Source organism: Phyllobates terribilis, unplaced genomic scaffold (assembly GCF_046119375.1).
Source record: "Phyllobates terribilis strain yellow unplaced genomic scaffold, ASM4611937v1 Scaffold_9__5_contigs__length_417890890, whole genome shotgun sequence".
Lineage (NCBI taxonomy): Eukaryota > Metazoa > Chordata > Amphibia > Anura > Dendrobatidae > Phyllobates > Phyllobates terribilis.
In genome coordinates, this window is record NW_027362769.1 from 192,943,720 (window position 1) to 193,232,077 (window position 288,358).

Below are 288,358 nucleotides of genomic sequence, written 5' to 3' on the forward strand. Positions count from 1 at the left end.
AAGAGCACTGAGACCGGGGACTCAGGAGCCACACCAGAGGCCAAGAGCACTGAGACCGGGGACTCAGGGGCCACACCAGAGGCCAAGAGCACTGAGACCGGGGACTCAGGGGCCACACCAGAGGCCAAGAGCACTGAGACCGGGGACTCAGGAGCCACACCAGAGGCCAAGAGCACTGACACCGGGGACTCAGGAGTCATACCAGAGGCCAAGAGCACTGAGACCGGGGACTCAGGAGCCACACCAGAGGCCAAGAGCACTGAGACCGGGGACTCAGGGGCCACACCAGAGGCCAAGAGCACTGAGACCGGGGACTCAGGGGCCACACCAGAGGCCAAGAGCACTGAGACCGGGGACTCAGGGGCCACACCAGAAGCCAAGAGCACTGAGACCGGGGACTTAGGAGCCACACCAGAGGCCAAGAGCACTGAGACCGGGGACTCAGGAGCCACACCAGAGGCCAAGAGCACTGAGACCGGGGACTCAGGGGCCACACCAGAGGCCAAGAGCACTGAGACCGGGGACTCAGGGGCCACACCAGAGGCCAAGAGCACTGAGACCGGGGACTCAGGAGCCACACCAGAGGCCAAGAGCACTGAGACCGGGGACTCAGGGGCCACACCAGAAGCCAAGAGCACTGAGACCGGGGACTCAGGAGCCACACCAGAGGCCAAGAGCACTGAGACCGGGGACTCAGGGGCCACACCAGAGGCCAAGAGCACTGAGACCGGGGACTCAGGGGCCACACCAGAGGCCAAGAGCACTGAGACCGGGGACTCAGGAGCCACACCACAGGCCAAGAGCACTGAGACCGGGGACTCAGGAGTCACACCAGAGGCCAAGAGCACTGAGACCGGGGACTCAGGAGCCACACCAGAGGCCAAGAGCACTGACACCGGGACTCAGGGGCCACACCAGAGGCCAAAAGCACTGACACCAGGGACTCAGGAGCCACACCAGAGGCCAAGAGCACTGAGACCGGGGACTCAGGGGCCACACCAGAGGCCAAGAGCACTGAGACCGGGGACTCAGGGGCCACACCAGAGGCCAAGAGCACTGAGACCGGGGACTCAGGAGCCACACCAGAGGCCAAGAGCACTGAGACCGGGGACTCAGGAGCCACACCAGAGGCCAAGAGCACTGAGACCGGGGACTCAGGAGCCACACCAGAGGCCAAGAGCACTGACACCGGGGACTCAGGGGCCACACCAGAGGCCAAAAGCACTGAGACCGGGGACTCAGGAGCCACACCAGAGGCCAAGAGCACTGAGACCGGGGACTCAGGGGCCACACCAGAGGCCAAGAGCACTGAGACCGGGGACTCAGGGGCCACACCAGAGGCCAAGAGCACTGAGACCGGGGACTCAGGGGCCACACCAGAGGCCAAGAGCACTGAGACCGGGGACTCAGGAGCCACACCAGAGGCCAAGAGCACTGAGACCGGGGACTCAGGGGCCACACAAGAGGCCAAGAGCACTGAGACCGGGGACTCAGGAGCCACACCACAGGCCAAGAGCACTGAGACCGGGGACTCAGGAGCCACACCAGAGGCCAAGAGCACTGAGACCGGGGACTCAGGAGCCACACCAGAGGCCAAGAGCACTGAGACCGGGGACTCAGGAGCCACACCAGAGGCCAAGAGCACTGACACCGGGGACTCAGGGGCCACACCAGAGGCCAAGAGCACTGAGACCGGGGACTCAGGAGCCACACCAGAGGCCAAGAGCACTGACACCGGGGACTCAGGAGTCATACCAGAGGCCAAGAGCACTGAGACCGGGGACTCAGGAGCCACACCAGAGGCCAAGAGCACTGAGACCGGGGACTCAGGGGCCACACCAGAGGCCAAGAGCACTGAGACCGGGGACTAAGGGGCCACACCAGAGGCCAAGAGCACTGAGACCGGGGACTCAGGAGCCACACCAGAGGCCAAGAGCACTGACACCGGGGACTCAGGAGTCATACCAGAGGCCAAGAGCACTGAGACCGGGGACTCAGGAGCCACACCAGAGGCCAAGAGCACTGAGACCGGGGACTCAGGGGCCACACCAGAGGCCAAGAGCACTGAGACCGGGGACTCAGGGGCCACACCAGAGGCCAAGAGCACTGAGACCGGGGACTCAGGGGCCACACCAGAAGCCAAGAGCACTGAGACCGGGGACTCAGGAGCCACACCAGAGGCCAAGAGCACTGAGACCGGGGACTCAGGAGCCACACCAGAGGCCAAGAGCACTGAGACCGGGGACTCAGGGGCCACACCAGAGGCCAAGAGCACTGAGACCGGGGACTCAGGGGCCACACCAGAGGCCAAGAGCACTGAGACCGGGGACTCAGGAGCCACACCAGAGGCCAAGAGCGCTGAGACCGGGGACTCAGGGGCCACACCAGAAGCCAAGAGCACTGAGACCGGGGACTCAGGAGCACACCAGAGGCCAAGAGCACTGAGACCGGGGACTCAGGGGCCACACCAGAGGCCAAGAGCACTGAGACCGGGGACTCAGGGGCCACACAGAGGCCAAGAGCACTGAGACCGGGGACTCAGGAGCCACACCAGAGGCCAAGAGCACTGAGACCGGGGACTCAGGAGCCACACCAGAGGCCAAGAGCACTGAGACCGGGACTCAGGAGCCACACCAGAGGCCAAGAGCACTGACACCGGGACTCAGGGGCCACACCAGAGGCCAAAAGCACTGACACCAGGGACTCAGGAGCCACACCAGAGGCCAAGAGCACTGAGACCGGGGACTCAGGGGCCACACCAGAGGCCAAGAGCACTGAGACCGGGGACTCAGGGGCCACACCAGAGGGCCAAGAGCACTGAGACCGGGGACTCAGGAGCCACACCAGAGGCCAAGAGCACTGAGACCGGGGACTCAGGAGCCACACCAGAGGCCAAGAGCACTGAGACCGGGGACTCAGGAGCCACACCAGAGGCCAAGAGCACTGACACCGGGGACTCAGGGGCCACACCAGAGGCCAAAAGCACTGAGACCGGGGACTCAGGAGCCACACCAGAGGCCAAGAGCACTGAGACCGGGGACTCAGGGCCACACCAGAGGCCAAGAGCACTGAGACCGGGGACTCAGGGGCCACACCAGAGGCCAAGAGCACTGAGACCGGGGACTCAGGGGCCACACCAGAGGCCAGAGCACTGAGACCGGGGACTCAGGAGCCACACCAGAGGCCAAGAGCACTGAGACCGGGGACTCAGGGGCCACACCAGAGGCCAAGAGCACTGAGACCGGGGACTCAGGAGCCACACCACAGGCCAAGAGCACTGAGACAGGGGACTCAGGAGCCACACCAGAGGCCAAGAGCACTGAGACCGGGGACTCAGGAGCCACACCAGAGGCCAAGAGCACTGAGACCGGGGACTCAGGAGCCACACCAGAGGCCAAGAGCACTGACACCGGGGACTCAGGGGCCACACCAGAGGCCAAGAGCACTGAGACCGGGACTCAGGGAGCCACACCAGAGGCCAAAAGCACTGAGACCGGGGACTCAGGAGCCACACCAGAGGCCAAGAGCACTGAGACCGGGGACTCAGGAGCCACACCACAGGCCAAGAGCACTGAGACCGGGGACTCAGGAGCCACACCAGAGGCCAAGAGCACTGAGACCGGGGACTCAGGAGCCACACCACAGGCCAAGAGCACTGAGACCGGGGACTCAGGAGCCACACCAGAGGCCAAGAGCACTGAGACCGGGGACTCAGGAGCACACCACAGGCCAAGAGCACTGAGACCGGGGACTCAGGAGCCACACCAGAGGCCAAGAGCACTGAGACCGGGGACTCAGGGGCCACACCAGAGGCCAAGAGCACTGAGACCGGGGACTCAGGAGCCACACCACAGGCCAAGAGCACTGAGACCGGGGACTCAGGAGCCACACCAGAGGCCAAGAGCACTGAGACCGGGGACTCAGGAGCCACACCAGAGGCCAAGAGCACTGAGACCGGGGACTCAGGAGCCACAACAGGCCAAGAGCACTGAGACCGGGGACTCAGGAGCCACACCAGAGGCCAAGAGCACTGAGACCGGGGACTCAGGAGCCACACCACAGGCCAAGAGCACTGAGACCGGGGACTCAGGAGCCACACCAGAGGCCAAGAGCACTGAGACCGGGGACTCAGGAGCCACACCAGAGGCCAAGAGCACTGAGACCGGGGACTCAGGAGCCACACCACAGGCCAAGAGCACTGAGACCGGGGACTCAGGAGCCACACCAGAGGCCAAGAGCACTGAGACCGGGGACTCAGGAGCCACACCAGAGGCCAAGAGCACTGAGACCGGGGACTCAGGAGGCCACACCAGAGGCCAAGAGCACTGAGACCGGGGACTCAGGAGCCACACCAAGGCCAAGAGCACTGAGACCGGGGACTCAGGAGCCACACCAGAGGCCAAGAGCACTGAGACCGGGGACTCAGGAGCCACACCACAGCCAAGAGCACTGAGACCGGGGACTCAGGAGCCACACCAGAGGCCAAGAGCACTGAGACCGGGGACTCAGGAGCCACACCAGAGGCCAAGAGCACTGAGACCGGGGACTCAGGAGCCACACCAGAGGCCAAGAGCACTGAGACCGGGGACTCAGGAGCCACACCAGAGGCCAAGAGCACTGAGACCGGGGACTCAGGAGCCACACCAGAGGCCAAGAGCACTGAGACCGGGGACTCAGGAGCCACACCAGAGGCCAAGAGCACTGAGACCGGGGACTCAGGAGCCACACCAGAGGCCAAGAGCACTGAGACCGGGGACTCAGGAGCCACACCAGAGGCCAAGAGCACTGAGACCGGGGACTCAGGAGCCACACCACAGGCCAAGAGCACTGAGACCGGGGACTCAGGAGCCACACCAGAGGCCAAGAGCACTGAGACCGGGGACTCAGGAGCCACACCACAGGCCAAGAGCACTGAGACCAACCGGGGACTCAGGAGCCACACCAGAGGCCAAGAGCACTGAGACCGGGGACTCAGGAGCCACACCACAGGCCAAGAGCACTGAGACCGGGGACTCAGGAGCCACACCAGAGGCCAAGAGCACTGAGACCGGGACTCAGGGGCCACACCAGAGGCCAAGAGCACTGAGACCGGGGACTCAGGAGCCCACCAGAGGCCAAGAGCACTGAGACAGGGACTCGGAGCCACACCACAGGCCAAGAGCACTGAGACCGGGGACTCAGGAGCCACACCAGAGGCCAAGAGCACTGAGACCGGGGACTCAGGGGCCACACCAGAGGCCAAGAGCACTGAGACCGGGGACTCAGGAGCCACACCAGAGGCCAAGAGCACTGAGACCGGGGACTCAGGAGCCACACCACAGGCCAAGAGCACTGAGACCGGGACTCAGGAGCCACACCAGAGGCCAAGAGCACTGAGACGGGGACTCAGGGCCACACCAGAGGCCAAGAGCACTGAGACTGGGGACTCAGGAGCCACACCAGAGGCCAAGAGCACTGAGACCGGGGACTCAGGGGCCACACCAGAGGCCAAGAGCACTGACACCGGGGACTCAGGAGCCACACCTCAGGCCAAGAGCACTGAGACCGGGGACTCAGGAGCCACACCAGAGGCCAAGAGCACTGAGACCGAGGACTCAGGGGCCACACCAGAGGCCAAGAGCACTGAGACCGGGGACTCAGGAGCCACACCAGAGGCCAAGAGCACTGAGACCGGGGACTCAGGAGCCACACCACAGGCCAAGAGCACTGAGACCGGGGACTCAGGAGCCACACCAGAGGCCAAGAGCACTGACACCGGGACTCAGGGGCCACACCAGAGGCCAAGAGCACTGAGACTGGGGACTCAGGAGCCACACCAGAGGCCAAGAGCACTGAGACCGGGGACTCAGAGGCCACACCAGAGGCCAAGAGCACTGACACCGGGGACTCAGGAGCCACACCACAGGCCAAGAGCACTGAGACCGGGGACTCAGGAGCCACACCAGAGGCCAAGAGCACTGAGACCGGGGACTCAGGGGCCACACCAGAGGCCAAGAGCACTGAGACCGGGGACTCAGCAGCCAGACCAGAGGCCAAGAGCACTGAGACCGGGGACTCAGGAGCCACACCACAGGCCAAGAGCACTGAGACCGGGGACTCAGGAGCCACACCAGAGGCCAAGAGCACTGACACCGGGGACTCAGGGGCCACACCAGAGGCCAAGAGCACTGAGACTGGGGACTCAGGAGCCACACCAGAGGCCAAGAGCACTAAGATCGGGGACTCACGGGCCACACCAGAGGCCAAGAGCACTGAGACCGGGGACTCAGGAGCCACACCACAGGCCAAGAGCACTGAGACCGGGGACTCAGGAGCCACACCAGAGGTCAAGAGCACTGAGACCGGGGACTCAGGAGCCACACCAGAGGCCAAGAGCACTGAGACCGGGGACTCAGGAGCCACACCACAGGCCAAGAGCACTGAGACCGGGGACTCAGGAGCCACACCAGAGGCCAAGAGCACTGAGACCGGGGACTCAGGGGCCACACCAGAGGCCAAGAGCACTGAGACTGGGGACTCAGGAGCCACACCAGAGGCCAAGAGCACTGAGACCGGGGACTCAGGGGCCACACCAGAGGCCAAGAGCACTGAGACCGCGGACTCAGGGGCCACACCAGAGGCCAAGAGCACTGAAACCGGGGACTCAGGAGCCACACCAGAGGCCAAGAGCACTGAGACCGGGGACTCAGGAGCCACACCAGAGGCCAAGAGCACTGAGACCGGGGACTCAGGGGCCACACCAGAGGCCAAGAGCACTGAGACCGGGGAATCAGGAGCCACACCAGAGGCCAAGAGCACTGAGACCGGGGACTCAGGGGCCACACCAGAGGCCAAGAGCACTGACACCGGGGACTCAGGAGCCACACCAGAGGCCAAGAGCACTGAGACCATGGACTCAGGGGCCACACCAGAGGCCAAGAGCACTGACACCGGGGACTCAGGAGCCACACCAGAGGCCAAGAGCACTGAGACCGGGGACTCAGGAGCCACACCAGAGGCCAAGAGCACTGAGACCGGGGACTCAGGAGCCACACCAGAGGCCAAGAGCACTGAGACCGGGGACTCAGGGGCCACACCAGAGGCCAAGAGCACTGAGACCGGGGACTCGGGAGCCACACCAGAGGCCAAGAGCACTGAGACCGGGGACTCAGGAGCCACACCAGAGGCCAAGAGCACTGAGACCGGGGACTCAGGGGCCACACCAGAGGCCAAGAGCACTGAGACCGGGGACTCAGGAGCCACACCAGAGGCCAAGAGCACTGAGACCGGGGACTCAGGGGTCACACCAGAGGCCAAGAGCACTGACACCGGGGACTCAGGAGCCACACCAGAGGTCAAGAGCACTGAGACCAGGGACTCAGGGGCCACACCAGAGGCCAAGAGCACTGACACCGGGGACTCAGGAGCCACACCAGAGGCCAAGAGCACTGAGACCGGGGACTCAGGAGCCACACCAGAGACCAAGAGCACTGAGACCGGGGACTCAGGAGCCACACCAGAGGCCAAGAGCACTGAGACCGGGGACTCAGGGGCCACACCAGAGGCCAAGAGCACTGAGACCGGGGACTCAGGAGCCACACCAGAGGCCAAGAACACTGAGACCGGGGACTCAGGGGCCACACCAGAGGCCAAGAGCACTGACACCGGGGACTCAGGAGCCACACCAGAGGCCAAGAGCACTGAGACCGGAGACTCAGGAGCCACACCAGAGGCCAAGAGCACTGAGACCGGGGACTCAGGGGCCACACCAGAGGCCAAGAGCACTGACACCGGGGACTCAGGGGCCACACCAGAGGCCAAGAGCACTGACACCGGGGACTCAGGAGCCACACCAGAGGCCAAGAGCACTGAGACCGGGGACTCAGGAGCCAAACCAGAGGCCAAGAGCACTGAGACCGGGGACTCAGGGGCCACACCAGAGGCCAAGAGCACTGAGACCGGGGACTCAGGAGCCACACCAGAGGCCAAGAGCACTGAGACCGGGGACTCAGGGGCCACACCAGAGGCCAAGAGCACTGACACCGGGGACTCAGGGGCCACACCAGAGGCCAAGAGCACTGAGACCGGGGACTCAGGAGCCACACCAGAGGCCAAACGCACTGACACCGGGGACTCAGGGGACACACCAGAGGCCAAGAGTACTGAGACCAGGGACTCAGGAGCCACACCAGAGGCCAAGAGCACTGAGACTGGGGACTCAGGAGCCACACCAGAGGCCAAGAGCACTGAGACCGGGGACTCAGGGGCCACACCAGAGGCCAAGAGCACTGAGACCGGGGACTCAGGGGCCACACCAGAGGCCAAGAGCACTGAGACTGGGGACTCAGGAGCCACACCAGAGGCCAAGAGCACTGAGACCGGAGACTCAGGAGCCATACCACAGGCCAAGAGCACTGACACCGGGGACTCAGGGGCCACACCAGAGGCCAAGAGCACTGAGACCGGGGACTCAGGAGCCACACCAGAGGCCAAGAGCACTGACACCGGGGACTCAGGGGCCACACCAGAGGCCAAGAGCACTGAGACCGGGGGACTCAGGAGCCACACCACAGGCCAAGAGCACTGAGACCGGGGACTCAGGAGCCACATCAGAGGTCAAGAGCACTGAGACCGGGGACTCAGGAGCCACACCAGAGGCCAAGAGCACTGACACCGGGGACTCAGGAGCCACACCAGAGGCCAAGAGCACTGACACCGGGGACTCAGGAGCCACACCAGAGGCCAAGAGCACTGACACCGGGGACTCAGGAGCCACACCAGAGGCCAAGAGCACTGACACCGGGGACTCAGGGGCCACACCAGAGGCCAAGAGCACTGAGACCGGGGACTCAGGAGCCACACCAGAGGTCAAGAGCACTGAGACCGGGGACTCAGGAGCCACACCAGAGGCCAAGAGCACTGACACCGGGGACTCAGGAGCCACACCAGAGGCCAAGAGCACTGACACTGGGGACTCAGGGGCCACACCAGAGGCCAAGAGCACTGACACCGGGGACTCAGGGGCCACACCAGAGGCCAAGAGCACTGACACCGGGGACTCAGGGGCCACACCAGAGGCCAAGAGCACTGAGACCGGGGACTCAGGAGCCACACCAGAGGCCAAGAGCACTGAGACCGGGGACTCAGGAGCCACACCAGAGGCCAAGAGCACTGAGACCGGGGACTCAGGGGACACACCAGAGGCCAAGAGCACTGAGACCGGGGACTCAGGGGCCACACCAGAGGCCAAGAGCACTGAGACCGGGGACTCAGGAGCCACACCAGAGGCCAAGAGCACTGAGACCGGGGACTCAGCAGCCACACCAGAGGCCAAGAGCACTGAGACCGGGGACTCAGGAGCCACACCACAGGCCAAGAGCACTGAGACCGGGGACTCAGGAGCCACACCAGAGGCCAAGAGCACTGACACCGGGGACTCAGGGGCCACACCAGAGGCCAAGAGCACTGAGACTGGGGACTCAGGAGCCACACCAGAGGCCAAGAGCACTAAGACCGGGGACTCACGGGCCACACCAGAGGCCAAGAGCACTGAGACCGGGGACTCAGGAGCCACACCACAGGCCAAGAGCACTGAGACCGGGGACTCAGGAGCCACACCAGAGGTCAAGAGCACTGAGACCGGGGACTCAGGAGCCACACCAGAGGCCAAGAGCACTGAGACCGGGGACTCAGGAGCCACACCACAGGCCAAGAGCACTGAGACCGGGGACTCAGGAGCCACACCAGAGGCCAAGAGCACTGAGACCGGGGACTCAGGGGCCACACCAGAGGCCAAGAGCACTGAGACTGGGGACTCAGGAGCCACACCAGAGGCCAAGAGCACTGAGACCGGGGACTCAGGGGCCACACCAGAGGCCAAGAGCACTGAGACCGGGGACTCAGGGGCCACACCAGAGGCCAAGAGCACTGAAACCGGGGACTCAGGAGCCACACCAGAGGCCAAGAGCACTGAGACCGGGGACTCAGGAGCCACACCAGAGGCCAAGAGCACTGAGACCGGGGACTCAGGGGCCACACCAGAGGCCAAGAGCACTGAGACCGGGGAATCAGGAGCCACACCAGAGGCCAAGAGCACTGAGACCGGGGACTCAGGGGCCACACCAGAGGCCAAGAGCACTGACACCGGGGACTCAGGAGCCACACCAGAGGCCAAGAGCACTGAGACCATGGACTCAGGGGCCACACCAGAGGCCAAGAGCACTGACACCGGGGACTCAGGAGCCACACCAGAGGCCAAGAGCACTGAGACCGGGGACTCAGGAGCCACACCAGAGGCCAAGAGCACTGAGACCGGGGACTCAGGAGCCACACCAGAGGCCAAGAGCACTGAGACCGGGGACTCAGGGGCCACACCAGAGGCCAAGAGCACTGAGACCGGGGACTCGGGAGCCACACCAGAGGCCAAGAGCACTGAGACCGGGGACTCAGGAGCCACACCAGAGGCCAAGAGCACTGAGACTGGGGACTCAGGGGCCACACCAGAGGCCAAGAGCACTGAGACCGGGGACTCAGGAGCCACACCAGAGGCCAAGAGCACTGAGACCGGGGACTCAGGGGTCACACCAGAGGCCAAGAGCACTGACACCGGGGACTCAGGAGCCACACCAGAGGTCAAGAGCACTGAGACCAGGGACTCAGGGGCCACACCAGAGGCCAAGAGCACTGACACCGGGGACTCAGGAGCCACACCAGAGGCCAAGAGCACTGAGACCGGGGACTCAGGAGCCACACCAGAGACCAAGAGCACTGAGACCGGGGACTCAGGAGCCACACCAGAGGCCAAGAGCACTGAGACCGGGGACTCAGGGGCCACACCAGAGGCCAAGAGCACTGAGACCGGGGACTCAGGAGCCACACCAGAGGCCAAGAACACTGAGACCGGGGACTCAGGGGCCACACCAGAGGCCAAGAGCACTGACACCGGGGACTCAGGGGCCACACCAGAGGCCAAGAGCACTGAGACCGGAGACTCAGGAGCCACACCAGAGGCCAAGAGCACTGAGACCGGGGACTCAGGGGCCACACCAGAGGCCAAGAGCACTGACACCGGGGACTCAGGGGCCACACCAGAGGCCAAGAGCACTGACACCGGGGACTCAGGAGCCACACCAGAGGCCAAGAGCACTGAGACCGGGGACTCAGGAGCCAAACCAGAGGCCAAGAGCACTGAGACCGGGGACTCAGGGGCCACAACAGAGGCCAAGAGCACTGAGACCGGGGACTCAGGAGCCACACCAGAGGCCAAGAGCACTGAGACCGGGGACTCAGGGGCCACACCAGAGGCCAAGAGCACTGACACCGGGGACTCAGGGGCCACACCAGAGGCCAAGAGCACTGAGACCGGGGACTCAGGAGCCACACCAGAGGCCAAACGCACTGACACCGGGGACTCAGGGGACACACCAGAGGCCAAGAGTACTGAGACCAGGGACTCAGGAGCCACACCAGAGGCCAAGAGCACTGAGACTGGGGACTCAGGAGCCACACCAGAGGCCAAGAGCACTGAGACCGGGGACTCAGGGGCCACACCAGAGGCCAAGAGCACTGAGACCGGGGACTCAGGGGCCACACCAGAGGCCAAGAGCACTGAGACTGGGGACTCAGGAGCCACACCAGAGGCCAAGAGCACTGAGACCGGAGACTCAGGAGCCATACCAGAGGCCAAGAGCACTGACACCGGGGACTCAGGGGCCACACCAGAGGCCAAGAGCACTGAGACCGGGGACTCAGGAGCCACACCAGAGGCCAAGAGCACTGACACCGGGGACTCAGGGGCCACACCAGAGGCCAAGAGCACTGAGACCGGGGGACTCAGGAGCCACACCACAGGCCAAGACCACTGAGACCGGGGACTCAGGAGCCACATCAGAGGTCAAGAGCACTGAGACCGGGGACTCAGGAGCCACACCAGAGGCCAAGAGCACTGACACCGGGGACTCAGGAGCCACACCAGAGGCCAAGAGCACTGACACCGGGGACTCAGGAGCCACACCAGAGGCCAAGAGCACTGACACCGGGGACGCAGGAGCCACACCAGAGGCCAAGAGCACTGACACCGGGGACTCAGGGGCCACACCAGAGGCCAAGAGCACTGAGACCGGGGACTCAGGAGCCACACCAGAGGTCAAGAGCACTGAGACCGGGGACTCAGGAGCCACACCAGAGGCCAAGAGCACTGACACCGGGGACTCAGGAGCCACACCAGAGGCCAAGAGCACTGACACTGGGGACTCAGGTGCCACACCAGAGGCCAAGAGCACTGACACCGGGGACTCAGGGGCCACACCAGAGGCCAAGAGCACTGACACCGGGGACTCAGGGGCCACACCAGAGGCCAAGAGCACTGAGACCGGGGACTCAGGAGCCACACCAGAGGCCAAGAGCACTGAGACCGGGGACTCAGGAGCCACACCAGAGGCCAAGAGCACTGAGACCGGGGACTCAGGGGACACACCAGAGGCCAAGAGCACTGAGACCGGGGACTCAGGGGCCACACCAGAGGCCAAGAGCACTGAGACCGGGGACTCAGGAGCCACACCAGAGGCCAAGAGCACTGAGACCGGGGACTCAGGAGCCACACCAGAGGCCAAGAGCACTGAGACCGGGGACTCAGGGGCCACACCAGAGGCCAAGAGCACTGAGACCGGGGACTCAGGGGCCACACCAGAGGCCAAGAGCACTGACACCGGGGACTCAGGGGCCACACCAGAGGCCAAGAGCACTGACACCGGGGACTCAGGGGCCACACCAGAGGCCAAGAGCACCGAGACCGGGGACTCAGGAGCCACACCAGAGGCCAAGAGCACCGAGACCGGGGACTCAGGGGCCACACCAGAGGCCAAGAGCACTGACACCGGGGACTCAGGGGCCACATCAGAGGCCAAGAGCACTGACACCGGGGACTCAGGGGCCACACCAGAGGCCAAGAGCACTGACACCAGGGACTCAGGAGCCACACCAGAGGCCAAGAGCACTGAGACCGGGGACTAAGGGGCCACACCAGAGGCCAAGAGCACTGAGACCGGGGACTCAGGAGCCACACCAGAGGCCAAGAGCACTGAGACCGGGGACTCAGGGGCCACACCAGAGGCCAAGAGCACTGAGACCGGGGACTCAGGAGCCACACCACAGGCCAAGAGCACTGAGACCGGGGACTCAGGAGCCACATCAGAGGTCAAGAGCACTGAGACCGGGGACTCAGGAGCCACACCAGAGGCCAAGAGCACTGAGACCGGGGACTCAGGAGCCACACCACAGGCCAAGAGCACTGAGACCGGGGACTCAGGAGCCACACCAGAGGCCAAGAGCACTGAGACCGGGGACTCAGGAGCCACACCAGAGGCCAAGAGCACTGAGACCGGGGACTCAGGGGCCACACCAGAGGCCAAGAGCACTGAGACCGGGGACTCAGGAGCCACACCACAGGCCAAGAGCACTGAGACCGGGGACTCAGGAGCCACATCAGAGGTCAAGAGCACTGACACCGGGGACTCAGGGGCCACACCAGAGGCCAAGAGCACTGACACCGGGGACTCAGGGGCCACACCAGAGGCCAAGAGCACTGACACCGGGGACTCAGGGGCCACACCAGAGGCCAAGAGCACTGAGACCGGGGACTCAGGAGCCACACCAGAGGCCAAGAGCACTGAGACCGGGGACTCAGGAGCCACACCAGAGGCCAAGAGCACTGAGACCGGGGACTCAGGGGACACACCAGAGGCCAAGAGCACTGAGACCGGGGACTCAGGTGCCACACCAGAGGCCAAGAGCGCTGAGACCGGGGACTCGGGAGCCACACCAGAGGCCAAGAGCACTGAGACCGGGGACTCAGGAGCCACACCAGAGGCCAAGAGCACTGAGACCGGGGACTCAGGGGCCACACCAGAGGCCAAGAGCACTGAGACCGGGGACTCAGGGGCCACACCAGAGGCCAAGAGCACTGACACCGGGGACTCAGGGGCCACACCAGAGGCCAAGAGCACTGACACCGGGGACTCAGGGGCCACACCAGAGGCCAAGAGCACCGAGACCGGGGACTCAGGAGCCACACCAGAGGCCAAGAGCACCGAGACCGGGGACTCAGGGGCCACACCAGAGGCCAAGAGCACTGACACCGGGGACTCAGGGGCCACATCAGAGGCCAAGAGCACTGACACCGGGGACTCAGGGGCCACACCAGAGGCCAAGAGCACTGACACCAGGGCCTCAGGAGCCACACCAGAGGCCAAGAGCACTGAGACCGGGGACTCAGGGGCCACACCAGAGGCCAAGAGCACTGAGACCGGGGACTCAGGAGCCACACCAGAGGCCAAGAGCACTGAGACCGGGGACTCAGGGGCCACACCAGAGGCCAAGAGCACTGAGACCGGGGACTCAGGAGCCACACCACAGGCCAAGAGCACTGAGACCGGGGACTCAGGAGCCACATCAGAGGTCAAGAGCACTGAGACCGGGGACTCAGGAACCACACCAGAGGCCAAGAGCACTGAGACCGGGGACTCAGGAGCCACACCACAGGCCAAGAGCACTGAGACCGGGGACTCAGGAGCCACACCAGAGGCCAAGAGCACTGAGACCGTGGACTCAGGAGCCACACCAGAGGCCAAGAGCACTGAGACCGGGGACTCAGGAGCCACACCAGAGGCCAAGAGCACTGAGACCGGGGACTCAGGAGCCACACCAGAGGCCAAGAGCACTGAGACCGGGGACTCAGGGGCAACACCAGAGGCCAAGAGCACTGAGACCGGGGACTCAGGGGCCACACCAGAGGCCAAGAGCACTGACACCGGGGACTCAGGGGCCACACCAGAGGCCAAGAGCACTGACACCGGGGACTCAAGGGCCACACCAGAGGCCAAGAGCACCGAGACCGGGGACTCAGGATCCACACCAGAGGCCAAGAGCACCGAGACCGGGGACTCAGTGGCCACACCAGAGGCCAAGAGCACTGACACCGGGGACTCAGGGGCCACATCAGAGGCCAAGAGCACTGACACCGGGGACTCAGGGGCCACACCAGAGGCCAAGAGCACTGACACCAGGGACTCAGGAGCCACACCAGAGGCCAAGAGCACTGAGACCGGGGACTCAGGGGCCACACCAGAGGCCAAGAGCACTGAGACCGGGGACTCAGGAGCCACACCAGAGGCCAAGAGCACTGAGACCGGGGACTCAGGGGCCACACCAGAGGCCAAGAGCACTGAGACCGGGGACTCAGGAGCCACACCACAGGCCAAGAGCACTGAGACCGGGGACTCAGGAGCCACATCAGAGGTCAAGAGCACTGAGACCGGGGACTCAGGAGCCACACCAGAGTCCAAGAGCACTGAGACCGGGGACTCAGGAGCCATACCACAGGCCAAGAGCACTGAGACCGGGGACTCAGGAGCCACACCAGAGGCCAAGAGCACTGAGACCGGGGACTCAGGAGCCACACCAGAGGCCAAGAGCACTGAGACCGGGGACTCAGGGGCCACACCAGAGGCCAAGAGCACTGAGACCGGGGACTCAGGAGCCACACCACAGGCCAAGAGCACTGAGACCGGGGACTCAGGAGCCACATCAGAGGTCAAGAGCACTGACACCGGGGACTCAGGGGCCACACCAGAGGCCAAGAGCACTGACACCGGGGACTCAGGGGCCACACCAGAGGCCAAGAGCACTGACACCGGGGACTCAGGGGCCACACCAGAGGCCAAGAGCACTGAGACCGGGGACTCAGGAGCCACACCAGAGGCCAAGAGCACTGAGACCGGGGACTCAGGAGCCACACCAGAGGCCAAGAGCACTGAGACCGGGGACTAAGGGGACACACCAGAGGCCAAGAGCACTGAGACCGGGGACTCAGGGGCCACACCAGAGGCCAAGAGCACTGAGACCGGGGACTCAGGAGCCACACCAGAGGCCAAGAGCACTGAGACCGGGGACTCAGGGGCCACACCAGAGGCCAAGAGCACTGAGACCGGGGACTCAGGGGCCACACCAGAGGCCAAGAGCACTGACACCGGGGACTCAGGGGCCACACCAGAGGCCAAGAGCACTGACACCGGGGACTCAGGGGCCACACCAGAGGCCAAGAGCACCGAGACCGGGGACTCAGGAGCCACACCAGAGGCCAAGAGCACCGAGACCGGGGACTCAGGGGCCACACCAGAGGCCAAGAGCACTGACACCGGGGACTCAGGGGCCACATCAGAGGCCAAGAGCACTGACACCGGAGACTCAGGGGCCACACCAGAGGCCAAGAGCACTGACACCAGGGACTCAGGAGCCACACCAGAGGCCAAGAGCACTGAGACCGGGGACTCAGGGGCCACACCAGAGGCCAAGAGCACTGAGACCGGGGACTCAGGAGCCACACCAGAGGCCAAGAGCACTGAGACCGGGGACTCAGGGGCCACACCAGAGGCCAAGAGCACTGAGACCGGGGACTCAGGAGCCACACCACAGGCCAAGAGCACTGAGACCGGGGACTCAGGAGCCACATCAGAGGTCAAGAGCACTGAGACCGGGGACTCAGGAGCCACACCAGAGGCCAAGAGCACTGAGACCGGGGACTCAGGAGCCACACCACAGGCCAAGAGCACTGAGACCGGGGACTCAGGAGCCACACCAGAGGCCAAGAGCACTGAGACCGTGGACTCAGGAGCCACACCAGAGGCCAAGAGCACTGAGACCGGGGACTCAGGGGCCACACCAGAGGCCAAGAGCACTGAGACCGGGGACTCAGGAGCCACACCACAGGCTAAGAGCACTGAGACCGGGGACTCAGGAGCCACATCAGAGGTCAAGAGCACTGAGACCGGGGACTCAGGGGCCACACCAGAGTCCAAGAGCACTGAGACCGGGGACTCAGGAGCCACACCAGAGGCCAAGAGCACTGAGACCGGGGACTCAGGAGCCACACCAGAGGCCAAGAGCACTGAGACCGGGGACTCAGGAGCCACACCAGAGGCCAAGAGCACTGAGACCGGGGACTCAGGGGCCACACCAGAGGCCAAGAGCACTGACACCGAGGACTCACACAGGCCAAGAGCACTGAGACCGGGGACTCAGGAGCCACACCAGAGGCCAAGAGCACTGAGACCGGGGACTCAGGAGCCACACCAGAGGCCAAGAGTACTGAGACCGGGGACTCAGGGGCCACACCAGACGCCAAGAGCACTGAGACCGGGGACTCAGGAGCCACACCACAGGCCAAGAGCACTGAGACCGGGGACTCAGGAGCCACATCAGAGGTCAAGAGCACTGAGACCGGGGACTCAGGGGCCACACCAGAGTCCAAGAGCACTGAGACCGGGGACTCAGGAGCCACACCAGAGGCCAAGAGCACTGAGACCGGGGACTCAGGAGCCACACCAGAGGCCAAGAGCACTGAGACCGGGGACTCAGGAGCCACACCAGAGGCCAAGAGCACTGAGACCGGGGACTCAGGAGCCACACCAGAGGCCAAGAGCACTGAGATCGGGGACTCAGGGGCCACACCAGAGGCCAAGAGCACTGACACCGATGACTCAGGCGCCACACCAGAGGCCAAGAGCACTGAGACCGGGGACTCAGGGGCCACACCAGAGGCCAAGAGCACTGAGACCGGGGACTCAGGAGCCACACCAGAGGCCAAGAGCACTGAGACCGGGGACTCAGGGGCCACACCAGAGGCCAAGAGCACTGAGACCGGGGACTCAGGAGCCACACCAGAGGCCAAGAGCACTGAGACCGAGGACTCAGTAGCCACACCAGAGGCCAAGAGCACTGAGACCGGGGACTCAGGGGCCACACCAGAGGCCAAGAGCACTGAGACCGGGGACTCAGGAGTCACACCAGAGGCCAAGAGCACTGAGACCGGGGACTCAGGGGCCACACCAGAGGCCAAGAGCACTGAGACCGGGGACTCAGGAGCCACACCAGAGGCCAAGAGCACTGAGACCGGGGACTCAGGAGCCACACCAGAGGCCAAGAGCACTGACACCGGGGACTCAGGGGCCACACCAGAGGCCAAGAGCACTGAGACCAGGGACTCAGGAGCCACACCAGAGGCCAAGAGCACTGAGACCGGGCACTCAGGAGCCACACCAGAGGCCAAGAGCACTGAGACTGGGGACTCAGGAGACACACCAGAGGCCAAGAGCACTGAGACCGGGGACTCAGGAGCCACACCAGAGGCCAAGAGCACTGAGACCGGGGACTCAGGAGCCACACCAGAGGCCAAGAGCACTGAGATCGGGGACTCAGGAGCCACACCGGAGGCCAAGAGCACTGAGACCAGGGACTCAGGAGCCACACCAGAGGCCAAGAGCACTGAGACCGGGGACTCAGGAGCCACACTTGAGGCCAAGAGCACTGAGACCGGGGACTCAGGGGTCACACCAGAGGCCAAGAGCACTGAGACCGGGGACTCAGGAGCCACACCAGAGGCCAAGAGCACTGAGACCGGGGACTCAGGGGCCACACCAGAGGCCAAGAGCACTGAGACCGGGGACTCAGGAGCCACACCAGAGGCCAAGAGCACTGAGACCGGGGACTCAGGGGCCACACCAGAGGCCAAGAGCACTGAGACCGGGGACTCAGGAGCCACACCAGAGGCCAAGAGCACTGAGACCGGGGACTCAGGAGCCACACCAGAGGCCAAGAGCACTGAGACCGGGGACTCAGGAGCCACACCAGAGGCCAAGAGCACTGAGACCGGGGACTCAGGGGCCACACCAGAGGCCAAGAGCACTGAGACCGGGGACTCAGGGGCCACACCAGATGCCAAGAGCACTGAGACCGGGGACTCAGGAGCCACAACAGAGGCCAAGAGCACTGAGACCGGGAACTCAGGAGCCACAACAGAGGCCAAGAGCACTGAGACCGGGAACTCAGGAGCCACACCAGAGGCCAAGAGCACTGAGACCGGGGACTCAGGGGCCACACCAGAGGCCAAGAGCACTGAGACCGGGGACTCAGGGGCCACACCAGAGGCCAAGAGCACTGAGACCGGGGACTCAGGGGCCACACCAGAGGCCAAGAGCACTGAGACCGGGGACTCACGAGCCACACCAGAGGCCAAGAGCACTGAGACCGGGGACTCAGGAGCCACACCAGAGGCCAAGAGCACTGAGACCGGGGACTCAGGGGCCACACCAGAGGCCAAGAGCACTGAGACCGGGGACTCAGGGGCCACACCAGAGGCCAAGAGCACTGAGACCGGGGACTCAGGGGCCACACCAGAGGCCAAGAGCACTGAGACCGAGGACTCAGGAGCCACACCAGAGGCCAAGAGCACTGAGACCGGGGACTCAGGAGCCACACCAGAGGCCAAGAGCACTGAGACCGGGGACTCAGGAACCACACCAGAGGCCAAGAGCACTGAGACCGGGGACTCAGGGGCCACACCAGAGGCCAAGAGCACTGAGACCGGGGACTCAGGAGCCACACCAGAGGCCAAGAGCACTGAGAACGGGGACTCAGGGGCCACACCAGAGGCCAAGAGCACTGAGACCGGGGACTTAGGAGCCACACCACAGGCCAAGAGCACTGAGACCGGGGACTCAGGAGCCACACCAGAGGCCAAGAGCACTGAGACCGGGGACTCAGGGGCCACACCAGAGGCCAAGAGCACTGGGACCGGGGACTCAGGAGCCACACCAGAGGACAAGAGCACTGAGACCGGGGACTCAGGAGCCACACCAGAGGCCAAGAGCACTGAGACCGGGGACTCAGGGGCCACACCAGAGGTCAAGAGCACTGAGACCGGGGACTCAGGAGCCACACCAGAGGCCAAGAGCACTGACACCGGGGACTCAGGAGCCACACCAGAGGCCAAGAGCACTGAGACCGGGGACTCAGGAGCCACACCAGAGGCCAAGAGCACTGAGACCGGGGACTCAGGAGCCACACCAGAGGCCAAGAGCACTGAGACCGGGGACTCAGGAGCCACACCAGAGGCCAAGAGCACTGACACCGGGGACTCAGGAGCCACACCAGAGGCCAAGAGCACTGACACCGGGGACTCAGGAGCCACACCACAGGCCAAGAGCACTGACACCGGGGACTCAGGAGCCACACCACAGGCCAAGAGCACTGAGACCGGGGACTCAGGAGCCACAACAGAGGCCAAGAGCACTGAGACCGGGGACTCAGGAGCCACACCGGAGGCCAAGAGCACTGACACCGGGGACTCAGGGGCCACACCAGAGGCCAAGAGCACTGAGACGGGGACTCAGGAGCCACACCAGAGGCCAAGAGCACTGAGACCGGGGAATCAGGAGCCACACCAGAGGCCAAGAGCACTGACACCGGGGACTCAGGAGCCACACCAGAGGCCAAGAGCACTGACACCGGGGACTCAGGGGCCACACCAGAGGCTAAGAGCACTGACACCGGGGACTCAGGGGCCACACCAGAGGCCAAGAGCACTGAGAACGGGGACTCAGGAGCCACACCAGAGGCCAAGAGCACTGAGACCAGGGACTCAGGAGCCACACCAGAGGCCAAGAGCACTGACACCGGGGACTCAGCAGCCATACCAGAGGCCAAGAGCACTGAGACCGGGGACTCAGGGGCCACACCAGAGGCCAAGAGCACTGAGACCGGGGACTCAGGAGCCACACCAGAGGCCAAGAGCACTGAGACCGGGGACTCAGGAGCCACACCAGAGGCCAAGAGCACTGACACCGGGGACTCAGGAGCCACACCAGAGGCCAAGAGCACTGAGACCGGGGACTCAGGAGCCACACCAGAGGCCAAGAGCACTGAGACCGGGGACTCAGGAGCCATACCAGAGGCCAAGAGCACTGACACCGGGGACTCAGGAACCATACCAGAGGCCAAGAGCACTGAGACCGGGGACTCAGGAGCCATACCAGAGGCCAAGAGCACTGAGACCGGGGACTCAGGAGCTACACCAGAGGCCAAGAGCACTGAGACCGGGGACTCAGGAGCCACACCAGAGGCCAAGAGCACTGAGACCGGGTACTCAGGAGCCACACCAGAGGCCAAGAGCACTGAGACCGGGGACTCAGGAGCCACACCAGAGGCCAAGAGCACTGACACCGGGGACTCAGGAGCATTACCAGAGGCCAAGAGCACTGAGACCGGGGACTCAGGGGCCACACCAGAGGCCAAGAGCACTGAGACCGGGGACTCAGGAGCCACACCAGAGGCCAAGAGCACTGAGACCGGGGACTCAGGAGCCACACCAGAGGCCAAGAGCACTGAGACCGGGGACTCAGGAGCCACACCAGAGGCCAAGAGCACTGAGACCGGGGACTCAGGAGCCACACCAGAGGCCAAGAGCACTGAGACCGGGGACTCAGGAGCCACACCAGAGGCCAAGAGCACTGACACCGGGGACTCAGGAGCCATACCCGAGGCCAAGAGCACTGAGACCGGGGACTCAGGAGCCACACCAGAGGCCAAGAGCACTGAGACCGGTGACTCAGGAGCCACACCAGAGGCCAAGAGCACTGAGACTGGGGACTCAGGGGCCACACCAGAGGCCAAGAGCACTGAGACCGGGAACTCAGGGCCCACACCAGAGGTCAAGAGCACTGAGACCGGGGACTCAGGGGCCACACCAGAGGCCAAGAGCACTGACACCAGGGACTCAGGGGCCACACCAGAGGCCAAGAGCACTGACACCGGGGACTCAGGGGCCACACCAGAGGCCAAGAGCACTGACACTGGGGACTCAGGGGCCACACCAGAGGCCAAGAGCACTGACTCCGGGGACTCAGGAGCCACACCACAGGCCAAGAGCACTGAGACCAGGGACTCAGGAGCTACACCAGAGGCCAAGAGCACTGAGACCGGGGACTCAGGAGCCATACCAGAGGCCAAGAGCACTGAGACTGGGGACTCAGGAGCCACACCAGAGGCCAAGAGCACTGAGACCGGGGACTCAGGAGCTACACCAGAGGCCAAGAGCACTGAGACAAGGGACTCAGGAGCTACACCAGAGGCCAAGAGCACTGACACCGGGGACTCAGGCGCCACACCAGAGGCCAAGAGCACTGACACCGGGGACTCAGGGGCCACACCAGAGGCCAAGAACACTGAGACCGGGGACTCAGGGGCCACACCAGAGGCCAAGAGCAGTGACACCGGGGACTCAGGCGCCACACCAGAGGCCAAGAGCACTGACACCGGGGACTCAGGGGCCACACCAGAGGCCAAGAGCACTGAGACCGGGGACTCAGGAGCCACACCAGAGGCCAAGGGCACTGAGACCGGGGACTCAGGGGCCACACCAGAGGCCAAGAGCACTGAGACCGGGGACTCAGGGGCCACACCAGAGGCCAAGAGCACTGAGACCGGGGACTCAGGAGCCACACCAGAGGCCAAGAGCACTGACACCGGGGACTCAGGCGCCACACCAGAGGCCAAGAGCACTGACACCGGGGACTCAGGAGCCACACCAGAGGCCAAGAGCACTGAGACCGGGGACTCAGGAGCCACACCAGAGGCCAAGAGCACTGAGACCGGGGACTCAGGGGTCACACCAGAGGTCAAGAGCACTGAGACCGGGGACTCAGGGGCCACACCAGAGGCCAAGAGCACTGAGACCGGGGACTCAGGGGCCACACCAGAGGCCAAGAGCACTGAGACCGAGGACTCAGGAGCCACACCAGAGGCCAAGAGCACTGAGACCGGGGACTCAGGAGCCACACCAGAGGCCAAGAGCACTGAGACCGGGGACTCAAAAGCCACACCAGAGGCCAAGAGCACTGAGACCGGGGACTCAGGGGCCACACCAGAGGCCAAGAGCACTGAGACCGGGGACTCAGGAGCCACACCAGAGGCCAAGAGCACTGAGACCGGGGACTCAGGGGCCACACCATAGGCCAAGAGCACTGAGACCGGGGACTCAGGAGCCACACCACAGGCCAAGAGCACTGAGACCGGGGACTCAGGAGCCACACCAGAGGCCAACAGCACTGAGACCGGGGACTCAGGGGCCACACCAGAGGCCAAGAGCACTGGGACCGGGGACTCAGGAGCCACACCAGAGGCCAAGAGCACTGAGACCGGGGACTCAGGAGCCACACCAGAGGCCAAGAGCACTGACACCGGGGACTCAGGGGCCACACCAGAGGCCAAGAGCACTGGGACCGGGGACTCAGGAGCCACACCAGAGGCCAAGAGCACTGAGACCGGGGACTCAGGAGCCACACCAGAGGCCAAGAGCACTGACACCGGGGACTCAGGGGCCACACCAGAGGTCAAGAGCACTGAGACCGGGGACTCAGGAGCCACACCAGAGGCCAAGAGCACTGAGACCGGGGACTCAGGAGCCACACCAGAGGCCAAGAGTACTGAGACCGGGGACTCAGGAGCTACACCAGAGGCCAAGAGCACTGAGACCGGGGACTCAGGAGCCACACCAGAGGCCAAGAGCACTGAGACCGGGGACTCAGGAGCCACTCCAGAGGCCAAAAGCACTGAGACCGGGGACTCAGGAGCCACACCAGAGGCCAAGAGCACTGAGACCGGGGACTCAGGAGCCACACCAGAGGCCAAGAGCACTGAGACCGGGGACTCAGGGGCCACACCAGAGGCCAAGAGCACTGAGACCGGGGACTCAGGAGCCACACCAGAGGCCAAGAGCACTGACACCGGGGACTCAGGCGCCACACCAGAGGCCAAGAGCACTGACACCGGGGACTCAGGGGCCACACCAGAGGCCAAGAGCACTGAGACCGGGGACTCAGGAGCCACACCAGAGTCCAAGAGCACTGAGACCGGGGACTCAGGGGCCACACCAGAGGCCAAGAGCACTGAGACCGGGGACTCAGGAGCCACACCAGAGGCCAAGAGCACTGAGACCGGGGACTCAGGAGCCACACCAGAGGCCAAGAGCACTGAGACCGGGGACTCAGGAGCCACACCAGAGGCCAAGAGCACTGACTCCGGGGACTCAGGAGCCACACCACAGGCCAAGAGCACTGAGACCAGGGACTCAGGAGCTACACCAGAGGCCAAGAGCACTGACACCGGGGACTCAGGGGCCACAGCAGAGGCCAAGAGCACTGAGACCGTGGACTCAGGGGCCACACCAGAGGCCAAGAGCACTGACACCGGGGACTCAGGCGCCACACCAGAGGCCAAGAGCACTGACACCGGGGACTCAGGGGCCACACCAGAGGCCAAGAGCACTGAGACCGGGGACTCAGGAGCCACACCAGAGGCCAAGAGCACTGAGACCGGGGACTCAGGGGCCACACCAGAGGCCAAGAGCACTGACACCGGGGACTCAGGGGCCACACCAGAGGCCAAGAGCACTGGGACCGGGGACTCAGGAGCCACACCAGAGGCCAAGAGCACTGAGACCGGGGACTCAGGAGCCACACCAGAGGCCAAGAGCACTGACACCGGGGACTCAGGAGCATTACCAGAGGCCAAGAGCACTGAGACCGGGGACTCAGGGGCCACACCAGAGGCCAAGAGCACTGAGACCGGGGACTCAGGAGCCACACCAGAGGCCAAGAGCACTGAGACCGGGGACTCAGGAGCCACACCAGAGGCCAAGAGCACTGAGACCGGGGACTCAGGAGCCACACCAGAGGCCAAGAGCACTGAGACCGGGGACTCAGGAGCCACACCAGAGGCCAAGAGCACTGAGACCGGGGACTCAGGAGCCACACCAGAGGCCAAGAGCACTGACACCGGTGACTCAGGAGCTATACCCGAGGCCAAGAGCACTGAGACCGGGGACTCAGGAGCCACACCAGAGGCCAAGAGCACTGAGACCGGGGACTCAGGAGCCACACCAGAGGCCAAGAGCACTGAGACTGGGGACTCAGGGGCCACACCAGAGGCCAAGAGCACTGAGACCGGGGACTCAGGGCCCACACCAGAGGTCAAGAGCACTGAGACCGGGGACTCAGGAGCCACACCAGAGGCCAAGAGCACTGAGACCGGGGACTCAGGAGCCACACCAGAGGCCAAGAGCACTGACTCCGGGGACTCAGGAGCCACACCACAGGCCAAGAGCACTGAGACCAGGGACTCAGGAGCTACACCAGAGGCCAAGAGCACTGAGACCGGGGACTCAGGAGCCATACCAGAGGCCAAGAGCACTGAGACTGGGGACTCAGGAGCCACACCAGAGGCCAAGAGCACTGAGACCGGGGACTCAGGAGCTACACCAGAGGCCAAGAGCACTGAGACAAGGGACTCAGGAGCTACACCAGAGGCCAAGAGCACTGACACCGGGGACTCAGGCGCCACACCAGAGGCCAAGAGCACTGACACCGGGGACTCAGGGGCCACAGCAGAGGCCAAGAGCACTGAGACCGTGGACTCAGGGGCCACACCAGAGGCCAAGAGCACTGACACCGGGGACTCAGGCGCCACACCAGAGGCCAAGAGCACTGACACCGGGGACTCAGGGGCCACACCAGAGGCCAAGAGCACTGAGACCGGGGACTCAGGAGCCACACCAGAGGCCAAGAGCACTGAGACCGGGGACTCAGGGGCCACACCAGAGGCCAAGAGCACTGAGACCGGGGACTCAGGGGCCACACCAGAGGCCAAGAGCACTGAGACCGGGGACTCAGGAGCCACACCAGAGGCCAAGAGCACTGACACCGGGGACTCAGGCGCCACACCAGAGGCCAAGAGCACTGACACCGGGGACTCAGGAGCCACACCAGAGGCCAAGAGCACTGAGACCGGGGACTCAGGAGCCACACCAGAGGCCAAGAGCACTGAGACCGGGGACTCAGGGGTCACACCAGAGGCCAAGAGCACTGAGACCGGGGACTCAGGGGCCACACCAGAGGCCAAGAGCACTGAGACCGGGGACTCAGGGGCCACACCAGAGGCCAAGAGCACTGAGACCGAGGACTCAGGAGCCACACCAGAGGCCAAGAGCACTGAGACCGGGGACTCAGGAGCCACACCAGAGGCCAAGAGCACTGAGACCGGGGACTCAAAAGCCACACCAGAGGCCAAGAGCACTGAGACCGGGGACTCAGGGGCCACACCAGAGGCCAAGAGCACTGAGACCGGGGACTCAGGAGCCACACCAGAGGCCAAGAGCACTGAGACCGGGGACTCAGGGGCCACACCATAGGCCAAGAGCACTGAGACCGGGGACTCAGGAGCCACACCACAGGCCAAGAGCACTGAGACCGGGGACTCAGGAGCCACACCAGAGGCCAACAGCACTGAGACCGGGGACTCAGGGGCCACACCAGAGGCCAAGAGCACTGGGACCGGGGACTCAGGAGCCACACCAGAGGCCAAGAGCACTGAGACCGGGGACTCAGGAGCCACACCAGAGGCCAAGAGCACTGACACCGGGGACTCAGGGGCCACACCAGAGGCCAAGAGCACTGGGACCGGGGACTCAGGAGCCACACCAGAGGCCAAGAGCACTGAGACCGGGGACTCAGGAGCCACACCAGAGGCCAAGAGCACTGACACCGGGGACTCAGGGGCCACACCAGAGGTCAAGAGCACTGAGACCGGGGACTCAGGAGCCACACCAGAGGCCAAGAGCACTGAGACCGGGGACTCAGGAGCCACACCAGAGGCCAAGAGTACTGAGACCGGGGACTCAGGAGCTACACCAGAGGCCAAGAGCACCGACACCGGGGACTCAGGAGCCACACCAGAGGCCAAGAGCACTGAGACCGGGGACTCAGGAGCCACTCCAGAGGCCAAAAGCACTGAGACCGGGGACTCAGGAGCCACACCAGAGGCCAAGAGCACTGAGACCGGGGACTCAGGAGCCACACCAGAGGCCAAGAGCACTGAGACCGGGGACTCAGGGGCCACACCAGAGGCCAAGAGCACTGAGACCGGGGACTCAGGAGCCACACCAGAGGCCAAGAGCACTGACACCGGGGACTCAGGCGCCACACCAGAGGCCAAGAGCACTGACACCGGGGACTCAGGGGCCACACCAGAGGCCAAGAGCACTGAGACCGGGGACTCAGGAGCCACACCAGAGGCCAAGAGCACTGAGACCGGGGACTCAGGGGCCACACCAGAGGCCAAGAGCACTGAGACCGGGGACTCAGGAGCCACACCAGAGGCCAAGAGCACTGAGACCGGGGACTCAGGAGCCACACCAGAGGCCAAGAGCACTGAGACCGGGGACTCAGGAGCCACACCAGAGGCCAAGAGCACTGACACCGGGGACTCAGGGGCCACACCAGAGGCCAAGAGCACTGAGACGGGGACTCAGAAGCCACACCAGAGGCTAAGAGCACTGAAACCGGGGACTCAGGGGCCACACCAGAGGCCAAGAGCACTGAGAACGGGGACTCAGGAGCCACACCAGAGGCCAAGAGCACTGAGACCAGGGACTCAGGAGCCACACCAGAGGCCAAGAGCACTGACACCGGGGACTCAGCAGCCATACCAGAGGCCAAGAGCACTGAGACCGGGGACTCAGGGGCCACACCAGAGGCCAAGAGCACTGAGACCGGGGACTCAGGAGCCACACCAGAGGCCAAGAGCACTGAGACCAGGTACTCAGGAGCCACACCAGAGGCCAAGAGCACTGATACCGGGGACTCAGGAGCCACACCAGAGGCCAAGAGCACTGAGACCGGGGACTCAGGAGCCATACCAGAGGCCAAGAGCACTGAGACCGGGGACTCAGGAGCTACACCAGAGGCCAAGAGCACTGAGACCGGGGACTCAGGAGCCACACCAGAGGCCAAGAGCACTGAGACCGGGTACTCAGGAGCCACACCAGAGGCCAAGAGCACTGAGACCGGGGACTCAGGAGCCACACCAGAGGCCAAGAGCACTGACACCGGGGACTCAGGAGCATTACCAGAGGCCAAGAGCACTGAGACCGGGGACTCAGGGGCCACACCAGAGGCCAAGAGCACTGAGACCGGGGACTCAGGAGCCACACCAGAGGCCAAGAGCACTGAGACCGGGGACTCAGGAGCCACACCAGAGGCCAAGAGCACTGAGACCGGGGACTCAGGAGCCACACCAGAGGCCAAGAGCACTGAGACCGGGGACTCAGGAGCTATACCCGAGGCCAAGAGCACTGAGACCGGGGACTCAGGAGCCACACCAGAGGCCAAGAGCACTGAGACCGGGGACTCAGGAGCCACACCAGAGGCCAAGAGCACTGAGACTGGGGACTCAGGGGCCACACCAGAGGCCAAGAGCACTGAGACCGGGGACTCAGGGCCCACACCAGAGGTCAAGAGCACTGAGACCGGGGACTCAGGGGCCACACCAGAGGCCAAGAGCACTGACACCAGGGACTCAGGGGCCACACCAGAGGCCAAGAGCACTGACACCGGGGACTCAGGGGCCACACCAGAGGCCAAGAGCACTGACACCGGGGACTCAGGGGCCACACCAGAGGCCAAGAGCACTAACTCCGGGGACTCAGGAGCCACACCACAGGCCAAGAGCACTGAGACCAGGGACTCAGGAGCTACACCAGAGGCCAAGAGCACTGAGACCGGGGACTCAGGAGCCATACCAGAGGCCAAGAGCACTGAGACTGGGGACTCAGGAGCCACACCAGAGGCCAAGAGCACTGAGACCGGGGACTCAGGAGCTACACCAGAGGCCAAGAGTACTGAGACCAGGGACTCAGGAGCTACACCAGAGGCCAAGAGCACTGAGACCGGGGACTCAGGAGCCACACCACAGGCCAAGAGCACTGGGACCAGGGACTCAGGAGCTACACCAGAGGCCAAGAGCACTGACAACGGGGACTCAGGCGCCACACCAGAGGCCAAGAGCACTGACACCGGGGACTCAGGGGCCACACCAGAGGCCAAGAGCACTGAGACCGGGGACTCAGGAGCCACACCAGAGGCCAAGAGCACTGAGACCGGGGACTCAGGTGCCACACCAGAGGCCAAGAGCACTGAGACCGGGGACTCAGGGGCCACACCAGAGGCCAAGAGCACTGAGACCGGGGACTCAGGAGCCACACCAGAGGCCAAGAGCACTGAGACCGGGGACTCAGGAGCCACACCAGAGGCCAAGAGCACTGAGACCGGGGACTCAGGAGCCACACCAGAGGCCAAGAGCACTGAGACCGGGGACTCAGGAGCCACACCAGAGGCCAAGAGCACTGACACCGGGGACTCAGGGGCCACACCAGAGGCCAAGAGCACTGAGACCGGGGACTCAGGAGCCACACCAGAGGCCAAGAGCACTGAGACCGGAGACTCAGGAGCCACACCAGAGGCCAAGAGCACTGAGACCGGGGACTCAGCAGCCACACCAGAGGCCAAGAGCACTGACACCGGGGACTCAGGGGCCACACCAGAGGCCAAGAGCACTGACACCGGGGACTCTGGCGCCACACCAGAGGCCAAGAGCACTGAGACCGGGGACTCAGGAGCTACACCAGAGGCCAAGAGCACTGAGACCGGGGACTCAGGAGCCACACCAGAGGCCAAGAGCACTGAGACCGGGGACTCAGGAGCCACACCAGAGGCCAAGAGCACTGAGACCGGCGACTCAGGGGCCACACCAGAGGCCAAGAGCACTGAGACCGGGGACTCAGGAGCCACACCAGAGGCCAAGAGCACTGAGACCGGGGACTCAGGAGCCACACCAGAGGCCAAGAGCACTGAGACCGGGGACTCAGGAGCCACACCAGAGGCCAAGAGCACTGAGACCGGGGACTCAGGAGCCACACCAGAGGCCAAGAGCACTGACACCGGGGACTCAGGGGCCACACCAGAGGCCAAGAGCACTGAGACCGGGGACTCAGGAGCCACACCAGAGGCCAAGAGCACTGAGACCGGAGACTCAGGAGCCACACCAGAGGCCAAGAGCACTGAGACCGGGGACTCAGCAGCCACACCAGAGGCCAAGAGCACTGACACCGGGGACTCAGGGGCCACACCAGAGGCCAAGAGCACTGACACCGGGGACTCTGGCGCCACACCAGAGGCCAAGAGCACTGAGACCGGGGACTCAGGAGCTACACCAGAGGCCAAGAGCACTGAGACCGGGGACTCAGGAGCCACACCAGAGGCCAAGAGCACTGAGACCGGGGACTCAGGAGCCACACCAGAGGCCAAGAGCACTGAGACCGGGGACTCAGGAGCCACACCACAGGCCAAGAGCACTGACACCGGGGACTCAGGAGCCACACCACAGGCCAAGAGCACTGGGACCGGGGACTCAGGAGCCACACCAGAGGCCAAGAGCACTGACACCGGGGACTCAGGGGCCACACCAGAGGCCAAGAGCACTGAGACCGGGGACTCAGGAGCCACACCAGAGGCTAAGAGCACTGACACAGGGGACTCAGGGGCCACACCAGAGGCCAAGAGCACTGAGAACGGGGACTCAGGAGCCACACCAGAGGCCAAGAGCACTGAGACCAGGGACTCAGGAGCCACACCAGAGGCCAAGAGCACTGACACCGGGGACTCAGGAGTCATACCAGAGGCCAAGAGCACTGAGACCGGGGACTCAGGGGCCACACCAGAGGCCAAGAGCACTGACACCGGGGACTCAGGAGCCACACCAGAGGCCAAGAGCACTGAGACCGGGGACTCAGGAGCCACACCGGAGGCCAAGAGCACTGAGACCGGGGACTCAGGAGCCACACCAGAGGCCAAGAGCACTGAGACCGGGGAATCAGGAGCCACACCAGAGGCCAAGAGCACTGAGACCGGGGACTCAGCAGCCATACCAGAGGCCAAGAGCACTGACACCGGGGACTCAGGAGCCATACCAGAGGCCAAGAGCACTGAGACCGGGGACTCAGGAGCCATACCAGAGGCCAAGAGCACTGAGACCGGGGACTCAGGAGCTACACCAGAGGCCAAGAGCACTGAGACCGGGGACTCAGGAGCCACACCAGAGGCCAAGAGCACTGAGACCGGTACTCAGGAGCCACACCAGAGGCCAAGAGCACTGAGACCGCGGACTCAGGAGCCACACCAGAGGCCAAGAGCACTGACACCGGGGACTCAGGGGCCACACCAGAGGTCAAGAGCACTGAGACCGGGGACTCAGGAGCCACACCAGAGGCCAAGAGCACTGAGACCGGGGACTCAGGAGCCACACCAGAGGCCAAGAGTACTGAGACCGGGGACTCAGGAGCTACACCAGAGGCCAAGAGCACTGAGACCGGGGACTCAGGAGCCACACCAGAGGCCAAGAGCACTGAGACCGGGGACTCAGGAGCCACTCCAGAGGCCAAAAGCACTGAGACCGGGGACTCAGGAGCCACACCAGAGGCCAAGAGCACTGAGACCGGGGACTCAGGAGCCACACCAGAGGCCAAGAGCACTGAGACCGGGGACTCAGGGGCCACACCAGAGGCCAAGAGCACTGAGACCGGGGACTCAGGAGCCACACCAGAGGCCAAGAGCACTGACACCGGGGACTCAGGCGCCACACCAGAGGCCAAGAGCACTGACACCGGGGACTCAGGGGCCACACCAGAGGCCAAGAGCACTGAGACCGGGGACTCAGGAGCCACACCAGAGTCCAAGAGCACTGAGACCGGGGACTCAGGGGCCACACCAGAGGCCAAGAGCACTGAGACCGGGGACTCAGGAGCCACACCAGAGGCCAAGAGCACTGAGACCGGGGACTCAGGAGCCACACCAGAGGCCAAGAGCACTGAGACCGGGGACTCAGGAGCCACACCAGAGGCCAAGAGCACTGACTCCGGGGACTCAGGAGCCACACCACAGGCCAAGAGCACTGAGACCAGGGACTCAGGAGCTACACCAGAGGCCAAGAGCACTGACACCGGGGACTCAGGGGCCACAGCAGAGGCCAAGAGCACTGAGACCGTGGACTCAGGGGCCACACCAGAGGCCAAGAGCACTGACACCGGGGACTCAGGCGCCACACCAGAGGCCAAGAGCACTGACACCGGGGACTCAGGGGCCACACCAGAGGCCAAGAGCACTGAGACCGGGGACTCAGGAGCCACACCAGAGGCCAAGAGCACTGAGACCGGGGACTCAGGGGCCACACCAGAGGCCAAGAGCACTGACACCGGGGACTCAGGGGCCACACCAGAGGCCAAGAGCACTGGGACCGGGGACTCAGGAGCCACACCAGAGGCCAAGAGCACTGAGACCGGGGACTCAGGAGCCACACCAGAGGCCAAGAGCACTGACACCGGGGACTCAGGAGCATTACCAGAGGCCAAGAGCACTGAGACCGGGGACTCAGGGGCCACACCAGAGGCCAAGAGCACTGAGACCGGGGACTCAGGAGCCACACCAGAGGCCAAGAGCACTGAGACCGGGGACTCAGGAGCCACACCAGAGGCCAAGAGCACTGAGACCGGGGACTCAGGAGCCACACCAGAGGCCAAGAGCACTGAGACCGGGGACTCAGGAGCCACACCAGAGGCCAAGAGCACTGAGACCGGGGACTCAGGAGCCACACCAGAGGCCAAGAGCACTGACACCGGTGACTCAGGAGCTATACCCGAGGCCAAGAGCACTGAGACCGGGGACTCAGGAGCCACACCAGAGGCCAAGAGCACTGAGACCGGGGACTCAGGAGCCACACCAGAGGCCAAGAGCACTGAGACTGGGGACTCAGGGGCCACACCAGAGGCCAAGAGCACTGAGACCGGGGACTCAGGGCCCACACCAGAGGTCAAGAGCACTGAGACCGGGGACTCAGGAGCCACACCAGAGGCCAAGAGCACTGAGACCGGGGACTCAGGAGCCACACCAGAGGCCAAGAGCACTGACTCCGGGGACTCAGGAGCCACACCACAGGCCAAGAGCACTGAGACCAGGGACTCAGGAGCTACACGAGAGGCCAAGAGCACTGAGACCGGGGACTCAGGAGCCATACCAGAGGCCAAGAGCACTGAGACTGGGGACTCAGGAGCCACACCAGAGGCCAAGAGCACTGAGACCGGGGACTCAGGAGCTACACCAGAGGCCAAGAGCACTGAGACAAGGGACTCAGGAGCTACACCAGAGGCCAAGAGCACTGACACCGGGGACTCAGGCGCCACACCAGAGGCCAAGAGCACTGACACCGGGGACTCAGGGGCCACAGCAGAGGCCAAGAGCACTGAGACCGTGGACTCAGGGGCCACACCAGAGGCCAAGAGCACTGACACCGGGGACTCAGGCGCCACACCAGAGGCCAAGAGCACTGACACCGGGGACTCAGGGGCCACACCAGAGGCCAAGAGCACTGAGACCGGGGACTCAGGAGCCACACCAGAGGCCAAGAGCACTGAGACCGGGGACTCAGGGGCCACACCAGAGGCCAAGAGCACTGAGACCGGGGACTCAGGGGCCACACCAGAGGCCAAGAGCACTGAGACCGGGGACTCAGGAGCCACACCAGAGGCCAAGAGCACTGACACCGGGGACTCAGGCGCCACACCAGAGGCCAAGAGCACTGACACCGGGGACTCAGGAGCCACACCAGAGGCCAAGAGCACTGAGACCGGGGACTCAGGAGCCACACCAGAGGCCAAGAGCACTGAGACCGGGGACTCAGGGGTCACACCAGAGGCCAAGAGCACTGAGACCGGGGACTCAGGGGCCACACCAGAGGCCAAGAGCACTGAGACCGGGGACTCAGGGGCCACACCAGAGGCCAAGAGCACTGAGACCGAGGACTCAGGAGCCACACCAGAGGCCAAGAGCACTGAGACCGGGGACTCAGGAGCCACACCAGAGGCCAAGAGCACTGAGACCGGGGACTCAAAAGCCACACCAGAGGCCAAGAGCACTGAGACCGGGGACTCAGGGGCCACACCAGAGGCCAAGAGCACTGAGACCGGGGACTCAGGAGCCACACCAGAGGCCAAGAGCACTGAGACCGGGGACTCAGGGGCCACACCATAGGCCAAGAGCACTGAGACCGGGGACTCAGGAGCCACACCACAGGCCAAGAGCACTGAGACCGGGGACTCAGGAGCCACACCAGAGGCCAACAGCACTGAGACCGGGGACTCAGGGGCCACACCAGAGGCCAAGAGCACTGGGACCGGGGACTCAGGAGCCACACCAGAGGCCAAGAGCACTGAGACCGGGGACTCAGGAGCCACACCAGAGGCCAAGAGCACTGACACCGGGGACTCAGGGGCCACACCAGAGGCCAAGAGCACTGGGACCGGGGACTCAGGAGCCACACCAGAGGCCAAGAGCACTGAGACCGGGGACTCAGGAGCCACACCAGAGGCCAAGAGCACTGACACCGGGGACTCAGGGGCCACACCAGAGGTCAAGAGCACTGAGACCGGGGACTCAGGAGCCACACCAGAGGCCAAGAGCACTGAGACCGGGGACTCAGGAGCCACACCAGAGGCCAAGAGTACTGAGACCGGGGACTCAGGAGCTACACCAGAGGCCAAGAGCACCGACACCGGGGACTCAGGAGCCACACCAGAGGCCAAGAGCACTGAGACCGGGGACTCAGGAGCCACTCCAGAGGCCAAAAGCACTGAGACCGGGGACTCAGGAGCCACACCAGAGGCCAAGAGCACTGAGACCGGGGACTCAGGAGCCACACCAGAGGCCAAGAGCACTGAGACCGGGGACTCAGGGGCCACACCAGAGGCCAAGAGCACTGAGACCGGGGACTCAGGAGCCACACCAGAGGCCAAGAGCACTGACACCGGGGACTCAGGCGCCACACCAGAGGCCAAGAGCACTGACACCGGGGACTCAGGGGCCACACCAGAGGCCAAGAGCACTGAGACCGGGGACTCAGGAGCCACACCAGAGGCCAAGAGCACTGAGACCGGGGACTCAGGGGCCACACCAGAGGCCAAGAGCACTGAGACCGGGGACTCAGGAGCCACACCAGAGGCCAAGAGCACTGAGACCGGGGACTCAGGAGCCACACCAGAGGCCAAGAGCACTGAGACCGGGGACTCAGGAGCCACACCAGAGGCCAAGAGCACTGACACCGGGGACTCAGGGGCCACACCAGAGGCCAAGAGCACTGAGACGGGGACTCAGAAGCCACACCAGAGGCTAAGAGCACTGAAACCGGGGACTCAGGGGCCACACCAGAGGCCAAGAGCACTGAGAACGGGGACTCAGGAGCCACACCAGAGGCCAAGAGCACTGAGACCAGGGACTCAGGAGCCACACCAGAGGCCAAGAGCACTGACACCGGGGACTCAGCAGCCATACCAGAGGCCAAGAGCACTGAGACCGGGGACTCAGGGGCCACACCAGAGGCCAAGAGCACTGAGACCGGGGACTCAGGAGCCACACCAGAGGCCAAGAGCACTGAGACCAGGTACTCAGGAGCCACACCAGAGGCCAAGAGCACTGATACCGGGGACTCAGGAGCCACACCAGAGGCCAAGAGCACTGAGACCGGGGACTCAGGAGCCATACCAGAGGCCAAGAGCACTGAGACCGGGGACTCAGGAGCTACACCAGAGGCCAAGAGCACTGAGACCGGGGACTCAGGAGCCACACCAGAGGCCAAGAGCACTGAGACCGGGTACTCAGGAGCCACACCAGAGGCCAAGAGCACTGAGACCGGGGACTCAGGAGCCACACCAGAGGCCAAGAGCACTGACACCGGGGACTCAGGAGCATTACCAGAGGCCAAGAGCACTGAGACCGGGGACTCAGGGGCCACACCAGAGGCCAAGAGCACTGAGACCGGGGACTCAGGAGCCACACCAGAGGCCAAGAGCACTGAGACCGGGGACTCAGGAGCCACACCAGAGGCCAAGAGCACTGAGACCGGGGACTCAGGAGCCACACCAGAGGCCAAGAGCACTGAGACCGGGGACTCAGGAGCTATACCCGAGGCCAAGAGCACTGAGACCGGGGACTCAGGAGCCACACCAGAGGCCAAGAGCACTGAGACCGGGGACTCAGGAGCCACACCAGAGGCCAAGAGCACTGAGACTGGGGACTCAGGGGCCACACCAGAGGCCAAGAGCACTGAGACCGGGGACTCAGGGCCCACACCAGAGGTCAAGAGCACTGAGACCGGGGACTCAGGGGCCACACCAGAGGCCAAGAGCACTGACACCAGGGACTCAGGGGCCACACCAGAGGCCAAGAGCACTGACACCGGGGACTCAGGGGCCACACCAGAGGCCAAGAGCACTGACACCGGGGACTCAGGGGCCACACCAGAGGCCAAGAGCACTAACTCCGGGGACTCAGGAGCCACACCACAGGCCAAGAGCACTGAGACCAGGGACTCAGGAGCTACACCAGAGGCCAAGAGCACTGAGACCGGGGACTCAGGAGCCATACCAGAGGCCAAGAGCACTGAGACTGGGGACTCAGGAGCCACACCAGAGGCCAAGAGCACTGAGACCGGGGACTCAGGAGCTACACCAGAGGCCAAGAGTACTGAGACCAGGGACTCAGGAGCTACACCAGAGGCCAAGAGCACTGAGACCGGGGACTCAGGAGCCACACCACAGGCCAAGAGCACTGGGACCAGGGACTCAGGAGCTACACCAGAGGCCAAGAGCACTGACAACGGGGACTCAGGCGCCACACCAGAGGCCAAGAGCACTGACACCGGGGACTCAGGGGCCACACCAGAGGCCAAGAGCACTGAGACCGGGGACTCAGGAGCCACACCAGAGGCCAAGAGCACTGAGACCGGGGACTCAGGTGCCACACCAGAGGCCAAGAGCACTGAGACCGGGGACTCAGGGGCCACACCAGAGGCCAAGAGCACTGAGACCGGGGACTCAGGAGCCACACCAGAGGCCAAGAGCACTGAGACCGGGGACTCAGGAGCCACACCAGAGGCCAAGAGCACTGAGACCGGGGACTCAGGAGCCACACCAGAGGCCAAGAGCACTGAGACCGGGGACTCAGGAGCCACACCAGAGGCCAAGAGCACTGACACCGGGGACTCAGGGGCCACACCAGAGGCCAAGAGCACTGAGACCGGGGACTCAGGAGCCACACCAGAGGCCAAGAGCACTGAGACCGGAGACTCAGGAGCCACACCAGAGGCCAAGAGCACTGAGACCGGGGACTCAGCAGCCACACCAGAGGCCAAGAGCACTGACACCGGGGACTCAGGGGCCACACCAGAGGCCAAGAGCACTGACACCGGGGACTCTGGCGCCACACCAGAGGCCAAGAGCACTGAGACCGGGGACTCAGGAGCTACACCAGAGGCCAAGAGCACTGAGACCGGGGACTCAGGAGCCACACCAGAGGCCAAGAGCACTGAGACCGGGGACTCAGGAGCCACACCAGAGGCCAAGAGCACTGAGACCGGCGACTCAGGGGCCACACCAGAGGCCAAGAGCACTGAGACCGGGGACTCAGGAGCCACACCAGAGGCCAAGAGCACTGAGACCGGGGACTCAGGAGCCACACCAGAGGCCAAGAGCACTGAGACCGGGGACTCAGGAGCCACACCAGAGGCCAAGAGCACTGAGACCGGGGACTCAGGAGCCACACCAGAGGCCAAGAGCACTGACACCGGGGACTCAGGGGCCACACCAGAGGCCAAGAGCACTGAGACCGGGGACTCAGGAGCCACACCAGAGGCCAAGAGCACTGAGACCGGAGACTCAGGAGCCACACCAGAGGCCAAGAGCACTGAGACCGGGGACTCAGCAGCCACACCAGAGGCCAAGAGCACTGACACCGGGGACTCAGGGGCCACACCAGAGGCCAAGAGCACTGACACCGGGGACTCTGGCGCCACACCAGAGGCCAAGAGCACTGAGACCGGGGACTCAGGAGCTACACCAGAGGCCAAGAGCACTGAGACCGGGGACTCAGGAGCCACACCAGAGGCCAAGAGCACTGAGACCGGGGACTCAGGAGCCACACCAGAGGCCAAGAGCACTGAGACCGGGGACTCAGGAGCCACACCACAGGCCAAGAGCACTGACACCGGGGACTCAGGAGCCACACCACAGGCCAAGAGCACTGGGACCGGGGACTCAGGAGCCACACCAGAGGCCAAGAGCACTGACACCGGGGACTCAGGGGCCACACCAGAGGCCAAGAGCACTGAGACCGGGGACTCAGGAGCCACACCAGAGGCTAAGAGCACTGACACAGGGGACTCAGGGGCCACACCAGAGGCCAAGAGCACTGAGAACGGGGACTCAGGAGCCACACCAGAGGCCAAGAGCACTGAGACCAGGGACTCAGGAGCCACACCAGAGGCCAAGAGCACTGACACCGGGGACTCAGGAGTCATACCAGAGGCCAAGAGCACTGAGACCGGGGACTCAGGGGCCACACCAGAGGCCAAGAGCACTGACACCGGGGACTCAGGAGCCACACCAGAGGCCAAGAGCACTGAGACCGGGGACTCAGGAGCCACACCGGAGGCCAAGAGCACTGAGACCGGGGACTCAGGAGCCACACCAGAGGCCAAGAGCACTGAGACCGGGGAATCAGGAGCCACACCAGAGGCCAAGAGCACTGAGACCGGGGACTCAGCAGCCATACCAGAGGCCAAGAGCACTGACACCGGGGACTCAGGAGCCATACCAGAGGCCAAGAGCACTGAGACCGGGGACTCAGGAGCCATACCAGAGGCCAAGAGCACTGAGACCGGGGACTCAGGAGCTACACCAGAGGCCAAGAGCACTGAGACCGGGGACTCAGGAGCCACACCAGAGGCCAAGAGCACTGAGACCGGTACTCAGGAGCCACACCAGAGGCCAAGAGCACTGAGACCGCGGACTCAGGAGCCACACCAGAGGCCAAGAGCACTGACACCGGGGACTCAGGAGCCATACCAGAGGCCAAGAGCACTGAGACCGGGGACTCAGGGGCCACACCAGAGGCCAAGAGCACTGAGACCGGGGACTCAGGAGCCACACCAGAGGCCAAGAGCACTGAGACCGGGGACTCAGGAGCCACACCAGAGGCCAAGAGCACTGAGACCGGGGACTCAGGAGCCACACCAGAGGCCAAGAGCACTGAGACCGGGGACTCAGGAGCCACACCAGAGGCCAAGAGCACTGAGACCGGGGACTCAGGAGCCACACCAGAGGCCAAGAGCACTGAGACCGGGGACTCAGGAGCCATACCCGAGGCCAAGAGCACTGAGACCGGGGACTCAGGAGCCACATCAGAGGCCAAGAGCACTGAGACTGGGGACTGAGGGGCCACACCAGAGGCCAAGAGCACTGACACCAGGGACTCAGGGGCCACACCAGAGGCCAAGAGCACTGAGACCGGGGACTCAGGAGCCACACCAGAGGCCAAGAGCACTGAGACCGGGGACTCAGGAGCCACACCAGAGGCCAAGAGCACTGAGACCGGGGACTCAGGAGCCACACCAGAGGCCAAGAGCACTGACACCGGGGACTCAGGGGCCACACCAGAGGCCAAGAGCACTGAGACCGGGGACTCAGGGGCCACACCAGAGGCCAATAGCACTGAGACCGGAGACTCAGGAGCCACACCAGAGGCCAAGAGCACTGAGACCGGGGACTCAGGAGCCACATCAGAGGTCAAGAGCACTGAGACCAGGGACTCAGGGGCCACACCAGAGGCCAAGAGCACTGACACCGGGGACTCAGGGGCCACACCAGAGGCCAAGAGCACTGAGACTAGGGACTCAGGAGCCACACCACAGGCCAAGAGCACTGAGACCGGGGACTCAGGAGCCACACCAGAGGCCAAGAGCACTGAGACCAGGGACTCAGAGGCCACACCAGAGGCCAAGAGCACTGACACCGGGGACTCAGGGGCCACACCAGAGGCCAAGAGCACTGAGACTGGGGACTCAGGAGCCACACCACAGGCCAAGAGCACTGAGACCGGGGACTCAGGAGCCACACCAGAGGTCAAGAGCACTGAGACCGGGGACTCAGGAGCCATACCAGAGGCCAAGAGCACTGAGACCGGGGACTCAGGGGCCACACCAGAGGCCAAGAGCACTGAGACTGGGGACTCAGGAGCCACAACAGAGGCCAAGAGCACTGAGACCGGGGACTCAGGGGCCACACCAGAGGCCAAGAGTACTGAGACCGGGGACTCAGGAGCCACACCAGAGGCCAAGAGCACTGAGACCGGGGACTCAGAAGCCACACCAGAGGCCAAGAGCACTGAGACCGGGGACTCAGGAGCCACACCAGAGGCCAAGAGCACTGAGACCGGGGACTCAGGAGCCACACCAGAGGCCAAGAGCACTGAGACCGGGGACTCAGGGGCCACACCAGAGGCCAAGAACACTGAGACCGGGCACTCAGGAGCTACACCAGAGGCCAAGAGCACTGAGACCGGGGACTCAGGAGCCACACCAGAGACCAAGAGCACTGAGACCGGGGACTCAGGAGCCACACCAGAGGTCAAGAGCACTGAGACCGGGGACTCAGGGGCCACACCAGAGGCCAAGAGCACTGAGACCGGGGACTCAGGGGCCACACCAGAGGCCAAGAGCACTGAGACCGGGGACTCAGGAGCTACACCAGAGGCCAAGAGCACTGAGACCGGGGACTCAGGAGCCACACCAGAGACCAAGAGCACTGAGACCGGGGACTCAGGAGCCACACCAGAGGTCAAGAGCACTGAGACCGGGGACTCAGGGGCCACACCAGAGGCCAAGAGCACTGAGACCGGGGACTCAGGAGACACACCAGAGCCCAAGAGCACTGAGACCGGGGACTCAGGAGCCACACCAGAGGCCAAGAGCACTGAGACCGGGGACTCAGGAGCCACACCAGAGGCCAAGAGCACTGAGACCGGGGACTCAGGAGCCACACCAGAGGTCAAGAACACTGAGACCGGGGACTCAGGAGCCACACCAGAGGCCAAGAGCACTGAGACCGGGGACTCAGAAGCCACACCAGAGGCCAAGAGCACTGAGACCGGGGACTCAGGAGCCACAACAGAGGCCAAGAGCACTGAGACCGGGGACTCAGGAGCCACACCAGAGGCCAAATGCATTGAGACCGGGGACTCAGGAGCCACAACAGAGGCCAAGAGCACTGAGATCGGGGACTCAGGAGCCACACCAGAGGCCAAGAGCACTAAGACTGGGGACTCAGGAGCCACACCAGAGGCCAAGAGCACTGAGACCGGGGACTCAGGAGCCACACCAGAGGCCAAGAGCACTAAGACCGGGGACTCAGGAGCCAAACCAGCGGCCAAGAGCACCGAGACCGGAGAATCAGGGGCCACACCGGAGGGCGAGAACACTGAGACTGGAGACTCAGGTGCAACTCAGAACTAAAGAGCACTAAGACCGGGAAATGGGCCTCCGTGGAGCCAAGAGCACCAAGATCGGACAGACAGGCCACACAGTACTGGAGAGCACTGAGACTGGGGACACACTGGAGCTGAGGGCACTAAGACTGAGGAGAGTGGGGCCACCAGGTGCTGAGATCAAGGTGACCAGAGAGATAGGCCAACACAGGAGAAAAAAACACTGAAACTGAGGGGTCAGGGGCAACACGGGAGCCAAGTGCATCGAGTCCGGGGGGAAAAAGGGGCCACACAGAAGCCAAAAGGTCAGAGACCGGTGCGTGAGGGGCAACACACTAGCTTAGAGTACTGAGACTGGGAAAGCAGGAACCACAGAGATGCCGAGTCCTGGGAAAGAGGAGTCACACATGAGCCCGAAGACCAAGGAGAGAGGAGCCGCACAGGAGCCAAAAGCACTGAGACAGTGGGAGACAAGAGCCACCAAGTAGCCGAGAGCACCTAAACATGAGAGACATAGAGAAGCTGAGAAAATCAAAATCACAGAGGCAGGGTATCACACAAGAGGTCAGGGTACTGAGACTGGGAAGACAGACTGGCCACGCAAGAGCCAAGAGCACCACAGGCCGTCTCCTCGGCGCTCTTCTCTGCTCTCAGGCCGTCTCCTCGGTGCTCCTCTCTGCTCTCAGGCCGTCTCCTCAGTGCTCCTCTCTGCTCTCAGGCCGTATCCTCGGTGCTCCTCTCTGCTCTCAGGCCGTCTCCTCGGTGCTCCTCTCTGCTCTCAGGCCGTCTCCTCAGCGCTCTTCTCTGCTCTCAGGCCGTCTCCTCAGCGCTCTTCTCTGCTCTCAGGCTGTCTCCTCGGTGCTCCTCTCTGCTCTCAGGCCGTCTCCTCGGTGCTCCTCTCTGCTCTCAGGCCGTCTCCTCGGTGCTCCTCTCTGCTCTCAGGCCGTCTCCTCGGTGCTCCTCTCTGCTCTCAGGCTGTCTCCTCGGTGCTCCTCTCTGCTTTCAGGCCGTCTCCTCGGTGCTCCTCTGTGCTCTCAGGCCGTCTCCTCGGTGCTCCTCTCTGCTCTCAGGCCGTCTCCTCAGCACTCTTCTCTGCTCTCAGGCAGTCTCCTCGGTGCTCCTCTCTGCTCTCAGGCCGTCTCCTCGGTGCTCCTCTCTGCTCTCAGGCCATCTCCTCGGTGCTCCTCTCTGCTTTCAGGCCGTATCCTCGGTGCTCCTCTGTGCTCTCAGGCCATCTCCTCGGTGCTCCTCTCTGCTTTCAGGCCGTCTCCTCGGTGCTCCTCTGTGCTCTCAGGCCGTCTCCTCGGTGCTCCTCTCTGCTCTCAGGCCGTCTCCTCAGCACTCTTCTCTGCTCTCAGGCAGTCTCCTCGGTGCTCCTCTCTGCTCTCAGGCCGTCTCCTCAGTGCTCCTCTCTGCTCTCAGGCCGTCTCCACGGTGCTCCTCTCTGCTCTCAGGCCGTATCCTCGGTGCTCCTCTCTGCTCTCAGGCCATCTCCTCGGTGCTCCTCTCTGCTCTCAGGCCGTCTCCTCGGTGCTCCTCTCTGCTCTTAGGCCGTCTCCTCGGTGCTCCTCTCTGCTCTCAGGCCGTCTCCTCAGCGCTCTTCTCTGCTCTCAGGCCGTCTCCTCAGCGCTCTTCTCTGCTCTCAGGCCGTCTCCTCGGCGCTCTTCTCTGCTCTCATGCCATCTCCTCAGCGCTGTTTTCTGCTTTCAGTGCATCTAATCAGTGTCCCTCTTTTTTCTCAGGCCGTCTCCTCGGTGCTCTTCTCTGCTCTCAGGCCGTCTCCTCGGTGCTCCTCTCTGCTCTCAGGCCGTCTCCTCGGTGCTCCTCTCTGCTCTCATGCCGTCTCCTCAGCGCTCTTTTCTGCTTTCAGTGCATCTCATCAGTGTCCCTCTTTTTTCTCAGGCCGTCTCCTCGGTGCTCTTCTCTGCTCTCAGGCCGCCTCCTCAGCGCTCTTTTCTGCTTTCAGTCCATCTCATCAGTGTCCCTCTTTTTTCTCAGGCTGTCTGTTATAGAGAAAAATTAAAAATCCATACGACATCTCCAGAGATGGGATGTATCCCACCCTCACATTGAACATCTGGGATTAATTAAAACAAGGGAAAAGAGAAAGAGATCTGACACTTCCCGCTCCATTGAAGCAGAGACCTCCTGCCACGGACAGGTGATTAAAACAGGATATCTGCTTGGGAAAAAGACAGCAAGCTTGAAATTTTGTTCCCTTTGCTCTCATCAAAGCATCTTTTGTAGACACTCCGCCTCCGATGTCCAGATATGAATACTGGGATTTGTAGCGGGCCGATATTTATGGGTTATAGAATTTTGGCGTCATAGTGAAGGGACGAACAGGACACATTCACTCCCATCACTGTAGGGATAGCAGACCCCCTCCATCCTAATAACGTCCGATAAATGATGCTATCCAGCTCATGTTTGCTGTCAATGTAAAGGTATTCTGTAAATTCTAGTGATGTGTCGGTCATGAAGGATATGGTGAACACATATTTAATAGGGATCCATTTGGGATCCTAAAGAGCCGGTTCTTTTTGATGAGCGGAGCCAGAATAACCAGATCACCAAAAAGAGCCGAACTGCCCATCACTAGTAAGTTGGGGATCTCATAAAATTCTGAAGGGCCGAGCACATCCCACAATCAGCCCCCACATGAGCTCATCAAGGGGAGGTATGCTGGCGTAACCTTGAGCTCACAAAAAGCAGTATTTGGGTTTTGTCAGTCCTTGGAAGACATGTCCATTTTCCTAATTTGAGTGCATTCCTCCGCTAAGCTCTGAGCCATTTCCGTGATATCAGGTTTAGTAATTCTCTTTCATTATTCCTATTTATTTCATGTAACTGTATATATTGTATTGCTTTGTTCCCATTTTGCATCATCTTGTATATTTTTTTAAAAACACTGCCTATCTTTCTGGATTAGACAGAGGCGTATCTAGGTTTTCCAGCACCAGGGGCAAGAATTCAGTTTGGCACCCCCCTTACTCCCCCCCAGCACATATGTCTCCTCACACTATTCCCCTCAAAAGTCTCCTCAAACATTTCCTTCTCCCTCCTCATACTGTCTCCTCTCACATCCCCCTGTTAACTATACTGTCTCCTTATATATTTACCCCCTCACCCTCCATACTGCCTCCTCACACATACCTGCGACTCCCCATTCTGTGTCTGCACACATCCCATCACTCACCATACTGTGTCTGCACCCATCCCCTCCTTCGCTCCTCATTCTGCGTCCTCACCCATCCTCCCCATTCTGTGTCCCCACCAATCCCCCCACTCACCATACTGTGCCTGCACCCATCCCCCCCATACTGTTTCCTAATACATTCCCCTATTCCCCCCTCACACCCATCCTACCCATTCTGTGTCTGCACCCCTTACTGTTTCTTCATAAATGCCCCATCTCCCTCTTGCACCTCATATTGTGTTTTCAAATTTCTCCTGCTCCCCATATTGTGTCCACGCCCATCTCTTCTTAGCTGCCCAAACTGTGCCCTCAAATCTTCACCCCATATTGTGTCTGCACATGTCCCTTCCTTCCTCCCCAAACTGTCCTTAACCCCCCATATTGTGACTGTACCTGTCCCTTCCTTGCTCCCCAAACTGTCCTTAACCCCCCATATTGTGTCTGCACCTGTCCCTTCCTTGCTCCCCAAACTGTTCTTAACTCCCCATATTGTGTCTGCACCTGTCCCTTCCTTGCTTCCCAAACTGTCCTTAACCCCCCATATTGTGTCTGCACCTGTCCCTTCCTTGCTCCCCAAACTGTCCTTAACCCCCCATATTGTGACTGTACCTGTCCCTTCCTTGCTCCCCAAACTGTCCTTAACCCCCCATATTGTGTCTGCACCTGTCCCTTCCTTGCTTCCCAAACTGTCCTTAACCCCCCATATTGTGTCTGCACCTGTTCCTTCCTTGCTCCCCAAACTGTCCTTAACTCCCCATATTGTGTCTGCACCTGTCCCTTCCTTGCTCCCCAAACTGTCCTTAACTCCCCATATTGTGTCTGCACCTGTACTTCCTTGCTTCCCAAACTGTCCTCAACCCCCCATATTGTGTCTCCACCTGTCCCTTCCTTGCTCCCCAAACTGTCCTTAACCCCCCATATTGTGTCTGCACCTGTCCCTTCCTTGCTTCCCAAACTGTCCTTAACCCCCCATATTGTGTCTGCACCTGTCCCTTCCTTGCTCCCCAAACTGTCCTTAACCCCCCATATTGTGTCTGCACCTGTCCCTTCCTTGCTTCCCAAACTGTCCTTAACCCCCATATTGTGTCTGCACCTGTCCCTTCCTTGCTTCCCAAACTGTCCTTAACCCCCCATATTGTGACTGTACCTGTCCCTTCCTTGCTCTCCATACTGTGTCCTCAAATCTTCAAGCCCCCTCCTCCCTCCACCTGTTACAATAAATCTTCGGTGTTTTCAGCTCCACTGGAGCACTTACCACCAATGTTCTTCGAACCTCTGCAGCGTCGGAGTGTGACATCAGCAGTGTGATCACATGACCTGATCACATGACCTGATCATGCTGTTGACTTCGCTGTGACACGGCGTTCAGAGCTTCAATTGTACATGCATCTGCTGGGGGGTGGCAAAAGGCAGTCGCCAGGGAGACACCTCAGACCACCATGTAAAGTATCTCGACGGTGTTCCCTGCCTGCTGCGCCCAGTGCATATACCCCGCCGGCCCCTCCTAGATATGGCTCTAGATTAAATATATAAAATGTAATAGTTCTGCTCCTCTTGCTCTGTAAACCGCACCCCTGTATAAATGATTGGTGGTGGCAGTTAGTTCTTTTTGATATTGTGGAGCTGGCAGTGACCGGACTGGGGTATCTATATATATTCCACGCATTGCAATCGGAGGTGTATATACCATACGCTAACTGTGAGTTCCCCAATAACCGGCCTAGAAGTGGAAGCAGCTGCACCCTCCTCCATCACTCGTCAGTCAATTGCGTAATTGTCCTGACAATTGGAGGCAGCAGAGTTGTGTTTCCTTGACAATTGGAGGCAGGGGTGAGATCTGTGTGATCTCTCCAGTGTAATTTGTGACAAATTGTTAACAGTGGTGGGATCTGCGTGACTCCCCAGCTGCGTATCCTTGACACTCTCTATCCCTCATTTTTAGTCTCCTCTAACTCAGGGTCAACCTCCTCTGCAGCACTGCTCACTTCGCACTCCAGACACTATCTCCCACCTCCTAGCAGGAAGCAGTCGCTCTCCCTAACACTAAACTCTCCCGCTGTGGGCTGGTCCCAAACATTAACTCTATCTTACCCTATTGTCACTATATACATATCTATCACATCACATCTCCTATAAAACTATACCTTACACTATGTCTTACATTACTACACACTATATAGGAACACATTATACCATCAATACCTATCACACTCTAAATCACAATACATTACAATTCACATAACATAATATTTACAAAAAGACCCATTACATTATACACATTACAACACATAGCGCAATTGGTGTGTTCAGAGGTTCAGAGGTAACAATGCGACTGCACAGTCCACCACCCTTCCATGCCTCCCCACTTTAAGAATGGTCGTCCTCGACCATTCGGACACCTAGAAAACACCAATACACACCACATAAACATACATAATGGTCTCCTTTCAGGAGGTCATGTAGTGTCCCTTTTCCTTGAGAAGCGGCGGCAGTGTGAGTGTCTGTCAGGGCTGAATGTTCCAGTCCTCCCACCAAAGTGCTATTCTGTGTTGGCACCGCTGGTCAGGAAGATCCTGATGCTAAAGATCAGCGGCGCCTCACAGCGGTTAAAGATGAGCGGCGCATTGCTACAAATTCAAAACAGCGGAAATAACCGACTGATGATGTGGAGGGCACACACAAGACCAGGGGTGAGGTCGCCTCCAGTTCTATGGAGGTGACTGAGCCCCTTGTGCCTGATGCGGAGGTCAAAAGGTCACCCACCATTGTCACTGGTCCAGCAGGAATGAATGTGGTGGTGGGTGTGAATGAGGCCAATTCATTGTCTAGTGGTGTGGTTGCTGGTTTGGTGGAGGGTGAGATGGAGGTGGGTAATAGTGATGCTGTTGGGGCTGATGTAGTCACTGGTCCGGTTGCCCCCCAGGGGTGGCAACACCTGTCCAGAGTTATGCTAGTGTCACCTCCGGGGCAAATAGGGCATCCTCCTTGTCTCCGGGCTTTGGGGCCGGCATGTTGCAACGGCGCCTTCTGGAGGCTCTAAAGAAGGGGGAGAGATCACTAATGGTAGAAGGTCGAGAGTTTGATCTATCCTTCTGGATAGAGAGGCATGGCCTCGGGGCCTTCCGAGAGCTAAAAGGGGGGGATACAGTGTGGTCCCTCCCAACAGCCGGGCCAGGCACTGTGCTTAGAAATGTGGTCCGTCTTCAGTGGAGGGGCAGTGATGCATGTCCTCCAAGGTCTAAAGTTGTGGAGTTCCTGCTGAGGATGGGCTTCAAGGCGATTGACATCTACGCCTTGATACATCCCTATTCCACGCCTGAGTTTGATGTCAGCTTTGTTCGGCCGGAGGGGCTTGAGCCCGGCTGGCGAGACTTTGCCGTTCAGGCAGTGTCTCGCCAAAACCAGATCAAGAAAGTGACCGTGATGACTCATAACGAGTCGCTTTCTTGCTATGACATCATGACGTGGCTTGGTCGGTATGGAGAGGTGGTGGATATGCCAAAGAAAAACCGCGGCGAGTTTGGTATCTGGTCAGGGGCCTGGACGTTTATGGTAAAACTTAAGCATTCAGGTGGTACGGTTGCCCACATTCCATCGTCTGCCTTCCTGGGTAGGGATCGTATCCTGGTCTTCTACCAGGGGCAACCGAAGCTCTGTCACAGGTGCGGCGACCCCACACACTTCAGTGCAAACTGCACTGTGCAGAAATGTGCGTTGTGTGGGGGTGTCGGCCATCTTGCTGCCTCTTGTGTGGAGATTAGGTGCCACCTGTGTGGTGAGTTAGGTCACCCATTCAGCCGTTGTCCTCGCTCCTTCGCTAATGCAGTCGAGACCCCAGTGGGAGAAAGCCGTGAGGCCGATTCTGCTGGGGAGGGGAGTAGCAGGGGTGGGGGAGCTGAGGGGCCAATGAAGAAAAGCAATAAAAAGACGCCTGCCCAGCTGAGGCGTCTAGACAAGCGCAGACAGGAGAGGGAGCGGCGCGAGCCCCGGGCTACTGGGGCGGCCCCTGCCCTGGATGCCAGTGTTGCTGCTGAGGCCCCGAGGGATGATGAGTTGGATGAGGAGGTCAGGAGGATCCACAGGGAGGAAACCGCCTCTGCCTCAGAATCCTCCCATTATGAAAGTATGGATGAGGATAATAACCGGTGGCTAGAGAACAAGCGTAAGCTCAGCACCAAAAAGAAGAGAAAGAAGGGAGATAAAACATCTTCTCCCACTCTGACCAAGGTACCTAAGGAAGGTAAAACCGACTCCCCTCTGGTTGGTCTTTCTAACCGGTTCCAAGCCCTTGATAACATCTCTTCCTCTGACGAGGAGGCTGAGGGTGAGGTTCTGGCTTCGTCGGAGCTTACTGGGGGCGCCGAGTCTCCTTCTCCTGGGGATGCAGGGTCCTTGGGGGGCAGGGACTGGCCCAGAGTCTGGAGACGAGGACGAAAAAAGAAGGAAAAATGCTGGAATGGACACCTCTGTGTCATTAAAGAGGGGGAAGGATTCCTCCTCTGAGGCAGAGGATAAGGGGAGTGGGAAGAGGAAAGCCATCTAACTCAATCACCAATGATGGCGGTACCCACTCCGTTGACGATGGCGTCCATTAATGTCGCCAGCATTAAGTCAAATATGGCTAGATTTGCGGCCTTTGATTTTCTCAGCCGGGTTGAAGCTGACATTTTCTTTTTGCAAGAGACCAGGCTGCCAAATATGGCAGAGGTGTTTATAGCTAAGAGGGAGTGGAGACTCGGGCCCTCCTATTGGTCTCTTGCGGCCGAGCCGTATAGCGGAATGGCGGTCCTTTTTACCGCACCGGTAGAATGCCGACGGGTTATTGAGTTAGAAATGGGGAGGTGCCTGATATTAGATGTCCTCATGAAGGGACAGGAGCTTCGGCTCATTAACATTTATGGTCCCCAATCTAAGTGGGACCGGAAGTGTCTCTTTACGAGGATCAAGCCCTACCTTTTTACGAGTCGGCAGGTCGTCTTTGGAGGGGACTTCAACACTGTCACGAGGCCCCGGGATAGAGGAGGTTCCAGAGACAAGCTGACTTATGATAGCGTCGCCCTTAATAGTATAGCTAGTGAGGCTCGCCTGGTGGATGTCCACATCTGGCACACCCCAGGCCACGAGGGGTTCACCTATCATAGAGGTAACTGTAGGTCCAGGATAGACAGGTTTTATTTAAAGGAGGAAGCCGTCTCTTCAGCAGTATCTGTTGTTGAGGTGGAGTTCTCCGATCACTGTTTGATTTTGTTTTCCCTGAATGTTACAGAGACCCCCGGGATGGGAAGAGGCTTTTGGAGGCTCAATTCATCTTTCTTGGAAGAAGCGGAGATAAGACAGTCCTTTGAGGATTTTCTTCAGAGCCAGGTACCCTTACTGGATCTTTGTAGTAGTAAGTCAGAGTGGTGGGAGATGTTTAAGAAAAGGGTGGCGAGATTCTTCCGCCAGCTCTCAAGCCTCAGGAGCCTGGACAGGTATTGCCTGTATCAGGGCCTGAGGAGGAAACTCGAGCATCTTGTCTCAACTGGAGGTAGCCCCGAGGAGATCTCCAGAGTGAAATCTTTGCTAATGAGGTGTCAGCTCCTTTCGGGGGCCCAGCATTGCTCTGTTCCGGGCCGCAGTACAATTAGTGCTGTACTCTGTGTCTGAGAGGCGGTGGAGCAGGGTAGGGCTGGTCACTGGAAGGGGTACATGCTGTCATTGGACCAGGCAAAAGCGTTTGATCTAGTTAATCATGAGTACCTCTGGTCTGTCCTTCTGAGGTATAGCCTGCCGGGGGGGTTTGTTGATTGGCTTAAGACCTTGTACGCTGGGGCAGAGAGTTTCCCGCTTGTGAACGGTTGGATTGGCAGCTCTTTTGAGGTTGGGTGTGGTGTTCGCCAGGGTTGTCCCTTGAGCCCGCTACTGTACGTGTTTGCGATTGACCCACTTCTTAGGAGGGTGGAGCGTGGACCGTTGGCTGGGATCGGGATGGACCGGGCAGCACCGGAAGCCACTCTGAGAGTGGTGGCGTATGCCGATGACGTCACCGTTTTTGTTTCCTCTGATGGGGAGGCAGAATGGCTGATGTCAGAGGTAAATCGCTACTCGGAGGCATCCGGGTCTAAGATCAACCGGTATAAGTGTGAGTCTCTGGCTGGGAGATGGAGATCCTGGTTTTGATCTCCCGGACACCCTTCCAGAACCCAAAGTCTCTGCAAAAGTTCTTGGCATTGAATTTGGCCAGGGGGATTACCCCAAACAAAATTGGGACAGCAGGCTAGAGATCGCCACTCAGAAGGTGAACCAATGGAAGGGTTGGTCTTTGACCCTAAGGGAAAGGGTAAACCTGATCAAAACTTACCTGCTCCCTTTGCTGATCTATCTGGGCAGTGTGTGCATCTTGCCAGAGCCTCTCTGGACTCGGGTCTACAGTTTGTTCTTCCAACTGTTATGGGGGCATAGACTGAACCTGGTCAAGAGGGAGGTTACTTACCGTACGAGGAGACTAGGAGGGTTGGGTATGGTCAACCTTGTGGTATTCCTTGTGAATACCTTCATTAAGATCAATATTGCTAACCTCTGGAAAGAGAGGGCTCCTCCGTGGGTATTCTCCTGTAAGGGATGGTTTCAGCCTTTCTTCCAGGAATGGGAGACAGGAGGGCAAGTGAAGGATCTCCGCACACCGCATGGACATCTCCCGGCTTACGCTACGCTGAAGGTAATTCGCCGGTGGGGTCTGGGAATGTGGGAGGTCAGGACTCTGCCAAGGAAGCTCCTTGACAAAAGGGTTCTGTTGACCCATTTTCAGAGGCCTCTGGCGCTCAGGGATTGCCCAAGTCGGGATCTTGGGGTGGGTCTGCATCTTTTGAATTCTATCAGGATCCCCTCGAAGGTTTGGGACTTGGCTTGGCGCTGCTTCCATGGGAAACTGTGTGTGAGGGACAATCTGAAGTGTAGGAGCTCTGAGGACAGGAACTGTCCTCGGGAGCATTGTGGTACCATGCTTGAAAGCATGGACCACTTCCTGCTTCGTTGTCCCTTTAACACAGAGGTGTACAACAGGGTGGGCGCCTCCATTGGCTGGCCCCGGCTGGCAGGTCTCTCTTATGCGGAATGGGCCTATGGAGCATTCGGGGATCTGGGTGGTCGGGACCGCTGCACCTTATTTCTAGTTAGCGCAGTGGTTAGGTATCACACGTGGAACGCACGGTGCTTAGTATCGACGCAGCGGAAAATCCTCCCAGTGGACGATGTGTTTAGGACCATACTCGGTGACCTGGTGAAGGTGCGTTCTCTGGAGTATGAGAGACTGGGTACACGGAGGGCCGCTCTCCTCTGGAGGGGCTTTTCTTTTAGTGTGCCCTAGTCTGGTGGTCTCCTCTCCTGGTGGTGGGCTGCTGCTGACACCATAGATTTTTGTTTTATTGATCAGTAGACAGTGATGTAGGGCTGCAGGCGCCGAACTTGGGCTTTGTCAGTTGTGGTTATTGTATTGTTTGTTTCTGTATATATTGTATATATGGGTTTGGGTGGAGGTGTTAGGTTGGGTGGAGGGAAAAGGGGGGAGGTGGGTTCATCTTGTGGGACACTGGTTATTTGGGTGAAAAACTGGCACTGCCTGATCTGTCCTATGGACGTTGGACTGAGGCATGAGGCGCAGGAGCAGCTCTTAGGTCAGTGCCGGGGAGGGACTGGTGGGCTCCAGTGTGGGGGGTTTTGTTTTGTCTTGTATATATTTGTATAGTTAGTATTTATTTTATTTTATTTTATTTATTTAAAAAAAAGAAAAAAAAGAATGTATATATTAGTTTGTATATAATTTGTCGGTTATTGTTTATTATATTGTTATTATTTGTTTGGTAACCGGACCAGATGTCATGGTGTAGGGGGAGCGGCTGGAACAGCAGAATAGTGAGTGCAGCTCTGGAGTATAATACAGGAGGTAACTCAGGATCATTAATGTAATGTATGTACACAGTGACTGCACCAGCAGAATAGTGAGTGCAGCTCTGGAGTATAATACAGGAGGTAACTCAGGATCAGTAATGTAATGTATGTACACAGTGACTGCACCAGCAGAATAGTGAGTGCAGCTCTGGAGTATAATACAGGAGGTAACTCAGGATCAGTAATGTAATGTATGTACACAGTGACTGCACCAGCAGAATAGTGAGTGCAGCTCTGGAGTATAATACAGGAGGTAACTCAGGATCAGTAATGCAATGTATGTACACAGTGACTGCACCAGCAGAATAGTGAGTGCAGCTCTGGAGTATAATACAGGATGTAACTCAGGATCAGTAATGTAATGTATGTACACAGTGACTGCACCAGCAGAATAGTGAGTGCAGCTCTGGAGTATAATACCGGATGTAACTCAGGATCAGTAATGTAATGTATGTACATGTAGCACCCCGAGGACTCGGCTGCTACAGGGGTATTGCACCTCAACCCAGAGGTGTGATATTCCACTCCCGGGTAAGGATGGAGTGTGGAACTGAGCTCAGTAAGCTGCATGCACCACACACACCCCATTTCCGAGGAACAGACCAACGGTGCTCCCACTAGACAGAGTGCAGGCACGACAGCTTCTGTTCCTGGCTGGAGTGGGGAGGGGGTGGAATACCCAGTGGTGTAGGAGCAGATAGGGGTGGGTTCCTGGGCATAGGTAGGAGCCCATTGGTTGCTGGTCACCTGGGCTCATACACAGAGAGGGAGGTATATAAGGTGGGCACCATCTTAGGAGTGAGTTCAGTTCGGTCCGGGTCAGTTCAGAGAGGAGCTCAGCCAGAGAGGGAGAGAAGAGAAGGAACAGCAAGGAGAGTAAGAAAGGAACTGAAATAGAGGAGAAAGGAGGCGAGGAACACAGAGAAAGGCCCAGAGACACGAAGGCAGAAGGAACCCCATATTCCCAGAGGAGATACAGGGTGAAGGGTTGGCAGAGCAGGGTACCGGAACCCAAATTGGTGGAGGCGACTAATCCTCAGCCAAAACCGGAGGTTGTGACCACATCTTGGTGCGACCCCTCACTACATCCACCAGAAAGGCATACCGTATAGGGTCAGGGAAACCGGAGAGAGGTTTCACCAACAGAAGGCCCGAGGAAGCTGGACAAAGGTGGGTCCCTGGTGGGGACGGCCAGTAGAAAGGAAGAGAGGGGAGCTCTGAACCACACTCTGGAATTGCCTGGGAGTTGACCGAGTCCCTCACCTGGTGGACGCAGCACGGCTCGGGCGGTCACTGCTGGCCGAAGTGATCTGAACAACAACAGTGAGTAAAGCTTTGGAAACTGCACCACAAGTCTCTGTGTTTCATCGCCGCACCAGCACCATCAGTACTGGGACACTCGCACCATCACTACCACCATCATCCACATCAGCTGCCCTGAGGCCATACTCCTCCCGTGGAGAGTTATCCCATACTCAGCTGCGCAACCAACATCAGCCTCAGCGGTCGGCAGCGCAGCGGCGGTCCCCACTGACCGCAATCCACGGGTGGCGTAGTCGGACACTTATTACAATACAAATAGACTGCCACTGGTTTGACCACCCTGGGCACGGACCGGGTCACCGCCACGGAGAACTACAACCCCCAGCGATCCGGCTCCGGGTATTCCCCCTGCACAGCAGCAGCAACACAGGCCCAGGGGGCGCGTCAACTTTGGCGTAGTCGGCAGGATCATTACCAACCCGCCACAAGCGGGTATTGCGTGCCTGAAGAAAACTGCACATGTACCTTACAAAGAAGTCTCCCGCCATTTCCAGAGGTTTCCCGCTGTCCGGAGTCGTTTCCCGCCATCCGGAGCCGATTCCCGCCATCAGACGCCATTTTGGACCGTTTCCCGCCATCTTCATCCGTTTTTCCCGCCCTGGCAGAGCGGACGCCATTATGTGCGCACCAAAGGACAGCAGGAAGCCACCTCCTATCGTGGGCCAGGTCCCAGAGTGGCGCCAAAGAAGGAGCCCGCCCCCACCAGCCATGAATACAGCAATGGAAATGTCCATCAACGTGGGGGGGCTGCCCCTGAAGGTGATTGTCAGCAGATGCCCCCAAGACCAACCCCCATGGGGGCGGATAGGAAAGAAAACTGAGGGGCTGGGTGCGGCCTGGATCAGTCTGGACCTGCTGCACCCGGAGATGGAGGGAGCAGAAAACTCCACCAGCACCCTGGCCCGCAGCCTGCTGCAAGCGGAGCCACCCTGCAGCCTGACAGAACTGCTGGCCCAACTGCCTAGAGACCCGGATCGTGCGCGCGCAGCGCTGGAAGATCTGAATAGAAGAATGGTCAAGGCGCAGCGGGATGTGTTTGCCGGGTGGAGAGAGGAGATGGCCCGGCAGCACGGAGGTGACCAGCAGAAGACCCCGCCGGAACCGGGCAGCGCGCTTACCACTGGGCGCGGAGAAGAGGGACCGGCAGCTGCAGATGACGCCGCGGAGGAGGCCACGGAGACCGAGGCAGGTAATGGGGACGCCACCACCCCAAGCCCGGGGAACACCAGCCTGCCCTCACCCTCCGTTGCGGGACCCGAAGCCCCGGGGACCGAACCTGACACCACGCCTCCACCGCCACCAGCTAGGCCTCAGGCAGCAAGCACCGTCGTCACGCCCCGCCCCGCGCTGTGCCCTCTGAACCCTGGCGCCGTACAGCGTGAGACGTCACGGGCCAGGACGAAAGGCCCAGCACACCCGGGCGCCGCTGCCTCACCAGCGCCCCCTACCTTGGCGGTGCCACCCCCGGGCGCGACCAACAAGCGACCACCGGCCTGGTCGCAAGGCCGAGTGCCCCCGGGCGCTGCCACCCGTCCGAAGCCCACAGTGCCACCCTTGGGCGCGGACCTGTATGCCCAATATACCAGCCCGGACGGGCTACCCTTTGAATGGCCGCCGGAGTTCGCCAACCCCCGTCTCCGGAAAGAGCGACCCCTGAGTGAGCCTTTGATCCCGGCCCCGGAGCCCGCCAACATCGCTCCACCCCTGCCGGAGGATGCCCAGTTCGCATGGGACCCCACTGGCGAGAACCTCATGGGCTTCACCCAGGAGACCCGGGCGGAAGAAGCCCAGCGCATGGAGTGCTGCCGTCAGCAGCTAGCCACCTATGAAAGAGAGCGGCGGCAGAGGCGCATCAGGGAGCAGCGACTCCAGGCCAGGAGCGCGGAGCAAAAGAGGAGGGCCCGACAAGACACCGACGCCATCCGCGGACCCAGAGCCACCGGGACCGTAGTCAAGTTCCAGCTGGAGCATGGCTGGGGCTTCGTCAGAGACCCGGAGGCTGACATCGACGTCTTCGTCACTAGAAGGGACGTTGAAAGCCACCTGCCAGAGGGACATCACGGACGTGACCTGTACCCCGGCGACGTGGTCACCTACACCCGGCACAAGGGCGCAAAGGGACTGTACGCCCTCCACGTTCACCGGCTCACAGAGGAGGAACTGCAGTACCGCCCAGACGCGGAATACACTGAGGATCCGGACGGACCAGAAGATTACCCGGAAGAGCGAGAAGGACACCGTTACCAGTAAACGGTAAAATGGAACTGTATATAGTTACCCGTCAGGGTACAAGAACTGTTACTTGTGTGCCCCTTCCTAAATTACCAGGCTGAGGACTGTGAGCAGCCAATCCCTTGTAAATAGTTGCGCTTCTTAAAGCGCCCCCTACTGGTTTTATACAAAAACCGCAACGTCTACCTCAGGATTAAATGGACTGTTGCACCTTTACCTGGTCGCAAGTTGCACAGCGGCCAGAACTCAAGAATCTGTCTTGAAAATGTTTTATATTGAAAAGTTTGATATGCTGCTAAAAGAGTTTATGGTATTTTATGTGTGTGTGAAGAAAGTCTTATAATGTTTGTACCAAGTAACGTTAAAAAAGAGAAGAGTACCTCCCATAAAGGGATGAGTGAAAAGTTAATGTCTTATATATGAGTGCACTTTAAAAATTTGTATGTTTTAAATTGTCTTTGCTCTTTTCCAGCCCGAGGACGTGCTGTGATTTACCAGGGGGGAATGTAGCACCCCGAGGACTCGGCTGCTACAGGGGTATTGCACCTCGAACCAGAGGTGTGATATTCCACTCCCGGGTAAGGATGGAGTGTGGACCAGGACTCAGTAAGCTGCATGCACCACACACACCCCATTTCCGAGGAACAGACCAACGGTGCTCCCACTAGACAGAGTGCAGGCACGACAGCTTCTGTTCCTGGCTGGAGTGGGGAGGGGGGTGGAACACCCAGTGGTGTAGGAGCAGATAGGGGTGGGTTCCTGGGCATAGGTAGGAGCCCATTGGTTGCTAGTCACCTGGGCTCATACACAGAGAGGGAGGTATATAAGGTGGGCACCATCTTAGGAGTGAGTTCAGTTCGGTCCGGGTCAGTTCAGAGAGGAGCTCAGCAAGAGAGGGCTGACAGGGAGCTGTGGCTCAGTCTGGGCCCAGCCCCAGAGCCAGGCCTGGAGAGGAGGCCTGAGACAGCAGAGAGGGAGAGAAGAGAAGGAACAGCAAGGAGAGTAAGAAAGGAACTGAAACAGAGGAGAAAGGAGGCGAGGAACACAGAGAAAGGCCCAGAGACACGAAGGCAGAAGGAACCCCATATTCCCAGAGGAGATACTGGGTGAAGGGTTGGCAGAATAGGGTACCGGAACCCAAATTGGTGGAGGCGACTAATCCTCAGCCAAAACCGGAGGTTGTGACCACATCTTGGTGCGACCCCTCACTACATCCACCAGAAAGGCATACCGTATAGGGTCAGGGAAACCGGAGAGAGGTTTCACCAACAGAAGGCCCGAGGAAGCTGGACAAAGGTGGGTCCCTGGTGAGGACGGCCAGTAGAAAGGAAGAGAGGGGAGCTCTGAACCGCACTCTGGAATTGCCTGGGAGTTGATCGAGTCCCTCACCTGGTGGACGCAGCACGGCTCGGGCGGTCACTGCTGGCCGAAGTGATCTGAACAACAACAGTGAGTAAAGCTTTGGAAACTGCACCACAAGTCTCTGTGTTTCATCGCCGCACCAGCACCATCAGTACTGGGACACTCGCACCATCACTACCACCATCATCCACATCAGCTGCCCTGAGGCCATACTCCTCCCGTGGGGAGTTATCCCATACTCAGCTGCGCAACCAACATCAGCCTCAGCGGTCGGCAGCGCAGCGGCGGTCCCCACTGACCGCAATCCACGGGTGGCGTAGTCGGACACTTATTACAATACAAATAGACTGCCACTGGTTTGACCACCCTGGGCACGGACCGGGTCACCGCCACGGAGAACTACAACCCCCAGCGATCCGGCTCCGGGTATTCCCCCTGCACAGCAGCAGCAACACAGGCCCAGGGGGCGCGTCAACTTTGGCGTAGTCGGCAGGATCATTACCAACCCGCCACAAGCGGGTATTGCGTGCCTGAAGAAAACTGCACATGTACCTTACAAAGAAGTCTCCCGCCATTTCCAGAGGTTTCCCGCTGTCCGGAGTCGTTTCCCGCCATCCGGAGCCGATTCCCGCCATCAGACGCCATTTTGGACCGTTTCCCGCCATCTTCATCCGTTTTTCCCGCCCTGGCAGAGCGGACGCCATTATGTGCGCACCAAAGGACAGCAGGAAGCCACCTCCTATCGTGGGCCAGGTCCCAGAGTGGCGCCAAAGAAGGAGCCCGCCCCCACCAGCCATGAATACAGCAATGGAAATGTCCATCAACGTGGGGGGGCTGCCCCTGAAGGTGATTGTCAGCAGATGCCCCCAAGACCAACCCCCATGGGGGCGGATAGGAAAGAAAACTGAGGGGCTGGGTGCGGCCTGGATCAGTCTGGACCTGCTGCACCCGGAGATGGAGGGAGCAGAAAACTCCACCAGCACCCTGGCCCGCAGCCTGCTGCAAGCGGAGCCACCCTGCAGCCTGACAGAACTGCTGGCCCAACTGCCTAGAGACCCGGATCGTGCGCGCGCAGCGCTGGAAGATCTGAATAGAAGAATGGTCAAGGCGCAGCGGGATGTGTTTGCCGGGTGGAGAGAGGAGATGGCCCGGCAGCACGGAGGTGACCAGCAGAAGACCCCGCCGGAACCGGGCAGCGCGCTTACCACTGGGCGCGGAGAAGAGGGACCGGCAGCTGCAGATGACGCCGCGGAGGAGGCCACGGAGACCGAGGCAGGTAATGGGGACGCCACCACCCCAAGCCCGGGGAACACCAGCCTGCCCTCACCCTCCGTTGCGGGACCCGAAGCCCCGGGGACCGAACCTGACACCACGCCTCCACCGCCACCAGCTAGGCCTCAGGCAGCAAGCACCGTCGTCACGCCCCGCCCCGCGCTGTGCCCTCTGAACCCTGGCGCCGTACAGCGTGAGACGTCACGGGCCAGGACGAAAGGCCCAGCACACCCGGGCGCCGCTGCCTCACCAGCGCCCCCTACCTTGGCGGTGCCACCCCCGGGCGCGACCAACAAGCGACCACCGGCCTGGTCGCAAGGCCGAGTGCCCCCGGGCGCTGCCACCCGTCCGAAGCCCACAGTGCCACCCTTGGGCGCGGACCTGTATGCCCAATATACCAGCCCGGACGGGCTACCCTTTGAATGGCCGCCGGAGTTCGCCAACCCCCGTCTCCGGAAAGAGCGACCCCTGAGTGAGCCTTTGATCCCGGCCCCGGAGCCCGCCAACATCGCTCCACCCCTGCCGGAGGATGCCCAGTTCGCATGGGACCCCACTGGCGAGAACCTCATGGGCTTCACCCAGGAGACCCGGGCGGAAGAAGCCCAGCGCATGGAGTGCTGCCGTCAGCAGCTAGCCACCTATGAAAGAGAGCGGCGGCAGAGGCGCATCAGGGAGCAGCGACTCCAGGCCAGGAGCGCGGAGCAAAAGAGGAGGGCCCGACAAGACACCGACGCCATCCGCGGACCCAGAGCCACCGGGACCGTAGTCAAGTTCCAGCTGGAGCATGGCTGGGGCTTCGTCAGAGACCCGGAGGCTGACATCGACGTCTTCGTCACTAGAAGGGACGTTGAAAGCCACCTGCCAGAGGGACATCACGGACGTGACCTGTACCCCGGCGACGTGGTCACCTACACCCGGCACAAGGGCGCAAAGGGACTGTACGCCCTCCACGTTCACCGGCTCACAGAGGAGGAACTGCAGTACCGCCCAGACGCGGAATACACTGAGGATCCGGACGGACCAGAAGATTACCCGGAAGAGCGAGAAGGACACCGTTACCAGTAAACGGTAAAATGGAACTGTATATAGTTACCCGTCAGGGTACAAGAACTGTTACTTGTGTGCCCCTTCCTAAATTACCAGGCTGAGGACTGTGAGCAGCCAATCCCTTGTAAATAGTTGCGCTTCTTAAAGCGCCCCCTACTGGTTTTATACAAAAACCGCAACGTCTACCTCAGGATTAAATGGACTGTTGCACCTTTACCTGGTCGCAAGTTGCACAGCGGCCAGAACTCAAGAATCTGTCTTGAAAATGTTTTATATTGAAAAGTTTGATATGCTGCTAAAAGAGTTTATGGTATTTTATGTGTGTGTGAAGAAAGTCTTATAATGTTTGTACCAAGTAACGTTAAAAAAGAGAAGAGTACCTCCCATAAAGGGATGAGTGAAAAGTTAATGTCTTATATATGAGTGCACTTTAAAAATTTGTATGTTTTAAATTGTCTTTGCTCTTTTCCAGCCCGAGGACGTGCTGTGATTTACCAGGGGGGAATGTAGCACCCCGAGGACTCGGCTGCTACAGGGGTATTGCACCTCGAACCAGAGGTGTGATATTCCACTCCCGGGTAAGGATGGAGTGTGGACCAGGACTCAGTAAGCTGCATGCACCACACACACCCCATTTCCGAGGAACAGACCAACGGTGCTCCCACTAGACAGAGTGCAGGCACGACAGCTTCTGTTCCTGGCTGGAGTGGGGAGGGGGGTGGAACACCCAGTGGTGTAGGAGCAGATAGGGGTGGGTTCCTGGGCATAGGTAGGAGCCCATTGGTTGCTAGTCACCTGGGCTCATACACAGAGAGGGAGGTATATAAGGTGGGCACCATCTTAGGAGTGAGTTCAGTTCGGTCCGGGTCAGTTCAGAGAGGAGCTCAGCAAGAGAGGGCTGACAGGGAGCTGTGGCTCAGTCTGGGCCCAGCCCCAGAGCCAGGCCTGGAGAGGAGGCCTGAGACAGCAGAGAGGGAGAGAAGAGAAGGAACAGCAAGGAGAGTAAGAAAGGAACTGAAACAGAGGAGAAAGGAGGCGAGGAACACAGAGAAAGGCCCAGAGACACGAAGGCAGAAGGAACCCCATATTCCCAGAGGAGATACAGGGTGAAGGGTTGGCAGAATAGGGTACCGGAACCCAAATTGGTGGAGGCGACTAATCCTCAGCCAAAACCGGAGGTTGTGACCACATCTTGGTGCGACCCCTCACTACATCCACCAGAAAGGCATACCGTATAGGGTCAGGGAAACCGGAGAGAGGTTTCACCAACAGAAGGCCCGAGGAAGCTGGACAAAGGTGGGTCCCTGGTGAGGACGGCCAGTAGAAAGGAAGAGAGGGGAGCTCTGAACCGCACTCTGGAATTGCCTGGGAGTTGATCGAGTCCCTCACCTGGTGGACGCAGCACGGCTCGGGCGGTCACTGCTGGCCGAAGTGATCTGAACAACAACAGTGAGTAAAGCTTTGGAAACTGCACCACAAGTCTCTGTGTTTCATCGCCGCACCAGCACCATCAGTACTGGGACACTCGCACCATCACTACCACCATCATCCACATCAGCTGCCCTGAGGCCATACTCCTCCCGTGGGGAGTTATCCCATACTCAGCTGCGCAACCAACATCAGCCTCAGCGGTCGGCAGCGCAGCGGCGGTCCCCACTGACCGCAATCCACGGGTGGCGTAGTCGGACACTTATTACAATGCAAATAGACTGCCACTGGTTTGACCACCCTGGGCACGGACCGGGTCACCGCCACGGAGAACTACAACCCCCAGCGATCCGGCTCCGGGTATTCCCCCTGCACAGCAGCAGCAACACAGGCCCAGGGGGCGCGTCATACACAGTGACTGCACCAGCAGAATAGTGAGCGCAGCTCTGGAGTATAATACAGGATATAACTCAGGGTCAGTAATATAATGTATGTACACAGTGACTGCACCAGCAGAATAGTGAGCGCAGCTCTGGAGTATAATACAGGATGTAACTCAGGATCAGTAATGTAATGTATGTAGACAGTGACTGCACCAGCAGAATAGTGAGTGCAGCTCTGGAGTATAATACAGGAGGTAACTCAGGATCAGTAATATAATGTATGTACACAGTGACTGCACCAGCAGAATAGTGAGTGCAGCTCTGGAGTATAATACAGGATGTAACTCAGGATCAGTAATGTAATGTATGTACACAGTGACTGCACCAGCAGAATAGTGAGTGCAGCTCTGGAGTATAATACAGGACGTAACTCAGGATCAGTAATGTAATGTATGTACACAGTGACTGCACCAGCAGAATAGTGAGTACAGCTCTGGAGTATAATACAGGATGTAACTCAGGATCAGTAATGTAATGTATGTACACAGTGACTGCACCAGCAGAATAGTGAGTGCAGCTCTGGGGTATAATACAGGATGTAACTCAGGATCAGTAATGTAATGTATGTACACAGTGACTCCACAAGCAGAATAGTGAGTGCAGCTCTGGAGTATAATACAGGATGTAACTCAGGATCAGTAATGTAATGTATGTACACAGTGACTGCACCAGCAGAATAGTGAGTGCAGCTCTGAAGTATAATACAGGAGGTAACTCAGGATCAGTAATGTAATGTATGTACACAGTGACTGCACCAGCAGAATAGTGAGTGCAGCTCTGGAGTATAATACAGGATGTAACTCAGGATCAGTAATGTAATGTATGTACACAGTGACTGCACCAGCAGAATAGTGAGTGCAGCTCTGGAGTATAATACAGGAGGTAACTCAGGATCAGTAATGTAATGTATGCACACAGTGACTCCACCAGCAGAATAGTGAGTGCAGCTCTGGAGTATAATACAGGATGTAACTCAGGATCAGTAATGTAATGTATGTACACAGAGACTGCACCAGCAGAATAGTGAGTGCAGCTCTGGAGTATAATACAAGATGTAACTCAGGATCAGTAATGTAATGTATGTACACAGTGACTCCACCAGCAGAATAGTGAGTGCAGCTCTGGAGTATAATACAGGATGTAACTCAGGATCAGTAATGTAATGTATGTACACAGTGACTGCACCAGCAGAATAGTGAGTGCAGCTCTGGAGTATAATACAGGATGTAACTCAGGATCAGTAATGTAATGTATGTACACAGTGACTCCACCAGCAGAATAGTGAGTGCAGCTCTGGAGTATAATACAGGATGTAACTCAGGATCAGTAATGTAATGTATGTACACAGTGACTGCACCAGCAGAATAGTGAGTGCAGCTCTGGAGTATAATACAGGATGTAACTCAGGATCAGTAATGTAATGTATGTACACAGTGACTGCACCAGCAGAATAGTGAGTGCAGCTCTGGAGTATAATACAGGATGTAACTCAGGATCGGTAATGTAATGTATGTACACAGTGACTGCACCAGCAGAATAGTGAGTGCAGCTCTGGAGTATAATACAGGAGGTAACTCAGGATCAGTAATGTAATGTATGTACACAGTGACTGCACCAGCAGAATAGTGAGTGCAGCTCTGGAGTATAATACAGGATGTAACTCAGGATCAGTAATGTAATGTATGTACACAGTGACTGCACCAGCAGAATAGTGAGTGCAGCTCTGGAGTATAATACAGGATATAACTCAGGATCAGTAATGTAATGTATGTACACAGTGACTGCACCAGCAGATTAGTGAGTGCAGCTCTGGAGTATAATACAGGATGTAACTCAGGATTAGTAATGTAATGTATGTACACAGTGACTGCACCGGCAGAATAGTGAGTGCAGCTCTGGAGTATAATACAGGATGTAACTCAGGATCAGTAATGTAATGTATGTACACAGTGACTGCACCAACAGAATAGTGAGTGCAGCTCTGGAGTATAATACAGGATGTAACTCAGGATCAGTAATGTATGTACACAGTGACTGCACCAACAGAATAGTGAGTGCAGCTCTGGAGTATAATACAGTATGTAACTCAGGATCAGTAATGTATGTACACAGTGACTGCACCAGCAGAATAGTGAGTGCAGCTCTGGAGTATAATACAGGATGTAACTCAGGATCAGTAATGTAATGTATGTACACAGTGACTGCACCAGCAGAATAGTGAGTGCAGCTCTGGAGTATAATACAGGAGGTAACTCAGGATCAGTAATGTAATGTATGTACACAGTGACTGCACCAGCAGAATAGTGTGTGCAGCTCTGATCAGCTGCTAGTCAGTGTGGTGATTGCAGGTTTGGTGGCTGCAGATCCTGCTGTGAGCTCCTGATCTCTGAGAAACCAACACCTCTCCACCTGGGGACCTGCTCTCTCTCTTTTCCAGGGAGGGAGCGGGTTTCTGGGATGAGTGATGGAGCCAAGTCCCAGGCTTCTGCTTCCCGAACCAGGCCGGCGGGGGGCAGAAGAAACCAGCAACCGGCCTGCACATCAGAGGACTCGGGGGTGAGACGCTCCACCAGGAGTTGCAGCAATGTGGCTCCTACTCCCCCCGGGATTGTGGAGACCCCTAGAAGCCGCAAGGCTTTCAGCATGGAGGAAAAGCCTGACAGCGGCGTGCATGATGGCGCTTCTTCCGGAGGAAAGCTAAGTGCTCACGGAGGTGAGGCCGACCTCCCTGAGGGGGGATGTGGGGGCTGCAGGGACCCGGGGAGTCTGTGTCCACCTATGCCTCCCGGGTCATGATCCACCTCCGTGAGTATGAAGATGCCAGTAAGCTCATCAGGAGGCTCCGGGAGGAGCTGCGCTGCACAAGCGCCAAAGCTGCAGGGGCCTCCAAACCAAGAAAGTCCAAGCTCCAAGCCGAGGTAAAGCGACTGACCAGTGAAATTCAACTCCTGGAACTTAGGAAAGCTGACATCAGGGAGCAGAGTGGTCCTTTCAAAGAAAAGCTAATAAATTAGTTACATAGTTACATAGTTTATAAGGCCGAAAAAAGACAAGCGTCCATCCAGTTCAGCCTATTTCTTGTGCACTGCAGCTATTCCGCAGCGTTGATCCAGGGGAAGGCAAAAAAACAACATGCGGTATAGGCCAATTTACATCATTGAGGAAAAATTCACTTCCCGACACCAATCTGGCAGTCAGATTAAATCCCTGGATTAATTAACTATCACTAAGCATAAGATGTAATTTTATTCTTCTCCAGAAAGGCGTCCAGGCCTCTCTTGAACTCTTTAAGTGAGTTGGACATCACCACTTCCTCTCCCAGAGAGTTCCAGAGTCTCACGGCTCTGACCGTAAAGAATCCCCTTCTATGCTGGTGCAGGAACCTCCTTTCCTCCAGACGCATAGTGTGCCCCCTCGTCTTTGTCACCATCCTTGGTATAAACAGGTCATGGGAGAGATCTCCGTATTGCCCCCTGATGTATTTATACATGTTTATGAGGTCTCCCCTAAGCCTTCTCTTTTCCAATGTAAATAGGCCTAATTTTGACAACCTCTCTGGGTATTCTAGTCCCTCCATTCCCTTTATTACCTTAGTCGCCCTCCTTTGTACCCTCTCTAGCTCCAATATGTCTTTCCTGAGCACCGGAGCCCAGAACTGTGCACAATATTCTAAGTGCAGCCTTACCAGCGCTTTATACAGAGGAAGAACAATGTTCTCATCATATGCCCCTATTCCTCTTCTGATGCATGCCATGACTCTATTTGCCTTCGCAGCTGCTGCCTGACACTGGGCACTCCAATTTAATTTGCTGTTAACCAAGACGCCCAGGTCCTTCTCCATGTCAGATTTCCCCAACGGTTTCCCATTTAATATGTATGGGTGACTGCTGTTTTTCTTTCCCATGTGCATGACCTTACATTTATCGGCATTGAACCCCATTTGCCATTTTTTGGCCCAACTCCCCAATTTATCTAAATCCTCCTGTAGCTGTGCCCTATCCTCATCTGTATTAACTACTTTACAAAGTTTAGTATCATCTGCAAATGAAGACCGCTTTAGAGAAATGGCTGATACCAGAGAGCAAAGGCAGATGGGGCTGCAGCCTGAGAGCCAGGTGGATGATGAGAGTGATGATGACCAGCAGGAAGCCCCACCTGGCAGCCTGCAAAGTCACCCGCAGGCCACGTGCAGCGAGCTCCCTGCAGGACAGGCGACAGTGACATCCGGTCGCAGTTCTGCCGGCTCTGGGGAGGACAGTGACAGCAGCGGCCAGGGAGGGGCGCTAATGGCGGAGATTAAGCTCCTGGAGTCCCCAGTGTGCCTCCAAAACTTCCATCTTGGTGACGATCTACCAGAAGAGGCACCTGGGGGCCACAAAAAGGCAAAGAAGACCAAGCCAAAGCTGCAGGAGGCGGTAAGATACGTATATGCCCCCCTCCCTGTACCCCCTGAGTCGGCGGCAGGCTCAGCTCGCTGTATAAGCCCCGTTGCCCAGCCCAGCCCGGGTTCTGCTGTGGATCCGGTGCAAAGGCGCGGGGAGATTACAGAGCGCGGTAGTGAGGCGCAGAGCTCCGTCTCTGCTTGTAGTAGCGGGGACGCAGCAGGAGGTGCATCAGCCGAGAGGCTGGACAGTGAGGGCGGCCCGGCGGCGGGCGTTCCGTCAGGCCACGATGCTGTGGTGCGCTCCTCAGTGGGAGGGGGGAGCGGCCCGGTGTCGGGGGCAGCTCCGGTAGCCTCGGCGCCTCTGAATGCTGTTGCCGCTGATCACTTAGTTGAGAAGCGACGGCAGTGTGAGGGGGCTGTCGGGGCTGAGCGTTCCGGTCCTCCCACGAAAGTCCTATTTTGTGTTGGTGACGCGCCCCCTGGGCCAGTGCTGTTAGGGATACCCGGAGCCGGATCAGATGGGGGTTGTAGTCTCCGAGTGGCTGTGACCCGGTCCGTGCCCAGGGTGTCAAACTCAGTGTGTGGCAGTCCTACAGATGTTATTAGAGTTCTTTGTGTCGACTACGCCACCCGTTGATTTGCGGTCAAAAGGCCGCCGCTGCAGCAGGGTCCGCTGAGGCTGTTGGTATGTGTGCAGCTTTGGTAGTATAACCCCCAACGGGAGGGGTATAGCCTCAGGGGGTCAGCCGTGGAGGATGGTGGTTGTGAAGGTGCAGCAAGGAGACTCAGAGGCATAAAATGCAGTTCCAGGGTTTTACTTACTGGTGTTGCTCGGGTCACTGTGTACAGCAGTGACCACCCAAGCCGTGCTGCGTCCACCAGGTCCTGGACTCGGTCAACTCCCGGGCAATTCTTGAGTATGGTCCTGAGCTCCTTTCTGACTCTCCCTTCTTCTGGCCGTTCCCACCAGGGATCCACTTTTGTCCGGCTCCCTCGGGTCTCTTGTTGGTCAAGCCTCCTCCGGGCTCCCTGACCCTATGCTTGGTATGCCTTTCTAGTGGATTTGGTGAGGGTCGTGGCAGATCCTGCCCACGACCTCCGGTTCCTGGCTAAGGTGTGCTGTAGCCTCTGCCAGCTTGGGATCCGGTACCCTTTTGCCGACCCTTCACCCTTTTGTCCTTATTCTGGGATCTTGGGGTCCCCTCTGCGCCTCTGGGTCTCTCTTCCTTCTCCTCTGCTCTGCTTCTCAGGCTCTCAGACAGACTGTCTGACTGGCTGACTGACAACTGACTGACCCTGATCTAAGATGGTGCCCACCTTATATACTCCCTCTATGTGTGAGCTCAGGTGACCAGCACCCAATGAGCTCCTAGCTTTACCCAGGCTGCTCCCCCTATCTGCCCCTACACTACTGGGATGTTCCACCCCCCTCCCACTCCAGCCAGGAACAGACACTGTCGTACCTGCACATAAACTGGTGGGAGTACCGTCGGTCTGTTCCTCGGAAATGGGATGTGTGTAGTGCATGCAGCCTACTAGCTCAGTTCCACACTCCATCCTTACCCGGGAGTGGAATACCACACCTCTGGGTTGAGGTGCAATACCCCTGTAGCAGCCGAATCCTCAGGGTGCTACATTCCCCCCTGGTAAATCACAGCACGTCCTCGGGCTGTAAAAGAATAAACATCCAAAAACATACAAATTTTTTTTTTTCATAAACATCAACATATAAAACATCATATATATTATCATCAGTAATAAACTTTTCATATAAAACTTTTCATAAATAACATTCTTGCTTCTGGTTCCTCCGGTCACTGTGCAACTTGTGACCGGGTAAAGTGCGACAGTCTCTCTTGGAAGAAAACAGTTTCCTATAAAACCGGTAGAGGGCGCCTTAGGAAGCGCAACTATATACAAATGGGATATGGCCGCTCTCAGTCCTCGACCAGTGGGATTAAGGACGGCTGTTCACAGTCCTCAGCCTGTTAAGGGATGGGGACACACGGGTACAGTTCACTCTTTTGTCCCAATGGGGAACATATTTTAAGCAGCAACAGTTTTTTGGTACCCCTACGGGCAACTATATACAGTCTCTTCTCTACCGTACTCAACGACGGCGTCCTCCTCCTGCTCTTTCTTTGGATTCAGTTTCTGTTTCAGACCCGTCCGGGTCCTCTTGCTCCTCCTCACACCGCAGCTCCTCCTCCGTCAGGCGATGCACATGGAGGGCGTAGGGTCCTTTGGCACACTTGTGCCGGGTGAAGGTGACCTCGTCCCCTAGATACAGGTCACGACCTCTGTGTCCCTCCGGCAGATGGCTTTCTACGTCTCTGCGGGTCACAAAGACGTCGCCGGGGGTATGATGGTCTCTAATGAAGCCCCACCCATGCTGCAGGTTGAACTTAATCACAGTCCCGATGGTGCGGGGACCATGAGCTGCACGGGGGTTCCTCCGGGTCCGGCTCTTCTGTTCAGCGCTCTGTATTTGCAGCCGCTGCTCACGGACCCGCCTCTCTCTCCTTTCCCTGTCAAAGACTTCCAACTGCTGGCGGCAGCACTCCGCACGCTCAGCTGCGGCTGCCCTTGTTTCCTGAGTGAACCCCATGAGGTCTCCTCCGGTGGGGTCCCACTCGAACTGCGCTTCTTCCAGCGGGAGCGGGGTCATCTTGACAGGCGCCGGAGGCGGTATCAGGGGCTCATCCAGAGGCCGTTCCCTCCGGAGTCGGGGATTGACGAACTCCGGAGGCCACACAAAGGGCTGCCCATCCGGGCACGTATGCTGGGCGAACAGGTCTTCACCCAGGTGCGGCGCTCTAGAGGTTGAGGGCGCTGTGGTGGTAGCGGCGCCCAGGTTTACCAGGCCTTGCGACCAGGCTTGGGGCACCCTGAATGTGAAGGGCACCGTGAAGACGGCGGCGCCCGGGTGTTCCTGGCCTTTCGACCAGGCCGGCGGCTCGGCAGAGGTGGAGGGCGCTGTTGGTACTGCGGCGCCCGGGGGCACTCGGCCTTGCGACCAGGCCGGTGGCTTCTCCTGCTTGGCCGCGCTCTGGATTGAGGCACGTGACATAGCAGGGGGCGTGGCCGCGGCTCCGGCCGCTTGAGGCCTAGCTTGGAGCGATGACGCAGCGGCTACGGGAACGGTGAGTGGGGCTTCGGGCTCTGCGACGGGGAGCTGGGGCAGGTTTACGGCTTCTGGGCACGGGATGCTGTCGTCCCCATTACCTGCCTTCATCTCTTCGGCTCCCTCCGCGGCGCCGTCTCCGGCCGTCGTCCCTCCTTCGCCGTCCTCAGAGGTGGACTTGCTCCCCGCTGCGGGTGGCATGCTTCGCTGGCGGGCTCCGGCTTGCTGGGCCATCTCTCGAGTCCACTCCGCCAGTGTTTCCTGCTGCACCCGGGCCATCCTCCGTGCTAGGCCCTCCAGCGCGGTCTGTGCACGCTCCCGATCTCCGGGGAGCTGCGCCAGGATCTCCAGCAGGACTTCTGGAGTGGCGACCTGCAACAGGCTCCTGACCACTGGGTCGGTGCTGCCTGCCTCTCCCTCCATCTCCGGGTGTGTTCTCTCTGGACTCTCCTCCAGACTTCTTGTCTCCGGGTGCGCTCTCTCCAGACTGCTCCAGGCTGCACCCATCTTCGCTCTCTTGTTCTGTCTCCGCCCACATTGAGGGTGGTCCCGGGGCAACTTTGTGATTGTCAGTTCCAGGGGCAGTTCTCTCACGCTGATGGACACTTCCAGCATCACAGTCTCTGTTGGTGGGCGCGGTTTCCGCTTTTGGCGCCATTCTTCGACCTGGCCCACGATGGGAGGTGGCCTCTTGCCACCCTCTGGCACGCCCATAATGGCGTCCGCTCTTCCAAGGCGGGAAATCTTTGGAAATGGCGGGAATCGTCTCCCAGTGGCGGGAAACTCCATGGATGGCGGGAAAAAGCTGCAAATGGCGGACAACCGGCGGGAAACGACCTGTGATGGGGTCCGTTGGCGGGGACCCTCCGGAACCGGCGGGAGACTTCTTTTTGAGGTAACGGTGAACTTTTCTTCAGGCACGCAGTACCCGGTTGTTGCGGGCACGTTATCCTGCCGACTACGCCAAAGTTGACGCGCCCCCTGGGCCAGTGCTGTTAGGGATACCCGGAGCCGGATCAGATGGGGGTTGTAGTCTCCGAGTGGCTGTGACCCGGTCCGTGCCCAGGGTGTCAAACTAAGTGTGTGGCAGTCCTACAGATGTTATTAGAGTTCTTTGTGTCGACTACGCCACCCGTTGATTTGCGGTCAAAAGGCCGCCGCTGCAGCAGGGTCCGCTGAGGCTGTTGGTATGTGTGCAGCTTTGGTAGTATAACCCCCAACGGGAGGGGTATAGCCTCAGGTGGTCAGCCGTGGAGGATGGTGGTTGTGAAGGTGCAGCAAGGAGACTCAGAGGCATAAAATGCAGTTCCAGGGTTTTACTTACTGGTGTTGCTCGGGTCACTGTGTACAGCAGTGACCACCCAAGCCGTGCTGCGTCCACCAGGTCCTGGACTCGGTCAACTCCCGGGCAATTCTTGAGTATGGTCCTGAGCTCCTTTCTGACTCTCCCTTCTTCTGGCCGTTCCCACCAGGGATCCACTTTTGTCCGGCTCCCTCGGGTCTCTTGTTGGTCAAGCCTCCTCCGGGCTCCCTGACCCTATGCTTGGTATGCCTTTCTAGTGGATTTGGTGAGGGTCATGGCAGATCCTGCCCACGACCTCCGGTTCCTGGCTAAGGTGTGCTGTAGCCTCTGCCAGCTTGGGATCCGGTACCCTTTTGCCGACCCTTCACCCTTTTGTCCTTATTCTGGGATCTTGGGGTCCCCTCTGCGCCTCTGGGTCTCTCTTCCTTCTCCTCTGCTCTGCTTCTCAGGCTCTCAGACAGACTGTCTGACTGGCTGACTGACAACTGACTGACCCTGATCTAAGATGGTGCCCACCTTATATACTCCCTCTATGTGTGAGCTCAGGTGACCAGCACCCAATGAGCTCCTAGCTTTACCCAGGCTGCTCCCCCTATCTGCCCCTACACTACTGGGATGTTCCACCCCCCTCCCACTCCAGCCAGGAACAGACACTGTCGTACGTGCACATAAACTGGTGGGAGTACCGTCGGTCTGTTCCTCGGAAATGGGATGTGTGTAGTGCATGCAGCCTACTAGTTCAGTTCCACACTCCATCCTTACCCGGGAGTGGAATACCACACCTCTGGGTTGAGGTGCAATACCCCTGTAGCAGCCGAATCCTCAGGGTGCTACATTGGCGTCGCTGGTCCGGAAGATCCTGATGCTAAAGATCAGCGGCGCCTAACAGCAGCTAAAGATCAGCGGCACATTATACCAAATGCCAAACAGCGGAAATTACCGACAGATGATGTGGAGGGCACACATAAGACCGGGGGTGAGGTCGCCTCCAGTTCTATGGAGGTGACTGAGCCCCTTGTGCCTGATGCGGAGGTCAAAAGGTCATCCACCATTGTTACTGGTCCAGCAGGAATGAATGTGGTGGTGGAGGTGAATGAGGATAATTCATTGTCTAGTGGTGTGGTTGCTGGTTTGGTGGAGGGTGAGATGGAGGTGGGTAATGGTGATACTGTTGGGGCTGATGTGGTCACTGGTCCGGTTGCCCCCCCGGGGGTGGCAACACCTGTCCAGAGTTATGCCAGTGTCACCTCCGGTGCAAATAGGGCATCCTCCTCGTCTCCGGGCTTTGGGGACGGCATGTTGCAACGGCGCCTTCTGGAGGCTCTAAAGAAGGGGAAGAGATCACTAATGGTAGAGGGTCGAGAGGTTGATCTATCCTTCTGGATAGAGAGGCATGGCCTCGGGGCCTTCCGAGAGCAAAAAGGGGGGGATACAGTGTGGTCCCTCCCAACAGCCGGGCCAGGCAGTGTGCGTAGGAATGTGGTCCGTCTTCGGTGGAGGGGCAGTGATGCATGTCCTCCAAGGTCTAAAGTTGTGGAGCTCCTGCTGAGGATGGGCTTCAAGGCGATTGACATCTACGCCTTGATACATCCCTATTCCACGCCTGAGTTTGATGTCAGCTTTGTTCGGCCGGAGGGGTTTGAGATCTTCTGGGCGAATTATGAGTTGGCAAAAAATGAGCCCGGCTGGCAAGACTTTGCCGTTCAGGCAGTGTCTCACCAAAACCAGATCAAGAAAGTGACCGTGATGACTCGTAACGAGTCGCTTTCTTGCTATGACATCATGACGTGGCTTGGTCGGTATGGAGAGGTGGTGGAGATGCCAAAGAAAAACCGCGACGAGTTTGGTATCTGGTCAGGGGCCTGGACGTTTATGGTAAAACTTAAGCGTTCAGGTGGTACGGTTGCCCACATTCCATCGTCTGCCTTCCTGGGTAGGGATCGTATCCTGGTCTTCTACCAGGGGCAACCGAAGCTCTGTCACAGGTGCGGCGACCCCACACACTTCAGTGCAAACTGCACCGTGCAGAAATGCGCGTTGTGTGGGGGTGTTGGCCATCTTGCTGCCTCTTGTGTGGAGATTAGGTGCCACCTGTGTGGTGAGTTAGGTCACCCATTCAGCCGTTGTCCTCGCTTCTTCGCTAATGCAGTCGAGACCCCGGTGGGAGTAAGCCGTGAGGCCGATTCTGCTGGGGAGGGGACTAGCAGGGGTGGGGGAGCTGAGGGGCCAGGGAAGAAAAGCAATAAAAAGACGCCTGCCCAGCTGAGGCGTCTAGACAAGCGCAGACAGGAGAGGGAGCAGGGCGAGCCCCAGACTACCGGGGCAGCCCCTGTCCTGGATGCCAGTCTTGCTGCTGAGGCCCCGAGGGATGATGAGTTGGATGAGGAGGTCAGGAGGATCCACAGGGAGGAAACCGCCTCTGCCTCAGAATCCTCCCATTATGAAAGTATGGATGAGGATAATAAGCGGTGGCTAGAGAACAAGCGTAAGCTCGGCACCAAAAAGAAGAGAAAGAAGGGAGGTAAAACATCTTCTCCCGCTCTGACCAAGGTACCTAAGGAAGGTAAAACCGACTCCCCTCTGGTTGGTCTTTCTAACCGGTTCCAAGCCCTTGATAACATCTCTTCCTCTGACGAGGAGGCTGAGGGTGAGGTTCTGGCTTCGTCGGAGCTTACTGGGGGCGCCAAGTCTCCTTCTCCTGGGGATGCAGGGTCCTTGGGGGGCAGGGACTGGCCCAGAGTCTGGAGACGAGGACGAAAAAAGAAGGAAAAATGCTGGAATGGACACCTCTGTGTCATTAAAGAGGGGGAAGGATTCCTCCTCTGAGGCAGAGGATAAGGGGAGTGGGAAGAGGAAAGCCATCTAACTCAATCACCAATGATGGCGGTACCCACTCCGTTGACGATGGCGTCCATTAATGTCGCCAGCATTAAGTCAAATATGGCTAGATTTGCGGCCTTTGATTTTCTCAGCCGGGTTGAAGCTGACATTTTCTTTTTGCAAGAGACCAGGCTGCCAAATATGGCAGAGGTGTTTATAGCTAAGAGGGAGTGGAGACTTGGGCCCTCCTATTGGTCTCTTGCGGCCGAGCCGTATAGCGGAGTGGCGGTCCTTTTACCGCACCGGTAGAATGCCGACGGGTTATTGAGTTAGAAATGGGGAGGTGCCTGATATTAGATGTCCTCATGAAGGGACAGGAGCTTCGGCTCATTAACATTTATGGTCCCCAATCTAAGTGGGACCGGAAGTGTCTCTTTACGAGGATCAAGCCCTACCTTTTTACGAGTCGGCAGGTCGTCTTTGGAGGGGACTTCAACGCTGTCACGAGGCCCCGGGATAGGGGAGGTTCCAGAGACAAGCTGACTTATGATAGCGTCGCCCTTAATAGTATAGCTAGTGAGGCTCGCCTGGTGGATGTCCACATCCGGCACACCCCAGACCACGAGGGGTTCACCTATCATAGAGGTAACTGTAGGTCCAGGATAGACAGGTTTTATTTAAAGGAGGAAGCCGTCTCTTCAGCAGTATCTGTTGTTGAGGTGGAGTTCTCCGATCACTGTTTGATTTTGTTTTCCCTGAATGTTACAGAGACCCCCCGGATGGAAAGAGGCTTTTGGAGGCTCAATTCGTCTCTCTTGGAAGAAGCGGAGATAAGACAGTCCTTTGAGGATTTTCTTCAGAGCCAGGTACCCTTACTGGATCTTTGTAGTAGTAAGTCAGAGTGGTGGGAGATGTTTAAGAAAAGGGTGGCAAGATTCTTCCGCCAGCTCTCGAGCCTCAGGAGCCTGGACAGGTATCGCCTGTATCAGGGCCTGAGGAGGAAACTCGAGCATCTTGTCTCAACTGGAGGTAGCCGTGAGGAGATCTCCAGAGTGAAGTCCTTGCTAATGAGGTGTCAGTATGATAGACACGCATCTTTGGTTTTTGAGAGGGATTACGGGAAGTACCGCTCGCCCGACCCTTACAGAAACTGCAAGATGTCAGTGAATAGTAAAGTTGTTACAGGACTGGTTGACACTGCGGGGTCCCTGAAAAGATCCAGATCAGGGATCCTGGAGGTCGTCAGATCCTTCTACTCACACCTCTTGGGGAAGAGGGATCTGGATTGGGATGAGATGTCGGCTTTTCTGGCTGAAGCCGTCCCCGAACCAGGGGTAGACCCCTCTCTTGGTGTTTTGACAGAGATGATCAGGGAAGAGGAAGTTAAGCTGGCGATTGAAGGGCTTGCCCTAAAGAAATCTCCCGGTCCAGATGGCTTAACATCTGAATTCTATAAGACCTTTAAGGACGCCTTGGTTCCCCTCTTGACTGAGGTATTCAATGAGTGTCTTTCCTCGGGCACTCTGCCAAAGTCAATGAGGAGGTCTGCCCTGATCATCTTGTCAAAGGGTAAGGACCCATCTTGCATTGAGAATTGGCGTCCCATAGCACTTCTCAATGCAGACAGGAAGGTTTTGGCAAAGGTGCTGTTTAATCGGCTGGTGAAATTTGCACCCCAGCTCCTTTCGGGGGCTCAGCATTGCTCTGTTCCGGGCCGCAGTACAATTAGTGCTGTACTCTGTGTCCGAGATGCGGTGGAGCAGGGTAGGGCTGGTCACTGGAAGGGGTACATGCTGTCATTGGACCAGGCAAAAGCGTTTGATCGGGTTAATCATGAGTACCTCTGGTCTGTCCTTCTGAGGTATGGCCTGCCGGGGGGGTTCGTTGATTGGCTTAAGACCTTGTACGCTGGGGCAGAGAGTTTCCCGCTTGTGAACGGTTGGACTGGCAGCTCTTTTGAGGTTGGGTGTGGTGTTCGCCAGGGTTGTCCCTTGAGCCCGCTACTGTACGTGTTTGCGATTGACCCACTTCTTAGGAGGGTGGAGCGTGGACCGTTGGCTGGGATCGGGATGGACCGGGCAGCGCCGGAAGCCACTCTGAGAGTGGTGGCCTATGCCGATGACGTCACCGTTTTTGTTTCCTCTGATGGGGAGGCAGAATGGCTGATGTCAGAGGTAAATCGCTACTCGGAGGCATCCGTGTCTAAGATCAACCGGGATAAGTGTGAGAGTCTCTGGCTGGGAGGAGGAGATCCTGGTTTTGATCTCCCGGACACCCTTCCGGAACCCAAAGTCTCTGCAAAAGTTCTTGGCATCGAATTTGGCCAGGGGGGTTACCCCAAACAAAATTGGGACAGCAGGCTAGAGATCGCCACTCAGAAGGTGAACCAATGGAAGGGTTGGTCTTTGACCCTAAGGGAAAGGGTAAACCTGATCAAAACTTACCTGCTCCCTTTGCTGATCTATCTGGGCAGTGTGTGCATCTTGCCAGAGCCTCTCTGGACTCGGGTCTACAGTTTGTTCTTTCAACTGTTATGGGGGCATAGACTGAACCTGGTCAAGAGGGAGGTTACTTACCGTACGAGGAGACTAGGAGGGTTGGGTTTGGTCAACCCTGTGGTATTCCTTGTGAATACCTTCATTAAGATCAATATTGCAAACCTCTGGAAAGAGAGGGCTCCTCCGTGGGTATTCTCCTGTAAGGGATGGTTTCAGCCTTTCTTCCAGGAATGGGAGACAGGAGGGCAAGTGAAGGATCTCCGCACACCGCATGGACATCTCCTGGCTTACGCTACCGTGGTTCTGAAGGTAATTCGCCGGTGGGGTCTGGGAATGTGGGAGGTCAGGACTCTGCCAAGGAAGCTCCTTGACAAAAGGGTTCTGTTGACCCAATTTCAGAGGCCTCTGGCGCTCAGGGATTGCCCAAGTCGGGATCTTGGGGTGGGTCTGCATCTTTTGGATTCTATCAGGATCCCCTCGAAGGTTTGGGACTTGGCTTGGCGCTGCTTCCATGGGAAACTGTGTGTGAGGGACAATCTGAAGTGTAGGAGCTCTGAGGACAGGAACTGTCCTCGGGAGCATTGTGGTACCATGCTTGAAAGCATGGACCACTTCCTGCTTCGTTGTCCCTTTAACACAGAGGTGTACAACAGGGTGGGCGCCTCCATTGGCTGGCCCCGGCTGGCAGGTCTCTCTTATGCGGAATGGGCCTATGGAGCATTCGGGGACCTGGGTGGTCGGGACCGCTGCACCTTATTTCTAGTTAGCGCAGTGGTTAGGTATCACACGTGGAACGCACGGTGCTTAGTATCGACGCAACGGAAAATCCTCCCAGTGGACGATGTGTTTAGGACCATACTCGGTGACCTGGTGAAGGTGCGTTCTCTGGAGTATGAGAGACTGGGTACACGGAGGGCCGCTCTCCTCTGGAGGGGCTTTTCTTTTAGTGTGCCCTAGTCTGGTCGTCTCCTCTCCTGGTGGTGGGCTGCTGCTGACACCATAGATTTTTGTTTTATTGATCAGTAGACAGTGATGTAGGGCTGCAGGCGCCGAACTTGGGCTTTGTCAGTTGTGGTTATTGTATTGTGTGTTTCTGTATATATTGTATATATGGGTTTGGGTGGAGGTGTTAGGTTGGGTGGAGGGAAAAGGGGGGAGGTGGGTTCATCTTGTGGGACACTGGTTATTTGGGTGAAAAACTGGCACTGCCTGATCTGTCCTATGGACGTTGGACTGAGGCATGAGGCGCAGGAGCAGCTCTTAGGTCAGTGCCGGGGAGGGACTGGTGGGCTCCAGTGTGGGGGGTTTTGTTTTGTCTTGTATATATTTGTATAGTTAGTATTTATTTTATTTTATTTTATTTATTTAAAAAAAAGAAAAAAAAGAATGTATATATTAGTTTGTATATAATTTGTCGGTTATTGTTTATTATATTGTTATTATTTGTTTGGTAACCGGACCAGATGTCATGGTGTAGGGGGAGCGGCTGGAACAGCAGAATAGTGAGTGCAGCTCTGGAGTATAATACAGGATGTAACTCAGGATCAGTAATGTATGTACACAGTGACTGCACCAGTAGAATAGTGAGTGCAGCTCTGGAGTATAATACAGGAGGTAACTCAGGATCATTAATGTAATGTATGTACACAGTGACTGCACCAGCAGAATAGTGAGTGCAGCTCTGGAGTATAATACAGGATATAACTCAGGGTCAGTAATGTAATGTATGTACACAGTGACTGCACCAGTAGAATAGTGAGTGCAGCTCTGGAGTATAATACAGGAGGTAACTCAGGATCATTAATGTAATGTATGTACACAGTGACTGCACCAGCAGAATAGTGAGTGCAGCTCTGGAGTATAATACAGGATATAACTCAGGGTCAGTAATGTAATGTATGTACACAGTGACTCCACCAGCAGAATAGTGAGTGCAGCTCTGAAGTATAATACAGGATGTAACTCAGGATCAGTAATGTAATGTATGTACACAGTGACTGCACCAGCAGAATAGTGAGCGCAGCTCTGGAGTATAATACAGGATATAACTCAGGGTCAGTAATGTAATGTATGTACACAGTGACTGCACCAGCAGAATAGTGAGTGCAGCTCTGGAGTATAATACAGGATGTAACTCAGGATCAGTAATGTAATGTATGTACACAGTGACTGCACCAGCAGAATAGTGAGTGCAGCTCTGGAGTATAATACAGGATATAACTCAGGGTCAGTAATGTAATGTATGTACACAGTGACTGCACCAGCAGAATAGTGAGTGCAGCTCTGGAGTATAATACAGGAGGTAACTCAGGATCAGTAATGTAATGTATGTACACGATGACTGCACCAGCAGAATAGTGAGTGCAGCTCTGGAGTATAATACAGGATGTAACTCAGGATCAGTAATGTAATGTATGTACACAGTGACTGCACCAGCAGAATAGTGAGTGCAGCTCTGGGGTATAATACAGGAGGTAACTCAGGATCAGTAATGTAATGTATGTACACGATGACTGCACCAGCAGAATAGTGAGTGCAGCTCTGGAGTATAATACAGGATGTAACTCAGGATCAGTAATGTAATGTATGTACACAGTGACTGCACCAGCAGAATAGTGAGTGCAGCTCTGGAGTATAATACAGGAGGTAACTCAGGATCAGTAATGTAATGTATGTACACAGTGACTGCACCAGCAGAATAGTGAGTGCAGCTCTGGAGTATAATACAGGAGGTAACTCAGGATCAGTAATGTAATGTATGTACACAGTGACTGCACCAGCAGAATAGTGAGTGCAGCTCTGGAGTATAATACAGGAGGTAACTCAGGATCAGTAATGTAATGTATGTACACAGTGACTGCACCAGCAGAATAGTGAGTGCAGCTCTGGAGTATAATACAGGATGTAACTCAGGATCAGTAATGTAATGTATGTACACAGTGACTGCACCAGCAGAATAGTGAGCGCAGCTCTGGAGTATAATACAGGATATAACTCAGGGTCAGTAATGCAATGTATGTACACAGTGACTGCACCAGCAGAATAGTGAGTGCAGCTCTGGAGTATAATACAGGATATAACTCAGGATCAGTAATGTATGTACACAGTGACTGCACCAGCAGAATAGTGAGTGCAGCTCTGGAGTATAATACAGGAGGTAACTCAGGATCAGTAATGTAATGTATGTACACAGTGACTGCACCAGCAGAATAGTGAGTGCAGCTCTGGAGTATAATACAGGAGGTAACTCAGGATCAGTAATGCAATGTATGTACACAGTGACTGCACCAGCAGAATAGTGAGTGCAGCTCTGGGGTATAATACAGGATGTAACTCAGGATCAGTAATGTAATGTATGTACACAGTGACTGCACCAGCAGAATAGTGAGTGCAGCTCTGGAGTATAATACAGGAGGTAACTCAGGATCAGTAATGCAATGTATGTACACAGTGACTGCACCAGCAGAATAGTGAGTGCAGCTCTGGGGTATAATACAGGATGTAACTCAGGATCAGTAATGTAATGTATGTACACAGTGACTCCACCAGCAGAATAGTGAGTGCAGCTCTGGAGTATAATACAGCAGGTAACTCAGGATCAGTAATGTAATGTATGTACACAGTGACTGCACCAGCAGAATAGTGAGTGCAGCTCTGGAGTATAATACAGGAGGTAACTCAGGATCAGTAATGTAATGTATGTACACGATGACTGCACCAGCAGAATAGTGAGTGCAGCTCTGGAGTATAATACAGGATGTAACTCAGGATCAGTAATGTAATGTATGTACACAGTGACTGCACCAGCAGAATAGTGAGTGCAGCTCTGGAGTATAATACTGGATGTAACTCAGGATCAGTAATGTAATGTATGTACACAGTGACTGCACCAACAGAATAGTGAGTGCAGCTCTGGAGTATAATACAGGAGGTAACTCAGGATCAGTAATGTAATGTATGTACACAGTGACTGCACCAGCAGAATAGTGAGTGCAGCTCTGGAGTATAATACAGGATGTAACTCAGGATCAGTAATGTAATGTATGTACACGATAACTGCACCAGCAGAATAGTGAGTGCAGCTCTGGAGTATAATACAGGAGGTAACTCAGGATCAGTAATGTATGTACACAGTGACTGCACCAGCAGAATAGTGAGTGCAGCTCTGGAGTATAATACAGGAGGTAACTCAGCATCAGTAATGCAATGTATGTACACAGTGACTGCACCAGCAGAATAGTGAGTGCAGCTCTGGAGTATAATACAGGATGTAACTCAGGATCAGTAATGTAATGTATGTACACAGTGGCTGCACCAGCAGAATAGTGAGTGCAGCTCTGGAGTATAATACAGGATGTAACTCGGGATCAGTAATGTAATGTATGTACACAGTGACTGCACCAGCAGAATAGTGAGTGCAGCTCTGGAGTATAATGCGGGATGTAACTCAGGATCAGTAATGTAATGTATGTACACAGTGACAGCACCAGCAGAATAGTGAGCGCAGCTCTGGAGTATAATACAGGAGGTAACTCAGGATCAGTAATGTAATGTATGTACACAGTGACTGCACCAGCAGAATAGTGAGCGCAGCTCTGGAGTATAATACAGGAGGTAACTCAGGATCAGTAATGTAATGTATGTACACAGTGACTGCACCAGCAGAATAGTGAGTGCAGCTCTGGAGTATAATACAGGATGTAACTCAGGATCAGTAATGTAATGTATGTACACAGTGACTGCACCAGCAGAATAGTGAGTGCAGCTCTGGAGTATAATACAGGAGGTAACTCAGGATCAGTAATGTAATGTATGTACACAGTGACTGCACCAGCAGAATAGTGAGTGCAGCTCTGGAGTATAATACAGGATGTAACTCAGGATCAGTAATGTAATGTATGTACACAGTGACTGCACCAGCAGAATAGTGAGCGCAGCTCTGGAGTATAATACAGGAGGTAACTCAGGATCAGTAATGTAATGTATGTACACAGTGACTGCACCAGCAGAATAGTGAGCGCAGCTCTGGAGTATAATACAGGAGGTAACTCAGGATCAGTAATGTAATGTATGTACACAGTGACTGCACCAGCAGAATAGTGAGCGCAGCTCTGGAGTATAATACAGGATGTAACTCAGGATCAGTAATGTAATGTATGTACACAGTGACTGCACCAGCAGAATAGTGAGTGCAGCTCTGGAGTATAATACAGGATGTAACTCAGGATCAGTAATGTAATGTATGTACACAGTGACTGTACCAGCAGAATAGTGAGTGCAGCTCTGGGGTATAATACAGGATGTAACTCAGGATCAGTAATGTAATGTATGTACACAGTGACTGCACCAGCAGAATAGTGAGTGCAGCTCTGGAGTATAATACAGGATGTAACTCAGGATCAGTAATGTAATGTATGTACACAGTGACTGCACCAGCAGAATAGTGAGTGCAGCTCTGGAGTATAATACAGGAGGTAACTCAGGATCAGTAATGTAATGTATGTACACAGTGACTGCACCAGCAGAATAGTGAGTGCAGCTCTGGAGTATAATACAGGAGGTAACTCAGGATCAGTACACAAATATAAGGGACTTCAGAGGTTTAGTCTGGTATTCTTTGCTGTCCTGCAGTCGGGGGTCTTCAGTGTCATGTGAATGGGGCATCTTGTCAGGGAATCATTGGAAACAGAGTCACAATCATTGTTTAAAAACCTTTTTATCTAGTTTGCAGCAGAACAGACAGTGACATTTGGTCTCCAGAGTGAATTCTTGGCAATGAGTCCAGGTTAAGACCCCCCAGAGCCTCGTATACACTTCCTGCCTGTGTCCTGGAGTAATGACAACCAATGTTTATCCTCCAGGGAACAGAATAGAAAAATGATGGACCCCAAAAGAATAAGATGATTATGAGAGAGCGAGCTGCTGTCACTCACAATCCATCCATGAAGGTCTCAGAAGCCCCAGATCCACACAAAGCTGCCGGCGCGACCCTAACATGTCCTTGTGGGGGACGCAATGTAATATGGGCGCTCGTCCTAAAACCACCTCCACAGAGAGCTCTTCTCACTGGACGAGGGTCTCTTCTGACTACAGGGATAGAGGAAGAGCAGCCTTCATGAGACCACCAGCAGATGTGCCAGATCCCTATGGAGGTGGTGGTGATTGATGTGGATATTATACACAAGGTCATACATTTTATGGATCCATGTCGGGTACATATGTCATCTATAGGTTGGTGCGGTTAAGTATCCATAGACCGGACCAATGCAAACTCTGATGTCACGATGAAGGTCACGTATGTTACCTACAGAACAGAATATACATAATCTGCTGTGTGTGTGTCACCCGTGCATTATGGCAGTCACGTGTCACCCATATCGGGGGAGGTGGCGAGTGTTACCCATATCGGAGGAGGTGGCGAGTGTTACCCATATCGGAGGAGGTGGCGAGTGTTACCCATATCGGAGGAGGTGGCGAGTGTTACCCATATCGGAGGAGGTGGCGAGTGTTACCCATATTGGAGGAGGTGGCGAGTGTTACCCATATCGGAGGAGGTGGCGAGTGTTACCCATATCGGAGGAGGTGGCGAGTGTTACCCATATCGGAGGAGGTGGCGAGTGTTACCCATATTGGAGGAGGTGGCGAGTGTTACCCATATCGGAGGAGGTGGCGAGTGTTACCCATATCGGAGGAGGTGGCGAGTGTTACCCATATCGGAGGAGGTGGCGAGTGTTACCCATATCGGAGGAGGTGGCGAGTGTTACCCATATCGGAGGAGGTGGCGAGTGTTACCCATATCGGAGGAGGTGGCGAGTGTTACCCATATCGGAGGAGGTGGCGAGTGTTACCCATATCGGAGGAGGTGGCGAGTGTTACCCATATTGGAGGAGGTGGCGAGTGTTACCCATATCGGAGGAGGTGGCGAGTGTTACCCATATCGGAGGAGGTGGCGAGTGTTACCCATATCGGAGGAGGTGGCGAGTGTTACCCATATCGGAGGAGGTGGCGAGTGTTACCCATATCGGAGGAGGTGGCGAGTGTTACCCATATCAGGGGAGGTGGCAAGTGTTACCCATATCGGAGGAGGTGGCGAGTGTTACCCATATTGGAGGAGGTGGCGAGTGTTACCCATATCGGAGGAGGTGGCGAGTGTTACCCATATCGGAGGAGGTGGCGAGTGTTACCCATATCGGAGGAGGTGGCGAGTGTTACCCATATCGGAGGAGGTGGCGAGTGTTACCCATATCGGAGGAGGTGGCGAGTGTTACCCATATCGGGGGAGGTGGCGAGTGTTACCCATATCGGAGGAGGTGGCGAGTGTTACCCATATCGGGGGAGGTGGCGAGTGTTACCCATATCGGAGGAGGTGGCGAGTGTTACCCGTATCGGAGGAGGTGGCGAGTGTTACCCATATCAGGGGAGGTGGCGAGTGTCACCCATATCAGAGGAGGTGGCGAGTGTTACCCATATCGGAGGAGGTGGCGAGTGTTACCCATATCGGAGGAGGTGGCGAGTGTTACCCATATCGGGGGAGGTGGCGAGTGTTACCCATATCGGGGGAGGTGGCGAGTGTTACCCATATCGGAGGAGGTGGCGAGTGTTACCCATATCAGAGGAGGTGGCGAGTGTTACCCATATCAGAGGAGGTGGCGAGTGTTACCCATATCAGGGGAGGTGGCGAGTGTTACCCATATCGGAGGAGGAGGCGAGTGTTACCCATATCAGAGGAGGTGGCGAGTGTTACCCATATCAGGGGAGGTGGCAAGTGTTACCCATATCGGAGGAGGTGGCGAGTGTTACCCATATCGGAAGAGGTGGCGAGTGTTACCCATATCGGAGGAGGTGGCGAGTGTTACCCATATCGGGGGAGGTGGCGAGTGTTACCCATATCAGAGGAGGTGGCGAGTGTTACCCATATCAGGGGAGGTGGCAAGTGTTACCCATATCGGAGGAGGTGGCGAGTGTTACCCATATCGGAAGAGGTGGCGAGTGTTACCCATATCGGAGGAGGTGGCGAGTGTTACCCATATCGGAAGAGGTGGCGAGTGTTACCCATATCGGGGGAGGTGGCGAGTGTTACCCATATTGGAGGAGGTGGCGAGTGTTACTCGTATCGGAGGAGGTGGTGAGTGTTACCCGTATCTGTGGGGGTGGCGAGTGTTACCTATATCTGTGGGGGTGGCGAGTGTTACCCATATCAGGGGAGGTGGCAAGTGTTACCCATATCGGGGGAGGTGGCGAGTGTTACCCATATCTGTGGAGGTGGCAAGTGTTACCCATATCGGGGGAGGTGGCGAGTGTTACCCGTATCGGAGGAGGTGGAGAGTGTCATCTGTATTTAGGGTTGTGGCGAGTGTCACCTGTAACGAAGAGAGGTGGCGAGAGTCACCCGTATTGAGGGCGGTGGTGAGTGTCATCCAAACTGGGGAAGGTGGAGAGTGTCACCCGTATCAAGGAGAAGTGGCGAGTGTCACCCATATCGGGGTAGGTGGCGAATGTCACCCGTATCAGGGGAGGTGGCGAGTGTCACCTGTATTGAAGGTGGTGACGGGTATCATCCAAACTGGGGAAGGTGGCGAGTGGCGTATCAAGGAGAGGTGGAGAGTGTCACCCAAATCAGGGGAGGAGGTGAGTTGGTGAGTGTCAGCCGTATCAAGGAGAGGTGGCGAGTGTCACCCAAATTGGGGGAAGTGGTGTCAGCCGTATCGAGGAAGATGATGTCACCCGCATCGAGGAGAGGTGGCGAGTGTCACCCAAATCGGAGAAGGTGGTGATTGTCACCCATATCGAGGAGAGGTGGCGAGTGTCACTCAAATCGGGGGATGTGGCGAATGTCATCCAAATCGGGGGAGGTGACGAGGGTCACTTGTATCTGGGGAGGTGGCGAGTGTCACCTGTGTTGGGGGAGGTGGCGAGTGTCACCCGTATTGGGGGAGGTGGCGAATGTCACCCGTATAGAGGAGAGGTCGCAAGTGTCATCCAAATCAGAGGAGGTGGCGAGTGTCACCTGTATCATGGGATGTGGCGAATGTGACCCAGATCGGGGGAGGTGACGAGTGTCACCTGTATTGAGGGCAGTGGCAAGTGTCACCTTTATCAAGGGAGGTGGCGAATATCACCCAAATCGGGGGAGGTGGCGAGTGTCACATGTATTGAGGGTGGTGGTGAATGGCACCCATATCGGTGGCGAGTGTCACCCATATCAGGGGATGTTGCTAGTGTCACCCGTATCGGTGGACGTTGTGACTGTCACCCATATTGGGGGAGGTGGCGAGTGTCTCCCATATTGAGGTAGGTGGCGAGTGTCTCCCATGTCGGGGGAAGTTGAGAGTGTCAACCGTATCAGGGGAGGTGGCGAGTGTCACCCGTATTGAGGGGGGTGGCGAGTGTCACCCAAATTGGGGGTGGTGGTGAGTGTCATCTAAATCAGGGGAGGTAGCGAGTGTCGTCCAAATCGGGGAAGGTGGTGATTATCACCCGTAATGAGGAGAGGTGGCAAGTGTCAACTAAATCTGGGAGGTAGCAAGTGTCACCTGTATTGAGGAGAGGTGGCGAGTGTCACCCGTATCGGGAAGGTGGCGAGTGTCACCTGTATCGAGGAGAGGTGGTAAGTGTCGTTCAAATCGGGGGAGGTGGCGAGTGTCACCTGTATTGGGGGAGGTGGCGAATGTGACCCATATCGGGGGAGGTAGCGAGTGTCACCCGTATCAGGGGAAGTGGCGAGTGTCACCCGTATCGAGGAGAGGTGGTGAGTGTCATCCAAATCGGAGGAGGTGACAAGTGTCACCTGTATTGTGGGAGGTGGCAAATGTGACCCATATCGGGGGAGGTGGCGAGTGTCACCCGTTATCAAGGGAGGTGGCGAATATCACTCAAATCGGGGGAGGTGGAGAGTGTCACATGTATTGAGGGTAGTGGTGAATGGCACCAATATCAAGGGTTATGGCGAGTGTCACCCGCATCAGGGGTGCTAGCGAGTGTCACCTGTATCGGGGGAGGTGGCGAGTGCCACCCATATCGTGGAGTGTTGAGAGTGTCATCTGTATTGGGGGAAGTTGAGAGTGTCACCCGTATTGGGGGAGGTAGCGAGTATCATCCATATCAGGGGATGTTGTGAGTGTCACCTGTATCGGTGGAAGCTGTGTCACCCATATTGGTGGAGGTGGCGAGTGTCTCCTGCATCGGGGGAAGTCGAGAGTGTCACCCGTATCGGGGGAGGTCACAAGTGTCACCTGTATTAATGGAGGTGGCGAGTGTCACCCATATCGGGGGGTGGCGAGTGTCACCCAAATTGGGGGTGGTGGCGAGTGTCACCCAAATTGGGGGTGTGGCGAGTGTCATCTAAATCAGGGGAGGTAGCGAGTGTCATCCAAATCGGGGAAGGTGGTGATTATCACCCGTATCGAGGAGAGGTGGCAAGTGTCACCTGTATCGGGGAGGTGGCGAGTGTCACCTGTATGGAGGAGAGGTGGCGAGTGTCATCCAAATCAGGGGAGGTGGCGAGTGTCACCTGTATCGGAGGTGGTGGCGAGTGTCACCTGTATTGGGGAAGGTCAGATGTTGTCAGCATTTGCGCATACATCATGTATACAATGTCCATGGATCGGGGTGTCACATGTTCTTCACCAGAGGTCCTCTGTGTTCCAGGCTTCCTGTGCGGAGGATGAGGGTCACTGTGGAGAATGGATGTGATCCACTTCTTGGGTCACTGTTGTACATGGAGCTCTGTATACATCACAAGTGGGCAGTCGGCAGCGGAGGATTCTTTCCCGTGGACTCGGGGCGGTCGCCAGCCTAGTCGGGGTAGAGGATGAATCCGGAGAAGGTGCTGTACTTGTTGTTGTTCCCACCATGCGCCTTCCCGCCGTCCAGCTTCACGTAGATCTCGTCGCCGGAGTCCAGGTGCAGCACCACGCTGTTACTGGCGTAGTCATAGTTCTGATCCGCGTCCTGGGCGATGGCGCTGGCCCGGACCTGAGGAAAAAGGAAGCGAGATAACTACCGGGAATTGAATATTAACCCTGTATATGCCTGCAATATAATAACATCGCTCCCACCTCCCACGCCGGCCCACATCACTCCCACCACCCCCCCAGGACCACGTAACTCCCACCGCCCCCCCAGGACCACATCACTCCCACCACACCCCCAGGACCACATCACTCCCCCCGCCCTTCGCAATCAATAATTGATGATGTATATAATGTTCTGTGCACAGAATTCTGTTCTCCAAGAGATCAATTATCTCCATTTATATGTTCGTCATTCAACCATCTGCAGATCAAGCCCAGGAGGCCCTTCAGCAGTGTCCAGTGCGGTGCAATATCATACACACATGTTCTGGATGGAACAAGTCCCTAAACATGACTGCACACATCTGAGCTATGACTGCCCACCGCAGAACCGTGATTGCCCAGCACTGAGCCGTGACTGCCCACCACAAAGCTGTGACACCCCACCACTGAGCTGTGAATGCCCACCGCAGAACCGTGACTTGACTGCCCACCACTGAGCCGTGACTGCCCACCGCAGAACCATGACTGCCCACCACTGAGTCGTGACTGCCCACCACTGATCCATGACTGCCCACCATGGAGCCAGAGAACTGTGACTGCCCACCGCTGAGTCGTGACTGCCCACCGCTGAGTCATGACTGCCCACCACTGAGTCGTAACTGCCCACCACTGAGCTGTGACTGCCCACCATTGAGCCAGAAAACTGTGACTGCCCACCACTGAGCCGTGACTGCTCACCACTGAGTCGTGACTGCCCACCACTGAGCCAGAGAACTGTGACTGCCCACCGCTGAGTCGTGAGTGCCCACCGCTGAGTCATGACTGCCCACCACTGAGTCGTAACTGCCCACCACTGAGCCGTGACTGCCCACCATTGAGCCAGAAAACTGTGACTGCCCACCACTGAGTCGTGACTGCCCACCACTGAGCCATGACTGCCCACCATTGAGCCAGAGAACTGTGACTGCCCACCACTGAGTCGTAACTGCCCACCACTGTGTCGTGACTGCCCACCATTGAGCCAGAAAACTGTGACAGCCCACCACTGAGTCGTGACTGCCCACCACTGAGCCATGACTGCCCACCATTGAGCCAGAGAACTGTGACTGCCCACCACTGAGCCGCGACCGCCCACCACTGAGCCGTGACTGCCCACCACTGAGCCATGAATTCCCACCGTAGAACCGTGACTGCCCACCACTAAGTCATGACTGCCCACCACAGAACCGTGACTGCCCACCACTGAGCCAGAGAACTGTGACTGCCCACCGCTGAGTCGTGACTGCCCACCGCTGAGTCGTGACTGCCCACCACTGAGTCGTGACTGCCCACCACTGAGCCGTGACTGCCCACCACTGAGCCAGAGAACAGTGACTGCCCACCGCAGAACCATGACTGCTCACTGCAGAATCGTGACTGCCCACCGCAGAATCGTGACTGCCCACCGCTGAGTCGTGACTGCCCACCGCTGAGTCGTAACTGCCCACCACTGAGCCATGACTGCCCACCATTGAGCCAGAGAACTGTGACTGCCCACCACTGAGTCGTGACTGCCCACCACTGAGCCGTGACAGCCCACCACTGAGCCGTGAATTCCCAGCGCAGAACTGTGACTGCCCACCACTAAGTCATGACTGCCCACCGCAGAACCGTGACTGCCCACCACTGAGCCGTGACTGCCCACCACTGAGCCAGAGGACCGTGACTCCCCACCACTGAGTTGTGACTGCCCACCACTGAGCCAGAGAACTGTGACTGCCCACCACTGAGTCGTGACTGCCCCCCACTGAGCCGTGAATGTGCACCGCAGATCCGTGACTGCCCACCACTGAGCCATGACTGCCCACCACTGAGCTGTGAATGCCCACCGCAGAACCGTGACTGCCCACCACTAAGTCATGACTGCTCACCGCAGAACCGTGACTGCTCACCGCAGAACTGTGACTGCCCACCACAGAATCGTGACTGCCCACCACTGATCCGTGACTGCCCACCAGAGCCGTCACACCCCACCACTGAGCCGTAAATGCCCACCGCAGAACCGTGTCTGCCCACCACTGAGCCGTGACTGCGCACCACTGAGCCGTGACTGCCCACCACTGAGCCGTGACTGCCCACCACAGAACCGTGACTGCCCACTACTGAGCCCTGACTGCCCACCACTGAGCCCTGACTGCCCACCACTGAGCCGTGACTGCCCATAACAAAGGCGTGACTGCCCAGATCTGAGATATGACTGCCCACTGCAGAACCGTGACTGCCCACCACTGAGCCGCCCTGACATATAGACCCCACCAGTGCACATACAATGTTTTCTTTCCCCAATTCCACAAATAAAGTGCCACCTGTGCCCTGGCGTCATTTTCTGTGTCACATGGATGTCCGGCGTCACTGAATCGTGAGGTGGGCAGCGCTAATGACGCCAGCTCTGCAATGTGCCTATTGTCATGATTGCTCACCAACAAGGACACGTGAACATCACCAGCGCTGCTCACCTCGCAGAACTCTTCTACGCTGCGTTCACACACTGCAGAGCTTTTGCCGCAATTTTTGAACACTGTGGCAAGACAATGCGGCAAAAAATTGTGTCTGCAACTTGTAAATGCATCTTAATAAACTGAGAAGTCAATGTCCTCATTCACTTGTCCGCGCCTGTGTCACTCCACACGATAGGTCCAATCACTCCGTGTGCTAGGAGAGGTGACGCCAGCCGACACCTAGGCCGTAGTTCACACATGGTTGGTGCAGGGAGGCCATAATACACAGCGCAGCACCTGGTGATTCCCGCTCTACAGAGGATGCAAGAATGACCAGCAGAGAAGAACTGAACGCAGCAATGTCAACCATCATCCAACGGAGAAGTGACCCCACAACATGAAGAGACCCTACACGACCAGCAATAAGCGCAGACCCTAAACACAGACTCATCACTAACCTCTACGAGTGCCCGCGTGCACCGGCTCCACTGACTGCAGTCGCAGCGCTGGTCACCATTCTTGCACAAAACCTTTTTTCCTTGTAGAAACTTCCTGGATATATTTGATGCGGCTTTTTGCTAATCACCGGCATGGAGGCTGCGGCGGCCTGAGGATGACGAGGGATGAGGTGCACAGAACGTTTGTGGGTGGAGGAAGAACATTCTGGAGCATGTAGACAAATAAACCCAGGGCTGACGCACCACAAGGGGCGCACAGTGCTGAACACGCGGCATTACGGGGGACATCAGGTTACAGCAGCCAAAGCCGACCTGATCTCATGCCGTAGCCTAACCGTCCTCAATGCTGCAGAATAAGCTCACCTCCGTATACAGTGCACCAACTACTATCTACTACTGTTTAATAGTGACAGGAAAGCACCGATAAAAGGAATAAGGATCCAGGATGTTCCTGCTCACTGTGTGTGGAGCTGGAGCACATTTTACTGTCACAAACTGACAGACAAGATGCTGAGATCCTAAGCTGTAAGGAAAACCAGTTGTAAGCTGCGTTATCTTCGTTCCTGAATTTATTTATTTTCCTCACTTATATATAGCGCCATTAATTCCACAGCGCTTTACATACATTATTATCATTATTATTGACAAACTCATCGCCCTTGACAAAGCGGTCTGCCGCACCGCGAAACGCGCGTCGGGCGCTTTCCTACCTTTACTACCCTCCCTCCATCCCTGGATAGGTTAGGTGTGGTTTCTTTTTGGCCACGGGGCAGATTGCATTAATCAGAGTCTATGAATATTACTTAGAGCTAATATGTCACCATTTTTCTCCCCCGATATCAGCCCATATAGTAGGGGATATACACTGTTTTATGAATTGATATTGCACCCCCCCTGCTTATTGTCCTTTTATTACTCTTTATAATATACTACAATAAAATGAATTTGCATATTTATACCAGTTTATCTGTCTGTTTCTCCGATTTGTCTTCATGCTCTTTGGACAGTTAAATGGTTAAAACATAAAGGAATCAATAGAGGGGGATTCACTGCCCACGGCCGGCTAGCGAGTTACCCCCTATGTTTATGTAGCGTCACTATACGACATCCGGCTTCTGGTGTCTGTGGCCGTGTTCACACGCTGCAGAAATACGCTGTGTTTTTGTTTTCTGCAGGATCCGCACCAAACTCCACAATGAGAATCAAAGCTTTTCTGTGCCGGTAAAAAGCGTCAATAACTCGGCTTCATCTGCCCCAAAATCGCATCAAATAAGAAGGAAAACGCATAAAAGAAGCGCCGCAAAGACGCCATAATCCGAGGAGATCGTTACTGCGCCGTGTGGTGCGGACACCGCAGGAAAAGCAGCATTTACACCACGTGTGAACACGGCCGTTACGGTTTTATTACATTTTTATGGATTTAATAGAGAAAAATATAAATTACACCTTTTTTTTTTTTACGCCATTTACCGATCCCCGTAACTAATCGGATCGCTGTGTTGTGCAGATCGTTACGATTACAGGGACCCCTGATATGTCCGTGTTATCTGCTGATTTGTGAATTATTTAAAATAAATGCATTAAAAAGACAATATTGTTTTCATTATAAAGTGTTTTACATTATTATTTTTTAAAAAACCCAAAGAACTGAACTGGAATGTGAATGGGTGTGAATGCAGCGTGTAAGAGCATGTTCACACATGGCCATTAATAGAAAAAAAACAACGACAGAAGCACAATGCACAAATACCCTGCAATAAGTAAATAAACCGCAATAGTGCAGGAAAATAATAAAGGCTACTTAGGTAACATCACTTTGATAAAAACAATGCGATATCCGCCCTTCCCCTGCGCTGGAGCGTTTACTCCTCTTCCTCCCCAGGTCTCTGTCCGCTGTTTTGGTTCAGTCTTTCATCCTTATCTACATGTACAATGTCACTTCACAAACGGTAAGGTTTTAAATATTAGCGTTAGGACTGTCCCATAAGGGTCGCCGTGACATGGTGGGATGGCTTTTGCATTATTTTGATCAAAATTGTGTTAACTAAGTAGCCTCTATTATTTTCATGCACTATTGTGGTTTATTTATTTGTGTTTCTGTCATTATTATTTTTTAGTAATGTTATTGGATGAAACAATCTACAAATACATAGAGATACTCTGCCCTGTGCAATGTATCAGTACAATCTGCCGGTGGAGCCTGCAATACAGATCAAGTAGGATAAACTCTCTCCATTACATCACCAGATCCTGAGGCTTAAAGGGAACCTGACATCAGGATGGTGGAAGTGAACTCCGGGCAGTGTCTACCTAGGTTGATGAATTTCATCCTGTGATTTAATCTTTGATTGCAGTTTGGAGATAATGATATGCTTGTGGGCGGGGCTTTTCTTTGCGTCTCTGTTCTCATAGTTATCATTGTGTCTTAAATGACAGGTGTGACACAAAACTGGAGGGGAGATGTGTTTCTCTGGGGCTATTAGCTTCAGTGATATGAAACATGGAAGTTTCTCCTCCATGGTAGGATCAGAGAGGGTTAATGTTACCCGCACGCCGCTAGGTTCAGATAGGGGCGAGACAGGTTACATGAATTCTTTGGAATCCTGGGGGTACCGTTACTCTCGGCGACCATAGACCATGTGCTGCAGCTTCTCTCAGGCACACAGGGGTATTGACCCTCAGGCATTGATACGTAGGTTGTTTCACTTGCTGATCAGACACACTTGACAAGAGTCCTCATAAACGGTAGAACAGTAGCATTTAATAAGAAGCCGCACAGCCAGTGCAAGTTAAGTCTTATCAGCAACAGGCTCCAGTGACAAACAGTACAGTTTCCTTAGCAGCACAGCAGTTCACAGTCTTCCCAGTAGTACAGGACAGCACAATTCTAATGCAAAGGCACATTAATGAACACAGCATTCTTTACAGCACAGTGAGATGGAGGGGCAAGGGTGTGATGAGGGAGATGATCCCTGTGACACCATTTCTTACAGTCCTTATCTTTCTGCCTGACAATACTCTGCACTACTAGTTCAGAAACTCTATCTGACCTTTGCTTAGCTTCACTCCTGACTTGAATCCTTTTCACTTGCAGGGGTGCTTCTGTGAGATACAGATCACACACACCACCTTTCTCTTGGGTTCCAGCCAGACAGAAAACAACTTCCCCACAATCCCCCTGGGGCTCTGCTAAAACATTCCCCTTCTCCTGTGACTGTGTTAACCCCTCTAGTTGCTGGATGCTTCTGGAGCACAACACTTTCTGTCTCATGTGCTTGTGTTACTGCTAAGGCTAAGTGCCCACGATGCAGAAATGCTGCGGATTTTTCCTGAGCGTTTCTGCATCTCCCTGGCAGGAAAAACACATGTGGATTTTACATGCATTTTCTCTGCCAGGTAGAAGCGTTTGTGAAGCGTTTTGATCACGCAATTTCGCATGCAGGTTGTCAAGCTCTTTTCCAAGCGATTTTAGCATCACTTGTAAAGGTGCTTGACAACGTGGTCACACTATATAAATCCATGCAACCGGCATGGATTTATGCTGTGTGACCAAGTTATGATGCTGCAAATGCAGCATCAATAGTAAAAAAAAGAATAAAAATGTTGAAAAATAAAAAAAAACATTATACTTACCTTCCAATGGCCCCTGGTCTCCTCTACGGTGTCTTCGGTGGCTCAAGGTGCTCTAAAAAGGACATTCCATGACGTCAGCAGTCGCGTGACCTGTGACATGACTAAATGACGTCATGGAAGGTCCTTTTACACCACTGCAAACAGCCGAAGAGCCAGCAGCGCCGCCGAAAGCAGACAGGGGGCCATCAGAAGGTGAGTATATGTTTGTTTTTAAATTTTAATTCTTTTTTAACTACAGGTACTATGGTACCCGGGTCTGGAGGAGAGTCTCCTCTCCTCCAGACCCGGGTACCATCCGCGTATTGAACCGCATGATATCCGCCTGTGTACGTGTAGTCATGCGGATGTTATGCGGTCCAATGCAAGTCAATTTCAGCGATTTAGCCGCGATTCCGCACAATTAATGGTTGTGCTGCGGATTTTTCCGCAATGATAATCCGCAGCGGAAATTTCCGCAGCATGTGCACAGCACAGCAGATTATCATTGGGAAACATAGCAGACAACTTAAGAAGCGTTTTTAATGTGTTTCCGCAGCAGAAATGCCGCCGTGGAAACGCATTATAGACGCATTGTCGGCATATAGCCTAATAGTTGCTGAATGCTTTTAAAGCAACAGCACTTCTTCTGCATGTCACACTCTTCCCTCCTTTTTGAACGTCGTCCTCAACATTCGTCTTAATTGGTCAGTCTGACCAATTCTGAGACAGTCGTGAAAGTTGGATAACTTTATATACAAATAGGCATTGTGAAATTGGTATAACGTTTATATACATGGATAACAACCTAATCTTACGACCTTTTTCTTGTAGGACGCCTGTAAGAAATAAACAATTAACACAATTATAACAATCAGCATCTCTTCAGCTGGAGCGTTTCGTACGTCTTCAACCAGCTCTCTCTCTATGCTTTAACAGTTCTTTGTTTCTACAAAGTCTTTTAAGAAAAATCAAAGCATGAAAACAAGTCTTTCCACCAGGCATCTTCCATACTGCCTCTCGGTGGTGAATACCACTCAAGTGGACTTACCTGGTCCGCAGGCAGAGATACCTGTTTCCAGTCGACAGTCCTTGGCACTTGACTCGGTTCACCAAGTGTCTCATACGTCAGCATCACAGCCCTCCTCACTTCTCGAGTCAACATCCTCCTGGTGGGTTGTTCCTCAGAGACCACGGGTTCTTCGGTCACAGAAGTTTCTTCCACTGCAATCATTTCCCGTGCTTCCTCAGATGCTCTTGGAGCTGCCTCTGTAAGTTCCTGTACTTCTCCTGAGTCGCTTGTTTCCGCACAGTCTAGTAATTCCGCTCCTCCTGAGTGTCTCTTCAAGGACCGTTGTTCGATCATTAGATCTGAATTGGACTTCATCTGTACTCCTTGGTACGAACTCTGGAGCCTCGGGACTTAGTTCACTCTCCTGAGGATGGTACATCCCTCTCCTTGCCGGTCCGAGAAATACAACGGTGTGCTCTTCCTCATCAGAACTTTCAAGGTCACTATCCACCTCAGGAGCTTCAGTCTGTGGTGGTCTCTTAGTCGATCTCGGACGCTGTTGGTCTACTTCTGGGAAGTTTTGTTGTGGTGGGAGATAATCACAGGGTAGTAGTAAATTCCGATGGACTATTCTGGTTTTATTGTCTCCCATTTCCAATCGGATTTCATACACTGGGCTGCCACCAGCTTTCCTCCTTATGACCACATACAACTTGTCTTCCCAGTACGAACAAAGTTTTCATGGACCGCCTTTCTCACGTACGTTCTTGACTAGCACCCGGCTTCCCAATGTCAATTCTGCTCCCTAAAATTTTTGATCATAGTACTCCTTACTCTTGCTCTGTCCTTGCGTAACCACTTTGGACGCTATGTTGTATGCCTCTGTCATCCGTTCCTTCCATTACCTAACGTACTCCGGATACGTTCTGTAAGTCTCTGACACCGGAGTATCGAACATGATGTCGATTGGCAGTCTTGGCGATCGTCCATACAATAAGAAAAAGGGTGAATAACCCGTTGCATCGCTCTTTGTACAGTTATAGGCATGTACCACTTTTGACAGAAAACTCTTCCAGTCATTCTTCTCATCAGCTGTTAAAGTGCGCAACATCAACAATAATGTCCGGTTAAAACGTTCCACTTGTCCATTACTCTCTGGGTGATAGGGCGTTGTGTGGGATCTCTGAATTCTACAGTACCTTCCTAGCTTGGCAAAGAGCTGGTTCTCAAATTCTCTTCCTTGGTCATGGTGTAACCTCGTAGGGAACCCAAACCGCAATGCAAAATCATTGAATATCTTCTCTGCTGCTGTTAGACCTGATTTATTGGTGGTGGCATATGCTTGAGCAAATCCAGTGAAATGGTCCATCACCACCAAGATGTATTCGTAGCCACCCTTGCACATATCGAGATGTAGAAAGTCTATTGAGACCATCTCAAACGGATATGTAGTTTAGATGTTGTCCATAGGTGCCCGGGTTGATGTGTTGGGATGTTTATCTTTCCAACACCAACACTCCCTGGTCACGTACCTCTCAATATATCTCTGCATGTATGGCCAAAACAAACATTCACGGATCAAGTTGGTTGTCCTTTCCACTCCCTGGTGTCCCATGTTTTCATGGAGTTCTTTGAAGACCAACCTACGGAATACTCTGGGTAGTACCACCTGCCGGTTTTGTCCTCCTTTACGATACAGGATACCGTCTTCACTCAGGTAGAGCTTCGCCCTTTCTTTAATTAAAACAGATACTGCTGGTGACTCATTGTCTCTCTCTCGCTTACTTGGAAACCGATTTTGGTAGTATTCTACCAATTATCTGATTTTCCCGTTGTGCTCTATGGATTTTCCCTTTTGGTAGTTGTTGAATAGACAGGGGGTGATCTTGTTCTCTCGCTTTTATGGTGGATTCCACCGTCAACGGACACCACAATGGTGTGTCTTCCTCCTGATAAGCTTGTACTGCTTGGGTAGTGCTCTCAATTGCTTCCAGACTGACTTCCTCCGAGCATTCTTGCATGAACTCCTCAGGCTCTAGTGGCATTCTTGTCAATCCGTCAGCATCCGCATTGCATTTTCCTGGCCTGTTCAGCTAGTTCAGCGACCCATCTCTGACCCATTGCATTCAGTTTGGCTGTACTAAGGACATAGGTCAAAGGGTTGTTGTCAGTGTATACCTTAAACTCTTTTCTGTAGTAGAGATAATCTCTAAATCGTTCATAGATAGCCCATTTCAGTGCCAGGATCTCCAATTTTCCGAAATGTAGATGGTAATTCTTCTTGGCATCTGTCAATGTTCTAGAACCGTAAGCGATGACTCTCAATTTTCCATCTTGATGCTGATACAGGGCAGCTCCCAGTCCAACTTGAGAAGTGTCACAATGAAGAACAAATGGTAAATTGAAATCAGGATATCCCAAGATGGGTGGTTTTACCAGGTAGTGTATTAGTTCTTCCAATACCTTCTGGTGGTCTGCAGTCCAGAGAATGGGCTGTTGGGACGAAACAGCATTGCTTCTTTTAAGCCCGGTCCTATCCATGTTCTTCTTTTTCTCCATGGGTGTTGTTGTCTCTTATCGTCGTCCCCAAGAAGAGGTATAGTGGGGCCAAAATCCTGGAGAAGTTCCGAATGTAAGTATGATAGTAGGAGAGGAATCCTAATATCTGCCTCAACTCCCCAATGGTAGAGGGCCGCTTGTCTTTTAAGGCCAGTAGCGGAGTGATTTCTGCTGGGTCCATGGAATATCCTTCTCCGGACACAATTTTCCCTAGAAATCGGACTTGCCTTTTGAACAGTTCACACTTCTTTGGGGTCAACTTAACTCCGTGTTGTTGATACCGGTGTAATACGGTCCTCACCGTTTTGTTTTTTGTGTGTGCCACATTGTCATCCAAGTACGGCTGGCAGATATCGTCCCTCAATCCTTCTAAACATGTCTCCATGCTCCTCTGGAATTCTGCTTTATCTGAACTGAGGGTCTACTGGTCTCTTCGATAAACCCTTGATGGTATGCCTTACCCTGATCGAGGACAGAGAACCAGGTGCTTCCTGATAGGCTATCCAGCATATCTTGGATCTTTGGTATTGGGTGCCGATCAGGTACTGACTTTCGGTTTAGTTCCCGGTAATCATAGCAGAGTCTCAACGTACCGTTCTACTTCCTAACACAAACAATAGGAGAGGAATATGACGACTTCAACTTTTGGACCCAACCTCTGTGGGTGAGATCTTGTAAATATTCTTTCACTTCACGGTGTAATGGTTTTGGCACAGACATGTAACTTCTGGTTACTGGGGTCGTGTCTTTCAAATTGGTTTTCAACTGCAACGATGGGATACAGCCTATATCAGAGTCATCTTTAGAGAATGCATAACATTCTTCTCTCAGCATCTGTTTTGCTACCGCTATATCTTCAGCACACAAGTGTTCCAGGGATACTGGGGGATCCCAGGACCCCAAGGTGGGTCATGCAATTTCCTCCCCTGGGCAACTCCTGTTCCTTGGTGGGGAGACTGAATTCACGGTAGACCCCTGGGCTGGTCTCACACTGGCTGGAAATACCGTTTTAACGGTTTCAATGTGACCTAACACAGTCTTTGGATCCAGTCTTATTTCATGTTTTGTAGTATTCATCACCGGTACTGTCACTCGAGCAAACCCACCAGTAGGAATCGAAAGCACAGTCTCACCTTGAACTAGGCCTTCCGGAAGTTCTGAGGAGTATTTTGGCACCAACAGACTTTTCTGGACTTTTCTTCCCGGTTCTACCCGGACTCCACACCTCACCCACACCATTTGGTTTGCAGGGATGATGGTTGGGCGCCAGCCTACCTTGACTTCTTTTAGGCACATTGTATTCTGTGCTTTCTTTACTCTATGAATCATATTTTCAGCCACGGCTTTGGGTATGGCGAGCGATGTGGCAATTGCATCCACCACCAGTGTCCCTGACTTGTGTTTCGTGATGACCTCACTGATTACATTATAACCCAGGATAGGATCCTCTGCCACGTTCTGATCACTGGTCACGAGAAAAGGTACCAAAAGCTCAATGGTGTTGGTATTCTTCGTGGCCCTCAGTTGGAAAGTCACTTCCACCCAGCCTATGAAAGGGATGTCGGTCTGGTTGACGGCTTTGCCGTGGCGTTCCACTGGTCCTAAGAGTTCTTTTAGTGACTGAAGTCAGGTATGTGGCAGGTAGCGCCTTCACCATTCTTCATTTAAAAGGCTCGCTTGGGCTCCTGTGTCCCACAGTGCTTTTACCAGGAGTCCATCTAGCTGGCACAGTATAAAGCACCTTTCACCAATTAGGCTGATGAGGCTATCTTTACTGACCGAGGAATCCTCCTCCCAGGAGTACATCGTTTGACCTCTGCACTGGGCATTAAGTAACTGATACCCCTGTCTCTCTTGCAGCTGTTGTAGACAGGAACACACTTGGGGAAAGTACTGACGCAGCCGTTTTACCTCATGCGCCGTTCTGTGGTTTGGTGAGATTTGGATTTGCTTCTGGGGCCTCCTCCGTGTCGTGGTTACCAGTCTCCCCGCACTGGCAACCTCCTGTCTTTTAACCCAAACGACCGTGACCATTGGCATTCCTTCACATAATGTCCTTCCTCACCACATCTTAGACAGTGGACACACACCGTACTCTGATTTGATGAACGGCACGCTTCACAAGCCGGGTATCTTCTGTTTTGGAACCCACTCCTGGGTCTGAGGGGTACAGGTTCTGGCCTGGAACGAATCAACTTTTTCACTTCAATCAACTCGGCTCGCAGTTCTCCTATTACTTCTTCCCAGTCAGCGCTGGCGTTCCTCTCTTTTGTTGGTGATTTAAGGTTCCCTCTCGGAGGCGGCACTGGAGGGTCTCCAACTTCAGCTGACTTATTTTGGTGATTTTAGGAGCATCAGCTGCAACTTGATGTCTTTGCTGATTAACCCTGTTCCCAATGATCTCAAGAACTTCTTCTAGACTAGTCCAACATCAAACTTCTCTTCCGCTTCTACATCTCTGGATGCAAACAACAGTCTATCCTTAAGTTCAATTGCTCTGAACAAGAAACTTTGGGGTGATTCATTATTTTTCTGTGAGAGGTTAATGAGTCAGTGGAACAATTCTGAAGTACTATCTTCTTTATAGTGCCCTTTTAAAATCATCTTCAGCTGTTGCAAGGTCAATTGACTCTTCATTTCTAGCATATTACGGAGGTTCAATCCTGGGCTGATCGCTTTCACCACCCCCTCAACGATCTCATCTGGCTGGTAGCCTTTCTGTAAGCCTGCATCGATCTGGTGCAACAAGTTCATATAAGACAGTCTCTCGTTCTGTTCGCATTCTCCAATCTGTCCCAGGATCTTGAATTCTTTCCTTATGGTGATTTGTGGTGTTAGAGAGGACTGTCTCCCTGATTTATCTAGCCTGAGCAGGTTAAAGGTTCTGTCTGAGTCTATCACCCGTTCAGAGGTTTTGGTTGATTCCTGCAGGGCTGTTGTTAGGGCTTTGAATTGTTCTTTCAATTCCTGTAGTTCAGTCTGTGGACGGAGATTCCCGCTTTTGGTAATTGGTGCCGTCCCTCCATCCTCCAACTTCAACCCGGTTAGAAACTGTGTTAGCTCCTGGAGGAACGTTCCAATGACGTCTTCAGCTTCTTTCTCCCCCAGCTCATCCATTTTTGCATTAATGACAGCTAACAGTTGCCTGCGATTGTGTGCTTTGGAAATCTGTTCTTCTGACATCTTTATATGTTCTGCTACTCTTCTCAATTCTTCACAGGTTAACTGAAGAAGCGGCTCACTAATTCTGTCCATTTGTATTTCCACATGCTGCTAGTGAGTTTTTCTTTAGGGCTGGTCCCCTTTAACTGGTGTAGCAGAGCTGAGTTGAGGTGCTGTGCTGCTGGGTTTTTCCAGACACTTTTCCTCTTCATGCATTTTTCCTGCCAGGGACATGTGGATGTGAAGCTTTCTTCACTTGCATTTCCGCATGCGGGTTGACAAGCGATTTTAGCATCACTTGGAAAGTGCTTGACAACTTGGTCACACTATATAAATCCATGCAATCGGTAACCGGCATATATAGTGTGACCAAGTTAACAGTTAAAAAAAAGAATAAAAATGGTAAAAAATAAACATTATACTCACCTTCCGATGGCCCCCGGTCTCCTGTACAATGCGTCCAGTCTCTTGTACGGCTCGCGATGGTCTAAAAGGACCTTTCATGACGTCATTTAGTCATGTGACAGGTCATGCGACCCCCGACGTCAGCGGTCACGTGACCTGTCACATGACTAAATGACGTCACCGCGGGTCCTTTTAGACCATCGCGAGCCGTACAAGAGACCGGACGCATTGTACAGGAGACCGGGGGCCATCAGAAGGTGAGTATAATGTTTATTTTTTATTTTATTCTTTTTTTACAGGTTCTATGGTACCCGGGTCTGGATGAGTCTCCTGTCCTCCACACCCGGGTACCATCCGCACATTAAATCGCTTCATATCCGCTTGTGCACATGTACTCATACGGATATTAAGCGATTCAATGCAAGTCAATGGCGGCAATTACGCTGCGTGTCCGCAAAATTAATGGACATGCTGCGCATTTTTCCGCAATGATAATCCGCAGCGGAAACTTCCGCAGCATGTGCACAGCGGATTATCATTGGGGAACATGGGGCACAGATTACCAAGCAGTTTTTAAGTGCAAATTCCACGGCAAAAACACTTGAAAGACGCATAGTGGGCACACAGCCTAATAGTTGCTGAATGCTTTTAAAGCAACAGCACTACTTCTGCATGTCACATTAAGCAGCCATATTTAAAAGGGCATATTTTATAGGTGAATGACTGTAGTGCGGGCGAGAGGTCATTCACCATTTCTCCACCCCAGGGATTGGTCTGGGCTTTAACTAGCCAGCCTTGGGACTCAGGTGGTGTTCAGTATCTGCAGAGGCTTGCTCCAGAGAGGAGCGTACATGTGTTGTGCTGAACCGTGTGTGGCCGGACCCCGGCCGATGTACGGACTGTGCTGCGAATGGGCTGTGTTTACTTTACGGACTCCAGGTTGGTTTATGACGTTTTAATAAACCAACCCGAAATTTAAGGAGACAGTGTTCTGTGTCTATCTGCGCATAGAGCCATGTAACCCCCTTTACCACACAGGTCACTGGGTCTTCAGTGACCTGACTCAGACGCGTATCTGGGGGAGCCAGGCAGGGCATGTGCCCCGGGGGCAGCAAGCAGGGCGGCGCAGTCAGGCCGCCTAATACGGTGGTCCGATGTGTATTCCCCGGTGGCGGCTTTCTGCCGCCCCCTGGACTTCTCTGAGCTGACTCTCATTGATTGTACTGGCATCTTTCAGTCGAGAGTACAATTGAAGCTCTGACTGTCGGGTCAGAGTGTGGCGCCCCTGAGAGTTCAGTCGCCACAGAGGTACTGCATCTCACCCAGAGGTGTGGTGTCTCCTTCTCTCAGGTAAGGAGGGAGTGCTGCCCGGGACCCCAACACCCGCATCCAACACTACACTGCTCCAGGCCGGCTGGAAGGGCAAGATGCACTGTGTTTCCTGCTGAACCCTGTCCCTGGCTGGAGTGGAGGGAACCAGTAGTGGGTGTAGGTGGAGGAAGCAGTTTAGGGGAGCACTATAGAGTGAGATATAAATAGGGAGGCCATCTTAGGGTGGCAGATTAGTCAGTAGACAGTCTGGGAGCAGAGTCTCTTAGGAGCTCTGCTCCACAAGTAGGGCCCAGTACTAGAGGCCCAGGTGGGGAGCAGAGGAGTAGGCTCCGATCTAAAGAAGGGATCCCAGGGGGTAAGGCGAGTGCAGGACAGCACCCGTATGCCCCGAATCTGTCAGAAGACAGAGGGATTGTAGGCCGCAAGAAGGGGACCGGCCCCTGGACCAGCCGTGTTACTCTAAGTCTTGGCTGGGAAAACCGGAGGCTCCTGGCTTATATAGTTCAGTTGCCGAAGCCGCATTCTAATCCCCGTGAGGGTCAAGCAGGTCCAGGAACTCCAGTAAGACAGGAGGGACTTCAGAGCACCCGAGCGGGATTGAGAGTGGGCAGCGCAGGGCAGGAGGGAGAAAGACCCAGCGTGAAGACGGTCTAGAGAGGAACACAAGAAAGCGGGGTTCTGTCAGGTGCTCCTAATCTGCCTGAGGAAGAGCTGAGCCCCTGCCTGGTGAACGCAGCGCGACGTGGGAGGCTGACACCTGTACAGTGCACCAGTGGAACGTACATGAGAACTGTGAGAAAAGACTCGGATGACTGCACCACACCGCCTGAGTCCCTTCTTTCATCTGCGCCATCCTTCCCTCCCGGCACTACAACGCCCAGCGCAACTCACACTACCTACACTGCCCTGGAGCTTGCTCTACCTGTGGAGAGCCACACCATCCCTGCTGCCATAACACCAGCTCCAGAGGACTGCTCCGCAGCAGCGGCTCCCTTCAGCCGCAATCCACAGGTGGCGTCACGAAAAACTTTACAAATCCCCTATAAATAATATTCCCCCCCTTTTTATTGACCGCCCTGGGTCACGGACCGGACCAGCCACCGTGATATCCCCCAGCAACCAGAGGCCCGGCTGCCGAGTACCCCACGGCCCTGGGGGCGCTTCAAGAGCGACGCCAGCAGTGTGATCAGGTCACGTGATCAGGTCATGTGATCATGTCATGTGATCAGGTCATGTGATCACGCAGCTGACGTCACTCGCCGGCGCTGCAGAGTCGGCCATTGGTGGAAAGTGTTCTGTGCCCCAGAGCTGAAGACACTGAAGATGGAATGGAGGTGGAGATTCATTGTGGGGGAGATTTACTATGGGGGGAGATTTATTGTATGGCTGGGGGGAGATTTACTATGGGGGGAGATTCATTGTGGGGGAGATTTACTATGGGGGGAGATTCATTGTGGGGGAGATTTACTATGGGGGGAGATTTATTGTATGGCTGGGGGGAGATTTACTATGGGGGGAGATTCATTGTGGGGGAGATTTACTATGGGGGAGATTCATTGTGGGGGAGATTTACTATGGGGGGAGATTCATTGTGGGGGAGATTTACTATGGGGGGAGATTTATTGTACGGTTGGGGGGAGATTTGCTATGGGGGGAGATTTATTGTACGGTTGGGGGGAGATTTGCTATGGGGGGAGATTTACTATAGGGGGAGATTTATTGTACGGCTGGGGGGAGATTTACTATGGGGGGAGATTTATTGTACGGCTGGGGGGAGATTTACTATGGGGGGAGATTTATTGTACGGTTGGGGGGAGATTTGCTATGGGGGGAGATTTATTGTACAGTTGGGGGAGATTTACTATGGGGGGAGATTTATTGTACAGTTGGGGGAGATTTACTATGGGGGGAGATTTATTGTACGGTTGGGGGGAGATTTACTATGGGGGGAGATTTACTATGGGGGGAGATTTATTGTACGGTTGGGGGGAGATTTACTATGGGGGGAGATTTATTGTATGGCTGGGGGGAGATTTACTATGGGGGGAGATTTATTGTACGGTAGGGGGGAGATTTACTATGGGGGGAGATTTACTATGGGGGGAGATTTATTGTACGGTTGGGGGAGATTTACTATGGGGGGAGATTTACTATGGGGGGAGATTTATTGTACGGTTGGGGGAGATTTATTGTGGGGGGAGATTTACTATGGGGGGAGATTTATTGTATGGTTGGGGGAGATTTACTATGGGGGGAGATTTATTGTATGGCTGGGGGTGATTTACTATGGGGGGAGATTTATTGTACGGTTGGGGGGAGATTTACTATGGGGGGAGATTTATTGTACGGTTGGGGGGAGATTTACTATGGGGGGAGATTTATTGTATGGCTGGGGGTGATTTACTATGGGGGGAGATTTATTGTACGGTTGGGGGGAGATTTACTATGGGGGGAGATTTATTGTACGGTTGGGGGGAGATTTACTATGGGGGGAGATTTATTGTATGGCTGGGGGTGATTTACTATGGGGGGAGATTTATTGTATGGTTGGGGGGAGATTTATTGTACAGTTGGGGGGAGATTTACTATGGGGGGAGATTTATTGTACGGTTGGGGGAGATTTACTATGGGGGGAGATTTATTGTACGGTTGGGGGGAGATTTACTATGGGGGGAGATTTATTGTACGGTTGGGGGAGATTTACTATGGGGGGAGATTTATTGTACGGTTTGGGGAGATTTACTATGGGGGGAGATTTATTGTACGGTTGGGGAGAGATTTACTATGGGGGGAGATTTATTGTACGGTTGGGGGAGATTTACTATGTGTGGGTGATTTATTGTATGGCTGGGGGGAGATTTACTATGGGGGGAGATTCATTGTGGGGGAGATTTACTATGGGGGGAGATTTATTGTATGGTTGGGGGAGATTTACTATGGGGGGAGATTTACTGTGGGGGAGATTTACTATGGGGGGAGATTTATTGTACGGTTGGGGGGAGATTTACTATGGGGGGAGATTTATTGTATGCCTGGGGGAGATTTACTATGGGGGGAGATTTACTATGGGGGGAGATTTATTGTACGGTTGGGGGGAGATTTATTGTACGGTTGGGGGGAGATTTACTATGGGGGGAGATTTACTATGGGGGGAGATTTATTGTATGGCTGGGGGAGATTTACTATGGGGGGAGATTTACTATGGGGGGAGATTTATTGTACGGTTGGGGGGAGATTTACTATGGGGGGAGATTTATTGTACGGTTGGGGGGAGATTTACTATGGGGGGAGATTTACTATGGGGGGAGATTTATTGTACGGTTGGGGGGGAGATTTACTATGGGGAGAAATTTACTATGGGGGGAGATTTATTGTATGGCTGGGGGAGATTTACTATGGGGGAGATTTACTATGGGGGGAGATTTATTGTACGGTTGGGGGGAGATTTACTATGGGGGGAGATTTATTGTATGGCTGGGGGAGATTTACTCTGGGGGGAGATTTACTATGGGGGGAGATTTATTGTACGGTTGGGGGGAGATTTACTATGGGGGGAGATTTATTGTACGGTTGGGGGGAGATTTACTATGGGGGGAGATTTACTATGGGGGGAGATTTATTGTATGGTTGGGGGAGATTTACTATGGGGGGAGATTTATTGTACGGATGGGGGGAGATTTACTATGGGGGAAGATTTACTCTGGGGGGGGATTTATTGTATGGTTGGGGGAGATTTACTATGGGGGGGAGATTTATTGTATGGCTGGGGGGAGATTTACTATGGGGGGAGATTTACTATGGGGGGAGATTTACTATGGGGGGGAGATTTATTGTATGGCTGGGGGAGATTTACTATGGGGGGAGATTTACTATGGGGGGAGATTTATTGTACGGTTGGGGGGAGATTTACTATGGGGGGGAGATTTATTGTATGGCTGGGGGAGATTTACTATGGGGGGAGATTTACTATGGGGGGAGATTTATTGTATGGTTGGGGGAGATTTACTATGGGGGGAGATTTATTGTATGGTTGGGGGAGATTTACTATGGGGGGAGATTTACTATGGGGGGAGATTTATTGTACGGTTGGGGGGAGATTTACTATGGGGGGAGATTTATTGTACGGTTGGGGGGAGATTTACTATGGGGGGAGATTTATTGTACGGTTGGGGGGAGATTTACTATGGGGGGAGATTTATTGTACGGTTGGGGAGAGATTTACTATGGGGGGAGATTTACTATGGGGGGAGATTTATTGTATGGTTGGGGGAGATTTACTATGGGGGGAGATTTATTGCACGGTTGGGGGGAGATTTACTATGGGGGGAGATTTACTCTGGGGGGAGATTTATTGTATGGTTGGGGGAGATTTACTATGGGGGGGAGATTTATTGTATGGCTGGGGGGAGATTTACTATGGGGGGAGATTTATTGTATGGTTGGGGGGAGATTTACTATGGGGGGAGATTTATTGTATGGTTGGGGGGAGATTTACTATGGGGGGAGATTTACTCTGGGGGGAGATTTATTGTATGGTTGGGGGAGATTTACTATGGGGGGGAGATTTATTGTATGGCTGGGGGGAGATTTACTATGGGGGGAGATTTACTATGGGGGGAGATTTATTGTATGGCTGGGGTAGATTTACTATGGGGGGAGATTTACTATGGGGGGAGATTTATTGTACGGTTGGGGGGAGATTTACTATGGGGAGAAATTTACTATGGGGGGAGATTTATTGTATGGCTGGGGGAGATTTACTATGGGGGAGATTTACTATGGGGGGAGATTTATTGTATGGCTGGGGGAGATTTACTATGGGGGGAGATTTACTATGGGGGGAGATTTATTGTACGGTTGGGGGGAGATTTACTATGGGGGGAGATTTATTGTACGGTTGGGGGGAGATTTACTATGGGGGGAGATTTACTATGGGGGGAGATTTATTGTACGGTTGGGGAGAGATTTACTATGGGGGGAGATTTACTATGGGGGGAGATTTATTGTATGGTTGGGGGAGATTTACTATGGGGGGAGATTTATTGTACGGTTGGGGGGAGATTTACTATGGGGGGAGATTTACTATGGGGGAAGATTTACTCTGGGGGGGGATTTATTGTATGGTTGGGGGAGATTTACTATGGGGGGGAGATTTATTGTATGGCTGGGGGGAGATTTACTATGGGGGGAGATTTACTATGGGGGGAGATTTACTATGGGGGGGAGATTTATTGTATGGCTGGGGGAGATTTACTATGGGGGGAGATTTACTATGGGGGGAGATTTATTGTATGGTTGGGGGAGATTTACTATGGGGGGAGATTTATTGTATGGTTGGGGGAGATTTATTGTATGGCTGGGGGAGATTTACTATGGGGGGAGATTTACTATGGGGGGGAGATTTATTGTATGGCTGGGGGAGATTTACTATGGGGGGAGATTTACTATGGGGGGAGATTTATTGTACGGTTGGGGGGAGATTTACTATGGGGGGAGATTTATTGTACGGTTGGGGGGAGATTTACTATGGGGGGAGATTTATTGTATGGTTGGGGAGAGATTTACTATGGGGGGAGATTTACTATGGGGGGAGATTTATTGTATGGTTGGGGGAGATTTACTATGGGGGGAGATTTATTGCACGGTTGGGGGGAGATTTACTATGGGGGGAGATTTACTCTGGGGGGAGATTTATTGTATGGTTGGGGGAGATTTACTATGGGGGGGAGATTTATTGTATGGCTGGGGGGAGATTTACTATGGGGGGAGATTTATTGTATGGTTGGGGGGAGATTTACTATGGGGGGAGATTTATTGTATGGTTGGGGGGAGATTTACTATGGGGGGAGATTTACTCTGGGGGGAGATTTATTGTATGGTTGGGGGAGATTTACTATGGGGGGGAGATTTATTGTATGGCTGGGGGGAGATTTACTATGGGGGGAGATTTACTATGGGGGGAGATTTACTATGGGGGGAGATTTATTGTATGGCTGGGGGAGATTTACTATGGGGGGAGATTTACTATGGGGGGAGATTTATTGTACGGTTGGGGGGAGATTTACTATGGGGGGGAGATTTATTGTATGGCTGGGGGAGATTTACTATGGGGGGAGATTTACTATGGGGGGAGATTTATTGTATGGTTGGGGGAGATTTACTATGGGGGGAGATTTACTATGGGGGGAGATTTATTGTATGGTTGGGGGAGATTTATTGTACGGTTGGGGGGAGATTTACTATGGGGGGTAGATTTATTGTATGGCTGGGGGAGATTTACTATGGGGGGAGATTTACTATGGGGGGGAGATTTATTGTATGGCTGGGGGAGATTTACTATGGGGGGAGATTTATTGTACGGTTGGGGGGATATTTACTATGGGGGAGATTTATTGTACGGTTGGGGGGAGATTTACTATGGAGGGAGATTTATTGTATGGTTGGGGGGAGATTTACTATGGGGGGGGGATTTATTGTACAGTTGGGGGAGATTTACTATGGGGGGAGATTTATTGTACGGTTGGGGGGAGATTTACTATGGGGGAGATTTATTGTACGGTTGGGGGGAGATTTATTGTATGGCTGGGGGGAGATTTACTATGGGGGGAGATTTATTGTATGATTGGGGGGAGATTTACTATGGGGGGAGATTTATTGTACGGTTGGGGGGAGATTTAATATGGGGGGAGATTTATTGTATGGCTGGGGGGAGATTTACTATGGGGGGAGATTTATTGTACGGTTGGGGGGAGATTTACTATGGGGGGAGATTTATTGTATGGTTGGGGGGAGATTTACTATGGGGGCAGATTTATTGTACGGTTGGGGGGAGATTTACTATGGGGGGAGATTTATTGTACGGTTGGGGGGAGATTTACTATGGGGGGAGATTTATTGTATGGTTGGGGGGAGATTTACTATGGGGGGAGATTTATTGTACGGTTGGGGGGAGATTTACTATGGGGGGAGATTTATTGTACGGTTGGGGGGAGATTTACTATGGGGGGAGATTTATTGTATGGTTGGGGGGAGATTTACTATGGGGGGAGATTTACTATGGGGGGAGATTTATTGTACGGTTGGGGGGAGATTTACTATGGGGGGAGATTTATTGTATGGTTGGGGGGAGATTTACTATGGGGGAGATTTATTGTACGGTTGGGGGGAGATTTACTATGGGGGGAGATTTATTGTATGGCTGGGGGGAGATTTACTATGGGGGGAGATTTATTGTATGGTTGGGGGGAGATTTACTATGGGGGGAGATTTATTGTATGGTTGGGGGGAGATTTACTATGGGGGGAGATTTATTGTACGGTTGGGGGGAGATTTACTATGGGGGGAGATTTATTGTACGGTTGGGGGGAGATTTACTATGGGGGGAGATTTATTGTATGGTTGGGGGGAGATTTACTATGGGGGGAGATTTACTATGGGGGGAGATTTATTGTACGGTTGGGGGGAGATTTACTATGGGGGGAGATTTATTGTACGGTTGGGGGGAGATTTACTATGGGGGGAGATTTATTGTATGGTTGGGGGGAGATTTGCTATGGGGGGAGATTTATTGTATGGCTGGGGGAGATTTACTATGGGGGGAGATTTATTGTATGGTTGGGGAGAGATTTACTATGGGGGGAGATTTACTATGGGGGGAGATTTATTGTATGGTTGGGGGAGATTTACTATGGGGGGAGATTTATTGCACGGTTGGGGGGAGATTTACTATGGGGGGAGATTTACTCTGGGGGGAGATTTATTGTATGGTTGGGGGAGATTTACTATGGGGGGGAGATTTATTGTATGGCTGGGGGGAGATTTACTATGGGGGGAGATTTATTGTATGGTTGGGGGGAGATTTACTATGGGGGGAGATTTATTGTATGGTTGGGGGGAGATTTACTATGGGGGGAGATTTACTCTGGGGGGAGATTTATTGTATGGTTGGGGGAGATTTACTATGGGGGGGAGATTTATTGTATGGCTGGGGGGAGATTTACTATGGGGGGAGATTTACTATGGGGGGAGATTTATTGTATGGCTGGGGGAGATTTACTATGGGGGGAGATTTACTATGGGGGGAGATTTATTGTACGGTTGGGGGGAGATTTACTATGGGGGGGAGATTTATTGTATGGCTGGGGGAGATTTACTATGGGGGGAGATTTACTATGGGGGGAGATTTATTGTATGGTTGGGGGAGATTTACTATGGGGGGAGATTTACTATGGGGGGAGATTTATTGTATGGTTGGGGGAGATTTATTGTACGGTTGGGGGGAGATTTACTATGGGGGGTAGATTTATTGTATGGCTGGGGGAGATTTACTATGGGGGGAGATTTACTATGGGGGGGAGATTTATTGTATGGCTGGGGGAGATTTACTATGGGGGGAGATTTATTGTACGGTTGGGGGGATATTTACTATGGGGGGAGATTTATTGTACGGTTGGGGGGAGATTTACTATGGAGGGAGATTTATTGTATGGTTGGGGGGAGATTTACTATGGGGGGGGGATTTATTGTACAGTTGGGGGAGATTTACTATGGGGGGAGATTTATTGTACGGTTGGGGGGAGATTTACTATGGGGGAGATTTATTGTACGGTTGGGGGGAGATTTATTGTATGGCTGGGGGGAGATTTACTATGGGGGGAGATTTATTGTATGATTGGGGGGAGATTTACTATGGGGGGAGATTTATTGTACGGTTGGGGGGAGATTTAATATGGGGGGAGATTTATTGTATGGCTGGGGGGAGATTTACTATGGGGGGAGATTTATTGTACGGTTGGGGGGAGATTTACTATGGGGGGAGATTTATTGTATGGTTGGGGGGAGATTTACTATGGGGGCAGATTTATTGTACGGTTGGGGGGAGATTTACTATGGGGGAGATTTATTGTACGGTTGGGGGGAGATTTACTATGGGGGGAGATTTATTGTATGGTTGGGGGGAGATTTACTATGGGGGGAGATTTACTATGGGGGGAGATTTATTGTACGGTTGGGGGGAGATTTACTATGGGGGGAGATTTATTGTATGGTTGGGGGGAGATTTACTATGGGGGGAGATTTATTGTACGGTTGGGGGGAGATTTACTATGGGGGGAGATTTATTGTATGGTTGGGGGGAGATTTACTATGGGGGGAGATTTATTGTACGGTTGGGGGGAGATTTACTATGGGGGGAGATTTATTGTACGGTTGGGGGGAGATTTACTATGGGGGGAGATTTATTGTATGGTTGGGGGGAGATTTACTATGGGGGGAGATTTACTATGGGGGGAGATTTATTGTACGGTTGGGGGGAGATTTACTATGGGGGGAGATTTATTGTATGGTTGGGGGGAGATTTACTATGGGGGAGATTTATTGTACGGTTGGGGGGAGATTTACTATGGGGGGAGATTTATTGTATGGCTGGGGGGAGATTTACTATGGGGGGAGATTTATTGTATGGTTGGGGGGAGATTTACTATGGGGGGAGATTTATTGTACGGTTGGGGGGAGATTTACTATGGGGGGAGATTTACTATGGGGGGAGATTTATTGTATGGTTGGGGGGAGATTTACTATGGGGGGAGATTTACTATGGGGGGAGATTTATTGTACGGTTGGGGGGAGATTTACTATGGGGGGAGATTTATTGTACGGTTGGGGGGAGATTTACTATGGGGGGAGATTTATTGTATGGTTGGGGGGAGAATTACTATGGGGGGAGATTTACTATGGGGGGAGATTTATTGTACGGTTGGGGGGAGATTTACTATGGGGGGAGATTTATTGTACGGTTGGGGGGAGATTTACTATGGGGGGAGATTTATTGTATGGCTGGGGGAGATTTACTATGGGGGGAGATTTATTGTATGGTTGGGGGGAGATTTACTATGGGGGGAGATTTATTGTACGGTTGGGGGGAGATTTACTATGGGGGGAGATTTATTGTACGGTTGGGGGGAGATTTACTATGGGGGGAGATTTATTGTACGGTTGGGGGGAGATTTACTATGGGGGGAGATTTATTGTATGGTTGGGGGGAGATTTACTATGGGGGGAGATTTATTGTATGGCTGGGGGGAGATTTACTATGGGGGGGAGATTTATTGTATGGCTGGGGGGAGATTTATTGTATGGCTGGGGGGAGATTTACTATGGGGGGAGATTTATTGTATGGTTGGGGGAGATTTACTATGGGGGGAGATTTATTGTATGGCTGGGGGGAGATTTACTATGGGGGGAGATTTATTGTATGGCTGGGGGAGATTTACTATGGGGGGAGATTTATTGTATGGTTGGGGGGATATTTACTATGGGGGGAGATTTATTGTATGGCTGGGGGAGATTTACTATGGGGGGAGATTTATTGTATGGTTGGGGGTAGATTTACTATGGGGGGAGATTTATTGTATGGTTGGGGGGAGATTTATTGTACGGTTGTGGGGAGATTTACTATGGGGGGAGATTTATTGTATGGTTGGGGTGTGATTTCCTATGGGGGGGGATTTATTGTATGGCTGGGGATGATTTTGTGTGTGGGTGATTGGTGCGTACATGACGCGCCCCCTGGGACATATTCCTTTTTGAGGGGAATACCCGGCACCGGATCAGATGGGGGGTTGTAGTCTCCGAGCGGCTGTGACCCGGCCCGTGCCCAGGGCGTCAAGCTCAGTGTTATGTGGCAGTCCTACAGATGTTATTAAGAGTTCTTTTGTGTCGACTACGCCACCCGTTGTATTGCGGTCACTGTGGCCGCCGCTGCAGCAGGGTCCGCTGAGGCTGATGGTGGGTGCGCAGCTTGGTGAGATAACCCCCAACGGGAGGGGTATAGCCTCAGGGGGGACAGGTGCAGAGGATGGGGGTTGTGGTGGTGCGGTGCAGACGGCAATGAAGACAGAGTCGGGTTGTGCAGTTAAGGGTGTTTACTTACTGCAGATGTTGTACTGGTCACTCCAGCTTCGAGTGACCACCCGAGCCGTGCTGCGTCCACCAGGTCCTGGATCCAGCCAACCCCCAAACAAGTCCGGAGCGTGGCCCTGAGCTCTCCTTCTGTCCCGTTCTCTGGCCGTCCCCACCAGTGATCCACCTAGGTCCAGCTCCCTCGGGCCTTCTGTTGGGACACCCTTGGCCTTGGGTTCCCTGACCCTTCATGTGGTGTGCCTTCGGGGTGGATGTGATGGGTGGCCGTGGCAGACGCTGCCCACGGCCCCCGGTCTCTGGCTGGGGTGTGTTTTTGCCCCCACCAGCTTGGGTTCCGGTACCCTGATGCCGACTCTTCACCCGGGGATTTAAGTTGGGATCTTGGAGTCCTTTTCTGCTGTTTCCCCCTCTGGGTCTCTCTCTCTCTTCTCCTCTCTCACTCCGGGTCTTTCTTCTCTGCTCTCAGACTTGTTCTCTGCATCTGACCCTGTTCTTAGTTGGTGCCCACCTTATATACACCCTCTATGTGTGAGCTCAGGTGACCAGCACCCAATGAGCTCCTATCTTTACCCAGGCTGCTCCCCCTATCTGCCCCTACACTACTTGGGATGTACCACCCCCCTCCCACTCCAGCCAGGAACAGACTCGGTCGTACCTGCACATTTCTAAGTGGGAGTACCGTCGGTCTGCTCCTCGGAAATGGGATGTGTGTAGTGCATGCAGTCTACCGAGCTCAGTTCCACTCTCCATCCTTGCCCGGGAGTGGAATATCACACCTCTGGCTGAGGTGCAATACCCCTGTAGCAGCCGAATCCTCAGGGTGCTACATTCCCCCCTGGTAAATCACAGCACGTCCTCGGGCTGTAAGACATAAACACCAAACATACATTTTTTTTTTTTTTTTTTTTTTCATAAACATATAAAACAACATATATTAGCAAATAAAACATTCTCGTCGCCTCTGGCTCCTCCTCCGGTCACTGTGCAACGTGTGACCGGGTAAAGTGCGACAGTCTCTCTGGAAAAATGGTTTTTCCTATAAAACCAGTAGGGGGCGCTTTAGGAAGCGCAACTATATACAGGGGAAATTGGCCGCTCTCAGTCCTCGGCCAGGTAAAGGGAAGGGAATGGCTGCTCACAGTCCTCAGCCTGGTATGGATTACGGAATAACGGGTAAACAGTTCACTCATGCTGGTCCCAACGGGGACTATATATATGTAGCAACAGTTTCTTTGGTACCCGGTCTGGTAACTATCTACATCTCCTGCTCTGCCGCACTCAACGGCGTCTTCCTCCTGCTCTTTGCTTGTAGCTGGTTGTAACTTCAGACCCGTCCGGGTCCTCTTGCTCCTCCTCCTCGCACCGCAACTCCTCCTCCGTCAGGCGGTGTACGTGGAGGGCGTAAGGTCCTTTGGCACACTTGTGCCGGGTGAAGGTGACCTCGTCTCCGATGTAGAGGTCACGACCTCTGTGCCCCTCCGGCAGATGGGACTCCACGTCTCTGCGCGTGACAAAGACGTCGCCGGGGGTGTTGTTGTCTCGGATGAAGCCCCACCCATGCTGCTGGTTGAACTTGATCACTGTCCCGATGGTGCGGGGACAATGCGCTGCACGGGGGTCCCTCCTGGTCCGGCTCTTCTGCTCGGCACTCCGTACTTGGGCCTGCTGTTCCCGGACCCGCCTCTCTCTCCGCTCCCTCGCAAACTCTTCGAGCTGCTGTCGGCAACACTCAGCACGCTCCGCTGCAGCTGCCCTGGTTTCCTGAGTGAACCCCATTAGATCTTCTCCGGTGGGGTCCCACTCAAATTGGGCCTCTTCAAGCGGGGGCGAGATCCGTGCCACGGGCTTCGGAGCCGGAATCAGGGGCTCACACAAGGGCCCTAGTCTCTGCTGCCGTTCCAGCTCATGGAATTCTTCGGGCCAGATGAAGGGCCGCCCGTCCGGCCATGTGAGCTGGCTGAACAAGTCCTCCCCCAGGTGTGGCACCCTTGGTTTTACGGGCGCGGGCGCGGTGGTGGTGGCGCCCGGGTTGCCCAGGCCTTGCGGCCAGGCCTGGGGCACCTGGAAGGTGAAGGGCACCGTTAGGACGGCGGCGCCCTGGGCTACCTGGCCTTGCGGCCAGGCCGGAGGCTCCGCGGAGGTAGGGGGCGCTGTTGGTGATGCGGCGCCCGGGGGTACTAGGCCTTGCGACCAGGCTGGTGGTATTTCCTGCTTTGTCACGCTCCGGGTCGAGGCGCGTGACGTCACAGGGGTCGCTATGGCGGCTTCCGGTCGGGGCCTAGTCCATAGCGGTGACATGGCGGCTACGGGCACAGCAGGGGGACTCTCGGGCTCTGCGACGGGGAGCTGGGGCAGGTGGGCGGTTTCCCGGCTTGGGGTATAGGCGTCCCCTTTACCTGCCTCCATGCGTTCGGCTCCCTTCTCGGCGCCGTCTCCGGCCTTTGGTCCTCCCGCGCCATCCTCAGAGGCGGTCTGTTTCCTCTTCCAGGGTAGCGTGCTCCGTTGACTGGTCTCAGCTTGCTGGGCCATCTCCCGGCTCCATTCCGCCAATATCTCGCGCTGTACCCGGGCCATCCTCCGTGCGAGGCCCTCCAGGGCAGTCTGTGCACACTCCCGGTCTCGGGGGAGCTGTGCAAGGACCTCCACTAGGCCTAGTGGGGTCGTGGTTTCTAGCAGGCTCCTGACCAACGGGTCGGTGCTGCTCTGCTCTCCTTCCTCGGTCTCTAGCAGACTCCTGGCCAGCGGGCCGGTGCTGTTCTGCTTTCTCTCCATCTCCGGGCAAGCTCCTCCGCTACTCCTCGTTAGACTTCTTGCCTCCGGGTGCGCTCGCTCCAGACTGCTCGTTAGACTTCTTGTCTCCGGGTGCGCTCGCTCCAGACTGCTCCAGGCGGCACCCATCTTCGTTCTTTTCTTTCGTCTCCTCCCACTTCGAGGGCGGTCCCGGGGCAACTCGGTGACTGTCAGCTCCAGGGGTAGTTCTTTCACGCTGACAGACACCTCCAGCATCACAGTCTCTGTTGGTGGGGGCGGTTTCCACTTTTGGCGCCATTTTCTGTCCTGGCCCACGATGGGAGGCGGCCTCTTGCCCTCCTTTGGCACGCCCATAATGGCGTCCGCTGCTCTTCCAAGGCGGGAAATCTGCGGATTTGGCGGGAAGCGTCGCCCAGTGGCGGGAAACTCTGCAGATGGTGGGAACAAGCTGGAAATGGCGGACAATCGGCGGGAAACGACCTGTGATGGGGTCCGATGGCGTGGACCCTCCGGAACCGGCGGGAGACTTCTTTCTGAGGTAAACTTGCACTTTTCTTCAGGCACGCAGTACCCGGTTGTTGTGGGCACGTAATCCTGCCGACTACGCCAAAGTTGACGCGCCCCCTGGGACATATTCCTTTTTGAGGGGAATACCCGGCACCGGATCAGATGGGGGGTTGTAGTCTCCGAGCGGCTGTGACCCGGCCCGTGCCCAGGGCGTCAAGCTCAGTGTTATGTGGCAGTCCTACAGATGTTATTAAGAGTTCTTTTGTGTCGACTACGCCACCCGTTGTGATGCGGTCACTGTGGCCGCCGCTGCAGCAGGGTCCGCTGAGGCTGATGGTGGGTGCGCAGCTTGGTGAGATAACCCCCAACGGGAGGGGTATAGCCTCAGGGGGGACAGGTGCAGAGGATGGGGGTTGTGGTGGTGCGGTGCAGACGGCAATGAAGACAGAGTCGGGTTGTGCAGTTAAGGGTGTTTACTTACTGCAGATGTTGTACTGGTCACTCCAGCTTCGAGTGACCACCCGAGCCGTGCTGCGTCCACCAGGTCCTGGATCCAGCCAACCCCCAAACAAGTCCGGAGCGTGGCCCTGAGCTCTCCTTCTGTCCCGTTCTCTGGCCGTCCCCACCAGTGATCCACCTAGGTCCAGCTCCCTCGGGCCTTCTGTTGGGACACCCTTGGCCTTGGGTTCCCTGACCCTTCATGTGGTGTGCCTTCGGGGTGGATGTGATGGGTGGCCGTGGCAGACGCTGCCCACGGCCCCCGGTCTCTGGCTGGGGTGTGTTTTTGCCCCCACCAGCTTGGGTTCCGGTACCCTGATGCCGACTCTTCACCCGGGGATTTAAGTTGGGATCTTGGAGTCCTTTTCTGCTGTTTCCCCCTCTGGGTCTCTCTCTCTCTTCTCCTCTCTCACTCCGGGTCTTTCTTCTCTGCTCTCAGACTTGTTCTCTGCATCTGACCCTGTTCTTAGTTGGTGCCCACCTTATATACACCCTCTATGTGTGAGCTCAGGTGACCAGCACCCAATGAGCTCCTATCTTTACCCAGGCTGCTCCCCCTATCTGCCCCTACACTACTTGGGATGTACCACCCCCCTCCCACTCCAGCCAGGAACAGACTCGGTCGTACCTGCACATTTCTAAGTGGGAGTACCGTCGGTCTGCTCCTCGGAAATGGGATGTGTGTAGTGCATGCAGCCTACCGAGCTCAGTTCCACTCTCCATCCTTGCCCGGGAGTGGAATATCACACCCCTGGGTTGAGGTGCAATACCCCTGTAGCAGCCGAATCCTCAGGGTGCTACATACACATTATGGGGGGATATATACGGACACAGTATGGGGAACTGGGCTGATGTGTGAGGGTAAATATATGAGGAGACGGGAGGGGGAAATAATGGGGGGATAAAAGTGTGAGTGGGCACAGAATAAAGACTGAGTAGTGTGGGGGATAACATGGGGGGCACAGTGTAAGGTCACAGCCAGGAGGGGACAGTAAACCAAGGAGGGGGAGTGTGATGAGGGGGCACAGTATACAGACTGGGCCCTATAGGGGGGACATAGTGTGAAGAGGGGGCCCAGTACGGTAAGGAGGGGGCAGTGTGGAGGGCATGTACCATACGAGGGGCAGCGGGGGGGTGATATTTTGAGCAGGGAATATAGTGAGGGGCAATTATTTATTCAGGGGTCAGTGTAGGGCGGATATTATTATTCAGGAGCATTATAATGACACTGTATCTTTAAGGGCATCGTGTGGGGATGTTCTGCAGAAGACCGGAGAAGATGGAAGTCTGCAGAGACGGCTGTGGATGAGAAAAGTCATCATGGCGTCTGGACAAGAGGAAGAAAAGGAAGAGAATGACTCCGGAGACAGCGCCATCTATCAGGTACCTGGGTGTAAATGTTTTCTGTGATACTGACTAATTCTCATATTTTTATTTCTGTTAGGAGCATTAGAGGGGTCGTCCATGTCTGTAATGAGTCCGCAGCCAGTCTCTGTGACTGCAGACTTCTGACTTCTCACAGGGCGCTCTGCACACTGTCAGGATTCTCTCGTGCCGGTGATTTACATACATGCGGTCACATGCCGACTAGACATGCGTGGCCTCACTCAATGGCAATGAATTGAGCGAGGCCGGACACGTCTAGTCGTAATGTGGCCAGAAGTATACAAATCACATACTTGTCTAAGGCAGAATCCTAAAAGTGTGCAGTGCATGCGCTGAGAGAACTCAGGAGCCGGCAGACACATAGGGTGTGACACGTAGAGTGGCTGCAGACTGTCATCTCAAGCCTGGACAAGCCCTTTAATTATAAAATGAAGCCCTGCAGCCAATCCTAACAGCGTGTAATATCCTCGCTGTCAGGATCCAGCTCTGCTTGCATTTTCCAGCCGTCATCACGCGGCCTCTTCACTCATATGGATTTTCATACTTACGGTCATGTGACATCGAGCTTCTCTTCTGCTTCTCTCGGTTTTCACTGAACATTGAGAGAATTAGGGAGAGCAGCTCGTTGGCACGTGACTAAGTGTGGAAATCGCATATGTGCTGGAGGGGGCAATAGGGGGCACCAAACTGAACTCTTGCCCCGGGTGCCGGAAACCCTAGATAACCTCTGACCTGACTCCTATTTTAAATACTGCGCTTGCGCACTTCATATTGTGGTCTTTTAAAAAAAAAATGTAACTTCAGCAAAATGGCCCTATAGATGCTACTCCACACACGCCGCGGCCATTTTGTTGAAGCAAAAAAAAACTGGCTCCAGCAAAATGGCCGTGACACATGTGCAGTAGCATCTATCGGCAAGCGATGCTCTTATTCCGTGCAAGTGTAAGGTGCCCCAGCGAGGTAGTCATGGGCGAGCTGTAGCCCCCTCTCACTCTGGCACCCTACAGACAATACGTGTCCTCCCTGTGAAGTGTGGCTGTGTATGTGGTGCTCTTCACTTACTTCAAGCCATCCAATCGCGGCTGTCTCCAGGCATTTCTCTTCTGGGACCAGGGCAGCAATAAATTCAGAGAACACGAGGTTCTTAACCAGAACTTGAACTTTACTTGGGGAAGAGGAATATGTACAGTATTTACAGGCAGATATAATGGATAAAGCCCGACAGGTTATCATCTCTCTCACAGGCACTGGCAACTCCTTCAGCCCTGGTTCCCTCTTTAAGTGAAGCATCTCTGTGACTCTAATCTCTGGCCCAAGAGACTCTTCCGTAATACCAACAGTGATCTGGATCCGATATCTCTCCTCCACGTCTTAGCCTGGAGTCCTATTTATCTTCCTCAGCTTCCTGCAGACTAGAAGTGCCCCGGGTCCTCACTACCTTTGATGAGTTTCTCCGGCCAGCTAACAGGACTCTTGCTCTTGCGTAGGGAGACTTTCACACTGGTGATCCCACTGTCTGAGGGTATGGAGCTCCCGTCTACCCTAGCAGCCTATATATATTCAGGCTGCCTGTATGGTTCTCTGTCCTATCTCTTACTGAAGAATCACTTCCTGATTCTGGAAACTAAACAGAGATTTTCCTAATGTGCCCACCCTCAGTGAGCTGTCATCACACAGCATTAACTCATCACTGTCTGTAACATTGCTAGCAGACTCAATCTGACATCTGCACCCAGGAGAGTGGCATCTTGTAGCTGTTTAAGGTACTGCAGCCCACAAGGAATTATGCCAGGAACAAGCTCTATATCACTCAAGGCTTGATCAGGGCACTAAGTTCCCCCTCTACTCTACTGACTGGACCACCAAAGCTAACCCCTTAGCTTGGTCTACCAACTGTTCAGAGAGGTCTGGCTTCAGGAACACTTCCTTTAACTATCTCAGTGCCAAGGGAAGGCTACGTCCTTCCCCACTATTACACAAGCTCCGCCCACTGGTGGGCACACATGCGCAGTAGCATCTATCGGTAAGTGATGCTCTTATTCCGTGCAAGCTCTGCCCACTGGTGGGCGCACATGCGCAGTAGCATCCATCGGCAAGCGATGCTCTTATTCCGTGCAAGCTCCGCCCACTGGTGGGCGCACATGTGCAGTAGCATCTATCGCCAAGCGATGCTCTTATTCCGTGCAAGCTCCGCCCACTGGTGGGCGCACATGCGCAGTAGCATCAGGCCGATAGTTCACCGACAAGTCCCAGCATACCACAATCTCCAGCTCACACCCGTCCAGTATCTTACACAGCACCAGCCCGAGCCTGAATGCCGGTAGATGCTACTTCCCATAGAGACTGCTGCAGATGTTACTGCGGCCATTTTGATGGAGTGAAAAATTTTTTCTCAAAATAAATGGCCGCGTAGTGTGCGTAGTAGCATCTATTGGCAAGCGATAGATCCTACTGTGCATATGAGGGTGCTGGCACCATTTTGCTGGAGTTAGATTTTTTTTTTAAAAGACCACAATATGAACTGCGCAAGCACAGTATTTAGAATAGGGAGCAGGTCACTGAAGTATCCGTGACCCGTCATTTAAGCCACAATGATGAAGAGAATGCCGGAGCAAAAAGTAAGCCCCGCCCACAGGCCCACCCACACTCCCACCCCAAAGCACAAGAAGCTAATTATCTCCAAACTGCAAATAAAGATTAAAGAATAACCACAGGACGGATTTTATCAACCCAAATATTATTTTAATCAGTGTAACGGCACCAACCTCACACTGCCTGTAGTTTACTTAGCAAACCCCTGATGACAGGTTTGCTTTAAGTGTCCGCCTTTAATGTTAAGGTTGTTGATTTGAGACCTGGGGAGACTCACAGAAAAAAAAATTAAATTTTTGCAATTGCTTATTATTATTTTTACTACTTCTATAGGATCAAAAAATATTTTTCTTCACCTCCATATACCCGGGTCATAGAAATACATTGTTATATATACAATGTATCTCTATGGATATGTATAATCTGCTTCTGTGTTCACTGCCTGCAATAGAGGTCAAGATTACCAAATTCTCCTATCTACATCATTGCAGGCTGTGGCTCCTGGCTAGAGCAACTGTCTGCGAACACGGAGATGCGAGTCCGGGGAGACCTGATCACAGGACGGAGAAGCAGTGAATATATGATTTATGCACTGAGCAGAGAGCAGCTCCACCCCCCCAAAGAGGAGGAGCTACAGAACGAAGAAGAAGTCGGAGAGAAGAGAGGTGAGTATAGAAGCCAGGACAAAAGCTCTGACATGACAGGACACGGGACTGAGCCCGCAGAATCCGGGACGGTTGGGAGCTATGCCTGCTGTAATATCTCTTAAATGTTGTGCTCTTGTCTTATTAATTAATTTGTAAACCTGCCTGAAGAAGGAGCCCCTGTGCTCTAAAAGCTGCAAATATATATTTTCTGGTTAGCCAATAAAGGTATCACTCAGAAAAAATCTATACTATATGTGATATGCAGAAGTAGTGCTGGTGCTTTAAAAGCATCCAGCAATTAGAGGGGTTAACACAGTCTCAGGAGAAGGGGAGAGTTTTAGAAGAGCCCCAGGGGGATTGTGGGGAAGATGTTTACTGTCTGGCTAGAGATGAAGAGAAAGGTGGTGTGTGTGTTCTGTATCTCACAGAAGCGCCCCTGCAATTGAAAAGGATTCAAGTCAGGAGTGAAGCTAAGCACAGGTTACAGCACTGTACTACTGGGAAGACTGTGAACTGCTGTGCTGCTAAGGAAATTGTACTGTTTGTTACTGGAGCCTGTTGCTCATAAGACTTAACTTGCACTGGCTGTGCGGCTTCTTATTAAATGCTACTGTTCTACCGTTTATGAGGACTCTTATCAAGTGTGTCTGGTACAGATCCCTGTGGTCCCCACTGCTCCCGGTACAGATCCCTGCAGTCCCCACTGCTCCCAGTACAGATCCCGGCGGCCCCCACTGCTCCCAGTACAGATCCCTGCGGTCTCCACTGCTCCCAGTACAGATCCCTGTGGTCCCCACAGCTCCCAGTACAGATCCCTGCGGTCCCCACTGCTCCCGGTACAGATCCCTGCAGTCCCCACTGCTCCCGGTACAGATCCCTGCAGTCCCCACTGCTCCCGGTACAGATCCCTGCGGTCCCACTGCTCCCAGTACAGATCCCTGCGGTCCCCACTGCTCCCAGTACAGCTCCCTGCGGCCCCCACTGCTCCCAGTACAGATCCCTGTGGTCCCCACTGCTCCCGGTACAGATCTCTGCGGCCCCCACTGATCCCAGTACAGATCCCTGCAGTCCCCACTGCTCCCGGTACAGATCCCTGCAGTCCCCACTGCTCCCGGTACAGATCCCTGCGGTCCCACTGCTCCCAGTACAGATCCCTGCGGTCCCCACTGCTCCCAGTACAGCTCCCTGCGGCCCCCACTGCTCCCAGTACAGATCCCTGTGGTCCCCACTGCTCCCGGTACAGATCTCTGCGGCCCCCACTGCTCCTAGTATGGATCCCTGCGGTCCCCACTACTCCCAGTACAGATCCCTGCGGTCCCCTCTGCTCCCAGTACAGATCCCTGCGGTCCCCACTGCTCCCAGTACAGATCCCTGTGGTCCCCACTGCTCCCGGTACAGATCCCTGCGGTCCCACTGCTCCCAGTACAGATCCCTGCGGCCCCCACTGCTCCCAGTACAGCTCCCTGCGGCCCCCACTGCTCCCAGTACAGATCCCTGTGGTCCCCACTGCTCCTGGTACAGATACCTGTGTGGCGCCCCTGAGGATTCAGTCGCCACAGAGGTACTGCACCTCACCCAGAGGTGTGGTGTCTCCTTCTCTCAGGTAAGGAGGGAGTGCTGCCCGGGACCCCAACACCTGCATCCAACACTACACTGCTCCAGGCCGGCTGGAGGGGCAAGACGCAATGTATGTTTCTGCTGAGCCCTGGCCCTGGCTGGAGTGGGGGGAACCCAAAGTTAGGGGGAACCAGTAGTGGGTGTGGGTGGAGGAAGTAGATAGAGGAAGCACTTTTCATAGGAGTATAAATAGGGAAGCCATTTTGGAGTTCAGGAGTTCAGTGCTGAGCAAGGTTCAGTTCTAGGGAGCTGTTCAGAAGAACAGTCCAGGGGCAGAGTCTCATGAGGAGATCTGCTCCACAGTTAGGGCCAAGTGTGAAGGCCCCGGAGGGGAGCAGGGAGTAGGCTCCATTCTACAGAAAGGATCCCAGGGTATACGGCGCGTGCAGGACGGCACCCGTACACCCCGCATCTGTCAGAAGACAGAGGGATCGCTGCGGCATTCTAATCCCCCAGGAGGGTCAAGTAGGTCCCGGATCCGACGTACAGGAAGGACTTCAGAGCACCCGAGCGGGATTGAGAGTGGGCAGCGCAGAGCAGGAGGGAGAAAGACCCAGAGTAAAGACAGTCAAAGTAGGAACACGTGAAAGTGGGGTTCAGCCAGGTATTCCTGAATTGCCTGAGGAAGGACTGAGCCCCCGCCCGGTGAACGCAGCGCGACGAGGGAGGCCTTTACCTGTAAAGTGTCTAAAGAACTGTGAGTAAAATCTTGGATGACTGCACTGCCTCCGTCCATTCCTTCATCGGCGCCATTGTTCCCCCTGCACTACAACGCCCAGCACAACCACAACCTGCATCGTTTTTCACTGCCCTGAGGCCTGCTCCACCTGTGGGGAGTCGTTCCATCTCAAGCTGCCCTAACACCTGCCTCAGAGGACTGTCACAGCGCTGGTGATCCTCACCAGACATCACAAGTGGCGTCACGACAAATCCCCTAAAAAATAACCCCCTTTTGCACTGACCGCCCTGGGTCACGGACCGGGCCAGCCACCGTGATATTCCCCTATGCCGGCAACCAGAAGCCCGGCTGCCGAGTACCCCACGGCCTTGGGGGCACGTCACCTGCGGTCCCCACTGCTCCTGGTACGGATAATTGCGGCCTCCACTGCTCCCGGTACAGATCCCTGCGGTCCCCACTGCTCCTGGTACAGATCCCTGCGGTCCCCACTGCTCCCGATACAGATCCCTGCGGTCTCCACTGCTCCCGGTACAGATCCCTGCGGTCCCCACTGCTCTCGGTACAGATCCCTGCGGTCCCCTCTGCTCCCGGTACAGATCCCTGCGGTCCCCACTGCTCCCAGTACAGATCCCTGCGGTCTCCACTGCTCCCGGTACAGATCCCTGCGGTCTCCACTGCTCCCGGTACAGATCCCTGCGGTCCCCACTGCTCCCGGTACAGATCCCTGCGGTCCCCACTGCTCCCAGTACAGATCCCTGCGGTCCTCACTGCTCCCGGTACAGATCCCTGCGGTCTCCACTGCTCCCGGTACAGATCCCTGCGGTCCCCACTGCTCCCGGTACAGATCCCTGCGGTCCCCACTGCTCCCGGTACAGATCCCTGCGGTCCCCACTGCTCCCAGTACAGATCCCTGCGGTCCCCACTGCTCCCAGTACAGATCCCTGCGGTCCTCACTGCTCCCGGTACAGATCCCTGCGGTCCCCACTGCTCCCAGTACAGATCCCTGCGGTCCCCACTGCTCCCGGTACAGATCCCTGCGGTCCCCACTGCTCCCGGTACAGATCCCTGCGGTCCCCACTGCTCCCAGTACAGATCCCTGCGGTCTCCACTGCTCCCGGTACAGATCCCTGCGGTCTCCACTGCTCCCGGTACAGATCCCTGCGGTCCCCACTGCTCCCGGTACAGATCCCTGCGGTCCCCACTGCTCCCAGTACAGATCCCTGCGGTCCTCACTGCTCCCGGTACAGATCCCTGCGGTCTCCACTGCTCCCGGTACAGATCCCTGCGGTCCCCACTGCTCCCGGTACAGATCCCTGCGGTCCCCACTGCTCCCAGTACAGATCCCTGCGGTCCTCACTTATCCCAGTACAGATCCCTGCGGTCCTCACTGCTCCCGGTACAGATCCCTGCGGTCCCCACTGCTCCCAGTACAGATCCCTGCGGTCCCCACTGCTCCCGGTACAGATCCCTGCGGTCCCCACTGCTCCCGGTACAGATCCCTGCGGTCCCCACTGCTCCCAGTACAGATCCCTGCGGTCCCCACTGCTTCTGGTACAGATCCCTGCGGTCTCCACTGCTCCCGGTACAGATCCCTGCGGCCCCCACTGCTCCCAGTACAGATCCCTGCGGCCCCCACTGCTCCCAGTACAGATCCCTGCGGTCTCCACTGCTCCTAGTACAGATCCCTGCGGTCCCCACTGCTCCCGGTACAGATCCCTGCTGTCCCCACTGCTCCCGGTACAGATCCCTGCGGTCCCCACTGCTCCCAGTACAGATCCCTGCGGCCCTCACTGCTCCCGGTACAGATCCCTGCGGCCCCCACTGCTCCCGGTACAGATCCCTGCGGTCCCCACCGCTCCCGGTACAGATTCCTGCGGTCCCCACTGCTCCCGGTACAGATCCCTGCGATCCCCACTGCTCCCGGTACAGATCCCTGCGGTCCCCACTGCTCCCGGTACAGATCCCTGCGGTCCCCACTGCTCCCGGTACAGATCCCTGCGGTCCCCACTACTCCCAGTACAGATCCCTGCGGTCCCCACTGCTCCCAGTACAGATCCCTGCGGCCCCCACTGCTCCCAGTACAGATCCCTGCGGTCCCCACTGCTCCCAGTACAGATCCCTGCGGTCCCCACTACTCCCAGTACAGATCCCTGCGGTCCCCACTACTCCCAGTACAGATCCCTGCGGTCCCCACTGCTCCCAGTACAGATCCCTGCGGTCCCCACTGCTCCCAGTACAGATCCCTGCGGTCCCCACTGCTCCCAGTACAGATCCCTGCGGTCCCAACTGCTCCCGGTACAGATCCCTGCGGTCCCCACTGCTCCCGGTACAGATCCCTGCGGCCCCCACTGCTCCCAGTACAGATCCCTGCGGCCCCCACTGCTCCCCGTACAGATCCCTGCGGCCCCCACTGCTCCCGGTACAGATCCCTGCGGTCCCCACTGCTCCCGGTACAGATCCCTGCGGCCCCCACTGCTCCCGGTACAGATCCCTGCGGTCCCCACTGCTCCCGGTACAGATCCCTGCGGCCCCCACTGCTCCCGGTACAGATCCCTGCGGCCCCCACTGCTCCCGGTACAGATCCCTGCAGTCCTCACTGCTCCCAGTACAGATCCCTGCGGTCCCCACTGCTCCCAGTACAGATCCCTGCGGCCCCCACTGCTCCCGGTACAGATCCCTGCGGTCCCCACTGCTCCCGGTACAGATCCCTGCAGTCCCCCCTGCCTTTTCTATCATCTCCCTCGGGAAGATTCCCGTAAAGTTTGCGGGCTGGCCTGATATTCCCTTAATGCTTATGGGCGACTTTACTACTATTTGTAGCCCGTACGTAGAGACGTTTCCAGCGGGTGAAGAGAAGTGAACTCTGTCCGGGCAATTCACTAACAAATTGAAGGGGAACTTCCAAGATGCTTGTGAGAGGCTGTAATTGAGGTCATCCCTACGGAGGGGAAAGAGAACCAGCGACCGGACCCATACAGACCTAGGTCACTGCTCACATCTGAGGTTATAATTCTGCTCAAAATTCTGGCAGCTCGGTTGAGTTTGGTTATCACCTGACCTGTCCGCCCTGATCGGGGTCGTGCCCTCCATGGCTGGTAATATCCACAGGGTGTTTCTAAACCCGCAGGCATAGCAGGCTGGTCCAAGGTATAAGGCCATTGACCCTATGTATAAGGCCATAGTCTTGTTGAGTGGAGCTATGTGAGGGCAGGGTTACAAGGGATGAGGCTTGGCCCCAATTTCATTAACCGGATTGTTCTTTTGTACAAGTCACCTGTTGCAATTTAAGAGCTTTGGGGTATGTGGGGGCACTAGACAGGGCTGCCCCCTCTCGCCATTGCTCTCTGCCATTGCGATTGAGCCTTTGGCCTGGATTATTAGAAAACACCCTGTACGCTGACGCCCTGACCACTGACGCCCTGTACGCTGACGCCCTGTACGCTGACGCCCTGACCGCTGACGCCCTGTACGCTGACCGCCCTGACCGCTGACGCCCCGTACGCTGACGCCCTGACCACTGACGCCCTGACCGCTGACGCCCTGTACGCTGACGCCCTGTACGCTGACCGCCCTGACCGCTGACGCCCCGTACGCTGACGCCCTGACCACTGACGCCCTGACCGCTGATGCCCTGTACACTGAGGCCCTGACCGCTGACGCCCTGTACGCTGACGCCCTGACCACTGACGCCCTGTACGCTGACCGCCCTGACCGCTGACGCCCTGTACACTGAGGCCCTGACCGCTGACGCCCTGTACGCTGACGCCCTGACCACTGACGCCCTGTACGCTGACCGCCCTGACCGCTGACACCCTGTACACTGAGGCCCTGACCGCTGACGCCCTGTACGCTGACGCCCTGACCGCTGACGCCCTGACCGCTGACGCCCTGTACGCTGACGCCCTGTACACTGAGGCCCTGACCGCTGACGCCCTGTACACTGAGGCCCTGACCGCTGACGCCCTGTACGCTGACGCCCTGAACGCTGACGCCCTGTACACTGAGGCCCTGACCGCTGACGCCCTGACCGCTGACGCCCTGTACGCTGACCGCCCTGACCGCTGACACCCTGTACACTGAGGCCCTGACCGCTGACGCCCTGTACGCTGATGCCCTGACCACTGACGCCCTGTACACTGACGCCCTGACCGCTGACGCCCTGTACACTGAGGCCCTGACCGCTGACGCCCTGACCGCTGACGCCCTGACCACTGACGCCCTGACCGCTGACGCCCTGTACGCTGACGCCCTGACCGCTGACGCCCTGACCGCTGACGCCCTGACCGCTGACGCCCTGTACGCTGACGCCCTGTACGCTGACGCCCTGACCGCTGACGCCCTGACCGCTGACGCCCTGTACATTGAGGCCCTGACCGCTGACGCCCTGTACGCTGACGCCCTGTACGCTGACGCCCTGACCGCTGACGCCCTGACCGCTGACGCCCTGACCGCTGACGCCCTGTACGCTGACGCCCTGTACACTGAGGCCCTGACCGCTGACGCCCTGTACACTGAGGCCCTGACCGCTGACGCCCTGTACACTGAGGCCCTGACCGCTGACGCCCTGACCGCTGACGCCCTGTACGCTGACGCCCTGACCGCTGACGCCCTGTACGCTGACCGCCCTGACCGCTGACACCCTGTACACTGAGGCCCTGACCGCTGACGCCCTGTACGCTGATGCCCTGACCGCTGACGCCCTGTACGCTGATGCCCTGACCGCTGACGCCCTGACCGCTGACGCCCTGACCACTGACGCCCTGTATGCTGATGCCCTGACCGCTGACGCCCTGACCGCTGACGCCCTGACCACTGACGCCCTGTATGCTGATGCCCTGACCGCTGACGCCCTGTACGCTGATGCCCTGACCGCTGACGCCCTGACCGCTGACGCCCTGACCACTGACGCCCTGTATGCTGATGCCCTGACCGCTGATGCCCTGACCGCTGACGCCCTGACCGCTGACGCCCTGACCGCTGACGCCCTGTACGCTGACGCCCTGACCGCTGACCGCTGACGCCCTGTACGCTAACGACCTGTACGCTGAAGCCCTGTACGCTGACGCCCTGTACGCTGACGCCCTGTACGCTGACGACCTGTACGCTGACGCCCTGTACACTGACGCCCTGACCGCTGACGCCCTGTATGCTAACGACCTGCTCAGACATCTCCATCCCTGTCATAATGGATGTGATTCAAAGATTTGGGATTTTTTCTGGACTAACATTTAACTGGGCAAAGTCGGCCTTCCTGCCTTTAGACACCAGAGCCGTCTACTTGGGGAGGCCGCCACATCTACCCGTGGTACAGAAATGTAAATATTTAGGGACCTACATTACCCGACTATCGCAGGATTACCTCCAGCTCCATCTCAGTCCTTTGGTGACCAAGATGAGGGGTAAAGTGACAGCTTGGGGAAGACCACCATTATCAGCCCGGGGTAGATCGAACCTTATTAAAATGCCATGTATTCTGTATGTTACACAACTCCCCAGTCTGGATCCCCAAATACTGGTTCAGAAAATGCACAATATATTCAGAGATCTGGTGAGGAAGCAAAGGATATGGTTAGCTAAACATCGGGGGGTTAGCACTGCCTCATATATGGGGTTACTATTTGGCCTCCAGTTTCAGCATTTTAGAGGCTGGACCTTGGAGCGGGCTCCGGAGGTGGGGTCTTTAGTTCTCCAGCATCTGGAAGGAGGGGGAGATAATTTATTAGAATTGTTCGAGTCACATAAATTTAAAGACAATTTGAGATGCTTTGCCGCCCTCAACCTAGTACATAAGATCTGGTGGACCTGTGAAAAGTGGCTTGGAATGAAGGACTGCTCGAGGTACACACCCATCTGGAATAACCCTAATTTGAGGGAATTTGGGGAGTGGAGAAGGAAAGGGTTAAAGTACTTATATCAGCTGTATCTTGATGGCCATTTTTGCTCCTTTGATCACCTAAAGCAGGAGTTCAACCGACAATCAAGCTTCCGCCCCCACCATTCCACCGAATCTGCCCTTACCAAAATTACTAATGACTTACTTACAGCCAAAGCTAACCGACAATTCTCTGTACTCCTTCTTCTAGACCTGTCCTCTGCCTTCGACAAAGTTGACCACTGCCTCCTACTACAGATCCTCTCTTCCTTAGGGCAAGGTTCTTGACGCCAATCTTGGATCTCCTCATACCTTTCTAACCGCACATTTAGCGTCTCCCACTCCCACACTACCTCCTCATCCCGCCCCCTCTCTGTTGGAGTCCCTCAAGGCTCTGTCCTAGGAACCCTACTCTTCTCAATCTATACCCTTGGCCTGGGACAGCTCATAAAATCCCATGGCTTCCAGTACCATCTGTACGCTGATGACACCCAGATCTACGTCTCTGGCCCAGATGTCACCTCTCTGCTGTCCAGAATCCCAGCATGTCTATCAGCCATATCCTCCTTCTTCTCCTCTCGCTTCCTCAAGCTCAATGTGGACAAAACTGAACTCATCATCTTTCCCCCATCTCACATATCTTTCCCACCTGACCTTTCTATCACAATAAATGACATCACTCTTTCCCCTGTACCGGCAATCCGCTGCCTCGGAGTAACCCTTGACTCTGCCCTGTCCTTCAAACCCCACATCCAAGCTCTACGCCACCTCCTGTCACCTCCAGCTCAAAATATTTTCAGAATCCGTACTTTCCTCATCCCTCAATCTACTAAACTGCTTGTGCATGCCCTCATCATCTCCCGCCTCGACTACTGCAACATCCTACCTGCTAACACTCTCACATCTCCAGTCCATCCTCAACTCTGCTGCGTGACTGGTCCATCTCTCGCCTCGCTACTCCTCTGCTACCCCCCTTTGCAAATCCCTTCACTGGCTCCCAATTGCCCAGCGTATCCAGTTCAAACTACTAACACTGACCTACAAAGCCATCCATAACCTCTCTCCTCGTACATCTCTGAACTAATCTCCCAATATATTCCCTCACGTAACCTCCGGTCCTCCCATGACCTCCTTCTCTCCTCCACACTTATTCATTCCTCACCCAATTGCCCCCAAGATTTCTCCCTCATATCCCCCATCCTCTGGAATTCTGTGCCTCAACAAGTCCGATTATCCACCACATCCGGATCATTCAGACGGAACCTGAAAACCCATCTCTTCAAACAAGCTACAACCTGCCATGACCTTGCTTGCTGCCACCTCAACACCGGAGCTACTGCAACCCCCCAACATACTGTCTCCTTCCCCGTTCCTGTAGATTGTAAGCCCGCAAGGGGCAGGGTCCTCCTCCCTCTGTACCTGTCTATCATTGTTAGTTCTTTACTGTAAGTGATATCTGTATCTGGTATGTAACCCCTTCTCATGTACAGCACCATGGAATCAAAGGTGCTATATAAATAATAATAATATACAATGTATCTGTAGAATGTAAGCCCCCAGGGGCAGGGTCCTCCTCCCTCTGTACCCGTCTACCATTGTTAGTTTAATGTAAGTGATATCTGTATCTGGTATGTAACCTCTTCTCATGTACAGCACCATGGAATCAATGGCGCTATATAAATAATAATAATATACAATGTATCTGTAGAATGTAAGCCCCCAGGGGCAGGGTCCTCCTCCCCCTGTACCCGTCTACTATTGTTAGTTCTGTACTGCAAGTGATATCTGTATCTGGTATGTAACCCCTCCTCATGTACAGCACCATGGAATCAATGGCGCTATATAAATAATAATAATATACAATGTATCTGTAGAATGTAAGCCCCCAGGGGCAGGGTCCTCCTCCCTCTGTACCCGTCTATCATTGTTAGTTCTTTACTGTAAGTGATATCTGTATCTGGTATGTAACCTCTTCTCATGTACAACACCATGGAATCAATGGCGCTATATAAATAATAATAATATACAATGTATCTGTAGAATGTAAGCCCCCAGGAGCAGGGTCCTCCTCCCTCTGTACCCGTCTATCATTGTTAGTTCTTTACTGTAAGTGATATCTGTATCTGGTATGTAACCTCTTCTCATGTACAACACCATGGAATCAATGGCGCTATATAAATAATAATAATATACAATGTATCTGTAGAATGTAAGCCCCCAGGGGCAGGGTCCTCCTCCCTCTGTACCCGTCTATCATTGTTAGTTCTTTACTGTAAGTGATATCTGTATCTGGTATGTAACCCCTTCTCATGTACAGCGCCATAGAATCAATGGAGCTATATAAATAATAATAATATACAATGTATCTGTAGAATTTAAGCCCCCAGGGGCAGGGTCCTCCTCCCCCTGTACCCGTCTATCATTGTTAGTTCTTTACTGTAAGTGATATCTGTATCTGGTATGTAACCTCTTCTCATGTACAGCACTATGGAATCAATGGAGCTATATAAATAATAATAATATACAATGTATCTGTAGAATGTAAGCCCCCAGGGGCAGGGTCCTCCTCCCTCTGTACCCGTCTATCATTGTTAGTTCTTTACTGTAAGTGATATCTGTATCTGGTATGTAACCCCTCCTCATGTACAGCACCATGGAATCAATGGCGCTATATAAATAATAATAATATACAATGTATCTGTAGAATGTAAGCCCCCAGGGGCAGGGTCCTCCTCCCTCTGTACCCGTCTATCATTGTTAGTTCTTTACTGTAAGTGATATCTGTATCTGGTATGTAACCTCTTCTCATGTACAGCACCATGGAATCAATGGCGCTATATAAATAATAACAATATACAATGTATCTGTAGAATGTAAGCCCGCAGGGGCCAGGTCCTCCTCCCCCTGTACCCGTCTATCATTGTTAGTTTACTGTAAGTGATATCTGTATCTGTTATGTAACCTCTTCTCATGTACAGCACCATGGAATCAATGGAGATATATAAATAATAATAATATACAATGTATCTGTAGAATGTAAGCCCGCAGGGGAAGGGTCCTCCTCCCCCTGTACCCGTCTATCATTGTTAGTTCTTTACTGTAAGTGATATCTGTATCTGGTATGTAACCTATTCTCATGTACAGCACCATGGAATCAATGGAGCTATATAAATAATAATAATATACAATGTAGCTGTAGAATGTAAGCCTCCAGGGGCAGGGTCCTCCTCCCTCTCTACCCGTCTATCATTGTTAGTTACTGTAAGTGATATCTGTATCTGGTATGTAACCCCTTCTCATGTACAGCACCATGGAATCAATGGCGCTATATAAATAATAATAATATACAATGTATCTGTAGAATGTAAGCCCCCAGGGGCAGGGTCCTCCTCCCTCTGTACCCGTCTATCATTGTTAGTTCTTTACTGTAAGTGATATCTGTATCTGGTATGTAACCTCTTCTCATATACAGCACCATGGAATCAATGGAGCTATATAAATAATAATAATATACAATGTATCTGTAGAATGTAAGCCCGCAGGGGCAGGGTCCTTCTCCCCCTGTACCCGTCTATCATTGTTAGTTCTTTACTGTAAGTGATATCTGTATCTGGTATGTAACCCCTTCTTATGTACAGCACCATGGAATCAATGGCTCTATATAAATAATAATAATATACAATGTATCTGTAAAATGTAAGCCCGCAGGAGCAGGGTCCTCCTCCCTCTGTACTCGTCTATCATTGTTAGTTCTTTACTGTAAGTGATATCTGTATCTGGTATGTAACCCCTTCTCATGTACAGCTCCATGGCATCAATGGCGCTATATAAATAATAATAATATACAATGTATCTGTAGAATGTAAGCCCCCAGGGGCAGGGTCCTCCTCCCTCTGTACCCGTCTATCATTGTTAGTTCTTTACTGTAAGTGATATCTGTATCTGGTATGTAACCCCTTCTCATGTACAGCGCCATGGAATCAATGGCGCTATATAAATAATAATAATATACAATGTATCTATAGAATGTAAGCCTGCAGGGGCAGGGTCCTCCTCCCTCTGTACCCGTCTATCATTGTTAGTTCTTTACTGTAAGTGATATCTGTATCTGGTATGTAACCTCTTCTCATGTACAGTGCCATGGCATCAATGGCGCTATATAAATAATAATAATATACAATGTATCTGTAGAATGTAAGCCCCCAGGGGCAGGGTCCTCCTCCCTCTGCACCCGTCTATCATTGTTAGTTCTTTACTGTAAGTGATATCTGTATCTGGTATGTAACCCCTTCTCATGTACAGCGCCATGGAATCAATGGCGCTGTATAAATAATAATAATAATATACAATGTATTTGTAGAATGTAAGCCCCCAGGGGCAGGGTCCTCCTCCCTCTGTACCCGTCTATCATTGTTAGTTACTGTAAGTGATATCTGTATCTGGTATGTAACCCCTTCTCATGTACAGCACCATGGAATCAATGGCGCTATATAAATAATAATAATATACAATGTATCTGTAGAATATAAGCCCGCAGGGGCAGGGTTCTCCTCCCTCTGTACCCGTCTATCATTGTTAGTTCATTACTGTAAGTGATACCTGTATCTGGTATGTAACCCCTTCTCATGTACAGCACCATGGAATCAATGGCGAAATATAAATAATAATAATATACAATGTATCTGTAGAATGTAAGCCCGCAGGGGCAGGGTCCTCCTCCCTCTGTACCCGTCTATCATTGTTAGTTCATTACTGTAAGTGATACCTGTATCTGGTATGTAACCTCTTTTCATGTACAGCGCCATGGAATCAATGGCGATATATAAATAATAATAATATACAATGTATCTGTAGAATGTAAGCCCACAGGGGCAGGGTCCTCCTCCCTCTGTACCCGTCTATCATTGTTAGTTACTGTAAGTGATATCTGTATCTGGTATGTAACCCCTTCTCATGTACAGCACCATGGTATCAATGGAGCTATATAAATAATAATAATATACAATGTATCTGTAGAATTTAAGCCCCCAGGGGCAGGGTCCTCCTCCCTCTGTACCCGTCTATCATTGTTAGTTCTTTACTGTAAGTGATATCTCTATCTGGTATGTAACCTCTTCTCATGTACAGCACCATGGAATCAATGGCGATATATAAATAATAATAATATACAATGTATCTGTAGAATGTAAGCCCCCAGGGGCAGGGTCCTCCTCTCTCTATATCCGTCTATCATTGTTAGTTCTTTACTGTAAGTGATATCTGTATCTGTTATGTAACCTCTTCTCATGTACAGCACCATGGCATCAATGGTGCTATATAAATAATAATAATATACAATGTATCTGTAGAATGTAAGCCCGCAGGGGCAGGGTCCTCCTCCCTCTGTACCCGTCTATCATTGTTAGTTCATTACTGTAAGTGATAGCTGTATCTGGTATGTAACCCCTTCTCATGTACAGCACCATGGTATCAATGGCGCTATATAAATAATAATAATATACAATGTATCTGTAGAATGTAAGCCTCCAGGGGCAGGGTCCTCCTCCCTCTGTACCCGTCTATCATTGTTAGTTCTTTACTGTAAGTGATATCTGTATCTGGTATGTAACCTCTTCTCATGTACAGCACCATGGAATCAATGGCGCTATATAAATAATAATAATATACAATGTATCTGTAGAATATAAGCCCGCAGCGGCAGGGTCCTCCTCCCTCTGTACCTTCTATCATTGTTAGTTTACTGTAAGTGATATCTGTATCTGGTATGTAACCCCTTCTCATGTACAGCACCATGGCATCAATGGAGCTATATAAATAATAATAATATACAATGTATCTGTAGAATGTAAGCCCGCAGGGGCAGGGTCCTCCTCCCTCTGTACCCGTCTATCATTGTTAGTTTACTGTAAGTGATATCTGTATCTGGTATGTAACCTCTTTTCATGTACAGCACCATGGAATCAATGGCGCTATATAAATAATAATAATATACAATGTATCTGTAGAATGTAAGACCGCAGGGGCAGGGTCCTCCTCCCTCTGTACCCGTCTATCATTGTTAGTTACTGTAAGTGATATCTGTATCTGGTATGTAACCCCTCCTCATGTACAGCACAATGGCATCAATGGCGATATATAAATAATAATAATATACAATGTATCTGTAGAATGTAAGCCCCCAGGGGCTGGGTCCTCCTCCCTCTGTACCCGTCTATCATTGTTAGTTACTGTAAGTGATATCTGTATCTGGTATGTAACCCCTTCTCATGTACAGCACCATGGAATCAATGGTGATATATAAATAATAATAATATACAATGTATCTGTAGAATGTAAGCCCCCAGGGGCAGGGTCCTCCTCCCTCTGTACCCGTCTATCATTGTTAGTTCTTTACTGTAAGTGATATCTGTATCTGGTATTTAACCCCTTCTCATGTACAGCACCATGGAATCAATGGCGTTATATAAATAATAATAATATACAATGTATCTGTAGAATGTAAGCCCCCAGGGGCTGGGTCCTCCTCCCTCTATACCCGTCTATCATTGTTAGTTACTGTAAGTGATATCTGTATCTGGTATGTAACCCCTTCTCATGTACAGCACCATGGAATCAATAGCGATATATAAATAATAATAATATACAATGTATCTGTAGAATGTAAGCCCCCAGGGGCAGGGTCCTCCTCCCTTTGTACCCGTCTATCATTGTTAGTTCTTTACTGTAAGTGATATCTGTATCTGGTATGTAACCCCTTCTCATGTACAGCGCCATGGCATCAATGGCGCTATATAAATAATAATAATATACAATGTATCTGGAGAATGTAAGCCCCCAGGGGCAGGGTCCTCCTCCCTCTGTACCCGTCTATCACTGTTAGCTACTGTAAGTGATATCTGTATCTGGTATGTAACCCCTTCTCATGTACAGCACCATGGCATCAATGGAGCTATATAAATAATAATAATATACAATGTATCTGTAGAATGTAAGCCCGCAGGGGCAGGGTCCTCCTCCCTCTGTACCCGTCTATCATTGTTAGTTTACTGTAAGTGATATCTGTATCTGTTATGTAACCTCTTCTCATGTACAGCACCATGGAATCAATGGCGCTATATAAATAATAATAATATACAATGTACCTGTAGAATGTAAGCCCGCAGGGGCAGGGTTCTCCTCCCTCTGTACCCGTCTATCATTGTTAGTTCTTTACTGTAAGTGATATCTGTATCTGGTATGTAACCCCTTCTCATGTACAGCACCATGGCATCAATGGTGCTATATAAATAATAATAATATACAATGTATCTGTAGAATGTAAGCTCGCAGGGGCAGGGTCCTCCTCCCTCTGTACCCGTCTATCATTGTTAGTTTACTGTAAGTGATATCTGTATCTGTTATGTAACCTCTTCTCATGTACAGCACCATGGCATCAATGGTGCTATATAAATAATAATAATATACAATGTATCTGTAGAATGTAAGCCCCCAGGGGCAGGGTCCTCCTCCCTCTGTACCCGTCTATCATTGTTAGTTCTTTACTGTAAGTGATATCTGTATGTGGTATGTAACCCCTTCTTATGTACAGCACCATGGAATCAATGGCGCTATATAAATAATAATAATATACAATGTATCTGTAGAATGTAAGCCCCCAGGGGCAGGGTCCTCCTCCCTCTGTACCCGTCTATCATTGTTAGTTCTTTACTGTAAGTGATATCTGTATCTGGTATGTAACCCCTTCTCATGTACAGCACCATGGCATCAATGGCGCTATATAAATAATAATAATATACAATGTATCTGTAGAATGTAAGCTCGCAGGGACAGGGTCCTCCTCCCTCTGTACCCGTCTATCATTGTTAGTTTACTGTAAGTGATATCTGTATCTGTTATGTAACCTCTTCTCATGTACAGCACCATGGCATCAATGGTGCTATATAAATAATAATAATATACAATGTATCTGTAGAATGTAAGCCCCCAGGGGCAGGGTCCTCCTCCCTCTGTACCCGTCTATCATTGTTAGTTCTTTACTGTAAGTGATATCTGTATCGGGTATGTAACCCCTTCTCATGTACAGCACCATGGAATCAATGGCGCTATATAAATAATAATAATATACAATGTATCTGTAGAATGTAAGTCCCCAGGGGAAGGGTCCTCCTCCCTCTGTACCCGTCTATCATTGTTAGTTCTTTACTGTAAGTGATATCTGTATCTGGTATGTAACCTCTTCTCATGTACAGCGCCATGGAATCAATGGAGCTATATAAATAATAATAATATACAATGTATCTGTAGAATGTAAGCCCCCAGGGGCAGGGTCCTCCTCCCTTTGTACCCGTCTATCATTGTTAGTTCATTACTGTAAGTGATATCTGTATCTGCTATGTAACCCCTTCTCATGTACAGCACCATGGTATCAATGGCGCTATATAAATAATAATAATATACAATGTATCTGTAGAATGTAAGCCCCCAGGGGCAGGGTCCTCCTCTCTCTGTACCCGTCTATCATTGTTAGTTTACTGTAAGTGATATCTGTATCTGGTATGTAACCCCTTCTCATGTACAGCGCCATAGCATCAATGGAGCTATATAAATAATAATAATATACAATGTATCTGTAGAATGTAAGCCCCCAGGGGCAGGGTCCTCCTCCGTCTGTACCCGTCTATCATTGTTAGTTCATTACTGTAAGTGATATCTGTATCTGCTATGTAACCCCTTCTCATGTACAGCACCATGGTATCAATGGTGCTATATAAATATTAATAATATACAATGTATCTGTAGAATGTAAGCCCCCAGGGGCAGGGTCCTCCTCCCTCTGTACCCGTCTATCATTGTTAGTTCATTACTGTAAGTGATATCTGTATCTGCTATGTAACCCCTTCTCATGTACAGCACCATGGTATCAATGGCGCTATATAAATAATAATAATATACAATGTATCTGTAGAATGTAAGCCCCCAGGGGCAGGGTCCTCCTCCCTCTGTACCCGTCTATCATTGTTAGTTCTTTACTGTAAGTGATATCTGTATCTGGTATGTAACCCCTTCTCATGTACAGCGCCATGGAATCAATGGTGCTATATAAATAATAATAATATACAATGTATCTGTAGAATGTAAGCCCCCAGGGGCAGGGTCCTCCTCTCTCTGTACCCGTCTATCATTGTTAGTTTACTGTAAGTGATATCTGTATCTGGTATGTAACCCCTTCTCATGTACAGCGCCATAGCATCAATGGAGCTATATAAATAATAATAATATACAATGTATCTGTAGAATGTAAGCCCACAGGGGCAGGGTAATCCTCCCTCTGTACCCGTCTATCATTGTTAGTTCATTACTGTAAGTGATATCTGTATCTGCTATGTAACCCCTTCTCATGTACAGCACCATGGCATCAATGGAGCTATATAAATAATAATAATATACAATGTATCTGTAGAATGTAAGCCCGCAGGGGCAGGATCCTCCTCCCTCTGTACCCGTCTATCATTCTTAGTTTACTGTAAGTGATATCTGTATCTGGTATGTAACCCCTCCTCATGTACAGCACCATGGCATCAATGGCGATATATAAATAATAATAATATACAATGTATCTGTAGAATGTAAGCCCCCAGGGGCTGGGTCCTCCTCCCTCTGTACCCGTCTATCATTGTTAGTTACTGTAAGTGATATCTGTATCTGGTATGTAACCCCTTCTCATGTACAGCACCATGGAATCAATGGCGATATATAAATAATAATAATATACAATGTATCTGTAGAATGTAAGCCCCCAGGGGCAGGGTCCTCCTCCCTCTTTACCCGTCTATCATTGTTAGTTCTTTACTGTAAGTGATATCTGTATCTGGTATGTAACCCCTTCTCATGTACAGCACCATGGTATCAATGGCACTATATAAATAATAATAATATACAATGTATCTGGAGAATGTAAGCCTCCAGGGGCAGGGTCCTCCTCCCTCTGTACCCGTCTATCATTGTTAGTTACTGTAAGTGATATCTGTATCTGGTATGTAACCCCTTCTCATGTACAGCACCATGGAATCAATGGCGATATATAAATAATAATAATATACAATGTATCTGTAGAATGTAAGCCCCCAGGGGCTGGGTCCTCCTCCCTCTGTACCCGTCTATCATTGTTAGTTACTGTAAGTGATATCTGTATCTGGTATGTAACCCCTTCTCATGTACAGCACCATGGAATCAATGGCGATATATAAATAATAATAATATACAATGTATCTTTAGAATGTAAGCCCCCAGGGGCAGGGTCCTCCTCCCTCTGTACCCGTCTATCATTGTTAGTTCTTTACTGTAAGTGATATCTGTATCTGGTATGTAACCCCTTCTCATGTACAGCACCATGGAATCAATGGCACTATATAAATAATAATAATATACAATGTATCTGTAGAATGTAAGCCCCCAGGGGCAGGGTCCTCCTCCCTCTGTACCCGTCTATCATTGTTAGTTCTTTACTGTAAGTGATATCTGTATCTGGTATGTAACCCCTTCTCATGTACAGCACCATGGAATCAATGGCACTATATAAATAATAATAATATACAATGTATTTGTAGAATGTAAGCCCCCATGGGCAGGGTCCTCCTCGCTCTGTACCCGTCTATCATTGTTAGTTCTTTACTGTAAGTGATATCTGTATCTGGTATGTAACCCCTTCTCATGTACAGCACCATGGTATCAATGGTGCTATATAAATAATAATAATATACAATGTATCTGTAGAATGTAAGCCCCCAGGGGCAGGGTCCTCCTCCCTCTGTACCCGTCTATCATTGTTAGTTACTGTAAGTGATATCTGTATCTGGTATGTAACCCCTTCTCATGTACAGCACCATGGCATCAATGGAGCTATATAAATAATAATAATATACAATGTATCTGTAGAATGTAAGCCCGCAGGGGCAGGGTCCTCCTCCCTCTGTACCCGTCTATCATTGTTAGTTTACTGTAAGTGATATCTGTATCTGTTATGTAACCTCTTCTCATGTACAGCACCATGGAATCAATGGCGCTATATAAATAATAATAATATACAATGTACCTGTAGAATGTAAGCCCGCAGGGGCAGGGTCCTCCTCCCTCTGTACCCGTCTATCATTGTTAGTTCTTTACTGTAAGTGATATCTGTATCTGGTATGTAACCCCTTCTCATGTACAGCACCATGGCATCAATGGTGCTATATAAATAATAATAATCTACAATGTATCTGTAGAATGTAAGCCCGCAGGGGCAGGGTCCTCCTCCCTCTGTACCCGTCTATCATTGTTAGTTTACTGTAAGTGATATCTGTATCTGTTATGTAACCTCTTCTCATGTACAGCACCATGGCATCAATGGTGCTATATAAATAATAATAATATACAATGTATCTGTAGAATGTAAGCCCCCAAGGGCAGGGTCCTCCTCCCTCTGTACCCGTCTATCATTGTTAGTTTACTGTAAGTGATATCTGTATCTGTTATGTAACCTCTTCTCATGTACAGCACCATGGAATCAATGGCGCTATATAAATAATAATAATATACAATGTACCTGTAGAATGTAAGCCCGCAGGGGAAGGGTCCTCCTCCCTCTGTACCCGTCTATCATTGTTAGTTCTTTACTGTAAGTGATATCTGTATCTGGTATGTAACCCCTTCTCATGTACAGCACCATGGCATCAATGGTGCTATATAAATAATAATAATATACAATGTATCTGTAGAATGTAAGCTCGCAGGGGCAGGGTCCTCCTCCCTCTGTACCCGTCTATCATTGTTAGTTTACTGTAAGTGATATCTGTATCTAGTATGTAACCCCTTATGTACAGCACCATGGAATCAATGGTGCTATATAAATAATAATATACAATGTACCTGTAGAATGTAAGCCCCCAGGGGCAGGGTCCTCCTCGCTCTGTACCCGTCTATCATTGTTAGTTCTTTACTGTAAGTGATATCTGTATCTGGTATGTAACCCCTTCTCATGTACAGCACCATGGTATCAATGGTGCTATATAAATAATAATAATATACAATGTATCTGTAGAATGTAAGCCCGCAGGGGCAGGGTCCTCCTCCCTCTGTACCCGTCTATCATTGTTAGTTTACTGTAAGTGATATCTGTATCTGTTATGTAACCTCTTCTCATGTACAGCACCATGGAATCAATGGCGATATATAAATAATAATAATATACAATGTATCTGTAGAATGTAAGCCCACAGGGGCAGGGTCCTCCTCCCTCTGTACCCGTCTATCATTGTTAGTTACTGTAAGTGATATCTGTATCTGGTATGTAACCTCTTCTCATGTACAGCACCATGGAATCAATGGAGCTATATAAATAATAATATACAATGTATCTGTAGAATTTAAGCCCCCAGGGGCAGGGTCCTCCTCCCTCTGTACCCGTCTATCATTGTTAGTTCTTTACTGTAAGTGAGATCTCTATCTGGTATGTAACCTCTTCTCATGTACAGCACCATGGAATCAATGGCGATATATAAATAATAATAATATACAATGTATCTGTAGAATGTAAGCCCGCAGGGGCAGGGTCCTCCTCCCTCTGTACCCGTGTATCATTGTTAGTTACTGTAAGTGATATCTGTATCTGGTATGTAACCCCTTCTCATGTACAGCACCATGGAATCAATGGAGCTATATAAATAATAATAATATACAATGTATCTGTAGAATTTAAGCCCCCAGGGGCAGGGTCCTCCTCCCTCTGTACCCGTCTATCATTGTTAGTTCTTTACTGTAAGTAATATCTGTATCTGGTATGTAACCCCTTCTCATGTACAGCACCATGGAATCAATGGCGATATATAAATAATAATAATATACAATGTATCTGTAGAATGTAAGCCCGCAGGGGCAGGGTCCTCCTCCCTCTGTACCCGTCTATCATTGTTAGTTCTTTACTGTAAGTGATATCTGTATCTGGTATGTAACCTCTTCTCATGTACAGCGCCATGAAATCAATGGTGCTATATAAATAATAATAATATACAATGTATCTGTAGAATGTAAGCCCGCAGGGGCAGGGTCCTCCTCCCTCTGTACCCGTCTATCATTGTTAGTTTACTGTAAGTGATATCTGTATCTGGTATGTAACCCCTTCTCATGTACAGCACCATGGAATCAATGGAGCTATATAAATAATAATAATATACAATGTATCTGTAGAATGTAAGCCCCCAGGGGCAGGGTTCTCCTCCCTCTGTACCCGTCTATCATTGTTAGTTCTTTACTGTAAGTGATATCTGTATCTGGTATGTAACCCCTTCTCATGTACAGCACCATGGAATCAATGGAGCTATATAAATAATAATAATATACAATGTATCTGTAGAATGTAAGCCCCCAGGGGCAGGGTCCTCCTCCCTCTGTACCCGTCTATCATTGTTAGTTCTTTACTGTAAGTGATATCTGTATCTGGTATGTAACCCCTTCTCATGTACAGCACCATGGAATCAATGGAGCTATATAAATAATAATAATATACAATGTATCTGTAGAATGTAAGCCCCCAGGGGCAGGGTCCTCCTCCCTCTGTACCCGTCTATCATTGTTAGTTTACTGTAAGTGATATCTGTATCTGGTATGTAACCCCTTCTCATGCACAGCACCATGGAATCAATGGAGCTATATAAATAATAATAATATACAATGTATCTGTAGAATGTAAGCCCACAGGGGCAGGGTCCTCCTCCTTCTGTACCCGTCTATCATTGTTAGTTACTGTAAGTGATATCTGTATCTGGTATGTAACCCCTTCTCATGTACAGCACCATGGCATCAATGGAGCTATATAAATAATAATAATATACAATGTATCTGTAGAATGTAAGCCTGCAGGGGCAGGGTCCTCCTCCCTCTGTACACGTCTATCATTGTTAGTTCTTTACTGTAAGTAATATCTGTATCTGGTATGTAACCCCTTCTCATGTACAGCACCATGGAATCAATGGAGCTATATAAATAATAATAATATACAATGTATCTGTAGAATGTAAGCCCCCAGGGGCAGGGTCCTCCTCCCTCTGTACCCGTCTATCATTGTTAGTTCTTTACTGTAAGTGATATCTGTATCTGGTATGTAACCCCTTCTCATGTACAGCACCATGGAATCAATGGAGCTATATAAATAATAATAATATACAATGTATCTGTAGAATGTAAGCCCCCAGGGGCAGGGTCCTCCTCCCTCTGTACCCGTCTATCACTGTTAGTTCTTTACTGTAAGTGATATCTGTATCTGGTATGTAACCCCTTCTCATGCACAGCACCATGGAATCAATGGAGCTATATAAATAATAATAATATACAATGTATCTGTAGAATGTAAGCCCGCAGGGGCAATATCCTCCTCCCTCTGTACCCGTCTATCATTGTTAGTTCTTTACTGTAAGTGATATGTGTATCTGGTATGTAACCCCTTCTCATGTACAGCACCATGGAATCAATGGAGCTATATAAATAATAATAATATACAATATATCTGTAGAATGTAAGCCCGCAGGGGCAGGGTCCTCCTCCCTCTGTACCCGTCTATCATTGTTAGTTCTTTACTGTAAGTGATATCTGTATCTGGTATGTAACCCCTTCTCATGCACAGCACCATGGAATCAATGGAGCTATATAAATAATAATAATATACAATGTATCTGTAGAATGTAAGCCCCCAGGGGCAGGGTCCTCCTCCCCCTGTACCCGTCTATCATTGTTAGTTCTTTACTGTAAGTGATATCTGTATCTGGTATGTAACCTCTTCTCATGTACAGCACCATGGAATCAATGGTGCTATATAAATAATAATAATATACAATGTATCTGTAGAATGTAAGCCCCCAGGGGCAGGGTACTCCTCCCTCTGTACCAGTCTATCATTGTTAGTTCTTTATTGTAAGTGATATCTGTATCTGGTATGTAACCTCTTCTCATGTACAGCACCATGGAATCAATGGTGCTATATAAATAATAATAATATACAATGTATCTGTAGAATGTAAGCCCGCAGGGGCAGGGTCCTCCTCCCTCTGTACCCGTCTATCATTGTTAGTTACTGTAAGTGATATCTGTATCTGGTATGTAACCCCTTCTCATGTACAGCACCATGGAATCAATGGCGCTAAATAAATAATAATAATATACAATGTATCTGTAGAATGTAAGCCCGCAGGGGCAGGGTCCTCCTCCCTCTGTACCCGTCTATCATTGTTAGTTCTTTATTGTAAGTGATATCTGTATCTGGTATGTAACCCCTTCTCATGTACAGCACCATGGAATCAATGGCGCTATATAAATAATAATAATATACAATGTATCTGTAGAATGTAAGCCCGCAGGGGCAGGGTCCTCCTCCCTCTGTACCAGTCTATCATTGTTAGTTCTTTATTGTAAGTGATATCTGTATCTGGTATGTAACCCCTTCTCATGTACAGCACCATGGAATCAATGGCGCTATATAAATAATAATAATATACAATGTATCTGTAGAATGTAAGCCCCCAGGGGCAGGGTCCTCCTCCCTCTGTACCCGTCTATCATTGTTAGTTCTTTACTGTAAGTGATATCTGTATCTGGTATGTAATCCCTTCTCATGTACAGCGCCATGGAATCAATGGAGCTATATAAATAATAATAATATACAATGTATCTGTAGAATGTAAGCCCGCAGGGGCAGGGTCCTCCTCCCTCTGTACCCATCTATCATTGTTAGTTCTTTACTGTAAGTGATATCTGTATCTGGTATGTAACCCCTTCTCATGTACAGCACCATGGTATCAATGGAGCTATATAAATAATAATAATATACAATGTATCTGTAGAATGTAAGCCCGCAGGGGCAGGGTCCTCCTCCCTCTGTACCCGTCTATCATTGTTAGTTACTGTAAGTGATATCTGTGTCTGGTATGTAACCCCTCCTCATGTACAGCACCATGGCATCAATGGCGCTATATAAATAATAGTAATATACAATGTATCTGTAGACTGTAAGCCCGCAGGGGCAGGGTCCTCCTCCCTCTGTACCCGTCTATCAATGTTAGTTTACTGTAAGTGATATCTGTATCTGGTATGTAACCCCTTCTCATGTTCAGCACCATGGCATCAATGGTGCTATATAAATAATAATAATATACAATGTATCTGTAGAATGTAAGCCCCCAGGGGCAGGGTCCTCCTCCCTCTGTACCCGTCTATCATTGTTAGTTCTTTACTGTAAGTGATATCTGTATCTGGTATGTAACCCCTTCTCATGTTCAGCGCCATGGAATCAATGGCGCTATATAAATAATAATAATATACAATGTATCTGTAGAATGTAAGCCCCCAGGAGCAGGGTCCTCCTCCCTCTGTACCCGTCTATCATTGTTAGTTCTTTACTGTAAGTGATATCTGTATCTGCTTTGTAACCCCTTCTCATGTAGAGCGCCATGGTATCAATGGAGCTATATAAATAATAATAATATACAATGTATCTGTAGAATGTAAGCCCCCAGGGGCAGGGTCCTCCTCCCTCTGTACCCGTCTATCATTGTTAGTTCTTTACTGTAAGTGATATCTGTATCTGGTATGTAACCTCTTCTCATGTACAGTACCATGGAATCAATGGCGCTATATAAATAATAATAATATACAATGTATCTGTAGAATGTAAGCCCGCAGGGTCCTCCTCCCCCAGTACCAGTCTATCATTGTTAGTTCTTTACTGTAAGTGATATCTGTATCTGGTATGTAACCCCTTCTCATGTACAGCGCCATGGTATCAATGGTGCTATATAAATAATAATAATATACAATGTATCTGTAGAATGTAAGCCCCCAGGGTCAGGGTCCTCCTCCCTCTGTACCCGTCTATCATTGTTAGTTCTTTACTGTAAGTGATATCTGTATCTGGTATGTAACCCCTTCTCATGTACAGCACCATGGAATCAATGGCGCTATATAAATAATAATAATATACAATGTATCTGTAGAATGTAAGCCCCCAGGGTCAGGGTCCTCCTCCCTCTGTACCCGTCTATCATTGTTAGTTCTTTACTGTAAGTGATATCTGTATCTGGTATGTAACCTCTTCTCATGTACAGCACCATGGAATCAATGGCGCTATATAAATAATAATAATATACAATGTATCTGTAGAATGTAAGCTCGCAGGGGCAGGGTCCTCCTCCCTCTGTACCCGTCTATCATTGTTAGTTCTTTACTGTAAGTGATATCTGTATCTGGTATGTAACCCTTTCCCATGTACAGTGCCATGGAATCAATGGCGCAATATAAATATTAATAATATACAATGTATCTGTAGAATGTAAGCTCGCAGGGGCAGGGTCCTCTCCCTCTGTACCCGTCTATCATTGTTAGTTCTTTACTGTAAGTGATATCTGTATCTGGTATGTAACCCTTTCCCATGTACAGTGCCATGGAATCAATGGCGCAATATAAATATTAATAATATACAATGTATCTGTAGAATGTAAGCCCGCAGGGGCAGGGTCCTCCTCCCTCTGTACCCGTCTATCATTGTTAGTTCTTTACTGTAAGTGATATCTGTATCTGGTATGTAACCTCTTCTCATGTACAGTGCCATGGAATCAATGGCGCAATATAAATATTAATAATATATAATGTATCTGTAGAATGTAAGCCCCCAGGAGCAGGGTTCTCCTCCCCCTGTACCCGTCTATCATTGTTAGTTCTTGACTGTAAGTGATATCTGTATCTGGTATGTAACCTCTTCTCATGTACAGCACCATGGAATCAATGGAGCTATATAAATAATAATAATATACAATGTATCTGTAGAATGTAAGCCCCCAGGGGCAGGGTCCTCCTCCCTCTGTACCCGTCTATCATTGTTAGTTACTGTAAGTGATATCTGTATCTGGTATGTAACCCCTTCTCATGTACAGCACCATGACATCAATGGTGCTATATAAATAATAATAATATACAATGTATCTGTAGAATGTAAGCCCCCAGGGGCAGGGTCCTCCTCCCTCTGTACCCGTCTATCATTGTTAGTTCTTTACTGTAAGTGATATCTGTATCTGGTATGTAACCCCTTCTCATGTACAGCGCCATGGAATCAATGGCGCTATATAAATAATAATAATATACAATGTATCTGTAGAATGTAAGCCCCCAGGAGCAGGGTCCTCCTCCCTCTGTACCCGTCTATCATTGTTAGTTCTTTACTGTAAGTGATATCTGTATCTGCTATGTAACCCCTTCTCATGTACAGCGCCATGGTATCAATGGAGCTATATAAATAATAATAATATACAATGTATCTGTAGAATGTAAGCCCCCAGGGGCAGGGTCCTCCTCCCTCTGTACCCGTCTATCATTGTTAGTTCTTTACTGTAAGTGATATCTGTATCTGGTATGTAACCTCTTCTCATGTACAGTACCATGGAATCAATGGCGCTATATAAATAATAATAATATACAATGTATCTGTAGAATGTAAGCCCGCAGGGGCAGGGTCCTCCTCCCCCAGTACCAGTCTATCATTGTTAGTTCTTTACTGTAAGTGATATCTGTATCTGGTATGTAACCCCTTCTCATGTACAGCACCATGGAATCAATGGTGCTATATAAATAATAATAATATACAATGTATCTGTAGAATGTAAGGCCCCAGGGGCAGGGTCCTCCTCCCTCTGTACCCGTCTATCATTGTTAGTTCTTTACTGTAAGTGATACCTGTATCTGGTATGTAACCCCTTCTCATGTACAGCACCATGGAATCAATGGCACTATATAAATAATAATAATATACAATGTATCTGTAGAATGTAAGCCCGCAGGGGCAGGGTCCTCCTCCCTCTGTACCAGTCTATCATTGTTAGTTACTGTAAGTGATATCTGTATCTGGTATGTAACCCCTTCTCATGTACAGCACCATGGAATCAATGGAGCTATATAAATAATAATAATATACAATGTATCTGTAGAATGTAAGCCCCCAGGGGCAGGGTCCTCCTCCCTCTGTACCCGTCTATCATTGTTAGTTCTTTACTGTAAGTGATATCTGTATCTGGTATGTAACCCCTTCTCATGTACAGCACCATGGAATCAATGGAGCTATATAAATAATAATAATATACAATGTATCTGTAGAATGTAAGCCCCCAGGGGCAGGGTCCTCCTCCCTCTGTACCCGTCTATCATTGTTAGTTCTTTACTGTAAGTGATATCTGTATCTGGTATGTAACCCCTTCTCATGTACAGCACCATGGAATCAATGGAGCTATATAAATAATAATAATATACAATGTATCTGTAGAATGTAAGCCCCCAGGGGCAGGGTCCTCCTCCCTCTGTACCCGTCTATCATTGTTAGTTTACTGTAAGTGATATCTGTATCTGGTATGTAACCCCTTCTCATGCACAGTACCATGGAATCAATGGAGCTATATAAATAATAATAATATACAATGTATCTGTAGAATGTAAGCCCGCAGGGGCAGGGTCCTCCTCCCTCTGTACCCGTCTATCATTGTTAGTTACTGTAAGTGATATCTGTATCTGGTATGTAACCCCTTCTCATGTACAGCACCATGGAATCAATGGAGCTATATAAATAATAATAATATACAATTTATCTGTAGAATGTAAGCCCCCAGGGGCAGGGTCCTCCTCCCTCTGTACCCGTCTATCATTGTTAGTTCTTTACTGTAAGTGATATCTGTATCTGGTATGTAACCTCTTCTCATGTACAGCACCATGGAATCAATGGTGCTATATAAATAATAATAATATACAATGTATCTGTAGAATGTAAGCCCCCAGGGGCAGGGTACTCCTCCCTCTGTACCAGTCTATCATTGTTAGTTCTTTATTGTAAGTGATATCTGTATCTGGTATGTAACCTCTTCTCATGTACAGCACCATGGAATCAATGGTGCTATATAAATAATAATAATATACAATGTATCTGTAGAATGTAAGCCCGCAGGGGCAGGGTCCTCCTCCCTCTGTACCCGTCTATCATTGTTAGTTACTGTAAGTGATATCTGTATCTGGTATGTAACCCCTTCTCATGTACAGCACCATGGAATCAATGGCGCTATATAAATAATAATAATATACAATGTATCTGTAGAATGTAAGCCCCCAGGGGCAGGGTCCTCCTCCCTCTGTACCCGTCTATCATTGTTAGTTCTTTACTGTAAGTGATATCTGTATCTGGTATGTAACCCCTTCTCATGTACAGCGCCATGGAATCAATGGAGCTATATAAATAATAATAATATACAATGTATCTGTAGAATGTAACCCCGCAGGGGCAGGGTCCTCCTCCCTCTGTACCCATCTATCATTGTTAGTTCTTTACTGTAAGTGATATCTGTATCTGGTATGTAACCCCTTCTCATGTACAGCACCATGGTATCAATGGAGCTATATAAATAATAATAATATACAATGTATCTGTAGAATGTAAGCCCGCAGGGGCAGGGTCCTCCTCCCTCTGTACCCGTCTATCATTGTTAGTTACTGTAAGTGATATCTGTGTCTGGTATGTAACCCCTCCTCATGTACAGCACCATGGCATCAATGGCGCTATATAAATAATAGTAATATACAATGTATCTGTAGACTGTAAGCCCGCAGGGGCAGGGTCCTCCTCCCTCTGTACCCGTCTATCAATGTTAGTTTACTGTAAGTGATATCTGTATCTGGTATGTAACCCCTTCTCATGTACAGCACCATGGCATCAATGGTGCTATATAAATAATAATAATATACAATGTATCTGTAGAATGTAAGCCCCCAGGGGCAGGGTCCTCCTCCCTCTGTACCCGTCTATCATTGTTAGTTCTTTATAGTTCTTTACTGTAAGTGATATCTGTATCTGGTATGTAACCCCTTCTCATGTACAGCGCCATGGAATCAATGGCGCTATATAAATAATAATAATATACAATGTATCTGTAGAATGTAAGCCCACAGGAGCAGGGTCCTCCTCCCTCTGTACCCGTCTATCATTGTTAGTTCTTTACTGTAAGTGATATCTGTATCTGCTATGTAACCCCTTCTCATGTAGAGCGCCATGGTATCAATGGAGCTATATAAATAATAATAATATACAATGTATCTGTAGAATGTAAGCCCCCAGGGGCAGGGTCCTCCTCCCTCTGTACCCGTCTATCATTTTTAGTTCTTTACTGTAAGTGATATCTGTATCTGGTATGTAACCTCTTCTCATGTACAGTACCATGGAATCAATGGCGCTATATAGATAATAATAATATACAATGTATCTGTAGAATGTAAGCCCGCAGGGGCAGGGTCCTCCTCCCCCAGTACCAGTCTATCATTGTTAGTTCTTTACTGTAAGTGATATCTGTATCTGGTATGTAACCCCTTCTCATGTACAGCGCCATGGTATCAATGGTGCTATATAAATAATAATAATATACAATGTATCTGTAGAATGTAAGCCCCCAGGGTCAGGGTCCTCCTACCTCTGTACCCGTCTATCATTGTTAGTTCTTTACTGTAAGTGATATCTGTATCTGGTATGTAACCCCTTCTCATGTACAGCACCATGGAATCAATGGCACTATATAAATAATAATAATATACAATGTATCTGTAGAATGTAAGCCCCCAGGGTCAGGGTCCTCCTCCCTCTGTACCCGTCTATCATTGTTAGTTCTTTACTGTAAGTGATATCTGTATCTGGTATGTAACCCCTTCTCATGTACAGCACCATGGAATCAATGGTGCTATATAAATAATAATAATATACAATGTATCTGTAGAATGTAAGCTCGCAGGGGCAGGGTCCTCCTCCCTCTGTACTCGTCTATCATTGTTAGTTCTTTACTGTAAGTGATATCTGTATCTGGTATGTAACCCTTTCCCATGTACAGTGCCATGGAATCAATGGCGCTATATAAATATTAATAATATACAATGTATCTGTAGAATGTAAGCCCCCAGGGGCAGGGTCCTCCTCCCTCTGTACCCGTCTATCATTGTTAGGTCTTTACTGTAAGTGATATCTGTATCTGGTATGTAACCTCTTCTCATGTACAGCACCATGGAATCAATGGAGCTATATAAATAATAATAATATACAATGTATCTGTAGAATGTAAGCCCCCAGGAGCAGGGTCCTCCTCCCTCTGTACCCGTCTATCATTGTTAGTTCTTTACTGTAAGTGATATCTGTATCTGGTATGTAACCTCTTCTCATGTACAGCACCATGGAATCAATGGAGCTATATAAATAATAATAATATACAATGTATCTGTAGAATGTAAGCCCGCAGGGGCAGGGTCCTCCTCCCTCTGTACCCGTCTATCATTGTTAGCTCTTTACTGTAAGTGATATCTGTATCTGGTATGTAACCTCTTCTCATGTACAGCACCATGGAATCAATGGCACTATATAAATAATAATAATATACAATGTATCTGTAGAATGTAAGCCCGCAGGGGCAGGGTCCTCCTCCCTCTGTACCAGTCTATCATTGTTAGTTACTGTAAGTGATATCTGTATCTGGTATGTAACCCCTTCTCATGTACAGCACCATGGTATCAATGGAGCTATATAAATAATAATAATATACAATGTATCTGTAGAATGTAAGCCCCCAGGGGCAGGGTCCTCCTCCCTCTGTACCCATCTATCATTGTTAGTTCTTTACTGTAAGTGATATCTGTATCTGGTATGTAACCTCTTCTCATGTACAGCGCCATGGAATCAATGGCGCTATATAAATAATAATAATATACAATGTATCTGTAGAATGTATGCCCGCAGGGGCAGGGTCCTCCTCCCTCTGTACCCGTCTATCTTTGTTAGTTTACTGTAAGTGATATCTGTATCTGGTATGTAACCCCTTCTGATGTACAGCGCCATGGAATCAATGGTGCTATATAAATAATAATAATATACAATGTATCTGTAGAATGTAAGCCCGCAGGGGCATGGTCCTCCTCCCTCTGTACCCGTCTATCATTGTTAGTTCTTTACTGTAAGTGATATCTGTATCTGGTATGTAACCCCTTCTCATGTACAGCGCCATGGAATCAATGGCTCTATATAAATAATAATAATATACAATGTATCTGTAGAATGTAAGCCCGCAGGGGCAGGGTCCTCCTCCCTCTGTACCCATCTATCATTGTTAGTTCTTTACTGTAAGTGATATCTGTATCTGGTATGTAACCTCTTCTCATGTACAGCACCATGGAATCAATGGAGCTATATAAATAATAATAATATACAATGTATCTGTAGAATGTAAGCCCGCAGGGGCAGGGTCCTCCTCCCTCTGTACCCGTCTATCATTGTTAGTTCTTTACTGTAAGTGATATCTGTATCTGGTATGTAACCCCTTCTCATGTACAGCGCCATGGAATCAATGGAGCTATATAAATAATAATAATATACAATGTATCTGTAGAATGTAAGCCCGCAGGGGCAGGGTCGTCCTCCCTCTGTACCCATCTATCATTGTTAGTTCTTTACTGTAAGTGATATCTGTATCTGGTATGTAACCTCTTCTCATGTACAGCACCATGGAATCAATGGTGCTATATAAATAATAATAATATACAATGTATCTGTAGAACGTAAGCCCGCAGGGGCAGGGTCCTCCTCCCTCTGTACCCGTCTATCATTGTTAGTTCTTTACTGTAAGTGATGTCTATATCTGGCATGTAACCCCTCCTCATGTACAGCACCATGGAATCAATGGTGCTATATAAATAATAGTAATATACAATGTATCTGTAGAATGTAAGCCCCCAGGGGCTGGGTCCTCCTCCCTCTGTACCCGTCTATCATTGTTAGTTCTTTACTGTAAGTGATATCTGTATCTGGTATGTAACCTCTTCTCATGTACAGCACCATGGAATCAATGGAGCTATATAAATAATAATAATATACAATGTATCTGTAGAATGTAAGCCCGCAGGGGCAGGGTCCTCCTCCCTCTGTACCCGTCTATCATTGTTAGTTCTTTACTGTAAGTGATATCTGTATCTGGTATGTAACCCCTTCTCATGTACAGCACCATGGAATCAATGGCGCTATATAAATAATAATAATATACAATGTATCTGTAGAATGTAAGCCCCCAGGGGCAGGGTCCTCCTCCGTCTGTACCTTCTATCATTGTTAGTTTACTGTAAGTGATATCTGTATCTGGTATGTAACCCCTTCTCATGTACAGCACCATGGCATCAATGGAGCTATATAAATTATAATAATATACAATGTATCTGTAGAATGTAAGCCCACAGGGGCAGGGTCCTCCTCCCTCTGTACCCGTCTATCATTGTTAGTTTACTGTAAGTGATATCTGTATCTGGTATGTAACCTCTTTTCATGTACAGCACCATGGCATCAATGGTGCTATATAAATATTAATAATATACAATGTATCTGTAGAATGTAAGCCCGCAGGGGCAGGGTCCTCCTCCCTCTGTACCCGTCTATCATTGTTAGTTACTGTAAGTGATATCTGTATCTGGTATGTAACCCCTCCTCATGTACAGCACCATGGCATCAATAGCGATATATAAATAATAATAATATACAATGTATCTGTAGAATGTAAGCCCGCAGGGGCAGGGTCCTCCTCCCTCTGTACCCGTCTATCATTGTTAGTTACTGTAAGTAATATCTGTATCTGGTATGTAACCCCTCCTCATGTACAGCACCATGGCATCAATGGCGATATATAAATAATAATAATATACAATGTATCTGTAGAATGTAAGCCCCCAGGGGCTGGGTCCTCCTCCCTCTGTACCCGTCTATCATTGTTAGTTCTTTACTGTAAGTGATATCTGTATCTGGTATGTAACCCCTTCTCATGTACAGCACCATGGAATCAATGGCTCTATATAAATAATAATAATATACAATGTATCTGTAGAATGTAAGCCCGCAGGGGCAGGGTCCTCCTCCCTCTGTACCCGTCTATCATTGTTAGTTCTTTACTGTAAGTGATATCTGTATCTGGTATGTAACCCCTTCTCATGTACAGCACCATGGAATCAATGGCGCTATATAAATAATAATAATATACAATGTATCTGTAGAATGTAAGCCCCCAGGGGCTGGGTCCTCCTCCCTCTGTACCCGTCTATCATTGTTAGTTACTGTAAGTGATATCTGTATCTGGTATGTAACCTCTTCTCATGTACAGCACCATGGAATCAATGGCTCTATATAAATAATAATAATATACAATGTATCTGTAGAATGTAAGCCCGCAGGGGCAGGGTCCTCCTCCCTCTGTACCCATCTATCATTGTTAGTTACTGTAAGTGATATCTGTATCTGGTATGTAACCCCTTCTCATGTACAGCACCATGGAATCAATGGCGATATATAAATAATAATAATATACAATGTATCTGTAGAATGTAAGCCCACAGGGGCAGGGTCCTCCTCCCTTTGTACCCGTCTATCATTGTTAGTTCTTTACTGTAAGTGATATCTGTATCTGGTATGTAACCCCTTCTCATGTACAGCGCCATGGCATCAATTGCGCTATATAAATAATAATAATATACAATGTATCTGTAGAATGTAAGCCCGCAGGGGCAGGGTCCTCCTCCCTCTGTACCCGTCTATCATTGTTAGTTCTTTACTGTAAGTGATATCTGTATCTGGTATGTAACCTCTTCTCATTTACAGCACCATGGAATCAATGGCGCTATATAAATAATAATAATATACAATGTATCTGTAGAATGTAAGCCCGTAGGGGCAGGGTCCTCCTCCGTCTGTACCTTCTATCATTGTTAGTTTACTGTAAGTGATATCTGTATCTGGCATGTAACCCCTTCTCATGTACAGCACCATGGCATCAATGGAGCTATATAAATAATAATAATATACAATGTATCTGTAGAATGTAAGCCCACAGGGGCAGGGTCCTCCTCCCTCTGTACCCGTCTATCATTGTTAGTTTACTGTAAGTGATATCTGTATCTGGTATGTAACCTCTTTTCATGTACAGCACCATGGCATCAATGGTGCTATATAAATATTAATAATATACAATGTATCTGTAGAATGTAAGCCCGCAGGGGCAGGGTCCTCCTCCCTCTGTACCCGTCTATCATTGTTAGTTACTGTAAGTGATATCTGTATCTGGTATGTAACCCCTCCTCATGTACAGCACCATGGCATCAATAGCGATATATAAATAATAACAATATACAATGTATCTGTAGAATGTAAGCCCGCAGGGGCAGGGTCCTCCTCCCTCTGTACCCGTCTATCATTGTTAGTTACTGTAAGTAATATCTGTATCTGGTATGTAACCCCTCCTCATGTACAGCACCATGGCATCAATGGCGATATATAAATAATAATAATATACAATGTATCTGTAGAATGTAAGCCCCCAGGGGCTGGGTCCTCCTCCCTCTGTACCCGTCTATCATTGTTAGTTCTTTACTGTAAGTGATATCTGTATCTGGTATGTAACCCCTTCTCATGTACAGCACCATGGAATCAATGGCTCTATATAAATAATAATAATATACAATGTATCTGTAGAATGTAAGCCCGCAGGGGCAGGGTCCTCCTCCCTCTGTACCCGTCTATCATTGTTAGTTACTGTAAGTGTTATCTGTATCTGGTATGTAACCTCTTCTCATGTACAGCACCATGGAATCAATGGCGATATATAAATAATAATAATATACAATGTATCTGTAGAATGTAAGCCCCCAGGGGCAGGGTCCTCCTCCCTCTGTACCCGTCTATCATTGTTAGTTCTTTACTGTAAGTGATATCTGTATCTGGTATGTAACCCCTTCTCATGTACAGCACCATGGAATCAATGGCGCTATATAAATAATAATAATATACAATGTATCTGTAGAATGTAAGCCCCCAGGGGCTGGGTCCTCCTCCCTCTGTACCCGTCTATCATTGTTAGTTACTGTAAGTGATATCTGTATCTGGTATGTAACCTCTTCTCATGTACAGCACCATGGAATCAATGGCTCTATATAAATAATAATAATATACAATGTATCTGTAGAATGTAAGCCCGCAGGGGCAGGGTCCTCCTCCCTCTGTACCCATCTATCATTGTTAGTTACTGTAAGTGATATCTGTATCTGGTATGTAACCCCTTCTCATGTACAGCACCATGGAATCAATGGCGATATATAAATAATAATAATATACAATGTATCTGTAGAATGTAAGCCCACAGGGGCAGGGTCCTCCTCCCTTTGTACCCGTCTATCATTGTTAGTTCTTTACTGTAAGTGATATCTGTATCTGGTATGTAACCTCTTCTCATGTACAGCGCCATGGCATCAATTGCGCTATATAAATAATAATAATATACAATGTATCTGGAGAATGTAAGCCCGCAGGGGCAGGGTCCTCCTCCCTCTGTACCCGTCTATCATTGTTAGTTCTTTACTGTAAGTGATATCTGTATCTGGTATGTAACCCCTTCTCATGTACAGCACCATGGCATCAATGGTGCTATATAAATAATAATAATATACAATGTATCTGTAGAATGTAAGCTCGCAGGGGCAGGGTCCTCCTCCCCCTGTACCCGTCTATCATTGTTAGTTCTTTACTGTAAGTGATATCTGTATCTGGTATGTAACCCCTTCTCATGTACAGCACCATGGCATCAATGGTGCTATATAAATAATAATAATATACAATGTATCTGTAGAATGTAAGCCTCCAGGGGCAGGGTCCTCCTCCCTCTGTACCCGTCTATCATTGTTAGTTCATTACTGTAAGTGATATCTGTATCTGCTATGTAACCCCTTCTCATGTACAGCACCATGGCATAAATGGCGCTATATAAATAATAATAATATACAATGTATCTGGAGAATGTAAGCCCCCAGGGGCAGGGTCCTCCTCGCTCTGTACCCGTCTATCATTATTAGTTCTTTACTGTAAGTGATATCTGTATCTGGTATGTAACCCCTTCTCATGTACAGCACCATGGTATCAATGGTGCTATATAAATAATAATAATATACAATGTATCTGTAGAATGTAAGCCCCCAGGGGCAGGGTCCTCCTCCCTCTGTACCCGTCTATCATTGTTAGTTTACTGTAAGTGATATCTGTATCTGGTATGTAACCCCTTCTCATGTACAGCGCCATGGCATCAATGGAGCTATATAAATAATAATAATATACAATGTATATGTAGAATGTAAGCCCGCAGGGGCAGGGTCCTCCTCCCCTTGTACCCGTCTATCATTGTTAGTTCTTTACTGTAAGTGATATCTGTATCTGGTATGTAACCTCTTCTCATGTACAGCACCATGGAATCAATGGTGCTATATAAATAATAATAATATACAATGTATCTGTAGAATGTAAGCCCGCAGGGGCAGGGTCCTCCTCCCTCTGTACCCGTCTATCATTGTTAGTTCTTTACTGTAAGTGATGTCTGTATCTGGTATGTAACCTCTTCTCATGTACAGCACCATGGAATCAATGGAGCTATATAAATAATAATAATATACAATGTATCTGTAGAATGTAAGCCCGCAGGGGCAGGGTCCTCCTCCCTCTGTACCCGTCTATCATTGTTAGTTCTTTACTGTAAGTGATATCTGTATCTGGTATGTAACCTCTTCTCATGTACAGCACCATGGAATCAATGGCGCTATATAAATAATAATAATATACAATGTATCTGTAGAATGTAAGCCCGTAGGGGCAGGGTCCCCCTCCCTCTGTACCTTCTATCATTGTTAGTTTACTGTAAGTGATATCTGTATCTGGCATGTAACCCCTTCTCATGTACAGCACCATGGCATCAATGGAGCTATATAAATAATAATAATATACAATGTATCTGTAGAATGTAAGCCCACAGGGGCAGGGTCCTCCTCCCTCTGTACCCGTCTATCATTGTTAGTTTACTGTAAGTGATATCTGTATCGGGTATGTAACCTCTTTTCATGTACAGCACCATGGCATCAATGGTGCTATATAAATATTAATAATATACAATGTATCTGTAGAATGTAAGCCCGCAGGGGCAGGGTCCTCCTCCCTCTGTACCCGTCTATCATTGTTAGTTACTGTAAGTGATATCTGTATCTGGTATGTAACCCCTCCTCATGTACAGCACCATGGCATCAATAGCGATATATAAATAATAATAATATACAATGTATCTGTAGAATGTAAGCCCGCAGGGGCAGGGTCCTCCTCCCTCTGTACCCGTCTATCATTGTTAGTTACTGTAAGTGATATCTGTATCTGGTATGTAACCCCTCCTCATGTACAGCACCATGGCATCAATGGCGATATATAAATAATAATAATATACAATGTATCTGTAGAATGTAAGCCCCCAGGGGCTGGGTCCTCCTCCCTCTGTACCCGTCTATCATTGTTAGTTACTGTAAATGATATCTGTATCTGGTATGTAACCTCTTCTCATGTACAGCACCATGGAATCAATGGCGATATATAAATAATAATATACAATGTATCTGTAGAATGTAAGCCCCCAGGGGCAGGGTCCTCCTCCCTCTGTACCCGTCTATCATTGTTAGTTCTTTACTGTAAGTGATATCTGTATCTGGTATGTAACCCCTTCTCATGTACAGCACCATGGAATCAATGGCGCTATATAAATAATAATAATATACAATGTATCTGTAGAATGTAAGCCCCCAGGGGCTGGGTCCTCCTCCCTCTGTACCCGTCTATCATTGTTAGTTACTGTAAGTGATATCTGTATCTGGTATGTAACCCCTTCTCATGTACAGCACCATGGAATCAATGGCGATATATAAATAATAATAATATACAATGTATCTGTAGAATGTAAGCCCCCAGGGGCAGGGTCCTCCTCCCTCTGTACCCGTCTATCATTGTTAGTTCTTTACTGTAAGTGATATCTGTATCTGGTATGTAACCCCTTCTCATGTACAGCACCATGGAATCAATGGCGCTATATAAATAATAATAATATACAATGTATCTGTAGAATGTAAGCCCCCAGGGGCTGGGTCCTCCTCCCTCTGTACCCGTCTATCATTGTTAGTTACTGTAAGTGATATCTGTATCTGGTATGTAACCCCTTCTCATGTACAGCACCATGGAATCAATGGCGATATATAAATAATAATAATATACAATGTATCTGTAGAATGTAAGCCCACAGGGGCAGGGTCCTCCTCCCTTTGTACCCGTCTATCATTGTTAGTTCTTTACTGTAAGTGATATCTGTATCTGGTATGTAACCCCTTCTCATGTACAGCGCCATGGCATCAATGGCGCTATATAAATAATAATAATATACAATGTATCTGGAGAATGTAAGCCCGCAGGGGCAGGTTCCTCCTCCCTCTGTACCCGTCTATCATTGTTAGTTCTTTACTGTAAGTGATATCTGTATCTGGTATGTAACCCCTTCTCATGTACAGCACCATGGCATCAATGGTGCTATATAAATAATAATAATATACAATGTATCTGTAGAATGTAAGCTCGCAGGGGCAGGGTCCTCCTCCCCCTGTACCCGTCTATCATTGTTAGTTCTTTACTGTAAGTGATATCTGTATCTGGTATGTAACCCCTTCTCATGTACAGCACCATGGCATCTATGGTGCTATATAAATAATAATAATATACAATGTATCTGTAGAATGTAAGCTCGCAGGGGCAGGGTCCTCCTCCCTCTGTACCCGTCTATCATTGTTAGTTTACTGTAAGTGATATCTGTATCTGTTATGTAACCTCTTCTCATGTACAGCACCATGGCATCAATGGTGCTATATAAATAATAATAATATACAATGTATCTGTAGAATGTAAGCCCCCAGGGGCAGGGTCCTCCTCCCTCTGTACCCGTCTATCATTGTTAGTTCTTTACTGTAAGTGATATCTGTATCTGGTATGTAACCCCTTCTCATGTACAGCACCATGGCATCAATGGTGCTATATAAATAATAATAATATACAATGTATCTGTAGAATGTAAGCCCCCAGGGGCAGGGTCCTTCTCCCTCTGTACCCGTCTATCATTGTTAGTTTACTGTAAGTGATATCTGTATCTGTTATGTAACCTCTTCTCATGTACAGCACCATGGCATCAATGGTGCTATATAAATAATAATAATATACAATGTATCTGTAGAATGTAAGCCCCCAGGGGCAGGGTCCTTCTCCCTCTGAACCCGTCTATCATTGTTAGTTTACTGTAAGTGATATCTGTATCTGGTATGTAACCCCTTCTCATGTACAGCGCCATAGCATCAATGGAGCTATATAAATAATAATAATATACAATGTATCTGTAGAATGTAAGCCTCCAGGGGCAGGGTCCTCCTCCCTCTGTACCCGTCTATCATTGTTAGTTCATTACTGTAAGTGATATCTGTATCTGCTATGTAACCCCTTCTCATGTACAGCACCATGGCATCAATGGCGCTATATAAATAATAATAATATACAATGTATCTGGAGAATGTAAGCCCCCAGAGGCAGGGTCCTCCTCGCTCTGTACCCGTCTATCATTGTTAGTTCTTTACTGTAAGTGATATCTGTATCTGGTATGTAACCCCTTCTCATGTACAGCACCATGGAATCAATGGAGCTATATAAATAATAATAATATACAATGTATCTGTAGAATTTAAGCCCCCAGGGGCAGGGTCCTCCTCCCTCTGTACCCGTCTATCATTGTTAGTTCTTTACTGTAAGTGATATCTGTATCTGGTATGTAACCCCTTCTCATGTACAGCACCATGGTATCAATGGTGCTATATAAATAATAATAATATACAATGTATCTGTAGAATGTAAGCCCCCAGGGGCAGGGTCCTCCTCCCTCTGTACCCGTCTATCATTGTTACTTACTGTAAGTGATATCTGTATCTGGTATGTAACCCCTTCTCATGTACAGCGCCATGGCATCAATGGAGCTATATAAATAATAATAATATACAATGTATATGTAGAATGTAAGCCCGCAGGGGCAGGGTCCTCCTCCCCCTGTACCCGTCTATCATTGTTAGTTCTTTACTGTAAGTGATATCTGTATCTGGTATGTAACCCCTTCTCATGTACAGCACCATGGCATCAATGGCGCTATATAAAAAATAATAATATACAATGTATCTGTAGAATGTAATCCCCCAGGGGCAGGGTCCTCCTCCCTCTGTACCCTTCTATCATTGTTAGTTCTTTACTGTAAGTGATATCTGTATCTGGTATGTAACCCCTTCTCATGTACAGCGCCATGGAATCAATGGCGCTATATAAATAATAATAATATACAATGTATCTGTATAATGTAAGCCCCCAGGGGCAGGGTCCTCCTCTCTCTGTACCCGTCTATCATTGTTAGTTTACTGTAAGTGATACCTGTATCTGGTATGTAACCCCTTCTCATGTACAGCACCATGGAATCAATGGCACTATATAAATAATAATAATATACAATGTATCTGTAGAATGTAAGCCCGCAGGGGCAGGGTCCTCCTCCCTCTGTACCCGTCTATCATTGTTAGTTCATTACTGTAAGTGATACCTGTATCTGGTATGTAACCTCTTTTCATGTACAGCGCCATGGAATCAATGGCGATATATAAATAATAATAATATACAATGTATCTGTAGAATGTAAGCCCACAGGGGCAGGGTCCTCCTCCCTCTGTACCCGTGTATCATTGTTAGTTACTGTAAGTGATATCTGTATCTGGTATGTAACCCCTTCTCATGTACAGCACCATGGTATCAATGGAGCTATATAAATAATAATAATAATATACAATGTATCTGTAGAATTTAAGCCCCCAGGGGCAGGGTCCTCCTCCCTCTGTACCCGTCTATCATTGTTAGTTCTTTACTGTAAGTGATATCTCTATCTGGTATGTAACCTCTTCTCATGTACAGCACCATGGAATCAATGGCGATATATAAATAATAATAATATACAATGTATCTGTAGAATGTAAGCCCCCAGGGGCAGGGTCCTCCTCTCTCTATATCCGTCTATCATTGTTAGTTCTTTACTGTAAGTGATATCTGTATCTGTTATGTAACCCCTTCTCATGTACAGCACCATGGCATCAATGGTGCTATATAAATAATAATAATATACAATGTATCTGTAGAATGTAAGCTCGCAGGGGCAGGGTCCTCCTCCCTCTGTACCCGTCTATCATTGTTAGTTTACTGTAAGTGATATCTGTATCTGTTATGTAACCTCTTCTCATGTACAGCACCATGGCATCAATGGTGCTATATAAATAATAATAATATACAATGTATCTGTAGAATGTAAGCCCGCAGGGGCAGGGTCCTCCTCCCTCTGTACCCGTCTATCATTGTTAGTTTACTGTAAGTGATATCTGTATCTGGTATGTAACCCCTTCTCATGTACAGCACCATGGAATCAATGGTGCTATATAAATAATAATAATATACAATGTATCTGTAGAATGTAAGCCCCCAGGGGCAGGGTCCTCCTCCCTCTGTACCCGTCTATCATTGTTAGTTCTTTACTGTAAGTGATATCTGTATCTGGTATGTAACCCCTTCTCATGTACAGCACCATGGAATCAATGGCGCTATATAAATAATAATAATATACAATGTATCTGTAGAATGTAAGCCCCCAGGGGCAGGGTCCTCCTCCCTCTGTACCCGTCTATCATTGTTAGTTCTTTACTGTAAGTGATGTCTGTATCTGGTATGTAACCTCTTCTCATGTACAGCGCCATGGAATCAATGGAGCTATATAAATAATAATATACAATGTATCTGTAGAATGTAAGCCCCCAGGGGCAGGGTCCTCCTCCCTCTGTACCCGTCTATCATTGTTAGTTCATTACTGTAAGTGATAGCTGTATCTGGTATGTAACCCCTTCTCATGTACAGCACCATGTTATCAATGGAGCTATATAAATAATAATAATATACAATGTATCTGTAGAATGTAAGCCCCCAGGGGCAGGGTCCTCCTCCCTCTGTACCCGTCTATCATTGTTAGTTCTTTACTGTAAGTGATATCTGTATCTGGTATGTAACCCCTTCTCATGTACAGCGCCATGGAATCAATGGCGCTATATAAATAATAATAATATACAATGTATCTGTAGAATGTAAGCCTCCAGGGGCAGGGTCCTCCTCCCTCTGTACCCGTCTATCATTGTTAGTTCTTTACTGTAAGTGATATCTGTATCTGGTATGTAACCTCTTCTCATGTACAGCACCATGGAATCAATGGCGCTATATAAATAATAATAATATACAATGTATCTGTAGAATGTAAGCCCGCAGGGGCAGGGTCCTCCTCCCTCTGTACCTTCTATCATTGTTAGTTTACTGTAAGTGATATCTGTATCTGGTATGTAACCCCTTCTCATGTACAGCACCATGGCATCAATGGAGCTATATAAATAATAATAATATACAATGTATCTGTAGAATGTAAGCCCACAGGGGCAGGGTCCTCCTCCCTCTGTACCCGTCTATCATTGTTAGTTCTTTACTGTAAGTGATATCTGTATCTGGTATGTAACCTCTTCTCATGTACAGCGCCATGGAATCAATGGAGCTATATAAATAATAATAATATACAATGTATCTGTAGAATGTAAGCCCGCAGGGGCAGGGTCCTCCTCCCTCTGTACCCGTCTATCATTGTTAGTTTACTGTAAGTGATATCTGTATCTGGTATGTAACCTCTTTTCATGTACAGCACCATGGAATCAATGGCGCTATATAAATAATAATAATATACAAAGTATCTGTAGAATGTAAGACCGCAGGGGCAGGGTCCTCCTCCCTCTGTACCCGTCTATCATTGTTAGTTACTGTAAGTGATATCTGTATCTGGTATGTAACCCCTCCTCATGTACAGCACCATGGCATCAATGGCGATATATAAATAATAATAATATACAATGTATCTGTAGAATGTAAGCCCCCAGGGGCTGGGTCCTCCTCCCTCTGTACCTGTCTATCATTGTTAGTTACTGTAAGTGATATCTGTATCTGGTATGTAACCCCTTCTCATGTACAGCACCATGGAATCAATGGCGATATATAAATAATAATAATATACAATGTATCTGTAGAATGTAAGCCCCCAGGGGCAGGGTCCTCCTCCCTCTGTACCCGTCTATCATTGTTAGTTATTTACTGTAAGTGATATCTGTATCTGGTATGTAACCCCTTCTCATGTACAGCACCATGGAATTAATGGCGCTATATAAATAATAATATACAATGTATCTGTAGAATGTAAGCCCCCAGGGGCTGGGTCCTCCTCCCTCTGTACCCGTCTATCATTGTTAGTTACTGTAAGTGATATCTGTATCTGGTATGTAACCTCTTCTCATGTACAGCACCATGGAATCAATAGCGATATATAAATAATAATAATATACAATGTATCTGTAGAATGTAAGCCCCCAGGGGCAGGGTCCTCCTCCCTTTGTACCCGTCTATCATTGTTAGTTCTTTACTGTAAGTGATATCTGTATCTGGTATGTAACCCCTTCTCATGTACAGCACCATGGCATCAATGGCGCTATATAAATAATAATAATATACAATGTATCTGGAGAATGTAAGCCCCCAGGGGCAGGGTCCTCCTCCCTCTGTACGCGTCTATCATTGTTAGTTACTGTAAGTGATATCTGTATCTGGTATGTAACCCCTTCTCATGTACAGCACCATGGCATCAATGGAGCTATATAAATAATAATAATATACAATGTATCTGTAGAATGTAATCCCGCAGGGGCAGGGTCCTCCTCCCTCTGTAACCGTCTATCATTGTTAGTTTACTGTAAGTGATATCTGTATCTGTTATGTAACCTCTTCTCATGTACAGCACCATGGAATCAATGGCGCTATATAAATAATAATAATATACAATGTACCTGTAGAATGTAAGCCCGCAGGGGCAGGGTCCTCCTCCCTCTGTACCCGTCTATCATTGTTAGTTTACTGTAAGTGATATCTGTATCTGTTATGTAACCTCTTCTCATGTACAGCACCATGGCATCAATGGCGCTATATAAATAATAATAATATACAATGTATCTGTAGAATGTAAGCCCCCAAGGGCAGGGTCCTCCTCCCTCTGTACCCGTCTATCATTGTTAGTTCTTTACTGTAAGTGATATCTGTATCTGGTATGTAACCCCTTCTCATGTACAGCACCATGGCATCAATGGTGCTATATAAATAATAATAATATACAATGTATCTGTAGAATGTAAGCTCGCAGGGGCAGGGTCCTCCTCCCTCTGTACCCGTCTATCATTGTTAGTTTACTGTAAGTGATATCTGTATCTGTTATGTAACCTCTTCTCATGTACAGCACCATGGCATCAATGGTGCTATATAAATAATAATAATATACAATGTATCTGTAGAATGTAAGCCCCCCGGGGCAGGGTCCTCCTCCCTCTGTACCTGTCTATCATTGTTAGTTCTTTACTGTAAGTGATATCTGTATCTGGTATGTAACCCCTTCTGATGTACAGCACCATGGAATCAATGGCGCTATATAAATAATAATAATATACAATGTATCTGTAGAATGTAAGCCCCCAGGGGCAGGGTGCTCCTCCCTCTGTACCCGTCTATCATTGTTAGTTCTTTACTGTAAGTGATATCTGTATCTGGTATGTAACCTCTTCTCATGTACAGCGCCATGGAATCAATGGAGCTATATAAATAATAATAATATACAATGTATCTGTAGAATGTAAGCCCCCAGGGGCAGGGTCCTCCTCCCTCTGTACCCGTCTATCATTGTTAGTTCATTACTGTAAGTGATAGCTGTATCTGGTATGTAACCCCTTCTCATGTACAGCACCATGGTATCAATGGCGCTATATAAATAATAATAATATACAATGTATCTGTAGAATGTAAGCCCCCAGGGGCAGAGTCCTCCTCCCTCTGTACCCGTCTATCATTGTTAGTTCTTTACTGTAAGTGATATCTGTATCTGGTATGTAACCCCTTCTCATGTACAGCGCCATGGAATCAATGGCGCTATATAAATAATAATAATATACAATGTATCTGTAGAATGTAAGCCCCCAGGGGCAGGGTCCTCCTCCCTCTGTACCCGTCTATCATTGTTAGTTCTTTACTGTAAGTGATATCTGTATCTGGTATGTAACCTCTTCTCATGTACAGCACCATGGCATCAATGGTGCTATATAAATAATAATAATATACAATGTATCTGTAGAATGTAAGCCCCCAGGGGCAGGGTCCTTCTCCCTCTGTACCCGTCTATCATTGTTAGTTTACTGTAAGTGATATCTGTATCTGGTATGTAACCCCTTCTCATGTACAGCGCCATAGCATCAATGGAGCTATATAAATAATAATAATATACAATGTATCTGTAGAATGTAAGCCTCCAGGGGCAGGGTCCTCCTCCCTCTGTACCCGTCTATCATTGTTAGTTCATTACTGTAAGTGATATCTGTATCTGCTATGTAACCCCTTCTCATGTACAGCACCATGGCATCAATGGCGCTATATAAATAATAATAATATACAATGTATCTGGAGAATGTAAGCCCCCAGGGGCAGGGTCCTCCTCGCTCTGTACCCGTCTATCATTGTTAGTTCTTTACTGTAAGTGATATCTGTATCTGGTATGTAACCCCTTCTGATGTACAGCACCATGGTATCAATGGTGCTATATAAATAATAATAATGTACAATGTATCTGTAGAATGTAAGCCCCCAGGGGCAGGGTCCTCCTCCCTCTGTACCCGTCTATCATTGTTAGTTCTTTACTGTAAGTGATATCTGTATCTGGTATGTAACCTCTTCTCATGTACAGCGCCATGGAATCAATGGAGCTATATAAATAATAATAATATACAATGTATCTGTAGAATGTAAGCCCCCAGGGGCAGGGTCCTCCTCCCTCTGTACCCGTCTATCATTGTTAGTTCATTACTGTAAGTGATAGCTGTATCTGGTATGTAACCCCTTCTCATGTACAGCACCATGGTATCAATGGCGCTATATAAATAATAATAATATACAATGTATCTGTAGAATGTAAGCCCCCAGGGGCAGAGTCCTCCTCCCTCTGTACCCGTCTATCATTGTTAGTTCTTTACTGTAAGTGATATCTGTATCTGGTATGTAACCCCTTCTCATGTACAGCGCCATGGAATCAATGGCGCTATATAAATAATAATAATATACAATGTATCTGTAGAATGTAAGCCCCCAGGGGCAGGGTCCTCCTCCCTCTGTACCCGTCTATCATTGTTAGTTCTTTACTGTAAGTGATATCTGTATCTGGTATGTAACCTCTTCTCATGTACAGCACCATGGCATCAATGGTGCTATATAAATAATAATAATATACAATGTATCTGTAGAATGTAAGCCCCCAGGGGCAGGGTCCTTCTCCCTCTGTACCCGTCTATCATTGTTAGTTTACTGTAAGTGATATCTGTATCTGGTATGTAACCCCTTCTCATGTACAGCGCCATAGCATCAATGGAGCTATATAAATAATAATAATATACAATGTATCTGTAGAATGTAAGCCTCCAGGGGCAGGGTCCTCCTCCCTCTGTACCCGTCTATCATTGTTAGTTCATTACTGTAAGTGATATCTGTATCTGCTATGTAACCCCTTCTCATGTACAGCACCATGGCATCAATGGCGCTATATAAATAATAATAATATACAATGTATCTGGAGAATGTAAGCCCCCAGGGGCAGGGTCCTCCTCGCTCTGTACCCGTCTATCATTGTTAGTTCTTTACTGTAAGTGATATCTGTATCTGGTATGTAACCCCTTCTGATGTACAGCACCATGGTATCAATGGTGCTATATAAATAATAATAATGTACAATGTATCTGTAGAATGTAAGCCCCCAGGGGCAGGGTCCTCCTCCCTCTGTACCCGTCTATCATTGTTAGTTTACTGTAAGTGATATCTGTATCTGGTATGTAACCCCTTCTCATGTACAGCGCCATGGCATCAATGGAGCTATATAAATAATAATAATATACAATGTATATGTAGAATGTAAGCCCGCAGGGGCAGGGTCCTCCTCCCCCTGTACCCGTCTATCATTGTTAGTTCTTTACTGTAAGTGATATCTGTATCTGGTACGTAACCCCTTCTCATGTACAGCACCATGGCATCAATGGCGCTATATAAAAAATAATAATATACAATGTATCTGTAGAATGTAATCCCCCAGGGGCAGGGTCCTCCTCCCTCTGTACCCTTCTATCATTGTTAGTTCTTTACTGTAAGTGATATCTGTATCTGGTATGTAACCCCTTCTCATGTACAGCGCCATGGAATCAATGGCGCTATATAAATAATAATAATATACAATGTATCTGTATAATGTAAGCCCCCAGGGGCAGGGTCCTCCTCTCTCTGTACCCGTCTATCATTGTTAGTTTACTGTAAGTGATACCTGTATCTGGTATGTAACCCCTTCTCATGTACAGCACCATGGAATCAATGGCGCTATATAAATAATAATAATATACAATGTATCTGTAGAATGTAAGCCCGCAAGGGCAGGGTCCTCCTCCCTCTGTACCCGTCTATCATTGTTAGTTCATTACTGTAAGTGATACCTGTATCTGGTATGTAACCTCTTTTCATGTACAGCGCCATGGAATCAATGGCGATATATAAATAATAATAATATACAATGTATCTGTAGAATGTAAGCCCACAGGGGCAGGGTCCTCCTCCCTCTGTACCCGTGTATCATTGTTAGTTACTGTAAGTGATATCTGTATCTGGTATGTAACCCCTTCTCATGTTCAGCACCATGGTATCAATGGAGCTATATAAATAATAATAATAATATACAATGTATCTGTAGAATTTAAGCCCCCAGGGGCAGGGTCCTCCTCCCTCTGTACCCGTCTATCATTGTTAGTTCATTACTGTAAGTGATATCTGTATCTGGTATGTAACCCCTTCTCATATACAGCACCATGGTATCAATCGCGCTATGTAAATAATAATAATATACAATATATCTGTAGAATGTAAGCCCCCAGGGGCAGGGTCCTCCTCCCTCTGTACCCGTCTATCATTGTTAGTTCTTTACTGTAAGTGATATCTGTATCTGGTATGTAACCCCTTCTCATGTACAGTGCCATGGAATCAATGGCGCTATATAAATAATAATAATATACAATGTATCTGTAGAATGTAAGCCTCCAGGGGCAGGGTCCTCCTCCCTCTGTACCCGTCTATCATTGTTAGTTCATTACTGTAATTGATATCTGTATCTGCTATGTAACCCCTTCTCATGTACAGCACCATGGAATCAATGGCACTATATAAATAATAATAATATACAATGTATCTGTAGAATGTAAGCCCCCAGGGGCAGGGTCCTCCTCCCTCTGTACCCGTCTATCATTGTTAGTTCATTACTGTAAGTGATATCTGTATCTGCTATGTAACCCCTTCTCATGTACAGCACCATGGAATCAATGGCACTATATAAATAATAATAATATACAATGTATCTGTAGAATGTAAGCCTCCAGGGGCAGGGTCCTCCTCCCTCTGTACCCGTCTATCATTGTTAGTTCATTACTGTAAGTGATATCTGTATCTGCTATGTAACCCCTTCTCATGTACAGCACCATGGAATCAATGGCGCTATATAAATAATAATAATATACAATGTATCTGTAGAATGTAAGCCCCCAGGGGCAGGGTCCTCCTCCCTCTGTACCTGTCTATCATTGTTAGTTCATTACTGTAAGTGATATCTGTATCTGCTATGTAACCCCTTCTTATGTACAGCACCATGGAATCAATGGAGCTATATAAATAATAATAATATACAATGTATCTGTAGAATGTAAGCCCCCAGGGGCAGGGTCCTCCTCGCTCTGTACCCGTCTATCATTGTTAGTTCTTTACTGTAAGTGATATCTGTATCTGGTATGTAACCCCTTCTCATGTACAGCACCATGGTATCAATGGTGCTATATAAATAATAATAATATACAATGTATCTGTAGAATGTAAGCCCCCAGGGGCAGGGTTCTCCTCCCTCTGTACCCGTCTATCATTGTTAGTTTACTGTAAGTGATATCTGTATCTGGTATGTAACCCCTTCTCATGTACAGCGCCATGGCATCAATGGCGCTATATAAATAATAATAATATACAATGTACCTGTAGAATGTAAGCCCCCAGGGGCAGGGTCCTCCTCGCTCTGTACCCATCTATCATTGTTAGTTCTTTACTGTAAGTGATATCTGTATCTGGTATGTAACCCCTTCTCATGTACAGCACCATGGTATCAATGGTGGTATATAAATAATAATAATATACAATGTATCTGTAGAATGTAAGCCCGCAGGGGCAGGGTCCTCCTCCCTCTGTACCCTGCTATCATTGTTAGTTCATTACTGTAAGTGATACCTGTATCTGGTATGTAACCCCTTCTCATGTACAGCGCCATGGAATCAATGGCGATATATAAATAATAATAATATACAATGTATCTGTAGAATGTAAGCCCACAGGGGCAGGGTCCTCCTCCCTCTGTACCCGTGTATCATTGTTAGTTACTGTAAGTGATATCTGTATCTGGCATGTAACCTCTTCTCATGTACAGCGCCATGGAATCAATGGTGCTATATAAATAATAATAATATACAATGTATCTGTAGAATGTAAGCTCGCAGGGGCAGGGTCCTCCTCCCTCTGTACCCGTCTATCATTGTTAGTTTACTGTAAGTGATATCTGTATCTGTTACGTAACCTCTTCTCATGTACAGCACCATGGCATCAATGGTGCTATATAAATAATAATAATATACAATGTATCTGTAGAATGTAAGCCCGCAGGGGCAGGGTCCTCCTCCCTCTGTACCCGTCTATCATTGTTAGTTTACTGTAAGTGATATCTGTATCTGGTATGTAACCCCTTCTCATGTACAGCACCATGGAATCAATGGCTCTATATAAATAATAATAATATACAAAGTATCTGTAGAATGTAAGCCCGCAGGGGCAGGGTCCTCCTCCCTCTGTACCCGTCTATCATTGTTAGTTCTTTACTGTAAGTGATATCTGTATCTGGTATGTAACCCCTTCTCATGTACAGCACCATGGAATCAATGGTGCTATATAAATAATAATAATATACAAAGTATCTGTAGAATGTAAGCCCCCAGGGGCAGGGTCCTCCTCCCTCTGTACCCGTCTATCATTGTTAGTTCTTTACTGTAAGTGATATCTGTATCTGGTATGTAACCCCTTCTCATGTACAGCACCATGGAATCAATGGCGCTATATAAATAATAATAATATACAATGTATCTGTAGAATGTAAGCCCCCAGGGGCAGGGTCCTCCTCCCTCTGTACCCGTCTATCATTGTTAGTTCTTTACTTTAAGTGATATCTGTATCTGGTATGTAACCTCTTCTCATGTACAGCGCCATGGAATCAATGGAGCTATATAAATAATAATAATATACAATGTATCTGTAGAATGTAAGCCCCCAGGGGCAGGGTCCTCCTCCCTCTGTACCCGTCTATCATTGTTAGTTCATTACTGTAAGTGATAGCTGTATCTGGTATGTAACCCCTTCTCATGTACAGCACCATGGTATCAATGGCGCTATATAAATAATAAAAATATACAATGTATCTGTAGAATGTAAGCCCCCAGGGGCAGGGTCCTCCTCCCTCTGTACCCGTCTATCATTGTTATTTCTTTACTGTAAGTGATATCTGTATCTGGAATGTAACCCCTTCTCATGTACAGCGCCATGGAATCAATGGCGCTATATAAATAATAATAATATACAATGTATCTGTAGAATGTAAGCCTCCAGGGGCAGGGTCCTCCTCCCTCTGTACCCGTCTATCATTGTTAGTTCATTACTGTAAGTGATATCTGTATCTGCTATGTAACCCCTTCTCATGTACAGCACCATGGAATCAATGGAGCTATATAAATAATAATAACATACAATGTATCTGTAGAATGTAAGCCCCCAGGGGCAGGGTCCTCCTCGCTCTGTACCCGTCTATCATTGTTAGTTCTTTACTGTAAGTGATATCTGTATCTGGTATGTAACCCCTTCTCATGTACAGCACCATGGAATCAATGGCGCTATATAAATAATAATAATATACAATGTATCTGTAGAATGTAAGCCCGCAGGAGCAGGGTCCTCCTCCCTCTGTACCCGTCTATCATTGTTAGTTCTTTACTGTAAGTGATATCTGTATCTGGTATGTAACCTCTTCTCATGTACAGCGCCATGGAATCAATGGCGCTATATAAATAATAATAATATACAATGTATCTGTAGAATGTAAGCCTCCAGGGGCAGGGTCCTCCTCCCTCTGTACCCGTCTATCATTGTTAGTTCATTACTGTAAGTGATATCTGTATCTGGTATGTAACCCCTTCTCATGTACAGCACCATGGCATCAATGGCGCTATATAAATAATAATAATATACAATGTATCTGTAGAATGTAAGCCCCCAGGGGCAGGGTCCTCCTCGCTCTGTACCCGTCTATCATTGTTAGTTCTTTACTGTAAGTGATATCTGTATCTGGTATGTAACCTCTTCTCATGTACAGCGCCATGGAATCAATGGCGCTATATAAATAATAATAATATACAATGTATCTGTAGAATGTAAGCCTCCAGGGGCAGGGTCCTCCTCCCTCTGTACCCGTCTATCATTGTTAGTTCATTACTGTAAGTGATATCTGTATCTGCTATGTAACCCCTTCTCATGTACAGCACCATGGAATCAATGGCGCTATATAAATAATAATAATATACAATGTACCTGTAGAATGTAAGCCCCCAGGGGCAGGGTCCTCCTCCCCCTGTACCCGTCTATCATTGTTATTTCTTTACTGTAAGTAATATCTGTATCTGGTATGTAACCCCTTCTCATGTACAGCACCATGGAATCAATGGCGCTATATAAATAATAACATACAATGTATCTGTAGAATGTAAGCCCCCAGGGGCAGGGTCCTCCTCCCTCTGTACCCGTCTATCATTGTTAGTTCTTTACTGTAAGTGATATCTGTATCTGGTATGTAACCTCTTCTCATGTACAGCGCCATGGAATCAATGGAGCTATATAAATAATAATAATATACAATGTATCTGTAGAATGTAAGCCTCCAGGGGCAGGGTCCTCCTCCCTCTGTACCCGTCTATCATTGTTAGTTTACTGTAAGTGATATCTGTATCTGGTATGTAACCCCTTCTCATGTACAGCGCCATGGAATCAATGGCGCTATATAAATAATAATAATATACAATGTATCTGTAGAATGTAAGCACCCAGGGGCAGGGTCCTCCTCCCTCTGTACCCGTCTATCATTGTTAGTTTACTGTAAGTGATATCTGTATCTGGTATGTAACCCCTTCTCATGTACAGCGCCATGGCATCAATAGAGCTATATAAATAATAATAATATACAATGTATCTGTAGAATGTAAGCCTCCAGGGGCAGGGTCCTCCTCCCTCTGTACCCGTCTATCATTGTTAGTTCATTATTGTAAGTGATATCTGTATCTGCTATGTAACCCCTTCTGATGTACAGCACCATGGCATCAATGGCGCTATATAAATAATAATAATATACAATGTATCTGTAGAATGTAAGCCCACAGGGGCAGGGTCCTCCTCCCTCTGTAACCGTCTATCATTGTTAGTTCTTTACTGTAAGTGATATCTGTATCTGGTATGTAACCCCTTCTCATGTACAGCGCCATGGAATCAATGGCGCTATATAAATAATAATAATATACAATGTATCTGTAGAATGTAAGCACCCAGGGGCAGGGTCCTCCTCCCTCTGTACCCGTCTATCATTGTTAGTTTACTGTAAGTGATATCTGTATCTGGTATGTAACCCCTTCTCATGTACAGCGCCATGGCATCAATAGAGCTATATAAATAATAATAATATACAATGTATCTGTAGAATGTAAGCCTCCAGGGGCAGGGTCCTCCTCCCTCTGTACCCGTCTATCATTGTTAGTTCATTATTGTAAGTGATATCTGTATCTGCTATGTAACCCCTTCTGATGTACAGCACCATGGCATCAATGGCGCTATATAAATAATAATAATATACAATGTATCTGTAGAATGTAAGCCCACAGGGGCAGGGTCCTCCTCCCTCTGTAACCGTCTATCATTGTTAGTTCTTTACTGTAAGTGATATCTGTATCTGGTATGTAACCCCTTCTCATGTACAGCACCATGGAATCAATGGCGATATATAAATAATAATAATATACAATGTATCTGTAGAATGTAAGCCCACAGGGGCAGGGTCCTCCTCCCTCTGTACCCGTCTATCATTGTTAGTTACTGTAAGTGATATCTGTATCTGGTATGTAACCCCTTCTCATGTACAGCACCATGGTATCAATGGAGCTATATAAATAATAATAATATACAATGTATCTGTAGAATTTAAGCCCCCAGGGGCAGGGTCCTCCTCCCTCTGTACCCGTCTATCATTGCTAGTTCTTTACTGTAAGTGATATCTGTATCTGGTATGTAACCTCTTCTCATGTACAGCACCATGGAATCAATGGCGATATATAAATAATAATAATATACAATGTATCTGTAGAATGTAAGCCCCCAGGGGCAGGGTCCTCCTCCCTCTATATTTGTCTATCATTGTTAGTTCTTTACTGTAAGTGATATCTCTATCTGGTATGTAACCCCTTCTCATGTACAGCACCATGGAATCAATGGCGCTATATAAATAATAATAATATACAATGTATCTGTAGAATGTAAGCCCGCAGGGGCAGGGTCCTCCTCCCTCTGTACCCGTCTATCATTGTTAGTTCTTTACTGTAAGTGATATCTGTATCTGGTATGTAACCTCTTCTCATGTACAGCACCATGGAATCAATGGTGCTATATAAATAATAATAATATACAATGTATCTATAGGATGTAAGCCCCCAGGGGCAGGGTCCTCCTCCCTCTGTACCCGTCTATCATTGTTAGTTACTGTAAGTGATATCTGTATCTGGTATGTAACCCCTTCTCATGTACAGCACCATGGAATCAATGGATCTATATAAATAATAATAATATACAATGTATCTGTAGAATGTAAGCCCGCAGGGGCAGGGTCCTTTTCCCTCTGTACCCGTCTATCATTGTTAGTTTACTGTAAGTGATATCTGTATCTGGTATGTAACCCCTTCTCATGTACAGCACCATGGAATCAATGGATCTATATAAATAATAATAATATACAATGTATCTGTAGAATGTAAGCCCCCAGGGGCAGGGTCCTCCTCCCTCTGTACCCGTCTATCATTGTTAGTTTACTGTAAGTGATATCTGTATCTGGTATGTAACCCCTTCTCATGTACAGCACTATGGAATCAATGGATCTATATAAATAATAATAATATACAATGTATCTGTAGAATGTAAGCCCCCAGGGGCAGGGTCCTCCTCCCTCTGTACCCGTCTATCATTGTTAGTTCTTTACTGTAAGTGATATCTGTATCTGGTATGTAACCCCTTCTCATGTACAGCACCATGGAATCAATGGATCTATATAAATAATAATAATATACAATGTATCTGTAGAATGTAAGCCCCCAGGGGCAGGGTCCTCTTCCCTCTGTACCCGTCTATCATTGTTAGTTTACTGTAAGTGATATCTGTATCTGGTATGTAACCCCTTCTCATGTACAGCACTATGGAATCAATGGATCTATATAAATAATAATAATATACAATGTATCTGTAGAATGTAAGCCCCCAGGGGCAGGGTCCTCCTCCCTCTGTACCCGTCTATCATTGTTAGTTCTTTACTGTAAGTGATATCTGTATCTGGTATGTAACCCCTTATGTACAGCACCATGGAATCAATGGTGCTATATAAATAATAATAATATACAATGTATCTGTAGAATGTAAGCCCGCAGGGGCAGGGTCCTCCTCCCTCTGTACCCGTCTATCATTGTTAGTTACTGTAAGTGATATCTGTATCTGGTATGTAACCCCTTCTCATGTACAGCACCATGGAATCAATGGTGCTATATAAATAATAATAATATACAATGTATCTGTAGAATGTAAGCTCGCAGGTGCAGGGTCCTCCTCTCTCTGTACACGTCTATCATTGTTAGCTCTTTACTGTAAGTGATATCTGTATCTGGTATGTAACCTCTTCTCATGTACAGCACCATGGAATCAATGGATCTATATAAATAATAATAATATACAATGTATCTGTAGAATGTAAGCCCCCAGGGGCAGGGTCCTCCTCCCTCTGTACCCGTCTATCATTGTTAGTTACTGTAAGTGATATCTGTATCTGGTATGTAACCCCTTCTCATGTACAGCACCATGGAATCAATGGTGCTATATAAATAATAATAATATACAATGTATCTGTAGAATGTAAGCCCGCAGGGGCAGGGTCCTTCTCCCTCTGTACCCGTCTATCATTGTTAGTTCTTTACTGTAAGTGATATCTGTATCTGGTATGTAACCCCTTCTCATGTACAGCACCATGGAATCAATGGCGCTATATAAATAATAATAATATACAATGTATCTGTAGAATGTAAGCCCCCAGGGGCAGGGTCCTCCTCCCTCTGTACCCGTCTATCATTGTTAGTTACTGTAAGTGATATCTGTATCTGGTATGTAACCCCTTCTCATGTACAGCACCATGGAATCAATGGCGCTATAGAAATAATAATAATAATAATTACACTATATACATATACCAGTACATACACTACACAACAGTATACACACAATATATAGACACTATATACATTACAAATACCTCTATATACTACACACCTCCAGAAAGCACAAAGGCCTTCACAGGACAGCAGCCATAATCAGTGCAGAAGTCACTGGTCAGTAAGGAATGAGGGACACAGAGCTGGCCCGTGGCTCCCTGTCATTGCTCCCTACCGTGGCTCCTTGCCGTGGCTCTCTGCCGTGGCTCTCTGCCATGGCTCCCTGTCGTGGCTCGCTGTCGTGGTTCCCTGTCGTGGCTCTCTGTCATGCTCCCTGTTGTGGTTCCCTGTCGTGGCTCCCTGTTGTGGTTCTCTGTTGTGGCTCACTGTCGTGACTCCCTGTCGTGGCTCCCTGTCGTGGCTCTCTGTCATGGCTCTTAGTCGTGGCTCCATGCCGTGGCTCTCTTTCGTGGCTCCCTGTCGCGGCTTCCTGCGGTAGCTCCCTGTCGTGGCTCCCTGTTGTGGTTCCCTGTCGAGGCTCCCTGTTGTGGCTCACTGTCGTGACTCTCTGTCATGGCTCTTAGTCATGGCTCCCTGCCGTGGCTCTCTTTCGTGGCTCCCTGCCGTGGCTTCCTGCGGTAGCTCCCTGTCGTGGCTCTGTCGTGGCTCTGTCATGGCTCTTAGTCGTGGCTCTCTGTCGTGGCTCCCTGCCGTGGCTCTCTGCCGTGGCTCCCTGTCGTGGCTCTCTGTCAAGGCTCCCTGTCGTAGCTCTCTGTTGTGGCTCCCTGTCGTGGCTCTCTGTCGTGGCTCCCTGCCGTGGCTCTCTGTCGTGGCTCCCTGCCGTGACTCCCTGCCGTGGCTCCCTGTTGTGGTTCCCTGTCGTGGCTCCCTGTTGTGGTTCCCTGTCGTGGCTCCCTGTTGTGGTTCCCTGTCGTGACTCACTGTCGTGGTTCCCTGTCGTGCTCCCTGTCGTGACTCCCTGTCATGGCTCCTTGTCGTGGCTCTCTGTCATGGCTCTTAGTTGTGTCTCCCTGCCATGGCTCTCTTTTGTGGCTCCCTGCCATGGCTCTCTGTCGTGGCTTCCTGTGGTAGCTCCCTGTCGTGGCTCCCCGCCATGGCTCCGTCATGGCTCTTAGTCGTGGCTCTCTGTCGTGGTTCCCTGCCGTGGCTCCCTGTCGTGGCTCTCTGTCAAGGCTCCCTGCCGTGGCTCTCTGTTGTGGCTTCCTGCGGTGGCTCCCTGTCGTGGCTCCCTGCCGTGGCTCCCTGCCGTGACTCCCTTTCGTGGCTCCCTGTTGTGGTTCCCTGTTGCGGCTCACTGTCGTGACTCCCTGTCGTGGTTCCCTGTCGTGGTTCCCTGTCGTGGCTCCCTGTCGTGGCTCCCTGTCGTGGCTCCCTGTCGTGGCTCTCTGTCATGGCTCTTAGTTGTGGCTCCCTGCCGTGGCTCTCTTTCGTGGCTCCCTGCCATGGCTCCCTGTCGTGGCTTCCTGCTGTAGCTCCCTGTCGTGGCTCCCCACCGTTGCTCCCTGCCGTGGCTCCGTCGTGGCTCTGTCATGGCTTTCTGTCGTGGTTCCCTGCCGTGGCTCTCTGTCATGCTCCCTGCGGTGGCTCTCTGTCAAGGCTCTCTGTCGTGGCTCTCTGTCGTGGCTCCCTCCGGTGGCTCCCTGTCGTGGCTCTCTGTCGTGGCTCTCTGCCGTGGCTCTCTGTCGTGGCTCGCTGCCGTGGCTGCCTGTCATGGCTGCCTGTCGTGGCTCTCTGTCGTGGCTCCCTGCCGTAGCTCTCTGTCGTGGCACCCTGCCGTGGCTATCTGTCGTGCTCCCTGCCGTGGCTCTCTGTCGTGGCTCCCTGCCGTGGCTCCCTGTCGTGGCTCTCTGTCGTGGCTCCCTGCCGTGGCTCTCTGTCGTGGCTCCCTGCCGTGGCTCTCTGTCGTGGCTCCCTGCCGTGGCTCTCTGTCGTGGCTCCCTGCCGTGGCTCTCTGTCGTTGCTCCCTGCCGTGGCTCCCTGTCGTGGCTCTCTGTCGTGGCTCCCTGCCGTGGCTCTCTGTCGTGGCTCCCTGCCGTGGTTCTCTGTCGTGCTCCCTGCCGTGGCTCTCTGTCGTGCTCCCTGCCGTGGCTCTCTGTCGTGGCTCTGCTGATAACAGCTGTGGGGTATGATGGGCCGTGGTTTATACACTAGGGGCTTCAAAGAAGAGATGTGAGATATCTGGTGCTAGTGAGACGTTGCCCTGTGTAATTGGTAAGCGTCCTAGCGGAAATCTGCCAGGTAGGGTAGACCACAAGTCAGGGCCTGCGGACACTGCTGAACTGTAACTGTCCTGTATTACCCGACCCAACATTAACATCCGCAGTAGTCACCACTGAGTATTATCGGATCCCCCATTATCACCCTCCGTCACCAATGAGTATTACCGGACCCCCCATTATTATCATCAGCCCCTGCTGAGAATTACTGGACCTCCATTATCACCCTCACTCACCTCTATTACCGGAACCCCCATTATCACCCTCAGTCACTGCTGACTATTACCGGACTCCTCATTATCATCCTCATTCACCTCTATTACCGGTCCCCCATTATCATCCTCAGTCACTGCTGAGTATTACTGGACCCCCATTATCATCCTCAGTCACTGCTGAGTATTACTGGACCCCCATTATCACCCTCAGTCACTGCTGAGTATTACCCGACCCCCATTATCATCCTCAGTCACTGCAGAGTATTACCGGACCCCCATTATCATCCTCAGTCACTGCTGAGTATTACCCGACCCTCATTATCATCCTCAGTCACTGCTGAGTATTACCGGACCCCCATTATCACCCTCAGTCACTGTTGAGTATTACCGGACCCCCATTATCATCCTCAGTCACTGCTGAGTATTACCGGACCCCCATTATCACCCTCAGTCACTGCTGAGTATTACCGGACTCCTCATTATCACCCTCAGTCACTGATGAATATTACCGGACCCCCATTATCACCCTCAGTCACTGCTGAGTATTACCGGACCCCCATTATCATCCTCAGTCACTGCTGAGTATTACCGGACCCCCATTATCAACCTCAGTCACCGCTGAGTATTACCGGACCCCCATTATCACCCTCAGTCACTGCTGAGTATTACCGGACCCCCATTATCACCCTCAGTCACTGCTGAGTATTACCGGACCCCCATTATCACCCTCAGTCACAGCTGAGTATTACCGGACTCCTCATTATCACCCTCAGTCACTGCTGAGTATTACCGGACCCCCAATATAACCCTTAGTCACTGCTGAATATTACCGGACCCCCATTATCATCCTCAGTCACTGCTGAGTATTACCGGACCCCCATTATCATCCTCAGTCACTGCTGAGTATTACCGGACCCCCATTATCACCCTCAGTCACTGCTGAGTATTACCGGACCCCAGTTATCACCCTCAGTCACTGCTGAGTATTACCGGACCCCCATTATCACCCTCAGTCACTGCTGAGTATTACCGGACCCCCATTATCATCCTCAGTCACTGCTGAGTATTACCGGACCCCCATTATCATCCTCAGTCACTGCTGAGTATTACCGGACCCCCATTATCACCCTCAGTCTCTGCTGAGTATTACCGGACCCCCATTATCACCCTCAGTCTCTGCTGAGTATTACCGGACCGCCATTATCACCCTCAGTCACCGCTGAGTATTACTGGATCCCTATTATCATCCTCAATCACCACTGAGTATTACCGGACCCCCATTATCATACTCAGTCCTTTCTGAGTATTAACTGACCCCTATCATCATCCTCATTCTCTGCTGAGTATTACCCCCATTATTATCATCAGCCCCTGCTGAGTATTACTGGACCCCCATTATCACTCTCACTCACCTCTATTACCGGACCCCCATTATCACCCTCAGTCACTGCTGAGTATTACCGGACCCCATTATCACCCTCAGTCACTGCTGAGTATTACCGGACTCCCTTTATCATATTCAGTCCCTGCTGAGTGTTATCGGACCCCCATTATCAACCTCAGTCACTGCTGAGTATTACCGGAACCCCATTATCATCCTCAGTCACTGCTGAGTATTACCGGACCCCCATTATCACCCTCAGTCCCTGCTGAGTATTACCAGACCCTTATTATCACCGTCAGTCACCGCTGAGTATTACCGGACCCCCATTATCACCCTCAGTCACCGCTGAGTATTACCGGACCCCCATTATCACCCTCAGTCACCGCTGAGTATTACCGGACCCCCATTATCACCCTCAGTCACTGCTGAGTATTACCGGACCCCCATTATCACCCTCAGTCACTGCTGAGTATTACCGGACCCCCATTATCACCCTCAGTCACTGCTGAGTATTACCGGACCCCCATTATCACCCTCAGTCACTGCTGAGTATTACCGGACCCCCATTATCATCCTCAGTCACTGCTGAGTATTACCGGACCCCCATTATCACCCTCAGTCACTGCTGAGTATTACCGGACCCCCATTATCATCCTCAGTCACTGCTGAGTATTACCGGACCCCCATTATCACCCTCAGTCCCTGCTGAGTATTACCGGACCCCCATTATCACCCTCAGTCACTGCTGAGTATTACTGGACCCCCATTATCACCCTCAGTCACTGCTGAGTATTACCCGACCCCCATTATCATCCTCAGTCACTGCAGAGTATTACCGGACCCCCATTATCATCCTCAGTCACTGCTGAGTATTACCCGACCCTCATTATCATCCTCAGTCACTGCTGAGTATTACCGGACCCCCATTATCACCCTCAGTCACTGTTGAGTATTACCGGACCCCCATTATCATCCTCAGTCACTGCAGAGTATTACCGGACCCCCATTATCATCCTCAGTCACTGCTGAGTATTACCCGACCCTCATTATCATCCTCAGTCACTGCTGAGTATTACCGGACCCCCATTATCACCCTCAGTCACTGCTGAGTATTACCGGACTCCTCATTATCACCCTCAGTCACTGATGAATATTACCGGACCCCCATTATCACCCTCAGTCACTGCTGAGTATTACCGGACCCCCATTATCATCCTCAGTCACTGCTGAGTAATACCGGACCCCCATTATCAACCTCAGTCACCGCTGAGTATTACCGGACCCCCATTATCACCCTCAGTCACTGCTGAGTATTACCGGACCCCCATTATCACCCTCAGTCACTGCTGAGTATTACCGGACCCCCATTATCACCCTCAGTCACTGCTAAGTATTACCGGACTCCTCATTATCACCCTCAGTCACTGCTGAGTATTACCGGACCCCCAATATAACCCTCAGTCACTGCTGAATATTACCGGACCCCCATTATCATCCTCAGTCACTGCTGAGTATTACCGGACCCCCATTATCATCCTCAGTCACTGCTGAGTATTACCGGACCCCCATTATCACCCTCAGTCACCGCTGAGTATTACCGGACCCCAGTTATCACCCTCAGTCACTGCTGAGTATTACCGGACCCCCATTATCACCCTCAGTCACTGCTGAGTATTACCGGACCCCCATTATCACCCTCAGTCACTGCTGAGTATTACCGGACCCCCATTATCATCCTCAGTCACTGCTGAGTATTACCGGACCCCCATTATCACCGTCAGTCTCTGCTGAGTATTACCGGACCCCCATTATCACCCTCAGTCACTGCTGAGTATTACTGGATCCCTATTATCATCCTCAATCACCACTGAGTATTACCGGACCCCCATTATCACCCTCAGTCACTGCTGAGTATTACCCTCATTATTATCATCAGCCTCTGCTGAGTATTACTGGACCCCCATTATCACTCTCACTCACCTCTATTACCGGACCCCATTATCACCCTCAGTCACTGCTGAGTATTACCGGACCCCATTATCACCCTCAGTCACTGCTGAGTATTAGCGGACTCCCTTTATCATATTCAGTCCCTGCTGAGTGTTACCGGACCCCCATTATGAACCTCAGTCACTGCTGAGTATTACCGGACCCCCATTATCATCCTCAGTCACTGCTGAGTATTACCGGACCCCCATTATCACCCTCAGTCCCTGCTGAGTATTACCAGACCCTTATTATCACCGTCAGTCACCGCTGAGTATTACCGGATCCCCATTATCACCCTCAGTCACCGCTGATTATTACCGGACCCCCATTATCACCCTCCGTCACTGCTGAGTATTACCGGACCCCCATTATCACCCTCAGTCACTGCTGAGTATTACTGGACCCCCATTATCACCCTCAGTCACTGCTGAGTATTACCGGACCCCCATTATCACCCTCAGTCACTGCTGAGTATTACCGGACCCCCATTATCATCCTCAGTCACTGCTGAGTATTACCGGACCCCCATTATCATCCTCAGTCACTGCTGAGTATTACCGGACCCCCATTATCACCCTCAGTCACTGCTGAGTATTACCGGTCCCGCATTATCACCCTCAGTCACTGCTGAGTATTACCGGACCCCCATTATCATCCTCAGTCACTGCTGAGTATTACCGGACCCCCATTATCACCCTCAGTCACTGCAGAGTATTACCGGACCCCCATTATCACCCTCAGTCCCTGCTGAGTATTACCGGACCCCCATTATCACCCTCAGTCACTGCTGAGTATTACCGGACCCCTATTATCACCCTCTGTCACTGCTGAGTATTACCGGACCCCCATCATCATCCTCAGTCACTGCTGAGTATTACCGGACCCCCATTATCATCCTTAGTCACTGCTGAGTATTACCGGACCCCGATTATCACCCTCAGTCATTGCTGAGTATTACCGGACCCCATTATCACCCTCAGTCCCTGCTGAGTATTACCGGACCCCCATTATCACCCTCAGTCACTGCTGAGTATTACCGGACCCCCATTATCACCCTCAGTCACTGCTGAGTATTACCGGACCCCCATTATCACCCTCAGTCACTGCTGAGTATTACCGGTCCCCCATTATCACCCTCAGTCACTGCTGAGTATTACCGGACCCCCATTATCATCCTCAGTCACTGCTGAGTATTACCGGACCCCCATTATCACCCTCAGTCACTGCAGAGTATTACCGGACCCCCATTATCACCCTCAGTCCCTGCTGAGTATTACCGGACCCCCATTATCACCCTCAGTCACTGCTGAGTATTACCGGACCCCTATTATCACCCTCTGTCACTGCTGAGTATTACCGGACCCCCATTATCACCCTCAGTCACTGCTGAGCATTACCGGACCCCCATTATCACCCTCAGTCCCTGCTGAGTATTACCGGACCCCCATTATCACCCTCAGTCACTGATGAGTATTACCGGACCCTTATTATCACCGTCAGTCACCGCTGAGTATTACCGGACCCCCATTATCACCCTCAGTCACTGCTGAGTATTACCGGACCCCCATTATCACCCTCAGTCCCTGCTGAGTATTACCGGACCCCCATTATCACCCTCAGTCACTGCTGAGTATTACCGTACCCCCATTATCACCCTCAGTCACTGCTGAGTATTACCGGACCCCCATTATCACCCTCAGTCACTGCTGAGTATTACCGGACCCCCATTATCACCCTCAGTCCCTGCTGAGTATTACCGGACCCCCATTAACATCCTCAGTCACTGCTGAGTATTACCGGACCCCCATTATTACCCTCAGTCACCGCTGAGTATTACCGGACCCCCATTATCACCCTCAGTCCCTGCTGAGTATTACCGGACCCCATTATCACCCTCAGTCACTGCTGAGTATTACCGGACCCCCATTATCACCCTCAGTCCCTGCTGAGTATTACCGGACCCCTATTATCACCGTCAGTCACTGCTGAGTATTACCGGACCCCCATTATCACCCTCAGTCACTGCTGAGTATTACCGGACCCCCATTATCACCCTCAGTCACTGCTGAGTATTACCGGACCCCCATTATTACCCTCAGTCACCGCTGAGTATTACTGGACTCCCATTATCACCCTCAGTGCCCGCTGAGTATTACCGGACCCCCATTATCACCCTCAGTCACTGCTGAGTATTACCGGACCCCCATTATCACCCTCAGTCCCTGCTGAGTATTACCGGACCCCCATTATCACCCTCAGTCACTGCTGAGTATTACCCGACCCCCATTATCACCGTCAGTCACTGGTGAGTATTACCGGACCCCCATTATCACCCTCAGTCACTGCTGAGTATTACCGGACCCCCATTATCACCCTCAGTCACTGCTGAGTATTACCCGACCCCCATTATCACCGTCAGTCACTGGTGAGTATTACCGGACACCCATTATCACCCTCAGTCACTGCTGAGTATTACCGGACCCCCATTATCACCCTCAGTCCCTGCTGAGTATTACCGGACACCCATTATCACCCTCAATCACTGGTGAGTATTACCGGACACCCATTATCACCCTCAGTCACTGCTGAGTATTACCGGACCCCCATTATCACCCTCAGTCCCTGCTGAGTATTACCGGACACCCATTATCACCCTCAGTCACTGCTGAGTATTACCGGACCCCCATTATCACCCTCAGTCCCTGCTGAGTATTACCGGACCCCCATTATCACCCTCAGTCACTGCTGAGTATTACCGGACCCCCATTATCACCCTCAGTCACTGCTGAGTATTACCGGACCCCCATTATCACCCTCAGTCACCGCTGAGTATTACTGGACTCCCATTATCACCCTCAGTCCCTGCTGAGTATTACCGGACTCCCATTATCACCCTCAGTCACTGCTGAGTATTACCAGACCCCCATTATCACCCTCAGTCACTGCTGAGTATTACCGGACCCCCATTATCACCCTCAGTCACTGCTGAGTATTACCGGACCCCCATTATTACCCTCAGTCACCGCTGAGTATTACTGGACTCCCATTATCACCCTCAGTGCCCGCTGAGTATTACCGGACCCCATTATCACCCTCAGTCACTGCTGAGTATTACCGGACCCCCATTATCACCCTCAGTCCCTGCTGAGTATTACCGGACCCCCATTATCACCCTCAGTCCCTGCTGAGTATTACCGGACCCCCATTATCACCCTCAGTCACTGCTGAGTATTACCGGACCCCCATTATCACCCTCAGTCCCTGCTGAGTATTACCGGACCCCCATTATCACCCTCAGTCCCTGCTGAGTATTACCGGACCCCCATTATCACCCTCAGTCACTGCTGAGTATTACCCGACCCCCATTATCACCGTCAGTCACTGCTGAGTATTACCGGACCCCCATTATCACCGTCAGTCACTGCTGAGTATTACCGGACACCCATTATCACCCTCAGTCACTGCTGAGTATTACCGGACCACCATTATCACCCTCAGCCACTGCTGAGTATTACCGGACCCCCATTATCACCCTCAGTCACTGCTGAGTATTACCGGACCCCCATTATCACCCTCAGTCCCTGCTGAGTATTACCGGACCCCCATTATCACCCTCAGTCACTGCTGAGTATTACCGGACACCCATTATCACCCTCAGTCACTGCTGAGTATTACCGGACACCCATTATCACCCTCAGTCACTGCTGAGTATTACCGGACCCCCATTATCACCCTCAGTCCCTGCTGAGTATTACCGGACCCCCATTATCACCCTCAGTCACTGCTGAGTATTACCGGACACCCATTATCACCCTCAGTCACCGCTGAGTATTACTGGACTCCCATTATCACCCTCAGTCCCTGCTGAGTATTACCGGACTCCCATTATCACCCTCAGTCACTGCTGAGTATTACCAGACCCCCATTATCACCCTCAGTCCCTGCTGAGTATTACCGGACCCCTATTATCACCGTCAGTCACTGCTGAGTATTACCGGACCCCCATTATCACCCTCAGTCACTGCTGAGTATTACCGGACCCCTATTATCACCGTCAGTCACAGCTGAGTATTACCGGACCCCCATTATCACCCTCAGTCACTGCTGAGTATTACCGGACCCCCATTATCACCCTCAGTCACTGCTGAGTATTACCGGACCCTCATCATCATCCTCAGTCACTGCTGAGTATTACCGGACCCCCATTATCATTCTTAGTCACTGCTGAGTATTACCGGACCCCGATTATCACCCTCAGTCATTGCTGAGTATTACCGGACCCCATTATCACCCTCAGTCCCTGCTGAGTATTACCGGACCCCCATTATCACCCTCAGTCACTGCTGAGTATTACCGGACCCCCATTATCACCCTCAGTCACTGCTGAGTATTACCGGACCCCCATTATCACCCTCAGTTACTGCTGAGTATTACCGGACCCCCATTATCACCCTCAGTCACTGCTGAGTATTACCGGACCCCCATTATCACCCTCAGTTACTGCTGAGTATTACCCGACCCCCATTATCACCCTCAGTCCCTGCTGAGTATTACCGGACCCCCATTGTCACCCTCAGTCACCGCTGAGTATTACCGGACCAACATTATCACCCTCAGTCACTGCTGAGTATTACCGGACCCCCATTATCACCCTCAGTCACCGCTGAGTATTACCGGACCCCCATTATTACCCTCAGTCACCGCTGAGTATTACCGGTCCCCCATTATCACCCTCAGTCCCTGCTGAGTATTACCGGACCCCTATTATCACCCTCAGTCACTGCTGAGTATTACTGGACCCCCATTATCACCCTCAGTCACTGCTGAGTATTACCGGACCCCCATTATCACCCTCAGTCCCTGCTGAGTATTACCGGACCCCTATTATCACCGTCAGTCACTGCTGAGTATTACCGGACCCCCATTATCACCCTCAGTCACTGCTGAGTATTACCGGACCCCTATTATCACCCTCAGTCACAGCTGAGTATTACGGACCCCCATTATCACCCTCAGTCACTGCTGAGTATTACCCGACCCCCATTATCACCCTCAGTCACTGCTGAGTATTACCGGACCCCCATCATCATCCTCAGTCACTGCTGAGTATTACCGGACCCCCATTATCATCCTCAGTCACTGCTGAGTATTACCGGACCCCCATTATCACCCTCAGTCACTGCTGAGTATTACCGGACACCCATTATCACCCTCAGTCCCTGCTGAGTATTACCGGACCCCCATTATCATCCTCAGTCACTGCTGAGTATTACCGGACCCCCATTATCACCCTCAGTCACTGCTGAGTATTACCGGACCCCCATTATCACCCTCAGTCACCGCTGAGTATTACCGGACCCCCATTATCACCCTCAGTCACTGCTGAGTATTACCGGACCCCCATTATCACCCTCAGTTACTGCTGAGTATTACCCGACCCCCATTATCACCCTCAGTCACTGCTGAGTATTACTGGACCCCCATTATCACCCTCAGTCACTGCTGAGTATTACCGGACCCCCATTATCACCCTCAGTCCCTGCTGAGTATTACCGGACCCCTATTATCACCGTCAGTCACTGCTGAGTATTACCGGATCCCCATTATCACCCTCAGTCACTGCTGAGTATTACCGGACCCCTATTATCACCCTCAGTCACAGCTGAGTATTACGGACCCCCATTATCACCCTCAGTCACTGCTGAGTATTACCCGACCCCCATTATCACCCTCAGTCACTGCTGAGTATTACCGGACCCCCATCATCATCCTCAGTCACTGCTGAGTATTACCGGACCCCCATTATCATCCTCAGTCACTGCTGAGTATTACCGGACCCCCATTATCACCCTCAGTCACTGCTGAGTATTACCGGACACCCATTATCACCCTCAGTCCCTGCTGAGTATTACCGGACCCCCATTATCATCCTCAGTCACTGCTGAGTATTACCGGACCCCCATTATCACCCTCAGTCACTGCTGAGTATTACCGGACCCCCACTATCACCCTCAGTTACTGCTGAGTATTACCGGACCCCCATTATCACCCTCAGTCACTGCTGAGTATTACCGGACCCCCATTATCACCCTCAGTTACTGCTGAGTATTACCCGACCCCCATTATCACCCTCAGTCCCTGCTGAGTATTACCGGACCCCCATTGTCACCCTCAGTCACCTCTGAGTATTACCGGACCAACATTATCACCCTCAGTCACTGCTGAGTATTACCGGACCCCCATTATCATCCTCAGTCACTGCTGAGTATTACCGGACCCCCATTATTACCCTCAGTCACCGCTGAGTATTACCGGACCTCCATTATCACCCTCAGTCCCTGCTGAGTATTACCGGACCCCTATTATCACCCTCAGTCACTGCTGAGTATTACCGGACCCCCATTATCACCCTCAGTCACTGCTGAGTATTACCGGACCCCCATTATCACCCTCAGTCCTTGCTGAGTATTAATGGACCGCCATTATCACCCTCAGTCCTTGCTGAGTATTAGCGGACCCCTATTATCACCCTCAGTCACTGCTGAGTATTACCGGACCCCCATTATCACCCTCAGTCACTGCTGAGTATTACCGGACCCCCATTATCACCCTCAGTCCTTGCTGAGTATTAATGGACCGCCATTATCACCCTCAGTCCCTGCTGAGTATTACCGGACCCACATTATCATCCTCAGTCCCTGCTGAGTATTACCGGACCCCCATTATCACCCTCAGTCACCGCTGAGTATTACCGGACCGCCATTATCACCCTCAGTCACCGCTGAGTATTACCGGACCCCCATTATCACCCTCAGTCCCTGCTAAGTATTACCGGACCCCCATTATCACCCTCAGTCACCGCTGAGTATTACCGGACCCCCATTATCACCCTCAGTCACTGCCGAGTATTACCGGACCCCCATTATCACCCTCAGTCCCTGCTCAGTATTACCAGGCCCCTATTATCACCCTCAGTCCCTGCTGAGTATTACCGGACCCCCATTATCACCCTCAGTCACTGCTGAGTATTACCGGACCCCCATTATCATCCTCAGTCACTGCTGAGTATTACCGGACCCCCATTATCATCCTCAGTTCTAGTTGAGTATTACTGGACCCCCATTATCACTCTCACTCACCTCTATTACCGGACCCCCATTATCACCCTCAGTCACTGCTGAGTATTACCGGACCCACATTATCATCCTCAGTCCCTGCTGAGTATTACCTGACCCCCATTATCACCCTCAGTCACCGCTGAGTATTACCGGACCGCCATTATCACCCTCAGTCACCGCTGAGTATTACCGGACCCCCATTATCACCCTCAGTCCCTGCTAAGTATTACCGGACCCCCATTATCACCCTCAGTCACCGATGAGTATTACCGGACCCCCATTATCACCCTCAGTCACTGCCGAGTATTACCGGACCCCCATTATCACCCTCAGTCCCTGCTCAGTATTACCAGGCCCCTATTATCACCCTCAGTCCCTGCTGAGTATTACCGGACCCCCATTATCACCCTCAGTCACTGCTGAGTATTACCCGACCCCCATTATCATCCTCAGTCACTGCTGAGTATTACCGGACCCCCATTATCATCCTCAGTTCTAGTTGAGTATTACTGGACCCCCATTATCACTCTCACTCACCTCTATTACCGGACCCCCATTATCACCCTCAGTCACTGCTGAGTATTACCGGACCCCCTTTATCATATTCAGTCCCTGCTGAGTATTACCGGACCCCCATTATCACCCTCAGTCCCTGCTGAGTATTACCGGACCCCTATTATCACCCTCAGTCACTGCTGAGTATTACTGGACCCCCATTATCACCCTCAGTCACTGCTGAGTATTACCGGACCCCCATTATCACCCTCAGTCCCTGCTGAGTATTACCGGACCCCTATTATCACTGTCAGTCACTGCTGAGTATTACCGGACCCCCATTATCACCCTCAGTCACTGCTGAGTATTACCGGACCCCTATTATCACCCTCAGTCACAGCTGAGTATTACGGACCCCCATTATCACCCTCAGTCACTGCTGAGTATTACCGGACCCCTATTATCACTGTCAGTCACTGCTGAGTATTACCGGACCCCCATTATCACCCTCAGTCACTGCTGAGTATTACCGGACCCCTATTATCACCCTCAGTCACAGCTGAGTATTGCGGACCCCCATTATCACCCTCAGTCACTGCTGAGTATTACCCGACCCCCATTATCACCCTCAGTCACTGCTGAGTATTACCGGACCCCCATCATCATCCTCAGTCACTGCTGAGTATTACCGGACCCCCATTATCATCCTCAGTCACTGCTGAGTATTACCGGACCCCCATTATCACCCTCATTCACTGCTGAGTATTACCGGACCCCCATTATCACCCTCAGTCCCTGCTGAGTATTACCGGACCCCTATTATCATCCTCAGTCACTGCTGAGTATTACCGGACCCCCATTATCACCCTCAGTCACTGCTGAGTATTACCGGACCCCCATTATCACCCTCAGTTACTGCTGAGTATTACCGGACCCCCATTATCACCCTCAGTCACTGCTGAGTATTACCGGACCCCCATTATCACCCTCAGTTACTGCTGAGCATTACCCGACCCCCATTATCACCCTCAGTCCCTGCTGAGTATTACCGGACCCCCATTGTCACCCTCAGTCACCGCTGAGTATTACCGGACCAACATTATCACCCTCAGTCACTGCTGAGTATTACCGGACCCCCATTATCACCCTCAGTCACTGCTGAGTATTACCGGACCCCCATTATTACCCTCAGTCACCGCTGAGTATTACCGGACCCCCATTATCACCCTCAGTCCCTGCTGAGTATTACCGGACCCCTATTATCACCCTCAGTCACTGCTGAGTATTACCGGACCCCCATTATCACCCTCAGTCACTGCTGAGTATTACCGGACCCCCATTATCACCCTCAGTCCTTGCTGAGTATTAACGGACCGCCATTATCACACTCAGTCCTTGCTGAGTATTAGCGGACCGCCATTATCACCCTCAGTCCCTGCTGAGTATTACCAGACCCCCATTATCACCCTCAGTCACTGCTGAGTATTACCGGACCCCCATTATCATCCTCAGTCCCTGCTGAGTATTACCGGACCCCCATTATCACCCTCAGTCACCGCTGAGTATTACCGGACCGCCATTATCACCCTCAGTCACCGCTGAGTATTACCGGACCCCCATTATCACCCTCAGTCCCTGCTAAGTATTACCGGACCCCCATTATCACCCTCAGTCACTGCTGAGTATTACCGGACCCCCATTATCACCCTCAGTCACTGCTGAGTATTACCGGACCCCCATTATCACCCTCAGTCACAACTGAGTATTACTGGACCCCCATTATCATCCTCAGTCCCTGCTGAGTATTACCGGACCCCCATTATCACCCTCAGTCCCTGCTGAGTATTACCGGACCCCCATTATCACCCTCAGTCACTGCTGAATATTACCGGACCCCCATTATCACCCTCAGTCACTGCTGAGTATTACCGGACACCTATTATTACCCTCAGTCACCGCTGAGTATTACCGGACCCCCATTATCACTCTCAGTCCCTGCTGAGTATTACCGGACCCCCATTATCACCCTCAGTCACCGCTGAGTATTACCGGACCCCCATTATCACCCTCAGTAACTGCTGAGTATTACCGGACCCCCATTATCACCCTCAGTCCCTGCTGAGTATTACCAGACCCCTATTATCACCCTCAGTCCCTGCTGAGTATTACCGGACCCCCATTATCATCCTCAGTCACTGCTGAGTATTACCGGACCCCCATTATCACCCTCAGTCACTGCTGAGTATTACCTGACCCCCATTATCATCCTCAGTCACTGCTGAGTATTACCGGATCCATATTATCACCCTCAGTCCCTGCTGAGTATTACCGGTCCCCCATTATCACCCTCAGTCACTGCTGAATATTACCGGACCCCCATTATCACCCTCAGTCACTGCTGAGTATTACCGGACCCCCATTATCATCCTCAGTTCTAGTTGAGTATTACTGGACCTCCCATTATCATACTCAGTATTTTCTGAGTATTAACTGACCCCTATCATCATCCTCATTCTCTGCTGAGTATTACCGGACCCCCATTATTATCATCAGCCCCTGCTGAGTATTACTGGACCCCCATTATCACTCTCACTCACCTCTATTACCGGACCCCCATTATCACCCTCAGTCACTGCTGAGTATTACCGGACCCCCTTTATCATATTCAGTCCCTGCTGAGTATTACCGGACCCCCATTATCAACCTCAGTCACTGCTGAGTATTACCGGACCCCCATTATCATCCTCAGTCACTGCTGAGTATTACCGGACCCCCATTATAACCCTCAGTCACAGCTGAGTATTGCGGACCCCCATTATCACCCTCAGTCACTGCTGAGTATTACCCGACCCCCATTATCACCCTCAGTCACTGCTGAGTATTACCGGACCCCCATCATCATCCTCAGTCACTGCTGAGTATTACCGGACCCCCATTATCATCCTCAGTCACTGCTGAGTATTACCGGACCCCCATTATCACCCTCAGTCACTGCTGAGTATTACCGGACCCCCATTATCACCCTCAGTCCCTGCTGAGTATTACCGGACCCCTATTATCATCCTCAGTCACTGCTGAGTATTACCGGACCCCCATTATCACCCTCAGTCACTGCTGAGTATTACCGGACCCCCATTATCACCCTCAGTTACTGCTGAGTATTACCGGACCCCCATTATCACCCTCAGTCACTGCTGAGTATTACCGGACCCCCATTATCACCCTCAGTTACTGCTGAGCATTACCCGACCCCCATTATCACCCTCAGTCCCTGCTGAGTATTACCGGACCCCCATTGTCACCCTCAGTCACCGCTGAGTATTACCGGACCAACATTATCACCCTCAGTCACTGCTGAGTATTACCGGACCCCCATTATCACCCTCAGTCACTGCTGAGTATTACCGGACCCCCATTATTACCCTCAGTCACCGCTGAGTATTACCGGACCCCCATTATCACCCTCAGTCCCTGCTGAGTATTACCGGACCCCTATTATCACCCTCAGTCACTGCTGAGTATTACCGGACCCCCATTATCACCCTCAGTCACTGCTGAGTATTACCGGACCCCCATTATCACCCTCAGTCCTTGCTGAGTATTAACGGACCGCCATTATCACACTCAGTCCTTGCTGAGTATTAGCGGACCGCCATTATCACCCTCAGTCCCTGCTGAGTATTACCAGACCCCCATTATCACCCTCAGTCACTGCTGAGTATTACCGGACCCCCATTATCATCCTCAGTCCCTGCTGAGTATTACCGGACCCCCATTATCACCCTCAGTCACCGCTGAGTATTACCGGACCGCCATTATCACCCTCAGTCACCGCTGAGTATTACCGGACCCCCATTATCACCCTCAGTCCCTGCTAAGTATTACCGGACCCCCATTATCACCCTCAGTCACTGCTGAGTATTACCGGACCCCCATTATCACCCTCAGTCACTGCTGAATATTACCGGACCCCCATTATCACCCTCAGTCACAACTGAGTATTACTGGACCCCCATTATCATCCTCAGTCCCTGCTGAGTATTACCGGACCCCCATTATCACCCTCAGTCCCTGCTGAGTATTACCGGACCCCCATTATCACCCTCAGTCACTGCTGAATATTACCGGACCCCCATTATCACCCTCAGTCACTGCTGAGTATTACCGGACACCTATTATTACCCTCAGTCACCGCTGAGTATTACCGGACCCCCATTATCACTCTCAGTCCCTGCTGAGTATTACCGGACCCCCATTATCACCCTCAGTCACCGCTGAGTATTACCGGACCCCCATTATCACCCTCAGTAACTGCTGAGTATTACCGGACCCCCATTATCACCCTCAGTCCCTGCTGAGTATTACCAGACCCCTATTATCACCCTCAGTCCCTGCTGAGTATTACCGGACCCCCATTATCATCCTCAGTCACTGCTGAGTATTACCGGACCCCCATTATCACCCTCAGTCACTGCTGAGTATTACCTGACCCCCATTATCATCCTCAGTCACTGCTGAGTATTACCGGATCCATATTATCACCCTCAGTCCCTGCTGAGTATTACCGGTCCCCCATTATCACCCTCAGTCACTGCTGAATATTACCGGACCCCCATTATCACCCTCAGTCACTGCTGAGTATTACCGGACCCCCATTATCATCCTCAGTTCTAGTTGAGTATTACTGGACCTCCCATTATCATACTCAGTATTTTCTGAGTATTAACTGACCCCTATCATCATCCTCATTCTCTGCTGAGTATTACCGGACCCCCATTATTATCATCAGCCCCTGCTGAGTATTACTGGACCCCCATTATCACTCTCACTCACCTCTATTACCGGACCCCCATTATCACCCTCAGTCACTGCTGAGTATTACCGGACCCCCTTTATCATATTCAGTCCCTGCTGAGTATTACCGGACCCCCATTATCAACCTCAGTCACTGCTGAGTATTACCGGACCCCCATTATCATCCTCAGTCACTGCTGAGTATTACCGGACCCCCATTATAACCCTCAGTCCCTGCTGAGTATTACCGGACCCCCATTATCATCCTCAGTCACCGCTGAGTATTACCGGACCCCCATTATCACCCTCAGTCACTGCTGAGTATTACCGGACCCCCATTATCACCCTCAGTCACTGCTGAGTATTACCGGACCCCCATTATCATCCTCAGTCACTGCTGAGTATTACCGGACCCCCATTATCACCCTCAGTCCCTGCTGAGTATTACCGGACCCCAATTATCACCCTCAGTCACTGCTGAGCATTACCGGACCCCTATTATCACCCTCTGTCACTGCTGAGTATTACCGGACCCCCATTATCACCCTCAGTCACAGCTGAGCATTACCGGACCCCCATTATCACCCTCAGTCCCTGCTGAGTATTACCGGACCCCCATTATCACCCTCAGTCACTGCTGAGTATTACCGGACCCTTATTATCACCGTCAGTCACCGCTGAGTATTACCGGACCCTTATTATCACCGTCAGTCACCGCTGAGTATTACCGGACCCCCATTATCACCCTCAGTCACTGCTGAGTATTACCGGACCCCCATTATCACCCTCAGTCCCTGCTGAGTATTACCGGACCCCCATTATAACCCTCAGTCACTGCTGAGTATTACCGGACCCCCATTATCATCCTCAGTCACTGCTGAGTATTACCGGACCCCATTATCACCCTCAGTCCCTGCTGAGTATTACCGGACCCCCATTATCACCCTCAGTCACTGCTGAGTATTACCGGACCCCTATTATCACCCTCAGTCACTGCTGAGTATTACCGGACCCCCATTATCACCCTCAGTCACTGCTGAGTATTACCGGACCCCCGTTATCACTCTCAGTCCCTGCTGAGTATTAACGGACCACCATTATCATCCTCAGTCACTGCTGAGTATTACCGGACCCCCATTATTACCCTCAGTCACCGCTGAGTATTACCGGACCCCCATTATCACCCTCAGTCCCTGCTGAGTATTACCGGATCCCCATTATCACCCTCAGTCACTGCTGAGTATTACCGGACCCCCATTATCACCCTCAGTCCCTGCTGAGTATTACCGGACCCCTATTATCACCGTCAGTCACTACTGAGTATTACCGGACCCCCATTATCACTCTCAGTCACTGCTGAGTATTAGCGGACCCCCATTATCACCCTCAGTCACTGCTGAGTATTATCGGACCCCCATTATTACCGTCAGTCACCACTGAGTATTACTGGACTCCCATTATCACCCTCAGTCTCTGCTGAGTATTACCGGACCCCCATTATCACCCTCAGTCACTGCTGAGTATTACCAGACCCCCATTATCACCCTCAGTCCCTGCTGAGTATTACCGGACCCCTATTATCACCGTCAGTCACTGCTGAGTATTACCGGACCCCCATTATCACCCTCAGTCACTGCTGAGTATTACCGGACCACTATTATCACCGTCAGTCACTGCTGAGTATTACCGGACCCCCATTATCACCCTCAGTCACTGCTGAGTATTACCGGACCCCCATTATCACCCTCAGTCACTGCTGAGTATTACCGGACCCCCATCATCATCCTCAGTCACTGCTGAGTATTACCGGACCCCCATTATCATCCTCAGTCACTGCTGAGTATTACCGGACCCCCATTATCACCCTCAGTCACTGCTGAGTATTACCGGACCCCCATTATCACCCTCAGTCACTGCTGAGTATTACCGGACCCCCATTATCACCCTCAGTCGCTGCTGAGTATTACCGGACCCCCATTATCATCCTCAGTCACTGCTGAGTTTTACCGGACCCCCATTATCACCCTCAGTCACTGCTGAGTATTACTGGACCCCCATTATCACCCTCAGTTACTGCTGAGTATTACCGGACCCCCATTATCACCCTCAGTCACTGCTGAGTATTACCGGACCCCCATTATCACCCTCAGTCACTGCTGAGTATTACCGGACCCCCTTTATCACCGTCAGTCACCGCTGAGTATTACCCGACCCCCATTATCACCCTCAGTCCCTGCTGAGTATTACCGGACCCCCATTGTCACCCTCAGTCACCGCTGAGTATTACTGGACCCACATTATCACCCTCAGTCACTGCTGAGTATTACCGGACCCCCATTATCACCCTCAGTCACTGCTGAGTATTACCGGACCCCCATTATTACCCTCAGTCACCGTTGAGTATTACCGGACCCCCATTATCACCCTCAGTCCCTGCTGAGTATTACCGGACCCCTATTATCACCCTCAGTCACTGCTGAGTATTACCGGATCCCCATTATCACCCTCAGTCCCTGCTGAGTATTACCGGACCGCCATTATCACCCTCAGTCCCTGCTGAGTATTACCGGACCCCCATTATCATGCTCAGTCACTGCTGAGTATTACCGGACCCCCATTATTACCCTCAGTCACTGCTGAGTATTACCGGACCCCCATCATCATCCTCAGTCACTGCTGAGTATTACCGGACCCCCATTATCATCCTCAGTCACTGCTGAGTATTACCGGACCCCCATTATCACCCTCAGTCACTGCTGAGTATTACCGGACCCCCATTATCACCCTCAGTCCCTGCTGAGTATTACCGGACCCCCATTATCATCCTCAGTCACTGCTGAGATTTACCGGACCCCCATTATCACCCTCAGTCACTGCTGAGTATTACTGGACCCCCATTATCACCCTCAGTTACTGCTGAGTATTACCGGACCCCCATTATCACCCTCAGTCACTGCTGAGTATTACCGGACCCCCATTATCACCCTCAGTCCCTGCTGAGTATTACCGGACCCCTATTATCACCGTCAGTCACTGCTGAGTATTACCGGACCCCCATTATCACTCTCAGTCACTGCTGAGTATTAGCGGACCCCCATTATCACCCTCAGTCACTGCTGAGTATTATCGGACCCCCATTATTACCCTCAGTCACCACTGAGTATTACTGGACTCCCATTATCACCCTCAGTCTCTGCTGAGTATTACCGGACCCCCATTATCACCCTCAGTCACTGCTGAGTATTACCAGACCCCCATTATCACCCTCAGTCCCTGCTGAGTATTACCGGACCCCTATTATCACCGTCAGTCACTGCTGAGTATTACCGGACCCCCATTATCACCCTCAGTCACTGCTGAGTATTACCGGACCACTATTATCACCGTCAGTTACTGCTGAGTATTACCGGACCCCCATTATCACCCTCAGTCACTGCTGAGTATTACCGGACCCCCATTATCACCCTCAGTCACTGCTGAGTATTACCGGACCCCCATCATCATCCTCAGTCACTGCTGAGTATTACCGGACCCCCATTATCATCCTCAGTCACTGCTGAGTATTACCGGACCCCCATTATCACCCTCAGTCACTGCTGAGTATTACCGGACCCCCATTATCACCCTCAGTCGCTGCTGAGTATTACCGGACCCCCATTATCATCCTCAGTCACTGCTGAGTTTTACCGGACCCCCATTATCACCCTCAGTCACTGCTGAGTATTACTGGACCCCCATTATCACCCTCAGTTACTGCTGAGTATTACCGGACCCCCATTATCACCCTCAGTCACTGCTGAGTATTACCGGACCCCCATTATCACCCTCAGTCACTGCTGAGTATTACCGGACCCCCTTTATCACCGTCAGTCACCGCTGAGTATTACCCGACCCCCATTATCACCCTCAGTCCCTGCTGAGTATTACCGGACCCCCATTGTCACCCTCAGTCACCGCTGAGTATTACTGGACCCACATTATCACCCTCAGTCACTGCTGAGTATTACCGGACCCCCATTATCACCCTCAGTCACTGCTGAGTATTACCGGACCCCCATTATTACCCTCAGTCACCGTTGAGTATTACCGGACCCCCATTATCACCCTCAGTCCCTGCTGAGTATTACCGGACCCCTATTATCACCCTCAGTCACTGCTGAGTATTACCGGACGCCCATTATCACCCTCAGTCCCTGCTGAGTATTACCGGACCGCCATTATCACCCTCAGTCCCTGCTGAGTATTACCGGACCCCCATTATCATGCTCAGTCACTGCTGAGTATTACCGGACCCCCATTATTACCCTCAGTCACTGCTGAGTATTACCGGACCCCCATCATCATCCTCAGTCACTGCTGAGTATTACCGGACCCCCATTATCATCCTCAGTCACTGCTGAGTATTACCGGACCCCCATTATCACCCTCAGTCACTGCTGAGTATTACCGGACCCCCATTATCACCCTCAGTCCCTGCTGAGTATTACCGGACCCCCATTATCATCCTCAGTCACTGGTGAGTTTTACCGGACCCCCATTATCACCCTCAGTCACTGCTGAGTATTACTGGACCCCCATTATCACCCTCAGTTACTGCTGAGTATTACCGGACCCCCATTATCACCCTCAGTCACTGCTGAGTATTACCGGACCCCCATTATCACCCTCAGTCACTGCTGAGTATTACCGGACCCCCTTTATCACCGTCAGTCACCGCTGAGTATTACCCGACCCCCATTATCACCCTCAGTTCCTGCTGAGTATTACCGGACCCCCATTGTCACCCTCAGTCACCGCTGAGTATTACCGGACCCCCATTATCACCCTCAGTCACTGCTGAGTATTACCGGACCCCCATTATTACCCTCAGTCACCGTTGAGTATTACCGGACCCCCATTATCACCCTCAGTCCCTGCTGAGTATTACCGGACCCCTATTATCACCCTCAGTCACTGCTGAGTATTACCGGACCCCCATTATCACCCTCAGTCCCTGCTGAGTATTACCGGACCGCCATTATCACCCTCAGTCCCTGCTGAGTATTACCGGACCCCCATTATCACCCTCAGTCACAACTGAGTATTACCGGACCCCCATTATTACCCTCAGTCACCGCTGAGTATTACTGGACCCACATTATCACCCTCAGTCCCTGCTGAGTATTTCGGGACCCCCATTATCATCCTCAGTCTCTGCTGAGTATTACCGGACCCCCATTATCACCCTCAGTTACTGCTGAGTATTACCGGACCCCCATTATCACCCTCAGTCACTGCTGAGTATTACCGGACCCCCATTATCATGCTCAGTCACTGCTGAGTATTACCGGACCCCCATTATTACCCTCAGTCACCGCTGAGTATTACCGGACCCCCATTATCACCCTCAGTCCCTGCTAAGTATTACCGGACCCCCATTATCACCCTCAGTCACTGCTGAGTATTACCGGACCCCCATTATCACCCTCAGTCACTGCTGAGTATTACCGGACCCCCATTATCACCCTCAGTCACAACTGAGTATTACCGGACCCACATTATCATCCTCAGTCCCTGCTGAGTATTACCGGACCCCCATTATCACCCTCAGTCCCTGCTGAGTATTACCGGACCACCATTATCACCCTCAGTCACTGCTGAATATTACCGGACCCCCATTATCACCCTCAGTCACTGCTGAGTATTACCGGACCCCTATTATTACCCTCCGTCACTGCTGAGTATTACCGGACCCCCATTATCACTCTCAGTCCCTGCTGAGTATTACCGGACCCCCATTATTACCCTCAGTCACCGCTGAGTATTACCGGACCCCCATTATCACCCTCAGACCCTGCTAAGTATTACCGGACCCCCATTATCACCCTCAGTCCCTGCTGAGTATTACCGGACCCCCATCATCACCTTCAGTCCCTGCTGAGTATTACCGGACCCCCATTATCATCCTCAGTCCCTGCTGAGTATTACCGGACCCACATTATCATCCTCAGTCCCTGCTGAGTATTACCGGACCCCCATTATCAACCTCAGTCCCTGCTGAGTATTACCGGACCCCCATTATCACCCTCAGTCACTGCTGAGTATTACCGGACCCCCATTATCACCCTCAGTCACTGCTGAGTATTACCAGACCCCCATTATCACCCTCAGTCACTGCTGAGTATTACCGGACCCCCATTATCACCCTCAGTCATTGCTGGGTATTACCGGACCCCCATTATTACCCTCAGTCACCGCTGAGTATTACCGGACCCCCATTATCACCCTCAGTCCCTGCTAAGTATTACCGGACCCCCATTATCACCCTTAGTCACTGCTGAGTATTACCGGACCCCCATTATCACTCTCAGTCACTGCTGAGTATTACCGGACCCCATTATCACCCTCAGTCACTGCTGAGTATTACCGGACCCCCATTATCACCCTCAGTCCTGGCTGAGTATTACCGGACCCCCATTATCACCCTCAGTCCCTGCTGAGTATTACCGGACCCCCATTATCACCCTCAGTCACTGCTGAATATTACCGGACCCCATTATCACCCTCAGTCACTGCTGAGTATTACCGGACCCCCATTATCACCCTCAGTCACTGCTGAGTATTACCGGACCCCTATTATCACCGTCAGTCACTGCTGAGTATTACCGGACCCCCATTATCACCCTCAGTCACTGCTGAGTATTACCGGACCCCAATTATCACCCTCAGTCACTGCTGAGTATTACCGGACCCCCATCATCATCCTCAGTCACTGCTGAGTATTACCGGACTCCCATTATCATCCTCAGTCACTGCTGAGTATTACCGGACCCCCATTATCACCCTCAGTCACTGCTGAGTATTACCGGACCCCCATTATCACCCTCAGTCCCTGCTGAGTATTACCGGACCCCCATTATCACCCTCAGTTACTGCTGAGTATTACCGGACCCCCATTATCACCCTCAGTCACTGCTGAGTATTACCGGACCCCCTTTATCACCGTCAGTCACCGCTGAGTATTACCCGACCCCCATTATCACCCTCAGTCCCTGCTGAGTATTACCGGACCCCCATTGTCACCCTCAGTCACCGCTGAGTATTACCGGACCCACATTATCACCCTCAGTCACTGCTGAATATTACCGGACCCCCATTATCACGCTCAGTCACTGCTGAGTATTACCGGACCCCCATTATTACCCTCAGTCACCGTTGAGTATTACCGGATCCCCATTATCACCCTCAGTCCCTGCTGAGTATTACCGGACCCCTATTATCACCCTCAGTCACTGCTGAGTATTACCGGACCCCCATTATCACCCTCAGTCACTGCTGAGTATTACCGGACACCCATTATCACCCTCAGTCCCTGCTGAGTATTACCGGACCGCCATTATCACCCTCAGTCCCTGCTGAGTATTACCAGACCCCCATTATCACCCTCAGTCACTGCTGAGTATTTCTGGACCCCCATTATCATCCTCAGTCTCTGCTGAGTATTACCGGACCCCCATTATCACCGTCAGTTACTGCTGAGTATTACCGGACCCCCATTATCACCCTCAGTCACTGCTGAGTATTACCGGACCCCCATTATCACCCTCAGTCACTGCTGAGTATTACCGGACCCCCATTATTACCCTCAGTCACCGCTGAGTATTACCGGACCCCCATTATCACCCTCAGTCCCTGCTAAGTATTACCGGACCCCCATTATCACCCTCAGTCACTGCTGAGTATTACCGGACCCCCATTATCACCCTTAGTCACTGCTGAGTATTACCAGACCCCCATTATCACCCTCAGTCACAACTGAGTATTACCGGACCCCCATTATCATACTCAGTCCCTGCTGAGTATTACCGGACCCCCATTATCACCCTCAGTCACTGCTGAATATTACCGGACCCCCATTATCACCCTCAGTCACTGCTGAGTATTACCGGACCCCTATTATTACCCTCCGTCACTGCTGAGTATTACCGGACCCCCATTATCACTATCAGTCCCTGCTGAGTATTACCGGACCCCCATTATTACCCTCAGTCACCGCTGAGTATTACCGGACCCCCATTATCACCCTCAGTCCCTGCTGAGTATTACCGGACCCCCATCATCACCCTCAGTCCCTGCTGAGTATTACCGGACCCCCATTATCATCCTCAGTCCCTGCTGAGTATTACCGGACCCACATAATCATCCTCAGTCCCTGCTGAGTATTACCGGACCCCCGTTATCAACCTCAGTCCCTGCTGAGTATTACCGGACCCCCATTATCACCCTCAGTCACTGCTGAGTATTACCGGACCCCCATTATCACCCTCAGTCACTGCTGAGTATTACCGGACCCCCATTATCACCCTCAGTCACCGCTGAGTATTACCGGACCCCCATTATCACCCTCAGTCCCTGCTAAGTATTACCGGACCCCCATTATCACCCTTAGTCACTGCTGAGTATTACCGGACCCCCATTATCACTCTCAGTCACTGCTGAGTATTACCGGACCCCATTATCACCCTCAGTCACTGCTGAGTATTACCGGACCCCCATTATCATCCTCAGTCCCGGCTGAGTATTACCGGACCCCCATTATCACCCTCAGTCCCTGCTGAGTATTACCGGACTCCCTTTATCACCCTCAGTCACTGCTGAATATTACCGGACCCCATTATCACCCTCAGTCACTGCTGAGTATTACCGGACCCCCATTATCACCCTCAGTCACTGCTGAGTATTACCGGACCCCCATTATCACCCTCAGTCCCTGCTGAGTATTACCAGACCCCCATTATCACCCTCAGTCACTGCTGAGTATTACTGGACCCCCATTATCATCCTCAATCACTGCTGAGTATTACCGGACCCCCATCATCATCCTCAGTCACTGCTGAGTATTACCGGACCCCCATTATCACCCTCAGTCCCTGCTGAGTATTACCGGACCCCCATTATCACCCTCAGTCACTGCTGAATATTACCGGACCCCCATTATCACCCTCGGTCACTGCTGAGTATTACCGGACCCCCATTATCACCCTCAGTCACTGCTGAGTATTACCGGACCCCCATTATCACCCACAGTCCCTGCTGAGTATTACTGGACCCCCATTATCACCCTCAGTCACTGCTGAGTATCACCGGACCCCCATTATCATTCTCAGTCACTGCTCAGTATTACCGGACCCCCATTATCATCCTCAGTCACTGCTGAGTATTACTGAACCCCCCATTATCACCCTAAGTCACTGCTGAGTATTAACGGACCCCCATTATCACCCTCAGTCCCTGCTGAGTATTACCGGACCCCCATTATCACCCTCAGTCACTGCTGAGTATTACCGGACCCCTATTATCACCCTCAGTCACTGCTGAGTATTACCGGACCCCCATTATCACCCTCAGTCACTGCTGAGTATTACCGGACCCCCATTATCACCCTCAGTCCCTGCTGAGTATTACTGGACCCCTATTATCACCGTCAGTCACTGCTGAGTATTACCGGACCCCCATTATCACCCTCAGTCACTGCTGAGTATTAGCGGACCCCCATTATCACCCTCAGTCACTTCTGAGTAATACCGGACCCCCATTATTACCCTCAGTCACCGCTGAGTATTACTGGACTCCCATTATCACCCTCAGTCCCTGCTGAGTATTAGCGGACCCCCATTATCACCCTCAGTCACTGATGAGTATTACCGGACCCCCATTATCACCCTCAGTCCCTGCTGAGTATTACCGGACCCCCATTATCACCCTCAGTCACTGCTGAATATTACCGGACCCCCATTATCACCCTCAGTCACTGCTGAGTATTACCGGACCCCTATTATTACCCTCCGTCACCGCTGAGTATTACCGGACCCCCATTATCATCCTCAGTCCCTGCTGAGTATTACCGGACCCCCATTATCACCCTCAGTCACTGCTGAATATTACCGGACCCCCATTATCACCCTCAGTCACTGCTGAGTATTACCGGACCCCTATTATTACCCTCCGTCACCGCTGAGTATTACCGGACCCCCATTATCACCCTCAGTCCCTGCTAAGTATTACCGGACCCCCATCATCACCCTCAGTCACTGCTGAGTATTACCGGACCCCCATTATCACCCTCAGTCCCTGCTGAGTATTACCGGACCCCCATTATCACCCTCAGTCACTGCTGAATATTACCGGACCCCCATTATCACCCTCAGTCACTGCTGAGTATTACCGGACCCCTATTATTACCCTCCGTCACCGCTGAGTATTACCGGACCCCCATTATCACCCTCAGTCCCTGCTAAGTATTACCGGACCCCCATCATCACCCTCAGTCCCTGCTGAGTATTACCGGACCCCCATTATCATCCTCAGTCCCTGCTGAGTATTACCGGACCCACATTATCATCCTCAGTCCCTGCTGAGTATTACCGGACCCCCATTATCATCCTCAGTCCCTCCTGAGTATTACCAGACCCCCATTATCACCCTCAGTCACTGCTGAGTATTACCGGACCCCCATTATCACCCTCAGTCACTGCTGAGTATTACCGGACCCCCATTATCACCCTCAGTCACTGCTGAGTATTACCGGACCCCCATTATCACCCTCAGTCACTGCTGAGTATTACCGGACCCCCATTATTACCCTCAGTCACCGCTGAGTATTACCGGACCCCCATTATCACCCTCAGTCCCTGCTAAGTATTACCGGACCCCCCTTATCACCCTCAGTCACTGCTGAGTATTACCGGACCCCCATTATCACTCTCAGTCACTGCTGAGTATTACCGGACCCCATTATCACCCTCAGTCACTGCTGAGTATTACCGGACCCCCATTATCATCCTCAGTCCCGGCTGAGTATTACCGGACCCCCATTATCACCCTCAGTCCCTGCTGAGTATTACCGGACCCCCATTATCACCCTCAGTCACTGCTGAATATTACCGGACCCCCATTATCACCCTCAGTCACTGCTGAGTATTACCGGACCCCCATTATCACCCTCAGTCACTGCTGAGTATTACCAGACCCCCATTATCACCCTCAGTCCCTGCTGAGTATTACCGGACCCCCATTATCATCCTCAATCACTGCTGAGTATTACCGGACCCCCATTATCATCCTCAGTCACTGCTGAGTATTACCGGACCCCCATTATCACCCTCAGTCCCTGCTGAGTATTACCGGACCCCCATTATCACCCTCAGTCACTGCTGAATATTACCGGACCCCCATTATCACCCTCAGTCACTGCTGAGTATTACCGGACCCCCATTATCACCCTCAGTCACTGCTGAGTATTACCGGACCCCCATTATCACCCACAGTCCCTGCTGAGTATTACTGGACCCCCATTATCACCCTCAGTCACTGCTGAGTATCACCGGACCCCCATTATCATCCTCAGTCACTGCTGAGTATTACCGGACCCCCATTATCATCCTCAGTCACTGCTGAGTATTACTGAACCCCCCATTATCACCCTCAGTCACTGCTGAGTATTACCGGACCCCCATTATCACCCTCAGTCACCGGACCCTTAGGTTCCAGTTGCCTCTAATTCACACTTACTAAGGGATATTTCTGCAGTCGTCGCGTCTTCTCGTAGAATCACCCTCCAATCCTCCCTCCGGCCACTAATCTACTAATTCTCCGCAGTCACCGCGACACTCGCCACCGCTGCCCCGACTCCCTTGTTAGTCACCTATGATCAATATTTTTACCCCGATGCCCAAAATTCAGTCTATCTCACCCGCTCCTCCAGGTTCCTCGCCCGCTGCCCCAGTTCCTCGCCCGCTCCCCCAGTTCCTCGACCGCTCCCCCGGTTCCTCGCCCGCTCCCCCGGATCCTCGCCCACTCCCCCAGCTGCTCTCCCGCTCCCTCAGTTCCTTGCCCACTCCCTCGGTTCCTCGCCCGCTCCCCCGGTTCCTCGCCCGCTCCCCTGGTTCCTCGCCCGCTCCCCCAGTTCCTCGCCCGCTCCCTCAGTTCCTCGCCCGCTCCCTCAGTTCCTCGCCCGCTCCCCCAGTTCCTCGCCCGCTCCCTCAGTTCTTCGCCCGCTCCTCCGGTTCCTCGCCCGCTCCTCCGGTTCCTCGCCCTCTCCCCCGGCTCCTCGCCCGCTCCTCCGGCTCCTCGCCCGCTCCTCCGGTTCCTTGCCCACTCCCCCGGTTCCTCGCCCGCTCCTCCGGTTCCTCGTCCTTCCCCTCGGTTCCTCGCCGGCTTCCCCGGCTCCTCGCCCGCTCCCCCGGTTCCTCGCCCGCTCCCCCGGATCCTCGCCCGCTCACCCGGCTCCTCCCCTCGGTTCCTCGCCGGCTCCCCCGGCTCCTCGCCCGCTCCCCCGGCTCCTCGCCCGCTCCCCCGGCTTCTCGCCCGCTCCCCCGGCTTCTCGCCCGCTCACCCGGCTCCTCGCCGGCTCCCCCGGTTCCTCGCCGCTCCCCCGGTTCCTCGCCCGCTCCCCCGCGGTTCCTCGCCCGCTCCCCTGGTTCCTCGCCCGCTCCCCTGGTTCCTCGCCCGCTCCCCCGGCTCCTCGCCCGCTCCCCCGGTTCCTCTCCCGCTCCCTCAGTCCCTCACCAGCTGCCACGGTTCCTCGCCCGCTCCCCCGGTTCCTCGCCCGCTCCCCCGGCTCCTCGCCCGCTCCCCCGGCTCCTCGCCCGGACCCCCATTATCACCCACAGTCCCTGCTGAGTATTACTGGACCCCCATTATCACCCTCAGTCACTGCTGAGTATCACCGGACCCCCATTATCATCCTCAGTCACTGCTGAGTATTACCGGACCCCCATTATCATCCTCAGTCACTGCTGAGTATTACTGAAGCCCCCATTATCACCCTCAGTCACTGCTGAGTATTACCGGACCCCCATTATCACCCTCAGTCACCGGACCCTTAGGTTCCAGTTGCCTCTAATTCACACTTACTAAGGGATATTTCTGCAGTCGTCGCGTCTTCTCGTAGAATCACCCTCCAATCCTCCCTCCGGCCACTAATCTACTAATTCTCCGCAGTCACCGCGACACTCGCCACCGCTGCCCCGACTCCCTTGTTAGTCACCTATGATCAATATTTTTACCCCGATGCCCAAAATTCAGTCTATCTCACCCGCTCCTCCAGGTTCCTCGCCCGCTGCCCCAGTTCCTCGCCCGCTCCCCCAGTTCCTCGACCGCTCCCCCGGTTCCTCGCCCGCTCCCCCGGATCCTCGCCCACTCCCCCAGCTGCTCTCCCGCTCCCTCAGTTCCTCGCCCGCTCCCTCGGTTCCTCGCCCGCTCCCCCGGTTCCTCGCCCGCTCCCCTGGTTCCTCGCCCGCTCCCCCAGTTCCTCGCCCGCTCCCTCAGTTCCTCGCCCGCTCCCTCAGTTCCTCGCCCGCTCCCCCAGTTCCTCGCCCGCTCCCTCAGTTCTTCGCCCGCTCCTCCGGTTCCTCGCCCGCTCCTCCGGTTCCTCGCCCTCTCCCCCGGCTCCTCGCCCGCTCCTCCGGCTCCTCGCCCGCTCCTCCGGTTCCTTGCCCACTTCCCCGGTTCCTCGCCCGCTCCTCCGGTTCCTCGTCCTTCCCCTCGGTTCCTCGCCGGCTTCCCCGGCTCCTCGCCCGCTCCCCCGGTTGCTCGCCCGATCCCCCGGATCCTCGCCCGCTCACCCGGCTCCTCCCCTCGGTTCCTCGCCGGCTCCCCCGGCTCCTCGCCCGCTCCCCCGGTTCCTCGCCCGCTCCCCCGGTTCCTCGCCCGCTCCCCCGGCTTCTCGCCCGCTCACCCGGCTCCTCGCCGCTCCCCCGGTTCCTCGCCCGCTCCCCCGCGGTTCCTCGCCCGCTCCCCTGGTTCCTCGCCCGCTCCCCCGGCTCCTCGCCCGCTCCCCCGGGTCCTCGCCCGCTCCCCCGGCTCCTCGCCCGCTCCCCAGTTCCTCGCCCGCTCCCCCGGTTCCTCGCCCGCTCCCCCGGTTCCTCTCCTGCTCCCTCAGTCCCTCACCAGCTGCCCCAGTTCCTCGCAGGCTTCCCCAGCTTCAGTCCCGCTCCCCCGGCTCCTCGCCCGCTCCCCCGGTTCCTCGCCCGCTACCCCGGCTCCTCGCCCGCTCCCCCGGCTCCTCGCCCGCTCCCCCGGTCCTCACCTGCTCCCCGTGGCTCCTCACCCGCTCCCCCGGCTCCTCGCCCGCTCCCCCGGTTCCTCGCCCGCTCCCCCGGTTCCTCTCCTGCTCCCTCAGTCCCTCACCAGCTGCCCCAGTTCCTCACCTGCTCCCCCGGTTCCTCGCCCGCTCCCGCGGCTCCTCGCCCGGTCCTCCAGTTCCTCGCCCGCTCCCCCGGTTCCTCGCCCGCTCCCCCGGTTCCTCTCCCGCTCCCTCAGTCCCTCACCAGCTGCCCCGGTTCCTCGCCCGCTCCCCCGGTTCCTCGCCCGCTCCCCCGGCTCCTCGCACGCTCCCCCGGCTCCTCACCTGCTCCCCCGGCTCCTCGCCCGGTCCTCTGGTTCCTCGCCCGCTCCTCCGGCTCCTCGCCCGCTCCCCCGGCTCCTCGCCCGCTCCCCCGGTTCCTCGCCCGCTCCCCCGGCTCCTCGCCCGCTCCCCCGGCTCCTCGCCCGGTCCTCCAGTTCCTCGCCCGCTCCCCTGGCTCCTCTCCCGCTCCCCCGGCTCCTCGCCCGCTCCCCCGGTTCCTCGCCCGCTCCCCCAGCTCCTCGCCCGCTCCCCCGGTCCTCACCTGCTCCCCCCGGCTCCTCGCCCGCTCCCCCGGTTCCTCGCCCGCTCCCCCGGCTCCTCGCCCGCTCCCCCGGTCCTCACCTGCTCCCCACGGCTCCTCACCCGCTCCCCCGGCTCCTCGCCAGCTCCCCCGGTTCCTCGCCCGCTCCCCCGGCTCCTCGCCCGCTCCCTCGGTTCCTCGCCTGCTCCCTCGTCCGCTCCCCCGGCTCCTCTCCTGCTCCCCCGGCTCCTCGCCCGGTCCTCCGGTTCCTCGCCCGCTCCCACGGCTCCTCTCCTGCTCCCCCGGCTCCTCGCCCGGTCCTCCGGTTCCTCGCCCGCTTCCCCGGCTCCTCGCCCGCTCCCCCGGCTCCTCGCCCGCTCCCCCGTTCCTCGCCCGCTCCCCCGGTTCCTCGCCCGCTCCCCCGGTTCCTCGCCCGCTCCTCCGGCTCCTCGCCCGCTCCCCCGGTTCCTCGCCCGCTCCCCCGGTTCCTCGCCCGCTCCCCCGGCTCATCGCCCGCTCCCCCGGTTCCTCGTCCGCTCCCCCGGCTCTTAGCCCGCTCCCCCGGCTCCTCGTCCGGTCCTCCGGTTCCTCGCCCGCTCCCCCGGCTCCTCGCCCGCTCCCCCGGTTCCTCGCCCGCTCCCCCGGCTCCTCGCCCGCTCCCCCGGTCCTCACCTGCTCCCCCCCCCGGCTCCTCGCCCGCTCCCCCGGCTCCTCGCCCGGTCCTCCGGTTCCTCGCCCGCTCCCCCGGCCCCTCGCCCGCTCCCCCGGCTCCTCGCCCGCTCCCCCGCGGTTCCTCGCCCGCTCCCCCGCGGTTCCTCGCCCGCTCCCCCTGCTCCTCGCCCGCTCCCCCGGTTCCTCGCCCGCTCCCCCGGTTCCTCGCCCGCTCCCCCGGCTCCTCGCCCGCTCCCCCGGTTCCTCGCCCGCTCCCCCGGCCCCTCGCCCGCTCCCCCGGCCCCTCGCCCGCTCCCCCGGCTCCTCGCCCGCTCCCCCGGTTCCTCGCCCGCTCCCTCGGTTCCTCGCCCGCTCCCCCGGTTTCTCGCCCGCTCCCCCGGCTCCTCGCCCGCTCCCCCGGTTCCTCGCCTGCTCCCTCGTCCGCTCCCCCGGCTCCTCTCCTGCTCCCCCGGCTCCTCTCCTGCTCCCCCGGCTCCTCGCCCGGTCCTCCGGTTCCTCGCCCGCTCCCACGGCTCCTCTCCTGCTCCCTCGGCTCCTCGCCCGGTCCTCCGGTTCCTCGCCCGCTCCCCCGGCTCCTCGCCCGCTCCCCCGGCTCCTCGCCCGCTCCCCCGTTCCTCGCCCGCTCCCCCGGTTCCTCGCCCTCTCCCCCGGCTCCTCGCCCGCTCCCCCGGTTCCTCGCCCGCTCCCCCGGCTCCTCGCCCGCTCCCCCGGCTCCTCGCCCGCTCCCCCGGCTCCTCGTCCGCTCCCCCGGCTCCTAGCCCGCTCCCCCGGCTCCTAGCCCGGTCCTCCGGTTCCTCGCCCGCTCCCCCGGCTCCTCGCCCGCTCCCCCGGTTCCTCGCCCGCTCCCCCGGCTCCTCGCCCGCTCCCCCGGTCCTCACCTGCTCCCCCCCCGGCTCCTCGCCCGCTCCCCCGGCTCCTCGCCCGGTCCTCCGGTTCCTCGCCCGCTCCCCCGGCCCCTCGCCCGCTCCCCCGGCTCCTCGCCCGCTTCCCCAGTTCCTCGCCCGCTCCCCCGCGGTTCCTCGCCCGGTCCTCTGGTTCCTCGCCCGCTCCCCCGGCTCCTCGCCCGCTCCCCCGGTTCCTCGCCCGCTCCCCCGGCTCCTCGCCCGCTCCCCCGGCTCCTCGCCCGCTCCCCCGGTTCCTCGCCCGCTCCCCCGGCTCCTCACCCGGTCCTCCGGTTCCTCGCCCGCTCCCCCGGCCCCTCGCCCGCTCCCCCGGTTCCTCGCCCGCTCCCCCGGCTCCTCGCCCGCTCCCCCGGTTCCTCGCCCGCTCCCCCGCGGTTCCTCGTCCGGTCCTCTGGTTCCTCGCCCGCTCCCCCGGTTCCTCGCCCGCTCCCCCTGCTCCTCGCCCGCTCCCCCGGCTCCTCGCCCGCTCCCCCGGCTCCTCGCCCGCTCCCCCGGTCCTCACCCGCTCCCCCGGTTCCTCGCCCGCTCCCCCGGTTCCTCGCCCGCTCCCCCGGCTCCTCGCCCGCTCCCCCGGTCCTCACCTGCTCCCCCGGTTCCTCGCCCGCTCCCCCGGTCATCACCCGCTCCCCCGGTTCCTCGCCCGCTCCCCCGGTTCCTCGCCCGCTCCCCCGGTCCTCACCTGCTCCCCCGGTTCCTCGCCCGCTCCCCCGGTTCCTCGCCCGCTCCCCCGGTTCCTCGCCCGCTCCCCCGGCTCCTCGCCCTCTCCCCCGGCTTCTCGCCCGCTCCCCCGGTCCTCACCTGCTCCCCCCGGCTCCTCACCTGGCCGTTCTTGCACAGGTCTGCCCACATGCTGGTACCGTCTCCGCCTCTCATCAGAATGTGGTAGGTGAAGTAGTAGATGCCCGGGACCTGGCAGGTGAATTTCCCGGTGCTGGGGTCATAGTGGTTCCCGACATTGGTCACGACATCGTCAAACTTCAGCAGCTCATATCCCTCGTGTGGACTCTTCAGCCCGACGTAGAAGGCGATGCGGGGTCCCGGGAGAACCGGAGATACAGCAGCCCCAGAGCCCCCAACTCTGCCCGGCTCACCCTGTTCTCCCGGGGCCCCCCGCAGTCCTGGGGGTCCCGGCTCTCCAGGGGGGCCACGCGGTCCCGGCTTCCCTGTTCTGCCTGGATCCCCCTTGGGTCCCTGGATGAAGGGCGGAGGGGCCCCGCTGAACTCCTGTAGAGATTCTCCTGGGGAACTGGGAGGATGCCCGGTGTATGGGTCACAGATCATCCGGCAGGTGCCCAGCATCTCGTAGTGTCCGGCAGCGGGCAGGGGCAGCGCCAGCAGCGGGATGACGACCACCAGGAGCAGAAGCATGGCCACCGCAAGGGCAGCCAGCAGCACCCGCCGGCTGGGCACCAGGGTGAGGAGCGGCGGCAGCGGAGGACGCAGGAGCCAGCGCCGAGCCGGGACCGGGGACTGAAGAGGAGGAGGAGACTGCGTGGAGATCAGCAGCGACGGCGGCACAGCCCAGAAGAGCACACCGGGGAGGGGACCGGGGATACAGGGGGCAGAGGATGAATAATGGGGACCAGGGACCTGGAGGGCAGAGGCTGAGCAAGGAGGACCAGGGACCTGGAGGGCAGAGGCTGAGCAATGTGGACCAGGGACCTGGAGGGCAGAGGATGACCAAGTTGGACCAGGGACCTGGAGGGCAGAGGATGAGCAATGTGGACCAGGGACCTGGAGGGCAGAGGATGAGCAAGTTGGACCAGGGACCTGGAGGGTAGAGGGTGAGCAATGTGGACCAGGGACCTGGAGGGCAGGGGATGAGCAATGTGGACCAGGGACCTGGAGGGCAGAGGATGAGCAATGTGGACCAGGGACCTGGAGGGCAGAGGATGAGCAAGTTGGACCAGGGACCTGGAGGGTAGAGGGTGAGCAATGTGGACCAGGGAACTGGAGGGCAGAGGATGAGCAATGTGGACCAGGGACCTGGAGGGCAGAGGATGAGCAAGTTGGACCAGGGACCTGGAGGGTAGAGGGTGAGCAATGTGGACCAGGGAACTGGAGGGCAGGGGATGAGCAATGTGGACCAGGGACCTGGAGGGCAGAGGATGAGCAATGTGGACCAGGGACCTGGAGGGTAGAGGGTGAGCAAGTTGGACCAGGGACCTGGAGGGCAGAGGTTGAGCAATGTGGACCAGGGAACTGGAGGGCAGAGGATGAGCAATGTGGACCAGGGACCTGGAGTGAAGAGGATGAGCAATGTGGACGAGGGACCGGGAGGGCAGAGGATGAGCTATGTGAACCAGGAACCTGAAGTGCAGAGGATGAGCAATGTGGACCAGGGACCTGGAGGGTAGAGGGTGAGCAAGTTGGACCAGGGACCTGGAGGGCAGAGGTTGAGCAATGTGGACCAGGGAACTGGAGGGCAGAGGATGAGCAATGTGGACCAGGGACCTGGAGTGAAGAGGATGAGCAATGTGGACGAGGGACCGGGAGGGCAGAGGATGAGCTATGTGAACCAGGAACCTGAAGTGCAGAGGATGAGTAATGTGGACCAGGGATCTGGAGGGGAGAGGATGAGCAATGGGGACCAGGGACCTGAGGGGCAGAGGGTGAGCAATGTGGACCAGGGACCTGGAGGGGAGAGGATGAGCAATGGGGACCAGGGACCTGGAGGGCAGAGGGTGAGCAATGTGGACCAGGGACCTGGAGGGGAGAGGATGAGCAATGTGGACCAGGGACCTGGAGGGCAAAGGATGAGCTATGGACCCAGGGACCTGGAGGGGCACAGGATGAGCAATGTGGACCAGGGACCTGAGGGGCTGAGGATGAGCAATGGGGACCAGGGACCTGGAGGGCAGAGGATGAGTAATGTGGACCAGGGACCTGGAGGGCAGAGGATGAGCAATGTGGACCAGGGACCTAGAGGGCAGGGGGTGAGCAAAGTGAACCAGGAACCTGAAGTGCAGAGGATGAGCAATGTGGACCAGGGACCTGGAGGCGAGAGGATGAGCAATGTGGACCAGGGACCTGGAGGGCAGAGGATGAGCAATGTGGACCAGGGACATGGAGGGGAGAGGATGAGCAATGTGGACCATGGACCTGGAGAGCAGAGGATGAGCAATGTGGACCAGGGACCTGGAGAGCAGAGGATGAGCACTGCGGACCAGGGACCTGGAGGGGAGAGGATGAGCAATGTGGACCAGGGACCTGGAGGGCAGAGGATGAGCAATGTGGACCACGGACCTGGAGGGCAGAGGATGAGCAATGTGAACCAGGGACCTGGAGGGCAGAGGATGAGCAATGGGGACCAAAGACCTTAGGGGCAGAGGATGAGCAATGGGAACCAGGGACCTGGAAGGCAGAGGATGAGTAATGTGGACCAGGGACCTGGAGGGCAGAGGATGAGCAATGTGGACCAGTGACCTGGAGGGCAGAGGAAGAGAAATGTGGACCAGGGACCTGGAAGTGAGAGGATGAGTAATGTGGACCAGGGACCTGGAGGGCAGAGGATGAGCAATGTGGACCAGGGACATGGAGGGGAGAGGATGAGCAATGTGGAACAGGGACCTGGAGGGAAGAGGATGAGCAATGTGGACCAGGGACCTGGAGAGCAGAGGTTGAGCAATGTGGACCAGGGAACTGGAGGGCAGAGGATGAGCAATGTGGACCAGGGACCTGGAGTGAAGAGGATGAGCAATGTGGACGAGGGACCGGGAGGGCAGAGGATGAGCTATGTGAACCAGGAACCTGAAGTGCAGAGGATGAGTAATGTGGACCAGGGATCTGGAGGGGAGAGGATGAGCAATGGGGACCAGGGACCTGAGGGGCAGAGGGTGAGCAATGTGGACCAGGGACCTGGAGGGGAGAGGATGAGCAATGGGGACCAGGGACCTGGAGGGCAGAGGGTGAGCAATGTGGACCAGGGACCTGGAGGGGAGAGGATGAGCAATGTGGACCAGGGACCTGGAGGGCAAAGGATGAGCTATGGACCCAGGGACCTGGAGGGGCACAGGATGAGCAATGTGGACCAGGGACCTGAGGGGCTGAGGATGAGCAATGGGGACCAGGGACCTGGAGGGCAGAGGATGAGTAATGTGGACCAGGGACCTGGAGGGCAGAGGATGAGCAATGTGGACCAGGGACCTAGAGGGCAGGGGGTGAGCAAAGTGAACCAGGAACCTGAAGTGCAGAGGATGAGCAATGTGGACCAGGGACCTGGAGGGCAGAGGATGAGCAATGTGGACCAGGGACATGGAGGGGAGAGGATGAGCAATGTGGACCATGGACCTGGAGAGCAGAGGATGAGCAATGTGGACCAGGGACCTGGAGAGCAGAGGATGAGCACTGCGGACCAGGGACCTGGAGGGGAGAGGATGAGCAATGTGGACCAGGGACCTGGAGGGCAGAGGATGAGCAATGTGGACCACGGACCTGGAGGGCAGAGGATGAGCAATGTGAACCAGGGACCTGGAGGGCAGAGGATGAGCAATGGGGACCAAAGACCTTAGGGGCAGAGGATGAGCAATGGGAACCAGGGACCTGGAAGGCAGAGGATGAGTAATGTGGACCAGGGACCTGGAGGGCAGAGGATGAGCAATGTGGACCAGTGACCTGGAGGGCAGAGGAAGAGAAATGTGGACCAGGGACCTGGAAGTGAGAGGATGAGTAATGTGGACCAGGGACCTGGAGGGCAGAGGATGAGCAATGTGGACCAGGGACATGGAGGGGAGAGGATGAGCAATGTGGAACAGGGACCTGGAGGGAAGAGGATGAGCAATGTGGACCAGGGACCTGGAGAGCAGAGGATGAGCAATGTGGACCAGGGACCTGGAGGGGAGAGGATGAGCAATGTGGACCAGGGACCTGGAGAGCAGAGGATGAGCAATGTGGACCAGGGACCTGGAGGGGAGAGGATGAGCAATGTGGACCAGGGACCTGGAGAGCAGAGGATGAGCAATGTGGACCAGGGACCTGGAGGGGAGAGGATGAGCAATGTGGACCAGGGACCTGGAGGGCAGAGGATGAGCAATGTGGACCACGGACCTGGAGGGCAGAGGATGAGCAATGTGAACCAGGGACCTGGAGGGCAGAGGATGAGCAATGGGGACCAAAGACCTTAGGGGCAGAGGATGAGCAATGGGAACCAGGGACCTGGAAGGCAGAGGATGAGTAATGTGCACCAGGTACCTGGAGGGCAGAGGATGAGCAATGTGGACCAGGGACCTGGAGGGCAGAGGAAGAGAAATGTGGACCAGGGACCTGGAGGGGAGAGGATGAGCAATGTGGACAAGGGACCTGGAGGGCAGAGGATGAGCAATGTGGACCAGGGACATGGAGGGGAGAGGATGAGCAATGTGGAACAGGGACCTGGAGGGAAGAGGATGAGCAATGTGGACCAGGGACCTGGAGAGCAGAGGATGAGCAATGCGGACCAGGGACCTGGAGGGGAGAGGATGAGCAATGTGGACCAGGGACCTGGAGAGCAGAGGATGAGCAATGTGGACCAGGGACCTGGAGGGGAGAGGATGAGCAATGTGGACCAGGGACCTGGAGAGCAGAGGATGAGCAATGTGGACCAGGGACCTGGAGGGCAGAGGATGAGCAATGTGGACCACGGACCTGGAGGGCAGAGGATGAGCAATGTGGACCAGGGACCTGGAGGGCAGAGGATGAGCAATGGGGACCAAAGACCTTACGGGCTGAGGATGAGCAATGGGAACCAGGGACCTGGAAGGCAGAGGATGAGCAATGTGGACCAGGGACCTGGAGGGCAGAGGATGAGCAATGTGGACCAGGGACCTGGAGGGGAGAGGATGAGCAATGTGGACCAGGGACCTGGAGGGCGGAGGATGAGCACTGAGGACCAAAGACCTTAGGGGCAGAGGATGAGCAATGGGAACCAGGGACCTGGAGGGCAGAGGATGAGCAATGTGGACCAGGGACCTGGAGAGCAGAGGATGAGCAATGTGGACCAGGGACCTGGAGGGGAGAGGATGAGCAATGTGGACCAGGGACCTGGAGGGCAGAGGATGAGCAATGTGGACCACGGACCTGGAGGGCAGAGGATGAGCAATGTGAACCAGGGACCTGGAGGGCAGAGGATGAGCAATGGGGACCAAAGACCTTAGGGGCAGAGGATGAGCAATGGGAACCAGGGACCTGGAAGGCAGAGGATGAGTAATGTGCACCAGGTACCTGGAGGGCAGAGGATGAGCAATGTGGACCAGGGACCTGGAGGGCAGAGGAAGAGAAATGTGGACCAGGGACCTGGAGGGGAGAGGATGAGCAATGTGGACAAGGGACCTGGAGGGCAGAGGATGAGCAATGTGGACCAGGGACATGGAGGGGAGAGGATGAGCAATGTGGAACAGGGACCTGGAGGGAAGAGGATGAGCAATGTGGACCAGGGACCTGGAGAGCAGAGGATGAGCAATGCGGACCAGGGACCTGGAGGGGAGAGGATGAGCAATGTGGACCAGGGACCTGGAGAGCAGAGGATGAGCAATGTGGACCAGGGACCTGGAGGGGAGAGGATGAGCAATGTGGACCAGGGACCTGGAGAGCAGAGGATGAGCAATGTGGACCAGGGACCTGGAGGGCAGAGGATGAGCAATGTGGACCACGGACCTGGAGGGCAGAGGATGAGCAATGTGGACCAGGGACCTGGAGGGCAGTGGATGAGCAATAGGGACCTGGACTGCAGACGATGAGCAATATGGACTAGGGACCTGGAGGGCAGAGGATGAGCAATGTGGACCAGAGACCTGGAGGGCAGAGGGTGAGCAATGTGGACCAGGGACCTGGAGGGCAGAAGGTGAGCAATGTGGACCAGGGACCTGGAGGGCAGAGGATGAGCAATATGGACCAGGGACCTGAGGGGCAGAAAATGAACAATAGGGACCAGGGACCTGGAGGGCAGAGGGTGAGCAATGTGGACCAGGGACCTGGAGGGTACAGGGTGAGCAATGTGGACCAGGGACCTGGAGGGAAGAGGATGAGCAATGTGGACCCGGGACCTGGAGGGCAGAGGATGAGCAATGTGGACCAGGGACCAGGAGGGCAGAGGATGAGCAATGGGGACCAGGGACCTGGAGGGCAGAGGATGAGCAAGGAGGACCAGGGACCTGGAGGGCAGAGGATGAGCAATGGGGACCAGGGACCTGGAGGGCAGAGGATGAGCAAGGAGGACCAGGGACCTGGAGGGCAGAGGATGAGCAATGTGGACCAGGGACATGGAGGGCAGAGGATGAGCAACGGCGGCACAGCCCAGAAGAGCATACCGGGGAGGGGACCGGGGATACTGGGGGCAGAGGATGAATAATGGGGACCAGGGACCTGGAGGGCAGAGGGTGAGCAAGCAGGACCAGGGACCTGGAGGGCAGAGGATGAGCAATGTGGACCAGGGACCTGGAGGGAAGAGGATGAGCAATGTGGACCAGGGACCTGGAGGGCAGAGGATGAGCAATGTGGACCAGTGACCTGGAGGGCAGAGGATGAGCAATGGGGACCAGGGACCTGGAGGGCAGAGGATGAGCAAGGAGGACCAGGGACCTGGAGGGCAGAGGATGAGCAATGTGGACCAGGGACCTGGAGGGCAGAGGATGAGCAATGTGGACCAGGGACCTGGAGGGCAGAGGGTGAGCAATGTGGACCAGGGACCTGGAGGGCAGAGGATGAGCAATGTGGACCAGGGACCTGGAGGGCAGAGGATGAGCAATGTGGACCAGGGACCTGGAGGGCAGAGGATGAGCAATGTGGACCAGGGAGCTGGAGGGCAGAGGATGAGCAATGTGGACCAGGGACCTGGAGGGCAGAGGATGAGCAATGGGGACCAGGGACCTGGAGGGCAGAGGATGAGCAATGTGGACCAGGGACCTGGAGGGCAGAGGATGAGCAATGTGGACCAGGGATCTGGAGGGCAGAGGATGAGCAATGTGGACCAGGGACCTGGAGGGCAGAGGATGAGCAATGTGGACCAGGGACCTGGAGGGCAGAGGTTGAGCAATGTGGACCAGGGAACTGGAGGGAAGAGGATGAGCGATGTGGACCAGGGACCTGGAGTGAAGAGGATGAGCAATGTGGACGAGGGACCGGGAGGGCAGAGGATGAGCTATGTGAACCAGGAACCTGAAGTGCAGAGGATGAGCAATGTGGACCAGGGATCTGGAGGGGAGAGGATGAGCAATGGGGACCAGGGACCTGGAGGGCAGAGGATGAGCTATGTGAACCAGGAACCTGAAGTGCAGAGGATGAGCAATGTGGACCAGGGATCTGGAGGGGAGAGGATGAGCAATGGGGACCAGGGACCTGGAGGGCAGAGGGTGAGCAATGTGGACCAGGGACCTAGAGGGCAGAGGATGAGCAATGTGGACCAGGGACCTGGAGGTCAGAGGGTGAGCAATGTGGACCAGGGACCAGGAGGGCAGAGGATGAGCAATGTGGACCAGGGACCTGGAGGGCAGGGGGTGAGCAATGTGAACCAGGAACCTGAAGTGCAGAGGATGAGCAATGTGGACCCGGGACCTGGAGGGGAGAGAATGAACAATGTGAACCAGGGACTTGAGGGGCAGAGGATGAGCGATGGGGACCAGGGACCTGGAGGGCAGAGGGTGAGCAATGTGGACCAGGGACCAGGAGGGCAGAGGATGAGCAATGTGGACCAGGGACCTGGAGGGCAGAGAATGAGAAATGTTTACCGGGGACTTGAGGGCAGAGGGTGAGCAATGTGGACCAGGGACCTGGAGGGCAGAGGGTGAGCAATGTGGACCAGGAACCTGAGGTGCAGAGGATGAGCAATGGGGACCAGGGACCTGGAGGGGAGAGAATGAGAAATGTGGACCAGGGACCTGGAGGGGAGAGGATGAGCAATGTGGACCAGGGACCTGGAAGGGAGAGGATGAGCAATGTGGACCAGGGACCTGAGGGGCAGAGGATGAGCAATGTGGACCAGGGACCTGGAGGGCAGCGGATGAGCAATAGGGACCTGGACTGCAGACGATGAGCAATGTGGACTAGGGACCTGGAGGGCAGAGGATGAGCAATGTGGACGAGGGACCTGGAGGGCAGAGGGTGAGCAATGTGGACCAGGAACCTGGAGGGCAGAAGGTGAGCAATGTGGACCAGGGACCTGGAGGGCAGAAGGTGAGCAATGTGGACCAGGGACCTGGAGGGCAGAGGATGAGCAATATGGACCAGGGACCTGAGGGGCAGAAGATGAGCAATAGGGACCAGGGACCTGGAGGGCAGAGGATGAGCAATGTGGACCAGGGACCTGGAGGGCAGAGGGTGAGCAATGTGGACCAGGGACCTGGAGGGGAGAGGATGCGCAATGTGGACCAGGGACTTGAGGGGCAGAGGATGAGCGATGGGGACCAGGGACCTGGAGGGCAGAGGATGAGCAATGTGGACCAGGGACCTGGAGGGCAGAGGATGAGCAATGTGGACCAGGGACCTGGAGGGCAGAGGATGAGCAATGTGGACCAGGGACATGGAGGGCAGAGGGTCAGCAATGTGGACCAGGAACCTGAGGTGCAGAGGATGAGCAATGGGGACCAGGGACCTCGAGGGGAGAGGATGAGAAATGTGGACCAGGGACCTGGAGGGCAGAGGGTGAGCAATATGGACCAGGGACCTAGAGGGCAGAGGATGAGCAATGTGGACCAGGGACCTGAGGGGCAGAGGATAAGCAATGGGGACCAGGGACCTGAGGGGCAGAGGATGAGCGATGAGGACCAGGGACCTAGAGGGCAGAGGATGAACAATGTGGACCAGGGACCTGGAGGGCAGAGGATGAGCAATGTGGACCAGGGACCTGTAGGGCAGGGGGTGAGCAATGTGAACCAGGAACCTGAAGTGCAGAGGATGAGCAATGTGGACCCGGGACCTGGAGAGGAGAGGATGAACAATGTGAACCAGGGACTTGAGGGGCAGAGGATGAGCGATGGGGACCAGGGACCTGGAGGGCAGAGGGTGAGCAATGAGGACTAGGGACCAGGAGGGCAGAGGATGAGCAATGTGGACCAGGGACCTGGAGGGCAGAGGATGAGAAATGTTTACCGGGGACTTGAGGGCAGAGGGTGAGCAATGTGGACCAGGGACCTGGAGGGCAGAGGGTGAGCAATGTGGACCAGGAACCTGAGGTGCAGAGGATGAGCAATGGGGACCAGGGACCTGGAGGGGAGAGAATGAGAAATGTGGACCAGGGACCTGGAGGGGAGAGGATGAGCAATGTGGACCAGGGACCTGGAAGGGAGAGGATGAGCAATGTGGACCAGGGACCTGAGGGGCAGAGGATGAGCAATGTGGACCAGGGACCTGGAGGGCAGCGGATGAGCAATAGGGACCTGGACTGCAGACGATGAGCAATGTGGACTAGGGACCTGGAGGGCAGAGGATGAGCAATGTGGACCAGGGACCTGGAGGGCAGAGGGTGAGCAATGTGGACCAGGAACCTGGAGGGCAGAAGGTGAGCAATGTGGACCAGGGACCTGGAGGGCAGAAGGTGAGCAATGTGGACCAGGGACCTGGAGGGCAAAGGATGAGCAATATGGACCAGGGACCTGAGGGGCAGAAGATGAGCAATAGGGACCAGGGACCTGGAGGGCAGAGGATGAGCAATGTGGACCAGGGACCTGGAGGGCAGAGGGTGATCAATGTGGACCAGGGAGCTGGAGGGGAGAGGATGCGCAATGTGGACCAGGGACCTGGAGGGCAGAGGATGAGCAATGTGGACCAGGGACCAGGAGGGCAGAGGATGAGCAATGTGGACCAGGATCATGGAGGGCAGAGGGTGAGCAATGTGGACCAAGGACCTGGAGGGCAGAGGATGAGCAATGTGGACCACGGACCTGGAGGGCGGAGGATTAGCAATGTGAACCAGGGACCAGGAGGGCAGGGGGTGAACAATGAGGACCTGGGACCTGAGGGGCAGAGGATGAGCAATGGGGACCAGGGACCTGGAGGTCAGAAGATGAGCAATGTGGACCAGGGACTTGGAGGGCAGAGGATGAGCAATGTGGACCGGGGACCTGGAGGGCAGAGGGTGAGCAGTGTGGACCAGGGACCTGAAGGGGAGAGGATGCGCAATGTGGACTAGGGAACTGGAGGGGAGAGGATGAGCAATGTGGACAAGGGACCTGAGGGGCAGAGGATAAGCAATGGGTACCAGGGACCTGGAGTGCAGAGGATGAGCAATGTGGACAAGGGATCTGGAGGGCAGAGGGTGAGCAATGTGGACTAGGGACCAGGAGGGCAGAGGATGAGCAATGTGGACCAGGGACCTGGAGGGCAGAGGATGAGAAATGTTTACCGGGGACTTGAGGGCAGAGGGTGAGCAATGTGGACCAGGGACCTGGAGGGCAGAGGGTGAGCAATGTGGACCAGGAACCTGAGGTGCAGAGGATGAGCAATGGGGACCAGGGACCTGGAGGGGAGAGAATGAGAAATGTGGACCAGGGACCTGGAGGGGAGAGGATGAGCAATGTGGACCAGGGACCTGGAAGGGAGAGGATGAGCAATGTGGACCAGGGACCTGAGGGGCAGAGGATGAGCAATGTGGACCAGGGACCTGGAGGGCAGCGGATGAGCAATAGGGATCTGGACTGCAGACGATGAGCAATGTGGACTAGGTACCTGGAGGGCAGAGGATGAGCAATGTGGACCAGGGACCTGGAGGGCAGAGGGTGAGCAATGTGGACCAGGAACCTGGAGGGCAGAAGGTGAGCAATGTGGACCAGGGACCTGGAGGGCAGAAGGTGAGCAATGTGGACCAGGGACCTGGAGGGCAAAGGATGAGCAATATGGACCAGGGACCTGAGGGGCAGAAGATGAGCAATAGGGACCAGGGACCTGGAGGGCAGAGGATGAGCAATGTGGACCAGGGACCTGGAGGGCAGAGGGTGATCAATGTGGACCAGGGACCTGGAGGGGAGAGGATGCGCAATGTGGACCAGGGACCTGGAGGGCAGAGGATGAGCAATGTGGACCAGGGACCAGGAGGGCAGAGGATGAGCAATGTGGACCAGGATCATGGAGGGCAGAGGGTGAGCAATGTGGACCAAGGACCTGGAGGGCAGAGGATGAGCAATGTGGACCACGGACCTGGAGGGCGGAGGATTAGCAATGTGAACCAGGGACCAGGAGGGCAGGGGGTGAACAATGAGGACCTGGGACCTGAGGGGCAGAGGATGAGCAATGGGGACCAGGGACCTGGAGGTCAGAAGATGAGCAATGTGGACCAGGGACTTGGAGGGCAGAGGATGAGCAATGTGGACCGGGGACCTGGAGGGCAGAGGGTGAGCAGTGTGGACCAGGGACCTGAAGGGGAGAGGATGCGCAATGTGGACCAGGGAACTGGAGGGGAGAGGATGAGCAATGTGGACAAGGGACCTGAGGGGCAGAGGATAAGCAATGGGTACCAGGGACCTGGAGTGCAGAGGATGAGCAATGTGGACAAGGGATCTGGAGGGCAGAGGGTGAGCAATGTGGACCAGAGACCTGGAGGGTTGAGGGTGAGCAATGTGGACCAGGGACCTGGAGGGCAGAGGGTGAGCAATGTGGACCAGGGACCTGGAGGGCAGAAGGTGAGCAATGTGGACCAGGGACCTGGAGGGCAGAGGATGAGCAATAGGGACCTGGACTGCAGACGATGAGCAATGTGGACTAGGGACCTGGAGGGCAAAGGATGAGCAATGTGGACCAGGGACCTGGAGGGCAGAGGGTGAGCAATGTGGACCAGGGACCTAGAGGGCTGAGGATGAGCAATGTGGACCAGGGACCTGAGAGGCAGAGGATAAGCAATGGGGACCAGGGACCTGAGGGGCAGAGGATGAGCAATGGGGATCAGGGACCTGTTGGGCAGAGGATGAGCAATGGGGACCAAGAACCTGAGGGGCAGAGGATGAGCAATAGGAACCAGGAACCTGGGGGACAGAGGATTAGCAAGGGGAACAAGGGACCTGGAGGGCAGGAGATGAGCAATGGAAACAAGGGACCTGGAGGGCAGAGGATGAGCAATGTGGACCAGGGTCCTGAGGAGCAGAGGATGAGCAATGGGAACAAGAGACCTGGAGGGCAGAGGATGAGCAATGTGGACCATGGACCGGAGGGGCAGAGGGTGAGCAATGGGGATCAGGGACCTGAGGGGCAGAGGATGAGCAATGGGGACCAGGAACCTGAGGGGCGGAGGATGAGCAATGGGAGCAAGGGACCTGGAGGGCAGAGGATGAGTAATATGGACCAGGGATCTGAGGGGCAGAGGATGAGCAATGGGCCCCAGAGACCTGAGTGGCAGAGGATGAGCAATGGGAACCAGGGACCTGGGGGACAGAGAATTAGCAATGGGAACCAGGGACGTGGAGGGCAGGGGATGAACAATGGGGACCGGGGACGTGGGGGGCAGAGGATTAGCAATGGGGACCAGGGATCCGAGGGACAGATGATGAATAATAGGGATCAGGGACCTGAGGGGCAGAGGATGAGAAATATGGGCCAGGGACCTGTAGGGCAGAGGATGAGCAATGGGGACCAAAGACCTGAGGGGCAGAGGATGAGCAATGGGGACCGGGGACCTGGGGGCAGAGGATGAGCAATCGGGACCTGGGGGCAGGGGATGAGCAATGTGAACCAGGGACCTGAGGGGCAGAGGATAAGCAATGGGGATCGGGACCTGGAGGGGAGAGGATGAGCAATGGGGACCAGGGACCTGGAGGGCAGAAGGTGAGCAATGTGGACCAGGAACCTGAGGGGCAGAGGATTAGCGATGGGGACCAGCGACCTGGGGGGGCCTAATAGAGGATTACTCTCATATTCACTATTGTCAACATAGCTACTGTATACACTTGTAATTTCATTATATACTGTCCTTGATACACTATGTTGTAGACAGGTAGTGTAGCGCCTCCGGTTATTCTTTCCTACGCATACTTTTTGGGGTTGATATATAGTACATGGACCTTTCTGCTCAGATCCCACTACCTGTATACTACGTGTATCTTAGGGAGTTCATTACATGTGACATCTTGTCTGCTCATTTTGTCTTTTATCATGCTTATTCTCGTATGAATCAGTCATTGTGTCCTGCGGGTGCACTTTTTCTGTTTTCTGTAGCACCACTTCGCAATAAAGGTAATTTATTCATTAATATTACTGACAGGTTTCTTTGATGTAATCTTTGGCACCTTTAGTTCGGCTTGTCCTCTTTTTGTTATATAAGATGAGACCAAGATGGTAAGATTACTATAAGATGGTATAAAGATGGGGCATTACAATAAGAAAGGGACAAGGATGAGAGACATTACTATTAGTGATGACCGAGCATGCTCGCTACTGCTCGGTGCTCGGCGAGTGCTCGGGTCTCCTCCCTGCATGTTTGGCGCTCTTTACAGAGCCAATGAACATGCAGGGATTGCCAGCCAGTCACTGTAATGCTGCAGCCATGTTGGTTGTGGCATTACAGTGATTGGCTGGCCGCACAGCGTCATCAGGTGTATATCAGACCTGGCGCCGCCATGCTCGTCACAGTCACTCCGGATCAGACAGTGTAGGGAGAGGTGTTGCTGCGTCAGGGAGAGATTCACTTGTTTATTAGTTAGTGTAGGTGTGTCACCCCAGGCCTGGATGCCACAAACTTCTAAGGCTGTGTCTGAGAGCAGGAGGGAGGTTCTCTGGTCATGGACCATTAACATGCAGTACCTCCTATCCCAGGCCAGTAGGGGGAGCAGGCCGCCCCTATAAAAACTAGTACTGAGGGCAGGGTTAGAGAGACCAGAGGGACAGGTCAGCCGCAGCTGAGGAGTCCAGGAGGCAAAGGAGGAACAGAAAGCCAGGGACAGAGACGACGAGAGCCGGTCCTGGCAGAGAGAGACCACACAACCGGACACTGGGGTCCGAGGCTGTCAGGGTTGCAAGCCCTGCAGCAGATCATCTACCCGCAAGGGATTTCAGGTCCCTTGGCCTAAGAAGCCTGGAGGCTCCGCCACACAGAGGGACCGGTACAGCACGGAGAAGCTACAGGTACCTAAGGCCCGAGTCGCAAGCCATACAGGCGTAGTACACGGCCAGCTCAGGGACGTGGGCTATCACACCACGAAGAGGGGGAGATAGTCAGCAAGGGCAGAGAGGGAACGGTAGGCCTACCCACTCACCCTGACCAGTGGAGCTCGCCCGAATGCTCTCAGACACCCAGGCCCATTCCTACCCTGTACTCCTGGTGGGTCTGTGATAATATCTGCAGTAAAAGACCCTGGACTGCATTATTGGACTCTGTGTGGTTACTGCTGCGCCTGCACCATCACCCCCAGCATCCTATTACACTGCCCTGAGGCTACACTCCTCCCGTGGGGAGTCGTACTATTCCCTGCTGCATCCCCAACACCAGTCTCAGCGGTCTGCCTTGCAGCGGCGGTCCTCCCTGACCGCAATCCATGGGTGGCGTAGTCGGACATTACCTAAAATATATAAAAGGTTGCCACCGGTCTGACCACCCTGAGCCATGGGATCGGGTCGCCACTACTACTCCCAGCATTGCCCTGAAGCCCGGTCCCGAGTGCCCCACGGCCCAGGGGGCGAGTCAGCTTTGGCGTAGTCGGCAGGATTGTGACCAACCCGCCACAAACGGGTATTGCGTGCCTGAAAAAGACTGTACACATACCTTAAAAAGAAGTTTCCCGCCATCCGGAGCTGTTTTCAGCTGTCTCCCGCCATCTTCAGCAGTTTCCCGCCATCTTCAGCCGTTTTCCCGCCATCTACAGCCGTTTTCGCGCCATCGGACGCCATGTTCAGGACGCCGCGCGGGAAGAAGAGGGGCGTGGACGTCCAAAGCGCGCGAGACTTGAAGCCCCGCCCTACGCACCGACGCTGCGCAAGGTCCTGGAAGGGAGAGAGAGCGACGCTGACGTCATCAGGACGCGACGCAAGGTCCTCGTCCGGAGCAGCAGCAGCGGAGCCGCGGCCTACAGAAGAGGATCGTCGGAAGGTAGGTCACGCTTAACTAGGGGGGAGGAAGATGTCGGACGCGGAGGGGCCTTCTACAACCGGCGGGGCTGCAGCAGCGATGATGCCGTTCTCCATGCCCTACATCCCCTGAGCAGCCTGGCTGCCCCAATACTCAGGAGAATCCCAGACCTTAACTGACTTTAAGGAAAGACTGTACAGTTTATTTAAAGTTTATCCCCCTGACAGAAGAACAGAAAGTGAGCATTCTGACGGGGCAGCTAACCGGTGCAGCCCAGCGGGTAGTGAAATCATGGTCAGATGAGGAGAGAAGGACAGTAAAGGACATTCTGACCCGGCTCCGGAGTACCTTTGATACCCGTACCTCAGCAGAAATAAAAATGCGGTTCTATGGCTGTAAGCAGCGGGCCCAGGATAGTATCAGAGACTATGCCTTGAACCTGCAAGAAGCCCTGAGAGCTATCAAACAAGCTGACCCTGGTAGTGTGCAGGACACCGATAAACTGTTGACTGACCAGTTCATAGAAGGTCTGCTGTCCAGCGCCCACAGAAACCAGCTGCGCCTCATGGCCCTACAGAAACCCGATTTGACTTTTGCACAGTTCAAGGATCGGGCCATCCCGGGAGCTCAGAGAACCCACACCAGGTGGCGCTGTAGCTTCCCGGCGCCCTGCCATCACTTACCACCAGGGGGCAGCGCTCTACCCCGCAGACCTTGTGGGGTCTGATGCACACGCCCTAAATCCATCCCAGCCTGCAGACCTGCACCATCAGGTCCAAGAGCTAGCAAAGAGTGTGGCTGCACTGACCAGGACCGTACAGTCGTTGCAGGTGGAACCGTCAAGACCAATCGAGCTGGCTTCCAGTCCGGAGGATGTGCCGTGGCGTTGACAAAGGAGGATCCCGCCGTTCAGAGGGAGGCCCGCCGACCGCTACACTGAGGATAGACAGCCGATTTGCCGCCTTTGCAGTAAGCCAGGACACATAGCAAGGTACTGTACTTTAAATGGGTCCGACCTGGGGCAGAGGGCCAACCCCCAGGCATAAGGTCATCAGGCCCGTCTAATTGTCGTGATAAGTACGTGGGGGGATGCTCGGTCTTACCCGTAGTGCTGGACGGTATAACCATGAGTGCACTGCTGGACACCGGGTCTCAAGTGACTACCATCCCCTACGTACTTTTCAAGCGGTACTGGAGTGACGCTGACATAACCCGCTACCCAGACGATGACTTAAGCATCATTGCCAGCAATGGCCAGCCCGTGCCGCAGGTGGGGTTCAGAGAGATGACCATCAAGATTGGTAAGGTGGAACTGCCGGCACAGGGAGTGATCATTGTGGACATTGACCGTCGTGAAAGTCACCCTAAAATAACTGTGGGTACTAATGTAATTGAAAACTGTCTTTCAGAAGTAATTATGATTTTACAGCAGGTGGCGATGAATGCTAGTTACAGCCAACAGAGGGTCCTCCAGAAAGAGATAAGAGCCCTGATGAGACGGCCGCAGGTAGAACTGTCTGGTGGTGAGATCGGTAGCGTAAGAATGAGTGACCCGTTCCCCATTTCCATGCCTCCCAAAAGTGAAATGATGATCTGGTGTCGGACTGCAATCGGGTTGAGAAGCAGAGACTACCAAGCCATGGTAGAACCCGTGTACTCAGACAGCAGGCCCACCATTTTGACAGCCCGGGGGGTGGTTGATGTCCGTCATAGGAGGGTGCCCGTTCGCATTCTCAACATTGGGGAGAGGGAGGTACACCTACCCAGGTACGCTACACTTGCCAAACTGTTTGCTGTTGAGCACAAAGCTATCAGGGCCGTGGAACCGTTGCCTCCATCTCCACAGGAGGAGGGTAATGGCTCCCAGAAGCACAAGGAGGACTGGTGCCAGAAACTCCATGTGGGTGCTGACTCCACTCCCCTGCACCAAAAACAAGGAGTCTACCGGGTGGTTCAGGAGTACGAGAGAATCTTTAGTAAGCACCCGCTAGACTTCAGCCGGGTAAAGGGAGTAGAACACCACATCCCCACAGGGAGCCACCCACCAATAAAAGAGAGACACAGGCCTGTACCCCCTGCACATTATCAGAACGCCAAGGGCATGCTGAGAGAAATGAAAGAAGCCGGGGTCATTAGAGATAGCTGTAGCCCCTGGGCAGCCCCCTTGGTTCTGGTAAAAAAGAAAGACGGCACCATGAGAATGTGCGTGGACTATAGACAAATCAACCGTATCACCCATAGAGACGCGTACCCGTTACCTAGGATAGAGGAGTCTTTAGCAGCTCTAAAATCAGCTAATTTCTTCTCTACTTTGGACCTTACTAACGGGTACTGGCAGGTTCCTGTGGCAGAGGCTGACAAGGAGAAGACCACCTTCACCACCCCGATGGGACTGAGCGAGTTCAACTGTATGCCCTTCGGCCTCTGCAACGCACCAGGGACCTTCCAGAGGGTGATGGAATACTGTCTAGGGCACCGAAACTTTGAGACGGTCCTACTTTACCTGGACGACGTGATCGTCTATTCGAAGACCTACGAGGACCATCTAAAGCACCTGGCCGAGGTGTTCGAAGCCCTGGCAGGCTACGGCCTGAGAGTGAAGCCTTCAAAGTGCCACCTGTTAAAACCGAAGGTCCAATACCTAGGACATGTGGTGAGTGCAGAGAGAGTAGCCCCCGACCCCGACAAAGTTACAGCCATCAAGAGCTGGCCAAGCCCCTCTAACATCAAGGAAGTGAGGCAATTCCTCGGGTTGGTAGGCTACTACCGAAGGTTCATCCCCGGGTTCACTAAGATGGCAGCCCCTATGCAGGACCTCCTGATACAGCAATCTAAATCCAGAAGTCACAAGCGACCCTTCCAGTGGGACAAGCCGGAAGAGGAGTCCTTCCGCCAGTTGAAGTTGGCCCTCACGGGGGATGAGATCCTGGCCTACCCCGATTATGGCCAGCCTTTTATCCTCCACACAGATGCCAGTAATGTGGGGCTGGAAGCCGTACTGTCACAAAACCAACAGGGCAGAGAAAGGGTGATCGCGTACGCCAGCCGGAAGCTGAGGCCCACTGAGAGAAACCCGGAGAATTACAGCTCCTTCAAGCTAGAATTCTTGGCAGTGGTATGGGCCGTCACAGAACGGTTTAAGCATTACCTGGCCTCCGCAAAGTTCACCGTGTTCACGGACAACAACCCGTTGACACATCTGGACAATGCAAGACTAGGTGCCCTAGAACAGCGGTGGATGGCCCGGCTATCCAATTATGACTTCACAATCAAATACCGGGCAGGCAGAACCAACGCCAACGCAGACGCCCTATCAAGAATGCCCCACCTACCTGAAGGAAAAGACGACTCAGAAGAGCTGGAGGAAATAGAGCTCCCTGCGTTCCACCGGTATGGGGCCACTCAGCATTCTCACCGGGTAAGAGACAAGGACTTAACCACCGTCATGTTCAACCCCTTACCCCACCACGGCTGGGCTGAAACGCAAGATAGCGACCCTGCAATACGCCTGGTGAAAGACATGTTAACCCAGGAAGACGCTAGCCCTGGCCCGGAAGCTCCAGAGGAAGCCAAGCAGATATGGAAGGAGAAAAGCAGGCTATTCCTCTATGAGGGTAAGCTGTGCAGAAGGCTTGTCAACCACCGGACGCACTAGCTGACCTGGCAGATAGTGGTCTCAAGGCGAGATGCAGCAATGGTCCTGGAGGCCTACCATGACAGAGCGGGACACTTCGGGTGGAAGAAACTGGAGTTCCTACTGAGAGAGCGGTTCTACTGGGTCGGCATGAGAAGGGCCATCGAGAAGTGGAGCAGGGACTGCGGCCCATGTCACCTCAGAAGGAAGGACCGTACCAGACACCCTTGAGGCCCATCGTCACCAGGCAGCCTCTTGAGCTGGTAGCTCTGGACCATGTGAAATTGGCTCCAAGCCGGTCGGGCTATGTCTATGCCCTGACAATTGTGGACCATTACTCCCGGTTCCTGGTAGTGGTTTCTGTTAAAGACCTGACAGCCCAAACAGCGGCCAGAGCCTTCCAGCAACACTTCTGCCGTCCACATGGGTATCCGGAACAGGTCTTGACAGATCAAGGTCCAGCGTTTGAGGCTGAAGTATTCCAGGAGTTCTGCAACCTCTACGGCTGTAGGAAGATTCGGACAACGCCTTACCACCCGCAAACCAACGGGCTGTTGCACTTTGTGCCTTTTGCGAAGACAGCCAAGGAATTAAAACCTGTCTGGCGTGGTCCCGAGTGGTCCAAAGTAGTTTGCTTCGCCTTGCAGCCAAGCCCAGGGCCAACGTTTGGGGTTTGCTTTGGACAGGTCCCCGCACCGGTTGAGACTTCGCCTTATTGGGTGAAATGGACACCCGGTCACAGGCCATACTGTGACCTAAAGAACTCAATATGTGGTGTTGTTTGTTGTTTTCTTCTCTGTTATGTTTATGTTATAATTTATACCCTGTATCGTGTTTCTTGTTTAGTCCCGGAGTACTAAGCTTTCCTAGGGGGGAATGTGTCACCCCAGGCCTGGATGCCACAAACTTGTAAGGCTGTGTCTGAGAGCAGGAGGGAGGTTCTCTGGTCATGGACCATTTGCATGCAGCACCTAATGTCCCAGGCCAGTAGGGGGAGCAGGCTGCCCGTATAAAAACTGGTACTGAGGGCAGGGTTAGAGAGACCAGGACCCAAGAAGATGAACAATATCGTCATTGATCTCCTCAAGACGTTACCCCTGGAAGAACGCAGCCTGTGGCCGGAGAAGCTGCCAGACCTGATTGACTTGTACAACCATATCCCGGTGAATGCTACAAATTGCACCCCGGCTTACCTGATGCGAGCAAGACCAGGTAAGCTGCCGATCGACCTGGAAATGGGAGTCCTGACACCTGAGGACACCTCCCCAGACGTGGATTGGGATACGGAACGGCGGCTACAGTACAAGAAGGTACAGGAGAGTGTGGAGAGGAGTCTGGCTCAAGCGAGAGAATAGCAAGAGAGGCTCTTCAACCAACACGCCCCTGCTGGTCCCCTGGAACCCGGTGAGCAGGTCCTGAAGTGGAAGAGAAGGTTACACAAGCTGGATGACCAGTGGGAGAGAGACCCGTACACAGTACTGCAGTCCGACCACGACAACCCGAAGGTATGTGTGATTACCAATGATGGAGGAGAAACCACTAGCACTGTCTCCAGAGACCACCTAAAACGGTGCCCTGAGCCACTACAGAGTCCAAGTGAAGATCAAGATTACCTTGAACCCGCAGAGGACAAGAAAGAGATGATCAGCTCAGTTCTCGGAGAGTTCCCCCGGACCTGGACTCAGATAAATGGCGCAAAAGTGGTACCCGTCCTACACTTCCTTCAGCCTACCCAGCAGGAGTCTACAGGAGGACAGGAAGAACAAGAAGAGCAAGCGGCCCCAGAGGCGGAAGAACCCACGCCAGCAGCTCAGGAGAGTCATCCCTCTGCTGACAGTGAGCCTGCCATGCCTGCGGTAAGCCAAAGGACCCGCAGACAGCTGCCTGCCCTGCCTGTACACCCAGCTAGTAGCTATACCCTCAATGATAGTGGGGAAAGCCAGGTTGGTCCACCACCAGACAGTGGGTTAAGGAGGTCAACCAGGAGCACTAGGGGTCAAACACCAGCTTGCTGGAGGATATAGGTACAAGATCTAAATGTACCATGTATATATTTAATATGTTTGTTACCTGTAACTAATAGTGTTTTCTCCAGTTTTTCTAGATATATGGACTGACAGGTTATGAACTTTGGATAACCGGAACTACGTTGTAAATAGTTGCACTTTGTGCCTTTTGCGAAGACAGCCAAGGAATTAAAACCTGTCTGGCGTGGTCCCGAGTGGTCCAAAGTAGTTTGCTTCGCCTTGCAGCCAAGCCCAGGGCCAACGTTTGGGGTTTGCTTTGGACAGGTCCCCGCACCGGTTGAGACTTCGCCTTATTGGGTGAAATGGACACCCGGTCACAGGCCATACTGTGACCTAAAGAACTCAATATGTGGTGTTGTTTGTTGTTTTCTTCTCTGTTATGTTTATGTTATAATTTATACCCTGTATCGTGTTTCTTGTTTAGTCCCGGAGTACTAAGCTTTCCTAGGGGGGAATGTGTCACCCCAGGCCTGGATGCCACAAACTTGTAAGGCTGTGTCTGAGAGCAGGAGGGAGGTTCTCTGGTCATGGACCATTTGCATGCAGCACCTAATGTCCCAGGCCAGTAGGGGGAGCAGGCTGCCCGTATAAAAACTGGTACTGAGGGCAGGGTTAGAGAGACCAGGACCCACTTCTGAAGCATCCAGAAGGGTTCCCAGAAGAGAGGGACAGGTCAGCCGCAGCTGAGGAGTCCAGGAGGCAAAGGAGGAACAGAAAGCCAGGGACAGAGACGACGAGAGCCGGTCCTGGCAGAGAGAGACCACACAACCGGACACTGGGGTCTGAGGCTGTCAGGGTTGCAAGCCCTGCAGCAGATAACCAACCCGCAAGGGATTTCAGGTCCCTTGGCCAAGAAGCCTGGAGGCTCCGCCACACAGAGGGACCGGTACGGCACGGAGAAGCTACAGGTACCTAAGGCCCGAGTCGCAAGCCATACAGGCGTAGTACACGGCAAGCTCAGGGACGTGGGCTATCACACCACTAAAGGGGGAGATAGTCAGCAAGAGCAGAGAGAGAACGGTAGGCCTACCCACTCAACCTGACCAGCGGAGCTCGCCCGAATGCCCTCAGACACCCAGGCCCATTCCTACCCTGTACTCCTGGTGGGTCTGTGATAGGATCTGCAGTAAAAGACCCTGGACTGCATTATTGGTCTCTGTGTGATTACTGCGGCGCCTGCACCATCAGCCCCAGCATCCTATTACACTGCCCTGAGGCTACACTCCTCCCGTGGGGAGTTGTACTATTCCCTGCTGCATCCCCAACATCAGCCTCAGCGGTCTGCCCTGCAGCGGCGGTCCTCCCTGACCGCGTAGTCGGACATTACCTAAAACATATAAAAGGCTGCCACTGGTCTGACCACCCTGAGCCACGGGACCGGGTCGCCTCTACTACTCCCAGCATTGCCCTGAAGCCTGGTCCCGAGTGCCCCACGGCCCAGGGGGTGAGTCATAGGTATTCCACAAATATATATATATCCAACTGAACTAACAGTCCTTCTGAGGACTAATTCAGCTGCATCTATTCAGTGGTGACAGCAGGAGTTAGGCAGGCAGTGTATATAGGCAGGCAGGCAGTGTATGTGGCAGACTGCAGATGCATACAGTGCAAGAGGCTCCATTCCAGTCCTGTCTGCTGCTGCTGTTACAGATATTTCTAGAAATAGCCCCAGGTATCAGGAGCCAGGAATAATCATTTTTTTATCTTAATCCTGATTATTTGCTTAAAAAGCCATCCACAGAACACCATTTTTCTGCGCCATTTGCTTGTTGCCATTGCAGAATACAGTCAGGTCCTTTCCTAGTACAGCGCTAGAAATCCAGAAATTTGTAGTGAACGTTGAAAATATTGGCCTCCATTTAAATTTTGTTGCATTGTGTCAGTGAAGTTATTGACACCAGGTCGCTGTGAAAAATAGTAACCCACGTATCACTTTCCGTCACATGGATCACATATCACTGCAGTTCACACCCAGCCATTTGTAGTGAACGTGTAAAATATTGTCCTCCACTTAAAATGGGCAAGGCGCGTGGCAAGGGACGGGGAAGTGGACGTGATGGTGATGGGGCATGCAGAGGCCGAGGCCGTGGGCAAGCTGAAATTGTGCCACAACAAACACCCACATCTTCTCTCTCGACCTTCCTGATTTCTAGGGGACCGCAGCACACCACTATTGAACCCAGAGCAGTGTCAAAAGGCTGTTGGTTGGATAGCGGATAATGCTTCCAGTCACTTATCCACCACCACCACCACCACCCTGTCTTCCACACGGTCAAGTCTCAGTAGCTGTGAGTCTGGACCGCATATTCCTCACCCTGATCCTCCTTCCTCCCACCATGCCGAGTGCCCGGAGACAACTGATCCCACACTTGGACACTCTGAAGAGCTGTTCACTTTTCCATTTATAGATTCGGACCTCTCGCCCGGTCCACTTGAAGCGGGGCAAGAGGAGATCGCATGTAGCAATGCCCAAATATTTGAGCAGCCACGGTCACACAAAGGCGACAGTGGGAAACTGTCACAAGAGGTGGACGATGATAAGACACAATTACCAGAAAGTCAGGAGGAGGACCAGGGTGCGGAAGTGGAAGACGAGGTGGTGGATGATGAATTCACTGACCCAACCTGGCAGGAGGACATGCAGAGCGAGGACAGCAGCACACAGGGGGAGGGAGGCGTAGCACCACAACAGGCAGGAAGAAGCAGTGTGGTGGCCGCAGACAGAAGGCAGGCAACCGTTCCCAGTAACACCAACACGGCGGAAGTTGCCAGTACAACTGTTAGGTCTTCCCGAGTCTGGTTGTTTTTTAAAGACTTTTGCCGATAACCCCAAAAAGGCCCCACCTGCCAGGCCAGCATCAGCTGGGGTAGCAAAACTAGCAGACTGACCACCACCAGCATGATCAGGCACATGGCAGCAAAGCACCCGACTAAGTTGGCCGAACCCCAGGGTCCAGCAACAGTGGCAGTGGGTGACACCACTGCTTGCTCCGCTGCTGTGCATGCACGCCAATCCCCTGTCCATGGCGCATGCGATGATGGCTCCTGCCCCGCACCTGTCGTTGAACACTCTCAACTAGCACCATCAGCAAGCACATCCACGTCCTTGTCCGAGGGCAGCGTTCAGTTGTCCATACCCCAGCCCTTGGAACGCAAGTGTAAATACACAGCTAACGCCCCACAGGCCACACTACTAAATTCACACATTTCACGAATGCTTGCGCTCGAAATGTTGCCTTTTAGGCTTGTGGACACGGAAGCTTTCCGCAACCTGATGGCGGCGGCCATCCCTCCGTACTCGGTCCCCAGCTGCCACTATTTCTCCCGGTGTGCCGTCCCCGCATTACACAAGCACGTGTCCCACAACATTAGCCGTGCCTTCAACAATGCAGGTAATGGGAAAGTCCACCTAACCACGGACACGTGGACAAGTGCTTGTGGGCAGGGATGGTACATCTCACTGACGGCACATTGGGTTAACATAGTGGAAGCCGGGACCCATTCAGACCTTGGTACGGAACACGTCCTCATGACGCCGAGGATTGTGGGCCCTGGGTCAATCAGGGTTGCCGCCACATTCTACAGCTCCTGCACCTCCTCCTCCTCTTTAGCATCCATCTCCAAAATGACCACATCAGTCGCAAGCTGGAAGCACTGCAGCACTGCCTCGGCCAAGCGGCAACAGGCTGTGCTGCAGCTAATATGCTTAGGTGACAAACCACACAACGCTGAACAGTTATGGACAGCTCTGAAAGAGCAGGCAAATCTGTGGCTGACACCGCTGAACCTACAGCCAGGCATGGTCGTGTGTGACAATGGTCGGAACCTGGTGGCGGCTGTAAGGCGAGGCAAGCTCACACACGTACCATGCCTGGCCCATGTGCTTAACCTCATGGTTCAGCGGTTTCTCAAAACCTACCCGGATCTGCTTGTCAAAGTACGCCACCTGTGTGCCCATTTTAGAAAGTCAGCTACAGTTTCCGCCGCTGTTGCCGTGCTTCAGCAGCGTTTTCAGCTTCAAGCTCACCGACTGATCTGAGATGTACCCATGCATTGGAACTCTATATTGCAGATGTTGGGAAGGATTTGTGAGAAGAAGAGAGCAGCTGTTGACTACCAGCATTAACAAGGCCATCGTATTCAGGTCAGACTCCACACATAAGACCTCAGGAGTGGACATGGATGTCAGACATATGTACCATCCTCCAAAACTTTGAGGACTCCACCAAGATGGCGAGCGGTGATGACGCCTTAATTAATGTCACCATCCCGCTTCTCTGTCATCTGAAACGCTCTCTGCTCTCAATTAAAGAGGATGCATTGCAGGCGGAGCACGATGAGATGGAGCAAGGAACCATACAGGGTGATTATACACAGCCCAGCCTCATCTTATATCAACGCAGATAGGGTGACAATGAAGAAGAGGAGGAAGAACAGGAGCTAGTTTCCTGTGCTATAGACGGTACAACCTGCACAACTGCTATACCGTCTGTTCAGCGTGGATGGCCTGAGGACAGGGAGGCGGAGGAGGAGGAGAGCATGGTCAGTTGTCCTCTTGGTGAAGTCTTGCCTCTTTGCAGTCTGGCACACATGGCTGAGTTTATGTTACGCTGCCTTTCCCATGACCCTCGCGTTGTCCAAATTTTGGGTGACAGTCATTACTGGTTGGTGATGCTTCTAGACCCACGCTACAGGGAGAATTTTATGTCTCATTCCTTTGCAGGACAGGCTTAATAAAATGGGGCATTAAGAGAAGGCCCTTGTTGTGGAATTAGTGAAAAAATTCCCATCTGAAATCACTGGCGGCAGAGGTCATAGTTCGTTGGACAACCAAGGAGTACAGGCGAGAGAGACACAACTTCAATTCAGCAGAGGCAGGGGAACACTCTCAGACCCTCCCATCGCACAGGCCCTGAGGCGCGGGGTACTCTCACAAGGAGTGCAAAGTTTCGGAAAATGGTGAGAGAGTACCTTGCTGACCATACCAACGTCCTCCGTGATTCCTCTGTGCCTTATAATTATTGGGTATCCAAGCTGGATACGTGGAATGAGCTGGCTCTCTATGCCTTGGAGGTCCTGCCCTGCCGCCAGCGTTTTATCAGAGCGGGGTTTTAGCGCCGCTGGTGGAATTATAACTGATAAGCGCATCCGCCTGTTAACTGAAAATGCTGACAGGCTGACTCTTATAAAAATGAACAAGGGCTGGATTGGGCCAGACTTCTCAACATCACCGAATGATAGCAGCGTAACATAAACTCAAACCCAGTGTCTTTTTTTGGCCAGGTCTCACTCTTATCGCATGCACCTCTTCACACCCACACATGAGTATATGCTTCCTGATTTTTCCTATTTGCTCTTGTCCTCCTCCTTCTCCTCATCCTCCACCACCATATCACCACCATATGTACCATATCTACGTATCATGCAAGGGGTATTGGAGTGCCTTGCAGTCACTGCATACGCAATAACAGTATTGGAGACCCACTCGTTAATAATGAGAACAACAAAGCATAGCCAGCTGATGGCCCTTTAAGAATAGTAAGGGCCGCCTGATGGCCCTATAAAAATAGGCTTTGTGACTTTCAGAGTCCCTCCATGATAAATGAAGCAGGATGTGTCTGATGATGTGTCACACACCACATGGCCAGATAAGGTTGTAAAATGTTAAAATTACATTTCCCGGTGAATGCATTTGTCTTGGTTGAAAGCAATGCAAAAGTGCAAAAACGCATCAAAAACGCTACGTGTGAACATATCCCAAGGTGGGGAGGAGTATTTTTGTTTTTGGTTATCTATTTTGCCTTATATACAAGTCATTACCCTGGAAAGGATGTTCCTTAACATATTTCCCAGGAAAATCCATTTTGGATTTGTTTTTGTATGTTTTATTGTGAGTCCATAAAAGTGGTGTAATACTCTGACCATGTTGGTGACAGCAGTGACCGAAGAGTCAGAGATGCTTCCAGGGGTCTTCCCCATGCTGTTCCCATGTCATTTGAGCACTGTTCCCATCGATTTGGGCAATTTTTAGGCCCTCAGACCGCCGGGGGGAGCCGCCTGAAAAATGCTCGAGTTTCCCATAGACTTACATTGGGCTTGTTACTTGATCGCAGCATTTTGGTGGCTAATGTACTGGGTGCGGTGTGGGACCGCTCCCAGCACATAGCACCGGGTGTCAGCTGTGAAAACCAGCTGACACCCGGCAGCAATCGCGCCCGCACAGCTTGTGTGCTGGCAAAATCGACAGGGTGTACTAATACGTATCTGGTGCATAAGGCACAGGGCACAGATACGTATTAGTGTGCCTTGGGCCGGAAAGGGGTTAAACCCTTGGATTACAGTCAGAACTAGGGTGAGTATATTGGTTAATTTAAATGATTAAAGAATGTGTCTGTTGTATTTCAAATAAAGTGTTTGCACTGTGTCTGTATTTATTTAACTCTTTACTTTAATTAGGTTTGATCATGAAAAGGTCTGATTGACACCTTTTCATTACCAAACAAAAGAGCTGGGTGTCAGTTAGTCCCATTCACCCAATTTTCATTAGCATTTCTATTCATGCAATTTATGCGGCGGCTGTAAGCTGCTATTTTTAGCCTAGGAAGGTGCCATTTGCAAACATGGTCCCTGGCCATTATTAACAGCTCACAGCTGGTTTATTATCCGCTATGTCCCCACGAACAGCAACAAGCTGCGCTTTGTACGCAGCATATTTTTGTTGAGTCCAAAATGCTGTGTTCTAATGCCGCACTATTGTTGTTGGTAAATGTGAATCCACCTCATATAATGACACTTCATTCAGTCCAAATCTGCAGCGGAGACCAGCGTGTCCGCTACAGAAATTGACATGCTGCGGGTGAGTTTGGTTACGTGGCCACGATCAGGAGCCGCTGCAGGTTTGACGCTGTGTTTATACAGCGTCAAACCCGCAGCGTCCAGATGTGACAGCATAGTGGATGGGATCTCTAGAAATCCCATGTCCACTATGCGTGCATCAGAGGCTGCGAATCACCCACGGACACTGACATGCGGCACGTCTTTCAGGACCGCAGTATGTCAAATTCTCTTGTGGAGTCGCTGGTGTCCGCAACAGAAATGTGACCACTAGAACGTATAGAATGCGGTAAATACGCATGGTTCAGTGAACACATGTGGATTTACCTGCGTTCAATAAAATGAAGCGATATGGACGCAGCAAAAAATAGGCGCCCAAAGCGCTGCTACGTTCGGATCATGGGAATAGAGCCTAAAATAAAAGTAAAAAAAATGGCGTGGGCTCCCGCAGCATTTTTATAACCAGCAGAGGGAAGCTGACCGCTGGGGGCTGATATTAGTAGCAGCAGAAGGGGCCATTAGCCAAAAATGTTCCCTGGCTATTAATATCAGCCCACAGCTGTTTGTTTAGCCTTTACTGGCTAGATTACAGGGGGACCCCAGAAAAAATTTACGTGGGGTCACCCTATAAAATCTAACCAGCAAAGCCTAAACAGACAACTGCGGGCTGATATTAATAGCCAGGGAAGGGGACATGGATACTAGCCCCCTCCGCTGCTATTAATATCACCCCTCAGCAGTCCCAGAAATGGCACATCCATAAGATGCGCCAAATCTGGCGCTTAGCTTCACTCTTCCCACTGCCCTGTAGCAGTGGCGAGTGGGGTAATGGGTTTGGGGTTCACGTCAGCCTTGTATTGGCGGCTGACATGAAGCCCAGGTAAGTAATTGAGGGCGTCTATAAGACACCCCCATTACTAACCGCATAGTATAATGGTCCCCGCTTTTTTAATAAAAGACACGGCGAGAATAAAGTATTTTAATGAAATAGAAAACAAAAATTATTGTACGGGTCCGCGAAGCCATCGATCTTCTGAAAAAAGCGTAAAATAACAAACAACCACATCGCTCACCTGTCCGCAGTCAAGATGCAGTCCACGTACCACCGAGTGTCCCATGACGATCTGGGTCACTTCTACAGCAGTGACATCAGCAATCACTGATGTCACTGCTGTAGAAGACAACAATGTACAATGACAGGAGTGTAAAATCACTCCTGTCAGTGTACATGCTGCAGGAGGTCACTGGGGTTCATCAGCTCACGTGATCACAGGTCCTGGAAGCACAGTATACTGCAGGGAGCGAGCGCGCTCCCTGCAGTATACCGCTGACAGCCAGGAGGAGAGGATCGCCGGGACCAGGAGGACACCTGGGGGCGCCGGACAGGTGAGTATAAGGATTTTTTATTTTTTTTTAATTGCTGGTTGTTCCAGGCCCTGCTGAGGAGAACTACTTCTCCCTCAGCAGTGCCGCTCTCGCTGTTACAAGCAGGAGCGGCGGTTGGATGAGAGGAGTTGTAGTCTTCCTTTACCGACCCAGGTATCACCCGCACCTCGTTTCCAGAGCGTTTCGCGCTCATTGGCTTTAGTTAAAATGCAGCAAATCCGCAGGTATAAATATTATATCTGCGGATTTGCTGCGTTTCAATTAAAGTCAATGGGCGGGAAACGCTCCGGAAACGCTGGGCATAATGGTCCTGCTGTGCTTTTTTCCGCAATGCTAATCCTGAGCGGAAATTTCCGCATCATGTGCACAGCACATCAGGATTAGCATTGCTATAGCTGGCAGACCTATTAACAAGCGTTTTTGCAGCGTTTCCACGGCGGAAAAAACACAACGAAAACGCATCAAAAACGCATCGTGTGCACATAGTCTGAGTCTAATTCCTTAAAACTCTGCAAAGAATTCTCGCAAGAACCGTGCAAGTTTTCAGTGACAGGTGACTCGCCCCCTGGGCCCCGCGTACACGTGGAGTGGGTTACCCGGAACCAGGTCTCTGGGGGATGCTGGGGTTTGTAGTCTCCGTGGCGGCGACCCGGTCCGTGGCTCAGGGTGGTCAGGCCGATGGCAGTATTTTGTGAGGGTTTTAAGTTAATTGTCCGACTACGCCACCCGTGGATTGCGGTCAGCGCGGACCGCCGCTGCAAGGCGGACCGCTGGGGCTGATGGTGTGTGCAGCTGAGGTAGTGTGACTCCCCACGGGAAGAGTGGAGCCCCAGGGCAGTGTAGTTGATGGTGAGGGTGATAGTGCATGGGAGTCCCAGCACTAGTAGTGCTGGTGCGGCGATGAAGCAGGAACGACTCAGAGTCTTTGCAGTGCAGTTCAGGGTCTTTACTGGTGATGTTAAGGCAGACCCTCCCGGGAGTACTGGCTAACATAAGGGGCCTGGTCAGTCTGCGAGCAAGCAGGAGCTCCCCTGGCCAGGTGGAGTTGTAGGCCTCCCCGTCTATCTGCACTCTTTCTGGCTACCTTGCTGTAAGCGGGTAGAAGTAGCCCACGTCCCTGAGTATGCCGTGTGGTGCTCACCCGTATGGCCGGTGACTTGGGGCCTTCTGTTAGCCTCCGCTCCTGGATGGCGGTGCTGGTCCCTTCTTTGTGACTGAGCCTCCGGGCTTCTATGGCCAGAGGACCTGGAATCCCCTGTCGGCTGGTTTCTGCTGCTGGGTGTATATCAGTCCCCACAGCCTCAGACTCCGGTGTCCGGTACTTGGTTTCTTCTGCCAGGGCGAGCTCTGCTCAGCTCCAGCCCCTGGTCTTCAGCTACTACTCCTACAGAGCTCCTTGCTGACACTTTCCCTGTGTCTGGAACTGTCTCCAGGCTCTGACTCTACTAATCCCGCCCCAGACCCAGTTTATAAGGGCAGATTCCTCCCCTCCCAGGTCTGGGCGGGCGGTGTTGCATGCTTAGGGCTCCTGACCAGAGAAACCTCCCACTTGCTCTCAGACGTAATATTCCTATTACTGTGGCAACCAGACCCCTGGGGTGCCACACAGGAAAGATTGCTCAATCCAGCCACTGATGTTCTGTAATAACCCACCACTGCCACCAATTTGTCAGGATTATCGCAGCCCAGGAAGGTCATGCAGAACCACTCGCTGTGATCTCTTGAGCGAACAGTTCTCTGCTGCCCCCTATTGTCCGGACAATTACACGATCAGCCGACGATTAACACAGGATGTTGCAGACTGTTTGCATTAACAGACCAGTTATTGGAAAACTAACAGTGAGGGTATGATATATACACCTCCAGATTCAAACACATGAAACATACGTATATACCCCCGTACGATCACTGCTAACTTCACGATAACCCAAAAAAGATTATTAGATGCCACCATTAGTCGGGTTATATACAGGATGACTGAACGCCTGGTTCTGATAGCGTATGGCTTCCAGGCACGGTTACAGAACTAAAGGAACAGAACTATTAAATTTTATATTTAATCAAGAACAATAGGCAGTGTTTATAAAAATATATAAAAAGATTTTACAAAGAGGACAAAACAATACAGAATATAGAGTTACATAAAATAAAAGGATAAACCAAGAAAACTTACTAGACCTGTCATCACAGCAATGGCTTCAGGTTTATGGAGGAAGGCTATCCAGAAAAACGGACAGCACCTACAGTGATCTGTGCCTCCACGTACTGATGACGCCCAAAAGTTGGCATTTGCCTTTTATTAGCTCCTAAGTTACTCCCACACAGCGCACCCTTCTACAGGGTTGAACTTTTCAGTTTCAGAAAATTATGAGATTCCCTAAATGGATTATATCTTTGCTTCGGAGAGTCGAAAGTGCTCAATTTCGACGTCATATTTTGTATCATGATTTTATCTTTGCATAGAGAGACCAAATATGCCAGGTGTAGCCTCATCTATCAGCTCCATATTCAATTGACAGGATTCTGGTGATCACTCAGCGACTTGAAACTGTGCATTGCAATCGTCACTTCAGCACATTTGCAAAAACATGATTTTCCTATCAATTAGATTGACGCAGTTCATGCAAACCTCCCTTCTTAGTTTTATAGTAAGCAAACAAAGACATCCCAGATCTTTAGGTTCCTAAAATGCATATCTTGATCGTAAATCTACTTCACATTCCTGAAGCAGGGCCTCACATCTGTTTAGCCATTGAAGTATCCATGGTTACCTAATTCCAAAGGATGGGATAAGCTGCACAGAGGAGAGTGCTAGCTCTTCTCTCTCATCTCTGGAAGCATTTTTCTTTCTCCATGACACTCCCCCATCCTTATATATGCTCCCCTACAGTGGTATATGCTCCCCCATCCTGATATATGCTCCCCCATCCTGGTATATGCTCCCCCATCCTCTTATATGCTCCCCCATCCTGGTATATGCTCCCCCATCCTGGTATATGCTCCCCCATCCTGGAATAATGACCCCCATCCTGGAATATGCTCCCCCAGCATGGTATTATGCTCTCCCATCCAATTATATGCTCCCCATCCTGGTATAATGCCCATCATCCTTGCATATGCTCCCTCCTCCTGGTATATGCACCCTCAGCGTGGTATATGCTCCCTCAGTGTGGTATATGCTCCCTCATCCTGGTATATGCTCCCCCATCCTGGTATATGCTCCCCAATTATATTATATGCTCCCCATACTGGTATATGCTCCCCTATCCTGGTATATGTTCCCCCAGCATGGTATATGCTCCTTCATCCTGGTATATGCTCCCCCAACCTAGTCTGCCATCCTATTATATGCTCCCCCATCCTGGTATATGTGTTAGAACCCTCCTGTTAGTTTTTTTCTATTTTGTGGTCACGTGACCTGCTGCCTATTTATTCCAGCTCCGCCCTTCTGGCTTCGCTGGACTTCAGTGTTACTTTGACTCTTAATCTAGCCAGGTGCTTTTTACCTATCTCTATAGTTTGCTTGGTCCTTGGACATCTAAGTATTTTTGTCTGTTTGTCTTTTTGCTCCGCTACAACTTCTGCTAGGAGGTGTCCAATTTTGTCCCAGTCCTTAGTTCTTTTAGGGACCCCTCCCTTATATCTATAGGTCTGCGTTCAGACTAGCTGAGGACGAAGGTGGGTCTGTTCACAAGGAACAGGTTGCCCGCTGCATCGTAGGGAATCAGCTTAGTCCTATTGTAGGGACAGTTTTCCTATCTCTCCTTAGTTCTTGTAGCAGATCATAACAGTAAGTCCAGCCCAAAATCAAAAAAAAAAAAAATCCTAAGGAACGAGATCCGGAGATCAGCATGGTATCTGTTCAGGAATTGGTTCAACGCCTCCAGGGATTGTCTCAGGAGGTGGCCGAGCTCCAGCAACACGTGAGTAGCTGTCCTGGAGCGCATTTTGTTGAACCCAAGGTAGGACTGCCTGATTTTTTTTATGGTAAACAACAAGATTTTTTTTCCTTTAAAAATGCTTGTTTATTATATTTTCATTTGAGACCCGGTCCTCTGGGAATGAATCACAGCGCATTGGGTTTATCATGTCACTTTTGCGCAAGGAACCACAGGGATGGGCCTTTTCTCTCCAACCTAATGATCCGTGTTTTAGATCAGTGGAAGATTTTTTTTCTGCTATGGGGTTGTTGTATGATGATCCTGATCGAGTCTCTTCTGCTGAGACACAACTGAGACGTTTAAAGCAGGGGTCAGGTGATGTTGAAAATTATTGTACACACTTCAGAAGGTGGTCTTCTGAAGTGAGATGGAATGATTCGGCGTTAAAATGTTTGCTTCTTGCTGGTCTAAGTGAAAGGGTTAAGAATCTGCTGATTGCTTTTCCTGCACCTGAAACCTTGTAAGAAGCCATGCAATTAGCTATATGTGTGGACAGGAGACTGCGTGCCAGGGTTTATGATGAAAAGATTCCTGCAATGGCAGCTCCTAGTTCCCAGAGGGTCTGCTCGGACGGTGGAGAACCGATGGAGGTTGGGGCGATGTCACTCCACTCTCAGGAAAAAGACCGAGGGTTTTCCAAGGGATTGTGTTTTTACTGTGGTAAATCTGACCATTTTGTTAAGAACTGTGAGCTTCTGTTAAACAAAGAAAAAAAAAGTCAGTTACGCCCGTATTGCTTGTTTAAACTCTAAGGGAGTATTTCTTTCAGGGAGTACCTCATTGCAGAAGGAGTTGATTGAATTTCAGGTATTTGTGGATTGTGGTTCTACACTGAATGTGATTGATAAGGGATTTTTGGAAAAACTTAAATTGGAACCTAAACCTTTGTCATCTCCTATTTCTGTGGTTGCTGTTGATAACACTCCTTTGAAATGTATTACTCACAAGGTTTTTGAATTTCCCCTCACTATTAATGTTATTCACTAAGAGAATTTGGATTTGGTGGTATTAAATAATTTACCTTCTCCAGTAGTGTTAGGTTTGCCTTGGTTAAAACTGCACAATCCTTTACTGGACTGGTCTACTAATGAGATTAAATCTTGGAGTCCTAAGCGTTATTGTGTCACCCCAGGCCTGGATGCCACAAATATTAAAGGCTGTGTCTGAGAGCAGGAGGGAGGTTCCCTGGTTAGGGACAATTAGCATACAGCACCTCCTGTCCCAGGCCAGTAGGGGGAGCAGGCTGCCCCTATAAAAGCTGGAACTGGGGGCAGGGTTAGAGAGAACTGGACGACCTAGCTCAGGACTGAGACTAGTCCCAGAGAAGGAGGGACAGTTCAGCTGTAGCTGAGCAGGTCGTGAGGCAGTGGAGGAACTGCTAGCCAGGGACGTACGGCGCCGAGAGCCTGTCCTGGCAGAAAGGGAAAATAATCTACCGGACATTGGGGTCCGAGGCTGTAAAGACTCTAAGTCCAGCAGCAGAGAACCAAACCGCGAGGGATTTCATGTCCTTTGGCCTAGAAAGCCTGGAGGCTCCGCCACAACAGAAGGGACCAGCAAAGCCAAGAGAGGCCAGAGGTAAAAGGAGCCCAAGTTGCAAGCCATACGGGTGAGAATACACGGCACGCTCTGGGACGTGGGCTATTTTACCACTAAAGGGGGAAATAGTCAGAAAGAGCTTAGAGAGCACGGTAGGCCTACACCCTCACCCTGACCAGAGGGGCTTCCCGAGTGTTCTCAGACATCCAGGCCCCCTTCTAGCCGGTACTGTTATTGGGTCATTACCATCTGTTATAATAAAGACCCTGAACTGTTTAAGCGGACTCCGTATTCTGACCGTCGCGGACGCAACTATCACCCCCCAACATCCACCTACATTACCCTGGGGCTACACTCCTCCCATGGGGAGTTATCCTACCTCTGTGCTGCACACCAACACCAGCCCCAGCGGCCTGCCCTGCAGCGGTGGTCATCCCTGACCGCAATCCACGGGTGGCGTAGTCGGACATTCAAAACACTGATAAATAGACTGCCACAGCATTTGGTCTGACCACCCTGAGCCACGGGATCGGGTTGCCACTACTACCCCCAGCATCGTACAGAAGCCCGGTCTCGAGTGCCCCACAGCCCAGGGGGCGAATCATTATGATAAATGTTGTAACGGACGTATTGCTGCTGTGGATAGAGGGGAATTGCCTGTACCTATTCAGGATTTTTGGAAGGTTTTTTCAGAGGAGGAGTCGCAAATTCTACCTCCTCATAGGGATTATGATTGCGCCATTGAGTTTGTTCCTGGAGCTACTATTCCCAAGAGTCGCTAATTTAATCTGACTATCCCTGAGAGAAAGGCCTTGGAGGAGTACATACAGACTAGCCTGGCTGCTGGTCACATTAGGCCTTCCAAGTCTCCTGTGGCAGTTGGATTTTTTTTTGTAAAAAAAAGGATGGTGGTTTACGTCCATGTCTGGATTTTCGCGAAATTAATAAGATTACCGTATGCAATTCCTACCCATTGCCGTTAACTCCTGACTTGTTTAACCAGTTATTGGGGGCCAAGTGGTTCTCTAAAATTGACCTTAAGGGGGCATACAATCTGTTGCGCATGAAGGAGGATGATGAATGGAAGACTGCTTTTAACACTCCTGTGGGTCATTTTGAGAATCTGGTGATGCCTTTTGGTCTTACTAATGCTCCTGCATTTTTTCAGAATCTGATTAATGACATCCTTGGACCTTTGATTGGTAAGAATGTGGTTGTGTATTTGGATGACATTCTGATTTATTCACCAGATCTGGAGTCCCATTGGCGGAGCGTACGTGAGGTTTTGCAGTTATTGAGTGATAATTCACTCTTTGCTAAGCTGGAGAAATGTGAGTTCGCTGTGCAGAGAATTAGTTTTTTGGGCTACATTATCTCCAGCGAGGGCTTTGAGATGGATCCGGTGAAGGTTCAGGCGGTGCAGGAATGGCCTAGGCCTATTGGTTTGAAATCTATACAGAGATTTTTGGGTTTCGCCAATTATTACAGAAAATTCATTAAGAATTTTTCTGTATTGTTAAGCCTCTGACCGATCTCACCAGGAAAGGTGCGAATGCGGTTCAGTGGACTACTGAGGCCATTGAAGCGTTTGAGTATCTCAAAGAGGGGTTCAGTTCTGCCCCTATCCTTATGCAGCCTGATGAGACCAAGCCTTTTTTGGTCGAGGTCGATGCTTCATCGGTGGGGGTCGGAGCTGTTTTGTCTCAGGAGAACAAGGGTGGAGTACATCCCTGTGCTTTTTTTTCGAAAAAATTTTCTGAAACCGAACTTAATTACGATGTTGGAAATCGGGAATTGCTGGCGATTAAACTCGCGTTTGAACATTGGCGTCATTTTTTGGAAGGCGCTAGATTTCCCATTCAGGTTTTCACAGATCATAAGAATCTGATCTATCTTGATGCTGCCAAGCGCTTGAATGCCCGTCAGGCTAGGTGGGCACTGTTTTTTTCGTGGTTTAATTTTTCTGTTACTTACATCCCGGGTACTAAGAACGTTAAAGCCGATGCTTTATCTCGCAGGTTCTCTCCTACGGTCGGTGCCGAGGAGGAGGAGAGCATTTTACAGGAAGGAGTTGTGATAGTGACTCGCCCCCTGGACCGTGGGGCACTCGGAGCCGGGCAATAGGGAGACGATGGGGGTAGTAGTGGCGACCCGATCCCGTGGCTCAGGGTGGTCAGACCAGTGGTAGTCCCTTTATAAGTTTTAAGTGATGTCCTTTCACTGACCTGCCTCACCAGTGATCAACTTTTGTCCAGCTGCCGCGGATCTGCGCGGGTAAATGTGGGCCCCATTCTCCGCTGTCCTATGTGGTGCCTTCCTAGCAGGTTTGATGAGGTGTCGCACCAATAAATGATCACGACGTCCGGTCTTTGGCTGAGGGTAGTTTCTCCTCCACCAACTTGGGATCCGGTACCCTTAATCTGCCTGACCCTTCACCCGGTATTCTCATGGGTTCTTAGGGTCCCTTCCACCTTCTTGTTCCTGAGCCCTTCTGTTTCTCTCTCTCTCTTCTTTCCTGTTCCTTCTCTTCTCAGGCCCCAGCCTTTTCTCTAGGCCTGCCTCTGAGCAGAGCTCCTACAGAGCCTCTGCTCCCTGTCTTCTCTGACTGAACAGACTCTGCTCTCACTCTACTCTGCATCTAAGATGGTGCCCACCTTTTATACCTCCCTCTAGAACATGAGCCCAGGTGACCAGCAACCAATGGGCTCCTATCTACGCTCAGGAACCGTCCCCTCCTGCTCCTACATCACTGGGTTTTCCTCCCCCTCCCCACTCCAGGCAGGGACATAGTCGGTCGTGCCTGCATTACTGTCTAATGGGAGCACCGTTGAACTGTCCCTCGGAAATGGGGTGTGTGTGCTGTATGCAGCTACCTGAGCCCTGGTCCATACTCCATCCTTACCCGGGAGTGGAATATCACACCTCTGGCAGAGGTGCAATACCCCTGTAGCGGCCGAGCCCTCGGGGCGCTACATTCCCCCCCTGGTAAACCACAGCACGTCCTCGGGCTGGAAAAGAGCAAAAACAATTAAGTACAGGACATGCAAAACTTTTCAAAACTTTTCACATTTGGAAAACGGACGACATAGTTCAATTCCCTTTATGGGAAAAACATTTTTCTCACTTTTAACACACCTCACTTTTCTTTTGTCAAAACATTATAGAAAACTTTCACATTACTATTTAGCAGCATATAAAACTTTTTCATATAAAACATTTTTAAGCAAAACACATTCTTGGATCCAGGCCGCGGTGCAACTTGCGACCAGGTGTTCATTCTTCTTTTAAGTGCCAAAACTGCAGCAAACTTTTAGACGTGAGGGACTCTCTGCCCCGAGGTAGACGTTGCAGTCTTGTTATAAAACCAGTAGGGGGAGCTTTAGGAAGCGCAACTATTTACAGGGACGGTCGCTCTCAGTCCTCGGCCAGTTTTGGGAAAGTGGATGGCTGCTCTCAGTCCTCAGCCAGGTAAAGGAAGAGGGATGGCTGTTCTCAGTCCCCAGCCAGATAAGGGATAAGGGCACACAGGTAACAGTTCAATATTTGTCCCAATGGGGACCACATTTTCAAAACGGGAACAGTCCCAAAAACAGTTCCTTTACCCCGACGGGTAACTATATACAGTTATGCGCTGCCATTTTTCAGTGGCGGTGTCCTCCTTGCGCACCTTCCTCGGGATAGTCTTCAGACCCGTCCGGGTCCTCTTGGCTCTCCTCGTAGCCGTAGTGCTGCAGTTCTTCCTCGGTAAGCCGATGGACATGGAGGGCGTACGGTCCTTTTGCGCCCTCGTGTCGGGTAAAGGTGACCACATCACCAGGGTATAGGTCACGTCCACGGTGTCCCTCGGGTAGATGGCTTTCGACGTCCCTGCGGGTTACAAAGACGTCGCCGACGGTCTCCGGATCACTTATAAAGCCCCAGCCATTCTCCATGTGGAACTTTATCACGGTCCTGGTGGCTCGGGGACCGCGGGCGGCCCGGGGATCTCGACGGGCCCTGCGCTTCTGCTCGGCGCTCTGGGCCTGGAGCCGCTCCTCCCTAACGCGCCTCTCTCGCCGTTCCCGCTCGAAGGTCACCAGCTGCTGTTGGCAGGCCTCCAGACGACGGGCTGCGTCCGCCCGGGTCTGCTGAGTGAACCCCATTAAGTTTTCGCCAGTGAGGTCCCACTCAAATTGGGCGTCCTCTAGTGGGGGCAAGGTGACTTCTACGGGCTCCGGAGCAGGTATCAGGGGCTCGCGCAGGGGCTGGGTCTTCCATGGTCGACCGCTGACCAGCTCGGCCGGCCACACCAACGGCAGTCCATCTGGACCGGTGTGCTGGGCAAACAGGTCCGCACCCAGCGGTGGTATAGCGGAGGGCCTCGATTTGGGAGCAGCGCCCGGGGGCACTCGGCCTTGCGACCAGGCCGGGGGTCTTCTGGTTGTGCCCGATGGCGGCCCAGTCCAGGAGGGGGGCGCTGGTGGGGTGACGGCGCCCGGGTTTACCAGGCCTTGCGACCCGGCCGGTGATGCCTCCTTCTTCACCGCGCCCGGGGTCAGGGGGCGTGGCGCTGGGCGGGGCGTGGCCGCGGCTTCCGCCGCTTGAGGCCTAGCCGGAAGTAGTGGCGGCACGGCAACAGGTGCGGTGAGTGGGGCTTCGGGCTCTGTGACGGGAGGCTGGGGCAGGCTTTCAGCTGCTGGGCCTGGGGTGGTAACGTCCCCTTTACTTGCCTCAGTCCTCGTGGCTCCCTCCGCGGCGTCGTCTCCGGCCCTCACTCCTCCTTCACCGTCCTCAGAGGCAGGCGTACTCCGGGATGCGGGTGATGCCTGCCGCTGGCGGGTTCCAGCCTGCCAGGCCAGTTCTTCTCTCCACCCGGCAAGCGCATCCCGCTGCGCCCGGACCATCCTCCGATCCAGGTCCTCCAGCGCAGCTTGCGCACGCTCCGGAGATCTAGGGAGCTGCACCAGGATCTCCGCTAGGCTGCATGGCGGTTCAGCCTCCAGCAGGCTCCGGGCCAAGACCTTGGTGTTGCTGAACGCTTCTTCCATTCCCGGGTGCGGTCTGTCTAGGCTGATCCAGACCGCGCCCTGCCCCACAGTTTTCTTCTCTTCCCACCCCCATTGGGGGTGGTCCCGGGGCAACTTGGTGACAATCACTTTCAGGGGCAGCCCCCCCCACTTTGATGGATATCTCCACAGCCGCGCCGATGGCTGTTGGGGGTGGGCTCCTTCTTTGGCGCCATTCTGGGACCTGGCCCACGATGGGAGGTGGCTTCCTGTGGTCTTTTGGCGCGCACATTATGGCGCTCGTTCTTCTGGGGCGGGCGCCATCTTTAACACAGTGAAACAGTCTCTTTTCAGGCACGCAATACCCGTTTGCGGCGGGTTGGTAACGATCCTGCCGACTACGCAAAAGCTGACTCGCCCCCCTGGGCCGTGGGGCACTCGGAGCCAGGCAATAGGGAGACGATGGGGGTAGTAGTGGCGACCCGGTCCCATGGCTCAGGGTGGTCAGACCAGTGGTAGTCCCTTTATAATTTTTAAGTGATGTCCGACTACGCCACCCGTGGATTGAGGTCAGGGTTAACCGCCGCTGCAGTGCAGACCGCTGGGGCTGATAGTGTGTGCAGCTGAGACTGTATAACTCCCCACGGGAGGAGTGTAACCCCAGGGCAGTGCAGTGGATGGTGGGAGTGATGGTGAGGAGAGTCCCAGTACCGTTAGTGCTGGAGGAGCAAGGAACACACAAACGATGTACTGCAGTCCAATGTCTTTTACTCACAATTCATATGCTCTGGGTCACTTCTGTACAGGCAATGACCGCCCAAGCCGTGCTGTGTCCACCAGGAGAGGGGCTCAGCCAACCCCCAGGCAATTCAGGAGCATGGCCCAGAACCCCCTTTTATCCTTTCTCTGGCCTGCCTCACCAGTGACCAACTTTTGTCCAGCTGCCGCGGATCTGCGCGGGTAAACGTGGGCCCCGTCCTCCGCTGTCCTATATGGTGCCTTCCTAGCAGGTTTGATGAGGTGTCGCACCAATAAATGATCACGACGTCCGGTCTTTGGCTGAGGGTAGTTTCTCCTCCACCAACTTGGGATCCGGTACCCTTAATCTGCCTGACCCTTCACCCGGTATTCTCATGGGTTCTTAGGGTCCCTTCCACCTTCTTGTTCCTGAGCCCTTCTGTTTCTCTCTCTCTCTTCTTTCCTGTTCCTTCTCTTCTCAGGCCCCAGCCTTTTCTCTAGGCCTGCCTCTGAGCAGAGCTCCTACAGAGCCTCTGCTCCCTGTCTTCTCTGACTGAACAGACTCTGCTCTCACTCTACTCTGCATCTAAGATGGTGCCCACCTTTTATACCTCCCTCTAGAACATGAGCCCAGGTGACCAGCAACCAATGGGCTCCTATCTACGCTCAGGAACCGTCCCCTCCTGCTCCTACATCACCGGGTTTTCCTCCCCCCTCCCCACTCCAGCCAGGGACATGGTCTGTCGTGCCTGCATTACTGTCTAATGGGAGCACCGTTGAGCTGTCCCCCGGAAATGGGGTGAGTGTGCTGCATGCAGCTACCTGAGCCCTGGTCCATACTCCATCCTTACCCGGGAGTGGAATACCACACCTCTGGCAGAGGTGCAATACCCCTGTAGCGGCCGAGCCCTCGGGGCGCTACAATAGCAGCATTGGACTCCGTTTTGGAAGATGGGATTCTGAAAGCCCAGGAGGATGCCCCATCTAACACTCCCCATGGGAGGTTGTTCGTGCCTAGAGCCTTTAGGAGAGATTTGTTTGTGGAGTGTCATGAGTCTCGGTTGGCAGGTCCAGGAATTTCTGAGACTAAGAGACTTATCAGTCGCAGTTTTTGGTGGCCTGGATGGCAGAAGGAAGTCATCAAATGGGTGCGTCAATGTACTGTGTGCGCTAGGTCAAAGGCTTCACATACTCCTGCTGCGGGGTTGCTTTGCCCTCTGGAGGTTCCTAGTGCATCTTGGACGCATCTCTCTATGGATTTTATTACTGATCTTCCTGTGTCCGAGGGTTTCACGGTCATCTGGGTGGTCGTGGGCCGTTTTAGTAAGATGTGTCATTTGGTTCCATTCATTAAGTTGCCCTGCGCCAAGACACTCGCTAAGGCGTTTGTTAAGGAGATTGTCAGGCTCCATGGCGTTCCCACGGACATTGTTTCTGATAGAGGACCTCAGTTCGTGGCTCGCTTTTGGCGTGCTTTTTGTGACAGGTTGGGAGTCCATTTGTCATTTTCGTCTGGTTATCATCCTGAGTCTAATGGACAGACTGAAAGAAAGAACCAGGATGTAGAACAGTTTTTGCGTTGTTTTGTGGCGGACAATCAAGAGGGGTGGTCTGAGTTTCTGCCTCTCGCAGAATTTGCTCTTAACAATCATACATCCTCCTCTGCTGGGTGTTCTCCTTTTTTTTGTTGTACTGGGAGACATCCGTCTTTTTGTTCGTTCTCCAAATTGGGGTCGGCGGTGCCGGAGGAGGAGAATTTTTCCGGTGATTTGGAGAGAGTTTGGACTAATGTACGTTGTAACCTTCAAGAGGCTAACCAGAAGTCCAAGAAGTATTTTGACAGGAAATGTAAGGAGGTTTTGTTTACTGTGGGTGACATGGTTTGGTTGTCCTGAAAGAATCTGCGGTTGAGGATTCCCTCTAAAAAACTGGGTCCTAAGTTTGTGGGTCCATTTAAAGTGCTTCAGGTGGTTAACCCGTCTGCTGTTAGGTTGGAGGTTCCCTCCTCCTGGAAGATTAATCCGGTGTTTCATGTTTCCTTGTTGAAAAAGGCTGACGTATCTGATAGGGACGCCACTGTCACAGTTCCTCTTGTGGTGGAAGACGGCGAATATGAAATTTCTCGTATCTTGAATTCTAGATGGCATGGAGGGAGATTACAGTATCTTGTCTCCTGGAAGGGATTCGGTCCCGAAAACAACTCCTGGGTAAGTACGGATGATGTCTCTGCTCCTAGGCTTGTTAAAGCTTTCCACAGGAGGTTTCCTGATAGGCCTGGGCCTGGAGGATCCGGAGGATCCTCATAGAAGAGGGGGTACTGTTGGAACCCTCCTGTTTGTTTTCTTCTATTTTGTGGTCACGTGACCATCTGCCTATTTATTCCAGCTCCGCCCTTCTGGCTTCGCTGGACTTCAGTGTTACTTTGACTCTTAATCTAGCCAGGTGCTTTGTACCTATCTCTATAGTTTGCTTGGTCCTTGGACCTCTAAGTATTTTTGTCTGTTTGTCTTTTTGCTCCACTACAACTTCTGCTAGGAGGTGTCCAATTTTGTACCAGTCCTCAGTACTTTTAGGGACCCCTCCCTTATATCTATAGGTCTGCGTTCAGACTAGCTGAGGACGAAGGCGGGTCTGTTCACAAGGAACAGGTTGCCCGCTGCATCGTAGCGAATCAGCTTAGTCCTATTTTAGGGACAGTTTTCCTATCTCTCCTTAGCTCTTGTAGCAGATCATAACAATATGCTCCCCCAACCTAGTCCGTCATCCTATTATATGCTCCTCCATCCTGGTCCCCATCCTATTATATGTGTTAGAACCTTGCTGTTAGTTTTTTTTTCCTTTGCTGGTCACATGACCTTGTTGGCCTATTTAATCCTGCTCCGCCCTTCTGGCTTTGCTGGACTTCATTGTATATCTACTTTCTAGCTAGCCTGTGCTCTGTATCTAACTCTGTTAGTTTGCTTGGTCTACGGACCTCTATGTTCTATCTATTTTGTTTGTTCGTCTGTCTGCTACTATTTCTGTTAGGAGGTGTCCCATATTCCTCCCAGTCCTTAGTACTTGTAGGGATTCCCTCCCCACATCTATAGGTCTCCGTACAGACTAGATTAGGACTTTAGCAGGTCTGATCGCAGGATCAGGTTCCCTGTTACATCGTAGGGATTCAGCTGAGTCCTATAGTAGGGACAGATCTCCTCTCTTTCCTTAGCTTTGGTAGCAGAACATAACAGTAAGTCCAGCCTGCAAATTCTCTAAGGAAAGATTTTTTTTGTTCCATCATGGTGTCGGTTCAGGATTTGGCTAAACACCTGCAGGGACTCTCTCTGGAAGTGGCCGAGCTCCGTCAGCACGTGAGTAACTGTCCTGGAGCATATTTCTTGGAGCCTAAGGTATGTTTGCCGGATTTATTTTTTGGTGAACATCGAGAATTTTTTTCATTTAAAAATGCTTGCTTATTGTATTTTCGTTTGAGACCCAAGTCCTCTGGGGATGAATCCCAGCGCGTAGGGTTCATAATGTCACTTTTGCGCAAAGAGCCTCAGGAGTGGGCCTTTTCTTTGCAACCTAGTGATACATGCTTCAGATCAGTGGATAGTTTTTTTTCTGCTTTAGGACTATTATATGATGATCCTGACCGTGTGGCATCAGCTGAGACTGAGTTGAGACGTTTAAAACAAGGATCAGGTAATGTGGAAAAATATTGTACTCATTTTCGTCGTTGGTCCACTCAAACAGGGTGGAACGATTCTGCTCTGAAAAGTCTATTTCTTGCTGGGCTCAGTGAAAGGGTTAAAGACCTGCTAATTGCTTATCCTACACCTGAGGATTTGCAACAGGCTATGCAATTAGCTATACGGGTGGATAGAAGACTGCGTGCTAGGGTTAATGAGAGCAAATCCTCTGCTATGTCAGTTTCTGGTTATGATAATGTGTGTACTAACAGTGGTGAACCGATGGAGATTGGATCGGTGGCACCTCGCTCTCAAGAAAAAGACCGTCGTTTTTCTGAAGGTTTGTGTTTCTATTGCGGAAAATCTGGTCATTTGATTAAAGGCTGTGAGCTTCGTATGAAGAAAGAAAAAAAAAATGGTCAGTCACGCCCGTATTGCCTGTTTAAATTCCAAAGGTATATTTTTAGCTGCTTCCACGATTGCTCAGGAAAAATTAATGGAATTTCGGGTGTTTGTTGATTGCGGGTCTACACTGAATGTAATTGATGGGGGATTCGTGGAAAAACTCAATTTAAAACCTGAACCTTTATCATCCCCCATTGCTGTGGTTTCTGTGGATGGCTCCCCTTTGAAGAATATTACTCTCAAGGTCAGTGAATTTCCTCTTACTATTAATGGTGTTCACCATGAGAAATTGGATTTGGTAGTGTTGAATAACTTGCCTTCTCCAGTAATATTGGGATTGCCCTGGTTAAAATTGCACAATCCTGTACTGGATTGGTCTACCAGTGAAATTAAATCCTGGAGCCATAAATGTTATGACAAGTGTTGTAACGGGCGTATTGCAGCTGTGGATAGGGGAGAATTGCCTGTTCCTATTCAGGATTTTTGGAGAGTTTTTTCTGAGAAAGAATCGCAGGTTTTGCCTCCCCATAGAGACTATGATTGTTCTATTGAATTTGTCCCTGGAGCGACTCTTCCTAAAAGTCGTTTATTTAACCTTACTATTCCTGAGAGGAAGGCTTTGGAGGAATACATACAGACAAGTTTGGCCGCCGGTCACATTAGGCCCTCTAAGTCTCCTGTGGCGGTTGGATTTTTTTTTGTAAAAAAAAAGGACGGCGGTTTACGTCCTTGTCTGGATTTTCGTGAGATTAACAAAATTACGGTACGCAATCCTTACCCACTGCCATTGATTCCTGATCTGTTTAACCAGTTATTGGGGGCCAAGTGGTTCTCTAAAATTGACCTTAAGGGGGCATACAATCTGTTGCGCATGAAGGAGGGTGATGAATGGAAGACTGCTTTTAACACTCCTGTGGGTCATTTTGAGAATCTGGTTATGCCTTTTGGTCTTACTAATGCTCCTGCATTTTTTCAGAATCTGATTAATGACATCCTTAGACCTTTGATCGGTAAAAATGTGGTTGTGTATTTGGATGACATTTTGATTTATTCGCCGGATCTGGAGTCTCATTGGCGGAGCGTACGTGAGGTATTACAGTTATTAATGGACAATTCGCTTTTTGCTAAGCTGGAGAAATGTGAGTTCGCTGTACAGAGAATTAGTTTTTTGGGCTACATTATCTCCAGCAAAGGTTTTGAGATGGATCCGGTTAAGGTTCAGGCTGTGCAGGAATGGCCTAGGCCTATTGGTTTGAAATCGATACAGAGGTTTTTGGGTTTCGCCAATTATTACAGAAAATTCATAAAAAATTTTTCTAGTATTGTCAAACCTCTGACCGATCTCACCAGGAAAGGTGCTGATGCGGTTCAGTGGTCTTCTGAGGCCATTGAAGCTTTTGTGTATCTCAAGGAGAGGTTCACCTCTGCTCCCATCCTTATGCAGCCTGATGTTACTAGGCCATTTTTGGTTGAGGTTGATGCTTCCTCTGTGGGGGTTGGCGCAGTATTGTCTCAGGATAACGGGGATGGATTACATCCCTGTGCATTTTTTTCAAAAAAATTTTCGGAGACTGAATTGAATTACGATATTGGTAATCGGGAATTATTGGCTATTAAACTCGCATTTGAACACTGGTGCCACTTCTTGGAAGGTGCGGAATTTCCCGTTCAGGTTCTTACGGATCATAAAAATCTGATATATCTTGATGCTGCCAAGCGCCTGAATGCCCGTCAGGCTAGGTGGGCACTGTTTTTCTCGCGGTTTAATTTCTCCGTTACTTACATCCCTGGTACTAAGAATGTTAAGGCGGATGCCTTGTCTCGCAGTTTTTCTCCCATAGTCGGTGCTGAGAAAGAGGAAAAAATTTTACAAGAAGGTGTTGTGATAGCTGCTTTAGACTCCGTTTTGGAAGATGAGATTCTTAAAGCTCAGGAGAATGCCCCATCTAACACTCCTCATGGGAGGTTGTTTGTGCCTGGGACCTTTAGGAGAGATTTGTTTGTTGAGTGTCACGAATCTCGGTTGGCAGGTCATCCCGGAATCTCTGAGACCAAGAGACTGGTGGGTCGCAGTTTTTGGTGGCCTGGATGGCAGAAGGAAGTCATTAAGTGGGTGCGCCAATGTACTATATGTGCTAGATCTAAGTCCTCACATACTCCTGCTGCGGGGTTGCTTTGTCCTTTGGAGGTCCCCAGTGCTCCTTGGACACATTTGGCTATGGACTTTATAACTGACCTTCCCCCCTCTGAGGGTTTTACTGTCATCTGGGTGGTCGTGGACCGTTTTAGCAAGATGTGTCACTTGGTTCCCTTCGTCAAACTGCCCTGCGCTAAAACTCTCGCTAAGGCCTTTGTCAAGGAAATTGTCAGACTTCATGGCGTTCCTACTGACATTGTTTCTGATAGGGGTCCTCAGTTCGTGGCTCGTTTTTGGCGTGCCTTTTGTGACAGGTTGGGAATTCATTTGTCGTTTTCGTCCGGATATCATCCTGAATCTAATGGCCAGACAGAAAGGAAAAACCAGGATGTTGAGCAGTTCTTGCGTTGTTTTGTGACAGACAATCAAGAGGGGTGGTCTGAGTTTCTGCCACTTGCTGAATTTGCTCTGAACAATCATACATCTTCTTCTGCTGGTTGTTCGCCTTTTTTTTTGTTGTTCTGGGAGACATCCGTCGTTTGGGTCGTTCTCCAAGTTGGGATCTGCCGTGCCTGAGGAGGAGAATTTTTCCGGTGATTTGGAAAGAGTTTGGACGGATGTGCGTGGTAATCTTCAGGAGGCCAACAGAAAATCTAAAGACTACTTTGATAGGAAACGACAGGAGGTTTTGTTCGCTGTTGGTGACATGGTTTGGTTGTCCTCTAGGAATCTGCGGTTGAGGATTCCTTCTAAGAAATTGGGTCCCAAGTTTGTAGGGCCCTTTAAGGTGCTTCAGGTTGTCAACCAATCTGCTGTTAGGTTGGAGGTTCCTACCTCCTGGAGAATTAATCCGGTATTTCATGTCTCTCTGTTAAAAAAAGCTGTTGTGTCGGATGGTGACGCCTCTGCCTCTGTTCCTCCGGTGGTGGAGGACGGGGAATATGAAATTTCTCGCATCCTTGACTCTAGACGGTATAGAGGTAGTTTGCAGTATCTTGTGGCCTGGAAAGGTTTCGGACCCGAGGATAACTCTTGGGTGAGGTCGGATGATGTTTCCGCGTCCAGACTTATCAGAGCGTTTCACAGGAGATTTCCTGATAAGCCTGGTCCTAGGGGATCCGGAGGATCCTCTTAGAAGGGGGGGTACTGTTAGAACCTTGCTGTTAGGTTTTTTTTCCTTTGCTGGTCACATGACCTTGTTGGCCTATTTAGTCCTGCTCCGCCCTTCTGGCTTTGCTGGACTTCATTGTATATCTACTTTCTAGCTAGCCTGTGCTCTGTATCTAACTCTGTTAGTTTGCTTGGTCTACGGACCTCTATGTTCTATCTATTTTGTTTGTTCGTCTGTCTGCTACTATTTCTGTTAGGAGGTGTCCCATATTCCTCCCAGTCCTTAGTACTTGTAGGGATTCCCTCCCCACATCTATAGGTCTCCGTACAGACTAGATTAGGACTTTAGCAGGTCTGATCGCAGGATCAGGTTCCCTGTTACATCGTAGGGATTCAGCTGAGTCCTATAGTAGGGACAGATCTCCTCTCTTTCCTTAGCTTTGGTAGCAGAACATAACAGTAAGTCCAGCCTGCAAATTCTCTAAGGAAAGATTTTTTTTGTTCCATCATGGTGTCGGTTCAGGATTTGGCTAAACACCTGCAGGGACTCTCTCTGGAAGTGGCCGAGCTCCGTCAGCACGTGAGTAACTGTCCTGGAGCATATTTCTTGGAGCCTAAGGTATGTTTGCCGGATTTATTTTTTGGTGAACATCGAGAATTTTTTTCATTTAAAAATGCTTGCTTATTGTATTTTCGTTTGAGACCCAAGTCCTCTGGGGATGAATCCCAGCGCGTAGGGTTCATAATGTCACTTTTGCGCAAAGAGCCTCAGGAGTGGGCCTTTTCTTTGCAACCTAGTGATACATGCTTCAGATCAGTGGATAGTTTTTTTTCTGCTTTAGGACTATTATATGATGATCCTGACCGTGTGGCATCAGCTGAGATTGAGTTGAGACGTTTAAAACAAGGATCAGGTAATGTGGAAAAATATTGTACTCATTTTCGTCGTTGGTCCACTCAAACAGGGTGGAACGATTCTGCTCTGAAAAGTCTATTTCTTGCTGGGCTCAGTGAAAGGGTTAAAGACCTGCTAATTGCTTATCCTACACCTGAGGATTTGCAACAGGCTATGCAATTAGCTATACGGGTGGATAGAAGACTGCGTGCTAGGGTTAATGAGAGCAAATCCTCTGCTATGTCAGTTTCTGGTTATGATAATGTGTGTACTAACAGTGGTGAACCGATGGAGATTGGATCGGTGGCACCTCGCTCTCAAGAAAAAGACCGTCGTTTTTCTGAAGGTTTGTGTTTCTATTGCGGAAAATCTGGTCATTTGATTAAAGGCTGTGAGCTTCGTATGAAGAAAGAAAAAAAAAATGGTCAGTCACGCCCGTATTGCCTGTTTAAATTCCAAGGGTATATTTTTAGCTGCTTCCACGATTGCTCAGGAAAAATTAATGGAATTTCGGGTGTTTGTTGATTGCGGGTCTACACTGAATGTAATTGATGGGGGATTCGTGGAAAAACTCAATTTAAAACCTGAACCTTTATCATCCCCCATTGCTGTGGTTTCTGTGGATGGCTCCCCTTTGAAGAATATTACTCTCAAGGTCAGTGAATTTCCTCTCACTATTAATGGTGTTCACCATGAGAAATTGGATTTGGTAGTGTTGAATAACTTGCCTTCTCCAGTAATATTGGGTTTGCCCTGGTTAAAATTTCACAATCCTGTACTGGATTGGTCTACCAGTGAAATTAAATCCTGGAGCCATAAATGTTATGACAAGTGTTGTAACGGGCGTATTGCAGCTTTGGATAGGGGAGAATTGCCTGTTCCTATTCAGGATTTTTGGAGAGTTTTTTCTGAGAAGGAATCGCAGGTTTTGCCTCCCCATAGAGACTATGATTGTTCTATTGAATTTGTCCCTGGAGCGACTCTTCCTAAAAGTCGTTTATTTAACCTTACTATTCCTGAGAGGAAGGCTTTGGAGGAATACATACAGACAAGTTTGGCCGCCGGTCACATTAGACCTTCTAAGTCTCCTGTGGCGGTTGGATTTTTTTTTGTAAAAAAAAAGGACGGCGGTTTACGTCCTTGTCTGGATTTTCGTGAGATTAACAAAATTACGGTACGCAATCCTTACCCACTGCCATTGATTCCTGATCTGTTTAACCAGTTATTGGGGGCCAAGTGGTTCTCTAAAATTGACCTTAAGGGGGCATACAATCTGTTGCGCATGAAGGAGGGTGATGAATGGAAGACTGCTTTTAACACTCCTGTGGGTCATTTTGAGAATCTGGTGATGCCTTTTGGTCTTACTAATGCTCCTGCATTTTTTCAGAATCTGATTAATGACATCCTTAGACCTTTGATCGGTAAAAATGTGGTTGTGTATTTGGATGACATTTTGATTTATTCGCCAGATCTGGAGTCTCATTGGCGGAGCGTACGTGAGGTATTACAGTTATTAATGGACAATTCGCTTTTTGCTAAGCTGGAGAAATGTGAGTTCGCTGTACAGAGAATTAGTTTTTTGGGCTACATTATCTCCAGCAAAGGTTTTGAGATGGATCCGGTTAAGGTTCAGGCTGTGCAGGAATGGCCTAGGCCTATTGGTTTGAAATCGATACAGAGGTTTTTGGGTTTCGCCAATTACTATAGAAAATTCATAAAAAATTTTTCTAGTATTGTCAAACCTCTGACTGATCTCACCAGGAAAGGTGCTGATGCGGTTCAGTGGTCTTCTGAGGCCATTGAAGCTTTTGTGTATCTCAAGGAGAGGTTCACCTCTGCTCCCATCCTTATGCAGCCTGATGTTACTAGGCCGTTTTTGGTTGAGGTTGATGCTTCCTCTGTGGGGGTTGGCGCAGTATTGTCTCAGGATAACGGGGATGGATTACATCCCTGTGCCTTTTTTTCAAAAAAATTTTCGGAGACTGAATTGAATTACGATATTGGTAATCGGGAATTATTGGCTATTAAACTCGCATTTGAACACTGGCGCCACTTCTTGGAAGGTGCGGAATTTCCCGTTCAGGTTCTTACGGATCATAAAAATCTGATATATCTTGATGCTGCCAAGCGCCTGAATGCCCGTCAGGCTAGGTGGGCACTGTTTTTCTCGCGGTTTAATTTCTCCGTTACTTACATCCCTGGTACTAAGAATGTTAAGGCGGATGCCTTGTCTCGCAGCTTTTCTCCCATAGTCGGTGCTGAGAAAGAGGAGAACATTCTACAAGAAGGTGTTGTGATAGCTGCTTTAGACTCCGTTTTGGAAGATGAGATTCTTAAAGCTCAGGAGAATGCCCCATCTAACACTCCTCATGGGAGGTTGTTTGTGCCTGGGACCTTTAGGAGAGATTTGTTTGTTGAGTGTCATGAATCTCGGTTGGCAGGTCATCCCGGAATCTCTGAGACCAAGAGACTGGTGGGTCGCAGTTTTTGGTGGCCTGGATGGCAGAAGGAAGTCATTAAGTGGGTGCGCCAATGTACTATATGTGCTAGATCTAAGTCCTCACATACTCCTGCTGCGGGGTTGCTTTGTCCTTTGGAGGTCCCCAGTGCTCCTTGGACACATTTGGCTATGGACTTTATAACTGACCTTCCCCCCTCTGAGGGTTTTACTGTCATCTGGGTGGTCGTGGACCGTTTTAGCAAGATGTGTCACTTGGTTCCCTTCGTCAAACTGCCCTGCGCTAAAACTCTCGCTAAGGCCTTTGTCAAGGAAATTGTCAGACTTCATGGCGTTCCTACTGACATTGTTTCTGATAGGGGTCCTCAGTTCGTGGCTCGTTTTTGGCGTGCCTGTTGTGACAGGTTGGGAATTCATTTGTCGTTTTCGTCCGGATATCATCCTGAATCTAATGGCCAGACAGAAAGGAAAAACCAGGATGTTGAGCAGTTCTTGCGTTGTTTTGTGGCAGACAATCAAGAGGGGTGGTCTGAGTTTCTGCCACTTGCTGAATTTGCTCTGAACAATCATACATCTTCTTCTGCTGGTTGTTCGCCTTTTTTTTTGTTGTTCTGGGAGACATCCGTCGTTTGGGTCGTTCTCCAAGTTGGGATCTGCCGTGCCTGAGGAGGAGAATTTTTCCGGTGATTTGGAAAGAGTTTGGACGGATGTGCGTGGTAATCTTCAGGAGGCTAACAGAAAATCTAAAGACTACTTTGATAGGAAATGACAGGAGGTTTTGTTCGCTGTTGGTGACATGGTTTGGTTGTCCTCTAGGAATCTGCGGTTGAGGATTCCTTCTAAGAAATTGGGTCCCAAGTTTGTAGGGCCCTTTAAGGTGCTTCAGGTTGTCAACCAATCTGCTGTTAGGTTGGAGGTTCCTACCTCCTGGAGAATTAATCCGGTATTTCATGTCTCTCTGTTAAAAAAAGCTGTTGTGTCGGATGGTGACGCCTCTGCCTCTGTTCCTCCGGTGGTGGAGGACGGGGAATATGAAATTTCTCGCATCCTTGACTCTAGACGGTATAGAGGTAGTTTGCAGTATCTTGTGGCCTGGAAAGGTTTCGGACCCGAGGATAACTCTTGGGTGAGGTCGGATGATGTTTCCGCGTCCAGACTTATCAGAGCGTTTCACAGGAGATTTCCTGATAAGCCTGGTCCTAGGGGATCCGGAGGATCCTCTTAGAAGGGGGGGTACTGTTAGAACCTTGCTGTTAGGTTTTTTTTCCTTTGCTGGTCACATGACCTTGTTGGCCTATTTAATCCTGCTCCGCCCTTCTGGCTTTGCTGGACTTCATTGTATAACTACTTTCTAGCTAGCCTGTGCTCTGTATTTTACTCTGTTAGTTTGCTTGGTCTACGGACCTCTATGTTCTATCTATTTTGTTTGTTCGTCTGTCTGCTACTATTTCTGTTAGGAGGTGTCCCATATTCCTCCCAGTCCTTAGTACTTGTAGGGATTCCCTCCCCACATCTATAGGTCTCCGTACAGACTAGATTAGGACTTTAGCAGGTCTGATCGCAGGATCAGGTTCCCTGTTACATCGTAGGGATTCAGCTGAGTCCTATAGTAGGGACAGATCTCCTCTCTTTCCTTAGCTTTGGTAGCAGAACATAACAATATGCTCCTCCATCCTGGTATATACTCCCCCATCCTGGTCCCCATCCTATTATATACTCCCCCATCCTGGTCCCCATCCTATTATATACTCCCCCATCCTGGTCCCCATCCTATTATATGCTCCTCCATCATGGTATATCCTCCCATATCCTGGTATATACTCCCCCATCCTGGTCCCCATCCTATTATATACTCCCTCATCCTGGTCCCCATCCTATTATATGCTCCCCCATTCTGGTATATACTCCCCCATCCTGGTCCCCATCATATTATTTTCTCCCCCATCCTGGTATATAGTCCCCCGATCCTGGTCCCCATCCTATTTTATGCTCCTCCATCCTGGTATATACTCCCCCATCCTGGTCCCCATCCTATTATATGCTCCTCCATCCTGGTCCCCATCCTATCATATGCTCCTCCATCCTGGTATATACTCCCCCATCCTGGTCCCCATCCTTTCATATGCTCCTCCATCCTGGTATATACTCCCCCATCCTGGTCCCCATCCTATTATATACTCTCCCATCCTGGTATATACTCCCCCATCCTGGTCCCCATCCTATCATATGCTCCTCCATCCTGGTATATACTCCCCCATCCTGGTCCCCATCCTATTATATACTCCCCCATCCTGGTATATACTCCCCCATCCTGGTCCCCATCCTATTATATGCTCCCCCATCCTGGTATATAATCCCCCATCCTGGTCCCCGTCCTATTATATACTCCCCCATCCTGGTCCCCATCCTATTATATGCTCCCCCATCCTGGTATATACTCCCCCATCCTATCATATGCTTCTCCATTCTGGTATATACTCCCCCATCCTGGTCCCCATCCTATTATATGCTCCCCCATCCTGGTATATACTCCCCCATCCTGGTCCCCATCCTATTATATGCTCCCCCATCCTGGTATATAGTCCCCCATCCTGGTCCCCATCCTATTATATGCTCCCCCATCCTGGTATATAATCCCCCATCCTGGTCCCCATCCTATTATATACATCTCCCATCCTGGTCCCCATCCTATTATATGCTCCTCCATCCTGGTATATACTTCCCCATCCTGGTCCCCATCCTATCATATGCTCCTCCATCCTGGTATATACTCCCCCATCCTGGTCCCCATCCTTTTATATGCTCCCCCATCCTGGTATATAATCCCCCATCCTGGTCCCCTATCCTATATAATTCCCATCCTGGTATATGCTTCCCGATTATATTATATGCTCCCCATCCTGGTATATGCTCCCCCCAGCGTGGTATATGCTCCTTCATCCTGGTATATGCTCCCCTAGTGTGGTAAATGCTCCCCCAACCTAGTGCGCTATCCTATTATATGCTCCCCCATCCTGGTATATGCTCCCCCAACCTAGTCCGCCATCCTATTATATGCTCCCCCATCCTGGTATATGCTCCTCCATCCTGGTACCCATCCTATTATATGCTCCTCCATCCTGGTATATACTCCTCCATCCTGGTCCCCATCCTATTATATGCTCCCCCATCCTGGTATATAGTCCCCCATCCTGGTCCCTATCCTATTATATGCTCACCATCCTATTATATGCTCCCCCATCCTGGTATATGCTCCTCCATCCTGGTCCTCATCCTATTATATACACCTCCATCCTGGTATATACTCCCCCATCCTGGTTCCCATCCTATTATATGCTCCTCCATCCGGGTATATAGTCCCCCATCCTGGTCCCCATCCTATTATATACTCCCCAATCCTGGTCCCCATCCTATTATATGCTCCCCCATCCTGGTATATACTCCCCCATCCTGGTCCCCATCCTATCATATGCTCCTCCATCCTGGTATATACTCCCCCATCCTGGTCCCCATCCTATTATATGCTCCCCCATCCTGGTATATACTCCCCCATCCTGGTCCCCATCCTATTATATGCTCCCCCATCCTGGTATATAATCCCCCATCCTGGTCCCCGTCCTATTATATACTCCTCCATCCTGGTCCCCATCCTATTATATGCTCCCCCATCCTGGTATATACTCCCCCATCCTGGTCCCCATCCTATCATATGCTTCTCCATCCTGGTATATACTCCCCCATCCTGGTCCCCATCCTATTATATGCTCCCCCATCCTGGTATATACTCCCCCATCCTGGTCCCCATCCTATTATATGCTCCCCCATCCTGGTATATAGTCCCCCATCCTGGTCCCCATCCTATTATATACTCCACCATCCTGGTCCCCATCCTATTATATGCTCCTCCATCCTGGTATATACTCCCCCATCCTGGTCCCCATCCTATCATATGCTCCTCCATCCTGGTATATACTCCCCCATCCTGGTCCCCATCCTATCATATGCTCCTCCATCCTGGTATATACTACCCTATCCTGGTCTCCATCCTATTATATGCTCCCCCATCCTGGTATATACTCCTCCATCCTGGTCCCCATCCTATTATATGCTCCTCCATCCTGGTATATACTCCCCCATCCTGGTCCCCATCCTATTATATGCTCCCCCATCCTGGTATATGCTCCTCCATCCTGGTCCCCATCCTATTATATGCTCCCCCATCCTGGTCCTTATCCTATTATATGCTCCTCCATCATGGTCCCCATCCTATTATATACTCCCCCATCCTGGTATATGGTCCCCATCCTGCCTGCATGGCTGTTGTTCCATACATCCATAAATACATACAAACAAACAAAATCCTAGCACTCCTACTCACCTTACTCTCTCTCCCCTGCAGTGCGTTGTCTGTGTTAAATATTGAAAATTGGCACATGCACATGCCACGCTATCCGGCGCCACTTTGTTGAAGACACTGTGTGAAAATTTGTCTTCAATACAATGGCGCCGGAGATCTCACTATGCTAGGCGCTAACTTTGGCGCCAGACTCCTCCTCCAGCCTCGCCAGAGATCGCGGTATGTCCTCATGGTGCCGGAGATCGTGGTATGCAGTCAGCGCCTACGTATACCGCAATCTCCAGTGCCACACTCCTCCTCCAGCCTTGCCAAAGATGGCGGCATGTCCTCATGGTGCCGGAGATCGTGGTATGCGGTCAGCGCCTACGTATACCGCAATCTCCGATGCCACACTCCTCTTCCAGCCTCGCCAGAGATGGAGGTATGTCCTCATGGCGTCAGAGATCGTGGTATGCGGTCAGCGCCTACGTATACCGCAATCTCCAGCGCCACACTCCTCCTCCAGCCTCGCCAGAGATGGCGGCATGTCCTCATGGCGCTGGAGATCGTGGTATGCGATCAGTGCCTACGTATACCGCAATCTCCAGTGCCACACTCCTCCTCCAGCCTCGCCAGAGATGGCGGTATGTCCTCATGGCGCTGGAGATCGTGGTATGTGGTCAGTGCCTACGTATACCGCAATCTCCGGTGCCACACTCCTCCTCCAGCCTCGCCAGAGATGGCGGTATGTCCTCATGGTGGCGGAGATCGTGGTATGTGGTCAGTGCCTACATATACCGCAATCTCCAGTGCCACACTCCTCCTCCAGCCTCGCCAGAGATGGCGGTATGTTCTCATGGCGCCGGAGATCGCGGTATGTCCTCATGGCGCCGGAGATCGCGGTATGTGACGCGCCCAGGGGATGGGGACGACTCGGCGCCCTGGCCTTGTTGTTGGTTTTGGGGGATGCCGCGGTGGCCGGCTCCCGGGGCGGTACCCTGGGGTCACTCTTAAAAAGCAACGAATTGGGGGAAAGTTCGTGACGCCACCCGTGGTGTTTGGTGAGGACCACTAGCGCTGCTACAGTCCTCTGAGGCCGGTGATCAGGCAGCTTAGTTGGTGCGGCTCCTCACAGGTGGAGCAGGGCCTCAGGGCAATGTAGGAGAAGGGATGCAGGACAGAGGGGACCCTGCTGGGTCAGAGGAAGAATAGGCACACTCACAACAGTTCACTTCAGTACCTTTATTGGTGGTGTTTCAGGTACGATCCAGGGCACTGTAGGGTGAAGGGTGCATTTCAGGACTCTCCCCAGTGAGCAGGTGTGGGGCCTCCTGTTTCTTGCGTTTTCCTGATAAGTTTATGACCTGCCTGGAGCTAGGCCTAACTTGGTCTCTGTCTTGCACTGGCTGACCAGGTGGTAGGGCCTTCTGTTGGAGATCACACTCCTTGGTTTCTTGGGCCTCAGTGACTCCTGACCCTGGTATGGCAGTCAACTTTTGGTGTTCCTGGGACATATAGTTCGCCAGGGGTTCCGGTTGTTTCTGCTGGTCCTAGAGATCCTTGCAGACACGGACCCGGTGTCCGGTATATGGTCTTGGGGTGAGCTGGCTAAGCTCCTCTGCCCCCTGTGTAGCTCGCTTACTCCACTTGCCTTCGGCCGCTCTCGGGGCCCTCACTAGGCTTCACACTGGCAGTAGGCCTCGCTACTCTTCACCGCTCTTATGGCGTCGGCATGCCCTAGGCTCACTGACTGAGCTCCCTGAGTATGGGCTGGACTGACTTTCTCACAGACTTCACTCTCTGTGGACTCCAGACTTAGACTGTAGATTCCAGACTGTACTGCCTAGCTCCACCTTCCCTATTTATATCCCTAACGGGCTCCCTCTGGTGGTCTGAGGTGGAAGGTGGAGGTGTGTGTATGCTATGAGGGCCTCTTGTGGAGGAATCCATCCATGCACCCCTCTAGGATCTGTGGCACCAACGCACAGTAGGGCGCCACATATGTCCTCATGGCGCCGGAGATCGTGGTATGTCCTCATGGCGCCGGAGATCGCAGTATGTCCTCATGGCGCCGGAGATCGTGGTGTGTGGTCAGCGCCTACATATACTGCAATCTCCGGCACCACACTCCTCCTCCGGCCTCGTCGTCCTCCCGGGCTATTAACGCTGGATGCCTCCTTCTGACTCCGGCCACACCTCGCAGCGCAGTCTATACCGGCTGCGGACGCATCTCCCGTTATATTATATACTATATTACACAGGACATATGTACTTTATCTGTATTATACACATTATTGCTACAATCCTAGATGATGGCTGCAGAATCCGGACTGATGGGGGCCACAGTTTGCTTTTCCTAATGCTCCTTGTAAAGGTCGAGTTCATACAATTTTACCATAAATTGTGGGATTTTCACACTGTTAATGGCATTTTAGCAGCAGAATATGGCCACCATTAGCAATCAGTGTAAAAAAGCAAATCTAGGTGTGAACCCCCTTCTGAGGCCGCAGAACTTTCCAGGGACGTGTAGGGAAATGCTAACAGGTTCAGGTGGTATTTGCTTCTAGAGGTGGCCGCAGAATCGTTGGGCACCGCACCCTCACCCTGGTGACGCTCATACTAGTAGATCTATGGAAGACCCCCAAGGACAGACACCCCAGACCCCAACACCACAGGGTCCAGCCGCATCCTGCAGATGACATAACACCAGAATGGCGAGACCACCACCCGCGGCTCAGCTCCTCATTGTACTGCAGGACCCCAGACTCACATTAAAGGAATTCACTGAAAAGATCAGAAATCCAAAAACTCCCCAAAAAATCTCATTGTGAGCAGGTATGGGTACGTGGCGGCTTTTCCTCTGCTGTTTTTGGCTATTATAATGGATGATTATAGATGATGAATATTATGAATGATGGCTGTGATTGTGGATGATGAGGATGATGAAGGTTATTATTATGCTTCAGGATGATTCTGGATGGTAACGTATGAAGGTTACAGATGATGATGATCATGGTTATTATTATGGATGATGACTATACATCCCCAATGCCAAAAACGTTTGGAGGTGGAATAAAAAGTACAGAAAACAAGAATGCATCCGCCGAGTTATCACACAACAGATTGGACGCCGGACAGGTTTCATTTTCATTTACAAAACATCTCATTTAGAAACTGATGGCAGAAATGTCAGAAGAGTCGGGACGGAGTCACAATGGTCACATGACTGTAACGAACGCGAGAGGTAAATCCCTGCACGGGCGCAGGAATAATCCCGAAACCACCGTCTGTGATCACAGGTCGCAATCCAGAAACCGTGCCGACTGCTCCGGCCACAGAACATTTCTAATGAGGAGGATGGGTATTTGACTCGCCCAGGGGGATATGGGGGACTCGGTACCCGGGCCTTTACCTTCTTGGGAGGTCACGGCGGTCGGCTCCCGGGCCCGTACCCTGGGGTCACTCTTAAAAACGGGTTTGTTACTTGATGGGATAATAAACAGTTTTGTCTCGCGACGCCACCTGTGGTTCCCAGTAATGGGTACCGGCGCTGCGGCAGACCTCTGGAGCAGATGTTAGGGCAGCAGGGATGGTGCGGCTCTCCACAGGCAGAGCTCAGGGCAGTGTAGGTGCAGATGGTGATGCTGGGCGTTGTAGTGCAAGAGCGATAACGTGGTAGAAATATCTGACAGAAACAGTGGGGTACAGTCATCTGAGTTTACTCACAGTTATTAGGTTCCTCAGTTTGCACTGTACAGGTGACCGTCTCCCACGTCGCGCTGCGTTCACCAGGCAGGGGTTCAGCACTCCCTCAAGTATCTCAGGAGCACTTAACGGGACCCCTCTCTTTATGTTCCTTTCTTAGCCGACTTCCCGCGCTGGGTCTCTCCCTCCTGCCCTGCGCTCCGCCACACAAAGTCCCGATCAGGTACTTTGAGATCCCTCTGGGCAACTTGAAGTTCCCGGACCTTGCTTGGTGGCGTTTTCGGTGGCTTAGGTGCGGATGTGGCGACTGCACCATGAAAGTGCAGAAGCCTCCGGTTTTCTAGCTGAGACTTAAAGTAACTCGGCTAGTCCAGGGACCGGTCCCCTTCTTGCAGCCTGATCCCTCTGACGCCTGGCAGATTCGGGCGTACGGGTGCCGTCCTGCACTCACCGTACCCTCTGGGATCCCTTCTGTTCCTGGAGCCTTCCTCCCTTGCTCCCACTCCTCTCTCCGTCTTGGGCATGACAGGCCGAGCCTGCCTCCTGAGCAGAGCTCCTGAAGAGCCTCTGCTCCCTTCGTCCTCACACTCATTCTCCCTCCGTACGACTCCCTAAAAGATGGCTTCCCTATATATCTTCTTCAAGTGCTCTCCTGATCTGCTTCCTCCACCCACACCCACTACATGGTTCCCCCTACTTTGGTTCCCCCCCCCCCACTCCAGCCAGGGACGGGGCTAGCAGAGGAGCAGCGCATCTTGCCCCTCCTGCTGGTCTGGAGCAGTGTAGTGTTGGATGCAGGTGTTGGGGTTCCGGGCAGTACTCCCTCCTTACCTGAGAGAAGGAGATGCCACACCTCTGGGTGAGGTGCAGTACCTCTGTGGCGACTGAACCCTCAGGGGCGCCACATTCCCCCCCGGCAAAACACAGCACGTCCGCGGGCTGGAACAGAGTAAAAACACGGTATATTACAGACATGCAATTTTTAGATGCATCACATAAGATTATAAACAAACGCTTTCTTCCCTTTATGGGAGGCACTTTTTCTTAAACGTTACTGGTTACTGTTTATCAAAACATTATAAAACTTTTTTCAGATATATGAAACATTTTTCATATAAGACGTTCTTCTTAAAGTTACAGTGAGTCCCATAACCAGGTGTCCATCTCACTGGTGAAGGTGCAACACGAACAACATGAGGGACCCGTCTGAAAACCCTCAATGTAGGCCCTGGGCGTGGCTACAGGGCATAATTGATCCAGGTGCTGGACCACGTCTTCAGCCACGCCAAACGGGTTTTTGTTCAGTGGTCTCTTAATATAAAACCAATAGGGGGCACTTTAATAAGTGCTACTATTTACAACGGACAGTTTTCGACTGCTCACAGTCCTCAGCCTGCAAGTCTTTATACCCTTACGGGTAACTAAGTGCACACATATAACTTTTTCAGTACACACACAAACAAATTTTTCCTTCTGTACCCTTACGGGTAACTATTTACACTGTTCAGTTTCACTTACTTTTGCTCAGTAGTGGTGTCCCCGCCGGGGGGCGTATTCTTGGTTTTTGATGACTGAAGGCTGCAGGGGTATGTCCTCTTCCTCCTCGACCACATGATGTACTTGGAGGGCATACCACCCGCATTCCCCGTGGTGTCTGGTTTAAGTGACACGGTCACCGGGATAAAGGTTTCTGTTGGGATGGCCCTGTTCAAGATGGGGTTTGACATCCCGCCGATTAACGAAAATATCCTGTGCAAATTGTGGATCCCGTATAAAGCCCCATCCGGCTTCCAGGTCGAATTTAACGATGAGCCCTTCCAGCCGGGGACCGGGCTTGACGGACTCGGCCTGGTGGACTTTAGCCTTTGCGGACTTATTCCGGGACTCCATCTGTTCCCAGCGCACCCGCCGGGTGCGCCGTTCTTTCTCCAACTGCAGGAGTTCTTTCCTGCAGTATTCCTCCCTCTGGAGAGCTTGGGCCTGGGTCTCCTGTGGGAACCCCATGAGGTCCCCCCCCCCCCGGTTGTCCCACCTAAATTCTTCTCCGTTCTGGCAGGCAACCGGGGGTGCTGATGTAGGTGCTAGAGGGGGTCCCTGCTGGTCCTCGAATCTGGCGGACCAGTCATAGGAGAGGGATCCATACACCCACTCGGGTGCGGGGGCTGGCTGTTCCGGAAGGGGGCCGAGCAGCAGGTCCGCGGAGTAGGCGCCCGGGGTTAGAGGTTCCGGGCTCAGAAGCTGCTCTAGGGCGTGCGCGCCCGGGGACGGAGGATTTTGCAGGAGTTCCAGGAGCAAGTCAGCGCTTTCAGCGCCCGGGACAGGGGAACTTCTCCTACCTGCTCCTGTGCTGCACGCTGTCTCCTGGCGCTCATCAGACTCCGCCGGGGCTGGGAAGCTGCTGGTGACACGTAGCGCTTGCTGTCGCCGGGCTGAGATTTTCTCTAGCAGCTCCTCCTTCCACCTCGTAACCGCTGCCTGCTGGGCCTCCTCCACTTTGCGGCTCAGCTCCTGCACCTCTGCTTGGAGGAACTCGGCATCCTCCAGGGACAGCTTGCTTGTCGCTCCCTCCAGGGTGAGGGGGGGGCACCTGTTGCTGCAGGCCAGGAGCGGAGGCTTGATCCTGGCTTCCGTCCATGCTGGCTGCCGGGTGCGGTCTGTCTAGACTGGTTAAGACCACACCCTGTCTCCACTTCTTCTCTCCTTCTCGTCTCCCCTTTCGGGGGCGGTTCCACGGCAGCCTGTTGTCGGTCACTCCTAGGGACGGCCCCCCCACTTTGATAGACACATCTACATACATGGTCACTGTTGCTTGGGGCGGGCCTCGCTTTTGGTGCCATTCTGGGACTCGGCCCACGATGGGAGGTGATTCCTTGTTGTCTTTGAGAACACACATAATGGCGCCCGTTCTTCTGGGGCGGGCGCCACATTCAGTGAAGAAAAACAGTCTCTAGGCGCACAATACCCGGTGATAACGGGTTTGTTCGAATCCTGTTCGTGACGCCAGGAAGAGTATGACTCACCCAAGGGGGATATGGGGGACTCGGTACCCGGGCCTCTACCTTCTTGGGATGTCACGGTGGTCGGCTCCCGGGCCCGTACCCTGGGGTCACTCTTAAAAAGGGGTTTGTTGCTTGAAGCTTGAAGGGATGATAAACAGTTTTGTCTCGTGACGCCACCTGTGGTTCCCGGTAATGGGTACCGGCGCTGCGGCAGACCTCTGGAGCAGATGTTAGGGCATCAGGGATGGTGCGGCTCTCCACAGGCAGAGCACAGGGCAGTGTAGGTGCAGATGGTGATGCTGGGCGTTGTAGTGCAGGAGCGACAGCGTGGTAGAAATAACTGACAGAAACAGTGGGGTGCAGTCATCCGAGTTTACTCACAGTTATTAGGTTCCTCAGGTTGCTCTGTACAGGTGACCGTCTCCCACGTCGCGCTGCATTCACCAGGCAGGGGTTCAGCACTCCCTCAAGTATCTCAGGAGCACTTAACGGGACCCCTCTCTTTATGTTCCTTTCTTAGCCGACTTCCCGCTCTGGGTCTCTCCCTCCTGCCCTGTGCCCCGCCACACAAAGTCCCGATCAGGTACCTTGAGACCCCTCTGGGCAACTTGGAGTTCCCGGACCTTGCTTGGTGGCCTTTTCGGCAGCTTAGGTGCGGATGTGGCGACTGCACCTTGAAAGTGCAGAAGCCTCCGGTTTTCTAGCTGAGACTTAAAGTAACTCGGCTAGTCCAGGGACCGGTTCCCTTCTTGCGGCCTGATCCCTCTACCGCCTGGCAGATTCGGGCGTACGGGTGCCGTCCTGCACTCACCGTACCCCCTGGGATCCCTTCAGTTCCTGGAGCCTTCCTCCCTTGCTCCCACTCCTCTCTCAGTCTTGGGCATGACAGGCCGAGCCTGCCTCCTGAGCAGAGCTCCTGAAGAGCCTCTGCTCCCTTCGTCCTCACACTCATTCTCCCTCCGTACGACTCCCTAAAAGATGGCTTCCCTATATGTATATATCTTCTTCAAGTGCTCTCCTGATCTGCGTCCTCCACCCACACCCACTACATGGTTCCCCCTACTTTGGTACCCCCCCCACTCCATCCAGGGTCAGGGCTCAGCAGCTGCGCTCTGCATCTTGCCCCTCCAGCCGGCCTGGAGGAGTGTAGTGATGGATGCAGGTGTTGGGGTTCCGGGCAGCACTCCCTCCTTACCTGAGAGAAGGAGACACCACACCTCTGGGTGAGGTGCAGTACCTCTGTGGCGACTGAACCCTCAGGGGCGCCACATATTATAATCATGGATGATGAATATTACACATGATGATGAGCATTATTATGGATGATGATGCACATTATTATGGATGATGAATATTACATATGATAATGAGCATTATTATGGATGATGGTAAGCACTATTATGGATGTGTAACTCCGCTGCTGGCATCCCCGCATGGCTCTCCTTCCCCCACCATGCAGGGATGCAGGCATACTCACCACGCCGGCCCCGTGGCATGGTCCCCAGCGTGTTCTCTGCTTCCTGGTCTGTGTGTGCGTGCTGCACCTCCCGGCGGTGCACCTAGTGCGTGCGCTCCCCTGCTCTTAAAGGGGCAATGTGCGCACATAGCAAAATGCTCTCAGCCTTAACTGGCATTTAGTATAATTGTGCACCTGCAAGAAGGCATCTTATTTAAAAGGCATCCTCCCCAATAGGAAGGTGCCAAGTAAGACATTGAGTCATTAGATAGTGTGGTGTTCTACCAGCGAAGCTGTGAGGTCCCATGGTCCCGCTGCAGCAAGTGTCCTGAACCCAATGTCCCTGGTCCCGGTGCAGCCTGGTCTGAACTCAAATCCCTGGTCCCGGTGTGGCCAGTGTCCTGAACCCAAAGCCCTGGTCCTCGTGCAACCAGTCCTGAACCTTGTTACCCGGTCCATATATGGCCAGTTCGTGAATCAGTATCCCAAGCTCTGTGTCTGAACGTGTTCCTGTCCGAATACCCCATATATCTGGACTACTACAACAAGTCTCTGAACACTGCAGCACATCGGTGGTCCCTGTATTAACCCTGACTTTCCAAGTCAGTAACAGTTCTGCAGAGGATCCAGAACCAATCCTGTCCTTTCTGTGTCTGCGTTCCTGACCCCGGGGCAGCAGCTGTGGTTCGGGGTTCTGCCTAGGAGTGGTACCTGGCGGCTACCTACAGCCCAGCCTGTCTCCACCATCAGGGGCTCCAGGTGGCCGCTTAGCTACGCCGCTCCTAGGCAAACCCGGCCCTGTGGCACAGTGAGTCCACAACCACGTGAGCCACAGGATGATGAGCATTATTATGGATGATGATAGATGCTGATGAGCATTGTTATGGATGATGATAGATGCTGATGAGCATTGTTATGGATGATGATAGATGATGATGAGCATTATTATGGATGATGATAGATGATGATGAGCATTGTTATGGATGATGATAGATGATGATGAGCATTGTTATGTATGATGATAGATGATGATGAGCATTGTTATGGATGATGATAGATGCTGATGAGCATTGTTATGGATGATGATAGATGCTGATGAGCATTATTATGGATGATGATAGATGCTGATGAGCATTGTTATGGATGATGATAGATGCTGATGAGCATTGTTATGGATGATGATAGATGATGATGAGCATTGTTATGGATGATGATAGATGATGATGAGCATTGTTATGGATGATGATAGATGATGATGAGCATTGTTATGGATGATGATAGATGATGATGAGCATTGTTATGGATGATGATAGATGCTGATGAGCATTGTTATGGATGATGATAGATGATGATGAGCATTGTTATGGAGGCTGATTGTAGCGGAGGAGCCTGTTCTTCTGCTTGGGGCGGTGTTGCGCTGTGATTGGGATCTGCTTGCTGCTGGCGGAGGACCTGGAGGGGGACGCTGCGCTTGTCGCTTACGCGCTGCTTTTCTTCTGCACAGAGATGAATTCATTGCTGTGATGCTGTCATTCAGATAATCACCTGGGGGTAAAGGGAACAGAAGCGACACCCCCGTCCCCCGCCCCAGATTCTCAGCTGTTTGATGCCGGCACCGGCCCCCCAGGGCCCCGCAGGGAGTTGCTCCATTCTTAGTCTTCCTTTGCTGAGCACAATATTCTCAGCCTCCTTTAAAGACCAAACAACTGAGAAGAATTTGCTTTCATGTCCTAATCTACGTGTCGCAGCTTAATTACTGCTCCTCCGAGAACGGGGAAGGTCAAAGACGATGCAAAGACTCAGGGAGCCCCCGAATACTCACCGACAAACAGGACCCCAAATCCAAGCTCCTCTCAGCTGCTATTATTACTATCCTCACTACGACTGAGGGGTCCGCACAGAAACACAACCAGCAGTCCTAAAGAGACGGAGAGTACCACTACTCCCATCATCCCTGACCCCGGAGATCACAATCTAATCTACTATCACACAATGTATCACTACTCCCATCATCCCTGACACCGGAGCTCACAATCTAATCTCCTATCACACAATGTATCACTACTCCCATCAACCCTGACCCCAGAGCTCACAATCTAATCTCCTATCACACAATGTATCACTACTCCCATCATCCCTGACCCCAGAGCTCACAATCTAATCTCCTATCACACAGTGTATCACTACTCCCATCATCCCTGAACCCAGGAGCTCATAATCTAATCTCCTATCACACAATGTATCACTACTCCCATCATCCCTGACCCCAGAGCTCACAATCTAATCTCCTGTCACACAGTGTATCACTACTCCCATCATCCCTGACCCCAGAGCTCACAATCTAATCTCCTATCACACAATGTATCACTACTCCCATCATCACTGACCCCGGAGCTCACAATCTAATCTCCTATCACACAATGTATCACTACTCCCATCATCCCTGACACCGGAGCTCACAATCTAATCTCCTATCACACAATGTATCACTACTCCCATCATCCCTGACCCCGGAGCTCACAATCTAATCTCCTATCACACAGTGTATCACTACTCCCATCATCCCTGACCCCAGAGCTCACAATCTAATCTCCTATCACACAATGTATCACTACTCCCATCATCCCTGACCCCAGAGCTCACAATCTAATCTCCTATCACACAATGTATTACTACTCCCATCATCCCTGACCCCACAGCTCACAATCTAATCTCCTATCACACAATGTATCACTACTCCCATCATCCCTGACCCCAGAGCTCACAATCTAATCTCCTATCACACAGTGTATCACTACTCCCATCATCCCTGACCCCAGAGCTCACAATCTAATCTCCTATCACACAATGTATCACTACTCCCAACATACCTGACCCCGGAGCTCACAATCCAATCTCCTATCACACAGTGTATCACTACTCCCATCATCCCTGACCCCAGAGCTCACAATCTAATCTCCTATCACACAATGTATCACTACTCCAATCATCCCGATCCCAAGAGCTCACAATCTAATCTCCTATCACACAGTGTATCACTACTCCCATCATCCCTGACCCCGGAGCTCACAATCTAATCTCCTATCACACAACGTATCACTACTCCCATCATCCCTGACCCCGGAGCTCACAATCTAATCTCCTATCACACAATGTATCACTATTCCCATCATCCCTGACCCTGGAGCTCACAATCTAATCTCCTATCACACAATGTATCACTACTTCCATCATCCCTGACCCCAGAGCTCACAATCTAATCTCCTATCACACAGTGTATTACTACTCCCATCATCCCTGACCCCAGAGCTCACAATCTAATCTCCTATCACACAATGTATCACTACTCCCATCATCCCTGACCCCAGAGCTCACAATCTAATCTCCTATCACACAGTGTATCACTACCCCCATCATCCCTGACCCCAGAGCTCACAATCTAATCTCCTATCACACAATGTATCACTACTCCCATCATCCCTGACCCCAGAGCTCACAATCTAATCTCCTATCACACAGTGTATCACTACTCCCATCATCCCTGACCCCGGAGCTCACAATCTAATCTCCTATCACACAATGTATCACTACTCCCATCATCCCTGACCCCAGAGCTCACAATCTAATCTCCTATCACACAGTATCACTACTCCCATCATCCCTGACCCCAGAGCTCACAATCTAATCTCCTATCACACAATGTATCACTACTCCCATCATCCCTGACCCCGGAGCTCACAATCTAATCTCCTATCACACAATGTATCACTACTCCCATCATCTCTGACACCAGGAGCTCACAATCTAATCTCCTATCACACAGTGTATCACTACTCCCATCCTCCCTGACCCCGGAGCTCACAATCTAATCTCCTATCACACAGTGTATCACTACTCCCATCATCCCTGACCCCGGAGCTCACAATCTAATCTCCTATCACACAATGTATCACTACTCCCATCATCCCTGACCCCAGAGCTCACAATCTAATCTCCTATCATACAATGTATCACTACTCCCATCATCTCTGACACCAGGAGCTCACAATCTAATCTCCTATCACACAGTGTATCACTACTCCCATCCTCCCTGACCCCGGAGCTCACAATCTAATCTCCTATCACACAATGTATCACTACTCCCATCATCTCTGACCCCAGAGCTCACAATCTAATCTCCTGTCACACAATGTATCACTACTCCCATCATCCCTGACCCCGGAGCTCACAATCTAATCTCCTATCACACAGTGTATCACTACTCCCATCATCCCTGACCCCAGAGCTCACAATCTAATATCCTATCACACAGTGTATCACTACTCCCATCATCCCTGACCCCGGAGCTCACAATCTAATCTCCTATCACACAGTGTATCACTACTCCCATCATCCCTGACCCCAGAGCTCACAATCTAATCTCCTATCACACAGTGTATCACTACTCTCATCATCCCTGACCCCAGAGCTCACAATCTAATCTCCTATCACACAATGTATCACTACTCCCATCATCCCTGACCCCGGAGCTCACAATCTAATCTCCTATCACACAATGTATCACTACTCCCATCATCCCTGACCCCGGAGCTCACAATCTAATCTCCTATCACACAATGTATCACTACTCCCATCATCCCTGACCCCAGAGCTCACAATCTAATCTCCTATCACACAATGTATCACTACTCCCATCATCCCTGACCCCAGAGCTCACAATCTAATCTCCTATCACACAATGTATCACTACTCCCATCATCCCTGACCCCGGAGCTCACAATCTAATCTCCTATCACACAGTGTATCACTACTCCCATCATCCCTGACCCCAGAGCTCACAATCTAATCTCCTATCACACAGTGTATCACTACTCCCATCATCCCTGACCCCAGAGCTCACAATCTAATCTCCTATCACACAGTGTATCACTACTCCCATCATCCCTGACCCCGGAGCTCACAATCTAATCTCCTATCACACAATGTATCACTACTCCCATCATCCCTGACCTCGGAGCTCACAATCTAATCTCCTATCACACAATGTATCACTACTCCCATCGTCCCTGACCCCAGAGCTCACAATCTAATCTGCTATCACACAAGGTATCACTACTCCCATCATCCCTGACCCCAGAGCTCACAATCTAATCTCCTATCACACAATGTATCACTACTCCCATCATCCCTGACCCCAGAGCTCACAATCTAATCTCCTATCACACAATGTATCACTACTCCCATCATCTCTGACCCCAGAGCTCACAATCTAATCTCCTATCACACAATGTATCACTACTCCCATCATCCCTGACCCCGGAGCTCACAATCTAATCTCCTATCACACAATGTATCACTACTCCCATCATCGCTGACCCCAGAGCTCACAATCTAATCTCCTATCACACAGTGTATCACTACTCCCATCATCCCTGACCCCGGAGCTCACAATCTAATCTCCTATCACACAATGTATCACTACTCCCATCATCCCTGACCCCGGAGCTCACAATCTAATCTCCTATCACACAATGTATCACTACTCCCATCATCCCTGACCCCAGAGCTCACAACCTAATCTCCTATCACACAATGTATCACTACTCCCATCATCCCTGACCCCAGAGCTCACAATCTAATCTCCTATCACACAATGTATCACTACTCCCATCATCCCTGACCCCAGAGCTCACAATCTAATCTCCTATCACACAGTGTATTACTACTCCCATCATCCCTGACCTGGGAGCTCACAATCTAATCTCCTATCACACAATGTATCACTACTCCCATCATCCCTGACCCCAGAGCTCACAATATAATCTCCTATCACACAATGTATCACTACTCCCATCATCCCTGACCCCAGAGCTCACAATCTAATCTCCTGTCACACAGTGTATCACTACTCCCATCATCCCTGAACTCAGAGCTCACAATCTAATCTCCTATCACACAATGTATCACTACTCCCATCATCCCTGACCCCGGAGCTCACAATCTAATCTCCTATCACACAATGTATCACTACTCCCATCATCCCTGACCCCGGAGCTCACAATCTAATCTCCTATCACACAATGTATCAATACTCCCATCATCCCTGACCCCGGAGCTCACAATCTAATCTCCTATCACACAATGTATCACTACTCCCATCATCCCTGACCCCAGAGCTCACAATCTAATCTCCTATCACACAGTGTATCACTACTCCCATCATCCCTGACCCCAGAGCTCACAATCTAATCTCCTATCACACAATGTATCACTACTCCCATCATCCCTGACCCCAGAGCTCACAATCTAATCTCCTATCACACAGTGTATCACTACCCCCATCATCCCTGACCCCAGAGCTCACAATCTAATCTCCTATCACACAATGTATCACTACTCCCATCATCCCTGACCCCAGAGCTCACAATCTAATCTCCTATCACACAGTGTATCACTACTCCCATCATCCCTGACCCCAGAGCTCACAATCTAATCTCCTATCACACAATGTATCACTACTCCCATCATCCCTGACCCCAGAGCTCACAATCTAATCTCCTATCACACAATGTATCACTACTCCCATCATCTCTGACACCAGGAGCTCACAATCTAATCTCCTATCACACAGTGTATCACTACTCCCATACTCCCTGACCCCAGAGCTCACAATCTAATCTCCTGTCACACAATGTATCACTACTCCCATCATCCCTGACCCCGGAGCTCACAATCTAATCTCCTATCACACAGTGTATCACTACTCCCATCATCCCTGACCCCAGAGCTCACAATCTAATATCCTATCACACAGTGTATCACTACTCCCATCATCCCTGACCCCGGAGCTCACAATCTAATCTCCTATCACACAGTATCACTACTCCCATCATCCCTGACCCCAGAGCTCACAATCTAATCTCCTATCACACAGTGTATCACTACTCCCATAATCCCTGACCCCAGAGCTCACAATCTAATCTCCTATCACACAATGTATCACTACTCCCATCATCTCTGACACCAGGAGCTCACAATCTAATCTCCTATCACACAGTGTATCACTACTCCCATACTCCCTGACCCCAGAGCTCACAATCTAATCTCCTATCACACAATGTATCACTACTCCCATCATCCCTGACCCCAGAGCTCACAATCTAATCTCCTATCACACAATGTATCACTACTCCCATCATCCCTGACCCCGGAGCTCACAATCTAATCTCCTATCACACAATGTATCACTACTCCCATCATCCCTGACCCCGGAGCTCACAATCTAATCTCCTATCACACAATGTATCACTACTCCCATCATCCCTGACCCCAGAGCTCACAATCTAATCTCCTATCACACAATGTATCACTACTCCCATCATCCCTGACCCCAGAGCTCACAATCTAATCTCCTATCACACAATGTATCACTACTCCCATCATCCCTGACCCCGGAGCTCACAATCTAATCTCCTATCACACAGTGTATCACTACTCCCATCATCCCTGACCCCAGAGCTCACAATCTAATCTCCTATCACACAATGTATCACTACTCCCATCATCCCTGACCCCAGAGCTCACAATCTAATCTCCTATCACACAGTGTATCACTACTCCCATCATCCCTGACCCCAGAGCTCACAATCTAATCTCCTATCACACAATGTATCACTACTCCCATCATCCCTGACCTCGGAGCTCACAATCTAATCTCCTATCACACAATGTATCACTACTCCCATCGTCCCTGACCCCGGAGCTCACAATCTAATCTGCTATCACACAATGTATAACTACTCCCATCGTCCCTGACCCCAGAGCTCACAATCTAATCTGCTATCACACAATGTATCACTACTCCCATCGTCCCTGACCCCAGAGCTCACAATCTAATCTCCTATCACACAATGTATCACTACTCCCATCATCCCTGACCCCAGAGCTCACAATCTAATCTCCTATCACACAATGTATCACTACTCCCATCATCGCTGACCCCAGAGCTCACAATCTAATCTCCTATCACACAGTGTATCACTACTCCCATCGTCCCTGACCCCGGAGCTCACAATCTAATCTGCTATCACACAATGTATCACTACTCCCATCATCCCTGACCCCAGAGCTCACAATCTAATCTCCTATCACACAATGTATCACTACTCCCATCATCCCTGACCCCAGAGCTCACAATCTAATCTGCTATCACACAATGTATCACTACTCCCATCATCCCTGACCCCAGAGCTCACAATCTAATCTCCTATCACACAATGTATCACTACTCCCATCATCCCTGACCCCAGAGCTCACAATCTAATCTCCTATCACACAATGTATCACTACTCCCATCATCCCTGACCCCAGAGCTCACAATCTAATCTCCTATCACACAATGTATCACTACTCCCATCATCCCTGACCTGGGAGCTCACAATCTAATCTCCTATCACACAATGTATCACTACTCCCATCATCCCTGACCCCAGAGCTCACAATCTAATCTCCTATCACACAATGTATCACTACTCCCATCATCCCTGACCCCAGAGCTCACAATCTAATCTCCTGTCACACAGTGTATCACTACTCCCATCATCCCTGAACTCAGAGCTCACAATCTAATCTCCTATCACACAATGTATCAATACTCCCATCATCCCTGACCCCGGAGCTCACAATCTAATCTCCTATCACACAATGTATCACTACTCCCATCATCCCTGACCCCAGAGCTCACAATCTAATCTCCTATCACACAGTGTATCACTACTCCCATCATCCCTGACCCCAGAGCTCACAATCTAATCTCCTATCACACAATGTATCACTACTCCCATCATCCCTGACCCCAGAGCTCACAATCTAATCTCCTATCACACAGTGTATCACTACCCCCATCATCCCTGACCCCAGAGCTCACAATCTAATCTCCTATCACACAATGTATCACTACTCCCATCATCCCTGACCCCAGAGCTCACAATCTAATCTCCTATCACACAGTGTATCACTACTCCCATCATCCCTGACCCCAGAGCTCACAATCTAATCTCCTATCACACAATGTATCACTACTCCCATCATCCCTGACCCCAGAGCTCACAATCTAATCTCCTATCACACAATGTATCACTACTCCCATCATCTCTGACACCAGGAGCTCACAATCTAATCTCCTATCACACAGTGTATCACTACTCCCATACTCCCTGACCCCAGAGCTCACAATCTAATCTCCTGTCACACAATGTATCACTACTCCCATCATCCCTGACCCCGGAGCTCACAATCTAATCTCCTATCACACAGTGTATCACTACTCCCATCATCCCTGACCCCAGAGCTCACAATCTAATATCCTATCACACAGTGTATCACTACTCCCATCATCCCTGACCCCGGAGCTCACAATCTAATCTCCTATCACACAGAATCACTACTCCCATCATCCCTGACCCCAGAGCTCACAATCTAATCTCCTATCACACAGTGTATCACTACTCCCATAATCCCTGACCCCAGAGCTCACAATCTAATCTCCTATCACACAATGTATCACTACTCCCATCATCTCTGACACCAGGAGCTCACAATCTAATCTCCTATCACACAGTGTATCACTACTCCCATACTCCCTGACCCCAGAGCTCACAATCTAATCTCCTATCACACAATGTATCACTACTCCCATCATCCCTGACCCCAGAGCTCACAATCTAATCTCCTATCACACAATGTATCACTACTCCCATCATCCCTGACCCCGGAGCTCACAATCTAATCTCCTATCACACAATGTATCACTACTCCCATCATCCCTGACCCCGGAGCTCACAATCTAATCTCCTATCACACAATGTATCACTACTCCCATCATCCCTGACCCCAGAGCTCACAATCTAATCTCCTATCACACAATGTATCACTACTCCCATCATCCCTGACCCCAGAGCTCACAATCTAATCTCCTATCACACAATGTATCACTACTCCCATCATCCCTGACCCCGGAGCTCACAATCTAATCTCCTATCACACAGTGTATCACTACTCCCATCATCCCTGACCCCAGAGCTCACAATCTAATCTCCTATCACACAATGTATCACTACTCCCATCATCCCTGACCCCAGAGCTCACAATCTAATCTCCTATCACACAGTGTATCACTACTCCCATCATCCCTGACCCCAGAGCTCACAATCTAATCTCCTATCACACAATGTATCACTACTCCCATCATCCCTGACCTCGGAGCTCACAATCTAATCTCCTATCACACAATGTATCACTACTCCCATCGTCCCTGACCCCGGAGCTCACAATCTAATCTGCTATCACACAATGTATAACTACTCCCATCGTCCCTGACCCCAGAGCTCACAATCTAATCTGCTATCACACAATGTATCACTACTCCCATCGTCCCTGACCCCAGAGCTCACAATCTAATCTCCTATCACACAATGTATCACTACTCCCATCATCCCTGACCCCAGAGCTCACAATCTAATCTCCTATCACACAATGTATCACTACTCCCATCATCGCTGACCCCAGAGCTCACAATCTAATCTCCTATCACACAGTGTATCACTACTCCCATCGTCCCTGACCCCGGAGCTCACAATCTAATCTGCTATCACACAATGTATCACTACTCCCATCATCCCTGACCCCAGAGCTCACAATCTAATCTCCTATCACACAATGTATCACTACTCCCATCATCCCTGACCCCAGAGCTCACAATCTAATCTGCTATCACACAATGTATCACTACTCCCATCATCCCTGACCCCAGAGCTCACAATCTAATCTCCTATCACACAATGTATCACTACTCCCATCATCCCTGACCCCAGAGCTCACAATCTAATCTCCTATCACACAATGTATCACTACTCCCATCATCCCTGACCCCAGAGCTCACAATCTAATCTCCTATCACACAATGTATCACTACTCCCATCATCCCTGACCTGGGAGCTCACAATCTAATCTCCTATCACACAATGTATCACTACTCCCATCATCCCTGACCCCAGAGCTCACAATCTAATCTCCTATCACACAATGTATCACTACTCCCATCATCCCTGACCCCAGAGCTCACAATCTAATCTCCTGTCACACAGTGTATCACTACTCCCATCATCCCTGAACTCAGAGCTCACAATCTAATCTCCTATCACACAATGTATCACTACTCCCATCATCCCTGACCCCGGAGCTCACAATCTAATCTCCTATCACACAATGTATCACTACTCCCATCATCCCTGACCCCAGAGCTCACAATCTAATCTCCTATCACACAATGTATCACTACTCCCATCATCCCTGACCCCGGAGCTCACAATCTAATCTCCTATCACACAGTGTATCACTACTCCCATCATCCCTGACCCCAGAGCTCACAATCTAATCTCCTATCACACAATGTATCACTACTCCCATCATCCCTGACCCCAGAGCTCACAATCTAATCTCCTATCACACAGTGTATCACTACTCCCATCATCCCTGACCCCAGAGCTCACAACCTAATCTCCTATCACACAATGTATCACTACTCCCATCATCCCTGACCCCAGAGCTCACAATCTAATCTCCTATCACACAATGTATCACTACTCCCATCATCCCTGACCCCAGAGCTCACAATCTAATCTCCTATCACACAGTGTATTACTACTCCCATCATCCCTGACCTGGGAGCTCACAATCTAATCTCCTATCACACAATGTATCACTACTCCCATCATCCCTGACCCCAGAGCTCACAATATAATCTCCTATCACACAATGTATCACTACTCCCATCATCCCTGACCCCAGAGCTCACAATCTAATCTCCTGTCACACAGTGTATCACTACTCCCATCATCCCTGAACTCAGAGCTCACAATCTAATCTCCTATCACACAATGTATCACTACTCCCATCATCCCTGACCCCGGAGCTCACAATCTAATCTCCTATCACACAATGTATCACTACTCCCATCATCCCTGACCCCGGAGCTCACAATCTAATCTCCTATCACACAATGTATCAATACTCCCATCATCCCTGACCCCGGAGCTCACAATCTAATCTCCTATCACACAATGTATCACTACTCCCATCATCCCTGACCCCAGAGCTCACAATCTAATCTCCTATCACACAGTGTATCACTACTCCCATCATCCCTGACCCCAGAGCTCACAATCTAATCTCCTATCACACAATGTATCACTACTCCCATCATCCCTGACCCCAGAGCTCACAATCTAATCTCCTATCACACAGTGTATCACTACCCCCATCATCCCTGACCCCAGAGCTCACAATCTAATCTCCTATCACACAATGTATCACTACTCCCATCATCCCTGACCCCAGAGCTCACAATCTAATCTCCTATCACACAGTGTATCACTACTCCCATCATCCCTGACCCCAGAGCTCACAATCTAATCTCCTATCACACAATGTATCACTACTCCCATCATCCCTGACCCCAGAGCTCACAATCTAATCTCCTATCACACAATGTATCACTACTCCCATCATCTCTGACACCAGGAGCTCACAATCTAATCTCCTATCACACAGTGTATCACTACTCCCATACTCCCTGACCCCAGAGCTCACAATCTAATCTCCTGTCACACAATGTATCACTACTCCCATCATCCCTGACCCCGGAGCTCACAATCTAATCTCCTATCACACAGTGTATCACTACTCCCATCATCCCTGACCCCAGAGCTCACAATCTAATATCCTATCACACAGTGTATCACTACTCCCATCATCCCTGACCCCGGAGCTCACAATCTAATCTCCTATCACACAGTATCACTACTCCCATCATCCCTGACCCCAGAGCTCACAATCTAATCTCCTATCACACAGTGTATCACTACTCCCATAATCCCTGACCCCAGAGCTCACAATCTAATCTCCTATCACACAATGTATCACTACTCCCATCATCTCTGACAC

At 52.3% G+C, this 288,358-nt stretch overlaps 1 protein-coding gene across 2 annotated transcripts; it reads right to left on the minus strand.

Annotated features, from left to right (window-relative positions):
• Positions 1-82,875: 82,875 nt before the first annotated feature.
• C1QL2 (complement C1q like 2) lies at positions 82,876-212,640 on the minus strand. Of its 2 annotated transcripts, none has more exons than XM_073647566.1 (2): positions 211,944-212,640; positions 82,876-86,398 (listed from the first exon to the last, which is right to left on the minus strand). In XM_073647566.1, exons 1-2 carry the CDS (start codon positions 212,511-212,513, stop codon positions 86,219-86,221), a joined length of 750 nt encoding a protein of 249 aa, XP_073503667.1. In that variant the 5' UTR covers positions 212,514-212,640; the 3' UTR covers positions 82,876-86,218. The 2 variants fall into 2 exon arrangements, with proteins under 2 accessions (XP_073503667.1, XP_073503668.1); XM_073647567.1 differs by having other exon boundaries at positions 82,880-86,398; positions 211,965-212,640.
• Positions 212,641-288,358: the final 75,718 nt, after the last annotated feature.

Excerpts from the sequence above, each read along its gene's own strand:
- C1QL2 (XM_073647566.1), bottom strand. The coding sequence starts at position 212,513 with ATGCTTCTGCTCCTGGTGGTCGTCATCCCGCTGCTGGCGCTGCCCCTG. Across the intron at positions 86,399-211,943 it reads TGAGGAGCCGGGGGGAGCAG|GTCCGGGCCAGCGCCATCGC; the intron begins GTGAGGACCGGG and ends CTTTTTCCTCAG.